Here is a 209,227-nt window from a genome sequence, read left to right on the forward strand (position 1 = left end):
GGTAAGTAGGTGGTTGGGTGGGTGTAGCTAGCTAGATAGGTAGATAGATAGATAACAGATAGATTTTTAAACCTGAAAAATTGTATCTCTTTAAAACTAACAAGAAAATAACCAGAGGCGTGTAAAATATAAATGTACAGAGAAATGTGCCAGAGCAATAGCATAGTAAAAAAATAAAAATAAGCTTAATGCTTTACAGATTACAGTCTGTAATCCCAGCACTTCAGGAAGTCAAGGCAGGCCAATCACCTGAGGTCAGGAGTTCAAGACCAGCCTGGCCAACATGGCAAAATCCCGTCTCTACTAAAAATACAAAAATTAGCTGGTCATGGTGGTGTGCACTCAGTTACTTGGGAGGCTGAGGCAGGAGAATCACTTGAACCCAGGAAGTGGAGGTTGCAGTGAGCTAAGATCGCGCCACTGCACTCCAGCCTGGGCAACAGAGTGAGACTCTGTCTCAAAAAAAAAAAAAAGGTATATTTATAGCCATAAATTAAAAAATGACAGGATAACATTATGAGGTTAAGTTTGAAAAACAAAAAATAGAATTGTATACAAGTATGTTCTCAATGTTTAAAAAAAAATCTATGTCTTTATTAATAGTAGTTAGATTTATGTGGTAAAATTATAGAAGCTTTTAATTTTCTTTTGAAATTGTTTATATTTTCTAAATTTTCTAAAATGGGCAACACACCAATTTTATAGTTAGAGAAAAAAATTAACTTATATTTCAAAAAAGTCTAAGTTCCCCTCAAAATATAAATATGGTAAAAACAATTCTTATTAGCCTAAATTTAAGGAGCTGGAATTTTTCAGGTTAAAAGATATATTGTTATCTATCTAAATATCCATCAATATACATACATGAGTGATAAACAATAGTATCCATTTTGCTATATACTTACCAGCATTGAATGAGATGATTTTGATTTTGATTTTGTTTTATATTACATTGCTTACTTTTAAAATTGAAGACATGGGTTTTTTTAATAACTTTCTGGCCATTAGTAATCTACTACTGCCATGAATTTTGTTATTATTTAATTTATACTTTATATTCAAATTTCACCTCTATACCAATAAATTCCTTTATATAATTTTTTCTTCAATCAAGAAACCAACTTAGTGTTACACAGTGGATTTACTTTACATATCTTCTTAATTTCTAGTCTGTAGGCTTTCTTAATCTCTAGTGACGTTGACTTTTTTTTTGAAGAATATAAGCCAGTATTCTATAGACTTTGTCTCAAAAATTTGTATTTGTTTTCCTGTAATTCAGTTCAAGCTATACATTTTTGTCTGGAATACAAATGACTTAATGTTTCTCTTCAGTAGATCACATCAGATGTCTAATCTATGGTGATTAATTTCTGGGAAGATGCTTTGTGATTACGCATATACCGTTTTTTATCACCATTTGTACTGTAGCTTTATCATCCTTTGATGATTCATGCCAGAATCAATTCTTTTTCAGGTTAAAAGATATACTGCTATGATAATCACAAGTTGGTGATTTTCTAACATCATTATTCTTCTTCATTTAATTGCTAGCCTTCTAGTATTTTTTAAGTTTTCCATTCTCCGTCAATCCTTCATTTATATTTTTATTATTGGTGTGGGCACATGGACTCTTCTTTTAGGCAATGAGTTATCATCCATTACTATCATTATTTATTTTGGTATTCTAATCTTCTTTCCAGATTTGGCCACTGGGAGCCATTTTGGGTTAGCCCCATTGTAGTTTTGACATGCCTTATTCTTCTTCTTCTTATTATTATTATTATTACTACTACTACTACTACTAGTATTTTGACCACATCCTTATTTTGTGGCACCATAAATTGTTCCAGGTTCATCTTGTACATTTCCTTTATCTGGAAGACCCTGGAAAATTCCAGTCCAACACTACTGGGTTCTTTGTAGCCTTCCTCTATTCCATATTTGTATCTCCCTTGTCTAAGAGTGAAAATTCTGGCTGCAGCAATGTCTTTACTCATTCACTCAGTCTCACAATACACAGAGAATAGTTTCAGAATCGCTACACACATACTATGGTGAAATACAAACCCATCAGGCAAATAAAAAATAATTTATAATAATTAAAAGATAATTATTATAAAAATAATTTATAATTTATACATATAGGTATTTTATTTTTAGAATAAGCATGCATATCAAAGTACAATGTTCAAGAGCTGTTTAGTTTAAAATATATTTTTTAAAGTTATTTTGTTAGTCCTTCCCTTTAGCGTAATTAGGTGTTATTCAAAAAATTTTTTACGACAATAATTATATTTAGTTAAATTTAACTTACTTAAAAAGTCATATTGAAGGTCCTTACAAAATGCATTATAAGCTGCTTATTAGTGTATTTCAATTTTGATCCAAATTAGAAATATTTTTATTTACTTGGTTTTTCGCACTTTATTTTTTCCGAGAATAAAAAGCATCATATAACCCAAAGTATAAAATAAATATCCATGAGTCTATACTGATATAAACAAATGACTGAATAAATAAATCAAGAACAAAAGACAATTTTTATATGCAAAATAATTTCAATAGTTTAGGTAGTTACTTTTTCTTCAAGGATGTGAGGGTGTAACTACTTTAAGTGAGTGAGCTATGCATTGTGACTTCCTTCCAAATAATACAATATGAAAAGGAGGTTAAAAAACCATAACTTTACAGTAAAGAAATCTACAAAACACTACTTCAGCCAGATGATTAAGATAAATATCAACAGTAATAAGTCACATCGAGAGTATTTACCCTTGATATGATGTGATAAAAATAACACTTTACCCTGTCGTCTTCTTCCCCAAAATATATTACCACAGTCTAATCATGACAAAAACGTTAGGCATATCTCAATTGAGTGACAATCTGCATAAAACCTGACTAGTGCTCCTCAAAACTGTCTAGGTCATCAAAAAATAAGGAAAATCAGGGAAACTGTCACAGCCTGTAGGAGCATGAGACAAAACAAACTAAATGCAATGTGGTATCCTGGATGGGATCTTAGAACAGAAATAGGACACTGGGTGAAAAGTAAAAAAATCTGAATAAAGTGTGAACTTTAGGTAATGGTAACGTATCAGTTTGGGTTCATTAATTTTAACAAATTTACTATATAATTTAAAATCTCAATAATAGGGGAAATTCTCAGGAGGTTGAGGTGGGAGAATCACTAGAGTTCAAGGGTTCAAGTCCCGGCTGAGCAAAATAGTGAGACACTAAAATAAATAAATAGTAATAGGAGAAATTAGTTGTTGGGTATAAAGGAACTCTCTAATATTTTTGCAATTTTTCTGTAACTCTACAACTATTCTAAAATAAAAATTTTATTTTAAAAATCAATGTAAAATATTCAACAGATGGAAAATGAATGGAGAGAAAAGAAATAATCTTTTCCACCATTCCTACATTAATACTTATTTTATAAAGTTTTAATAACATTTTTGGCATATTTCTCTCTCTTCAAACTTATTGAGGCAAAGAAGTAATCATAGGACCGTTAATGAGATTAAAATGTGTATCCTGCATTTGAGAAATGCTGAGGACCACTAACTGATTTGTGCCTGAGAATGCCAATGTAGTCTATGGCAACAAAGTAGAAGGGGGTGCATTGGGATAGACCTGAACTCTCAGACTTCACTGGAGCAAGAGGATGAGACAGATTTTTCATTAAACAGACATAAAACATGCAGGAGCAAAAGGCAGTATTGGGTCATCCATGGTCCTGGCCAATAAAGCTCTCTAGAAGGGCAGAGAGTTCTGACCTGCAAGGAGTTGGGTAAAGGCTAGGGAAATAAGCCATAAGTAACCAATTGGAATAAGGGTTCATCCACTCAGGTTAAGGATATTGCTGGAGAGAAGTATTCATCAATGGTGATCACTAGGGTTCCACGTGCATTTGCTGAAGACGGAGAACAAAAAGATATCCGGCCTAGTTATAACATATGTTGCCTTTCCTCACCTCTACTTTCGTTCTTCTTTCCTTTGCCTCTAGAAAACCAGAAACATTAGTTAGTATGTGGGTTAGGAGTAGGACAGAGATGAAGAGTTCAACATTCCCTTCCCTGAAGGCAGGCAGCTGCCATCTACAAGAAGGTGGAGAAAAATCTTATCTTTCAATAAATATTGAATTACTTGATTAATATCTAAATATGGGTGCATCCTAATTACTTAATTGAAACAATGTTTCATAAATTTAAATGATCTTTTAACTCTCTGAAAGTTTGAAAATTTTTGGACTCTTTCCAAATATTATTCAGGATCAGGAAATTTTTACCTCCACTAAATAGATGTTTAAGAGATAGTGGAAGACTAACATGAAGTAGTGTTTATATTGTGCTAAAAACCGTGTTTGTTCATTTTACTGAATATGTAACTGTTATGGGCCAACTTGTGCTCCCCTTTCCCCAAATTCGTATGTTGAAGACTTCACTCCCAAGTGCCTCAGGATGTTTGGAGATAGGGCTTTTATGGAGGTGATTAAGTTTAAATAAGGTCATAAGGATTAGGTTCTAATCACATAGGCCCAGTGTCCTTATAAGAAGAGGAAATTTGGACACACAAGGAGACACCAGGGATGCGTGCACACAGAGGAAAGACCATGTGAAGACAGCAAAGAGGTGGTCATCTGCTAGCGAAGGAGAGAGGCCTTAGGAAAAACAAATGTGCTAAGCTTTTGATCTTGGACTTCTATCTCCAGAACTGTGAGACATTGTGAGACAATAAATTTATGTTGTTCGAGCCACGCAGTCAGCAGTATTTTGTTATAGTAGCCGTAGCAAATGAATAAATAGCATCTATGTATATTTGATTTATGTCTTAGGCCATTTGTACTGCTATAACAAAATACCTGAGGCTGAGTAATTTATAAAGAACAAAAATTTATTTTTCACAATTCTGGAGGCTAGGAAAGCCAACATTAAATTGCTGGTAAATTCAGGATCTAGTGAGGGCTCATTTCTCATGGATGGCACTGTCTAGATGTCCTTACATGGAAGAAATGCAAAACAGACCAAACTCCCTTCCCCAAGCCCTTTGATAAAGACACTAATCCATTCATGAGGGCAGAACCCTTATTGCCTAATCACCTCCTAAGGACCCCACCTCTTAAAACTGGTGCACTGAGGATTAAGTTTCAACATGAGCTTTGGGAGGGACACATTTAAACCATAGCAACATATCACTCTTAATTCCACAACATGCTCCTGTTCTCTGTTTCTGACCTTGAATTCATTCCTTAAGCTTAATTCACTGTCCTTTTCCTCTGCTATTGTTCTTGGTTTCTTTCCTTAGCTACAGTTGGCATCCCTTCTCTTTCAGCAGGTCTGCTTTTATCCTCTACAGGTACAGAAGACTAAATCCAAGAGGGTGTTAGGAACTCTCCTGATACCTGTTTCATGGGGATACTGCAATCACCAGATTCCATTCTTTTCCTTCTCAACCCAAATCCTGTGGCTAAAGCCCAGCAGCTACGCCTTATAAACTTCTCATCAACTAATATCCCTCCCAAGACAAAGAAGTGGACTTCCTCTAGGCATAAGAAATAATAACAAGTCATATGAAAGCTGGAGTACAAATTCGAAGACTACTGAGCACAATAGGACTAGCCTTGGGGAGGAGGCATTTATCTCTGACAACTTTATATTTGCTCTATGCCCACAATCCTGTCTTCATAATTGAGCGGTGCTATAACAAATTACCTGAGGCTGGGTAATTTATTTTTTTTTAAGAAGTTTATTTGGCTCACAATTCTGGTGGCTAGAAAGTCCAAGAGTATGGCATAGGCATCTGCTCAGTTTCTGGTGAGGGTCTCGTGCTGCTTCAACTCATGGCAGAAAAGCAGAAAGGAAAGTGAATGTGTACAAAGAGGGACCAAACAGTGGAGAAATTGTGCTTTACAATGCACTCTGGTGAAAATTAATCTATTCTCAAGAAAGCAAGAACTCACTCACTCCTGAGAGACAGAGACATCATTAATCTATTCATGAGGGATCTACTACCACCAACCAAAAGCCTCCCACTAGGCCCTACCTTCCAACACTGCTGCACTGGCAATTTGACTTCAACGTGAATTTTGGCAGGGACAAAACACATCCATAACATAGCAAATTATTTTCTTCTTTTTTTTTTTTTTTTTTTTTTTAGTTTTTCCTTATGCAGTGAATACATTTCCTGGAGGGGAGCTATTTGTGGGTATATAATATTTCACCCACTTTCCAAGAGTTCACTTTATATAAATTACTGTACATAGGGCTTTTGTTTTGGCTGGAGAACCTATTATTATTATTTTTTTTTGTAAGAGAGGTGCCGAGGCAATGGAAGAGATGAAGAGAGTACAGGCAATGGGACCATGTTTGCTGCCACAAAGCACATTAGATTGTGTGAGAGATACTAAGGGAGAGAGGAGTTAGGACCAGAGCATGACAGACCCTCTCACATGAGGGACTTAGTGAAAGTCTAAGAACTGGCACTGCTACTTTGAGCCTCAGTTGCCAGAAAGCTGAGGGAGAATCATTCTCCTCCCTTCCTTTCAATACCCTGCTTTGGCCTCCAGGGACATCAGCAGCTTCAGCTTGACTGGATGTGTACATCATCACAAGTATACAGAGGTTCATTCCGTTCCGGCTGTTGGATTACAACGAGGGAGAGATGAGCAAGTTGCAGCAGGGCCTAGATGCTGGCTGAAGCTGAACTGACAAAATACATTTTGATCGTGTTTTACAGACAATCTTTGAGGCATCAAATGATAAGAGGAGACACTTTCCTGGGAGAAGGGATGTGGGGGTATGTAAAAAAGACTGAGTGAAAACAATGTTAAGGGAGAACTTATTTTTTGGCCACGTACAGGGACCTCCAACTCCAGGATGATGTCATCCCAAGATCCTTAACTTATATATGATAAAGATCCTATTTTCAAATTAGGTCACATTCACAGGTCCTAGGGACTAGGACTTGGACATATGTTTTCAAGGAGACACTATTCAATCCACTAAATTCCCCTGTGGAAATGTTACTTCCATTGAGAATCACTATATTTTTCTGCAGTGTGTATTATCTAAACTTTAGTATTATTCTAGAAAAAAAAATTTACTTGAATTTCATTTTACAAAACACATTCTCTCTTTACCCACTCCCCATTCCTATGGGGTAGGAAGGCTCAAAATGCCTGCCAACTGCTCTGTGTTCCACTGCCTACCTACCAAGTTAGGCAGCTCCATGCAATTCATTATTCAGGCCACGACTGAGTGAACCATTTGCCTCTCTTCCTGGGTATTATCTAGACAACATTTTCCAGTTTCCTGGGCAGTTTGGTGTGGCCATGAGACTGAACTACCCAAAGGGATGTGAAAAGTGGTGCTTATCACTTCCAGTTAGCCCATCAAACCCTTCCTTAAGATCATACGCTCTCCTCTCTCCGCACAGTCCCCAACCCACCTGATACAGTTTGGCTGTGTCCCCGCTCCCAAATCTCATCTTGAATTGTAGCTCCTACAATCCTCATCTGTCCTGGGAGACCCAGTGGGAGGTAATTGAATCATGGAGGTGATTACCTCCAGGCTGTTCTCCTGATAGTGAGTGAGTTCCCACGGGATCTGATGGTTTTTTTTTTTTTTTTTTATACTCTAAGTTCTAGGGTACATGTGCCCAATGTGCAGGTTTGTTACATATGTATACATGTGCCATGTTGGTGTGCTGCACCCATTAACTCGTCCTTTACATTAGGTATATCTCCTAATGCTATCCCTCCCCCCTCTCCCCATCGCATGACAGGTCTCGGTGTGTGATGTTCCCCTTCCTGTGTCCAAGTGTTCTCATTGTTCAATTCCCACCTATGAGTGAGAACATGTGGTGTTTGGTTTTTTTCCTTGCGAAAGTTTGCTGAGAATGAGATCTGATGGTTTTATAAAAGATTTTCCTCCACCTTCACTCTGTACTTCTTGCTGCTGCCATGTTAAGAAGGATGTCTTTGCTTCCCCCTCTGCCTTGATTGTAAGTTTTCTGAGGCCTCCCAAGCCATGCTGAACTGTGAGTCAATTAAACCTCTTTCCTTTATAAATTACCCTGTCTCGGGTATGTCTTTATTAGCATACCTGAGACAGGTATTAGTCTGTAAGAACAGACTAATACACCACCCCAGCCTAAATTTCTACCTTCAGGGCAAACATGAAAGCCTTGTGTTAATGATGGTAAATTTTTCATCAGTCTGGGTCTGATTTTTCATCAGATTGAGTAAAATAGAGCTCCCCAACACTAATCAGGAATACCATTTGGGAATTTAGTGGAGTAAGAAATACATTTTTCTTCCACTCAGTATTAAATGACCAAGATTTTGAGGATTATCTGTCGAAGAAGTCAGCATTCTCTTAATTAACACAAGCAACTAAGGTGGTGCACAATCTACTCAGTTAGATCTTTACCAATTAGGAAAGTTGAAATCCAGAGATACAGAATGGGGGTAGAGTGTTCTATGAAAAATTAGAGTAAAATTTAACTTTTCAAAGCGACCCATTAGACCCTGTGTAAAAGGGCCCTTTCCCCTCTTCCTCTCCTGACATTTACACCTTACTACGTTCCTCACGCTGGTCCCTTTCCTGGACTTAAACATATGCTCATTCCTACCTCAGGACTTTTGCATGCACTACATTCTCTACCTAGATTACTCCTCTTCAATTCTTTGTAAGATTGGTTTTTTATCATTCAAACTTCAGCTTAAACATAATCTTCCCAGAGAAGCCTTCCTAAATATCCCTGTGTAAACTCTATGTAATCACACTCGTGTACCCAACCCAATAATTTTCCACATTACTCTGATATATTGTTTCTATAACTTTTTGAAATGATAATTTTATTTTTTTTACCTGTTTATTTTCTCTCCCTAGGCACTAAAAAAGAAGTTACATTAGAATAAAGACTTTATTTGCCTTGTTCATTGTTATATCCCCAGAGCCAAGAACAATGCCAAGCAGCAGCTCAGTGATATTTAGTGAATGAATTAGTGAGGAGAGAAAAAAGGGAAAGAAAGAGAAAAATGGCAGGCACCCAAGAAGATCACTTGTTAAATACTTACAATAAATTTTCACCAGTTAAGTTCAGAGTATATCTTTTTCTTGTACTATAAAAAGATTTTATACTATACTATACCATACTAAACTCTTAGAGAATAATATTCTTTCAAATCATTTATCTGCATTTTAATGTACTTTCCATAGTAACTAGCACATTTCGCAAAGAAAAGTAGTCACTTCTGAATGAGAATACCAGAAGATGCTTGAGAAAAAGGTTTCACAGTCTGAAAACAGAGAATAGACAATTAGCTATTTTGGTTGCAGCAACACAGGGGGACTTAGGAAAAGACAATCAGGGCTCAAAGATTCAATGTTTAATAAGAGGGCCAGGCTTGAGAGAGAGACAGGAATCAAAGCAGTGACAATGGGCCCAGAAACGGGAAGCAGAATAACTATCTCTTGGCAGAAATAGTCTAGCCAGGACCCCCTACTATCCTCAGTATTCCTGCTGGCATTGTGACATGATTGAGCATGGCTCTTGTTCGATCCCATCTAACACCATGATGAATTAATTCTGACCTTTTATTCCTGTATCATTTGCTCAATTTCAAAGAGATAAATGAGAACATTTAATTGGCAAACTCTAGGTCATATGACCGATTCCCCTCAGCTGCTGGCTAATTAGCATCTGTGTTAGATGGTAGGAGGGCACCCTCAACTGAAAAAAAAAAAAATCCGAAAAACTCTGCTTACCAAAACACCAAGGCTTAAGTAGGCAGCGGGATGTTCCCAGACAATTGTCAGATGAGGTCAAGGTGAGGAGGAGAGAGTTTTGAGGGTAACAAGAAAGTTGTGATTCAATTTGGAATAGCCTTGCATGCCAGGTTCAAAAATGTAGTCTGTGTCCAGGAAAACATGTATTGATTATTTCCCTAATCAGATCGTAGTTTCCCTGAACGATTAGAAGGATAAAGTGTTTATCCCTCTGCCCCTACCCATCTTATACTGAAACTGCAGACATAAACAGCAAAAAGTACAATGCTTTATGCATCACAGCCAATCAATAAAATATGTTCAAGTAAAGCAGAATACAGAGGACTACAACTTGTCATCAATTTATAATAAAATAATATAAATGAAAAGTCAAAAGCAAGGCCACCTAAGAAAATTAGAAAGAATTTTTTCTCTATACTCTCCTATTTTCCTTTTTAAGATTGTAGATATACCTCTTCACCAACTTCTCCCCTTCCCTAGAAGATAATCAGAGTAATGGAAGAAATGGCACTTACATACGGAGTCTGACACCCATATTTCCAATCCATACTCTGCTACTTAGCAGCTATGTGACCATGGGAAAATCCTTAACCTTTCTGATCTTCAGCTTCATCATTCAAAAACTGGAACTCATACAAACTATCTCATTGTTGTGACTATCTAACCTGATAGGAAAGTCTGTATTTTCCCCCTCTATCTTCCCCTTAAGAAGTCATCAAATCCAGTCTTAACTGCCCAGCAATTAGCCAATGCTCCAGAATTCGTTTTCCTCCTCTCCAATCCTAGCATTCTTACCTAGCCTTATATTCTCACACACCATATGCATCTTAAAGAAGGTAATTTGTGTTTCAAAAGAATAAAAATTTAATCGTGCAATTAGTGGCAATTAGGGAAGTATCTTTGTTGGGGCACCCTCAGGGGTATTTCTATAACATTAACTGTAATCATTTATTCATAAGAACACATCTGCCAGATAGTAAGAGTTTTCAGCTAATAATATACAAAATTAATAAATCATTAGAAGGCAGAATAGCACAGAGAGAAATGGCATGACCTCTGGAGCCTATATACCTCTGTGAAAATCTTAGCTCTAGAACATACCAACTGTGTGATCTTCAGCAAGTTACTAAAACCCTCTGTGCCACAGTTTCCTTATCTGAAAAGGCAAGGGAATAGTATCTATTGTAAGAGGTTGTTATAAGAATTAAATGAGGGCCGGGCGCGGTGGCTCACGCCTGTAATTCCAGCATTTCGGGAGGCCGCGGCGGGCGGATCATGAGGTCAGGAGATCGAGACCATCCTGGCTAACACGGTGAAACCCTGTCTCTGCTAAAAATACAAAAAATTAGCCGGGCATGGTGGCGGGCGCCTGTAGTCCCAGCTACTCGGGAGGCTGAGGCAGGAGAATGGCTTGAACCCGGGAGGCGGAGCTTGCAGTGAGCCGAGATCGCGCCACAGCACCCCAGCCTGGGCGACAGTGCGAGACTCCGTCTCAAGAAAAAAAAAAAAAAAAAAAGAATTAAATGAGCTAATACATTATAGCTCTTAGAACAGTATCAGAGTCAGAACTGAAATCAGTTTGTTAAAATGATTAAGCAGAAGTTCCTTAAATGGAAAAAAAGATACAAACTTGTACTATTACCCTTCTTTTATTCAAAATGGTCAAACTTATAGTGTGAATAGATCTGCAAACTGACTGAGAGATAAACACCTCATGCTCCTACCAAATGAAGGTTAGTTATGCAAAGATTTAGGAAGTATGACACATACTAGTTTCTTATTCCTGCATTGAAAAGAAAAATGGATGACGCAAGTCAGACACAGACATCTTTAGACCCTCCCTCTCAGTCTCTCTCTCTCTCTCTCTCTCTCTCTCTCTCTCTCACACACACACACACACCCCATGCTTTTTTCTATCTCCTATACTAGCTCCATATCTTGTTGTCTGAATCAGTATAAATTTTTATACAAATTGAATTTTTAAACACTATAAAAACTATAGTATAATACAGTATAGTATAATGTAATAGCTATGAGCATTAGCTATGAGCCACACTTACGTTTCCTTGTTTGTAAAATGGGAACAATAACTACCTCATAGCATTATTGAGGGGATCAAATAGCAAAATGCTTTAAATTGTATTTTTTATAACAACCTGTTGAATTTATTTTACCAATTTTGTTGAGCAGATTGAGACAATGAAACATCAAGATACTTGAACAAGATAATTGGGAAGTGAAACATCCGTAATGGGTTAGAGAATTTCAGAGCCCTCAGCTCATCCAATCTTCACAACCACCCTCCAAAATGGTCTTATGCCCATTTCTAAACTGAAGCCCAGTAAGTATTGGAAGCTTATACAGGATTCTAAAGCTAGCAAGTGGCAGAGCTATGATGTAAACTCCAGTTTGCCCACCCTAATTGCCATGTGTTTTTGTTTTATTTGGTTTGGTTTCTCCAGTAGTTAGATGGAATCAAATGAAATTGAGATGAAATATGCCAAAAATAGTCACATTTGGCAATTCCATATAGTTCAATGTGTATTTAGAACTATACTGTGGAAAAATCATCACAACTCTTCACTAACACTCTTCTTTCTCTATCTTTTCCTTTACTTTTTTTTTCCAAATTCACAACCTAACATCCTACAGATATCAACACTGATTTGAACAGAAGACCATTAGAAAGGATTTTAGAGGAATAGAAGATATGATTTCTGCTTTCACATAACTACTATCTAGTTGGGTAGATATGCTAACCATGCAAGAAACTATCAAAGGGCAAAACAATGAAGGAGAAATTCAACTGCCCATCAATCAGTGAATATATATGTGTCATGCCCTATGCTTGTCTCTGGTGGATGCAGTGATAAGTAGAAGATACATGGTTCTTGTCCTCACAGAACAATGGCAGAGATAGTAGAAAACAAATAGTTACATAATTACAGATGTAATATGTTTTCAGAGTACCCATCACTTCTTTTCTCTGCTGACTAAACAACCCATCTACATACATCCTATCATTCTGAACTTGCCTTAACATCCATCTGCAGATCTTCCTTGACTTCAGTGAAATGGGAGGTGGCTAGTTAATTTTAGAAGCAGCCTGTATTTATTTTACAGACTCCCTCTTTTTTATCTTTGTAGATGGCTTTTCTGGCTATCCCAGATTAGAACAATCCCTTCAATGGAAAGCAAATATATAATTAAGTAGGGTGGGCTCATTCTCTCTGGGAGAGACTACTTGCTTAAAAAAAACATATCTAGTCTGGGGGAGCTAAATTAAAAATGTAATTAACAACTTTCTCCTTAAAACATAAAATTACAAACCACAGAAGGCTCTGTTACAAGCATGCTCATCATTTGGGGGATGTCAAATATGGTCTTGATGTTTCTGATGCTTCTGGTGAAAATCATGTAGCCACTGGGTGGAGAACACAAAAGATGATTTAATTCACAGGATAAAACCCCAGATGTAACCACTCAGTCAATGAAACTCTTTAATTTCACTCTCTTTGTACTTATGGTTGAAACTGCATAAGAATTAGATACTTTGAAAATAGACTTTGCTTTCTTAAACATATTTTATAGAAGGTCTGGCCGATTTTAGTGTGCATGAATAGTATACTTTCCCTAACTTGAAGTTCCTGTATTTCAATCAAGTTTGGTTTGGTTTTCTATCTAACCTGTTTTAAGGACCCTTTTAGAATTTTAGTCGTGAATGTATTTCAGAGAATGTGAATTGGCCAACAGCATATTGAATCCAAGTATTAAATCATCTTTTGATGGGAACATCCTATTTCTCAGAAGCTTTTATTTCATTGCCACAGCAGTAATAATCATCTGAATACTGCTTAATGGAGTAATTTAATCAATATGTGAGTCCATTGGCTCTTAAGAGTTCCTTTCATTGTTTCAAGCAATATTTGTATTGGCATTCTTATGCATCATGTACTTCATTTTAAAATTCAGAAATCTTTGGGTTTGTGCTATAGGTTACTAGAAATATTATAGACTAATAAAAATAAATATTTTCATGAAAATTAAAGGAATAAATCTGCATTTAACAACAAAAGGCTCCATCTTCTCCAAATCTCTACTGCTTAAAATGAACCTAACAACAAAAATAACAACAAACACAATAAAATAAAAGTGGGATCCCATGGTTTCCTATCTGAACAGAGACAGTAATTATTGCATTTAATCCACCAAAAAGTATAAATTATTTTCTCCAGTGTACGGATAAGAAAACTGGAGCTCAAGGAGGCTAAAAGACCAAATATTACCCAAGTTAAAAAATTGAGAGAGGATTTGAAATCAATTCCATCAAGCCAACACACTTTCCACTAAACAATATTGTCTAGTTGGAAGAAATAAAAATCAACTGATGGCTATTGTAGGAATCAAAGAGGGTGGAGGTAAAGTGATAGCAGTAAGAAAGGAGAAGCAGCAATGGATTTTGGATGTTTCCCCAAAATTACCCACTGTGGCTTTCAGCTAGATGAAGTCATTTCCAATAACTGGTAAGGGAGACAATTTAAAAGAAGAAATGACAATAAAAACTGGTAGTACAATTTATTAAAATATTGGACAAAAATCAAAGCTGACTTGTTTCTGCCTTGAAAAGCAATATGGTAGTTAAGTACATGTACTTTGTAGATGGGCTATCCTGAAACTAAGCTGTTACTCTTTTAATAGTGATGCAATTCAAGACAGTTATTTAACCTCTTTTAGCCTCAGTTTCCTTAATTAATTATTTAAGAGATAATATAATAATGCTGTTTTAGTGTGGATTTCCCCTAATAGCAGAGCCTGATATAAGACTTACATACAGGCAGATTATTTTTGGAAATGATCTCTAGTAAGAGAAATGGGGGGCTTGGAAGACTCAAACATGAAAAGAGAGCCAATCAGAGAACATGCTATTGAGCTGGCTACCATTATGGGCAAATAAGTGTTGGTCTCTGCAAAACACCGAAAGAGCTATGCAAAATACATCTCAGAATTGCCCCTTGAAAGAATGGAAAAAGAAAATATTTACCCATCATCACCTATTTTTCAGAGTTGCCCTGTGTTGCCCTAACTTCCTCCTGCTTACAATTTTGCATATATGTCAGGGTGGAATTGTGGACATGAATAGGCAACCCATATTATGGTGGTAGAGAGGCCCTGGGACAGAATGCACAAGGTATACAATAGAGCTAAGGCAAGGTCCTGTTAAGTTATGTGTTCACAGATATTTACTATAGTAAAGATTAGAGTAAAAAGGTGAGCCAAAAAGGTACAATGAGAGCAAGCATATCAGTGGATGCCAGGGGCCAGTGGATAGAATGAGGTGATTGACTACAAAGGTGAATGGGGTGGTTTTTGAAAATGTTCTATATAATGAATGTGTGATGTTTACATAAGCGTATACTGTACGTGTCAGAAATTTCTCTAGTTGTACTCTTATAATTGGCAATTTAATTATTAATACAAATATAACTACCAATATTGCTATGGTTTGGATGTGGTTTTTCCCCGCCAAATCTCATGTTGAAATCTGATCCTCAATTTAACAATTTTGGGACTGGAAACTAGTGGGAAGAATTTGGGTTATATAGGCAGATCTCTCATGGATAGATTAATGCCCTCCTAAAGGGGGTAAGTTCTTTCTCTCACAGGAATGGATTAGTCCTCATGAGAGCAAGTTGTTAAAGACAGTCTGGCTTCCTCAACTTTTCTCTCTGTTGATTCCTCTCTTGCCATGCGATCTCTTTGCACACGTCTGTTCTTCCACTTTCTACCGTGAGTTAAAGCAGCCTGTGGCCCTCACCAGATACAGCTGCTCAATCTTGAACCTTCCAGCTGCCAGAATCATGAGCCAAATAAACCTCTTTTCTTTGTCTTTGTAAGTTACCCCGCCTTGGGTATTCTGTAATGACAACACAAAGTGGACTAAGACAAATATAAATTATACTTCAATAAAGTTGGTTGTTTTAAAAAAGGATGAGCCGAGACATGCAATAAATACAAGAAATGTCTGATAAGCACGTATTTCATATAATCTTGAGATTTAATGCAGTAGCATATGAAAAGCATATTAATTGACACATAGAAAGTATTTAAATACTAGTAGTTATTATAATTATTAAATACTAACTGGAGATAATCCTGGTGATTTTGAAAGAAGTAGAAGAGTTGGGAAGTTGAACTAATTTAAGGAAAAATTAATTTAGCCATATGTTTGTCCAAATTAGGGTAATGTAAAAACATATCAGTGACTTACAAATTTTGTAAGTAATTAAGAAATTTTCAATGAGAAGTAAGTGTGGAGCTGAATACTGACATGAGCCCCTCAAAAAGTGATGGTTAATGGAATAAATGAAAATAACAGGAGAGACTTTGTTGAAAGAAGACAAATAGTCAAGGAAGTGATAGAGGATACAAAAGAAAGATGAAAACTTACATTCATTTAGTGTCTACCATGTGCCAAAGACATTATTATTATTTAGTTTTCATAACAACAACATCTGGTGGATATGATTACTTCCATTATATAGGTTAGGAAGGTAAAGCTTAGAGGTTTGTGAACCCACTAAGTTCAAAGTTGTGTAGCCAATAGGTGGTTGAGTGAGAATTCAAAACTGGAACAGATTTGCTTGATCCAGAATGGTATGACTTTATTGTCCATGCATTTCCTTCTACATTGTACTGCCTGTAAAGTGGGAGTCAGTTATGGGAGGAGACTCAGAATGTCACAGGTCTTGCAAGCTGTTGTGGAAAATTTGGAAAGAGGCATTGGATTTAATGACTGATACAGGTCAGTGAAGAATGATCTTGGAGAGAACAGTTTTCTTCAGTGGCGTGGTAGTGTTCAAAACAGGATTTGATGGATGGTAAAGAAAATGTAGAACCAGTGTGTGTAGACTCCTTGATGGAAGAGTTTATTGGTAAAAGATCAGAGGAAAATTGCAATATAGATTTGTCCATTCAAACCCCAAAGTCCAGATTCTTACTGCAATATTTGATGTAGCCAATATACAGCAGTTGAATTCAATTTTGGCCCCTGTTTATGTGTATGCTAAAGAAAAATAACAATCCTAAGCATATGCCACTTAAACAAGAGGATGTGATTATACCATGAAACACTTGTGACCATAGGAATATAGCAGTGCTAAGTCAAAATAGGTCTTATCTCACCCCTTCCTGTCATTTGCTGCCATTGTTTGCCAAAGGTCTAGCACCTGTCTTCAGAGGAAAGTCAAAACGTTAGTGCTCAGATGGTGGGATGAATTCCTGAATTACTGTTGGCTCTGGTAGTTTCTTCCGATCAATTTTATAGTTTCTTTAGAACTAGAAAATTAGTTCTCAGAATGGCACTTGGCCACCCAATGTATATAATACAATTACTCAACCAGCTGCTTGAAAGCAAGGGACAACAGAGAAGTCAGCTACTGGCTGACCTCAGGCAATAGGAAATTTGATGATACTCCTTGGTCAAATCCTTCATTTAACATACATTTATATAGAACCTTTCTGTGTCAGGCACCATTCTAGGTACCACAGATACAACAATAAAGAGAACTGACAAAACCTCAGCCTTCATGGAGTTTATATGCTAACACATATGCATAAACAAACACATATAAAAATCCAGAAAGTCTTTACTGCTGTGAAGACAAACAACACAGAGTAAGCAGATACTGATGTTGGGTTGTTGCCTTAGGGTGGTCAGCAAAGTTGTTTCCAGGGAAGTGACATTTGCATGAAAAACTGAATAATGTAAGACAGTTAACCATCAAACATCTGTATGAAGATCTTTAGGAGGAGTAGGGGAACAGCAAGTGCAAAAGCCCTGTGATGGGAAAGTGCTTGTTATGTCTGAAGAACAGCAGTATGACACCATGGCTGGAGGGTAGTTGGGGAGGGAGAGAGACGTGGGAAATAATAATGGAGACTTAGTTAGGGCCACATCATGTAAATAGAACTTTTGCAATTCTATAGACAAGAACTATGTTTTGATTTTTCCCTAAGTCCACAAAATAGTTTGTGATAGAAAGCCATCGATAGATTGAAAACGGGAGTATTATTTGTAACCTCAGTTGCTGTTCCATGCAGGCGTAGGAGAGAATAATGCTTCCTTGCTCCATATCTATTGCTGAACAGTTCTCCATGATCTCTGTAGTCTGAGGACAAATGACAGTTTTCTGGTTACAAGACAGAGGGGATATGCCACCCTAGGCATTGAGATTGGGAAATATCAAGCATGCATGTGACTGCCAAGTATTAAACCCCATTTTCTGATGACCAGTAGGGTTCCAGGTATCAGCACATAAAGTGAGCTTTTTCCGAGAAGAATGAAAGATGGCAGGCAGAAATGAACAAGCTAGTAAAGAGGACTGAGGCTTATTGTTAAGGTCTGGGGCCTAAAAATGTCAGGATTCAAAGTGATCAATTTGGAAAATAAAGAGATTTGGACCCTCCTCTGAAACCAGGGAGTAGTGAATATGTAGAGTCAGAAAGTAACTGCAAATTCCAGAGAAACTGTGGAAGCAGCATTTTGTAGGAGTGTGGGGGAAACAACACCCTCAACTACTATTCCTACCTTCTGGTAAATCTATTACTTTAAATTTACCTCTGCCAGCCAATAAAACTTTTTCATGTTTTGGTACATTTTAATTGTTTCCAAAGTCCTTTCATGCATAGGATTTATTTGACTTTTACAACAACCTGAGAAATGGCTGGAACAAGTTAAGAAACTTCACATCCAGAGAAGGGAGCTGGGGATCAAAGAAGCCAAGTCATCTGTCCATAATCACTGTGCTGCCCACCTTATTAAGGGGTAAGGATTTAATGTGTGTCTTTTCACTCCTGCACAATGCTCCATGTATTAGAGTATGGCATTTTATGTGAACTGCAGAGATATTCAAAATACATGGAATAAATGAAATTTTTAGGTGTTAAGAAAACCATTGCATGATAAGAAGTCCGAAAGGATGGAACTTCCAGGAGTCAAAGTTTTGATATGTGAAGAAATAAAAAAAAGCAAACTAATCTAGGCCACAGATGGGAGGTACCACATCCTTGCTTTAAATACTAGAAGGAAAATATATTCATTAGGTGGCTTCCTGAGGCCTTTACTAGTCTTCGGAGTCTAGCTTGTAAACTTATGCTCTTTAATCTGATTAAGTTCAGTGATTCAATCAGCCTGCTAGAATAATAAAAACTTCACATGCAGGGGTTGCTCAAGAGTGTACATTTAACTTTCATACAGCTTAGGCTCTTTTTTTCACATACTGTACACTTACATTCCTGAGATGCCTTTCCTACAGGGAATTCACACTTTTACTGATTAGCAGGCATACAAATACTGTCAGGTGCCAGTTGATAGTTTAGTTTCCAAAATATCACCATTTATATCTTTATAACTATGTTTACATGATCGTTTAAAAACTTTGGCATACTACTCAGGATAAGATATAAAAGGCAAATAAGAAAAAGTGTTACCAGATGCTTGTAATAATTTAAACAAAGGCTGAAATCATTTGGATGGTTAAAAAAAGACAACTTTTGGGCTATATTCAATACTTAACTGAATGTTCAATTACATTAAAGGAACACATATAAATTACTCAGAACGTAATTCTGGAAATGTATGGTTAAAGATTGTATCTAACGAGGCAGAGTATAGTGATGGAGGAGAAAATGGGCATATCCTAAAAGTATAAATGTATAAGCAATATAAAATATGTCAATGATATGAATATAGAGAATATTTCTCTCAAGATCTAAAGAGTTATGGTCACAACCCAGACCTTTATTAGAAGGACACAGCTGGTTTTCAACTCTTGCTAACAAAGTTTAAAGCATGTTGATAACAATCTAAGCAAATTCAGCCTGAAAATGTTTCATTTAGTATGGAGCAAAATCATCAACATATAATGTCTTCTCATACACATCATTTCAAATACAGAACAGAATAAAAAAACATGAAACAAGGAATTATATAAAATACTAGAAAAATAATTTTATTTTCTTTATTTTAACTTCATCTATATAAAGCAAAGATTCTCCCCAGCTCTTAACTCACAATGTCCACAGCATCTAGAAAAATACCTGATTTCAGGAAAAATATTAGAAAACATTCATATTGTAGAAATTTTCTTAGAAGCCCAAACAAGGATTAATAATCAAGAGATGATAACCAAACACTTCTATCACAATTAGTCATTATAATTTAATGTGTAAATCTATGCTTATGTATAGTCACCTTTCAAACACAATTCCAAATTACATCAAGTAGGGAATTGCCTACCTATAGTCTTAAATCACTTGACTAGAGCTCATGTATTCGTAGACATATAGGCAGGAAAGTAAGGTATAGGGGCAAAACTGATTTCCAGTTCCGTGGTTAATCATAACCTTTACCAAACCACTTCTCTCTAGGCCTGTTTCCTTATCTGCAAAAGGTGATTCTCAGTTCTGAAATATCAATAGAATGGTGGGTGGGGAGGGGAATGCAGTAGCAGAAAAATGAAGAAAGGTCAAGACTTCTTTGGTCACCTCATCCTAACTTTCAAATCACCCCATCCTTATCCTAAACTCAGAGTCACTGATATGGTTCGCTGCGTGGCATGCCCAGGGAATTGTAATAATTCTCACCCTGAATTGTAATAATCCCCACGTGTCAAGAGCAGGGCCAGGTGGAGATAATAATGGGGGTGGTTTCCCCCATGCTATTCTAGTGATAGTGAATAAGTTTCAGGAGATCTGATGGTTTTATAAATCGGAGTTCCCCTGCACAAGCTCTTGCCCTCCCCCCATGTAAGACGCACCTTTGCTTTTCCTTTGCCTTCTGCCATGATTGTGAGGCCTCCCCAGCCATGTGGAACTGGGAGTCCATTAAACCTCTTTCATTTATAAATTACCCAGTCTCAAGTATGTCTTTATTAGCAGCATAAGAACAGACTAATACAGTCACTCCCTCCTCATCACTCAAGGCTCTCAGCTGAGACCTCTACCTCACTGTTAGTTCATCATCAGTCTTATTTCCCCGCCATTAGACAGTGAATCTAGTCTCTCAATTATTGTGTAGTTGGCAGTTGATCGGGTCTCAAAAACACAGAACCAATGCAGAGGGGCCTGTGAGGAGTAGAACGACCCATTCTGCTTGAGGTTAAAGTTCTGGTTGGGGTGGGCAGGAAGTGGAGGGGGGAAACAAAGTAACCCTTTGAAATGGAGTAGGGATCAATGTAATATGAGTTAATTTTCTTTTCTTTTTTTTTTCTCTTCTTCCTTCCTCCCTCTTCTTTTTTTCTTTTCTTTACTTTCTTTTGAGACAGGGTCTTGCTCTCCATCACTTAGGCTGGAGTGCAGCGGGATGATTGTGGCTCTATGTAGTCTCAATCTTCTGGGCTCAAGCGATCTTCCCACCTCAGCCTCCCGAGTAGCTGGGACCACAGGTGCCTGCCACCATGACTGGCTATTTTCCAATTTTTTGTAGAGACAGGGGTATCCCTATGTTGCCCAGGCTAGTCTTGAACTCCTGAGCTTTCAAGCGATATCGTCCAGCTGAGATGATGACAGGCGTCATCCCAGCTGGACTATAATATGGGTTAATCTTAATAGCAGCTAAATGTTTAACACATTCTGTGGCAAGGACTGTGCACCGTGCTTCTCTCAACAGCCTAGGAGGTGGGTACTATTATCATTCTCCTTTAAATATGTGGAAACTGAAACTTAGAGAAACTTGCCCCACACTATCCAACTCTTAAGGGGCAGAGGCTGACTTGGAACTCAGGCCACAAGGGATGACCTTCCCCCACCTGTAGAGGGCAGAGATCCTGCTGGGAACCCAGGAAGCAGGCAGGGCCAGGAGAAAAGTCAATACTCCCGCTCCAGACGCTATGGGGAAGGGGCTGCTGGCACCTTGGAGTCTCGGGCCATGAGCCGGCCTTAAAAGGGAGGGGTTCCTTTAAGGGAGAGGGACTTTTCCCCACGAGACCAAAAGTAACTCCCAACTGGGAGAGGGGTTCTCTCCGAGTGGCACGCATGAGCGGATCGATGAAGACCCGGCCAACCGGCTGAGGGAGCATCGGGACCCCCTTTGGGGATCGGAGGAGGAGGATTCCGACAGGAGGGAAGCGGCAGCCCTGGGGAACCAGGATTCCTGGTCGTGGGTGGACCCAGTGGAAAAGGACGTGCGAAGCCTGTACAGAATGGAGCAGGCCGGCCAACAGGGCCGGGGGGCGGCGGGTCCCGAGGAGGGACGGGAGGCTGCATGTCCGGAGGAGGTGCGGGAGGCGGCAGAGCAGGGACCTGGGGACGGCTTGAGCGGAGAGGAGGGGGCCAGCGTGGAGCCAGCCGGGCCGGGGGGCGGGGAGATGGCGGTCTCCGAGGGTGGGGCGCCGGCCGGTCTTGCGGTCTGGAGGCGGGGAAAGAGGCGTGGAAACAGGGACGCAGCGAAGGGGAAAGGAAAGCTGCCAGAGGGCAGGAGTGGAAAGGATCCTGGCGAGCACCGGGAGGAGTGGCGGCTGCGGGATCAGCTGCCGAGCAGGCACAGGGACAGGTGCCTGGAGAAGTACTGGGAGAGCGCCCAGGAGCGCTACCGGCTGAGGGTGGGGAAGCGCAGGGCCAAGCGCGCGAAGCAGGTTGTGGGGGACCGGGTCGAGTGGAAGTACCCGCCGGAGAGGAAGGCCGGCTGGCTGTGGCGCCCAGAGACGGTGGAGTCCGAGGAGGAGGAGAAGGAGGCCTGCAGAAGGAAGAGCAGGCCCTTAGAAGTCCAGCAGCAGCAACTCCGGCGGCCCACAGTCAGATTCAGCACCTGCCTCAGATCTCCACGTCTGTCTCAGCTGCCCCTCTCCTGCTGCCTCTCAGGCACCAGTGCCATTAACGAGCTGGCGAAGATGGGCGACCCGGATCTCCTGGAAGTGTTGGCGGAGGAAGGTAGGACCGCGCCAAGAGGCGTCAAGGGAGAGCCAGGCTGGCTGCCTGCACCCCTCCACCCGCGGCGCAGAGGCCCCGGGGGACGTTGGCGGCCCTGCGGCCTGAGTCCTAGGGAGGTTCGCTGCGTGGCGTGCTCAGCGCGAAACCGGGACTGCGGGGCAGAGTCCCCCGCCTGGGGTGAGTGGGGTTGGTTTCGGCGCCCCACAGATTTCTCTGCTGCTCCTGCGCGCCAGGGACCTGCGACCTGTGACCCCTATGGTTCCGGAACACCCTCCTTGCTCCCCTGCAGGCCTGGGAACCGCCGAGTAATTCAGGGCTGCTAGGCTAGCGCTGCAGTGCTTGGGTCTCCGAACCCAGCCAATGGAAACGAAGGCTTTCCCAAAAAAAGCAGCAGTATAGAGTGCAAGACAGCTATCCCACGTGTAAGGAGCTGGTCCTTGAGTCTTATTACCTCACTCTCTCTGCCCGTTACTTATCATGCTTTGAGATGCTTGTTAATTGTAGGAGTAGCAGATCCTAAAATCTATCAGTTTGAGATACTGAGAGCCATAGGCACTTGGAAAAGCTGCTGCTGCTGCTGCTGCTGTTGCTTTTCAACAGCTTTCATTAAGCCCTTTAGTTCCGTTGAGAAATATTTATCCATTGTTTGCCAAAGCCTTTACACCACCTGTATTCCGTGGACCTATTTTAATACATGTATTTTCCTTAAAATGCACATACTATTTTGCTGCTATCTCCAGGACCCCAGTTCCTTCAATGATATTTTATTTTCATGTCTTGTTTAGTGTTGGATTTAAACACAGAAACAGTTTTCCAAAGTGACAAAAGATCTGATCATTACTATTCAGTCTTCAAAGGCACCGGGAAATACCGTGTGTTACTGCATCCTCCTCGTTCCCTTTTTTAAGCAGCTTTATTGAGATATAATCTATATACTGTAAAATTCACCTATTTGACGTGTAAAGTTGGATTTTTTTTAGTGTATTTACAGAGTTTTGTAACTATCATCATAATCTAATTTTAGAACACTTTCATCACCCCAAATAGAAACCTCTTAGGCAGTCACTTCCCATCCTCCCCACTTCCTACCAGTAATCTCTTTATTGTCTCTATAGATTTGCCTATTCAAGACCATTCGAATAAATAGAATCATACAACATGTGGTCTGTTGTAACTGGCTTCTTTCTCGTAGATTAACGTTTTTGAAGTTAATCCATACTGCAGCTTTTATCAGTGCATCATTCTTATTAATTGCCAAATACTATTCCGTTGTAGAGATATAGCATACCTATCCATTCATCGATGGTAGGATTTGTGTTATTTCCACTTTCTTTTGCTTCTATGAATAATGCTGCTATGAACATTGATGTATCAGTTTTCATATGAACATATGCTTTTATTTTCCTCGGGTATATATCTAGGAGTGGAATTGCTGGATTATGTGGTAGCTTTATATTGAACATTTTAAGAAACTGCCAAACTGTTTTCCAGGCATCTGCATGTTACCTTCCCATCAATAATGTATGAGGGTTCCAATTTCTGTACATACTCACTAACACTTGTTATTGTCTTTTTTATTATAGCCATCCTAGTGGTTGTAAAGTGGTATCTCAGTGTGATTTTGATTCTATTGTGATTTGATTCTACTGACTAATGTAGCAAGTATTTTCATATACTTATTAGTTATTCACGTTTTTGGAGAAGTGTCTATTCAGATCATTTGCCTGTTTACAAAAATTTAGTTGTATTTTTCATTATTGAGTTGCAAGAATTCTTTATATATTCTGAATACAAGTCCCTTATTAGATATATGATTTACAAATATTTCCTCCCATTCTGAGTGTTATCATTCTATGTTCTTAATGGTGTCAGTTGAAGCATACCCCCCTTATTTTTTTTTTTTTTTTATTTTTTGAGACAGGGTCTGGCTCTATTGCCCAGGCTGTAATGCAGGGGCATCATCTCTGCTTACTGAAACCTCTGACTCCCAGGCTCAAGCGATCCTGCCACCTCAGCCTCTGGAGTGTCTTGGACTATGGGTGCTGCACCACGACCTCCCCAGCTAATTATTATTTTTTTTATGAAGATGGGGTTTCACCCTGTTGCCCAAGTTGGTCTTGAACTCCACAGCTCAGCTGATCCACCTGACTTGGCCCCTCAAATTGCTGGGATTACAGATGTGAGCCACAATGCCCAGTCACACTCCCCCATTTTAAAAAAGGGCCTTTGTAATCTATTTATGCTTACATGTGATCCAAATTGTGCCTCTGATTAGGGTGGAGGTGAGAGAAATAGATATTGATGAGGAATACCGTATATTTGATGGCTGGGACTAATTACTGCATTCTGCCCAAATTCCTGTATCTAGATATATTCAAAGAACCAGAACCCAAGCATCAGGGAAGTGTGGCATTGATGAGATCAGGGCCTAAAGAGCAGCATAGTTCAGGCCACTCATATGACTCGTATATTTTTAGATGTTTCTTAGCATGTCAGTTCTTTTGCTGGTTTAGTTTTACTGCCCATTATTGAGACCTGTGTTCTTATTAGGTATCTTAGCCTACTTTTTTTTATTGCTATAACAGAATACCACAGCCTGGGTAATTTATAAAGAAAATATTTCGCTTTTGGTTCTGGAGTCTGGAAAGTCCAAGAGCATGGTATTGGCATCTGACAAGGACCTTTGTGCTGCCTCTTAACATGTTGGAAGGTCAAGGGAGCACATTAGACCAAGAGATAAATGTGTCCAAACTTATCCTTTCATTAGGAACCCAATTCTAATGTAACTGTTGCACTCCCATGAGAATGGCATGAATTCATTCATGAGGATGGAGCCCTCATGACGTAATCACCTCTTCAAGGCTCTACCTCCTAATACCATTACAATGACAGTTAAATTTCACCATGAGTTTTGGAGGGATATTTAAACCATAGCACTAAGATGTATGAAAAGTTCATTGTTATGAGAGTTTTTTTTTTTTTTTAATGAACATTCCAGTGGATTTTTAGAACTCTGCTTCCAGATATATTTTCTCTTGGATTTAAATGACACTGTTGGCTGGGTGTGTTGGCTCACGCCTGTAATCCCAGCACTCTGGGAGGCCGAGGCAGGTGGATCATTAGGTCAAGAGATCGAAACCATCCTGGCCAACATGGTGAAACCCCATCTCTACTAAAAATACAAAAATTAGCTGGGTGTGGTGACATGCACCTGTAGTCCCAGCTACTCGGGAGACTGAAGTGGGAGAATCCCTTGAACCTGGGAGGCGTACGTTGCAGTAAGCCAAGATTGCGCCACTACACTCTAGCCTGGTGACAGAGTGAGACTCCGTCTCAAATAAATAAATAAATAAAATAAAAATAAAATAAACGACACTGTTATGAAAACAAAAGTGTTGGCTGAAGAAGGCTGAAAAATTCAAGTTCCAGAGCATCAATTTTTAATAGCTACTTTCATTTCTATGTTTTAAAATATAAGAAGACTTTTTAGACTAAATTTACCCATATAGGTAAGCCTTGATTTTGTATGTGCTTTCTAAATCACCTTTAAATACTGAATATGAGAGTTAATTTATAAAATTGATTGTAAGAGAGACAACATAACATTTTGCCTTTTAGACTTAATAGATCTAAGATTTATTACATCTTCTCTACTTTTTTCACAATTAAACACATGAGGAATCAGTGATCTCCAATTGGCTAATTTCCTACTATCTTCTAATTTTAAAAATGAAATTCTAATGGCAGAAGTTAATAGAGCACTTAATTAGTTACATAAACAAACATTGCCAGTAAAATGTCATTGCTGGAATTTAACTTTTTTTTTTTTTTTTGAGGTCTTACTCTGTTGCCCAGGCTGGAGTGCAGTGGTGTGATCATAGCTCACCATAGCCTCAAGAAATGTTTATGCTTTAGCTGATTTATGATACAGTTGGTATTGGAAAAGACAGTTTGAGACTTTAGCATTGGAAAAGGCAGATTAAAACTTGAACGTTAGGTTGTTTGCATCTTTACGGCTATGTTAAGCATTGTGTCCAACTAAGCCATCCGTCTTTAGTAATGTTAATATTTGATTAGAAATATTTTATTTTATACTGCTAGTAAGAGTGTAAACTGAGAAGACCAGTTGGTAAGTACAAGTGCTATTTTTGGGCTGTGGATTTGCTGGAGTGTGTATTCTTAGTCATGTGCTTTCAGTGAAAACTCAAGACTCAGTCTTTAGGCTGGCTTTACTTTTGGCAAGTATTTGATGATTCTCCACAGTGATTGGTACCAAATCTTTCATATCCCTGGAATCTAGCCCGCAGGGAGAGTATAGTGCTATCCATTCATTTTAGAGGAAGTTGGAGGAATAGAAAGAAGCTGACAGAGTTGTTGGCTTCAAATCCTGCCTCTTCAGTCAGGCCTCAGTTTTGACAGAGGTTTTGGTGATTATGCATAGTCACAGCATCTTTATACTCCATGAGGGAGTATGAAAGTGTCTGAGTCTATGGTCTGTGTGAACATCTAATTGCAAGGGTGCATACATGTGAGAGAGCTAGCGAGCAGTAAGTGTGCAGGGGTGAGAGGGAGCATGGTGTGTGTGGAAGTAAATCTATCCTCTTGAATGTCCCGATGTTTCACAAAAGGATGCAGTTGACAAAATGTGTCTCTGTTGGTTCTCTGGAGCTGACAGTCTTGTGGAGGGATGTGTATTTGAGCTAGGTGTCCAGAGAGGGCTGCATTCAAGGTGGTATGGGAGCAGGTGGGAGGCCAATCCAGGGGACAGTTGAGGTTTCAGGCAAGGCCTGAAAGGAGGAGGTCTAGGCTGATATAATGTGAAAAATAAGCAAGAGTTAGAAAGGGAAGAAACAGTGTTAGTTCTAGAGAAAGAAAGCTGTAATTTTAAAGGTTAAAGTGTGAAAGGAGAGCTAGTAATAATAGGAGGTAATCTGGGGGATTCATATTGTCCCTTTTCCACATTCTCAAATAAATGCATCGCATCAAATTTTAATAGCAGCTTGAAAATATTTTTTCACCTACTTGTTTTATGTTAAATGGAACAAAAATAATTAGGAAAAAGAGGGGCTAGTGTTTGCAGTTTTTCAACTTTCTTTTTGTAAAAATAGAATTGTAAAACTCTTTAAACCTAGCTTAAGGTTTGCAGTTGCTTGATTGTTCTGTGATTGGAACTATATTTTGTTTGATGCATTGTTCTTTGGCATAATAGTGACTGTTTTTGTCCTTAAAAAAAAGCCTCTCTAAGTCAATGTTAACTATCATATCTTGAGACACAAGGCTTGTATTTCTTAGAATCCTATTCTTTATCTATTCACTGTAAAGCCATTCTAAATTGGTCTCCTTTTCATTCACAGATCTAACGAGAGATGATCAGGATCAGGATCAACTGAGTTTTGAGCTATGTGTTTAGGCAGTAATCATGGGTAAAACCCATTGATGATAATACTGCATGATGTTTAATATTTTTCAAGCATTTCCCTTTAGATTTGTATCTTTTACATGAGAAAGCCTGCACTCAGAAAGTTAAGTGGTATAGCTATAGTTGGTTAGTTTTCATGTTTTGCTTAGAGTAAAACATTTTAAGAGCAGATCCTGCAACACAAAGATCTGAATACAGAAGGAGTTATTTCGATTTTATTCTGACATTCTGAAACTTAGCCCAAGGAATTTACAGCAGTTTTGAAGCTTAACAGTAGAATAGAATAATAACAACAATATCAACAAGAATAACACCTGCTTACCTCCTATATGCCAAGTACATGCATTATCTATTTAGTGCTTACACAAACATTATGAGATAGACATACCACTTATGACAGCTGAGAGCTTTGAATTTATGTCATACTCTTGCAATGGATGCTAGGAAATGTTTTGTTTGCTTGAGTACATTACTACACCATATAATTGAGGTTCTATTAGCAAAGAAGGAGGAGGAGGAGGAAAGATATTTGTCAGTAGCCTGTAGCCTCTGCTGTATTAGTCACCCACCATTAAGTCTTTCCTATTTTATTAAAGGACATCTTCTCAAATTTCTCATGCTTAGGAGTCTTCTATTTCATCTTAACATAGTTTTATGAAAATAGGTATATTTTCTAAAACAAAGTAAATTTAGTGATAAGAGTGCATTGTTCTACTTTAAAAAAAATCTCTTTGATCTCTGGCCTGATAAAATATAGGTATTCTCGTATCTGCATTACATTCACTCTGTTGTGATGTGTTGTGTTTTGGTTGAAGTGTATGAAAAAAATCTGGCCTCTTAGAGATCTATAGTTGAAAAGGGAGGATAATTTTAGAAAGTTTTTGAATAATTATGGATATTCTTCTCTGATTTGCCCCCAAATTCAACGAATAATAGGTTCTTTAAAGTTAGATATAATGTAGAATTTGAAACCATTGAAATGAACTTTTATTTCACTGCTGCATTAAAATCTATTGGTCTGTCCTTCACTTTAAATGTATCTTTTTCTCATGCATGGTTTTGTAACATCATGTATTGCTTATTTGGAAAACAATTATCTACTGAGTTATACAGATCTTCCAAATGCTGACATATTTCATTTTAAAATACCAAAACGTAATGCTAACATCATCACTGATCTTATCAGGAATGCCTTGGGAATCTGTTAAGCACACAGTGACGGTCATAAGTTTACAAAAATTATTTCATTTGCAACTCAAATTTTGTCATTGGCAATAAATACTGTCAGGTGTTTTCCATGAAGTGATAGATTCATGTCATTAATGTTTGAGGTAATATCTGACAAATAGTCAGGTCTGTATGACTCTATATGTTTTCCCATCATACTTTCAACTAAAATGGTGTTTTATGAAAAATTTAGCTACTTTACCTTGCAATGTAAAGTACTTTTTCATGAGGCAACCATGGTACTTTGGAATGCAGCATCAGCGCTTCATGCATTCTTCCTGTTTCTTTATAGATTATTAAAAATTTGTGTGTTCAGGGTCAAGATTTTATAAACTTCATAAGCTTTACTGTTTATCAAGGACATTTTTAAGTTAAACTACATTTTTGTTTCTTTTTGTACTGAGAGTGCATGATGGTGGAGAATATAATGACTACTAATATAGTCTGGTGCCATAGCCTTGATTCACATGATGGCACCAGCAGTTTTATCCCATTGTTTTTGCATCACCAGTGCAAACGTCAACAGAATGAAAAAGACAAATATGGTTTTAATATTATTATAAAACTTTAAATACAAAATAAAATGTATAAATTTGACACATACAAAAAGTAAAATAAATTGTATCTTGATGGGGGATGGCAGACAGTACTTTAAAATTGCTGATATAGGATTTGAATTATCACCTAGAAGGAGAAGTTGTATGGGTGTGTTTTGTATGGGTGTGTTATGTATGTGTGTGAGTACTGTTGTCTCTCAGTATCCACAGGCATTGGTTTCAGGATACCCCACTGGTACCAAAATCCAAGGATGCTCAAGTCCCTTATATAAAATGCCATAGTATTTGCATATAACCTATGCACATCCTTGTGCATGCTTTAAATCATTGCTAGATTACTTATAATATGTAATACAAAGGAAATGCCATGTAAATATTTGTTATACCTCTTTGCACAGTGCCTGGTGCATGGCAAGTTATCATTATATTTTGGCTTTTCATTTGCAGCCACAGTGAAAAACTTGGCTCCCTTGTCAGCTCGCTCATTCAATTTTTCAATAAATGTTTATCAGCCGTCTTTCATTTGCCAATCAGTGTGCTAAAAGAACAAAATCAAAAATTGTGCTCACTTTTCAGAAACTTATCTTCTTTTGCGGATAAAAAGATAGTAATTAAAATGCACAAATATTCGTGTAAAATTGAAACCCTGACAAGTGCAAATAGAGATATATCAGATGCTTTGAACTAGCCAGATATGTGAAAGAAGGCTTCCCTGGGGAGAGAGTGACTTTCAAGCTGATATCTGAAGGATGTGAAGAATTACCCAGGGCAAGGTGGGGAGAGAGAGAGTGTGTTATTCCCTTTTGTGCTGTTATAACAGAATACTACAGACTGGGTAATTTATAAACAATAGAAGTTTATTTGGTCCATGTTCTGGAAGCTGGGAAGTCCAAGGTTGGGGACCACGTCTGGTGAGCCCCTTCTTGCTGTGTCATAACATGGTGGAAGGCATCACTTGGTGAGAGAGCATGCACACATGAGATGGCCTAACTTTCTTTCATAACAAATCCATTCTTGCTATTACAAATCTATTCCTGTGATAACAGTGCTAATTCATTTATGAAGGCAGAGCACTCATGACCTAATCACCTCTTAAAGGGCCTACCTCTCAACATTGTTGCATTGCAGATTGTTTCTGACACATAAACTTTGGGAGACAAATTCAATCCATAGCAGAGAGCATTCCTTACAGAGGAATAATTGTGTGTTAAGGCCCCTCAAAGAGGGAGAATGGAACTGAAAGAAGGTATAAGGATCTGAAAGGAGACTAGTGGGCCAGACTTAAGAGCGTGAAAGGGTGAGGTTGGAGAGGTTGGTTGGTTTTAGTTAATTTTAAAGAATTTTATTGTTTGCCAAAGGCAAAAAACTCATATCAAGAATGACCCCATCTTATACTAGCAAAGCTATGACCCATAAATCTGCTTTTTAAAATAAAATAAAATTATAAATAAAATAAAGCTTTCTTACAAACCAGTGTTTATTTTCACATACAGCCTCGTTTTAACCAATGTACAGATCAAAACTCAAAATATTCCTCTGCAGAAAACTTTGGACTTTATTCCCTAGCTGACCTATAATGGTTGAATTTCTGTCAAGTATAAATTTATGTATATAATGGGCTTAATTATTTAAGAGAATAACTGAGGGATTTGTGTGATCTTTGAAAAGGAATTGGACTGTCATACTTGGGTTGTGAAAAAGCTATACAAATGGTAGATTTTTTAAATTTTTTTTTGACTTATACAATTGCTTTATTTTATTATTTTTTACTTATAAGAACAAGCATTTATTTCTCACAGTTCTGGGTGCTATGAAGTCTAAGATCATGGTACTGAACTCAGTGTCTGGTAAGGGCTTGTTTCCTGGCTCATTAATGCCATCTTCTTACTGTGTCTTCACATGATGGAAGAGGGAAAGCAGCTCTCTGGAATCTCTTTAATAAGGGCTCTAATCCCATTCATAAGAGCTCTGCACCATGAGCACATTCAGACTACAGCACCTGAAATACTTAGTGTTTTTTGGCTTTGTAGACACATCATTCTGATTTCTGCTTTTATCTTCACACTGCCTTCTTCTGTGCCTCTGTTCCCTCTTCTTTTCTTAGGAGGACATCCATCATTGGATTTAGGGCCCACCTTAAATCCAGTATAACTTCATCTCTAGATCATTAACTAATTACATCTGTAAAGACTACATTTCCAAATTAGGTTTCAGTCTGAGGTTTGAGATGGACATGAATTTTGGTGTAGGAGAGACATTAGTCAACCCCTACAATAGGTCAATATCAAGTTTCCATATAATAAAGTGTCTTGTTCTGGGCTCTCTGTTCAGTTTCATTCGCCAGTTTTTCTATCGTATTTCTAAAATTATGGTCACTAACTTGAACTTAAAGTGCTAACATTTTATGTGGTTCCCATTGTGATATTTTCTCCAAAAAAAATATATAGGAAGTTTTTGACTTAAATATATCTTAGGGCTTTTTCAAGTTGGAACCACTAGAAAATAAGAATTTCAGTTCTGTATTTAACTTTTTTAGTGTCATAAACTTACTTGAACATGTATTTTAGTGCAAACGACTAAATGCATTACCATTACGGAGCTATCTGTATGTCGGGAAAGTACTCTGGCCTGTGTAGAAACTGGTAGTGTTCTATATACAAGCTGTCTGGTTTGATTTCAGGAAAATAAGGTGAGAGAATATGAAATCTCATGTGGTGAGAACTAAAACATATGAATGGACACCCTATTGGGTATTTAACTCTCAGTGGTTTTGTGGTTATAGGTTGATAACCACATTGATCAGAGTTAAGTTTATTTCTCAGTAATTGAGATTGTATTTTACACATCAGTATTTTATGCTTTTCCTGTTATAGGCAGTTTTAGGTAAGACTTCTTTTGGAGTCTGTTTTAAACAATTTAGCTCCGAATCATCTTGTATCTTTTCTTCTAGTATTTTTTCTTTGAATTTTTTAATTCATTCAATTCCTATTTTTTCCTTACACAGACTTTTGAATATGTTCTGATCAGTGGCTAATTTAACATGTTTTTCTCTTTCTTATTTAATTTAGGGGAAAAAGTCAATAAGCATATAGACTACTCTTTCCAAATGAGTGAGGTAAGTTAAATATATATGCATTAACTTCCTTATAAGTCAGAATAAAAAATCAAGATAAGGTTAACTAAGCCTTTGTACTTATTTACTTATAATACATTCTATTATGCCCTCTAATTTATTCATTTTTTAAGTAGCTAAAGCAAGTTCCATGTTCCATGCAGATTTAATATTGGATCTTTTCTAGATGTTATAAGGGAACAAATAGATCTTTGATTTGTTTTGAGGCTCCCTGTGAAATAAACTCAGATATGCTGATCATTGATATGCAAGATACTAGTATTTGGCTTAACATTTTGCTATAATATAATGTTAGTGTAGTCTGTGATAGCTTATTATTTTACAGTTATTAGTATGATTAGTGCTTATCTATGACTATACTGGAGTTCAACCTGAATTGCATAAACACATTAAATAGAATAATAAATAAATTAAATACTACTTGTAAAAATACAGAATTCTTTTAACCAAAGGACTTCTTATATAAATTTTAAGAACCATACAAACAATTTATATTGCTTCTATACTGAATATAAGCATGTTAAAGGCATTTCAATGAAATCATTTTTCTGATAGACTCTAGTTGATAAAGAATCCCATGCATAGCTCTCACAGAGGTAGACGTCCTTGAGTGGTTTCAGGATGTCCTGCCAGATATAAACAGGATTTAAAAAGAATTTCCAGGAATGATTGAAATTTCTGCTTGGAAAACACGTCCTTCTAGAATAGGTTGGCTATTTGCTAGTTGGCTGGATAAGCTCATTAAGATTCCTAGAAGTTACAGGGTTCCTTTAAAAGTTCAGTGACCCACTAGTCAGAATGGCTATTGTTAAAAAAATCAAGAAATAACAGATGCTGGTGAGGCTGTGGAGAAGAAGGAATGCTTATACACTGTTGGTGGGAGTGTACATTAGTTCAGGCATTGTGGAAGATGGTGTGGCAATTCCTCAAAGACCTAAAGATAGAAATACCATTCGACCCAGCAATCCCATTACTGGGTATATGCCCAAAGGAATACAAATCATTCTTTTTTAAAGACCCATGCATGTATATGTTCATTGTAGCACTATTCACAATAGCAAAGACATGGAATCAACCTAAATGCCCATCAATGATAGATTGGATAAAGAAAATGTGATACATATATATCATAAAATACTATGGAGCCATAAAAATGACAAGATCATGTCCTTGGCAGAAACATGGATGGAGTTGGAGGCCCATTACCTTTAGCAAACTAATACAAGAACAGAAAACCAAATACCCCATGTTCTCACTTATAAGTTGGAGATAAATTATCAGAACACACAGATACATAGAGGGAAACATCACACGCTGGGGCCTTTTGGAGGATGGAGGGTGGGAGGAGGGAGAGGATCAGGAAAAACAACTAGTGGGTATTAGGCTTAATACCTGGATGATGAAATAATCTGTACAACAAGCCCACATGACATAAGTTTATGTATGCAACAAACCTGCACTTGTATCTCTGGACTTAAACTAAAAGTTAACAAAGAAAAGTTCAGCGACCTAAATGCTGAGAGAAACAGAATATGAGAACCAGAGGGAACTATGAAGATCATATAGGACAGTGATTTTATAGTGTAGTTTGCAGATCAATATACAAACAAGAATAAGAATTATATGAAGAATTTCTTAAAACTGTAGACTCTTGGGCCCAGGCTGTCTCAAAATAAAATAAAATAAAATAAAATAAAATAAAATAAATAAAAGGAAAGTAGAGCAAAACAACCCCAAAGCAAGTAGAAGAAGGAAATAATAATAAAAGCAATTGAAAACCAGAAAGTATTAGAAAAAATCATTGAAACCAAAAGCTGTGGAAAGATACATAAAATTGACAAACCTTTAGCCAGACTGGCAGAAAGGGAGTTGCGCTGGGACATATGTAACCAATATCGGGAATAAAGCAGGACATATCAATATGGAATTTGTAGATACCAAAAAGATAATAAAGGAATACTACTAACAACTCTACACACATAAATTTGACAACTAAGATGAAACGGACCAATTCTTCAAGAAGCACAAACTACTATAATCCACTCAACGTTAAAACAATAATTTGAATAGCCCTGTAGCTACTAAGTAAACTGAATGTGTAATTTTTAAATTCCCCTGAAAGACCTCTTCAGGCTTAAATGGTCTCATTGGAGAATTCTACCAAATGTTTAAAGAAGAATTAACATTAATTTTATACAATCTCTTCCAGAAAATAGAAGAAAAACAGATGCTTCTCAATTCATGTCGGATCCCTACGTAACTTTGATACCAAAAGAGACAGACAGTTTAAAAAAAAATGAAAACAAAAAACCTAAAAGTTGGATCCCTCATGTACATAGATACAAAAATCCTTAGTAAAATATTAGCAAATAAAATTCAGTAATATAAAAATAATTATGCAACATGGCCAGGTAGGGTTTACTCTATTGATGGAAGGCTCCATTCATTTTTGTGTGCGTGTGGAAAGGGACAGAGTCTTGCTCTGTCACCCAGGCTGGAGTGCAGTGGCACGATCTTGGCTCACTGCAACCTCCACCTCCCAGGTTTAAGTGATTCCCCTTCCTCTCCTGAGTAGCTGGAACTACAGGTGTATGCCATCACACCTGGCTAATATTTATAATTTTAGTAGAGATGGGGGCTTCACCACGTTGGTCAGGCTGGTCTCGAACTCCTGACCTCAAGTGATCCGCCTACCTTGGCCTCCCTAGGTGCTGAGATTACAGGCTTGAGCTACTGTGCCTGGTCTCCATTCATTTTTTGAAAAACAATTGGTATACTTCACCAAAGGCTAAAGAATAAAAATCATGTGATTTTTATCAGAAAAAATATTGTCAAAATTTAACTTCCATTTATTAAAAATAAACACAAACTCTCAGAAAACCAAGAATAGAGAGGAACTATTTTAACCTGATAAGGAGCATCCACACAACACTTACACTAACAGTATATTTAATAATAAAAGACTGAACACTTTCTTCGTAAGATCAGAATGTCCTCACTTACCCTTCTCATTAAATATAGTACTGACAGTTCTTGCAATAAGACAAAAAAATAAAATAAAAGGTATTCAGATCAGAAAGGGACAAATAAAATTCTCCCCATTTCCAGGTGACATGACGATGTACATAGAAAATCCCAAGAAATCTACAAAATTAAAGACAAAAACAAAATTTCCTAGAACTGAGTTTAAGAAGGTTGTAAAAAATAAGAAAATTATATAGAAATTAGTTATATTTCTATATACTGGTAATGAGAATGTGGAAACCCAAATTGGTATATAAGTTAAAATATCTGTATGACATTTCATAGACATAGGCAAGATTATTCAGAAAATTTTATGGAAATACAAAGGAAGTAGAAGAGATAAAATGATTGTGAAAAAAAGAAGAAAGTGGGAGAAAACCCTCTATGTTATTTTAAGACTTGTTCTTTAGCTGCAGTCTAATGAAGACTGTGTGATATTTGGAGAAGGATAGGCATGTAGATTAATGAAACAGAATAGAGATCCCAGAAATAGCCTCACACAAGTACAGCCAAATGATTTTGGACAAATGTGCAAAAGCAGTTCAATGGAACAAACAGGCTGGAGCATTTGTATATTCATAGGCAAACTTATGAACTTAACCTAATTTTATAACTTATACAAAATTAATTCAACATTGATCATGGACTAAATGTAAAATGTAAAACTATACAATTTTTTGAAGAAAAAATGGATCAAACTGTTTGGAAATTAGATCTTGGTGAAGGGTTTGTAGTTATGTCATATCTGCAAACAAAAACATTATTAATGAAAAGCATTGATAAATTGGAGTTTATCAAATGTAAGAATTATTGTTCCCTGAAAGATCCTGTTATGATGATGAACAGACAGGCTACAGACTGGGATAAATATTTGCATATTCTGTATCAGACAAAGTACTTGTATCTATGATTTATAAAGAACCCATAAAATTTAAATATTTTACAAGAAAAAATGCCCAGTTAGAAAGTGGGCAAAATACATATTGAGATCTTTCACTAAAGAGGAAATATGATGGCAAATAAGCATATGAAAAGATCTTCAATATCACCAGCCACTAAGAAATGCAAAATAAGATCAAAGTGAGATGTCAGTATATGCCTATTAGAAGAGCTAAAATATAAAATAGTGACAATACAACTTACTAGTTAGGATGCAGAGAAACTAGATCTCTCACACAATGCTGGGGGAAACATAAAATGATACAGTCACTCTGGAAAACTGTTGGGCAGTTTCTTAAAAATCTAAATTATGATTTTCATGTAAGTTGGGTAATCATACTCTTGGGCATTTATCCAGCAGAAATGTAAACATATATTCATACGCAAAACCTAAACACAGATATTCACAGCAGCTTTATTTGTAGTAGCCGAAAGTGGAAACAACCTAAGTGTCCTACAGCAGGTGAATGGTTAAACAAAGTGTGGCACAGCCTTATCATGTAAAACTACCCATCAGTAAAAAGGAACAAACTATTAATAAACACAACTTGGATAGATCTCCAGGACATTGTGCTAAGTGGAAAAAAATCTTAAAGGAACACATATGTTATGATTCCATTTTTATGACACTTCTGAAATGACAGTATACAGATGGAGAACAAATTAGTGATTTCTAAGGGACATGGATGTTGAGGGGAAGGAAAATGGACATAAATTTAAAAGGGTAGCATGAGGAAGATCCTTGTGGATGGAATAGCTCTATACCTTGACAGGGCTGGCTCTTACCCAATTGTACACACGTGACAAAATGACCTCCAACTATACAGAGACATTGTACTCATGTCAGCTTCCTGATTATGATATTTTACTGTGGTTATGTAAGATGGAAATAACCATTGGAGGAGACTGGGTAGGGGTTACATGGGATCTGTGTGTATTATTTTGGCAAATTCCTGTGAAGCTATAGTTATTGCAAAATAAAAAGTTAAAAAAAGTGAATACAACTTATTTCACTTTCCTCAATGCTAAATTATATTTTTTCTGACACTCAAATGCAATAAAAACAGGCTCTACACATTGCAGTCAATTTTTTTCACCCCATCTATGGGCAGGAGGCAGGCAATTTTCAAAAAAAATAAGTATTATAGCATATTCATTCAACTATTGGATTGAGGCAGAACTAGAATCAATGGATTTTTATCCAGTAACAAATTTATAGATATGATGAATGTTTTTAGGCTTTTACAAGACAGAAGTATAAGAATTGTAGGTTCATTATTTCAAAATTATTTTATGTTTGAAAAGGTCTTCTGTGCTTTCATGATTGCTTAAATATTAAAAAGCTATTCTAGTTTTACCTCTGATTTACAATTAGTATGAGTCCATCATTGGACATTGTTACAGTCTTGTTGGAAATCAGAAAATGCATGTGAATTAAACATGCATGACATGATTAATATATTTATTACATGATCACTAGAAAGTAACAAACATTAATTTTAAAAAGTCAACATTTATGGAGAACTTCCCATGTATTATTTAATCTCACTGTATGGACTTTATGGTTTGGAGAGGTTAACTTGCTCAAGTTTACAAATGTAATCAGTTTTACATATGTATTTAATGGGGTTTATATAATTGAAGAAAAAGGTTATGAGGCAAACTGAAACTATATAAATTGTTTTATTGTTATGTCTCCTATGTTTTGGAGCTGGGATTCTGAACACAGGTAATCTGATTCTAAAGCTCCTTATTCACTGTATAATATTTCTTTAAGAATGCTGTTTTAAGAATTGTGTCTAGAAGTACATCAAGGATTCTCGTTTTGCCTAAGACTATTCTTAGTAAGAAATGAGACAATGACATACTCAGCAAAATGAAGAAGTAATCTAAGTTATTTTATTTTACATTCTGCAAAGTGAAGATATAACCCCATCTTTTGATTGGAAATCAGAGCAAAGATTTTTCCTAAAAGGAGAGATTGTAAAATGACTAGCCTGGTTGCTTTTGAATATATGGTTTTCTTCTATGCTTCTGTAAGCAAAACAACTAACATTTCTCTAGGATAATTGGAAAAACTTATCAGGAGTCAATATAAATGAAACTATAATAAATTTGTTTATTGTCTTAGCAGAAATGTAGCTGCACAGCATATTTTTAGAGGCTACTATTTCAGAATTGAGTGATCAAGATACTCATTCACTTCATTTGCTATCTGTTGTATTTAGACGAGCTAGTGGAATTCATTCAAGGTCCACAAGTAGATATAATCACATATAAGTGGATTCTAATTATAACTGTATTTTAGGCCTGTATTTACTCACAGATTCTCAGTCTTCCCACAACTTTTCCCACCGGTTTCAGTATTACTTTAGTACAATAGATTGCATTATCTTGTAATTTATATTAAATATAGTGGTATGAAAATTGTACATTTTCAAAATTATCTTTCATTCTCTTTTAAAGAACACAGAGAAATTACTGCTTTTGTGGCACATTCTGTTACTTTACTTTTGTAGCATTAGGTATATTTCCAAGGTGCTCTTTGAGTATGTTGTAAATATGTCTGTTACACATTTTATCTGCTATTTTGAAAACTGATTTGCCCAGCATTATTTGGGCATAATGAGATACTGATTGTGATTTTTCCAAGAACAAGGTAAGTGAATTACAATCTGGACATGAATTTCCGATCATTTCTGTTGGTTGATGTCTCTCCATAGTATTATATTGTACCTGTCACTAGAGACTGCTGAGAAGTCATTGGGTGTTATCTCAGGTCTGTGTCCTGTGGTGTGTGGACCATCGTGTAACCTAAGGAATTGGGAATCCACCATATACAGAGGGAGGCATCCCTATTGTGTTAATTATAAGTGGTTTGTGTGTATTTTTATACATGTATGGCTTTTTTTGAAGAGGTTATAAATTCAAATTATTAAGAATCCTGATGGTGTATTTTCCAAGGTATTCCCTTTAATGATTTCAAACAAATGTTGAAGGGCGTAAAATAGCCAATTAATTCTGCCTTTCCTGTTGGTCCTCTTCAGGATGCAGCATCATAAAAAGATTAGACCTCCTTGTTATTTCTCAGTAATGTAGTAGTTCTTAACCACTTCTTGTATCTGATTTCTTTTATGATTTGATAAAGCTACCTCCCAAATACTAATTCTCTCTGAAGCTCACTCTCTTTCCTCACTGCACAGACAAACACACCCTGCCCCACAGGCACATTTACAGATACATAGCACACATACATGAACACACATGCACATGCATACACATATATGCCCACAGTTTTGCATATGATTTAATGTGGTTCCAGATTAAGTGTTTCTGCATAGAGATTACAGAGTTGTTACTGAAACTTAAAAGCACCCTTTGCTCCACCTGCACTATTAATAATAGCATTATATCTTCCCCTGGTACTGTTAGCAGAGCCTGAGCAGCAGAGAGACCAGCTTTCTCATCAATGAAGAAACAATGGTAAGCAGCGACCAGTACTATCCTTTCTTGCATGGACACAAATGGGGCATCTTTTTGTAGTCTGCAATGATGATACTCTTTTCCAGTTCAGTTATTTGACATGCTCTCATACATGGTATTTGAGAATATATTACTTTAGAAAAAAAAAATCAGTTTCTTTAGGTGGGGGGAAAACACATCAGACATATCAGTGAGAATGACGCACTGAGTATAACACTTTGCTTGGATTTTATTTTTTCTATGAGAAAATGAAGGGTCTAAGAGGTGTAATGACTTGACCAAAGTTATTGATATGTTTAAGGGGTTGATGCTTGACTACACTCAAGTTTCTGAGGCTTACTTAGTTCAGTATTCTTTCTCCACTGCATCACTCTTCTTGTCTTTAAGTACATGCCTGAGGATAATCATGAAAAAGTACAATTCATTTAAAAATCAAACTTAAATATCAATTAAAAGGTTGGTAAGGGGACCTGAAACTTTTCATTAGTTGCCTAGCAAGTAAAAAATGCCTTTTGGGAAGATGGGGAAATAGAGTTATATTCCTATACTGATAATTTTAGCAAGGATGATAGTTTGCTTTTCACTAGAGTACTAATCTTTAGTGTTTTGGAATGAGGATTGTGATATTGATCAAATTAAAACAATTGAAATGTTTTGTTTTCTTTTTAAATTTATTTTTACTTTTTTTTTTTTACTACATAAAGCATTTTACATGATTCCAAAGTTGAAATCCACAGATCAAATAACATTTAGATGAGCCTAAAGCTTATACAATTTTGATATCACTCTTTAAGAAACATATGGAAAAATATTTTCCTTTAAAACATTTACGAAAATATTTTACCACGAGAACACATTGCTGGAGTCCTTCCTAAACCCTTGGAAGGGGTAGATGCAAGTAAGATGCCCTGAAGATTAGACTTTATTAGCTTGAAGGTAAATCTGTCTTAGCTTGAAGGTAAATCTGTCTTAGGTTGAAAATATGAAACAAAGTGTTTTCAGAGAAATCTTTCTTCTTTGTCCTCTCAGTCTTTTTGTATAATAGTTAGCATTTTTGTTTGGTTTATTTTTCCAATGCTATTACAAATGTTGCTAAAATGAATACCCTTGGGAATTAGTCTTATAATATTTTGGTCATTTTATTTTTCTGCATGGAATTCATTTATCAGAGAATAAAGGTATATATAGTAATTTGTAATTTTCCCATATATTGCCAAATTCCCCTGCCTTTTGTGTTTGTAACAAACCTGTGAAAGTGGCTGTTTCCCCACAACCCTATCAGCAGTGTGTTGTTATGCTTTTAGATTCTTGCCTGTCTCATGGTACTGAGATAGATAATGGCTATTGGGAGGTATTTCACTTGGCACAGTATCTTAGTATCATTTAAAATTGCATTTCTCACAACATGTGTGAGATATTCATCTTTTTCTACATTGAGTGGTCATTTAAATTTATTTTGCTATGTCACTCTGTTCATATATCTTGTCCATTTCCTGTCAGGTTTTGTTTTTTTTTTTACTCTTGATTTTTTTGGAGCTCTTTATATATATTTATTGTTATCTCCTTGCCTGTACAGAAGTTGCAGATACTTTCCTCAAATATGTTAAATACATATAATTTAATTTTTAAATTCTAAGTGACTTTAAAATGATGTATGATATTTGATTCACTATGTTGACATTGTCTTTGATTAAACAGTAAGTTGTTAAACAGTAGACTTCTTTTTAAAAATATACTTTATTTTAATATAGTTTTAGATTTTATTATAAATCTATTTATTATAAATAAAATCTAAACAGAGTTTCTTATACCCCACACTGATTTTCTCCTATTATTAGAATCTTACATTAGTATGGTACATTTGTAACAATTAATGAACCTATATTGGTGCATTATTATCAAATAAAGTTCATGCTTTATCCAGATTTCCTTAGTTTTCCCCTAAGATCCTTTTCCTATTCCAATATCTCATTGAGGATGCAGCATTGCACTTAGTAGTCATGTCTCCTCAGGCTCCTCTTGGTTGGGACAGTTTCATGTACTTCTTTTGATTTTTATATCCTTCACAGCTTTGAGGAGTACTGGTCAGGTATTTTGTAGAATGTCCTTAAATTGGGACTTTCCTGATTTTTTTTTTTATGATTAGACTTGGATTATATGTTTTTGGAGGAAGATAATAGAAGTGTCGTTATCTTCATGTCATATCAAGGGTATATTCTATCAACATGACTTAATCACCCTTAATGTTTTAACCTTGATTACCTGGCTTGAAGTAATGTTTAGCAGATTTATTCACTGTAAAGTTACTCTTTTTTTTTTCTCCCTTTCCATACTGCAATCTTCAGATGAAAGTCACTATTTGCAGCCTACACAAAAGGATTGGGATTATGCTCTCCCTCCTTATAGGTGAATCCATTATTTGGAATTGTTTTGTGTGTCGGGGAGATCTTTCTTCCTTTCTTTTTGTCAGTGTGTACTTATGGATATTTATTTTATACTTTATGTTATAAACCAAATACTACTTTATTTTCTTGCTCAAATTGTTCTAGCTTTGGCTATTGGAAGTGGTGTTTTGTTTTTTGTTTTGTTTTGTTTTGTTTTGTTTTGGGACAGCATCTTGCTCTGTTGCCCAGGCTGGAGTCCAGTGGCATGATCATAGTTCACTGCAGCCTTAGATTCCTTGGCCCAAGTAATCCTCTCACCTTGGCCTCCCTGAGATTACAGGAGTACACCACCACATCCAGCTAATTATTATCATTATTATTATTATTTTGGAAATTGGGTCTCACTGTGTTGGTCAGGCTGCTCTCAAATTTCTGGGCTCAAGCAGTCCTCCCTTCTCAGCTTCCTGAGTGGTTGGAATTACAAGACATAAGCCACATCACTTGGCTGGAAGCTTTTCAGTTGACTCCTGTGTTTCCTTGGTATACCCCTATTATTGTGTTTAGTTTTGTTTTGAGTATTTTCCTTCTTTCTGACTAGATGCTCCAAATTCATTTTGTACATTTCCTGCCTCAGTCCTAGAATCAACTGTGTACCCAGGGAAGTTTGGTTTTTTTTAAATATATCATAGAAATATCACAAAAGAAAAATCTGTATAAATTAGGGTCCTGTTAGGCCTACTCAGTGTAGGATAATTTGAGAAGGACTTCTTAAAAAGACTTTTTACAAAGATGGGGTGTAAGGGAATCTCAGCATATATAGGTGTAGTAATCTTGAATTTATTAAAATCCATAGAACTGAAGGGAATAGGGTAAGGAGAACTTACTGGAACCCAGAAGGAAGAACTCATATACTATAGACATTATCAAGAGGCTCAATGATCTTTGGTGAGGGGACACAATCTTCCTGAATTCAACCTTAGGAAGGAAAACACTATCTATTCTTTCCAATCATTCGTGAGAAGCAAGAGGTCAAGGGAGCTCTTTGGTTACCTGCACAGGACAAAAAGCAGGGTAGAGAGGAGTGGAGAGGGAATGTGCTGGGATAATCCAACGTAATATCACTGGATATGTTTTTGGGTAAAAAAATGGAGTCTTGCGGTTCCTACTGTGATTATTATGACAGAAACTCTATATCAATTATTTTATAAATATTTAATAATGCAATTTAAAATTCTATTTGAAACAAAATAGTGAAAAGTGAATGAGTACCTAAATGATTACAGAGATTGTCAGTATAGAAATGTCACTAAAGCCACTAAATGAAATACAGAAAGATGGAAACTATTATGCTTAAGAGAACCTATCTTAGAGTGACTACTGTAGGGGATTGGACAGAATAGTTTGGTAAGTATTTAGAGTTTAGTAAGCAAAGAATGGGAATTGAAAAGACACACTAAAGGTTGCTTAAATAACGACAGATATGCAATTAACAGATTTTGAAGGAGTATGGGCCTTGATCACCTCAAGGATGATATTCCAAATATTTAATAACTGATATGGCACAGGCACAAACCAATCAGAAGGAGTCTTTGAGTAAAATGACAAGAAGCAATTAGTGTCATATTAGCACAGTATTTATAATTGATCTGTGCATGTATTTAGATATTATCACCTTATGATTCAGTCATTAATTCAGTCTCCTAGTGATTTCATCCAGTTTCATGGCTTTAAATACAATTGATATGCCATCTCAATTCTCAAATTTGAGTTTCAAGTGTAGTCCTTTCTCCTCAACTTCACTTTTAAATATCCAAATGCTTTCTCAGCATATGCATATGGATGTCTAAAAGCTATCTCAAGATTAATATGTCCAAAATGTAATTCTTTATCTTCCCCTGCAAAAAAACTGCTTGTCTGAAGTCTTTCGCATCTCAACAACATGCATTATATTCTTTTCGTTGCTCACATCAGAAATTTATGAAAAAAGTTTTCATCTTCATTGGTTCTACATTAAATACAATAAAATGCACCCATTTTAAGTGTGTAGTTTGATGAGTTTTAACAAACTATAATTTATGTAGAAAATTTCCATTACCTCAAAAATTTCCCTTTAGCGGTTTTCCTCCTACCATATTCTAGCAACCGCTGATTTGTTTTTCTTTCTAATGTAATATATAAATGGAATTTTACAGTATACACTATTTTGTATATGGCTTCTTGCTGCTTTTGCTCGTCACAATGTTTCTAAGACTCATGCAAAACTCCAAATATTACTAATAAATTCATTCTTTCTGAATATATCTGTACTAGAGATATTATTGTTTATTTTATTGCTCAGTAATATTTCATTGTATGGATATACTGAAATTTATTTGTCCACTCATCCATTGATGGATATTTGGATAGTTTTCAGTTTCAAGACCATTATGAATAAGGCTATTATGAACATTCATGTAAGAAGTGTTTTTAGAGATGTATGTTTTCATTAATCTTGGGTAATTTCCTAGGAGTAGAATTTCTGGGTCATGTGGAAAATATAGGTGTAACTTTATGTAAAACTGTCACACTATTTTTAAAAGTGGTTGTACCATTTTTTATTCCTGCCAGCAATGTACGAGAGTTCTTTTTGCTGTACATCTTCACCAACATTTGATATTGATATTGATATTGATAGCTTTTTAATTTCAGTAATTCTAGTGGATAGGTAGTAGTATCTTGTGATTTCAATTCTCATTTCTTTTTTAAATAATGATGTTGCCCATCTTTTCATGGGCATATTGGACTTTCATAGATACTCTTTTATGAACTGTTCAAATCTTTTCTGCATTTTAAAAAAATGAGTTGATTATCTTTGTATTGACTTGTAAGAGTTGTTTATGTATTCTGGATGCGAGACCATTGTCAACCTTACTTATTGTGAACATTTTCTTCCAGTTTGTTGCTTGCCTTTTCGTTTACATAGTGTTTTTAGAAAAGCACATTTAGAAGTATATAAATTCAATTTCTCATATTTTATCTTTTATCATCCATTCTTTTTATGTTCTATTTAAGAAATATTTGCCTACACCAAAGTAGGGGAGATTTTCTAAGATTTTCTTCAGTTTTATAGTTTTAGTTTTTATGTTTAGGTCTGTGATCCATGGAAGTCATAATGTGGCCCTGCATGGTCCTTTAGTGTGGGAGTCTTTCATTTTTCTTAACAATTCTTTAATGAATTTAGGGAAAACATCTGAGAAAAATAGTAACCTGTGAATCTCATGAAAGATACCAAGAAAATAAAAACACTGAGATGAAAAATTTCAGGCCATCAGAATAATATAGGTTAAAATATATTTTATGTAATGACCAACATTTGTCTTGTATCTTTTGTATTTTAAAACAACAGCAATACTAACTCCTCTGTCTATATATAGAAGACATTAGTTTACAGGGCAGGAATTTTCCCTCCAATAGTCACCAGTTGCTTAGACTTCTTCAGCCTATTCCAGGAAGAGACTAGTTTAAGTAATTGTATTGGATTATTTATCCATGCATTACACTATAAAATACACTCAATTCTTGCTCATTTATGCTATAGGTTTGGTTTTCTTTCAAATATAGTTGAGTATCCCAGATATTTTTAGGTAATTGACCCTGTATTTTAAATAATGACCATGTAATTGAAGATTGGAGATAACTGAGCATTTGAATAACTGAATGACTTTTTATGTATTCTATTATATTGCATGCTCATTAAATTAAAAAAAAAACCTGGGTAAACTTTCCATACTACACATCATATCAGTATAAATGTGGTAATTTTAATTTCTTTTCCTGATATATACAGGCATACTTAACAAAATATCTATTTTACTTTATATTTTTATTATTTTCATGTTTTCCTTTATTATTATTATTTTTCTCTTCTCTTCCTTAATTACATCCTTTGCAGGGACATGGATGTAGCTGGAGGCCATTATCCTTAGCAAACTAACACAAAAACAGAAAACCAAATACTGCATGTTCTCACTGATAAGTGGGAGATAAATGATGAGAACACATGGACTCATAGAAGGAAATAACAAATGGGATCTTTTGGAGGGTGGAGGATGGGAGGAGGGAGAGAAGCAGGAAAAATAACGACTGGGTACTATGCTTAATAACTGGGTGATGAAATAATCTGTACAACCAATCCCCATGACACATATTTCCTTATGTAACAAATCTGCACTTCCTGCACATGTACTCCTGAACTTAAAAAAAAGTAGAAATAAATAAAATAAAATATAAATCCACAAATATTTATTATTTTTAGTCACTATTTAAAGAATTTAGGAAAATTTACTTGAGTCTCCTTATTTTCTTTACCTGTTTATTGCTTTCTTCCCATTTTTCTTCTTTTTTTCCTTGCTAATTTGTATCCTCCAGTTTGAAATATCACACACACACACACACACACACACTTATAAAATGATCATACCAAGGGTTAGTTTGTCTTTGTCTTTTTTTTGGAATCTTTACTGTAATTCTGGGCAGGAAGTGCTAATTCTTTATTGGTTGCTTCACAGCCTGCAAAGCGATTCAATTTGTTCCTGAGGCGGCGGCTTATGGTAAAACCAGTGCTGAATGATGCTGCTTATGCTCTGAATGGCTGCAGTGGTAGCCTTAGTTATTTTTCTTCTAATGAATACTTTGATTTGGGGGAACATTGTCACTAATTCCTAGTCCCCAGGCAACTGAAGTTTAAGAATAGTGATTCTTAATTTGTTCTGGATTTGGATTAAATCTATAGATCCTCTTCCTAAAATGTATGCACATTCTCACACATACACGTAATTCATACAGTTTCAGTGGTTTATGAACTCTCATCAGGAATGCAGGGTTTTATTTTGTTTTGTTTTCACACAGAGTCTTACTCTGTCGCCCAGGCTGGAGTGCAGTGGTGCAATTACAGCTCACTGCAGCCTCAACCTCCCTGGATCAGGTAATCCTCCCACCTCAGCCTTCTGAGTAACTGGGACCACAGGGGCACACCACCATGCTCAGCTAATTTTTGTATTTTTAGGAGAGATGAGTGGTTTCACCATGTTGTCCAGGCTGGTCTTGAACTCCTGAGCTCAAGCAATCATCTCTCCTCGGACTCTCAAAGTGCTGGGATTACAGGCATAAACCACCACACCCAGCTGGTAATTCAGGTGTTTGAACCACAGAATAAGTACATCCTTTACAGAGAAGCCACTCAGATGTTTACATAATTACAAATAGATATTCTAAGGACAAATCAAATATAAACATAAACAAATGCACACACATGCTACAAAATATATTTATATTATGTTTTGAGCAAAACAAAAGCATGATGTATGTTAGTAACATTCAGTTATATGTGACAGAATTATCAGATTTTTCTGCCTCAACCTTAACTGATTTTTATTAGTAGTCCTGAGACATGTCTCTCATGCTGACTTACAAGGCTCCCAGTGATTTTTTTCCCATATTTAAAACAGATTTACAGTGTATCATCAGGGTGTGATATAATGATAGAAATTTGTGTTTTCCTAGCTAGCCTTTGGCTTTCAGAAGGACAGTATGTATACCTATTTTTGACTGAGCACTCCGGAAAATCACTGGAATTACTATTCTCTTAGCTACTTTGTCTGTTTTCTTGCTGTCGAATACTCTGAATATGAGTTTTGTTAATTCATACGTGCACATGTTCTGTTACCAGAACTGTTCTTTGTGTACCCAGATTTAGCTTATGTAAACAATACAAGTACCTGTAAATATATTAGTTTTTGAAAACAAAGCAAAAAACAACAAAAAACCCCTCTATCATACAAAATATGACTGTCACAGACTTAGAGAAAGAGGACTATTTTTTTCTTTTAATTTTTGAGCTTTGATTTTATTTAGTCTAAGTAGTATATTATTTCTGCCTCAGTTGCCTTCCAAGAATTTTGGTGAATTTCATAAGATGCTAACGCTGTGATGATTTATAAGAGTGCCAATGATTTGTTTGGGTTTTTTCTTTCTTTTCAAGTTTTAGTGATTTATAATCAAAGTATAGTGTGATAGCAGTTTGATTTTTCTCAGGTTCTTTTACTTTCTTTTAGGAAATAGGAGATGATTATGCATCCTTTGGCTGAGGTGAAGAGAACTCAGACATAACATTTGAGTTACTGTATCTTGGCACTTAATCTCTAGGTTCCCTAGATTTTTTTTTTTTTTTTTAATTCTTAGTTCCCTTTTCCACACATTTCTTCCTGTGCATTGGGAGCTAGTTTTTTTTCTGAGACACATCAGCTTTGCATCAGCTATGTAAATGCACTTACTTTGTTCATAGACCACAGATCAAACATGAGACTTATGGCTTATTTGCATATAACTGATCCTCATCCATTCCCTTTTCTGGGAGGCCTGTCTCACCTGACTTGGGTAAAAAAATCCCATAGGGTACAATAAAGGAAACTCATGAATTAATAGAAACACTAGTTGTGAAAATTAAAACCATATAGTTACTCATTCGCAGGTGAGCTAAAGCAATTGGAAAACTATCTAATTGACAGCCACTGTATTATCTATTTGCATAATTCTAAGTGTAATAATACATGTAGGCTAGCAGGAATATTAAGTATTAGATATAAACTTTAAATAAAACCAAATCAGTCAAACATGAAATCTCTTTCTTCTGAAGCTCTCTCATGTTTTTGCTGTTTTTAAAGTGAAGGAACTAATGAACTAACTACACAACACGTGAAAGTTGAACTTGTTAAGTGTAATTATTATACTGAGATAATTCATGCAAATTTAAAAAAGGATTGATTTTTGCTCACCTGGGAAATTGATGTTGAAGGGCGAGTTGCATGAAACCTAACTTGTGATGCCAGCTAATAAGCTACCTGCTTTATAATATTTAACTGCACCTTGATTTTATTTTAATCCTTACAAAGTTGAATTAGGAAGTGACAATTTTATAAAAACATAGAATAAACATTAATCATAAGTTTATTTTCTTATAGTGAGACTCCATTAATTGGTCTGTAATTAATTATACCCCCAAAGTTGTGTGTAGCCATGAATTATTTAGTGGACTAAGTGATATCTTGTTTGATGAAGGGAACAAGTCAGTCTCTGAATGTGCATTTTGAGATCAATTTATACATATATTCATTTCATATTTTGGTATGTTTGCAGCATTTTTGTTGTATGTGCATGTAGTTAACATGCTTATCTTCCTCCTGAGTCATTATTGCTTAATCTTTTATATGGAATTTCACTTTATAAAACAAAGCATAATCTGTTGCTGAAAACTCTGGTTATTTGTCTTGATTTGACTAAATTATAAATAATTCCTTTTGTGCTTTTGCCATTTCAGAATAAAACTATAATTTACAATTGTGTCATTTATGTCTCCTGCAGTTTCAAAAAAATCAGCAAAGCAAAGATTCTATCTTCTTCCGAGATGGGATTAGGCAAATTGATTTTGTGCTTTCCTACGTTGATGATGTAAAGAAAGACGCAGAGTTAAAGGCGGTAAGTGCATTATAACAGAAGTGGGAATAATAAAAAGAAGCACATTTTATAATTTCACATGGATATCTGGATTGAATTATGTTGTAAAAGTGAGAGGCCCTGAAGTGTTACTGAAAACTGAAACTGAATGAGATAACTGTAAAGTAGGCAGCCTAAGAATAGACATGTAAAGTCAATGTTATCTTTTTGGATATTTTGCATACTAACTTATTTTTCTTCTTCTTCCAAGTAACTGATTCTTTTTATAGCTCACTTTAGATATTAAATGTAACATCCAAAATTTGAGGTATGTGTCTGAATATAATAATTACCTTTTGTATGATATTTTCATTTTGGAAATGTATGACTAATCCATTGCTCCAGGTATAGCTTTTATATTGTACTCTATTCCTGATTCTATTTTATTTGTATTACACATCACTTTATGAGCTTATTTATTCATGTTTTTACTTGTTTGCTGTCTCCAACACTATAAATTAAGTTTATGAGGCCAAGCACTTTGTCTTGTTCACCGTTATGTACCCAAATCCTAGAACAATGGTTGGACTATAATGGATACTCAATAAATACTCAATATTTGAAATCATAAATTAATCCATTTTTATACACATATATGTGTGTGTGCATACACACACATTTACTTATGTACTTACAACATAAATGTCATATAAAATAAAAATAAAAAATGAAGATATTATTCCCACAAGACTCCATACATATACAGGTCTGTCCCTTTTTTCCACCCACTGCCTGGAAAGCCTTCTACCAGGCCTCTGAAATTCATGACCCATCATCATTTTCATCTCTTCTCCGAACATTCCCTTCAAACCTCTTTGAGGTTTTTTGCTTTCCGTAGCAGTCCTCTCAAGTGATGTTTACTTTTCTTTATACAACATTTCCCTAGAGATGGGGTAAATGCTGCTTGCCTTCCTTGTATCTTGTTGATTATACTGTGTTCTCCTTCACTTGTCCCTGAAATTCCTGAGATTTAAATCTCATCAGATTTATTATTATCCTGCATTGTTTTTGTCATTTATCTTTCTCTGCATCTTCTATTCCTCAACAATTTTACCTCCTGGATCACTGTCCGTCTTTCCAGCAATCTTTTAAAATCATTGATAATATCAATTCATACTTAGATGATTATTTTGACACTCTGGCCTCTCTGTTCCTTGAACTCCCTTTTCCAATAATCTTAGCTTCTACTCAGCCATTCACTCACCTAGAACTTGTCACTACTAATAACTGCAACTCTTTATAATTTCGTTTTACATGTACAACTGTCTGATTATACCTCAAATCTTTCTGATCCACATTCTTCCTCTTTCAACCTCACCAGGACCAGATAAGATGCAATCGTCTTACTGCTTTTTGCTGCTCTTATTCCCCTCTCACTCTTTATTCAGCTTATGTCTCGTGGTCAACAATTTTAATTACTCTGTTACATATCCCGCCAAGTCCCTTGCCCCTCTCCCAGTTGTACTTGACAAAATAACAACTTTAGTTAAACCCAACCCTACCTACTAAATGCCAGCACACATGCAGAAAGGAAAACTTACAATTTACTGACTGACTTTACCTTGTATTTGTGCCCATGGACCTTAACTGGGTCCTTATGCTGTGTGGCAATCATACTTTCCTTCCATATTCTGTTTTCTCCCACTTTCTTAGATGACTGTTTTATAATGCTTTTTCTTTCCTCACACCTCCAACACCTCCTCCTGTCTTCAAGCTTAGCTGATCATATTTTTCTGTTTCATTGAGAAAACTGAAGCAAGAAGAGAAAACCTATAAATTTCTACCATCACATCTGTCCATCCACCAGGAGTTTTGCCTGTGTAAGCTATCTTACTTTCTGTTACCATAGACAAACTATTTATCCTTCTACCTAAAGCCAACTGCTCCACTTGTGCCCTGCATTCTCTTTCTTCTTGCCTACTATTCAGGAGTGCCAAAGACAACCCTCAGGTTTAGGGGTTCATTAGAAGGAATCACAGGACTCAGTATATAGTCATGCTTATGGAGACGTTTTATTACAGTGAAATGATAAAAAGCAAAACGAGCAAGGGAAAAAGCTTATGGGACAAAGTCTGGAGGAAACCAGGAGTAAGCTTGTGAGAATTCCCTCTCAGTAGAATCACAGGATATACACTTACTTTTTCCAGCAACAATGTATGAAAACACATGTGAAATATCTATTGGGCAAGCCCATTAGAGTGCCCTAGGTTTTTATTAGGGGCTGGTTACCTTGTCACCTTCTGCCTAGCACATACCAAAATTTCATACTCCCAGAAGGAAAGCAGATATTCAGCATAAATAACACTGTTTGTAAAAACAGTATAGGCAAAATGAGCCACTCTTATCAGTTCTGGGAGTGGAGGGAACTCTTCAGAAAAGCAAGTCCCAGACACTAGGACCAACCTTTCTAAAGTTGCAGGCAGGCCTTTCTAAGGATAGCAATTTAATCCCTGCTTTATTAACTCTTTTCTGTATACCTATTTTGGGATATTGCTCTGAAAATTAGTTCCTCTTTCTCCTAAATTATATTTGATATTCTTTACTGGGCCATTTTCTTCCATGAATAACTAGGCTGTTAATTTTTCTATATTAAAAAGGTATGAATAAAAACCCTCTTTTTGTTCCAGTTTTCCTATTAGCTACTATTTCTCTATTTTTTTTCTTTTCAATTATATATTAAACCTATTCCTTTCAAGCCTTTATCCCAACCACTCTGCCCATCTCCTTGTATAAAATCCAATGGTCAAGCCTCAGCCCTCATCTTACTTGACCTATTAGCAATATTTAACACAGTTGATCCTTCCCTTTTCTATTGTGTATGTTCTTCATGTGGCTTCCAGGACTCCACATTATCTTAGTTTTTTTCTTATTTCACTAGTTGCTCCTTCTCAGTCTTTACTTCTCCTAAATCACTTATTATTAAAGTACCTCAGGGCACAGTCCTTAATCCTCACCTTTCCTTATCTTACACTGATGTATTTGATGATTCTGTCTTACAGTTTTAAAATCATATATTTTATGATTTTATATACATTAATCATACAATCCCAGAATTCATTTTTCCAGTCCACATTTCTCTTCCAACTGTGCATAACTAAATGACTGTTCTGTATCTCATACCTTCAATAAGGTACTGGCATAACAACAGACACACAGGCCAATGAAATAGAATAGAGAATCCAGATTTAAATCTATGAATTTAAAACAAGTTCATCTTTGACAAAGGGGCCAAGTGCATACAATGGAGAAAAGATAGGCTTTTCAATAAATGATGCTGATGAAACTGGATAACTATATGTGGAAGAATGATACCAGATCCATAGTTCTTACCATACAAAAGATCAAATCAAAGTGGCTTAAAGCTTTGACTCTAAGACCTGAAACTATGAAACTACCAGAAGAAAACACTAAGGAAATGCTCCAGGACATTGGTGCAGACAGACTTCTTGTGTAAGACCAGGCAATTAAAGGAAAAATAGACCACTGGGATTAAATCAAGCCAAAAAGCTTCTGCACAGCAAAGGAAAAGTGCCCATTGTTGGATGAATAGATAAAGAAAACGTGGCAAATACATAAAATGGAATATTTTTCAGCCATTGAAAAAATGAAATACTATCATTTGCAGCCATCGATGGAACTGGAAGCCATTATGTTAAGTGAAATAAACCAAGCACAAAAAGACAAATGTCATATGTTCTCACTCATGTGCAGGAGGTAAAAATGTGGATCTCATGAAGATAGAGTAGATTGGTGGCTACCAGAAGCCAGGAAAGGGAAGGGGAAGGAGGGAGATAAAGGGGGAAAAACAATATAATGCATTTATTACTACTGAACTATACACTTAAAAATGGTAAAGATGGTAAGTTATATATGTATATTTTAACTCAATAAAAATGTTTTAAAAAGAAAAAATGCTTTTTTTTGTCATCAATACATTGCTTTAATAAAAGCTGGGTGGGTGGTTCACACCTATAATCCCAGTGCTTTGGCAGGCTAAGGCGGGAGGATGAGTTGAGGCCAGGAGTTCAAGGCCAGCCTGGGCAGATAATGAGACACAGTCTCTATGAAAAAATTTTTTAAAAATTATCCGAGTGTGGAGACACCTTCTTGTAGTCCCAGCTACTCAGGAGGCTAGGGAGGATCACTTGAGCCCAGGAGTGTGATGCTATAATGGGCTGTGATCACAACACTGTACTCCAGCCCGGGTGACAGAGTGAGACCCTGTCACTACAAAACGAACAAACAAACAAATGAAGAACTAAGCACCCAAGTGGTTATTTTCAGTAATGACCTATAGTTAAATGTAAGTTTACTTTTTGCTAAGTGAAGCCATTTTGTCCTTCAGGATTAAAAAGTCTTGATGACATACTGGCTTAAAATTCCATTAAATGTATAGTTTATTTGAAGAGTATTGATCTTTGTAATAGTGAATCTTTTCAACTTGGAGCATATGTCTCTCTGTTTATAAAGTTTTTTTATAATTTATGTTATTCAGTAAAGTTTTGTACATTTCTTCAGATAGAGGCTCTGCATATTTCCTGGTGATTATTCCTGGATATACTGCATTTTTGTAGTTGTGAATTATAGTACAAGAGAAAAGCAGTACCTGACATTCAGATGGAGCATTTTTATATACAACCATGGGAGGGGCAGAGAGCCATCCAGAGTCACAGCCATTGTATATTGAATCTGTCAATACTGAGCAAATAAAACAAAAGCATTCTGCATAATTCTGTTGATTTTTTTTTGTCATAGGAAAGAAGAAAAGAGTTTGAAACTAATCTCAGAAAAACAGGTCTTGAGTTGGAAATAGAAGACAAAAGGGTAAATGTAGTTGATAATTTATACAAGCCTCTTTAATTTAAGTGTTGTTTTCTCCTACTCTGGCCTTTGCCTGGATAGACTCTGTGTTTGGGGGCAATACAATAGCTCTTTTGGCTACAGATATGTGCACCGGGATGATAGGGCCTGTGGTCTTACAGGTAAGTAGATGAGTACTGTGAATATGCAGTAATAAATGGAACACTTTATAAATTGACACAGTTTGCATTCAGGATACAAAGAGAAAGAAGATGTGGACTTTTTATCATAACAGTTTCATTTTGAAGTCTGCCTATAATCTGGTACCCTAAATAATTAACCAGGCTGTCTTGCAGCATAACCTGCTGTTTAAGCCAAGACATTCTTTCTGTTCATGAATCTACCAAATTTTCTTTTTAAAGTCATTTTATTTACTGTTTTTCTAGAATTTCCTTCAAAATTGTTTTTAAAGGCCTATTTAATATCTTACCCTATCTATTCCAGCCTGGGCAACATAGCAAGATCCTGTCTCTACAAAAAATAAAAAATAAAAAATTAGTTGGGCATGGTGCCTGTAGTCCAGCTACCTGAGAGGCCAAAGCAGGAGGATTGCTGGAGCCCAGGAGTTTCATGGTTGTGCTGCTGCACTCCAGCCTTGCCAACAGAGTGACGCTCTGTCTTAAAGAAAAAGAAAAGAAAAACAGAAGCATTACTCTCTAGTTCTCCCATTTTCAGTGAACTAATAAATTATTATACCACACAATCCATAATTTCTCCTATGCCATGAACCTTTGTTACCTAAAGTTCTTCCTCATTGTGTAGGCTAAACAAAGAAGCTGGGTAAGAAGAGTGAGTACGTTTTACAGTTTATATGTATCACTTATATAACGTAAGTAAAATTTTGAGCTTATAGCTAGTTACTAAAAACTTAAGAAATTGCCCAGAACCGCATAGGTTATTGTGGATTTAGAGATGAGTATACATTGACCATGAAATATATGTTTAAAAATAGTCTTTCTCTGCATGTGTCTTTGTATGTCTCTCTTTCTGTCTTTCACATATATACACACATTATATGTATACATATATACATGTTTTTGTAACTATATGTTTTGTGAATTTTGTTTTCTCAAAGTTTTGCCTGAAAATTTCAAAATATTGAAAATGCTTTGATGTGTTTGAGATTTTATAAAATATTATCCATCTTATTTAATCAGCTCAATAACAAACTGATCAGTAAGCTTTCTGCTGTTTTGCCTTTTTTTTAATGCAGGACTCGGAAGATGGAAGAACTTATTTTGTCAAGATCCATGCCCCTTGGGAGGTATTAGTTACCTATGCTGAAGTCTTGGGAATCAAAATGCCTATTAAGGAGAGTGATATTCCCCGCCCTAAGCACACTCCTATAAGCTATGTGCTTGGACCTGTAAGACTCCCACTGAGTGTGAAGTATCCCCATCCTGAATATTTTACTGCACAATTCAGCAGACATCGGCAGGAGCTCTTCCTCATCGAAGATCAGGCAACCTTCTTTCCATCCTCATCAAGAAACAGAATTGTAGGTAGAGAAGACCTTTGGGCACATCCCTTCAAATACGAGATGTATGCTTGTGTGTGCTTTTATACATGTGCAGATGTCGTACCATTTCTGCAAGGTGCTTCTGTATAGGATATAAGCATTTGGTGATATTGGGGAGTTTGAAAGTCTAATTAGACCACATAAACGTATTACTCTCCCTAACTCTCAAACTGTTGTTTAAAAGTGAGTGGTTGATGGTATGGATGTAGTAAAGAAAGAGATGTTATACAATATTGGAAAAAGCAATTAATTGAGAGCTAGAGGACTTTGATTTTGTAAGATCTTTGTAAAATGGTTTTACAAACTTGGAGTTTGGTTTTATACAGTCAGTGCATAGTAAAGGAACTATCATTCCAAATGGAAATGAAATGTTTTAATTCCTTTATATATGGATAAAATTTGAGAAACCTCAAAACTTTTTTTTCCCTTCATTTACAACTATTTTCTGCCTTCTAAATAGTCTTGTTTTCTCTGCATTTGAAGTCCTAGGATCTTTAAGTTTCCCATTGAAAACCTCTCTCAGAAAGAATCATGGTTTTGTGCCACTGTTTCTTTGTGCTTAGACTGGAATAATATCCACTTCATAGGTTACCCAGATAATTAAATTAGTTCAGACATAAAGAGCTTTGAGCAGTGCCTGGCTTGTACCAAGTGTTCAACAAGCGTTAAGATGTTATTATCATTATTTATCTGGCTTTCAGAGGGAAAAAAATAAGGTTGTATGTTACCTTTTATAGCTTGCTTATTTTAAAAAATTTATGATTGACACATAATTGTACATATTTATGTGATAAAATGTGATGTTTCAATACATGTATACATTATGTAATGAACAAATTGGGATAATTAGCATCTCCATCATCTTAAAATTTTTCATTTTTTTGTGATGAGACCATTCAAAAACCTCTCTTCTAGCTATTTTGATACTTTATTGTTAATGTTAGTCATCCTACTATGCAATAGAACACCAGAACTTATTCATCTTATCTAACTATAACTTTGTACCCGTTGACCAATCTCTCCCCATTCTTTCCTCCCCCTACCTCTTCCCATTCTCTGCTAATCACTATTCTACCCTCTACTTCTATGAAAACAACTTTGTAGATTCCACATATGGCTGAGATCATATGGTGTTGATCTTTCTCTTCCTACCTTAATGTCCTCTAGGTTCATATTGTCACAAATGACAACATTTCATTCTTTTTATGGCTATATCTAGCCATAAAATTTATTTAATTCTGTGTGTACACCTTTTCTTTCTTCATTCATTCATTGATGGACATTTAGATTGATTCCACATCTTGGGTATCGTGAATAGTGCTGCAGTAAACATAGGATGGCAGATATCTCTTAGACATACTGATTTCATTCCCTTTAGGCATATACCCAGTAATGGGATTGCTGGATTATGTGGTAGCTCTATATTTAATTTTTTGAGGACCGTCCATATTGTCTTTCATAATGGCTATACCAATTTGTATTCTCATCTGTAGTGTGTAAGACTACACACTCTCCACCTTCTCTCCATGTCCTCTCCAACGTCCTCTCCAACACTTTCTCTAGGTACTCTCCAACACTTGTTATCTTTTGATTTTGTTTATTAATTTAATCATCAGGGTTCTAACAATCACAAGATTCTTTTCCTTGAGATTACTTACTTTATTTTCCTGAGGAATTAGAGATCTGATTCCATGTTTTTTCTAGTTCCTAAATAAATATTTTTAAAATTCACTGACAGGAATAGTCAACAAAATGTGATTCCTAGAATTCAGGATATGAATCCACAAACTAAAAATGTTCTTCCTTTTTTTTTAACCAGGATTAAACAATAACAAAACCTAAGTCAGGATTTATGGGAATAAAGAGCAAATGACATGGAATCAGAAGACCTTATTTCAAGTCGTAACTCTGCTACTTTCTAAATATGATCATTTCTCTTAAAACAAATAATGATAATACTGACATGATTGTGAAAATTAAATGAAATAATATATGTAATGCACTTTGAAAACTGAAAAGTATTTTAGAGATATTTGTTACATTGAAAAATTGTTCATAAAAAGCCAGTGAACTCGTAGGAACAAATTAGGAACTTGATCAGGAATAGAAATGTCAGTATTCATTTACCTCTACTTGTTCTTTGTGAACAGTGTCAATACCTTAGTCGAATTCAACTTTAAAGCACACTTTATCTTCCTTCATAGTGTAGCAACATTGTTCTTGCTTTATTGAGGAAGATATTTGGGAGGTTAATGTAGACAAAGTCCCTACCTTTTTATCCTCATCCATAACACTTGTTTCAATGGATATACAAACTGAATAATATTACAAGAGCATCTTACATTAATATAGAATTTCATACTTTTCAAAGCATTTCACAACAATCATGGCATCTGAGCTTCACAATATATAGTAAATAATATATAACCCATATATGTGATATGTTTGTTTATATATACACCAATATGTAGATTTGTGAATGTGTATATGATGAATATATATGATTATGTGTTTACACCTTTTATTGTGGAAAAAGTTTAGACTTTTTAACATTAACAAAGCTCTAGATTTATCCAGCTGTGTCGGTGAAAAAGCTTACACTATCAATATGAGATTTAAATTGAACATATGGCCAAGGAATTTCTATGTGTATAGAAAGAGAAACAAATAAGATACATCTAATCATTTTAGTTACAATGTCCTTCTTAAAGATAGAGAATTAATTTTTATAGGACACCAATGCCAAATTTCAGTCCATTTATAATGGAAAATTTTCCATTGCACTAATAATATGTAATATATGGATTCATGTCAGTATCTTTTTTTGTCAAATAATATTTTACAGCTGGATTTTATACATTCTAAGTGTACTTCATCCCAACACAGTTGCTTTTTGATAGTGTTTTTAAAAAATTCTTTTATCTTAAATTTCAGTTTGTAAAATGTTTAAAAAATTTCAGATTCATAAATCCAACACCTACAAATCACGTCTGTGTGCCTATTGAAAGCACTCATGTTCCACATGCCTAAAGCCAAACTTTTAACTACCATTCCCACATGTCCTCCTGACTATCAGTACCAAAAAGCAGACAGACAAAAGTGATGCAAACCGGGTCCTCTCCTAAGTATCCCTTTTCCCATGAACAGCACCTCCATTCAGGCATCAGCAAGAAGCCTAGGATTTCTTTATACTACCTCTCCTTTACCACCCATGTTCAACCCATCACTAGGTTCTATCAGTTTAACTCCTAACTCTCTTTGAATCTGTCCACTTCTATCTCCACCTTCACTATTACCAAATTATCCAAAATTATAGTCGTCATTCATGAGATCTACTGAAATGCATTTTAATTGGTCTTCCTACCCGTGCTTTTGCTACTCTCTAATATAGACATCCAGAATGATCTTTGTAAAATCAACTCTGATAGGGTCAGCCCTTCAAATCTCACCACACCTCTTATGGCACAGATCAGAATTATTAATGTGGCTGAGAACTGCATGATTCACTTCAGAAGAATCAGAAGATTTTGAAAATTAAATAATTATTTTTCTGTTTTTTTATTAGTGTTCATCTTCCCATTAGTCTTACCATTGTATGCTCAATGCCCAGTATATAACACTCATAAGTATTTTTAAGTAATGAATTAATAAGATGTACATTATTTCATCACATCATTTTATATTATAAGCATTTTCCAATATTTCAATATCACTTTTATGGTCATTTACCTTATTAAATTTTTTAATTGTACGACTGAAGCACAGTTTCATCCTCATTGTGAAAGTATCAAACATTAAAGAGATGTATATCATAAAATGAAAAGATAAGTTATATTAATCCCCATTTTACTTATTTTTCAGTGGAAAACACTCATCAGTTAACAGTATATTCTTTCATATCTTTTTGTGACAGTAGATATTAATCTATCTATTCATTTTAATGGTTCTTTATATTCTATAGTATAGATATAATTTTATTAAACATTTTCACATCTGATAGCTATTCAGGTTGTTTCCAACTTTTCTGATATTATAAACAACTCAGTTTGCAAGCTGGTATTTATACATTTCAGCATAAATGTAAGTTTTCTGCTAAAAGAGATACACATGTAAAATTTTGAGATCTAAGGACATGCACATTTAAATTTTTACATGTATTACACTATCACACTTTGCAAAAAGATGTAGTAATTTGGAGTCCTGGTTACAATATATGGGAGTACTTGGTTTTCCACCTACATACCTTTCTGGACACAAGAAATTATCAGTCTTTCGTGTTGTCTCTTTTCTTAATGGACGCATAAAATGATAGAGGTCCATAAGTCGTAATTATCACAAGGTGAACACAGCCATGTGACCACCACCAACACCTAGAGAGAAAATATTCTTAGCCATCCAGAAGCTCTAGTGTCTCCTCTCGTTCACTATTCCTTGTCTCCTCTGCAGAGATAGACTAACTTCTTACAGCAGAGATTAGTTTGGCTTGTTTTTAAATTTTATAAAAATGCAATCATACAGTATGTGTTGTTGGTAGTCTGGCTTCTTTAACTCAACCTTTATTTGGGTGATCAGTTAAGCTCTTGTATGAACTTTTGTTCATTCATTCTTTGGCATAGAAATTTATTTGTGTATGTGTCATTATTGTTTTAATTTGCACTTCCCTGATGTAAATGAGATTGATCTCCTTGTATATGTTTATTGGCCATCTAGATACGCAATTTTGTGAAGTACCTGCTAAAGTCTCTGGTCTGTTTTCAATTAGATCTTCCCTTTTCTTGTCAATTTGCAGTAGTTATTTATATATTCTTGATCTGAGTCCTTTATTCATTATATATTCTACTGATCTTTTGTTATTTTGTGTTTCCCTTTTGAATGTTTTTAGATAACAGATGTTTTTAATTTGAATATACCCCACTTTCTCAATTTTTTATGTTATGAATAATGCTCTTAATATTCAACTCACACCAGGATAATGAAATTAATTTCATATATTATCTTTTAAAAGTTGTATTATTTTACTTTTTACATTGACAACTACTATCTACCTGTAATTAATTTTTGTGCCTTGTACAAAATGTAAGTCAATTTTTTTCTCTCAAGTGTATAGTCAGTCAGGTTGCACCAATTATTGAAAACATTCAACTTTTCATACTGTTTTACCATGCCACCTTTTCTTATAACCTAAGTATCTATATATTCATAGCTCTACTTCTGAATTTTATTCTGCTGATTTACTCCATCTGTTTTTGTGTCAGTACTTAGAATGTTGAACTTTCTCTGAGTTCTGTAGTCCCTTAAAACAGGGACAGTTAAAGGAATCATTTCACATTCTAGAAAACTGTTTATTACACAGAACTACTCTTTACCATATGACGTAGATAATACTCATAGATACCCCTTCCCGCAAGTTTGACTTGACAGTACCATTTGCCACACAGTTCATCCTAAATTCACCTGGTAATTGAAGTGTTCATCTGTGTTACTTACTTGCTTTTATTCCAAGAAAAAACAAAACTCATATCTCTATGTCAAGAAGTAGTTACAGCATGGAGCCAGGTGCTTAGGCTAAACTCCCATGGAGACTGGGAGATGAGTATGCTGCCTTTTTTGATACTTACATTCAAAAGTGATTACTCCGAGAAAACATAAGAAAAAAATGCCTGATTTATGAAATTGGTAAGACCCTTATTAGCTTTTTAAAAGACACACATCTCAAAGGGACAAAGAAAGAATTTATAAGTTCTCTAAAAGAAATAGGAGGGGACTTCAAAATTTTCTGGAAAAACAGAATTTAAAAAATATATATAAATTTTATTTATCACCGTAAGCTTTCCCAGGTTCCAGACATTTTTTGTAAGTGATCATAGCAGCCATTTAGTCTTTCCCTGAGGAACTGAGGGTCCTGGGAATCTAACCATGTCAATGCAGTCTTACTTGCATTATTAACTGAAGAAAAATGGATGCCCCTTCCACACATTTTAAGATTAAGAAACAAAAAGAAGTCAGACTGAGCCAAATCAGGACTGAAAGGTGGATGCCTAATGATTTCTCATTGAAACTCTTGCAAAAATTGCCCTTGTTTTATGAGAGGAGGAGCAGGAACATTGTACCTGTGAAGAAGGGCTCTCTGCTGAAGCATTCCAAGGAGTTTTTCTGCAAAAACTTTGGCTAATTTTCTCAAAACACTGTCATAATAAGCAGAAGTTGTTGTTGTTCAGCCCACCAGAATGTCAACAAGCGAAATTCCTTGAGCATCCCCCAAAAAACTGTTGCCATGGCCTTTGCTCTTGATTTGTCTGCTTTTGCTTTCCCTGAACCACTTCCACCGCTTGGTAGCCATTGCTTTGATTGTGCTTTATCTTCAGGATAACACTGGCAAAGCCGTATTTCATCTCCTGTCATAATTCTTCAAAGAAATTCTTAAGGATCTTGATCCTACTTATTTAAAATTTTCATTGAAAACTGCTTTTGTCTGCAGGTGAACTGAGTACAACAATTTTCACACCCATTGATTGGAAAATTTGCTCAACTATAATTTTTCAGTCAGAATGGGGAAAGCTGAACCAGTTGAGATATCTGTGGTGTTGGCTATTATTTGTGCTGTTCATCATTGGTCCTCTTCAATTAGGACATGAACAAGGTGAATTTTTTCCTTGCAAATTGATGTGCATGGTCTGCTGCTGTAGGTTTCATCTTTGACATTATCTCATCCCTTCTTAAAATGAGTTATTCATTTATAAACTGTTGATCTCTTTAGGGGGATTGTCTTCATAAGCTTTTGGTAAAGCATCAGTGAGTTCACCATTCTTCCCCACAAGCTTCATCATAAATTTGATATTTGTTCTTGCTTCAATTTTAGCAGAATTAATGTTGCTCTGACAGCGGCGCTTTTCAAACTGATGTGTCCTTCTTAGTCTCTCAAACTAAATCCTGTTCGGACATGTTATAACAAGTTAGTATGAGTTTAATTTTGTGCCAAAAATTTGAAAACCACACATATCCATTTTTCATTAGTGTTTTGAAGACCCCTTTGTACTCCAAGAAAAAGGAGGTGGGGCAAGTCACTTTGCCTTTTGGCACCAGGGAAAATCTAGTTCTTTTACATCTATCCTTACCCTTGCAGTTTCTTCCTTTTGTTGTTATTAACAGTTTCTGGTAACAAAGGCCAGACACACTTCACTTCCTCCAAATTCTTATTCTTCGTTTTATGAGTGGTTAGCTGAACTGTTTATCCCCATTGATCCATCAGAACAAGCAGTTGACCTGACTTGACCAAACTTTAATTAAGCTTCTCTTCTCCCTATAGGAACCTGAACACTGACCTACCCTCAACTTGAGCCAGTATTGTGATGTATAGCAGCTCCTCCTTAACACAAAGAAAGATAATCCCTGACACTTGCTTACTTCTCCCTATGAATGAAATCACTTTTCTGCCTGACATTTCAGATGTTTGCAGATCTCCTGAAACTTTCTTTCTATTGCAGTAGTCCCTCTCCATCTTTTGCAATAATTTTTTCAAATAATGTATTTTCAGGCCTAAATTCAGGTTTTTTTTTAAATTTTAGAATACTATGCTTTACTTATCATAGCTTTATAATACATCTTAATACCTGGTAGTGTAAATATTTCCACTTTGTTAACATCCCAAGAGAGAGTTCTTATTGTGGTGAATCTTTCCTAAGGAAATAATCTAAAATATGTAAAACAGGTCATATTTATGACATCATTTGTAAAAATTAAAACTACCTAGCATAAATTATGATCTATTTACCGAGATGGAATATGGAGCTGCTCTTAACATGAATGATGAGTTTAGATGATGATGATTCAAGAACTACAACCATTCCAATCAAAAAGTCCTTGAATGGTGAAATGTAAAAGAAAGGAAAGGTAGGGGACTATGTATAAAACAGTGCTGAAAAAAACAAATTTAGCAATTAGAAAGAAGAAATTTTGAAAAGTTGTTGGAAGATAAAAAGCAGATGAGATTGAATTCACAGAAATACAAGAGCAGAGGATACCAAAGCCCAAATCATATTCAGGATAAAACTGATAGAAATATTCAAGTTGTTGCAAAGTGGCTGTAGAGATAGGATCACTTTGGCTAATAAATTCAGATATCAGGTAAAATCCCTTGTAAAAATAATTAATTGAAGAAGTATTCAAGACAGCTTGGATAAATATCAATTCTACTCCATATTCCCCCAACTGAACTGTTAGTAGTGACATTAGTATCCTACTTGAAGCCCTAATTATAGTAGAAATTCTGGCACAAAGAACTAAAGAGGAGGTTTGGACAGGAGAAGCAAAATAAATTATGGTCTGTTCACCCCTGCACCCCATCAAATGAATGCTCTCAGACTCAGAAGCTAAAATATCTGCAAACTCCATATAATCCCTCACTCTACATCTTCCTGACAACCAAGAGAAGCTTCTTTCTATAATTAGAGCCTGTATCTACATTCAAAGTAGACATTGTTAAATTGTGATTGAAAGAAATGTGGAAAGCATAAAGTTCTGAGATGTGATAGTGTCTCTTTGCACTTACCTTGTAGGTGTACTATATTCTCTCAAGATGTCCTTTTGGCATAGAAGATGGGAAGAAAAGGTTTGGGATTGAAAGACTGCTAAACTCTAACACTTACTCATCTGCCTATCCACTCCATGATGTATGTATAGGTTTGATTGTGAAAATCTGAGCTTATTTTCCTCCTGCCATGTTCATTACTGGGAGAGAGAATCTTCCTTTACTTCAGTTGCTTAGTTTTCTCTCATGGTGGGAAAATCCCCAAAGACTTCTTGGTTCTGAGCTGAGAGCTTTACGAGCTATGCTGAGATATATAGTAAATGTATCTTTAAGGTTTCAAATGGACATTTATTTTAAAAACTTTTATATTTGCACATGACTTTTTATTAGAACCCATTTTGAAAATAGCAGTCACATTAAAAGAACATTTTTGAACATAATATTTGGAAATTTCTATCTGAGTCCTTTAGTTCTTTTCTCATTTATAAAGTTTTGAAGCTGTAAAGAATTTAAATTACCTGCATTCACATATTCATTCATCAAATACATGATTGGCTTCAATTATATGTAAAGCATTCTGTTAGGCATTATTGGAACACAACCATGAATCCAAGCTCATAGACTAGGACTCTCCTAGAAATAAAGCATGTGTACAACTGCAATATAAACTAAAGGCTTCAGTGCATAAGAATGCTTCAGGTGTTATGACAACTGATATTCAGAAGAACGTTTTTTGGGGGCTGGCAAATCATTGTACAAAAACATTGAGTTTATAAGTTTAATAGAGAAGTGACATTTTACGTGATTCACCTGTTGAACCAAACCTGAAAACTTGGCCTTGGAACCAATACTCAGCCTAATTTCTGGGTGTTTTTGATGGAAACCTTCTCATTTGAATAGCCAGTGTTTAAATTTCACCACCTATTGGCAGTGGAAATCCTGGGGCTGAATGTGTACATATTCTACTTTGAGATCATCCCTTGGAATGTCTATTTTTGTTGTTTCTTTTGTTACAGTTTTACTCTTCCATACTTAAAAAGACTTTTTGGTGATGTATTCTCTTTGTAAGAAATATAGTTCTCAGTAATAGAAGAAACAAATATTTCAATTGAAACAAGTGGCAGCTAAATAATTCCCCATTTTTTTGAAATACAGTGTTGCTGTAATAGTTCCCAAAAGCCCAAAGCCAAGCTCTTCCTTTCATAGGACTTAGTCTGTTGTGCTAGTTTTCCTCTGTTAATGTTTAATTTTTGTTTTGTTTACTTTTGTTTTTTGAGACGGCGTCTTGCTGTGTCCCCCAGGCTGGAGTGCAGTGGTGCAATCTTGGCTCACTGCAGCCTCCGTCTCCCGGGTTCAAGCAATTCTCCTGCCTCAGCCTCCTGAGTAGCTGGGATTACAGGCACACACCATCATGCCTGGCTAATTTTTGTATTTTTAGTAGAGACGGGGTTTTGCTATGTTGGCCAGGCTGTAATTGAACTCCTGGCCAATGTTCAATATTTATTCAGTAGTATGAGAATTTACTCCAGGTCAGTTCAACACTGATTAGTTTTTCTGTAAGAGTAGAGGAAATTTTCCAAAATGAGTCGCCATTTTCAACAGGAGTGTCAATTTAGTAACTTAAGTATTAGAAAAACCAAACAGCCTCTTCTTTTTTTCAACAGCCCTTGAACACATATATAGTAAACATCCACTGAGGGTTGGTTCCAGAACCAATCCCCGGACCCTTGGATACCAAAATCCCAGCATGATCAAGTTCATTATATAAAATGTAGTAGTATTTGCATATAGCCTACACACATTCTTCAGCATACTTTAATTCATCTCTAGATTATTTATAATACCCAATACAATATAAATGTAAATCGTTGTTACACTGTATTGTTTTTAAATTTGTGTGTGTATGTGTTTACTGCTGTTTAAAAATATTTACAATCTGCTGTTGGTTAGATTTGTGGGTGCAGAACCTGCAGATACAGAGGGCCCACTGTCACAATTTTTTTTTCCTGGGGCAAAGAAACTCTTAGGAGATTATAGATTCTAAATACTAACATGGACGTTTGGTAAAGCAGAAAGATCTAAAGTAGGTTAATAAACACTTTGCATTGCATTCTGTCCATCTTTCTTCACAAAAGACCTCATAGTTTTTTTTTTTTTTTTGAAGATTTTGAGTTTTTTAAAATTAATTTTTAGGGCATTAGTTCTATTCTTACAATGCCATATCATAAAGCCAAACTAATGTCTTCAGTCATCAGCAATTTTAAACTATGCATGTAGCCTTTCAGTAGAGTCATATAGGCTCATTGGAAATTCGATGTCACTGAGCTATCACTGGAGATAGCTATAACTTACTGGTGATTTTACTTTTTAATCTTTCTTTACTTCTGAATGCAGTGTTAGGCACTGGATTTTCCCTTATGTGCTTTACAGAATCATTTTTCAAAATACCCACATAGGCTGCTTTTTTGGTTGTTTAATTTCTTAAGATTCAGTTGGATTACCTACAGAAGAAGAAAAAAGTTGGAATCTGGGTGATATAAAATTTAACACCTTATCATATAAAGATTTTCACACGTGCTAAATTTTATTTTATTTATTTTTTTAACTTTCTTTTTCTTTTATTATACTTTAAGTTTTAGGGTACATGTGCACAATGTGCAGGTTAGTTACATATGTATACATGTGCCATGTTGGTGTGCTGCACCTAGTAACTCATCATTTAACGTTAGGTATATCTCCAACGTGCTAAATTTTAAACTGGATATTTATTCAGTGCTGCCTTCAGCAGTTCATTTGTCTGCAGTAAAAACAGAATGTCTTAAACAGCCACAGTGTACACAATACTTTGCTAGGCCATGAAAAGATATTAATAATATTAGTCAGTATCTAACAATGGGAAAAGAACTTATGCATCAAGCAATACCAAGCCCCTTAAATGCTAAAGTTTGTTGTAATATTTTAAGTTCTTTGGGAAATGGCTATCAGTGAGGACAGAACAGGAGTCTCTTCCAGTAATAGCAGTATGACTTTGGATTAGTTGCTTAATGTTCCTTGAAGTTTAATTTTTTCATCTATAAAAAAAAGTGTTAGCCCATTTCTAAAGTCCTATCCAGCTGTATAGTGATATGGCTCTCTGGGCCGTGAATATTATATTAGGATTTGAGTAGAGAAGAAAGGGCATTCCAGGTGAAAGAATAGCTTGAGTAAAGCCAAAGTCTTATACTTTTACTTGCATTTTGAGATAGCTTTGTGTGATAATTTAATAAATAAATATTATTAGTTTATGAAATAATTTCACATCAATTGAATATGAAATCTAAAAGTAAAAGAAAACATACCCTTGTTTACTAACATTCTTAGAACAGCAGTGTTTATTTACTTCGTCTTTGTCTTTTGCTTCGTCTTTTATGTACCCTCCTCTTGAATATCTGCAGGGCCAATATTGGAAGCCATCAGAACCTCCCAATCCTACCAATGAAAGATACACACTTCACCAGAATTGGGCTCGATTTTCCTATTTCTACAAGGAGCAGCCTTTAGACTTGATTAAGTAAGTTTCATACACAGGATCAGACCAATTAAAACTTGATAATGTGATTTTTATTCACAATGGCATAATATTTTTTTTACTACTATTTTCTCCCACTACATTTCACAACTTCTTGATTTCATATCTACACTATAAATTAGCAATTCATTTAGGAGAATGTTGTTGCTAAACTGATGAAAGACAACAGCGATAGTATGGTGGTTAGGAGGTTAGACCTTAGCATTTAGCTAGGCTGAATTCCAATCCAAGTTCTGTCTCTTGAAAGCTATATAAATTTGGTCAAGTTACTTAACCATTATGAAAATAGATATAACAATATTACTACTTTTTAGCACATTAGTTATAATATCTATACTATCTGTAAAACGGGAATAGCAATATTACTACTTTTTAGCATAGGGGCTAACACTTAGTGTTTAATACATATTAGTTTTTGTTTCTCTTGGAGTCCAGAAATTTGGAACATAAGACAAAGGTTGTGTATGGATGTTTGTGTGTGTGTGCTCTCAGTGAGCTGTGAAGACATTTGTTCTATGACCTCAATCCTTTAGATAGTTTCATTAGCTAAGCAAGAAGACTATGGTTGCAGGTTATCACTTTAAAGCATAGCAATACTACAAGCATACAAGATATTAGGAGACATATGATTTTATTCAATGAACTATTAGATTAGAGATCTCTTGCTACTATAGGCAGTGTTTTTTCCTTGATGATTTATACTTGCATTGCTATGCTTACACAGCATCACAGTATCTGTTTCATGAGACTGATTTGAATGGATCCATCCAAATCAACTGAAATGTTATCTCAACAGTATGTTTAAGTCAAACTAGAGGACACATTTTGGAAAATTAATGTCACTTAGTCAGTTTATAAACTGGGGCTTTTGATAAATCATGCAAACTCTTTCTTGAATGGCTATTTTAACTGTTTTGAATAATAATCATTTAATACTTTAAGTTATAAAACCAGAATATTTATCAAAAACATTTCAAATAATTAAGAGATGAACAAAGTTTTAAGTGAAATTCTACCTTCATCAAACTCCACAAAAATAACTAGGCTTGATTTGGATAATATTGATTTAGTCCTATTTTTGTGTTCCTGCATAAAAAAGCAGAAACATTTTTTTTTCTGAGAGCAATGGCATCTTTCTCTTCTCTTTCATGCTAATATTTTTCTTTATTCACTAAATAGTATATTACTGATGTCCTTCTATGAATACACAAAGATCTATCTGATACTATTTAGTGGAACACAGAATGCCTTATTATAAATTTTTCATAATTCATTTATTTGTTTTTCTATTGAAAAACATTAGGCTGTCCCAATTTTTTTATATAATTTCAACTTTTTAATTTTAGATTCAGTGGTATACATGCATGTTTTTTGTGTGGGTATATTGCACGATGCTGAGGTTTGGGGTGCAGATCCTGCCACCCAAGTAGTGAGCATAGTAACAAATAGGGAGTTTTTTAACCCACACCCCTCTCCCACACTACCTCCTCTAGTGTATATCGTAGTCATCCTTATGTCTATGTGTATTCAATATTTAGTTCCCACTTACAAGTGGTTTATATATACCACGTTTTATTTATCTGCTCCACCATTAATGGTCACCCAGGTTGATACCATGTCTTTGCTATTGTGAATAGTGCTGCAATGGACATATAGGTGCGTGCATCTTTTTGGTAGAACAATTTATATTGCTTTGAGCATATGCCCAGTAATGAGATTGTTGGGTCAAATGGCAGCTCTGTTTTAAGTTCTTTGCAGAAGCTCCAAACTGTTTTCCACAGCAGCTGAATTAATTTTCATTCCCATCAACGGTGTATAAATGTTCTCTTTTCTCCCAAATCTCACCACCATCTGATATTTCTTGACTTTTTAATCATAGCCATTCTGACTGGTATGAGATGTTATCTGATTGCGGTTTTGATTTGCATTTCTCTGGATTAGTGATGATGAGCATTTTTTCATATGTTTGTTGGCTGCTTGTATGTATTTTGAGAAGTGTCTCTTCATGTCCTTTGCCAATTATTTATTGGGGTTATTTGGATACTGCTTGTTGACTTGTTTGAGTTCCTCATAGATTCTGGATATTAGACCTTTGTTGGATGTGTAGTTTGTGAATGTTTTCCCCTATACTGTAGATTGTCTACTCTATTGATACTTTCTTTTGCTGTGCAGAAGCTCTTTAGTTTAATTAGGTCCCACTTGTCAATTATTTTTTGATGTTGCAATTGCTTTTGGTGACTTAGCCAAAAATTATTTACCCAGGCCGATGTAGAGAAAGATACTTCTTAGGTTTTCTTCTAGGATTTTTATAGTTTGAGGTCTTACATTTAAAACTTTATTCCATCTTTAGTTATTTTTCTATATGGTGAAAGATAAGGGTCCAAGTTTTATTCTTCTGTATATTGCTAGTCAGTTATCCCAGCACCATTTATTGAATACGGAATCCGTTCCCCATTGCTTGTTTTCATCAGCTTTGTTGAAGACCAGATGGTGGGAGGTGTGCAGCTTCATTTCTGCTTTCTCTGTTTAGTTCCATTGGTCTATGTGTCTTACCAGTACCATGCTGTTTTGCTTACCATAGCCTTATAGCATAGTTTGAAGCCAGGTAGTGTGATGCTTCCAGTTGTGTTCTTTGTTGTGTTCTTTTTGGTTAGGATTGCTTTGGCTATTTGGCCATTTTTATGGTTCTATGTTAATGTTAGAATAGCTTTTTCTAATTCTGTGAAAAATGTCATTGGTAGTGTGATAGGAATAACATTGAATTTGTAAATTGCTTTGGGCAGTATGGCCATTTTAATGATACTGATTCTTCCAATCCATGAACAAGGAATGTTGTTCCATTTATTTGTGTCATCTCTGATTTCTTTCATCAGTGTTTTGTAGTTTTCCTTGTAGAGATCTTTCACCTCCTGGATTAGCTGTATTCCTAGATATTTCATTTTTTGTGGCTATTGAAAATGGGATTGTGTTCTTGATTTGACTCTCAGCTTGAACATTATTGCCATATAGAAAGCTACTCACTTTTGTCCATTGCTTTTGGGTCCTGAAACTTTACTGAACTCTCTCATCTGTCATTTATGAAATCTAGGAGACTTTTGGTGGAGTCTTTAGGGTTTTCTAGGTGTAGAATCATTTGGCAACAAAGAGAGATAGCTTTACTTCTTCTTGTCCTATTTGGATGCCTTTTATTTTTTTTCTCTTGCCTGATTCCTCTGGCTAGGACTTAAGCACTATGTTGAATAGGAGTGGTAAGAGTGGGCATCTTTGTTTTATTTCATTTCTCAAGGGGAATGATTCCAGCTTTTGCCCATTCAGTATGATGTTGGTTGTGGGTTTATCATAGATGGCTCTTATTATTTTGAGGTATGTTCATTCAATACCAAGACTATTGAGGGTTTTTTAATCATGAATGGAAAGGGATGCTGAATTTTATCAAAAGCTTTTTCTGCATTTATTGAGATGATCATATGTTAATAGTTTTTCCTCTTAATCCTATTTATGTGGTGAATCACATTTACTTATTTGCACTTGTTGAATCAGCCTTGCATCTCAGGAATAATGCCAGTTTGATCGGATGTATTAACTTTTTGATGTGCTCCTGGATTTGGTTTTCTAGTATTTTGTTGACAACTTTTGTGTCTGTATTCATCAGGGATATTGGCCTGACATTGTCTTTTTGTTGTTGTGTCTCTATCAGATTTTGGTATCAGCCTGGTGCTGGTTTCATAGAACGAGTTATGGAGAAGCCTTTCCTTTTTGAGTTTTTGGAATAGTTTCAGCAGGGTTGTTACAAGTTCTTCTTTGTATTTCTATCTGCTAGTATTTGGGTGTGAATTCATCTGGTCTAGGGCATTTTTTGATTGGTAGATTTTTAAATTAATGATTAAATTTCAAAACTTATAATGGTCTGTTTGGGTTTTTACTTTCTTCCTGGTTTAATCTTGGGAGCTTTTGTGTTTCCAGGAATTTATTCATTTCCTAGATTTTCTAATTTATGTGCATAGAACTTTTCATAATAGTATTGGAGGATTTTTGATTTCTGTAGGATTAGTTATAATATCATCATTGTCATTTCTCATTGGACTTATTTGGATCTCCTTTTTTTCTTTGTTAATATAGCTAGGGTGGTCTGTCTTATTTATTCTTTTGAAGAACCAATACTTGGTTTCATTGATCTTGTGTATAGATTTTTGCATCTCAGCATCCAGTGTTAGTATTGATATGTGAGATTTTGATCTTGTCATCATGTCGTTAGCTTGTTGTTTTGTAGACTTGATTGTATAGTCTCTTTATAGTGTCTTTGGGCTATGTGTTTAAGTGTGTTTTGTGATAGCAGGTGTTGTTCTTTCATTCCATGTTTAGTACTCTCTTAAGGACCTCTTGTAAGCCGTGTCTAGTGGTAAAAAATTATCTCAGAATTTGCTTGTCTGAGAAGAATTGTATTTCTCCTTCACTTATGAAGCTTAGTTTGATGAGATATGAAATTCTTGGTTAGAATTTCTTTTCTTTAAGGATGCTACAAATAGGCTTCCAATCTCTTCTGGCTTGTAAGATTTCTGCTGACAGGTCTGCTGCTAGCCTGATGAGCTTCCATTTGGATGTAATCTGACTCTTCTTTCTAGCTGCCTTTAAATTTTTTTGTTCGTGTTGAACTTGGTGAATCTGATGACTATGTGCCTTGGGGATATAGTGTCTCATCAGGGTTCTCCATCTTTCTTAAATTTGTATATCAATTTCTGGTGAGATTGGGGACATTTTTATAGACTATATCCTCAAGCACTTTTTCCAGGTTGTTTACTTTCCTGTCTCAGGAATGCCAATAAGTCATAAGTTTGGTCTCTTTATGTAATCCTAAATTTCTTGGAGGTTTTGTTCTTTTTTTTTTTTTTTTAACTTTTGTCTGGCTCAGTTGATTTGAAGAACTGGTTTTTGAGCTCTGAGATGCTTTCCTCAGCTCGGTCTATTCTGCTGTTAATGCTTCCTGTTGTATTATAAAATCCTTGTAGTGATTGCTTCCATTCCAGAAGTTCAGTTTTGTTTTTTCCTAAAATGGCTATTTCATCTTTCAGCTCTTAGATTGTTTTACTGGATTCCTGGATTACTGGATTGGGTTTTAACTTTCTCTTGAATCTCGATGAGTGTCCTTTCCATTCTGAATTGTATGTCTGTCATTTCTGTTGTTACCATCTAGTTAAGAAGCATTGCTGAGGAGCTCATTTGAAGGTAAGGGGACACTGACTTTTTGAATTTCCAGAGTTCTTGCACTGAATCTTTCTTGCCTGAGAGGGCTGGTGTTCCATTAATTGTAGTATAAGTTGAGTATAGTCAATTGGCTTCATTACTGGGTGCTTTCAGAGAGCCAAGGCTCTGTACAGGGTCTTTATTTGTAGCTGGATTCTTGCCTTGGGTTTCACAGTTTTGTATATTGGCAGAATGTTTTTGGTGTTGTAATTTGGTTTACTATCCAGTAGATGGCACTTAGGAGTAAGAGCCAGCAGATAGGCTCAGCCTCGCAGCGCTTCAGTATTTCTGCCTATTCACAGCAGTGCTCTGTGGTGGGGTGAAAAGAGAGATGACCCTCTCTCCTTGCTGGTATGCTTCGGGATCCTGGGGGAGACCCCTCTGATCGCTGGCACTGTGTCTGTGTTTCCTTTGTTACTTGCTAATTTCAGTATTACTTCTGATGTGATCTGATATGATTTATAATTTGCTCTACTTATCTCTGGAGTTCAATCAATTTTTGTTTTATATCTTTCCACTCTTCTCTATTCCTTTTTTTAGTTTTTATATTTCTGGGGTTTTCTTGTATCAGCAAATATTTATTTGAGAAGAGTTCACTCTGTTTTTAGGTTTTTATTACAGTATTATTCAATTTCATGTTATTTGGGGAGAATTATCAGACTAAATTATTTACTTCACATTTTCTGATTTTGCTTTTGTTTTGCATGTTTTTTTATGGACGTGGCCTACCTATTTCAATTTGTTTTTAATTTATAAACAGAGTTTCTAGCACTAGAGTGCCCCTCTCTGTTAGTCCATCACACATTCTCAATGTGTTGTCTGTAGACACCTTTCTGCAGTGTTAAAAATGTCATTTTCTCATTGTGTGCCTGTGTTTTGACTGTGGCTCATCACATGAGGTCAGGGGTAGCATTTTCTACTTGTGGCATCATGTCGGCACTCAAAAAGTTTCAGATTTTGGAGAATTTTGTGTTTCGAATTTTCAGATGAGGGATGCTCAACCTGGTGAATGGGAGTGAGGGAGAATCTGTTTCTGTGTGTGCTGGACCTGAAGCTTCCTGTGAGTCTCACAGCTGTGGGCACCCATCTTCCCTTGCCCTGCGCAGCCTATTTCTTTCATTTCTACGAGATTCTAACTCTCCTATTTTCTTTTTTCTGTTTACTGACACTCCTCCAAAGAGTACCAGTCTTCTCTTTGTATCTGATTCTTCTCAAGAAATATTGCTTATCTCAGGCTGCCACTTCCAGTCTCACTCTTTTCAGATCCTTTCTTATAGATTATAAATGACCAAATCCAAACATATATTCTGCATTAGGGCATTTAGTTAAACTTTTCTCTAGGGTTATTTTAGCTGTGTTTCTTTATGTTTTCCACCCTACTTTACATTTTTCCCCTATAATTTCTTAAACATCTTCACCTCTCTCCTGTGTCTTAGGTTTGTAGCAGCAGGTGTTGTTTTTATTTCCTTAGTTGCAGGTAATTTGAGGATCATGACTTTCTCTGTCATGATACTGAAGGCCTGTATTGGGTTTGGGTGTTTTTCCTCTCCTTGTTGATTTCATGGGTTTTAGTAAAGGTTTTGTGGGTAGACTTGATAAAAGTTAAAATATTCTTAAAATAGAAAGAATTTGCCTGTAATCTCAGCACTTTGGAAGGCCAAGGCAGGCAGATCACTTTAGGTCAGGAGTTTGAGACGATTCTGGTCAACATGGTGAAACCCCGTTTCTACCTAAAAAATAATAATACTACTACTACAAAAATTACCCCAGCGTGGTGGCGCACACAACTGTAATCTCAGCTACTTTGGAGGCTGAGGCAGGAGAATTGCTTGAACCTGGGAAACAGAGGTTGCGATGAGCCGAGATCGCACCACTACCCTACAACCTAGCACAACAGAGTGAGACCCTGTTTCAAAAAAAAAAAAAAAAAAAAAAAGCAAAAAAGAAAAGAATTTATTCATATATGCATAATTACAATTGACACATTTCTTTTAATGAGACTTTATTAAGCATCACTACATATCAAGCAAGGTACTGTGCCTACAAAGATAATCAGATGGTGGTTTCCTAACATGAATTTGTTTGCAGGAACACACACAAATGCGTATTAGTTACAGCACAGTAATACTCCAAACAAAATACAGAGGGAAAAGCACCTATCTTCATGACAACCTCTAGGAAAGCTTCACAGTGCTTTTGAACTATGTCTTGAAAGATAAGTAGCAGTATAGTAGGGAAAGAAGTTAGGTAAGAATATCTCAGGCAAAGAGAACACACAAGAGCATTGTGTGTTTGTTTAGTTCTTCAAGTAGGAGTGTTGGCAAAGAAGATTTGAATGTTCACCAGGAACAAAATCCTGAAGAACAATGCTGAAGTAAAAAGATGAAGCTTTGAAGGAAGAAAAGGATATTGCTCAATTTTTCTTTAGAAACATCATTTTATTGGAAACAAAAGATAATTTAGATGGATATAAGATTGAACTCAGGGAAGTAAAGGCTGTTAAAATTGTCCAGCAATAAATTTTGGAGGTCTTTTCAAGGCATTGACAACAGGAAGGAGAGGAGACTATGAATTAGAAAAAATATTTTTATGACAGAATTCATTGGCCCTAATGGATTATTGGATATGGAGGACAAAAATAAGGAAGACAGAATGATAGGGTGTCTAGAAAGAGATACAGTTTATAGGAATCTGAGTTCCTAGATTTCACATATTTCATGTTACCTCTATACCAAACATCACTTTAATGTCCAGATATCTGGAAGTGGTTTTTCTGCCTTTTGAGCACAGATAGTTTTGTCACATTAGATAATATTTTTGGGGAAAATGGCAATGCTAAGATTGAGAAAAATGGGCTGATGGAGCATATAAAGTTGAAGACTGATCACTGGCACATCAGCTCTATCAGCTCATTTTTTTTTCCTTCCAGCTTACACTTCAGGTAATTTGTTTTTGATATCCATATGTTGTATGTTAATGCTTAGAAACAAAATTGAAATACTGCTACATACTAAATAGCATAGACTAAATATATGTGTGGTACAGATAATGTTATTACAATGTGAGGATAATACTGAAGCTAAGTTTCTCAGATGTTTATGGATTCATTGTAAAAATAAGTCATTTTAGAAAAAAATGTTTGCATTGATTGATTTATCAAGATTGTATTCAATTTAATTCTATCATCATTCTTTTGATTATTTACTATGTCTTCAACTAAATATTACATCTTGGAAATACAAAATGAGAGCAGTCCCCTCACACAGTATCTAACACACATCTACCTATCAGATGCTGTGTTAAATGGTGCAGTGCCACAGATCAGTTGAAAGTCTAATAATTAAAATGGACAGGTTAAAAAAGATCATAGATTTAAATATATGGCATATTTTTCTAAAAAATAATACTCAAAAGAAGGCTCTCCCTATATTTGAGCTTTTGTAGAGTGTCTCATGTTATTAGATTTCTCTTATTTTCTTAGTTATGACTAACAAGATAGTTTAAATTAAATATTAAATGTGATTTCAATAATGTATGCATTTTTACCATATTGCAAATCTAAGAAATATCTCCTGCTTTCTGAGATCCTGAAAGATTATTTCGTTGTTAATCTGTTACTGTTAGATACCCAAGTCCAAAGTTTAGTAAGATAATTTGTATATTTCCACATGTAATAAATACTTACCTGATTTCATTTAGTAAATTCTCAGCAATTTCTTTTTTTGACAGGTTTAGAGTTCTTGAGGGATTTTGTTTTTTATGCTCAAGGAATAAGACTTGTGACAATTGAAAAGGAGAAAAAAGTAGTACTTTAAAACTAAGATTGTTGAAATATCCAGTTTCCTTATGAATACTTAAAGAATTTTTAAGTTAAGTCTATAGCAATAATGTTGATATTATATTTCTAATAACATTGATTCTGCCATTTTTAAAACATTAAAAATAGACATGGTAAACAGTAAATTTCATAAAATATATTTTTGTACTTTTTCTGATTTTGATGTCATGTACTATTACAATAATTTCTACATTTTTCAGAAAAAAACTGGGAGAAAAAGTTCATTCACTCTGAGTAAGCTAAGGAAGTTGTGAATGGCAGATTAGCAAGGGAATATGATGGCATTATAATTTAATTTCAAGTTTATAGTGATCTGGAAAACCAAATTAGGGAAATTAACAATGCAACAATGTTCATCATCACTGAAAAGAATGAAAAAAGACAGGATAAACAGAAAGATGCCTATTAATATTAAGAGTGTTGAAATATGAAGAATGGGATGTTCAATAAAGTTAATATTGAATATGATAAATACATTTTAAAATCTCATTGAGAAAAAATGTTTATAACCTTTATGTTCAGATATGTGTTCTTGTTAAGCATATATAGAAATTACAATTTAATATTAAGTACTTTCACAGAATCATATGGCATGCTACTAGAACACAAAAGGTATCACATCTTTCTGCCTAGGAAACTGTGGAAAGACTCACAGATTTGGTGAGCTGGGATCTATATGAATAAGGAGGAAGATTAATCAGGTTAAACAACAACAACAAGAAAACCTGACTTTCTGAGGAGGAGAAAACTACTTTCTCTCATTCCTAAATGGGTACTAAGTTAAAAACAAAACACTTGGTTGTGAGAATTAAAATGTTGTGCCGATAAACGCTGTCACTTTTCAATTCTTTGAAAACCAAGAGCTAGGCTGCATATTTCATAGAATTTTTGCTAAAGTAGTCATGTTTAATTCCTTGGCCTGCTGCATATGTCACAATCCTGTAAACATCCAAGATTCAAACTTGGAGAAAGATGGAAATGTATATCTACAATGCGGTCAGAGAAATGTTTTCAGTTTTAGAGAGATAAAGCAAAAGTCCATGCAGATTTTGGATATGGTTTTGATTTGTTAAGTTCATTCCTAGAAATTACATTGTAGAATATTCTGTAGTTTATTTAAAAACCATTTAAATTCTCTTTATAATACAGAGGCTTTCCAAATTATCTTATTTAAATTTTAAAGTTAAATTCCGTTTAATTGGCTTTCTACTTATATCTGTTATCCCTTTTAATCCTTGTATCAGTCCTTGCAGTATGGCATAAGCACCATCTTGTGTTAAAACATGATAATGATATGGAAACTGAAGTTTAGAGAGTTGAGTAACTTCACCAAAATTACATGTCTAGAAAGCAGTGGAGCCAAAATTAGAATATATGCCTGTCTGAATACAAAATCAAGGCTCCAGACTATAACATTCTTCCATATTCTGATTCTGTTTTTACTCTTTTTCACAGGAATTATTATGGAGAAAAAATTGGTATCTATTTTGTCTTTCTTGGATTTTACACAGAAATGCTATTCTTTGCAGCTGTAGTTGGCTTAGCTTGTTTTATTTATGGCTTATTATCAATGGAACATAACACAAGCAGGTAAGTGCACCTGAGTTGCCCAGATAGAGAAAACATCTTTATCTTGTGCCAAATGAAGTTGTTGTTATTATTTCCCTGGCATTTCCTTCAGAATGTTTCCTTATAGCAGCAGATAATCGATATTTTCCAAAAACTACTCAAACATAACAGTTGCCTCTCACCTGGTGCTTTATGGAAAATCTGTTTTTAAAGCTGGGCTCTGAAAACTCTACTCCTCAAAGCATGACTTGACCCACTATAGAAATTGCTGCTTGATTGCCCCTTCTGTTATATGTGAGAAGTTATATAAGTAGTTGTTCTAATAAGAACAGCTTGGACTTTTACCTAAACACCTATCACTGTTCAATAACTTTGCTGTTCCTCTTGCAGCACTGAAATCTGTGACCCTGAGATTGGTGGTCAGATGATCATGTGCCCACTCTGTGATCAAGTGTGTGATTATTGGAGACTAAATAGTACGTGTTTGGCTTCAAAGGTATGTATGCATTGTAACATGTTGAAAAGACTTGGAATTTTCCTCCTTTTTATTACATTTAGTACTAAATTATCTTTGTGATATTGTTATTGTTATTTTTACAGTTCTCCCATTTGTTTGATAATGAGTCAACAGTGTTCTTTGCAATATTCATGGGAATTTGGGGTGAGTAAATAGTCCCATAAAGAAACAGCTTTCTTCCTATTAATGTGTTGTTTTGCCTCCATATAACATATGACAGATGAAATATCTTACATACCAAATGTGGTTTTAGATCATTGTGTCTTTGTTAGCATTAATATACTGATGGAGTGCATATTAGTGGCCATTAGTTCTTGGTCCACAAAGGTCTCTGTTAAACATCAGCTCATTTCTCTAAGAGACAACATAATTTTTGAAACATCAAATGTATTAATTTCCCACTGTCTTTCAGTGCCATGTTAAAAACAGGCTCAAAAAATACTTCATTCAGGAGAGACTAAACAAATATTTTGTGGCTGGAGGATATTGATCATGTATACAAACTGGAACACAGATCAAAAACTTGAGGACTAATGAACATTTTTGAGTATAAATTGTCTAGTTACAGTTACCACTTCCACACTCATTCATTAAAAATCCTTCATATAGAATGGAATTTCCCTTAACTTTGAAAATGCCCTGCCCAGGACTTCATATTTTAACCATTTCAGTTGGAAAGTTAAAGTGTCATGAAGTTTTTCCTATCATCAGCAAGGAAAATGTTTTCTGTAAGAATAACTTCGTTGGAAGAGACCTAAAGACTGGTCTAAAATATATCACAAAACTTGGAGTTCCTGGGTGTAAATTAGACATTTTTCCCAGTTAAAAAACACCTCTAACAAACACAAATATATGCCATTCAAAACTGGGCAAGGGCGGCCAGGCACGGTGGCTCATGCCTGTAATCCTAGCACTTTGGGAGGCTGAGGTGGGCAGATCACGAGGTCAGGAGATCGAGATTACCCTGGCTAACACGGTGAAACCCCGTCTCTACTAAAAAATACCAAAAAAAATTAGCCAGGCGTGGTGGCAGGTGCCTGTAGTTCCAGCTACTTGGGAGGCTGAGGCAAGAGAATGGCATGAACCCGGGAGGCTGAGCTTGCAGTGAGCCGAGATTGTGCCACTGCACTCAAGCCTGAGAGACAGAGCAAGACGCCGTCTCAAAAAAAAAAAAAAAAAAAAAAAAAAAAAACTAGGCAAGGGCTGCATTATCCAGTCAAATAACATCAAAATTTGTAGTATGTTTGCAAAGCGGAGGGATTTATGGCTTTCTCTCATTTCTGCTTGGCTGCTGTGGTCTGAAGAGAGCAGCCTAGATTCAAAGAAAGAATAAAGAATCTAGAAATCTTATTAATGGTTTAACAGCAACCTCAGTTTTTGTAAGTTGTTGTATATACATCCATTTTTCATGAGGCTGCCAAATCCTACCTCTCATTACTTGGAATCAAAAATGAATGATAGGTGCATGATTAAAACAAATACATTGTGAGAATTTTCCATTGTTTCCATTGAGAGAGATTGTGCACCAACACCTGCCTTATATTACATCATAAATAGAGGAGTGGGTGTGTGTGGAGCACCCTTCAGCACTATTTGCAGTTACTTGATCACAAGTGAGACTGATCACATTTTTAATATTTACTGACCATTGGCTCTCCTTGATGTTTGAAGTATTTAAATTTTTTTATGATTCACATGTGCTTTTGTATAATAAGCACAGTAATCCTTTGTCTGCCACATAAATTGCAAATATTTTTTTCAGTTTGTAATTTACATTTGATCTCATTCGTAGTCAATGGACATTTTAATATATATTACTGGTCATAAAACTTTCCTTATGGTTTTTCTTGTTTTTGTGTTTCTTTAGAAAACGTTCCCCACTGAGAGATAATGTAAGATGTTCACCTATGCTTCATTTCAGAAATTTAATGATTTCATTTTATTTATACTTTAATATAATTCAGCAACTAGTTTTTAAAGTTTCTACCCTGGAACAGGTACCATTCTAGGCAATAGGAATTTAAATATGCACATACATGGTCCTTGATTTTAAGACATATTTTGAGTGTACATGCCTCCATGATTGCAATTGTGTATAAGCCAGGCTCATCACTAGATTACTTGCTCCTTTAGGACAAACACCATGGCTTTCATCTCCATAGTTCCAGGGCTAGGCATATGGTATGTATTCAAATATATGTTGAATAAATAAATAATTTAAATGCTAATTGTATTCCTTCTTAAAAATGAAAAAGGTCAAGTCCTACTTAGGCACAATCTATAAGGCCCAAACCAAGGGTCCCTTTAATTTCCTGAAATCCTTTTCAGGGAATATATGAATCCTGTGATTCCTATATACTTATAATCACAAAAGTCCGTAGAAATCATGGGAACAATATTGTTTTTAGTCCACATCATTTCTCTTTCCTTACAGTACTCTTTTTGCTAACTATTTTGTACCATCATTAATTTATCTCACAATCCCATCTATGTTGGCCAACTTTCTTATTTCTACTTCAGCATTAACAAACTTTGAGACAAGAAATTTTAAATGATTAGTGTATTTAAAAGTTTTAGCAGTATGTATATGACATCCAATCTCTTGCATAGCCATAGTAACCAAATACTGCTTCTAAAATTAATGGTAGTTGTTCTATTGTAGTATAAACAAACAAGCAAATATTAAAATGTTTAATAGTACCAAGTTCATGAAACTGTTCTCCCTGCTAACAATGTATCTACTGCATACAGCAGTAATGAAATGAGTAGAGTAGAAGTTTCTGCCTTACGAAATTCACAACCAATATTAAATGATAGAATGAATAAGTGAATGAAATATAACCTGTTGTTAAGAAAGTTACAATCTAATTGGGTTAGAATCTGAAGTCTACTTTCGTAGAAGTGCATTGTAAATGCTGAGGGAGTACAGAGGAGGGCTGAATTACTTTTTGACTGGAGGAGTTATATGAGGTATCTAAAATAGCCAAACTTATGGAATCAAAGAGTGGAATTGTGGTTACCAGGGCTGGACGATTAGGAAATGAGCAGTTACTAATCAATAAGCATACTTTAAAGTTTCAATTAAGCAAGATGAATAAGGTCTGTACAACATTGTACTAATGGTCCACAATAATTAATTGTATACTTTACAATTAAGTGGTTAGTCTACTGTGTTCTTCCCATTTAATAAATGTTTAAATATTTCTTTAAAGTTTAAATAATGAGCAAAGGAAAACATAAGCCAATGTATACATGAGCAAATAAACAAACAAAAAAACAACAGTCAGATGATAGGTATATTTGCACTGGAAAAATATATTTTGGAAGCTGAGAGAGCAATTAGATGACTGTAATGATAAAAATATAATTAGGATTTTTAAAAATGTATGGATATCATCCATAGTTCCTTACATTATTTAAAAGGTAGAGAGTGAGTCAGAAAGTTGAATCTTTTATAGATGATACAATTATGAGTTAATATTGGAGGTGTTAGTATTCTCTTCCTAAGTATATCCGAACAGAAAGGCATGTATATGCCCACCAATAGATACGTACAAGAATGTTCACAGCAGCACTATGTGTAATAGCAGGTATCTGGAAACAACTCAAATGTCTGTCAGCCCAAGAATATATAACCAGAACTGCAATTTAACCGTAGAGTCGAACACTATGCAGCAATGAAAATAAATGAATTTTCGCTGTACACAGCAACAAAGTTGAACCAAAAAAAAAAAAGCTTGACACGAAAAAGTATCAGTTGTATATCATTTAAGTAAATATATTTGTAATGGAATATTTTTTATATTGGTGCTGGTTATATGGGTATATTTATTTTGTGAATTTTTTTGAATTGTACATTTATACTTTATGTATTTTTCTGTAAATATATATTCTTCAATTGAAAGTTGATAATTCCAGCACTTTGGGGGGCTGAGGTGGAAGGATCACTAGAAGCCAGGAGTTCAAGACCAGCCTGGGTGACAGAAGGAGACTCAAATAAAGACATAAAAAGAAAGCTGAAGTTTTGTGTGTATATATAGTATATGTAGTTTAAAAGAGAGAGTAATTGTGCTGGGGATTGGCTCTTATGCTTCCTAGGTATATTTCCCCAAGCCTGAGAAAGCAGTACAAAGACTTGAATGATTTCAATAAAAGATAAAAGATACATGCAAAAAAAAATATTTCAGTGTTAATAAAAAGCTAAGTTCAAATATTACTTCAAATTGTCTGAATGAAGAAATATATTAATATGTCTGAAAAAAATTCTTGCTTGGACCACTGACCAAGAAACTAAATTTTTGTATGATTTTTTTTCAGTGTATTATTGGATACACAATATTATGCCAACACTAATAATTGATGAAGTTTTAATCAAACACAACAGTGAAAGAATAGCCACCTGAAACATGTGAACCATCCTGCAACCAAAGTAATTAAAGGGAAAAGTTGAAAAAGTTTTTAACTTTTTTAATATCTTTTTTTTATATATTTATTTACCTATAGTCACCTTATTTTTGGAGTTTTGGAAACAACGACAAGCCAGACTGGAATATGAATGGGACCTGGTGGACTTTGAAGAGGAACAGCAGCAGCTTCAGCTGAGACCAGAATTTGAAGCTATGTGTAAACACAGGAAATTGAATGCAGTGACTAAGGTAGACTAGAAAACTGTGAAACGGACAGCATATCTCAATGGACACACTGCTATAGGTTTCTTCTCATATAATCATAGTTTATTTTGCCTTTAAAATATTCTGCAACGTATAAATCACATAAACTTCTTTACTTGTTTCTAATATACATACATGTATATAAATGTATATATAGAATGTATATATATGAAAATTTTCAAACACTTTCAAATGTAGATAGAAAAATATAATGAACTACATGGATGAACCCATCACTCAGAATGAATCGTTTTTAATTCATGGACAATCTTGTTTCATTCATACTCATACTCTTTTGTGTCACTAAATTATTTGGAAACAAATCCAAGGCATAATAACATTAAACTAAGTGCAAAAAGGAAAATAATGTGTATGCTGTGGGCTTTGCATATAAATGTACAGACATTGAAATGATGCTAAGTGATATATAAAAATTAAAATAGTATTTATATTAAGATTGAGGTCTTATGTTTTATTAGACTAACTTTTCTTCACACGGCCCCTTTTAACTGATTATATTGAGAATCATTGTATTTGTGTATGGGGGAAGAAGTCTACATATTAGAATGCTTAGCTGACAAACCAGCTATATGTTCTTGACTGAGTTGTTTAACTTTTTGGTACCTCACTTTTTTCATGTGAAAATGGAAGTGCTTTGCCTTTAAAGACCAGAATCTTGGTTACATATTTTTTGAGCCCCTATCTTCCCGTAATCTACAATCACTGTGTTTCCTGCTGCTATTTAAAAGAGAATAATATGTGTCCTAAATACACTCTCTTCAATAGAATTCCCTATTCTCTTCAGAAAATTATTCTCGCAGTATAACATTTAAAATTATTTTCACCATTTAGGCATTCACTGAACAATTACTAAATTTCATTGAAAGATCATGAAAACATCTCAAAAGATCATGAAAACATCTCAGAAAATACATTAACAATGTGGGTGGCAGTTTGAAATTAAGAAAATATATTAAAAGATACTGACAGAATAATGACATGATGTTCATTCCTATTTCACGAAATAAAAAAGTAAACAAAAGCAGTCCTATTAGCTTTGCCAAAAATTAACAGAAAAAAATGTATTGAATGCTTACATTTGAATCCAGTTGAAAAGCCATATGTATTGATTCACTGTGAATTGTTGGCTTCACTTAGCTTTCATGGTTTAGAAATCATGAAACAGAGTTTTTTTTTGTTTTGTTTTGTTTTGTTTTTTACTTATTGCAGTGCTTCCTCAGTGTTTAAGGACGACCAGAACTGTCACATTTGAGTCCACATTGGGAACACACATGTGCACCCACACAAATATGCATACAGATGCATGAACACGCATACATTGGGTGCACACATGAACACACATGTACACAGTGACATATATGCCTACATGCACACACATTCTGAGGTGTGTAGGACTCTTGGACAGCTGACTCTGCCTGTTGAGAGTTCTATTTTTATTCAGACCACCCTAAAAATTCTTAAAATGTGAAATATTATGTTATGGAATTACATGATTTTGATTTCTGCTGACAGCGTTTTTTTTTTGTTTGTTTGTTTTGTTTTGTTTTTTTACTATTTTTTGCTTCTTTTGGGTAAAATCTACTTACTTCTTGATGCACCTAAGAATGTCAGCTGTATAATCAATATCTTTCATTAATAACTCCTAAAGACTAAAGGTGGAATTCTTGGCTCCTGAGCTATGTGGAAGAACACAGTTTATCTGAAAAATATAAAGAAAGCATCTAATTTAATATCATGCAGAGCAATGTAATTCAATTCAATTAGAATAAAATTATAACACCATTAAACATCATAAATCATGTCTACCTAGGCAGCAACCTTCATTATTCATTATTTGACTTTATTTACTCAGTGCCAGGCCCTAAACATTGTAATTCAGCATTTAGGAAATTGTGTGTATCCATTATGTTTCATATCATGTGTAAGATAACCCATCTAGGAGGCCTGGAGATTTCTCCTTCAAGAGAAGGAACCATTCCTATAATGTAGCTTTCCATGACCTATAGTAGGCCCTTTTGGGAGACTCCTACTTTAACTGGGCTCTGTGATATTGACTAGTGCTTGGAGTCTTGACTTAGAGGGGAGATTTTGAATTTCTTTGTGATTTCTTCAATATTACAGGAGATGGAACCTTACATGCCTCTATACACGCGTATTCCATGGTACTTTCTTTCAGGAGCCACAGTGACATTATGGGTGAGCATTTCTTTAAAAATTGCTATAATTTCTTCAACAGGTGATTAAATGAGCTATCTCAACAGTGTTACCTACAATGTCTCTTGAGTCTTTCCTTTCCCTCTCCCTCCCTGGTCTTTTTATCTTGGTTATAGCTCTTATACAAAATAAACTGTAATTTATGTGGATTTTCCATACTTAAACTTTGGGAAAAGATCTTGGGGAAAAGGAGGTACTTTATCTTAAAGCCCGTCCCTCCCTGCCTCACGACACTTCGTTTAAGTGATCACTTGAAATCAGGACAGAATAACAAACTTACTCTGATTCCAGGCTCTTTGGTTAGTTTTAGAAAAATCATGAATGTATCTTTATTTCCACCTTATTTCCTGCTCTTCCTTTTTCCAAATGTGTTCCCTCTTAACACTTAGCATCTAATTTTAGGAAAACAGGCAGTGTTACCTTCTAAGAGGTTAGTTAGCATGTTGAAATATAAATAATTGACAGTTGTAGACTATAGTTTAGACTCACCAGTCCATAAACCCCATATGATTTATCTTTAGCATTTCTTGTTAAATCTACTATTTTCATATTTTAAAACAGTAAAAATATGTTTTCTTAGATTACATAATAATCATTGAGGAGATGTGATAAAATAAAAGGGGGAGAATCATTAATTCAGGACTCTCTTTTGAGAAATCTTCTGGAGTATATCCCCAGAAAATTATTCTGTTTTTGATTTCTAGTTTTCATTTAATTTGACTCGCTTCCTCAACTTTTAGAATAAAATTCTCTAATGATTGATAGAAAGCCATCTTTGTGCTTTTGCAATATGGGAAGTATACAAAATTTATACAGAATGTATATAAATTTCTAAACTACCACGCATATTAGCGCACTAATGGCAATATTCTGAGGGGAAATGAAATACAATATTGACATGTATTTTTCTTAGGAAAATAAGTGATCTTGATTCTACATCTTTAACTTCAATGTAGAGCATGAGTCAGCAAACATTTTCTGTAAAGGGGCCAGATATATTTTTGGCTTTGTGGCCACATATAGTCTCTGGAACATAATTGCCTTTATTTTTCTCTATAACCTTTAGAAATGCAAAAGAAGGCTGGGCGCAGTGGCTCACGCCTGTAATCCCAGCACTTTGGGAGGCCAAGGTAGGCAGATCACGAGGTCAGGAGATCGAGACTATCCTGGCTAACATGGTGAAACCCCGTCTCTACTAAAAATACAAAAAATTAGCCGGGTGTGGTGGCGGTCACCTGTAGTCCCATCTACTAAGGAGGCTGAGGCAGGAGAATCCCTTGAACCTGGAAGGCGGAGCTTGCAGTGAGCCAAGATCACGCCACTGCACTCCAGCCTGGGCGACAGAGCGAGACTCTGTCTCAAAAAAAAAAAAAAAAAGAGAAAAAAACACAAAAGAACATTCCTAATTTAAGGACCAGATAAGATCAGGCAAGGCCACGGGCAGGATTTGGCTTTCTACTATAGTTTGCCACTCCCTACTAGAGGATGAGCCTAGAGGATGAGCAATGAATACGTTTCTCTTTTAGACTTAATCAGCAGCTACTATATGCCTTATCTCTAACCCTTTTACCTTGCCAGTGTTCATGTCTTGCCATCTAGGGAAAGAGAGACTGACTTAGTTTGCTTTGCACATGAGAACTGCTAAACTTCATATAATGAGATGAACAGAATAATCAATATGTTAGATATATATTCATAACAGAGATACAGAGACCCAAATAGCAGTTCTTTGTTTTCCTTTCCCAGATGTCTCTTGTCGTCACCAGTATGGTAGCTGTAATTGTGTACCGCCTGTCAGTCTTTGCTACATTTGCTAGTTTCATGGAAAGTGATGCATCCTTAAAGCAGGTCAAAAGCTTCCTTACTCCTCAGATAACCACATCACTCACAGGATCATGCTTGAACTTTATTGTCATCTTGATCTTGAATTTCTTTTATGAAAAGATATCTGCCTGGATCACAAAAATGGGTAAGCTGGCCAAATCATTTGTGTGATTCTGAAGAATGATTCTTATTGATGCTATATGTCTATTTTGGATCAGGTCTCCAGGAGTTCATTTTCAAAGGACACATTTTAAGGCAGTTTTTCTCTATAAATAGACCCATATCTGCTATTTCAAAATTGCTCAAGAGCCACCATTCAAGGTCCATTATAAAGGAAGAGGCAAAATAACTGAAAAAAAAAAAAAAGAATTCTGACTCTATATATCTTTCTCAGTATCCTTGTCTTAATTCTCCCTTGATGGGTCTAGTTGAATCCTAAGAAAAATAATCACTTTACTGAAGACACAGATAATTTTTGTTTCATGTGTATGGTTCTTATAAAGTATTGATTTTGGAAGTTATTGTGAGAAAAACAGAAACATCAGCTTCTCCTAAATAAATCTAAATTTTAGCGCTTTTCTTTTCTACTGCTATCTCTTAGAATTTGGAATATTTTCTTGTTAAAATATTAAAATTTCTACTTCAAGCCACAGGGGAAAGTGAAAGGGGTCACAGGTTAAGTGAGAAATTGAGTTAAGTAGAGCAGCACAGAGCACAGTCGCTTCTGCTCTTTTTCCTGGCAAGTTAGCAGTAAGATCGGAAACTCAAATCAAGGCATCAGCCTCTTCTCTGAGTGTTCTCTCCAGGGTTCAAGCTCGTTTGAATCTGTTGTACATAGACATCATGGCTGACGTCAAGCAAAAGACCACATTATTCAGTCAGCGCTGGAATGATCACTGAGATGAGACTTTCATTATATACTATCTTCAAATTTGGAGTTCTCTCCCATTTTTACTTTTCTCTGCTATCAACAGTGAGAAAATCATAGCAGATAAATTGCTTTTAAAAGCACCTAAAAACTCACCATTTTCCTCAATGGGAAAAAAAATCAAGTTCACATTACAGGTTTTGTAGGAATACAGCTACATTTCACTAAAATGGGGGAGTTATCTGTGTCTTTAAAATAATTTGTGATACTCTTCCAGTATTGCTGAAAATGTCATGATTTGGCTGGATCAGCTCATGCTACTGGGAGATCATCAGCTCAGGAAAACATACTTTTCTACATTTTTGTGCTTCATGATCCTCTATTGCAGGGTGAAGATAATTTAATATTTTGTTATCTTTAGAATTCATTAAATGACAGATCATGATCATGCATTTTAAATAAAGGAGAGGGAAAATGTGTATTGTTTCTGCCACTATTTGCTAATTACATTATTTTCAAAATTAATATAGCCATTGAATTAATGAGAGGGCAACACAATTCTGTTGGAAATCATCCCTGCCCTTGACATGAGCTTACTTTCTTTAAACCTGATTGTAAAACAGATGAGTTCTAATGGCTTATAGCATGGCAGATAGTGTTTGGAGATGAGCATAAGTTTCTTCAGTCTTATTTGGTGTATTAGTTTGTTTTCACACTGCTATAAAGATACTACCTGAGACTGGGTAGTTTGTAAAGGAAAGAGGTTTAATTGACTCGGTTCACATGGCTGGGGAGGCCTCAGGAAACTTAACAATCATGGTAGAAGGTAAAGGGGAAACAAACACGTTTTTCATAAGGCAGCAGGAGAGAGAGAGTGCATGGGGAAGTGCCACACTTTAAAACCATTAGCTCTCAATTGGCGAGGCATGGTGGCTCATGCCTGTAATCCCAGCACTTTAGGAGACAGAGGCAGGTGGATCACGAGGTCAGGAGTTTGAGACCAGCCTGGCCAACATGGTGAAACCCTGTCTCTACTAGAAATACAAAAAAATTAGCCAGGTGTGGTGGTGCACATCTGTAGTCCCAGCTACTCGAGAGGATGACGCAGGAGAATTGCTTGAACCTGGGAGGCGGAGGTTCCAGTGTGCTGAGATCACGCCACTGTGCTCCACCTGGGTGACAGAGTGAGATTCCGTCTCAAAAATAAATAAATAAAACCATTACCTCTCTTGAGAATTCACTCAATACCAGGAGAACAGCATGGGGGAAACCACACCCATGATTCAATGGCCTCCCACCAGGTCCCTCCCTTGGCACGTGGGAATTACAATTTGACATGAGATTTTGGTTGGGACAGAGTGCCAAACCATATCATGTGGGTTTGAATTTCAAATTCTGTGTAACCCCAAGACAAGAATGCTGTCTCTCTGACTGTGGTAACAATAGCTTCCTAGGCTTTTCCAGTGGTTAGTTTAATACAAAATGTGTAACAGAAAGTCTAGCACAAATCCATAGTTACTTAATATTGGCCTACTATCGCCAGAATGGGGAGCATTCTATAGGCTCCCAGAATGATGTGACTAGATGTTCACTTGTCCTAGGGAGTACGAAGTTCAAGGAAAAAAATAAGAAGATGCACTAAACATTTTTTTTTAACTTAACAGAAATTCCTCGAACATACCAGGAGTATGAGAGCAGTCTTACCTTGAAAATGTTCCTGTTTCAGTTTGTAAATTTTTACTCATCCTGCTTCTACGTAGCTTTCTTTAAAGGGAAGTTCGTAGGCTATCCTGGAAAATACACATATTTATTTAATGAGTGGAGAAGTGAAGAGGTAAGAATTTCCTTGAGAGTTGAGGTGTGTAGCTTCAATACCTCAGTATTAACAACTTTCTGTGTGTCAAGCACTGATTCACATGCTAAAAAATTACAAAATATATCTAGGCACTGACTCTATCCACAGAGAGTATTGTTCACAGATGAATCCTGTCATTTGATAAACTTCTCAGTTTATTTTTGAGCAAGAAGTTACATTATGCCTATGGTTTAGCAGTAAAATATGAAATATAAAATGACATAAGTTCTTTATTCCTGAAAATTTCCTGCAAAGGAAGACTGATTACTTTCTGTAGAAATGGTTCCACTATGGGTAGTAGAGTTAGAACAGATCCATGGCTTCCAAATTGTGGAGAATGGAAGATATAACAACTCCCAACCCTAACCCAGATATAAAGAACTCAGAATTTTCTAAGAATGAGACCCAGAAATCTGTGTTTTTTAACACAGTTCACAGATGAATCTAATGCAGCTAGCCTGGCACTGGTCTGTGATCAGGTTTGGAACTATTGGGCTAAATATATCTTAACCCTTCCAACCAAAACCTTTAGATTCTAATTTTATAGTTTAGGGTTTCCTTTAGGTGTTGCAAAATTCCATCTTTGATCATTCAATTCTGTTTTCTCCCCTCTTGCTTCTGACTAGTGTGATCCTGGAGGCTGTCTTATAGAATTGACAACCCAATTGACCATTATAATGACCGGGAAACAGATTTTTGGAAACATTAAAGAAGCCATTTATCCGTATGTATGACTTACAAGCTTTTTATTTGATTTAAGTAACCATGAGATATTTCCTCTAGAAGAAGATGGAATTTTTTGATTACCATGGTGCCTTTGTTAGAAAATGTTTAAGCCAAAAGAAAGCTTTATTTTTAATCAACAGTGAAGGTTGCATTAAAGTAATATAAACTCTTATTTTTATTTATTTATTTATTTTGGTTCCATGGCTAGCAAGGTTTTTAAAAAATTTTATTTGACAAATAATAATTATCTATATTTATGAGGTACAATATAATGTTTTGAACACAATCTTTTAAATATGCATTTTTGTTACTTTTCTTTCCTGTGAAGATTTCACTGGGACATCTAAATGCTATATCCTCTGCAGTTTATTCTACATGCTGTGTATTATTTCTGAATATTACTAAAAGGTGAACTTTGTAAAAATATCGATGTGTCATGTAATCTAGGCATAAAAATAGATTGTAAGTGAAATGATGGAGACTTTCAGGTCAATACATGAAAGATTGCTCTCTGATCAAAACACAGCAATAATGAATACATTATAAAAAGAGAAAACTAAACTGACAGTTTATCTCAAATAGTAGATGAAAATTGTCATGGATAAAAAGAGAAAGAATTATAAAATCGTAAGTCTACGATCCTTCAGGGCTCCTAGTTAGGAAATGACTGTGTCAGGGTTTGGCATGCAATACAAAGTGGAGTAAAAGTGCTCCACTTAAGACAGAGGCCCATCCACTTTAACTGCACTTGAAGCCAGAGACTGGGTTTATTCTCACTCATGAAAGAAGACTGAAAACACCATCCCTGCACCTTCCCACCTCCAATATACACACAATTTCATAGTGCCACTTAGGGCTCTATTTCAAGTACTAACAAAAGAAGAACATGGACTTATCCTTACAAATGGTAATAAATGTAAGCCTAGCCTTCTAGTTTCATGCTTAGATATACCACATCCATAAGGGAAATAGCCAAACCTTTTTTTTTTTTTTTTTGAGACAGAGTTACACTCTGTTGCCCAGGCTGGAGTGCAATGGCGCAATCTCGGCTCACTGCAACCTCCACCTCCTGGGTTCAAGCAATTTTCCTGCTTCAGTCTCCTGAGCAGCTGGGATTACAGGCATGTGCCACCACACCTAGCTAAGTTTCTGTATTTTTAGTATAGATGGGGTTTCACCATGTTGACCAGGCTGGTCTGGAACTCCTGACTTCAGGTGATCCACCCGCCTCAGCCTCCCAAAGTGCTGGGATTACAGGCGTAAGCCACCATGCCTGGCCCCCAAACTTTTATTTTAAGTTCTAGCTCTAGATTGAGAACCCAGAGGACTGAATGGAGGCAATACCTAAACCAAACAGAAGATGGGGGATACATATACACAGAGAGGGAGAGAGACAAAAGACAGGGGAGGTAAAAGAATAAAAAAATTTTAAAAAAAAAACAAGCAAATTAACAACAACAACAACAACAAAAACCCTGAACCTTCCTAATAACGAAAATTTCAAAATGTGGTAATATTTAATGCTACAAAGGCTGTGAACAAAATCAATTATTAGAAAGTGAACTTACCCCAGCTGATATTTCTAACTAGAATATTCTGGAAAAGCCCTTAAAAAATGATGTTGACAATACTAACAACATAAGGAAAGGTGATACTGTCATTAAAATAGATCAGGAAATAAATAAAAACTGACAGAAATGAAATAAGAATAAGTAAATATGAAATGGAAGCAATTACACATAAGTGAAAAATTATACCTTAAATAATGAGTACAACAAGATGGGAAAATTCCAGAGTACAGTTCCAGCCTGGACATGGTTGAAGAATGTATTAGTGAATTGGAAAATAATAGTGAGAAATTCCTACCTTGTACAGTGTAACAAATATATGACATTTAATAAAAATAAAATAAGGGTATGTTAGATTAAGAGGCTTCCACATTAATCTACTAGTAGTTCCAGAAAAAGTTAATTGAGTCAATGCTGAAGGAAAAAAATATTCGAATAGGTAATTGCTGAACATTTTTCAAAAATGAGGAAAAACACAAGTTTCAGAAATGGAAACAAATTCTGAGTATGAATCAAGATAATAGAATTCAATTCATACCCAGATTCATTATGGTGAAACTACAGAACACCAAAGATAAACAGACAATCTTTAAAAATCTTAGATGAAAAAGATTAACTTTATTCAAATGAATGACATCTACACTATCATCAGTTTCTCATCAATAGCATTAGATGCCAAAAGATAATGTTTTCAAGGTTCTCAGTGAAAATAGTGTTCCCCTTTCATTTCTAGAACCAGGTTAACTATTATTTAAAGTGCTGGTAAAATAGACATTTTTAGACATGAAAAGACTAGGAGAGTTTGCATGTAAAATTGTCACGGAAAGAACTACTGAAAGATTTTCTTGAGCAAAAAGAGATCACAAAGTGAAAGTACAGGATGCAAGAAACATTGGTTAGCACAGAATTTGTTAGCTCCAAACAAATGAAATTATTTGGTAGACTCTAAAGTCATATAGAATTTGTGTGGGGAGAACTACAAAATCCTGATTAAAGAAATTGTAAAACTATATAAATGGAGAGAAATATCATGTTGGTGGTCAATTATCCCCAAATTGATATATAGATTTATTGTTATTATAATCAAAATATCAGCAGGATTTTTATAGGTATAGACAAGTGGATTCTAAAATTTATATGGATGGCCAAGGAACTAAAATAACCCAAACAAGTATGATAAAAGAAGAATAAAGCTGTAGGAAACACCCTACTCAATTTTAAGGCTTACTACAAACTATATTAATCAAGACAATGTAGGATTGGTGAAGGGATAGTTATATAAACTAATGGAATGGAGTAGAGATTGTAGAAACAGATATTACAGAAATTTGTGCTCTAGCCAAATATGACCATTTAATTTAAGACAGGTGCAAAAACAATTCATTGATGAAAGAGTAGTCTTTTTCGTAAATGGTGTTGGAAAAATTGGACATCGCATATGCAAAATAATGAAACTCTATGTGAAACTTGCTCCTCATTCATAAATGAACTCAAAATGGATCATAGACAAAACTATTTTTTAAAAAGCAAGGAAGTGATTATTATAAAATTTAAGATAATGGTTATGGATGTGGGGATTGAAGAATTTATAAATGGAATGAAGCACATGAAAGAGCTTCCGAAATTTCTAGCCATGTTCTGTTTCTTGAACTGAGTGATCTCTTTTCCATTGTGACTCCAGTTAGAGTATGCTCGTCTGTTTGATAGTGTCTCAGAAATCACAGGTGCTTTTTCCTCTTTACATCATTCATTTTTCCTCTTTGTGTTTTGGTTTGAGTATAAGCAATATACAAATGTTCCTCTTAATCCACATTTGCTACAGTACTTCATATTGTCTTATTAATTTTTGCCAACTGGGGGTTATAAATGATATCTCATTTTAGTCTAATTTTGCATTTTTCTGATTAACAACATGAATAAGTATTTTTGGCCATATTTGTTTCCTTTTCAATTAAATGCTTGTTCATGTTGTTTAACCATTTTCCTACTTGTCAATCTTTTTTCAATTTATTTCTATGAATACTTTTAAACTTCTGGTTACTGGTTTTTGTTTATTTGCTTCTTTTTTGGTTATATATGTTGAAAATATTTTATTCTAACATAAATGTTATCTTTTTATTTTTTAATAATATGTTTAGGTCACAGTTTCACAACCACAGAATTACTGATATAATTCTTAGTTGTGGGGTGTGGGTTATCCTTTGGATTGTAAGATGTTTGACAGCATCCTTGGACTCTATCCACTAGATGCCAGTAACTCATCCCTCTCCAGTTGGGACAACCAAAATATCTCCAGAGAGTGCAATTGTGTCATTGTGGGCAAAATTACTCCCAGTTGGAAACCACGGCTTTAGATGAACAAAATTACATAACTTTAATGTGGTAGAATTTATCAATCTTTTATTTTATGTGTTAGCATTTTTAAAGAATTGTTTAAGAAATATTTTCCTACCCAGGATTATAAGACATTTTCATTATTATTTACTATATCGGTTAAAGTTATGCAAAAAGTAAGGTCCTAGGCAAAATACTGGATATGCAGATGTACTGATAAAAAGTTATATGGAAACACACACACATACACAAAGATATTCTCATATACTTACTTCTAAATTTTTTATACATTTTAACATTATTGTTTTTCACTTTCAAATTCTAAATATACGTGGATGGGATTTTTACGTTTGATATGAGATACAAGTCTGTTTTTTACATATATGTGTATATATATGTATAAACTATATATTTGTATAAATCCTTATATTACCATTTATTGAAAAGTTCCTTTTTCGTATGCTCCATCATCTACAATACTCTTCATCTACATACAATATTATCTACAATACTTTTTATGCCATATAAACACTATCTACATACCATATAAATATCTACAATTATATATATATATATAAAATCTATCTACAATTATACCAAGTGCAAGGCTATTTCAAGTTTTCCACTCTATCCCAAGATTTGTTTATCCCTGTACCAGTACAACAATCTCTCTCTTTTTTTTTAACTGTTCAGAGGTACATGTGCAGATTTGTTACACAAGTAACTTGTGTCATGGGGGTTTGTTGTATAGATTATTTTATCATCCAGGTATTAAATCTAATACCCAGTACTTATTCTTCCTGATCCTCTCCCTCTTCTGACACTCCACCTTCTGATAGGCCCCAGTGTCTGCTGTTCCCCTCTATGTGTCTGTTTGTTTTCATCATTTAGCTCCCACTTATAAGTGAGAACATGTGGTATTTGGTTCTTGCATTAGTTTGCTAAGGATAATGGCCTCCAGCTCCATCCATGTTCCTGCAAAGAACATGATCTTGTTCTTTTCTATGGATGCCTAGCATTCCATGGTGTATGTGTACCACATTTGCTTTATCCACTCTACCACTGATGGACATTTAGGTTGATTCCATGTCTTTGCTATTGTGAATACAGTACTACAATCTCTTAATTAATATAGCTTTCTAAATCTTGATATCTGGTGGGGCAACATTTATCAACTTATTTTTTATCTGTAGAACTGTCTTGGCTATTCTTGGTCTTTTATCAATCTATATAGATTTTATAAACATCTTGTCAGATTTTACATGGAAAAATAATTTGGCTTTTTCATTGAAATTATATTTTAATTGTTTCAATATAAACAGTTGACTTTTTTTTTTAATAATACCGAGCCTTCTTACTCGTCAACATTTAAATTGGACCTTAATGAATTCTAATAAATATTTTAAACTTCTACATATAGGTCTTATAAATCTTTTGTCACATCAGTGTCTAGGTACTTTTTAATTGCTATTGTAAATGATATCTTTTTAGAATATATATGTTTTCTACTTGTGTGTTGTGGGTGTATAGGAATGAAATATATTAATAAACCCTAATATTGTTTCTACTCATTTTTGTCTAACTTCACTTGGGTTTTCTATTCAGACAATCACATCACTGTTAATAATCACAGATTTCTCCTTTATTTCCAAATATTTTGCCTTTCTTATTTTATTTTACTGGCTAAGATCTCCAGCAATCTTGAATGTGATCATGCAAGTGCTTATTTTGTTCTTGATTCTAAAGGAAATGCTTCAGACTTTTCCCAAGTAAGAATGCTGTTTGCAGCCTGGTGCATTGGCTCATGCCTGTAATCCTAACATTTTGGGAGGCTGAGGAGGGAGGATTGCTTGAGCTCAGGAGTTCAAGACCAGCCTGGGCAACATAATGGGACCCCGTCATGTGGAATAAAATTTAAAAATTAGCTAGGCATGGAGGCACATGCCTTTAGTCCCAGCTACTTGAGAGGTGGAGGCAGGAGAAAAGGTCAAGGCCGCAGTGAGCTGTGATCACACCACTGCACTCCAGCCTGAGTGGCAGAGTGAGACCCTGTCTCAAAAAAGAAAGAAGACAGACATAGAGAAAGAAAAAAGGAGAGAGGGAGAGAGAGAGAAAAGGAAAGAAGGAGGGAAGGAAGGACGGAAGGAAGCAAGGAAGGAAGGGAGGGATTAAAGAAAGGAAAGGAAAGGAAGGGAGAAAGGAAAGGAAAGGGAAGGGATGGGAAGGGAAGAGAAGGAAAAGGGAAGGGAAGGGAAGAGAAGGGAAGAAGGAAAGAAGAAAGGAAGGAAGGAAGGAGAAAAAAAGAAAGAGAAGGAAAAGGGAAGGGAAGGGAAGAGAAGGGAAGAAGGAAAGAAGAAAGGAAGGAAGGAAGGAGAAAAAAAGAAAGAGAAGGAAAAGGGAAGGGAAGGGAAGAGAAGGGAAAGGAAGAAGGAAAGAAGAAAGGAAGGAAGGAAGGAGAAAAAAAGAGAAGGAAAAGAGAAGGGAAGGGAAGAGAAGGGAAAGGAAGAAGGAAGGAAGGAGAAAAAAGAAAAGAAAGGAAAGAAAAAAGAAAAGGAAGGAAAGAAAAAAAGAAAAGGAAGGAAAGAAAAAAAGAAAAGGAAGGAAAGAAAAAAAGAAAAGGAAAGAAAAAAAGAAAGAAAGAGAAAGAAAGAGTTTGCCCTAGGATTTTAGTAGATATTTCTGATAAGACTGAAATAATTTTTTTCTATTTCTACTTTTCTTTCCTAAGTAGGTTTTAATAGGTCCTTAAAATATATCAAATGCATTTTTCTGCATCAATTGAGATGATTTTATGTTTTTCACCTCAAACCAGTCAATGTGATATATTTATTGATTTGCTAATTTTTCTTTCTTAAAAAGCCTCTTTTTAAAAAAAGTGGTACATTATCATAATATATCATCTTTTTATATAGCATGGAATTTAGTTGGTTAAAATTTTGTTTAATGTTATTCCATTTATTTTCATATTATGTAAGTCATTTCCTATTATAGTCAATTTCATATTTGTTTGAATTTTCTTCTGAGCATCATGACAGCATCAGGATTAGTAAGTGGTCTTAGTGGTAACTCTCTCCTCCACTTATTCCTTAGCCAAACTGTCTCTGAGTAAATATATTTCTCTGAGCAGAGTAAAGATTGTCTCATTTTCTCAATCACCCTAATAAAGAACTCTTGACTTCTGCATGTGTCATGAAAAGAACACCAGATTTTGACTTGCGCTTTGGCTGGTGTCATTTCTCTTTGCTCTGTGATCTTAAGTTATTTAATCTCTAATTTCTGCCAGTTTCCAGATCTAACACTCTGATTCTCTGATCGCTTTCTTTTTGGTCCTATTTCATATATTAACTTTTATCACTTCCAACAGCTTGGCTTTGAATTGGTGGAGACGCCGAAAAGCTCGGACAAACTCTGAGAAGCTGTATAGTCGATGGGAGCAGGATCATGACCTTGAAAGTTTTGGACCCCTTGGGCTTTTCTATGAGTACTTAGAAACAGGTAATTTTTAACCACTGTTTTGAAACATAGAGTTGGCATGAATGAGTGGTTTTTCAGCTCCAGATACTTCTTTCTGCCTTGCACATGGTAGGTGTTCAATAAATCTTTGACTGGTTGGCAAAAAAGATGAGTGGAGGGATATAAAGAAAATTTGTTCCCTATTTCCCTGTTCCATCAAATAGACTGCAGAATAAAGTTTAGCTTCAAAACACCAATCTCAGAGACATAATTCCTGTTAATTGAATGTTAATATTGTTGAACCAAATCAAGTAAGAGTCATTTTTTAACACCCATCTCAAATTCGCTTTGATGGCTATTTCTCCATTTGTTTGCCTCAGTGACAGCTCAAAGATAGAATAAGTAGCCTGGAAAACATTTCCAGAGTTTGACTTGCAATTAGTATATGTCCTTTCTGTGAGGCTAAAAATAAGGCTAAAAGCGATTGTGTAAGGGAAATATAAGCTGAACACAAGAAACATCCAAAACATTGCAAGGTTTGAACAGAGAAGAGACCCTTGAGGAGCAGCTTTCAGAGAGATTTTTCGGGGAACTGCTTATATGGTCTGCTCAGAGCGTTTTCCCTCAAGCAACTTTCTCTGTTTCTCTCGCAGAATTAAGGAAACTGTTTGAGACAGAGTCTCGCTCTGTCGCTCAGGCTGGAGCGCAGCTGCCCAATCTCGGCTCACTGCAGCCTCCGCCTGCTGGGTTCAAGCGATTCTCCTGCTTCAGGAGAATTGCCTGTAGCTGGGACTACAGGTGCGTGCCATCACGCCCGGCTAATTTTTGTATTTTTAGTAGAGTCGGGGTTTCACCATGTTGATGGCCTCGATCTCCTGACCTCATGATTCTCCCGCCTCGGCCTCCCAAAGTGCTGGGATTACAGGCGTGAGCCACAGCGCCCAGCCAGGAAAATAATTTTCTTACCTTTCAAGGCCCATAAAACCGTGGTAGGATACATGAGATGAGCCAAAATTCTTCATACTTCTCCAGTGTAATACATTATGTGATACATGGATTGAAATATAAATTTAGGACAAATAGAAGCTATTTTATAGAACTCTTTGTAAAATCAGATAATCTTTGCCTTATAAGGTGATAAGGCTATGATTTTTAATTGTGTAAGTTTCAAATGAGTTTGCACATATGTACATCAGAGATTACTACTGAAATTAAAAAGTTGAAACAAAGGTTTCATAAGATTGTTTACCACTTATTAAGACATAATTAATTTATTCTGAAAACTATATTATCTCTAATTTTGAAACAATTCTGCAGAGTATTCATTATTCTACACATTTTATTGTTGTGAATTCTGAAACTTGCATAGGTTAATAAATTTTTTATGGGCCACAAAGATTTTAGGTAAAGATATTAGATGTGAACCTAGAAAGTTCATGCTGCTTCTACATAATACTTCCTCTTCATTTTCTACCTCGTAGGTTAGGTAGAGAAAGCAGGAAAAAAAGGAGGTGAATATGTATTTTTTTCACTTGATAAGACGGATTCAGTCAGATGAGAGATGCTAAATTCCAGAAATATTTGAGATATATTTAAAAATGGAGGAATAACGGAAATTTTTTTCCTTTAATGGAAAGCCATTTCCATTAAATGGCTTATTATTTTTTTCTTCAATCATGTGGGAAAGTTGGGCTGTTAATAGCATGGGTTATTTTACCCTAAACATTGTTGGAAACAAAAGAATAAAAATGTGGAGATAAGCCAGCTTACACAGGTGTGGTCCTCTGTTGAGTCTTAATGAGGAGAGAGAATAAAATTTATTTAGAAAGATGTCATGATAGTAAGGAGAATAAAGACCTTAACAAATTTCTTATTCTAGAAAATGTATATTTCCTTTTCCGGCACACACACACACACACACACACACACACACACACACACACACAGCTGGCTGCTGGGATTATACAACTGAATCAGTCATCATTCCTGATCTCAAAAATTAGATGGGCTAGCAAGATAGAAAAACTTGGTTACCTCACTAAATTGCTAATATAGATGTAAAGACTAGACAAGCATAAACCTAAGCTTAGCCCATAATAAAAGGCAAAGAGGAATAGAATCTTCCTTGTAACAAGCATATCTCTAAAGGAAGAGCAAAGAAAGAACTCAGCCATGCATGCCCAGTTTCTCCTTCCAGTTCTAGCAAGCAGGTAAGTCACTGTGCCTCCTGTGGTAGAGGAGGAACTGGACAGACGGATGGAAGCCTGGATTGTCGTATTCGTGTGGATCACTCCAAAACGAAGGAAGTAGCAGGATTTGGGCAGGGTGTTCCTGTCTTTCTCCTTCACAATAATGAGTTCATGCCTTTTTCTTTTCTCTACAGTTACTCAATTTGGATTTGTTACACTATTTGTGGCCTCTTTTCCTTTGGCTCCTCTTCTTGCTCTCATAAATAATATTGTAGAGATTCGAGTGGATGCCTGGAAACTTACCACTCAATACAGGAGAACTGTAGCTTCTAAAGCTCATAGCATAGGTGTTTGGCAAGACATTCTTTATGGAATGGCTGTCCTTTCTGTTGCAACTAATGTAAGTGGACCTATTTCGGTGGGGTGACTTTGTATTTCATTTTGGGGGGTGTGGGGAGATGTGAATGATGCTTAATCTTTACATGATTTCATTATGGTGATACTTTATAAAGCTAAAACATTCCGAAATTGTTATGCGCTAACCAATATAGAAAAACCTATGTCATGCAAACTCTTAGAAATACAAGGACAATTATAAAATTACTCTCATTGAAGTATCATGACACAGTTTCACAGCATGTGACAAAGCAGACAGAAAATAAGTAACAGTATAATGTGTTTGAATAAAACAATTAAAAATTGATTATATTTGTATACTACAGAGAATATACATTTACCTGTTGTGTTTATGAAACAATTATTAAAATGTAAGAACAATAAATTTCCAAAAGCATAACTTTTACAATGCATTTTCACCTACAATATACTTTATAAATTGAAGTTGATAATAAGATAATCAAAAAGAAAATCTAACACTTTTAAGTAGGCATCCTATAAGAGAAAACAGAATTGAAATCATAGAGCTTAATTTAAATGAAAGCCTGTAGGAATGAGCCAAAACCACTATTACAGATAACTCCATTGCCATACATTTTTAATTATTAAAAGAAGACTGGAAAATAAGCTGAGTATATAACTTAAGACACTGTCAAAAATTGTAAATCAAATTGATAGTAGTAAAAAAGAATAAAGATGTAATCAGAAATAATCAAATTAGAAAACAAAAAGCAGTATAATTGCTAAGTAAATCAAGAGCTAGTTTACTGGAAAGACAAAGTAAGTAAAACTCTGAAAAAAAGTATGAGAGACTCTTGTGTCCTCATTTACTCCAATAAATTTTGAAATATATTTGAAATGACCACTTTTTTAGAAAGCAAAAATTGCCAGATCTATTCAGTGAGTAATAGAAAGCCTGAATGTACCATTAGCCATAGAAGTTACATTAGATTTTTTTTAAAGCGTAGCACTAAAATTATAAGTGCCAGAGCCAGATGGTTTTTAATTGACTTATCTAATCTAAAAGAAATATGCTATTTATACTATTCCAGAACTTAGGAAAGGATACAAAATTATCATTCCCATGGAATCAAATACTGAAATTAATTGCACCCAACTGTGAGAAATTTACAAACACATGATATTCTGCTTCTTCATTCCTTTCCTGTTAATCTCTTACACACACACACACACACACACACACACACCCGCAGTCCTACCTCATTGAGTTAGTCTAAGAAAGTTAATTTGGTTAAAGATAGTAGAACTGTGCTGTGAAACAATAAGAAATGTAAGAAATAGAAAGCCTTGATGGAAAGAACATGGTTCGTAGAGACAGATACATTTCGGTCTGACTCTCTACTTAGCCACTTTGTAGCTATGAAATCTTGGAATACTGATCACACACTGTAAATGAGCTACTTTGTGTTTCAGGACAAAGACTTGCATATTACTATGATTTATAATAGTATTTAATCATTTTGCATCTATATAATTTATGGTACTGAGAGATGTACAAATCAGACATTATTAAAACTAAATTGGCAGCTGATGATCTTCCTCTTTTTTTTTTTATTCTTCAGGCCTTTATTGTTGCATTTACGTCAGACATCATTCCCCGTCTAGTTTACTACTATGCTTACTCAACAAATGCCACACAGCCTATGACAGGATATGTGAATAATAGCCTGTCAGTATTCCTGATAGCTGATTTTCCAAACCACACTGCACCTTCGGAAAAACGAGACTTCATCACTTGCAGGTGATTTGTTTGTTTGTTTGTTTAGGTTTTAGTTTTATCCCTTAAGCGTATTTCTTAAGTTATCTATTACCTTTCTGTCTTACAATATAAAGGATTTTCTTAGGGCAACAAAAATCCTGTATAAATAAAGTGTATCCATTCTAGAATTCACACATTGCATGATTCAGATTTGAAAAGGTAAAATGGCAAAAACTAAGATTATGGGTAAAGGTAAAATGGCAAAAACTAAGATTATGGGTAAAGATAACATTAATTCAAACTTTTTTCTTACTTTCTAATGTATCAAAAGGATTTGTCACCAACAAGTGCCCCTTAGTCCAAAGCTGCAATAATCTATAGATCATACAACATTGTCAAATTGTATATACATTTAACTTACTTGAATTTATCTTTGTCCTCAGAAAAGAGAGTGAGACAGTGAAATATAATATGATCAGTTCACCACCTATCCTACTAAAAGGTTTTATACTGTATAGGGAATATAAAATTGCATATGTGAACCTACTGTTTTTACACTCAGTGTATCATGTACTGTGGGATCTTTTCACCATACAATTTAAAGACACACACACACACACACACACGCTTATCAAGGCCACTTAATTTAAACCAGCTGTTTCATTTGAGACTCCAAACAAAAAAGAGCAAAATATTGCAAGACAAGCAGACATTATTATATTGTTATATTACATATTTGAGTATAGTTAAATCATAGCCTAATGTGTTTAAGAGCATGGCCACTGGTGTCAGATTTCTGGATGTCATTACCCCTTAGCTGGACTAAATATTTGAGGAGGACAGTATCCAGTGACTTTATAGAAGAGAATGAACTCACAAAGTTGAACATTAAGAAAACTTCAGAATTGTGTTAAGAAAAACAAAGCAATACAGCATCAGAACAGCCAAGAGAAAATAGAGTTCCAAGAAGATAGAAGTGGCCTATATATAATATTCTTATTTTTGAAAGTCAAATCAAAGGATTAAAATATACCTGCAGTTTAAGGATAGGAGAGAAGGAAAGGACTGGGAGTGTTAAGGAAGTGGGAAAAGAGGAAGTGGAAGCAGCAAATTTTGAATAACTCATTTGAGAAGCTTGTCTTTGAAGGGCAAGAGAGAAGTTCCTCTTGTGTATTTCTTCTTAGATCTATTTTGCACATAAGTAGCATATACCCTGACTTTATGTGAACAAGAAAGATAAATGTTTCATAATATCAGTTAACTTTGACCTGATTTTTCTGATCAACTAGAAAGGTCTGTTAAGAGAAATAAGAAATTATGTGAGGTCTCTCTAGTTGAAGCTATAACTATTATTATTTTTTTTTTTTGCATTTACTTCCACTTTTCAGGTACAGAGATTACAGATATCCTCCTGATGACGAGAATAAATATTTTCATAATATGCAATTCTGGCATGTCCTTGCTGCCAAGATGACCTTCATCATTGTTATGGAAGTAAGCTGTTCTTAACTTTCATTCGAGTTACTCTCTTCTCTCTTTAGGCAGATATTTCTAAAGGTAACCTCTCATCAGAAAGTTAGCAATATCTCAGTAAACTGTCTTGAAGGAAGTATTGTATTTGTAGTCATAAAAAGCACCTTAGGGATATTCTTAGTACAATGGATTGCCTATTATTCACTTATTATTGTTGAACATGTCATGGTGACAGAAAAGGAAAGGAAAACAAATATGGTTTTTTTCCCTTCAAGTCAGGAAAAGGGGAAATAACCCACTGATTTTAGAGAATACCTATTACTTACTAGTTCCAGAGGCTGTATTAAATCATAACAACATTGTTAATTAGACCTTATCGCTCACCTTTGAAAAGGAATCTGAGATTCAGCAAAAATAAGTAGCTGGCTTAACGTTAACTAACTAACATTAGCGCTGAGTCTCAATGCCAAATGTGCCTCACTCCCAAGCTTATGCTCTGTCTACTATATTATGCTTCCTCTCTTGTGGAATATCTAGTGTAGTTATAGAGATAAGGCCTGCAAGAAAAGGTAAACAATACAGAGGCAGTATTGGGCAAAGTTTCAAATTGAGTGATACAAATCATAGGGCAAGAAGGCCTATCAGGGAGAGAAAATAAAAGAAAGGTACTTTTTCACCCTGGAATAAAGCCCGATAAAAGACAATCCTAACCCAAGAACATGCCATTCCAACCAGTTTCTGTTTTTTTTTATTGTTATCAAGGTTTCACATGTAATTTTAAAAATCAAATAGTTCTGCATGGGAAAAAAACAAAAGAGCAATCGTACATAATATACCTGCCTACCCTAAAATCCTAATATCCAAAGTAAACTTCTCAATTTTTTTAACTCATTCTTCTAGTAGTTGCCCTTGTATGGCAAAAGAAGATCATTTTGCAGTTATATATTTTTATTTTTTAGGTTGAGCTATCAATTACTGACATTCTACTTTGGCAGATCTCACACACACACCCACACAGACAGAAAGAGAGAGGGGGAAAAAAAACTTTCTCCTACTGCTCAATAATTAAAGCATATTTTTTTGGTCTCATTCTGAAATTCAAAACCTCAGAAAACAGGAAGTATTTTGATAATTTATTTAGCAGCAACATATGATCTAATTCTGCCTTTATTATTTTTAGTGTGACTATTCATTTACTTTGCTGCAGAAATATTTAAGTGTTTGATACAGAGTGCCACCTGAGACCCTGCTGGTTTATACACTAAATTACATATGTTTAATATTTAATCTCAATTCTGAAATATTTCTGTCCATCAGAGTTTTGATTAAGAGATTTTATATAAATACAATAGTCAGGGTTTATAAATTATGACTTTATAAATATTAGTCACATCTGTTTCCTGTCTTATATTCTGAACATATTTCTTTTATTATAATTGTACTTTTCTTTTCTCCCTCTGTCTCTTAGTTCCTTATGAATTTATCAGTCTTTCATTCCAACATTTTGCGTCAGAAGTTTAGATCACCTTTCAGCCAGTAAATTACTTCCGGAATTCTTTTGTTTTAATTTATTTATTATTTGTGTTAATTTTTTGTAATCATTGCAGGCTCCAACCAAGCATCATCCTGGGACTTCTCTTCATCTTGTCTTCTATTGAAGACTAAATTTTCTGCAATCTATGTTTCTCCCATTTTTGGTTTACTAGCTTATTTTGGTGAAGCACATCTTCTAGTAATTTTCTGAGGAAAAATTATGGGCAGTCCATTTTTGAGAAATTGAAGATTGAAAATTTCTTTTCTTTCCTTACATGTGATTATTTGGAATAGAATGTATAATTAAAAGTTGTTTTTCTTAAAAAAATTTTTAATCAACTTTATTTTGGTATTCCTGAAATTTTGAAGATATTGCTTCATTTTCATTCAGCTTCCAGTATTGCTACAAAATGCAATACTATTCTGACTCCCCAGTCTTTGTGTATTATCTATTTTTAAAATCAATACGGTTTTAGGATTCTGTCATTAGCCCCATTTTTATGAAGCTTCACAAGATGGTTCTTTGCTATTTGTCAATATTCATTGTTTTAAACACTCATTGAGCCCCTTAGATCTAAAAACGTACTTACCCTTCAAGTTGAGAAAATTTGCTGGCATAATTTCTTTGATAAATTTTTGATAATGTCTTTGATAAATTTTTTCTTTCTTTGTGCTGTCTCTCTGGAACTGCTGTTATTCAGATTTACACTTCCTAGTTTGAAATTCTAATTATTTGTTTTCTATGAAAACCTGGATTAATATCTTTTTTAAAATTCTACTTTTTTCTTTTACTCCTTTCCTTATATCTGGTTCTTTTCCTTTTTTTTTTTTTTTCCATGTCAGAGATGACTTACCTACATATTTGGTGGTTCTGCTCATGTTTAAGAGTGTGGAAGTGAAAAGCTGATTTTAAGCATTTTGTGCATACAGGAGTGATGTCACTTGGTGGGTTTCACTGTAGGTTGATAACGTAGTGAGCTGATATTTTCACTGGATCCTTACAAAATTTTGACATCCACAGTTCTGCTTTTACAGAATAGTTATTTTTCCCAGAGAAAGCCCTTTATAGCTGTCTATTGAGATATTTTGTGGCTACCTATTTTCTAAGACCTGAGCAAGGCAGAGGGGCTATGTATCTCACAGTTCATTGTGCTGAATTTCACTGTTTTTACTTTTTTTTTTTTCAATATGTTGTCATACCTCCACTGTGTCTGGTGCCCCTGGATTCACAGCTTTGTGGTATAATTTCTGCAGAAAACAAACTCTTCAGCTGCTTCCAGGGTATAGCATGGAGTGAAAGAATACCTGGATACAGATGGGAGAAAGGCTCCAAAAATTCAAGTGCTCCTTATGCAGATTTGTATCTAATCCTCTTGTTTTCAACTCCAACTCAAACTAATACCTTCAAAAGTCCTTATTGCCTTCTTTCCTGAACTTTTGTGACCATCTGAAACAAAATTGGCTTTTGTCTTTTTGGTTTCCACTATCAGTCACCACATCACCATTTGCAAGTTTGCTAGCCTTTTTCACTCTTTTGAGTCTAATTCCTTTATAAATATTTTATCAGGTTTTCAGGAAGGAGCAGTGATAAAGAGTATATTCAATAATCATGTTCAACTGGAATATTGCTAGTTACATATTTAAGTATATATTTATTTGTTTGATGTTGATCTTTGTATGAAAGTTCTAGGACAGAGACCATATCTTCTTCCTTGCCTTTCTACCTCATATGTTGAGCAGTTTCTTAAATAAGTGAAATGATTTGTAAAGACTTTCTGCTGAGCATGTGACACCTCTAACAGCGTCTAATCTTTCCTTTATATTTCCTCTAGCATGTTGTGTTTTTAGTTAAATTTTTGCTGGCCTGGATGATACCTGATGTTCCAAAAGATGTTGTGGAGAGAATCAAGAGAGAAAAGTTAATGACTATCAAGATTCTCCATGATTTTGAGCTCAACAAATTAAAAGAGAACTTGGGAATTAATTCTAATGAATTTGCCAAGCATGTCATGATTGAGGAAAACAAAGCACAGCTGGCTAAATCAACACTCTAATCAGTATAGTGAGGAAGCAGCAGGTGATCTGCCTTACTTCACTTTATCCTCTGGTTTTAGGGCCAGACGCCAGAAGCCATGTGTCAATTTTACCCTTTCTTTTTTTTTTTTTTCTTTTTTTTTTTAAACTCAAAGTTTTTATACACTTTTATAGAGGCCAACTTTGTGATGTTGGAAATGTACTACTTCTCTGCTTCATTGACTGGGCCCTCTCCAGATGTTGTTTTCTGAGGTGCTGTAAATGACTGTTGAAAGTGCAGGTAGAATCAGAATACTGGGAAATTATGGAGTCTTGCAGTTTAGTAAGAAACACTGGCCTTGGGCTGTCCCATCACTTTCCAGTGCATCTATTTATTTTTGTGGTCTTCTCTTGGGTTATTTGATACCTCCTTCCCCATTAAGAAAAATGTTGGGGCAAAAAGAAATGGATCAAAGAGACTGACTGAGCCCTATATATCCTATCATTTTAAAATATGCAAATGAATTGCCAAGATCAGATGACATAAGAAAACTCACACATTAAGGTGTTAATGTATCATAGCAGAGGTTTATTCCTAACACATTCAACTACCATCAGAATCCCAGATAGTTCTTCCTGGTAAAGGCAGAATTCCTTTTCTCGAGACTGAAATTTTGGGTTTCAACATAAAACAACTTGGTTCTTAGAGATAATAATTTGGTTATAATAGTTTCAAGACTGATCTTATCTGGAAAGCAACATTATGAAGCTGTTAGATTGCTTCAGGTTCTCAAGCAAAGACACAATACAGAAGTAAATGTGTTTTCTTAGTAGTTAATGGATGCAGGACAATGTATATTGATTAATTTGTTGATTTTAATTTAGAAAATTGTTAAATTATTTCTTAAAAATCACTTTTCTTCTGGAATGCCAATTTCACATCATGAAGCCTTTTTGTATAAGTTAGATACGAGTTGTTTATGATAAACATTTCTTTGCTTTAAAATAATTGCAAATATTTTAATAAGTTTACAACCTTTTCTATTGATGTATCATCTTATACAATGCTCAGTGCCTTGTTCCAATACCTCTGACACACAAGAAGTCATGTTGTTAGCTAGTGATTTGATGTGATGTAACATCTTAAATGTAAGCTTGTCTTAATGAAATTGTCAGTGTAATAACAACTACAGTCTTGAAAACCAAAAGTGAATCAACCAACTAAGAATGAGTTCATGGACTTAATAATCTAAGGGGGAAAAAATGTTTGTTGAATTATTCCTCTCAAATTTAGGCTTGTGTTACATGCACAAAAATCCTTGTTCTGTTTTCACTTAAAAAAACTAAATATGTATAACTTTGTGTATACACACACACACATCTATATATATAATTATTAGCACTAGAGGGATATAGTCCAGTTATGTAGTATTTAAATCTCCAGTTTCAAATTATAATTCACCTCCAAAAGAATAGTTTTTTAATCACACACATAAGAAATTTTATCACAATATTTAAAACTAATATTTCATTATCTAATGCTAATAAATTATTGTGGTACTGCCAGTATTAAATATATGGCAGATGGTATTAACTACTGATCAATAGTAAGCATACAGAACTGGGGATTATGGATTTTATAAACTATGAGACAGTCACCCCAGTTTGGACTGGGACTAATCCCCAGTACTGATTTGTCATCCACTGAGTAGACTTTATGAATATTTTGGGTAATTTGAAATGATCTCATTATTGAAAGATGATTTCATATGTAGAGAAGATAATATTTCTTTCTTGAAAAAACAAGTCAGGCTTACCATGATGTGTGCAACCAATGTAGGATCTTTGGCTTGTCAAATCAGATTCTCCATTGCTATAGTGTACAGTGCACACAGCTCATATTGCTTCCTTCCTGGGTGCTGATAAAAATAAGAAAGAGCATGGAAATTGGTTTCTTGAATATAAGCTTTAATTTTTAAGGCTTAAAAGTATTCATAGAGGTAGACTGTATGATAAATAAAAACAAATTTAATTCACAAAGTTATCTGTACACTGCAGTTTTAAAATATACCAACTAAATTATTGGGTTTCTGGAAGTGAATGGAGAAAACAGCAAGGGAAGAAATCGTTTTTAAGATAAGTAAATAATTCCCATGGATTGATAAATATTTTCCTTTTAAAATGTTATGGACTGATATTTTTTATTCACCTTTAAATTTCTTATCAAGAAGTTTATCTTTGTTTTTCAGATTTAAAAATGAAATACAGGTATTCGTCACTTTCCTGAAACCATGCTAACCAAAATCAGTAGCCAAACCAATTCAGATAGATGTGTCTCATCTAATTAAACCCATTGGTTTTTATGGGAGGGCTGCATTAAGAGCACCCAACCACCACATGTAAGTTGATAATTACCAGCATGGCAGGTGATTTTATCTGCTGACCAAGCGCATAGTTTTGTTTTGTTTTCAGAATGTTCTAGGGAACATTTGAGATTTTATGTGAAATAAAATTTTAAGTGCCAAAGCCAAAAAAATACTTAACTCTTTTCAAAGGCCCTCTTTCATCCTTGCCTTCGTCAACTTTCCTTTGCACACAGGAAGCAAAATCTACTTCAAGACATTTATTTTAGAGGAATCCATTAAGAAAGGATTGTTTTACTTAAATGAAATGCTGTCTTATTTTTGCTGTGTCTTTTGACACCTCTTAGCTTTAACATTCTTCTTTTAACCAAGCCATTATGCAAAGTTATCAAAGAAGAGGAGAAGGAAAGGAGGACAGATGAAAGTGACGGGAAATGAGAAAGAAGAGGAGTGAGGAAACAGTTATTTCCTTATGAATCCTGTGTGTTTCTTTGGAAGAAAGAGCTGTTCCGAGGAAGTTTGGTCCAGCTGTGGTTGATAAGAGGTATATCTCTTAAAAAAGACACCTAATGAAAGTGAGAGAAAAGCTAAAGAAAATTTCAATGTGACCACTATTATGTGTCAAAATAAAACTTAGATTCCAAAGTGGTTTTGTAGTGTTGGGTGCTATGAGTAGGTATGGATCTCTGTTGATTGACTCCAGTTGAAGGTGAGAAATCTGTACCAATCATTCAAAAAGGGAATCTATTGTTTTGAAAGAAACTCTCTCATATTTCCTTTAAATTGTTAATAGTTGTTATGCAACTAAAGAATGTTATGAAGAAAAATAGCATTGCAAAAAGTACCATTGGCCAGCCTTACAAGTCAGCCACAATGAGTCGGTATAACTACTGTGTTATTCTTTTTCTAGACAAATTTTGACTCTTCTACTTTTATGTGTAATAATTCCAGTATTCTATTTATTTCAGCATTATGTGAAAAATGATAAGAATGTTAAAAAGAAAATAATAGTGTGGTTTAATTGGTATGAGATACCTGCTTCCTCCTCCTCAAAGGTTTGACTGGGTGTATCTCTCCTATGTGTGACATTATGTCTCCTGGTGTTAACACAGGAAATGAGTGCTCCTTTTTAAAATTTCTTTCTTCCAAGTTTTTTTTTCCAGGAAGAGAAATATGCAGTTATGCAGGAAAAGCTCTCTTAAATAATGTGTACATAAATCTCAAGAGAATCAAATTCACAGAGTGAATAAAGTAATAATATTAAACTACATTTTGACATGAACTCAATTTATTCTTCCAGTAAAATGTTGACTTTTTGGAGTGTAAGTACTCCTTTTTTAGTCATATTTGTTGTTTAGAAACATGAAAGTGTATATATATATAACGTGTTTAGCTCATGAAATTACATATTTTTGCACATTTAGATGTTTGCATATTAACGATGTAAATTCCTTGAAGTAAGAAGCTGGATAATCCAGAAAAATTTGAGAAGGTGGTAGTTTTTGTTGTTTTGTCTCTGTATTTTTACTACTTTGGAAGATAAGCATGAACAGAAAGGCCCCCAAAAAGAAAAATTGCATGTTGAAATGTTACAGGTAGATAGGCAATGAGCGGGGCAGGAGAGGGCTCCCGACACACTTACAAGGAATGTAGGGGATGGTTCCACGATTATCACACTGCTTCTCTAAAAATGATAATTCTGCAGCCAGGGAGAGGCAACCTCCTGAAGATCCACACCTGTTAACATTAAACGTGTTACTTGAATGCAGGCCCCAGGGAGAAGCAACTTCCTGGGCATGCATGTTAAGAGACAAAAATGGCGAAGTATGATCTTCCAGGCACGCTCCACCTGAAAAAGGAAGAAAGCCTCAGGTGGGCGTGTGTATAATTCCCTAAACACACTGCACATGTTTAATTCCAAAGGGTAAGGAGAGCACTGCAGATGCAGAAAGCCCACACTAAGGGAAGAATCATGGGAAAGCGGCAAGCTGATAAAGTCCCAGGATCGTGGTTAAATGCCTCTTTTTTCTCCCTTGGAGATTCAGGTGCCCACTTAGGTCTCCTCCCAGTGAATTTTCCTTTTTTTTTTTTTTTTTTCTATTCTAAAGCCTTTTAAAATAAACTCCCACTACTGCCCCCAAATGCCTTGGTCTCTTGTTCTGCTTTATGCCCCTCAATTGAATTCTTTCTTCTGAGGAGGCAAGGACTGAATTTACTGTGGACCCATACGGATTCGCCTCTGGTCACTCAAGGTAACTTGGATGTCTGCCACTGCTAACAGAAATAGCTCCCATATATTTTTTCTAGTCTCATGTTTTTCAAAAAGAAGTCCCCAACCTTGTTCATCAGAATTATCTGGACTGCTTGTTAGAAATGCATATCCCTAGGTCTTATCCCAGATCTCTAGAAACAGAGTCTTTGGAAGAGATGCTTTAAAAAATCTCTCCAGGTGTGTTTTGGGGGATGGGGGTGGGGGAGCAATAACAATGATGAGAATTTCAGAAGATGCCAAATTCCCTAGCCCAAAGTATTTCTATAATGACTCTTAAACATTAATTTATTGTTCCAGCCCATTAAAGAAGTATATTAAGACATGTAGTCAGGGTTTCCAAATTTGTAGAACTGTTCCAATTCTCTTGTATACGGAAGTAGTTAAAATCCTACAGCCTAAGAGCTCTAGCCCTTTAGTTTCTACTTATTTAAAAAAAAAGGAAGACGTAGAAGAGGAGCCAAGATGGCCGAATAGGAACAGCTCCCGTCTACAGCTCCCAGCGTGAGCTACGCAGAAGACGGGTGATTTCTGCATTTCCATCTGAGGTACCGGGTTCATCTCACTAGGGAGTGCCAGACAGTGGGCGCAGGTCAGTGGGTGTGTGCACCGTGCGCGAGCGGAAGCAGGGCGAGGCATTGCCTCACTTGGGAAGCGCAAGGGGTCAGGGAGTTCCCTTTCCGAGTCAAAGAAAGGGGTGACAGACACACCTGGAAAATCGGGTCACTCCCACGCGAATATTGCGCTTTTCGAAGCGGCTTACAAAACGGCGCACCACGAGATTATATCCCACACCTGGCTCGGAGGGTGCTACGCCCAGGGAGCCTCGCTGATTGCTAGCACAGCAGTCTGAGATCAAACTGCAAGGCGGCAGCCAGGCTGGGGGAGGGGCGCCGGCCAGGAAGCTAGAACTGGGTGGGGCCCACCACAGCTCAAGGAGGCCTGCCTGCCTCTGTAGGCTCCATCTCTGGGGGCAGGGCACAGACAAACAAAAAGACAGCAGTAACCTCTGCAGACTTAAATGTCCCTGTCTGACAGCTTTGAAGAGAGCAGTGGTTCTGCCAGTACACAGCTGGAGATCTGAGAACGGGCAGACTGCCTCCTCAAGTGGGTCCCTGACCCCTGACCCCCAAGCAGCCTAACTGGGAGGCACCCCCCAGCAGGGGCACACTGACACCTCACACGGCAGGGTATTCCAACAGACCTGGAGCTGAGGGTCCTGTCTGTTAGAAGGAAAACTAACAAACAGAAAGGACATCCACACCAAAAACCCATCTGTACATCACCATCATCAAAGACCAAAAGTAGATAAAACCACAAAGATGGGGAAAAAACAGAACAGAAAAACTGGAAACTCAAACGCAGAGTGCCTCTCCTCCTCCAAAGGAACGCAGTTCCTCACCAGCAACGGAACAAAGCTGGATGGAGAATGACTTTGACGAGCTGAGAGAAGAAGGCTTCAGACGATCAAATTACTCCGAGCTATGGGAGGAAATTCAAACCAAAGGCAAAGAAGTTGAAAACTTTGAAAAAATTTAGGCGAATGTATAACTAGAATAACCAATACAGAGAAGTGCTTAAAGGAGCTGATGGAGCTGAAAACCAAGGCTCGAGAACTACGTGAAGAATGCAGAAGCCTCAGGAGCCAATGCGATCAACTGGAAGAAAGGGTATCAGCAATGGAAGATGAAATGAATGAAATGAAGCAAGAAGGGAAGTTTAGAGAAAAAAGAATAAAAAGAAATGAGCAAAGCCTCCAAGAAATATGGGACTATGTGAAAAGACCAAACCTACATCTGATTGGTGTACCTGAAAGTGACGGGGAGAATGGAACCAAGTTGGAAAACACTCTGCAGGATATTATCCAGGAGAACTTCCCCAATCTAGCAAGGCAGGCCAACGTTCAGATTCAGGAAATACAGAGAACGCCACAAAGATACTCCTCGAGAAGAGCAACTCCAAGACACATAATTGTCAGATTCACCAAAGTTGAAATGAAGGAAAAAATGTTAAGGGCAGCCAGAGAGAAAGGTTGGGTTACCCTCAAAGGGAAGCCCATCAGACTAACAGCAGATCTCTCAGCAGAAACCCTACAAGCCAGAAGAGAGTGGGGGCCAATATTCAACATTCTTAAAGAAAAGAATTTTCAACCCAGAATTTCATATCCAGCCAAACGAAGCTTCATAAGTGAAGGAGAAATAAAATACTTTACAGACAAGCAAATGCTGAGAGATTTTGTCACCACCAGGCCTGCCCTAAAAGAGCTCCTGAAGGAAGCGCTAAACATGGAAAGGAACAACTGGTACCAGCCGCTGCAAAATCATGCCAAAATGTAAAGACCATCAAGACTAGGAAGAAACTGCATCAACTAACGAGCAAAATCACCAGCTAACATCATAATGACAGGATCAAATTCACACATAACAGTATTAACTTTAAATGTAAATGGACTAAATGCTCCAATTAAAAGACACAGACTGGCAAATTGGATAAAGAGTCAAGACCCATCAGTGTGCTGTATTCAGGAAACCCATCTCATGGGCAGAGACACACATAGGCTTAAAATAAAAGGATGGAGGAAGATCTACCAAGCAAATGGAAAACAAAAAAAGGCAGGGGTTGCAATCCTAGTCTCTGACAAAACAGACTTTAAACCAACAAAGATCAAAAGAGACAAAGAAGGCCATTACATAATGGTAAAGGGATCAATTCAACAAGAAGAGCTAACTATCCTAAATACATATGCACCCAATACAGGAGCACCTAGATTCATAAAGCAAGTCCTGAGTGACCTACAAAGATACTTAGACTCCCACACATTAATAATGTGAGACTTTAACACCCCACTGTCAACATTAGACAGATCAACGAGACAGAAAGTCAACAAGGATACCCAGGAATTGAACTCAGCTCTGCACCAAACGGACCTAATAGACATCTACAGAACTCTCCACCCCAAATCAACAGAATATACATTTTTTTCAGCACCACACCACACCTATTCCAAAATTGACCACATACTTGGAAGTAAAGCTCTCCTCAGCAAATGTAAAAGAACAGAAATTATAACAAACTATCTCTCAGACCACAGTGCTATCAAACTAGAACTCAGGATTAAGAATCTCACTCAAAACCGCTCAACTACATGGAAACTGAACAACCTGCTCCTGAATGACTACTGGATACATAACGAAATGAAGGCAGAAATAAAGATGTTCTTTGAAACCAACGAGAACAAAGACACAACATACCAGAATCTCTGGGACGCATTCAAAGCAGTGTGTAGAGGGAAATTTATAGCACTAAATGCCCACAAGAGAAAGCAGGAAAGATCCAAAATTGACACCCTAACATCACAATTAAAAGAACTAGAAAAGCAAGAGCAAACACATTCTAAAGCTAGCAGAAGGCAAGAAATGACTAAAATCAGAGCAGAACTGAAGGAAATAGAGACACAAAAAACACTTCCAAAAATTAATGAATCCAGGAGCTGGTTTTTTGAAAGGATCAACAAAATTGATAGACCACTAGCAAGACTAATAAAGAAAAAAGAATCAAATAGACACAATAAAAAATGATAAAGGGGATATCACCACCCATCCCACAGAAATACAAACTACCATCAGAGAATACTACAAACACCTCTACGCAAATAAACTAGAAAATCTAGAAGAAATGGATACATTCCTCGATACATACACTCTCCCAAGACTAAACCAGGAGGAAGTTGAATCTCTGAATAGACCAATAACAGGAGCTGAAATTGTGGCAATAATCAAAAGCTTACCAACCAAAAAGAGTCCAGGACCAGATGGATTCACAGCCGAATTCTACCAGAGGTACAAGGAGGAACTGGTACCATTCCTTCTGAAACTATTCCAATCAATAGAAAAAGAGGGAATCCTCCCTAACTCATTTTATGAGGCCAGCATCATTCTGGTACCAAAGCCGGGCAGAGACACAACCAAAAAAGAGAATTTTAGACCAATATCCTTGATGAACATTGATGCAAAAATCCTCAATAAAATACTGGCAAAACGAATCCAGCAGCACATCAAAAAGCTTATCCACCATGATCAAGTGGGCTTCATCCCTGGGATGCAAGGCTGGTTCAATATACACAAATCAATAAATGTAATCCAGCATATAAACAGAGCCAAAGACACAAACCACATGATTATCTCAATAGATGCAGAAAAAGCCTTTGACAAAATTCAACAACCCTTCATGCTAAAAACTCTCAATAAATTAGGTATTGATGGGACGTATCTCAAAATAATAAGAGCTATCTATGACAAACCCACAGCCAATATCATACTGAATAGGCAAAAACTGGAAGCATTCCCTTTGAAAACTGGCACAAGACAGGGATGCCCTCTCTCACCACTCCTATTCAACATAGTGTTGGAAGTTCTGGCCAGGGCAATCAGGCAGGAGAAGGAAATAAAGGGTATTCAATTAGGAAAAGAGGAAGTCAAATTGTCCCTGTTTGCAGATGACATGGTATATCTAGAAAACCCCAATGTCTCAGCCCAAAATCTCCTTAAGCTGATAAGCAACTTCAGCAAAGTCTCAGGATACAAAATCAATGTACAAAAGTCACAAGCATTCTTATACACCAATAACAGACAAACAGAGAGCCAAATCATGAGTGAACTCCCATTCACAATTGCTTCAAAGAGAATAAAATACCTAGGAATCCAACTTACAAGGGATGTGAAGCACCTCTTCAAGGAGAACTACAAACCACTGCTCAAGGAAATAAAAGAGGATACAAACAAAGGGAAGAACATTCCATGCTCATGGGTAGGAAGAATCAATATCGTGAAAATGGCCATACTGCCCAAGGTAATTTACAGATTCAATGCCATCCCCATCAAGCTACCAATGACTTTCTTCACAGAATTGGAAAAAACTACTTTAAAGTTCATATGGAATCAAAAAAGAGCCTGCATCGCCAAGGCAATCCTAAGCCAAAAGAACAAAGCTGGAGGCATCATGCTACCTGACTTCAAACTATACTGCAATGCTACAGTAACCAAAACAGCATGGTACTGGTACCAAAACAGAGATATAGATAAATGGAACAGAACAGAGCCCTCAGAAAGAACGCCACATATCTACAACTATCTGATCTGACACACCTGAGAAAAACAAGCAATGGGGAAAGGATTCCCTATTTAATAAATGGTGCTGGGAAAACTGGCTAGCCATATGTAGAAAGCTGAAACTGGATCCCTTCCTTACACCTTATACAAAAATCAATTCAAGATGGATTAAAGACTTAAAAGTTAGACCTAAAACCATAAAAACCCTAGAAGAAAACCTAGGCATTACCATTCAGGACATAGGCATGGGCAAGGACTTCATGTCCAAAACACCAAAAGCAATGGCAACAAAAGACAAAATTCACAAATGGGATCTAATTAAACTCAAGAGCTTCTGCACAGCAAAAGAAACTACCATCAGAGTGAACAGGCAACCTACAAAATGGGAGAAAATTTTTGCAACCTTCTCATCTGACAAAGGGCTAATATCTAGAATCTACAATGAACTCAAACAAATTTACAAGAAAAAAACAAACAACTCCATCAAAAAGTGGGCGAAGGACGTGAACAGACACTTCTCAAAAGAAGACATTTATGCAGCCAAAAAACACATGAAAAAATGCTCATCATCACTGGCCATCAGAGAAATGCAAATCAAAACCACAATTAGATACCATCTCACACCAGTTAGAATGGCAATCATTAAAAAGTCAGGAAACAACAGGTGCTGGAGAGGATGTGGAGAAATAGGAACACTTTTACACTGTTGGTGGGACTGTAAACTAGTTCAACCATTGTGGAAGTCAGTGTGGCGATTCCTCAGGGATCTAGAACTAGAAATACCATTTGACCCAGCCATCCCATTACTGGTTATATACGCAAAGGACTATAAATCATGCTCCTATAAAGACACATGCACACGTATGTTTATTGCGGCACTATTCACAATAGCAAAGACTTGGAACCAACCCAAATGTCCATCAATGATAGACTGGATTAAGAAAATGTGGCACATATACACCATGGAATACTATGCAGCCATAAAAAATGATGAGTTCATGTCCTTTGTAGGGACATGGATGAAATTGGAAATCATCATTCTCAGTAAACTATCTCAAGAACAAAAAACCAAACACTGCATATTCTCACTCATTGGTGGGAATTGAACAATGTGTTCACATGGACACAGGAAGGGGAATATCACACTCTGGGGACTGTGGTGGGGTGGGGGGAGGGGGGAGGGATAGCATTGGGAGATATACCTAATGCTAGATGACGAGTTAGTGGGTGCAGCACACCAGCATGGCACATGTATACGTATGTAACTAACCTGCACAATGTGCACAGGTACCCTAAAACTTAAAGTATAATAAAAGAAAAAAAAGAAAAAAAAAGGAAGTAGTAAATTAATTTGCTTTTCCAATATATTTAGGAAAATAAAGGTGTAGACTGGACAGAAATTATGGTGGATATATCACATTCTAAGAACAAATAGAATAAATAGTTTAATGTACAAGATTTAATCAAGAAAGCAAATCTGTTAGGAATATTATGGAATAAAGGGTTGTTTATAGAAAACAGGCCTTTTGAAATTGTGAAAGAAACTGGAAAGCAACGGTCTGGAAGAAAGATTTGGAGGGTAATATTGTTTGGCTGTGTCCCCACCCAAATTTCATCTTGAAATATAGCTCCCATAATCCCCATGTGTCCTGAGAGGGACCCAGTAGGAGGTAACTGAATCATGGGGATGGGTTTTTCCCATGCTGTTCTCATGGTAATGAATAAGTCTCACAAGATCTGATGGTTTTTTAAAGGGCAGTTCCCCTGCATATGCTCTCTTGGCTACTGCCATATAAGACATGCCTTTGCTTCTCCTTCACCTTCCACCATGATTTTGAGGCCTCCCCAGCGATGTGGAACTGTGAGTCCATTAAAACTCTTTATTTTTTAATAAATTGCCCAGTCTTGGGTATTTCTTCACAGCAGTATAAAAATGGACTAATACAGAGAGTCAGAGAAGAAGAACCATTCAGCTCTCCTGAAACACTGCCATGGGTAGAGAAGTTGAAGCTTGCAGAGATATCCATGTGATGTGCTAAAGTGAGACTAGGAAGGAAAACTAATGAAGAAGTCTATGGGGAAGTGTTACAATTGTCTAGCTATTCTTTTTTTTTTTTTTTTAAATTATACTTTAAGTTCTAGGGTACATGTGCACATTGTGCAGGTTACTCACATATGTATACATGTGCCATGGTGGTGCGCTGCACCCACTAACTCGTCATCTAGCATTAGGTATATCTCCCAATGCTATCCCTCCCCCATCCCCCCACCCCACAACAGTCCTCAGAGTGTGATATTCCCCTTCCTGTGTCCATGTGAGCTCATTGTTCAATTCCCACCTATGAGTGAGAATATGCGGTGTTTGGTTCTTTGTTCTTGCGATAGTTTACTGACAATGATGTTTTCCAATTTCATCCATGTCCCTACAAAGGACATGAACTCATCATTTTTTATGGCTGCATAGTATTCCATGGTGTGTATGTGCCACATTTTCTTAATCCAGTCTATCACTGTTGGACATTTGGGTTGGTTGCAAGTCTTTGCTATTGTGAATAATGCTAGGCATTACCATTCAGGACATAGGCATGGGCAAGGACTTCATGTCTAAAACACCAAAAGCAATGGCAACAAAAGACAAAATTCACAAATGGGATCTAATTAAACTCAAGAGCTTCTGCACAGCAAAAGAAACTACCATCAGAGTGAACAGGCAACCTACAAAATGGGAGAAAATTTTTGCAACCTACTCATCTGACAAAGGGCTAATATCCAGAATCTACAATGAACTCCAACAAATTTACAAGAAAAAAACAACCCCATCAAAAAGTGGGTGAAGGACGTGAACAGACACTTCTCAAAAGAAGACATTTATGCAGCCAAAAAACACATGAAAAAATGCTCATCATCACTGGCCATCAGAGAAATGCAAATCAAAACCACAATTAGATACCATCTCACACCAGTTAGAATGGCGATCATTAAAAAGTCAGGAAACAACAGGTGCTGGAGAGGATTTGGAGAAATAGGAACACTTTTACACTGTTGGTGGGACTGTAAACTAGTTCAACCATTGTGGAAGTCAGTGTGGCGATTCCTCAGGGATCTAGAACTGGAAATACCATTTGACCCAGCCATCCCATTACTGGGTATATACCCAAATGACTATAAATCATGCTGCTATAAAGACACATGCACACGTATGTCTAGCTATTCTTTCTATGAATCTGCAGCCAAGAATCATACACAAACTTGGAGCGCGCTGCTGGTCAGGAATAGTTGGACATGGAGTGAAAAAGAGTGAGGAGAGCATAGAGCCCACTAGACTCCAATTTGCATGTCCTTTATCACATCTGTCCTCAAAGACCAGAAAGAAGTCTTTCTGTTGCTTCACCTCTGTTTGCTTCTTGTGCAAATCTAACCTGATACCAGATAAAGAAAAGACTTCTGGGCAGTGCAGTTCCAGCTTCACTTAGTAAGGCTACTGGCCATTTGAAGAAAATGATTAATAAAACACACACAATGTGCTTTCATTAAATGTTGTGCTCAATAAGGAAAAGGAATTTCTTTACAAGTACATTCTAAACACTAACAAAATCTGGTCAAATACCAAGCCCCACCCAAAAAACAAACAACAACAACAACAAAAAACAGCAAATTTCAAATGACCAATATAAATCAGATGATTTTCTCTGTCCACAATAAAATGAAATTATAAAAAATAAAAAGATGGCTACAAAAATTATGTAACAAATCTTGAAATAACACAAAAAAGTAATCAAAGCAAAGTTTAGAAGATAATTTTTAATTACATTGTACCAAAAATACTGTACAGCTCAAATTTTGTGGGATACACTAAATATATTTTGTGGTGGTTTTAGAAGAACTGTATAGCATTTAATTAGGCTATTAAAAAAAGACAGGAAAAAGAAGCATCTAAAGAAGTTAGAGAACAGAAATATAAACAAAGTAAAAGGAAGGGAAAATCATTTTAAGAGGAGAAGTTAATGAAAAGTATACAGAAAACAATATCCTTAATGGGAACATATTAGACTTGTTCTCTTTATAATTAGCAATAAGAAAGCACAATTCCAGCAATAATAGCTCAGTTTTTCAGACTATTGCAACCCCAAGAACCACTAGAAAAACTGGGTAACATGTTTTTTAAAATGATTAAAAGCATCCGAAAAATATAAGACAAAGGGTTTTTATAGAAACAATAACTAGGAGAGAAAAGCAGAGAAGTAAGCCTGTTTTTTGTGACAATATTTTCCCTTGAGGAAACTGTAGATTCAAGAGGTAAAAAAAAGGCTGAAAGGGAGGTTCTGTGGAGCTTTCAACAGATTTATATCTTGGGAGAAATATTTAGGGTCTAGCAAGTATAGAAAGCCCTGGTAAAATTTCAGTACTTTCTGTGGAGACATTAAATATAAAGACACAGAAGGGTTGAAATGAACATAATGTGGAAAAAAAAAATTCCTTGGAAACACTAAAATAAGATAAAATTGATCTATACTAACATCAGACAAAGTAGAATGTGAGGCAAGGTGTAATAGTAGAGATTGAGATATTGTATAATGATAAAGTGATGAATTTAAGAAGAATGCATAACTAATCTAAACATGTATTTAATAACATACAGGAAAACGTATCAAGAAATGTTGACAGAACTGAGAGATGGTAAACCCACCATTTTTTATTTATTTATTTATTTTTGAATTGGAGTCTGGCTCTGTCGCCCAGGCTGGAGTGCGGTGGCGCAATCTCGGCTCACTGCAAGCTCCGTCTCCCGGGTTCATGCCATTCTCCTGCCTCAGCCTCCCGAGTAGCTGGGACTACAGGTGCCCGCCACCACGCCCGGCTAATTTTTTTGTATTTTTAGTAGAGACGGGGTTTCACCGTGTTAGCCAGGATGGTCTTGATCTCCTGACCTCGTGATCTGCCCACCTCAGCTTCCCAAAGTGCTGGGATTACAGGTGTGAGCCATCACGCCTGGCCAAACCCTCCATTTTATCTGGAGATGTTAACATGCTCTTAATGACTGATAGACCACCAGAAACAAATGCAATAGGATATGGAATATTTAAACTGTACAATCAATCAATTTGACAACTGACAAATACATATATATGCATATATAATGTATATACACACACATATATATACATACAAACATGACAAATAACATGCAACAATGGCAACATGCACATTTTTAAGTGTACATGGAAGATTTCCAAAATGAAACATATCCTGGACCTTAAGGCAGATGAAATTAATTTCAAAGGACTGAAGTCATTTAGAGTATTTCTCTGACTATAGTGAATTAAACTAGAACTCAATAGCAGAAAGATAACTAGAAAATCACCAAAATGTTTGGAAACTAAGCAAGCAAAACACAGTTCTCAATATATATGGATCAGAGAAGAAATCTCAATGCATATTAGATAACATTTGAAAATAAAAATGAATATTTACATTTTCAAATTTGTTGGAATCAGCTAAATCACTGTTTTTAGAGAATTCAAGTGTGTGAAAAAAATTCACGCAGAGGGGTGACTCAGCGTGAGGTTTCAAAGGCCAAGCAGATCAAAGAGACTTTGTCAAAAATGGGGCACCCCAGAGTAGGGGTCACAAAGCCCAAACAGACTTTGCCAAAAAAGGGGCACCCAGAGTAGGGGTCTCAAAGCCCAAACAGAGTGAGGTTGGTGAATTCATGGGAGAACAGCTTGATTCGGGGAGTTAGTCCAGGAATGGTAGGAATGGCATAAGTGCATTCACACAGGATGAAGGTGGTCCTGGCTGTAGGTATTAGATCCTAAAAGGGTGAGGAGGGCATCTATGCAATGCCAAGCCAGCATAGAGAGTCAGAGCCCAAACCCGGTGATGATCACATCCCTGAAAAAGTGTAGCCTGGAGGAAGAAATGAGAGTCAGATTGTGGCAAGGAGTGTGGATACACATGCTGGTAACATGACATGGAGTTTTGGGGCCCAACTGATGTGAAGAGAGTACCCACATAGTCCTGACACTGGGCTGAGGGAAGGGAACTTGTCATGACCTGACATAGTGTGATGGAGCTGGACGGGGTGAGCTGCGACTCACACAGGTAGCCAAATTATCTGGAAGTGTCGGAAACAATGTGAAGCATTACGAGGATGGGACGCCATTCTTGCAGGCTGTGATAGTGGTGGCTGATTTGAGGTTTGGGGCTCAGAGAGGAATGAGGAGGTCATGCACATTGAGGAAGGGGTGGTAGAGGTGGTAGGAGTGATGGGAGAGATAGGTTATATAAAAAGGCTTAATCAAGTATGTGAAAACACTAAGGATATAGTCAGTTGGAGATGGGAGTTACAGATCTCTAAAGGAGAACCCTAGAACGACTCCTCTCGTGTTTGAAATTGGAGGTAATGGATAGAACTAAGGATTTTTCATATGTAGATATAGAAATAAATATAAATGTGAGTACATACACTCACATACAAAATGGCAAGACGGGGGCAGGCAATGTCCAAGGTGACCCTGAAACATTTCGTTATGCTAGAAAGCAAGAAAATTCTCAAAGGATGATTCAACGTGTTGTAAAAAGAATATAGGAGCCAGCTTTAAAATGCATAACCTGAATTTAATCATGAATAAACATTGAACAAACCCAACCCGAAGGGCGTTCTACTAAATAACTCTAATTCTCAAAGTAGCAAAGACATAAAACTCATGAAAAGACTAACGAACTATCCCAGATCAAAGTATACTGAAGAAATTTGACAAATTTGGCAAACACAACGTGTCATTATGACCCAGATGTTTTTGCTACAAAAACCAAGATTGGTGTAATTGGTAATACTTGAACATTATCTGAGGATTAAATTGGAGAAATGTGTCAATGTTAATATCCTAATTTTGAAGGTTGTATTGAGTTTCTACAGAAACTGTATTTACAGGAAATACACACTAAAGAACTGTGAAGGAAAAAATAAATACTGGAATTATAAACAAAAAACTAATATGATAAAATGGGAGAATATACTTGCAAATCATGCATATGATAAGAGATTGGCATCTAAAAATATATAAGGAATGCAAACAAATCAATAGTAAGGAACAGATCACTAGATTTTTAAAATAGGTGAAGGATCTGAATAGACATTCTCAAAAGAATAATACAAATGGAAAGCAGATATATGAAAAATGCTCAAAATCACTGATCATAAGAGAAGTGCAAATTAAAATCACAATGACATATTACCTCAAACCTGTCAAATGGTTATCAAAAAGAGAAGAGATAACAAGTGTTATCAAGAATGTGGAGAAAAGGGAACACTTGCACACTGTTGGGGGTGGAGTGTAAATTAGGACAGCCATTACGGAAAACAGTATGGAAGCTCCTCAAAACATTAAAAATCGAACTATCATATGATCCAGCAATCCCACTACTGGATATGTATCCAAAGAAAATGACATCAGTATGTCAATGAGATATCTGCACTCCTATGTTCATTGCAGTACCGTTCACAATACCCAAGATATGGAATAAATCTAAGTGTCTATCATTGGAAGAATGGATAAAGAAAATGTAGTATATAAACACAACGTGATACTATTCATCCTTAAAATAGAAAGAAATCCTGCCACTTGCTACAACATGAATGAACTGGGATGACATTATGTCAAGAAAAATAAGGCAGGAATAAATAGACAAATACTACATGATCTCACTTATAAGTGTAGTATAAAATAGTTGAACTCATAGGAAGAGAGAGTAAAATGGTGGTTACCAGAGGCTGGGGCAGGTGGGGTATTGGGGAGATGTAGATCAAGGAACATGAAGTTAGACAGGAGACGTAAATTTAAGAGACCTGTTGTATGTCATGGCAATGAGCTAATAAATATATTGTGTAGCTGAAAATTGCTAAGAGAGTAGATTTTAAGTGTTTTCACCACAAAAAAGGTATGTGAGATAATGTCTATGTAGAATAGCTTGATAGAGTCATTCCACAATGCATACCTATATTAAAGCATTATATTGGACACCATAAATACATGCACACTTCACTTGTCAATTACAAAGAAAGAAAGAAACCTCTAATATAAATTGTTACCTAAGGGTGGTAGATGGACCCTTAAAAATAAAAATGGAAATACATCTTCTTTGATAGTAATGTTTTGATTTTTGAACCCTGTAAATATTTTAAACATAAAAAAGAGAGATCAAAATTTTTTAAAAAAATCACACTATATGTTGGAAATTAAACAAACTGAACAAAAGAAAAATAATTATTTCAAGTGATTTGGTGCATAGAATTCTGTGTATCCTTAGTGCGGTATGTTCTAAATATAAAAAGAACTGCAAAGATACCGCAAACTTCACTCTGTAGTTTTATTGTTGGTAGAAATGTTGGTATTTTGAGTTTGAAACTATTTCATTTATACAAACACATAAATATGTTTATATTAGGAATGAAAATTATCAATTAAAAAATAAAAATGTAAAATCAGTTTTTTAAGCTGTAATATTAAATTTGAAAGAGAACTGTCCACATGAACTCATGATTATTTAATGTCTTGCATATATCTACTGAAAGTGTCAAGAAGAAATTAGAACCTATTATAAATAAGGACATGTAGCACCCAGATCTTGGCTTCTAAATAGGTCTCCCCATTAAAAAAAAAAAAAAAAGAGATTGACTCCAAGTTTATGGAAGAAAATAAGATAAACCTTAAATTCATTTTTAAGGAGAAAGGAAAATTTAAGCACTGATGGATCACGTCAAAAGAGTCTGAGACAAGCCTGTGCAATGTGGCAAAACCCTGTCTCTACAAAATACTACAAAAATTACCCAGGTGTGGTGGCGCTCACTTATAGTCCCAGGTATTTGGGAGGCTGAGGTGGGAGACCTCTTGAGCCAGGTTGGGGCTTATGGGGAGGGGGCGGGGAGGGGAGTTGCAGTTAGCCAAGATCATGTCATGGCACTCTAGCCTGGGTGACAGAGCGAGACTCTGGCTCAACACAAACGCGCACACACACACACACACACACACACACACACACACAGAGTCAGCCTGAAGGAGAGCCTTATGGCCAAAGTTGAGAAAGTCTGAGCATCAAAAAACATACTAACTATATATGATTACAGCACATTGAATATATATATATATTGGGTCTATAAAACACTTAGAAAACTTAAAGAATGTCGGCTAATAAACTTGGAAGAAGTGATTTTAAAAATCACTATTTTGGGCCGGGCGAGGTGGCTCATGCCTGTAATCCCAGCACTTCAGGAGGCCGAGTCAGGCGGATCACCTGAGGTTGGGAGTTCGAGACCACCCTGACCAACATGGAGAAACTCCATCTCTGCTAAAAATACAAAATTAGCCGAGTGTGGTGGCACATGCCTGTAATCCCAGCTACTCGGGAGGCTGAGGTAGGAGAATGGCTTGAACCCGGGAGGCGAGCTTGCCGTGAGCCGGAGATAGCGCCATTGCACTCCAGCCTGGGCAACACGAGCAAAACTCTGTCTCAAAAAAAAGAAAAAAAAATCATTATTTTGCAGTCCTCTCATGTATTATCTGTGAAAGTATTGTCATTAATTGTTAAATATACTATATAGTAAAAGGGTTTGTGAGCAGAGAATATTTACATGGTGCCAAAGTATCACTTCACATACCGCTTGCTAATTGCAAAGAAAACTATGTATTTTTACAATGGAAAAATCTTATGGTTATCCACCTTTTCCTGATCATCAAACTTAGCATCACTAATTGTGGAACAACTTAAGATCATATTATACAATAAGATATAAAAATATAGTACAGAGCATAACATCTGAGGTATGTTTAGACTTCTAGTTTATAGGAACTCTAGGACATAGAAGCACAAACACGGTGAGGAACAATGAAACCAATGCAGAATATAGTATACTCCTATAAGACCTATAGCCATAAAAAAAAAGTAATGAAAAATGGAGGAGGAATGCAGTTGTAGATTAAAAGAGAACATGAGCCTTGATATAATATTGATATTTAAAAAGTGACACAAACTATAGACTTCAGGGTAGCTGAAGATAATAGTAGTGCCACCAGTCTGTCAATATTTTCTTCCAAAACAATACAAAACAGCAAAAAGAGAAAAGTAACTGTATACAAAATGCATGCTTTAGCATATCTTGAAGAAAGAGAATGGTTGAAATTTCACATTAACTGTGAGTAAAGGTAGAGAAGTCGCCAAATCCCAGTTAATGATCTTTCATATTCCTGCTCTACACCCATCCTACAGCAAGGCTTTACTGTGAACGAAGTTAGACCAGAAACAAACAAATGGAAAAACCACAGGGAAGACAAAATGAAAGCTATCAAAGGGGCCTAAGGTTGATGTAAAAGTGCTGCCCCCAAATTGAGTACATCAAAGCCTAAAAATACTCGAAAAGTGTCTGGGCAGGTCAGAACACAGAATGCAAGGAAGGGAGTTCAAAGAATGTGCTACTTCAAAAGAGCCTCATAACCATGACTCAAAATCCAAAGACACTGGATTGGCAAAAGATTGGTAAAGTTGATTTTGTAAAAAATTTTAAAAATGCATTACAAAGGTACCATAAGGGAAATGACCAACTGGGAGAAAATATTTGCAACTTAGACAAAGGACAAATATCTCTATTTCATAAAGAACCCTAAAAATTAAAGTACAGAGGACTGAGGGCCTATAGAAAAAATGGGACAAAGAAATGAACAGATAATTAATGAAAAATATATAAAAATGGTCCTCAAATATATGAAAAGTGTTGAACTTATAATTAGAGGAATGCAAATTGAAACAACACTGAGGCAGCATTTTTCACCTATCAGATTTGTAAACATTTAAGTTTGATGACGAACTTTTTATGAGGCTATGGGGAAAAAGGCACTCTTTTATGTTCCTAGTGAGATATAAACTGTACAACCCACTGAGAAGATAATTTATCGTTTAGCATTTTTTTTTTTTTTTTTTTTTTTTTTTTGAGACGGAGTCTCGCTCTGTTGCCCAGGCTGGAGTGCAGTGGCGCGATCTCGGCTCACTGCAAGCTCTGCCTCCTGTGTTCTCGCCATTCTCCTGCCTCAGCCTCCCGAGTAGCTGGGACTACAGGCGCCCACCACCACGCCTGGCTAATTTTTTGTACTTTTAGTAGAAACGGGGTTTCACCGTGTTAGCCAGGATGGTCTAGATCTCCTGACCTCATGATCCGCCCACCTCCAACTCCCAAAGTGCTGAGATTACAGGTGTGAGCCACCGTGCCCGGCCTATCGTTTTGCTTTTATTCCATTTGGGGGTTCTATTCTACATCCTGATTGATTTTAATTTCTTTTTATTTCAAGGTTTGTGAAATATTATCATGGTTGTAACACCCAACAAAACTACATATGCATTTATTTTTTTCACCTAGCATTTCTTCTTCTAGAAATCTATCCTAAAGACATATCTTGAACAATACAAAAATACATATGCAATAGGTTATTCTTTACAACACTGTTTATAATTGCAAAATATTAAAAACAGTATAAATGTTCATACATAGAACAGTGAGTGCTTAAGTAAACTGTAACACATCCACACAATGGAATATTATTCAGTTGTGTAAAAAAGAATAAAGAGATCTGTCTGAATGGATATGGAATGATTTGCAAGATACACAGTTATGTGAGAAAAGCAAAATCCAAAAGAGGTCCTGTGGTGTGCTACACTTGGTACAAAAGCGAATTGGATAAAAAACAAATATATATGTGTATCGTATATCTGCTAATTTTTGCAAAAGAAATAGAAGAATAAACCAGAAACTAATGATATTACTTACCTACAGGAAATGATGAGAATAGAATAAATATTTGGTAGAAGGAATGATGAGGAACAATGTTTTCCAGGCATACCTTTTCAATACCTCTGACTGTTATAAGTATGGTAATATTTCACAAACCTTGAAATTAAAAAAGAAAGAAGTCCATCAGGATGTAGGGTAGAAACTCCAGGTGGAATACAAATTTAAAAATAAACAACTATATTAAAAGTGAATAATAAATCCACTTTACAGGGCATGGGGAAGAAAAAAAATAACCTAAGTACCTGGAAAACAATGTAATTTGACTCTATACTGTAAGGCTAAATACAGAAAGAAGTATACTTACATATTATACTCTAGTTAGTAAATGTCTTTCTCACAGGAATATGACCTGGCAATTCTGAAATTATTTATGTATATACTAGAATTGAAAAATAAGTAAATATAATGTGGATAATGAGAATAGGGTTTATCACTGCCAGAGAAAGAAGTTATAAATAACAGAAAGAGAAAAGCAGAAATGAACTCTACGGTTTTAAGTCGGAACTAAAGGTAACAAAATACTCATGATAGATTAGATAAATGATAGACAAATATAAAAAATGTAGATGTGCATATTTTAATGTACATGCATATATTTTCTAGTTACGTTCTCTGAGAGAGCACAGGAAACAATGACACTACAGTAGTGCTGACTACAATCTAGCCTGAGTGGACTCTGGTGAAAAATATTTGATTCTAAAGGCTAGAGCAGAGAGAATACAAGAGGAATCTCAAACATTTTTTGGTGACAGAAAGTAAGAGTGCTCAAGGATGGGACGTGTCAAAGGACACAGAAGTCAACCTGAAGGAACTCCTAATAGCTAAACTTGGAAAAATTAGAGCAACAAAATTAATAATAATAATAATAATACCCAGTAGTTAACACTGATACAAACAAATAATTGAATAAATTAACAAATGAGGGAAAATATATTGAAGAATTCCAACTAATAAATTGGAAGGAATCAGAGAGGCAAATCATATTAAACATAAACCACAGAAATAATTGTTAAAGGCTAAAATTAATAGGAGAAAGCATGATAAAAATAGGACATTTGAAAAGACTTAAAGTATCACCACCCACAATGTATTTATTTAATTCAAAGAGAAAAAAATAACAACTTTGCAATAGAGAAACTTGTCATACACTACTTTAACCAAGTAATCAAGATTAACATCACCAGTAATAACACATATTAATATCATGTATCCCAGTATAAGGCACTGAGGACACATCAGTACTTTGGTATTCTTGCCAAAAAGGCATTACCTCAATCTAATTATGAAAAAAAAATCAGACAAAGTCAAATTGAGATACATTCTACTAAAGGATTAAATCATCAAAACAGAATGAACAGCTAACTGACAGATTAGAGGAGAATAAAGAGACTTGACAACTACTAAATGAAATATGGGATCTGGGGCTGGATCTTAGACTTGAAAAAGGACATCAATGAGAAAACTAGTGAGATGAAAATAGGTGTAGAGTGTAGCTAATCCTATTGTATCAATGTTAATTCCCTGCTTTTGAAAATTGTACTACAGTTGTGTAAGGCACTAATATTAGAGAAAGCTGGGTAAAGGGTAGCACTATAGATGCAATTCTTCTGTAAGTCTGAAATTATTTCAAAACATAAAGTTTAAAAAAACTAATGACATTTTGTGGACAATTGGAGAAATGTGAACATGGATTATGAGACAGTATTCCTCACTGTTAATTCTGATAAAGGTATTTTGGTTAAATAGGAATAATACCATTATTCTTAAAAGACGCACATTGAAGTAGGTAAGGCAAAGTGACATGATGTCTAAAACTTAATGTCAAATGACTCCTCAATTACGTAGTAAAGAGATAAAAGAAAATGACTCAAATTATTAAAAACTATTTAATCTAAGTAGTGAGTACACTGACATTTAGTTATACTATTTTCAAGCTTTTGTACTTTTGAAAATTTTTAAAATAAAAATTTGGTTTAAAAAAAATCACACAATTACCCTTTTTATTCCACATGGATGTTGTAGCCAGAAAAATATAGGTTAAAAAAAGAAAATATGTATAACTCATAAAGCAATCAACAAAACTGTTATTTGTATCTATATCTAGCAATTTACGTGGAATACAGGGGTTGGAGGAACTTATTAAACATGATGGAGCCACAAAAATCTAGACTAAAAAACCTCCATAGGACCAATAACTGGCTTTCTTTCGCAAATAAATTACCAGCAGAAAGAAAAGAGGTGGAGGGAAATGTATGAAAAACAACAACTACAACAAAAACTTAAGAAACCTATCACTCATGTATGCATCTTCTTTAGATCCTGATTTGAGCAAACTTCAAGAAAGGAAGGAAGAGGAAAAGGAGGAAGAATAGGAGGTTCGGAAGCAGGAGGAGAAGGAGGAGAGAAAAGAGAGGAAGACAAAGAAAGGAGGAAGAGAAAGCTGAACAGCAGTAGAAAAATTAGGAGGAAAACATATTTGAGCCATGACTATCTAGTGTTTACTTCAAAATGAATGATGAATTATTTTTAATGTTAGGTATAATAATGGTATTAATGGCCACGACTTTGAGAGCACACATCTTTTAAATATACACCCTAAATATTTGCAGGTGAAATGACATGATGCCTGGGATTTCCTTCAAAATTATCCTGGATAATTTTGGGGGTGGGGAGGTGAAATCAGAGGGGATAAATAAAATAAGATTACAAGCTGTTCATATTTGTTGAAGGTCAGTAAGGAGATTTTAGTAAACCTCCTTACTGTATCTATTCAGTAAATAGATTTTAAATGCTATTCTTTCCCCTTTTGTATGTGTTTGAATTTTTTTACAATAAAGAGTTTTTAAAAAGAGCACAAAAACTGCATACATCTGACCAGCAATTTCATTCTAGAAATCTACATTACACAAATACTCAAATTTGTAAATTGTAGATATAAAGGTGTGGGTAGAAGGTTGATAGTCCAAGTATATTTTATTCATTGCAGTGTTGTTTGTAATAGGCAAATATAGGAAATAACCTAACAATAATTAGTTTTAAAAATAATATTATGGGATATAACACAATCCATTCATTAAAATTAACATAAGTATTCTACTATATTTGTCGAGTTAATAACTAGCTACAAAACTGTAGAGATAGTGTAATCTCATTTGTGTACAGTTGAATTCCCAATTTAACTCACACTAGAAACTCACATCAGCGGCAAAAATGTTTTAACTCTTATCTTGATTGCCACCTGCTGGTCAGTATGGGGAAATACAATTTTAAAAGTTCTTAAGGTTTCCAACTTGATTGGATCCAAAGAAATGAATAGTCCCTTTAGGTGGTTTTCGGTAATTCCTAAATGAAAGTGCTTAGTTTCTTGAAGAACCTGCATCCCCCTCATGCTTCTGTGGCAAATATGGTGTCCCAGTTTGTTAATAGGAGGAAAATGGCATGGGAAAAGATGGGCCTCTGGTTTATGAAAATGGACTGTGTACAAGCTGCAGGTGCAGGCCGCCACTGTTATTTGGGCAAAATAGCCCTTGTAGGTCTGGTCACTGAGAACCTTACTGGCAGCCTATGGCAAATAAATCTGTAGTATATTCTTTTTACTTGGATAATACTTTTCGAGAAAGGCAACTATATTCCTCTTGCCAAATCTACTCTCCTTAGGTTTTGCTAGCTAAAATCTCCTGGGTTTATGCTATGTGCCTCATACATACCCTGGTCCAGTGTTCTGCTATCAGCTTCTCTAGATAGTGCCTTCACTCTTCCACACTGCATTCAATGGCAGTTTCACAGATTCTCAGCTTAGGGTCCACTGAACACAAAAAATTGAGGGAGGCTTGAGGAGGACAACTATATATTTTTATCTGATTGTACCCACCCACTCCTCCTTGCGTTACGCTGAGCTGACCCATATTTATGTGGAGTCCTCTGTACAACTTCTGGTTTCCTACTGGATACCCCAGCTGGAAAGCTGGGCAACTACCTCCCTGCTTTCAGTGTTCCCCTGCTTGTTGTAGAAAGTGCAATAAGTATGTGGGTGAAGTGCTGTATTTAGGATATGATTCTAGGGAATGAGCAAGTGAGAAAAGGAATAAAGCAAGTGTTTATCAGTGGGTTATCACTGTGGGAAACCAGAGGTATGTCCCACTGAGAAGCCCTTTGAAAGACTTTGAAATAAAGCTCAGAAGTTTCACACAGAAGAGAAGAGCAAGATGGGGATTTTATCTACTGCTCCCCCTCATAGATTGAGGGTTGATTCTAGGAACGATAAGTCCTCAGCAGTCCAAGATGTCCCAACCAGCCAAGTACATTCCCATGGCTAGAAAAAAATCATTAAGGTAAAAAGATGTAAGTACATACCCAGGGTAAAATGCCATCAGTCATTATGGAAATTGTCCCCTGAAGCTACAGATAAACTTTAAGTAAGTTTGCAGCTTTGGGTGGGACACAAATGGCATGTGCTGACATCCTCATACTTTATTAGGGAACATATTCTGCTCTGGGCTGAAGCCTAGAAAGAGGAAAGGGAAAAAAATTTGTTTCTCCTACTGCTCAATAATTAAAGCATTTATTTTTGCCTTATTCTGAACTTCAAAACCTCAGAAAACAGGAAGTATTTTTTACAACGAATTTAGCAGCAATATATGATCTAATTTAATTTATAATCTAATTTTAGAGATCTATGTCTTATCAATATGCCATTCTGCTTCTGACTTCACCTTTATTATCACTATCCTCTATCAGTACAAGCAGTGAGACATCTTTCTACTGTGTTATACCTTGTTTCTTCCCAGTTCTACATCCAGTCTTACTTAGGATTTAAATACCAAACCAAGATTGACTTCAACTATACACTGGAAGAACTCTATGGGTGATTTCTCTAGGCTTAGCTCTTGATTTGTTAAATGGAAGCTGAATGAATTTATTTTTTTAAAAGCCTGTGGAGATGTAAATACATTCCATAGAATTCACCCATTTAAAGCCTTTTGGCTATGAAGAATAATGCTGATTTAAACATTCATGAACAAGGTCTTTTGTGGACATAGTTTTCATTTCTTTTGGCTATATACCAAGGAGTGGAATTTCTGGGTCAAATGGTAAATCTATGTTTAATCATTTAAGAAACCAAATAAATGTATTAGATACCTATCCTTTTACTATATATAATGCCTTTATTTTATGATTATTAAAGTCCTATAAACTGCATCTTGTGTCCTTGAAACTGAATATTACCTTATACTTTGTCTTTAAATTCTTTTTTGAATAAATTTTAATTACCCTGACTAGACAAACATCTTACTCTGACTAAGTTAAATATTGCATACTTAGAAATATGGAAAAGTACACAAATAATTTTCAAAATATTGTTCTCTATATGTATGTAAATATATATATCAGTGTCTGTATGAACTTAAAAGAAGTTTAATAAGAATACACACTAACATATCAACAGTGGCTTCTACAGAGTAGGATGGAGGTACCTCCATTATTCATTTTCTGAAATTAGTTGTTGTTTCAATTTTATTACAAGAAGTATATAATAGATTCATTTTTAAAGGCTAGGTGATACAAATATATATTGAAAATTAGCCAAAATGTTATAAAATTCAAATATTTCTCTAGAATGAACTCACATATTTAGATCACATTAGGTGAATGCCTTGAAGTGATACCTTAACTGAGTTACAATTTTAAATTTGAAAACTAAAAATATCCCAGTTAAATTTGCACTGCCTTGCTCTAAAACTATTGTTGAAATCATAGACTATTAAGCTATTAAGCTTTTTAGTAATTTCTGTGTATGGTCCGTTCCAAAGTATTTTTAAACTAAAAATTAATGTCACAGCCTTTGTGGGGCTGCTATGGAATCTTGGAAACATGATTTTCTCTTGGCTTTGGAAACTAGAAATCTCAAGAACCAATTCGATGGCATAACTTACCAACTCATTTCATCATCATCATTGTTGTCATAATCATCGTCGTCATCATCATAGCAACCATTTCCTGAACGTTTATTGTGTTGCATACACTGGTCCAGAACCTTAAGGCAGATGATCTATTTCATCTTCTGAAGAAATCTATAAGATAGGTTTAATTATTATTATTTCATGCTCAAAATCACTAAGGCACAAGATATTTAGTATTCCGCTCAAAGTTATGTAATTCATGTCAGAGCAAGAATTTAATCCGAGTTAGTCTTACTCCAACATTCATCTTATTCATTAAAGAGGACTTTTTAAGTTACAAACAACAGAACACCTCAACCAAGTTGGCTTTTAAAAAATGTACAATAAATATACATTTTATTATATATAATCTAGAAAGATAACAAGAGTGTATCTTTTACCTCACTTACAGCTCTATAAGTTCTTAAATTCTCTGCCACAATCTAGTCTGAAGTATGTTGATCATCTTGTAAAACACAGAACATTATATTCGTCCACTATATTGGTAACATCATGTTTATTAAATTGTTAAGCAAAAAATAGCATTTTTTTTATGCTGACATAGATAAGTTTGTTTTAACATTTATATGGAAATGCTCAGGAGCTAGAAGAGATAAAACCATTAAACTTTGCTTCAAGTTAAGGCTTAAAAGACAGCTGCAGTAATCAAGACAGCATGATATTGGCAGAAGAATAAAAACATATATTAAAGAAATATAATCAATAATCCAGAACTAGACACACATAAATATGTCCAAATGATTTTTGAAAATGGTACCAAGCAAGTAGATAGAGGAAGGATAGCTTTTTCAATAAATGGTGCTGGAACATTTTGACATCCATAGGCAAAAGAAAAAAAAGCCTTGCCTGAATAAAACATAAAACTATTAAATAAAAAATAGGAGAAAATTTTCAGAACCTAAGATTAGAAAAATTAGTGTTAAACCTTACAACAAAACCATGATCTGCAAAAGAAAGGTTGAATAAATTAGGCTGCATCAAAATTAAAAGATTTTGTTCTATGAAAGACCTTGTAAAGAAGATGAAAAGACAAGCTATATATTGGGCAAAAATATTTGTAAACCAGATATTCTACAAAGTACTTATATATAGAATATAAAAATCTCTCAAAGCTACAGTCAAAAAAGAAAAGAACAATTCCATTAGTGAGTGGGAAAAAGACATTTTGCTTAAGGGAGTGTACAGATGACAAATAAGCACATGAAAAGATGTTCAGCATCATTCATCATTAGATAAATGTGAATTAAAACCACAATGACACATCACAACACACCCATCAGAATAGCTAAAATAAAAAATAGTAATAACACCAAACACTGGTGAAGATGTAAAGAAACTGGATCATTCTGATTGTTACTGAATATCTAAAATGGTATATATATTCAGGAAAACAGTTTTTCAGTTTCTTATAAAATAAATCATTTATTTACCATAAAACTCAGCAATTGCATACTTGAACATTTATGCAAGAAAAAAACCACTTAAACTTTTTCACAAAACTAGTACATGAATGTTCATACCAGCTTTATTCATATTAGCCCCATAGTGGAAAAAACCCAAATATCATTCATGTGTGAATGGGTAGGCAAACGTGGTACATCCACACAGTGGAATACTACTCAGCAGTAAAAAAGGAACTGCTATTGATACACCAGCAACAGCTTGAATGGACCTCAAGTAAACTGGGTTGAGTAAAATAATCCAGCCTTCAAAAGTTAGATACCGTTTGATTCTATTTATATCATAGTATTGAAATTATAAAATTATAAGGATAGAGAAAAGATTGGTGGCTGTGAAGGATATGGAGATAGGTTGTACCTATAAAAGGAGGACATGAGGAATCTTTATTAGGCAACTGTTTTATATTTTAACTGTGGTGGTGTTCACATGAATATAGATCCCTAGTACATCAAGAATCCATAACTGGAAGTCCTGATCAAGAAGACTTAAATGCATGTGTACCTAATAACAGAGTTTCAAAGTTTTTAAAGCAAAAATACATAGAACTAAAACAAAAATGAGAGATTTATAGTTGAAGTTGTTAATACTTGTATCTCAGTAATTTATAGAACAAGTATATAAAAAATCAGTTAAGACATAGAAAACTTGAAAAATACTATCAGCTGGTTTAATTTCTATTATATCACTGTAATTAAAAGGGCAGAAACCTAATTTTTTTGAAGAATATGTGGATTGTTTACTAAGATAAACTGTATTCTGGGCCATCAAATAGTCTTAATAGTCTTAATAAATTTAAAATAATTAAAATTATACAAAACAGTCTGGTTATAATATAATTGAATAATGTATATTACAAAAAATCTAGAAAATTCCAACAAATTTGAAAATTAACACACTTTTAAATTACCTATGACTCAAAACAAAATTTAAAATATGTTGAACTGAAAGCCAATGAAAACACAACATAATTAAATTTGTGGGGTATGGTTAGAGAAATGGCTGAGGTAAAATTTATAGCTTTAATTACTTACATTGGAAAAGAAGACACAAATCAATGACTTACGGTTTCTTCTTGAGGTGTAGAAGAAATTAAATTAATCCCAAGATAAGTGGAATTAAATAATAAAGAGGAGTCAATAAAATATACAATGGGCAAACAATTGGGAAAATCATTCAGATTAAAAACTGGTTCTTTTAAATGATCAATAAAATTGATACCCTTCCCATCAGAAAGATTAATGGAAAAAAAGGAGAGAAGGCATTAAATTGCTTGTATCAGAAACAAAGAAGGGAATATCATTACAGTTTCAAAAAGATGTATTGATTTTTACAAAAGTGTCAACAATATTTAAAAGATATTAAGAAAATATGAAAAATTTGTAATGATAAATTTATGAATTTAGATGAAATTTTTTTTTTTTTTTTTTGAGACGGAGTCTTGCTCTGTCACCCAGGCTGGAGTGCAGTGGCGCGATCTCGGCTCACTGCAAGCTCTGCCTCCTGGGTTCATGACATTCTTCTGCCTCAGCCTCCCAAGTAGCTGGGACTACAGGCGCCCGCCACCATGCCCGGCTAACTTTTTGTATTTTTCTTACAGATGGGGTTTCACCATGTTAGCCAGGATGGTCTCGATCTCCTGACCTCGTGATCTGCCCCCTCAGCCTCCCAAAAGTGCTGGGATTACAGGCGTAAGGCACCGCTCCCAGCCCTAGATGAAATTATTAAAGCACTTAAAAACACAAATTCCAAAACTTGCACAAAAACACATATAGAAAGTTGTAATAGTTTATAATCTATTAAAAACATTGATTTTGTAATCTAAATTCTCCCCACAAAGAAAATTAGAAGCCCAGATGGTTTCATTGGTGACGTCCATCAATCATAAAGCAAGATATAATAGTCTTATATACACTGTCTCAGAAAATAAAAGAGGGAATAGTTTCCAACTTATTTTGTAAGTCCATAAAATATGGTGTTACTCTCATACCAAAACTAAAAGATAATATTACAAAAACATAGAAGTACAGGCTTACATCCTTCATTAACATAGAAACAAAAATTCTTATCAGCAACATCCACATATTATAATATATCATCCCTAAAAGAGATTTATCCCAAAGTGTGAGGTTGATTTTATATTCAATATTTAATCAATGAAATTAGCAATACTTAAAGGATAAGGGAGAAAAACTACGTGATTATATTAATTAAGATCCGGGAGAAAAAATATCTATGACAAAAATTCAACACCCACTCCTGGTAAAAATGCTCAGCAAACTAGAAATAAAAGAGAACTTCTACAATACAAAAATATGCAATGAATACTTTAAAAATAAACTTTTGTCAGCAGACCTGCACTATGAGAAAAGTTAAAGTGCCACATACTGAAAAAATAAAAACAAAACAAAAACTTCTACCAGATGGAAGCTTAGATCTACTCAAATGGTAAGAAACATTGGTATACAGAAATCAATTTCATTTAAAATAGCAGTGTAACATGAAATACTTAGAGATACATAATAAAATATGGGTAAGACCTGTAAACTGAAAACTACCAAATATTGCTGGTAAAATTAAGAATAACATACATAAATGAGTAAGATATACTATATTTACAGGTTGGGAGAGTCAAAATTGACAGAATGTTAATTCTTCCCAAATTGATCGATAGATTTATTATGTAACCAGTGAAAAGTCTGGAAGGCTGTTTTAGTGTGTTTTGCTTTGTTTTTAGAAACTAACAAACTCATTCTTAAGCTTATATTTAAGGGCCTAGGAAAACTAAATTATGATGAACTTTGCACTACCTGATATCAGGACTTAAAGTATAACTTCAGTAAGAAACACAGTGTGATGTTGGCATAAAGACAGACATATAAATAAATAGAACAGGACGTGGAGACAAAAAAATAGACCTATACTTAAATGGTGTATCTATTTCTATAAAAGTGTCAAAAAAATTCAATAGGGAAATGATACATTATTAAACAAACTGCTACAATAATGGGATATTCACATGGAAACAAATGAGTCTCAATCCTTACACTTTATACAAAAAGTAAGTTGAAATATATGACGCCAAATTTAAGAGTTAAAGCTTGAACTTTCAGAAGTAAAAGCACACGAGAAAATCTTTGCATCTTTGGCTGCATAAAAATTTCCTAGAGAGGTCACACACATTAAAAGAACCCAAATCATTAAAGAAAATGGTAAATTTAACTTTATCAAACTTAATAATGCTTGCTGTTTCAAATACACCATATTAATAAAGTTTCTCCAGAGAGGTAGATCCAGTAGAAGGGGAGAGAGAGAGAGGAGAGAGAGGAGAGAGAGAGAGAAAGAGGAGAGAGTGGAAAGAGAGAGAGAGAGAGAGAGAGAGAGAGAGAGAGAGAGAGAGAGAGAGAGAGAAAAAATATATATGGGGAATTGGTTCACACAATTAGAGAGGCTGAGAAGTCTCAAGATATGTTGGCTACATCATAAACATCATATTTCATCCATACATTATCCCTGTATTTCATGTATTATTATCCCATTGATTGAAGAGGGAAATTTAGCCAGAGAGGTAAAATCATCTACCCAGGTATTGTTGAAAATTTCAGAAACAGAATTTGGACTCAGGATGAAGTGAAACTTGTTCTTAACTACTATGCTACATTTTTCACCACATGTCCACCTACATGAATTTCTTCATTGGAGACATTTCTAAAGAAAAAAGTCTTTGACAAAGTTCTAATATTATCTTCTGCTAGAACAGGTTGTTTTAAGGGATATCATATCCTATTCCAGAAAACTTTCTTCATCTCCAGACTCAGAATGTTTGAGTCTGTTATTGCCACTCTATTTGTCAGAAATGTTTCTAAGAATATTCCTTCTAGACTTCTACTTGGGCAAAACATAAGCCTTTTTTAGAAACTCCCAGCCTAAGTTAAGTGGGATCAGGAGGAGAAAATCTACATTATGATTATGTGCTGGGCACTATGTTAAGAACTTCACTGACAGGAATTGGCTGTGTCCCCACCCATATCTCATCTTGAATTTTAACTCCCACAATTCCCACCTGTCATGGGAGGAACCTGGTGGGAGATGATTGAGGAAGCACGTAGATTCTGAAGAGCCATTCAAACAATGATAGGCTGAAGTACCACAGACAAAAAATATTCCTGAGGGTAGGCAGACTATTTGTGTGGGAGGAGTTACCCACCTGATGCATTGGGAGTTGGTTGTGTCTATAGTATTGCTAAATTTTACACAGGTGAGGTTTGAGGTATGGGTTATTTCCAGATTGGAGACAAGAGGTATTACTAAAACGGAAGTGGTGCTTATTTCTGTGCTGAAGTTCAGGTACAGGGATTGAAATGTACGGCCTGAAGTGCAGGGGGAGGTACATCCAACAGTTAGTAGGGATTTAGGCCAAGACCTCATGGAGCCCAGTGAGGGAGTGAGGGTAGTATTAAATAGGCTTACCAGGTGAGTATGGGTATGGAGGGTTTCATGTAGTTTTGAGAGATCTAGTCCTTTGTAGGGGTTAGGGGTGCTATGTACCACGGTCAGTTGGGAGATTACTTCCTTTACGTGTTTTTCTCTTGCCTCATCTTGAACTCCACCCCCATCAGACATACCGGTATGAGTGAAGTTAAGTCCAACAGACAGTGGCTCCAAGTCCTCAAGGACAACTAGGATTAATCATTTTCCCTGTCCAATAATGAGTATTTGCATGCATGCAAAGAGTGGCAGAGTTACAGCATTTGTGGGGCATATGGGTGTGGGCAGTGAAGGTGGGGTTTCCCTTAGATAAACTCCTATATGATGGGGCATCAATATTTCCAGGAAGCCGCATTCTCCATAGAAACTATTGGTAAGGGGAGCTACTGGTCGTACAGCGGCATGGAGCGGGTGCAGTGAGAGTGAAAGAGGGTAAGAGAACAGTAAAGAGAAAAATATGATAAGGGAGGGCCATGGGGTTTTACGATTTTAGTTACTTTCCTCACAGTTCTCTGACAGCCACAAGTCTCCTTTAGCAGTGAATATGCCATTCACATCATGAGATGTCCACACAGTAAGATCTCTTCCCTGTATTATTTTAACTGCTTCAGATACTAAGACTGCTACTGCCACCACTACCTGTAGACAAAGAGGCCAACCCTTTGCCACTACATCAATTTCCTTACTTAGGTATGCCACTGATTGCAAGCTCATCCCTCGGATCTGTGTAAGGACTCCTAGAGCTATTCCTGTTTTTTCTGTGACATATAAAGAAAAGTCTTGTCCTGTTGGCAAGCTTAACACTGGGGCTTGGGTTACGGCCTTCTTTAGGGCCTGGAAAGCCACTTCTGCTTCAGGTGTCCATTTTACTAAATGAGTATTGGCTTTCTGAGTTTCCTTAATTAGTGTGTATAATGGTCTGGCTATTTCATCGTACCTGGGAATCCATATTCGGCAGAAACCTGTTATGCCAAGGAATCTTCTTAGTTGCTTTAGGGTTTTGGGATGAGGATAAGCCAGTATAGGCTAGATATGTTCCTCACTGAGGGCCCTGGTGCCTTTGGATAATTTTAGCCCTAAGTATTTAACCTGCTGTGAGCAGAGCTGAGCCTTTGGTTTGGAAACCTTGTAGCCACAGGTAGCAAGGAAATTTAAGAGCACTTGGGTGGCTGGATGGCACAAGGTTTCTGAATTGGCAGCTAAAAGTAAATCATCCACGTACCGATGGACAAAAGTGTCCAGGTATGAGAATTGACTCAAGTCTTGGGCTAATGCCTGGCCAAATAGATGGGGGCTATCCCTGAACCCTTGGGGTAAAACAGTCCAGGTGAGTTCAGACATTGGGTTCGAAGGATCTTCAAAGGAAAACAAGAATTGAGAGTCAGGATGTACAGGGATGCAGAAAAAGTCATCCTTAAGGTCCAGGACTGTAAACCACTCTGCTTCCTCTGGTATTTGGGAAAGCAGAGTATAAGGGTTAGGTACAGCTGAGTATAGAGGGACAATGGCCTCATTGATAATCCTGAGATCTTGCACTAACCTCCACTCTCCATTGGGTCTCTGTACTCCTAAAATTGGAGTATTGCAGGGGCTACTGCATGGTTTTACTAGGCCTTGGATTTTAGGTCCTTAGCAATCTTTTGGAGTCCTTGTTGGGCCTCGGGTCTAAGGGGGTACTGCCTTTGGTAGGGAAAGGAGGTGAAATCCTTTAGTTTAACTTGAACAGGACGGGCATTCTTTGCTCATCCATATTGTCCTTCTGTTGCCCAGACTTCAGGATTAATTCCTTCCTCAAGCAGGGGACAACAAACTGGTGTTCCTTCTCCTATGTTCAGGTGTATAATGGCCCCTGCTTTTGCTAGAATGTCTCTCCCTAACAAGCGAATGGGGCTTTCAGGCATAATTAGAAAAGCATGTGAGAAGAGTAAAGCTCCCCAGTCACAAATTAGTGGCTAGGAGCAGTATCTAGTGACTGGCTGTCCTAGGACCCCTCGGATAGTGACAGATCTGGAGGACAGTCATCTGGGACAGGAGAGTAAGACTGAGAAGGCCGCACCAGTGTCCAGGAGACAGTTAACCTCCTGGCCCTCAATGGTCAAGCACACCCGGGGCTCTGTGAGGGTCACAGCATGGGCTGGCGCTTGCCCCTGGTACCCTCAGTACCTTGCTGCTGGATCATCTGGTTGGTGGCTTCTGACTCAGAGGGCCTTCTTCCCCTGGGGCAGTTGGCCTTCCAGTGATTCCCTTGACATAAGGGGCATGGATGAGGGGGCAGCTTATTTCTACTTGGACAATCTTTTTAAAAGTGTCCTTGTAGAATACACTGGAAGCAAGCCCTATTAGGCATTTGATTTGCTCAGCTTTTCCCTGTTTCAGAGCCTCCAAAGTCCGCTTGCCTGAGGGCCATGACTAAAGCGGTGGGCTTTTTTTTTTTTTTTAATCCCGTTTGTCCCATTCCACCTGCTCCTCCTGATTTCTATTATAAAAAACCGAGGTTGCCAAGTTCAATAGGGTTTCTAATTTTTGCTCGGGGCCTAAGGTGGACTTTTGAAGTTTTTTCCTAGTGTCTGCAGCTGACTGAGTGATAAACTTATCCTTTAAGATTAGTTGGCCTTCAATAGAGTCAGGTGACAGGGAGGTATGCTTCTTCAATGCCTCCCTTAGTCTCTCCAGAAAGGCGGTAGGATTTTCTTCCTTTCCCTGTGTTATAGTGGACATCATTGAATAATTCATAGGCTTCTTCCTAGTTTTCCTTAGTCCTTCTAGCATGCAAGTTAGCAAATGTCTGTGGCACCAATCTCCATGTTCTGATTCTGTGTCCCAGTGAGGGTCTACACTGCTGGCCTGTGGGGAATCGTTCTTTCCTCTTTGTCATCCTATCATTGACCTGACTGAGATACCAGAGATCACCAAACTCTCTCTCTCTCTCTCCCCCCACCTCTCTCTCTCCCTCCTGCCTCTGTCTCCCCTGCCTCTCTCTCTCTCTGTCTCCCCCTGCCTCTCTCCCCCTGCCTCTCTCTCTCCCCGTGCCTCTCTCTCTCTCTCTCTCCCCTGTGCCTCTCTCTCTCCCCTGCCTGTCTCTCCCCCCACCTCTCTCTCTCCCCGTGCCACTCTCTCTCCCCTGCCCGTCTCTCCCCCCGCCTCTCTCTCTCTCCCCTGTGCTTCTCTCTCTCCCCCGCATCTCTTTCTCCCCCATCTCTCTCTTTCTCCCCCGTCTCTCTCTTTCTCCCCCGTCTCTCTCTCTCCCCTCCGCCTCTCTCTCTCCCCCCTCCGCCTCTCTCTCTCCCCCCTCCTCTCTCTCTTCCCCCGCCTCTCTCTCTCTCTTCCCCCGCCTCTCTCTCTCCCTTCCCCCGCCTCTCTCTCTCCCTTCCCCCGCCTCTCTCTCTCCCTTCCCCCACCTCTCTCTCTCCCTTCCCCCACCTCTCTCTCTCCCTCCCCCGCCTCTCTCTCCCCTGTGCCTCTCTCTCTCCCCCTGCCTCTGTCTCTCTCCTGCCTCTCTCTCCCCCCGCCTGTCTCTCCCCTGTGCCTCTCTCTCTCCCCTGCCTCTCTCTCTCTCCCCTGCCTCTGTCTCTCCCCCACCTCTGTCTCTCTCCCCATCTCTCTCTCCCCCATCTCTCTTTCTCTTCCCTGTCTCTCTCTCTCTCCCCCATCTCTCTCTCCCGTCTCTCTCCCTCTCTCCTCTCTCAGCCATTTACAAACTTGGGGCCCTGGCAAGGGTGGTGGGGAACAGTCCCACATAACTGCCCATGTCGAGAGCTGTATACCTAAATTGGGAGGGACACCAGGGATAAGACTCCCTGGGTTTATCATCTAGATGCCTAAGGACGCAGCATAGAGCTTCCTTAGATCCCTTTGGAGATACAACTTGTTAGAGGAAATGAAAGTCTGAACCATTAGTACCTAGGAGGCAGGGATCAGAGGAAGTAGATTCAGAGGTAAGGAGAATTCTGGGGCTACACTTTCAAGAAGTGTCGGGACCTAGGAGGTATGGGTCAGAAGAAAAGGTAAGGCGCACACATGGGCGACTGTTGAGTAGAGACTTCTGGCTGCACCATGATCTCAACCAGCCAGGAGTTCAGGATGACAGCTTTCTACCTCTATCGGCCCTCGGCTTCCCCAAGAAAATTGAAAGTGGAAGCTGGCTCCAGGCAGACCAACATCCCCAACTCAGAAGGGTTGGGGGTTGTTAGAAAGGCCTTCCCCAGATAGCCTCACACCTGAGTCTTAAGTCTGGTGGCCATGCTAATCATTTTTAACTGGCTGACAGGTGCCCGGTATTTTCCTCCAATTCTAAGGAAGGACAGAATAGCAAGTGAAAGTGGTCCAATATTACTCACCACTTTGGAGGTCCCTTCGTGGTCACCAAAATGTTACTGGCGGGTCTTTGCTCCCAGAGCTCCCAAGATGGTGGCAGACCGCTTCCAAGATGGTGGCAAGCCTCATGTTCTCTGACCTGGGGTTCTTGGCCTCACTGATTCCAAGGAATGGAATCCTGGGCCATGCGGTGAGTGTTATAGCTCTATTAGAAGCCGTGGGTCATGGAAGAGAAGCGTGGAATCCAGTGACTAATGTTCAGCTTGATTAGGTCAAACCCAGGCACTTAGCCGTGCAGGAACAATGGCAAGCCTTTAGCCCGATTGGGAGGGGCATTGGGCGCCTCACTGGATCAGGAGCACAGCGGACACCCTGCCGCATCCGGAGGGATGGAAGTCAGTGGCGGGTCTGTGACGGCAGCCAGCAGCAGTGGTGCAGGGCGAGTGAAAGCTCAGCTCCAGCCGTAATAAACACGGACCAGAAGAGTGCAGTTGCAAGATTTAGTAGCGTGAAAACAGAGCTCCTACACAAAGGGAGAGGACCCAAAGGGGGTTGCTGTCGCTGGCTCGAATGCCTGGGTTTATATCCCAATCCTTGTCCCGCCCACTGTGCTCTCAGGCAATAGATGATTGGCTATTTCTTTACCTCCTGTTTTTGCCTAACTAGCATTTGCCTAATTAGCATCAGATGTGAGCTAAGTTGCAAACCCCGTGTTTAAAGGTGGAAGCAGTCACCTTCCCAGCTGGGCTTAGGGATTCTTGGTTGGCCTAGGAAGTCCAGCTACTCCTGTCTCTCAAAACCAGACATATATTATCTCAGATAAAAGAAGTCTTATGGATAGGCAGTTCCAAGACTTGTTCATTGTTTCAATTATACCAGCAAGAACACAAGCTCATTCTTCCTTTCCACTTTGCCTTCCTTAACTGCTTATTTTTATCCTCATTCTCATCTTTTCATATTATAAGATGACTACTCTAGCTCTAGATGCCATGGTGGTATTTAAAGCAAAAGTAAAGAGCATTAGTCAGGTACCTTAGTTGAAAACAACGAATTCATCCCTGCTAGTTTAAGCTTAAAAATGGTTTACAATCTATTCAGCACCCCATGAAACCACTGGGAGGTTGGTGGAAAACAGGGCCTAGTCTCAGCTCTCAGGAGAAAAAATCCCCAAGTCCCATCACAAAACAGTATGGAAACTACAGCTACTGCCATTGTTTAGCTCTAAATTTTAGGAATTTGTTTTCACTGAAACTTGCACTTACTTTCAAGTTGGTGCACTTGTAATTGTGGTTTTTGCCATTACTTTTAAAAGACAAAAACCGCAATTAGTTTTGCACCAAACTAATGCCACACCTGTTTCAGGAATTTCATCGTAGCCACAGGGTGACCAACTGTTCAGGTTTGCCTGTGACTAAGGGAGTTCCTAGGGACACAAGACTTCCAGTAGCAAAACTAAGGATTAAGATTAGTAGGTTACCCTATCTTTCTACCAGTATTAGTAGGTTACCCTATCTTACTATCACTAGGAAACTGCCATCATTGCCACTGATGATGCCTAAATCCAGATACCTCAACCATCAACCACCTATAACAGGGTGGAAACTCCACACAGAGGCTGTTTCCTAAACAGTGCTTCCTTTCAAATCATCCTCATGAGGGTGTCTGATGGGGCTTAGATTGTACGCCTGATCAGTTACAAGATCCTAACTTCTATGCTAGGCAATCCAAAAGATGATGGATAGTTACAAATATAAACATGTACTTCAAAGTGTAAGGGAGCAGTGACAATCAGTTTGCTCCTGTACCTTTTTGTTTTATCAGAAAACAGATTAGATTTCCCACAAGCTCTTGCTGGGAAAAAACTGGGTTACATGGCCAACTGTAGCTGCAGAGGAGATTAGAAAAATTAATACTGGGATTCCCAACTCCGGGGGAAATAAGTTGAAAATCGCATCGGAGGAGTCAACCAGTGATATCTACCGCAAGAACATCTGTGTGAATTTGTATACCTTTTCCTACATTGGCACAGGATGTTGTCTGTAGCAGTAGTTTTGTTGTTTTCTTTTTTCTTCAAAATATGGTATGCAGATCATCACTATCAGAATTGCCTCAGATTTTAAAAAGTCTCCTGATATTTTAAATTCAGAATACTAGACTCACTCTGAATGAACTAAGGCACAACCCCTAGGAGTGAAGGCCTGAGGGACTCTGCAGTGTTACAAAGCTTCTTAGGTAATTCTGAGGCATATTAAAGCCTGGGAATTACCAGTATGGAGAGAGAGCTTTCAAAATGTAAACGGGAGCTATATCTTGGTAGTAGGTTTCTAGGTGAATTTAGAATTTTATTCTTCTGTTCGAATTTTTGGAATGCACAAGAATAATTTTTAGAGCAGTTTTTAAATTTGCAAAGGCAGAATCAGACAAAACACTCATACTTTGATCAAAGTAAAATAAAGGAAAGAATGGATAAATATATGGATGACATGTATAAGGAAGGAGAACAAAACTCTATAGAAATAATGCCAAATTCCAAACAAAAACTGATGACACACAGTGAAAAAGTGATGGCACAAGAGAAACAGTTTTTATATAAATAACTGTACTCAGGCTGTGTGAAGACAGGCTGAATGATTTGGCCTAGAAGAGAGAACATTAAAAAGTGAAAAAGTTATTTAATAATATTTATGAATATTAAACATGCTGCATATTCTTATGATACATTATCTTTTGCCAAATCACTCCTCACTTCTTATTCTACTATTACAGCAAAGAAGTTATCCTGTATTTATAGCATACAGCTCCATGGGGGGGATAAGGCAGGTGTGTTTCATTTGATTGTGAATACAAAAAAAAATACATGAAAAACAAACCCTCAGAATATTAGAGGTTTTAGCTGTTTCTCATATTGTGAGTTAGAAACAAAGTTTTATCTAGAAGACTGGTGACTTGTCTCCTTCCTTCCACTGCAATCTCATAACTGCCTTACTCTAAACGCAATGGCACTCAGATGTAAATGGTTATTCAACACAGTGATAGATGCAACTCGGAAACCATGTCTTCTTAGCAATTTGCATCACTTTGTTTCTCTGCTTTTTCTCCCACTGCCCCTTTTACAGCTCTCAGCCGCAGTTCTTATAGCACATCATTACAATAATTTACTTGTACAGTTGTCTCCTCTACCAGCTGGCTGTTTCTTGATAGTAAAGACCATTCCTATTTATCTTTATATTTCCACTATTTTCATAGCACCCAAGACATTGTGATTGCTTCATAATAATGGTAAATGAAAAATATCAGTTCACTTATATGTAGTTTGATTCAGATGACTCTGAGTTTAGGTTCTAGTTCAGACACTGAAGAGCAGTGGAAACTTGGATAATTTGTAGCTTTATCATCTACGAAATATTGCATTATTATATTATGTAGTATAGTAGTATAACATATTATATCATGTTATACTTTATTATATACCTACTTAATAAGGAAGAAATGATATATCATTCAGAAATACTTCAAGCAGTACCTAAATCTTGATAAATGATCAAAGTTACACAATGCTTTTGGAAATTGGATGACATATTGATATATTTGTTTGTTTTTGTCTCTCCAACTAAAATAAAAGCTCCATCAGGATGGAAAATTGTCTGTCTTGCTCACCTCTTTATCTCCAGTATTTGGAATAGAGTCTGGCACATAGAAGATGCTTAATAAATATTCTTTGTGTAAATGAATTAATTGCGTTTTAATGGAAATATATTGAAGAACCTAAAAAATGCCTAAATTTTGTCCTACTAATAATGATCCCCCTCCTCTGTAGGAATTTCATACATTAGTTTCCAAAAATAAACCAAACAACCCCTTTATTAAAAGTTTTATTATAGGTGTTAAACTTTAGGTGTCCATATACAGACCTTTGAGATGGGACATGCAGCTGGATGGAGCTTGTGGGTGAAACTGGATGCCTTCCTCTCCATCTAATTCTTAAATTTGTACCAAGCTTTGTACAGCCATATGAAAGAAGAATTACAAAACAAAGGAAACAAGAAGGCCATATCTGCTTAACTTACTCCCTCAGTTGCATTAATGACAAAGGTATAAAAGGCAAAAGAAGTGCTTGATACTTTAGGTCAGTAACGTGCTCAAGTGGTACATGTGGCCTAACTGATGTTCTAAATTTTTTCTGGGTAATACATTCTCAATTGAGGGAGTAACAAGAACAGAGGTGGAGCTAAGGAAGTCAGATGCCTCCTCCTAAATTAAAAAATATATATATAGTGTGTGTTTCTATACATAAAAATGTCTTTGTATTTTATCCACATATCCTTTCCAGTTATTAAACACAGTTTGTTACTAAGAAAGAGAGTGACAGTCTATAATATTTCCTGGGTCACTATACAAATAAAATCTAAAAATAGACTCTTGCATATTGGAGATAAAAGAACTGTGACCTTGAAACTCAGTAATCAGATGAAATAAATCCTCAAAGCTCTTCCAGTCCAGGAGTTGGATGATCTTGCATCTTAACTATAAACGAAACAGCTTTCCTTAGTAAGTGAGCCAAGGTAAGGAGAGAGTCTCTGGCAAGTGCACAATAGACCTGGTTTTCAACTCTGAATCTAAAATACCAGTGTGGGTATTGTGATGTGGCCCTGGATGCATCAAGTAACCTCTCTGCTCCTCAGTTTTATCACTGGTGAACTGAGAGCTTTGGGCTTAAGTTCTAAAATTATGTGGCTCAGCAAAAATTGTCGTTGTTTCAGCTCCTTCTATTTAAAGAAATATAAATGACTTCAACCATCAAACTGTCAGCCTCCAAAAAGTAGATTTAAAATCTGTGTGATTCATGACTCACTTTAAAAAGAAAGTGACATTTCTACCAGATTTTTAAACCAGGTCAGTCTGATGGCAAAGCTATGCCACTAAATTGTCTCTACCGCAAAGGCAATGCGGAAATAAATGTGTTCCTCAATGGGCATATTTATTCTAGAGCACCAATTTATTCTTAGATAGGAAACAGTTTTCTTTTAAACTTTAAAGCTACTTTTTAATGTTTACTCAACAGTGTTGTTGTCCTAGACCATAGAGATACACGTTAAAATCTGCAAAGTCCTGATGAGTTTCCATCTCTCCTCACACCAAAGTATTATTCTCTCTAAGCATGCTTCACCTGCTAAGGAACAAAACTTGCCTTAGCCTGATATTGTTTACTACCTTCCCAGAAGCCTTTCTCCATTTCTGAAAGACCACCTTAGGGCTAGAAACAAATTGGATTCTTCGAACCTTCCTTTATTTTTTCAATTCTGGTTCTAAATAGGATTGTAGGGGTTATAATACAGGAAATTATTTGGGGGCGGTGGTGTTAGTCAGTTCCTCCCCTGGGGTTTCGAGTCCCTTTGGTTGGAGAAAGCCTCTAATGAGGACAAAGTAACTCGAACCTATTGAATTTTCACACAATGCTGTCGCACAGATTGTATTTCTAGATTAGGCCAATAACATGGCTCATTCATTCAGTATTAATTCATTCATTTAACTGGCTAGTGCCAAGAGTTGAAAAAATATTAATACTAATTAGCAAGTTGTAGGCACTTAGGAGGATGTGCCAGGTACAGTGAACTATGTGTTTTATAAACAGAATTTCATTTAATGCTCACAACACTTGATTGAAATAATTAATATTATTATCACCATTTACATATGAAGAAACTGAGATTTAAGCAGATTTAGGAATTTATCCAAGCAGAAAAAGTGAAGAAACCGAGCTCAATTTCAAGCAATCTGAGTTTATATCAAAATAAACAGAATTCTTGTCACTATGAGATGTACATCATTATCAGGGAACCAGATATTAAATATTAACTCTCTTATATTTGTTTCATTGTGATTTGATTGTAACAATCAATCGTTATATAATTGTGATAAGGGATGAAAACAGGTATTGTGGGTGATTAGATTCTATTGAGGATGTCAGAAAATGCCTCCCCGAGAAAGTGATACCTAAGCAGAGACACGGATGTTTATAAGGATTTAGTCAGGTAAAAAGTGAGAGTGGTGGTGAGTTTCCCAGGCAGAGGGACCCACCTCATAAAAGGTAAAGGAAAGAAGCAATAAGCATTTATTGATGGATTTGTGACAACCAGGCTATACGAAGCCCTTTACAAGGATTATATCTTTTGACTCTCATGGAAACCCTTCCAGGTAGATACCATTATCCTCATTTTGCTTACTCAGAAAGAGAAACTGGGCATAATTAAAGTAACGTAGCCTAAACCTTATATCCAGTAAGGATGGGCAGGTGCCTGGACCTGGACAGTCTAGCTCTAAAATTATATTCTTAAATATATAAATGCAATTTTTTAAGTGGGGAGGAACTTTGTGTATAACTGTCATGGCTTGAATAGTATCCCCCCAAAATTCATGTTCACCCAAAACCTTAAAATGTGACCTTATTTGGAAATAGGACCTTTACAGATGTAATTAGGGCCTTGAGAAGAAATCATTCTGGATTTAGTGTATGCCCTAAATCTAATGACTCATTATGCCCTTATAAGAAGAGACGGCACAAAAGCACAGAGAAGAAAGCAGTGTAAAGTTAGAGGCAAAGGCTGGAATGACAAATCTCTAAGCTAAAGAACTGCAAGGACTGCCACCAACCACTGTAAGGTAGGAGAGACATAGAATGATTTTCCCTCACAGAAAGAACCAATCCTACTGATACCTTGAGTTTGGACTTTTAGCCTTCTAAATTATGAGAGAATAAATTCATGTTATTTTAAGCCACTGAATTTGTGGTAATTTTTATGGCAGCTCCAGGGAACTAATGCAACACCCTTTACTACAGAACAGCCTTGTAACAAAGTTTAGGAGGTTTTATTTATTCAACCATTTTTACTGTTTATACTATGTGTCAGATATTTTGGCAAGAGTTATGAACAATATAGATTATGCAAATATAGACCCCATTTTCAAAGATTGCAAGGTAGAAACTGATGTGTGATATAAAAAATTTAGATAAAGAACAATAATTGCCACTCCCATATATTAAGTATACTTATGTGTCAGACACTGAGAGGTGGCTTACATGCATTATTTAATCTGAAAATGGTATATATAATTCTTTCCACTTAGATAAATAAAATGAGTCTTAAATAATTTGAATTACCTTCTCCAAAGTTGTGCATTTCTACCAATGACAGCATTAGATTCCAATTTCTAATGGGAGGATAAAGGAGGAAACTTAATTCAAGAAAATGTATCTGATAGGGTTTTGAATGATCAGTAATGATGGACACTGATAAGTGGAGGCAAAGACAATGTCATTATGGGTGAGAATAATAGTGAGCTTAAAGACAAAGGATCAGGGAATGGAGTTTCTGTATGTAATAGAGACTCCAGTTTGTCAGAGTGCATAGAACAGTAAGAGAGAAAAGTGAGAAATCAATTTAAAATTGTAGATTCAGACCAGTTGCTGACTAATAAGCAAATGTCAGGAGCTGGGAAATTTTTCCTTAAATAGATTAAAGTCCTGTAAAATTTTGCTAAAACAAGTGAATGATCAGGGTTTTCTTCAGGGAGATGAATTCCTCAAGAATGTGACAATGGACTGGAGACTAGGAGAGATTAGTGACCAGGTATCCATTTAGGGAGACAAATGCCACAAGAGAGGGGGACAAAATCCATTCACTCCTTGGAAAACAACTCTATGATCAAACCTCAATTATTCTTTTATTCAAAAAATACCTGTTGAGCCTTTTCCATGCTACCCAAAGAGGGTCCATCTGACATTGTCCTGTGTTCCCACAGTAACTTAAATGGACACTTTCACAATGTCTGGAGTCCTATAGATGAAGGACGAGGATATTCTCAAATTCCTTCCAAGAATTCACTTTGTTCAATATGCCAAGAACCTGGACACCCTCCACTGGTAACAAGCCTACCACTGAAGACTGGTCTGCAGCTCCCACTGTTCTGGCCACTGAATGAGTAGGAACAACGATTGAGAGGTGTTAAGCTGTTCTTCCATATGCTGTTAAACAGAAATATATGAATAAGTTCAACAAAAAATAAACATTCATTTCTTAAAAAAAAAAAACATTAAGCACTTTGCAGGGAATATATTCCATGTGCTGGAAATAGAATTCTGCATACGGTAGGCACAGTTCCTGCCATTTATAAGTTTTCTCTAGTTGACTTAGGAAGGCAGAACAAAAAACAAAGCAAAGAACCAACAGATACTGTGGCAACCAGAATAATAGCCTCCCAAAGATGTTCTCTTCAAGATCCCCAGAACTTGTGAATACATTACCTGATGTGCCAAAGGGGACTTTGCAGGTGTGATTTTGTTAAGGATCCTGAAGTATGGCAATTATTCTAGATTATCTGGCTGAGCCCAGTGAAATTATAAGGGGACTTATGGGTGAAAGAGAGAGGCAGTAGAGACAGAGGAGGAGATGTGATAATGAAAGCAGACGTCTTGCTTGTTAACTCGGAGGTTGGTTGTATCACAAGTCAAGAAATGCAGGCAGCCTCCAGAAGCTAAAAAGGCAAGGATATATTCCCTCTAGAGTGTCCAGAGAATGAAGCCCTGCTGACAGCATGACATTAGCCCAGGAAGCCCTATGTCAGACTTCTAATCTACAGACTTGTGGCAAATTTGTGTTTTAGTAAGTTACTTAGTTTGTGGCCCTTCCTCACAACAGCAATAGGAAAACAAAACAGATAGTAATTAGAAAAATAAGATACTTTAGATAGTGAAAAGTTGTAGAATAAAGAAAAGTTAAAAAGGATAATATGATAGCAAACCAGTGAAAAGGCACTAACACAGGGACACACTTGGCCTGTGTTCATGGTATATAAGAGCAAGAAAGAGAAGAGTTAAGATGATGATGGAGAAGTAGCCTTCCCTAGAAATAAAATGCTTCAAAATTCTGCATGTGGTCATCTAGTCTTAGTCAGAATAAGGAAATTTAACACTTGTATAAACTGAAATATTAGAATTTTTCTGTGTGTTATGTTTCTTTTAGCCCTGAAAAAGAGATGTTTGCTTCTATGTTTACACATAGAAGTAAAACAATTATCAATCAAGTGTGAAAAGGAAAAAAATCAATTTTCAGATACACGAGTTTTCAGAGTTTACATCTCTTTTTCAGGGGTAAATATGAATGGACACAGAGTTCCAATTAAATCTGGAAGATTGAGCATATGAGTTTGTGTCCACTTTCTCCTGGGACTCACTAAAATGATAGAAAAGCAGTTTTTGAAAAGCTATGAAAGAGAATGGCAGATGAAGCCATAGCATTTAGAAGATGTTAACAGGATTTTAGAAGATGGAAAGCTGACGGATAAGGGGAAAGTGACCTAGATAGTGAAGAAAGATGAAACCTAAATGCCTTTTGGCAGAAAGCAATTCAAGTCATGCACAAACCATGGAAAAGCTTGGGAGTTGGAATTACCAGGATTGTGGGCCCAGGCTAAAAACAGGATGGTTTGCTGCAAGTCTACATGAAGAGGACTTACACCTAGCCCAGACTATGCAGTAAGACAAACAGACCTCACCAATCATGGTAGAAACAGAAGCTTATCTCTTCAGAGTGAATCACGTAAACCCAGTCCTCAAGAACAGCAGGCATTGCTGAGGTGTGGGGTTGGATGCCTTACTGAAATCAGGAAGAAAAATCGAAGGTTGCATACTGAATGGTAAGACTCTATCCTCAACTTCCTTTCTACTTAGTTTCTAGAATGCTGGTTGCCAGATGTCTAATCATCTCTAGGAAAGAGGCTGAAGAACTCCTATATAGAGAAGCTTATCAACTTCAGAAAAAGGCATGAATTTATTGCTATCTGAGGCCCACAAGTAAAGGACTGTCAAAATAATCCCAGTTAACAAATCTTATATACCCACAGTGCCTTGCTCTTATATACAAATGAACACCTAAGGACCACTAAGTATTTAAGGAAAGACCCTAAAAGAAGCTAAAACAAGCTAATCAAACATGGGAAAATTAATTGGAAGAGACCAGAAAAAAATTAAAATAGTAACAACTAAAATTAACATTTTCAGGGAGAAAAGATAGTGTAGCCTTAAAACAAAAATAAGATGCTATTGAAAAAAAGAAAGATTAAAAAATAAACAGCTCTTGCATATTAAAAATATATTAGTAGAAACTTCAAAATTAATGGTTTGGAAGAAAAAGAAGAAAATTTTTGAAAAAATTAAGCATCAAAAGAAATAAACAATTAGAAATAAGATTTTAAAAACTGAAGATCAATCCAGAATGGCGAATATCCAACTGACAAGGTTTTGAGAAAGAATAGAGAAATTAGAGGAAAGGAAATTATTAAGGAGATGATGTAAGAACATTTTCCATTTTTTTTTTGTTTGTTTGTTTTTTGTTTTTGTTTTTATTTTTTTTCCCAAGGGATGAAGTCTTGCTCTGTGGCCCAGGCTGGAGTGCAGTGGTGCAACCACAGCTCACTGCAGCCTTGAACTCCTAGGCTCGAGTTAGCCTTCCATCTCAGCCTCCTGAGTAGCTGGAACTACAGGCACCCACCACTACAACCAGCCCATTTTAAAAAAGTGTACACATGGGGTCTCACTATGTTGCCCAGGCTGGTCTCAAACTCCTGGCCTTGAGGAACCTGCAATCCTCCTGCTTGGCTTCCAGAAGTGCTGGGATTACAGAAATGAGACACCGTATCTAGCTCACTTCCAGATTTGAAGGATATGAGAGGGTCGGCCTCTGAGAGACAAGCACAAGATTACATTTTAAAAAGCCTCTTCTTAAGATGTCATAAATTTTCTTAACCCTAGAGATAGAGTATCATAAAGTCTCTAGAGAGATTTACGATTAAAAGCATACATGAGGCTTCAGGAATCAGAATGGTACTAGTCTACCCAATAGCAATACTAGAAGATAACAGGTAATGGGACAAAACTGACAAAATAGAAAAACATTATTGTTCTTAGATTCATAGAAGCAAAACAGCTATCAATCAAGTATGAAAAGGAAAAAAAAAAATCAATTTTCAGATACACAAGTTTTCAGAGTTTACATCCCAGGCCCCTGTTTAAGGAAACTACAGGAGTATATAATCCAGAAAGTTATGGGATCCAGAAAGCGAGGGGGTGACATAGAAGAGAAGTGGAGGGGATCTCCCAAGATGATGGTGATGGAGGACCCCAAATCAACAACTGTGTAGCAGGATAGAGGGCGTTTAGTTCAAACTGAAGTAGAAGGGCAGAGAGCTCCAAGAGGAAAGCATCTAGTGAAAAAAAGTAGAATTGATATATTATCTGACAAGTCTGATTATATTAAGGGAATTTTATAGTTCTCCTGGATCATTTTGAGGTGGGTTAATGACAGAAATACAGAAACATAAGGTAACATTAACAAATAGAAATGCAATTATAAACCCTGGGGTGGGGAAATGCTATATAAAAAAGGAAATGGACTGGGCACGGTGGCTCATGCCTGTAATCCCAGCACTTTGGGATGCCAATGCAGGCGGATCACCTGAGGTCGGGAGTTCAAGACCAGCCGTACCAACATGAAGAAACCCCGTCTCTACCAAAGAGAAAAAAAAAAAAGGTTGGCGTGGTGGTGTATACCTATAATCCCAGCTACTCGGGAGGCTGAGGCAGGAGAATCGCTTGAGCCCGGGAGGCGGAGGTTGCGGTGAGCCGAGATCACGCCATTGCACTCCAGCCTGGGTAACTAGACAGAAACTCCGTAAAAGAAAACGAAAAAAAAAAGCAAAAGGAAATGAAAACAAAGCAACCCTATGGTTGGGTTGTAAGCAATAAGAAGTGGGCTACTTGAGTTACAATTTTAACTCTGCCACTGAATTGTGTGACCTTGAGACAATTGCTTAACAATACTAATTGTATAAACAGAATTTTGATTTCAATAAAACTAGTTAAAAGATAGAGGATAGGATGTGAATGTCGGGGATGGAAAGAGAGATGAAGAGGGAGAGACAGTTGAAAGAGAGATAGAGAATTAAATTTAGTTCCTCATCTTTCATAGGAAGATGTCAACAGACATGTAAAATATTGAAAGTCAACGAACAGGCCGGGCGTGGTGGCTCACGCCTGTAATCCCAACACTTTGGGAGGCCGAGATGGGCAGATCACAAGGTCAGGAAATCAAGACCATCCTGGCTAACACGGTGAAACCCCGTCTCTACTAAAAATACAAAAAATTAGCCGAGTGTGGAGGTGGGCCCTGTAGTCCCAGCTACTCTGGAGCCTGAGGCAGGAGACTGGCCTGAACCCAGGAGGCGGAGCTTGAAGTGAGCTGAGATCGCGCCACTGCACTCCAGCCTGGGAGACAGAGCCAGACTCCGTCTCAAAAAAAAAAAAAAAAAAAGAAAAGAAAAAAAAGAAAATCAACGAATAGCAGCATAATGATCATAATAGCTAAAACATACAGCGTTAATTCTATGCCAAACACTCCTTTATGCTGTAAGATACACACACGTGCGCGCACACACACACACACACAAATTTTCTCCTCTAAAGCGATGACTCCTAGTAGCAAGAGTTGCCAGTAAATGGATTGAGTGAAATAACTGCTTCTTCTTTTTTTTTTTTTTAAAGTATTTCACCTTTACATCTTGGTACATGTATTATTTTGAGAAAGTAAAAGCTAATTGAGACATAAAATATGTAATGGATTAAAGAAACTTTTCTGTTGTCTTACTTGCTATGTTAGAATAGTGCTTTAAATTCTGTGATTGCCAAAAATTTCTCTTCACATAATGGATGTAATATGAAGTAATGGGCTATTGAAAATAATTCTCCCCTCTTTCTGTCCCCTCTTTTGATATTGTAGCCTCTTAGAAAGCACTGTAAGAAACCCGAGCTCCACTCAAATGGCAGGGCTACTGTTTGACACATTTTGGATGTTCTGATTTTGTTTTAAGATCCATTTCAACCTTAAAGACTTTCTCTAAAAGAATAATACAAATGGTAAAAATGTAAATGTCCATTTGCTTACAAATTTCAACTCAAGAGGAGTCCATCATATCAGATCCATGAGAGCATCATCTGCCCTGAGGAGGATATTTTTACATAATGGGCATCTTCTACCTTGGGCTAAAATGTAGGATGAGTTAGAGTTGCTGATTGATACCATTTGTCATTGACATTTTTTTCTTTTCTACTCACAAATAAGTGTGTTAATTTTTTTCCTAATGTTTGGTGTTATAACAGAGATGAAATAGGAGAGTGGGCTAAGGATAAAGCAAATATCCTTATTATAAATCAAATGAACCCACAGAAGCAATTTCCCAATATTATTTGAGTTACGATTTTCATATTGATTTAAGCAAAAGACCTGTGTTCTAATTCCAGCCCTTGTGTACCATCTGTGTGTATATGGGTAATTTTCCCCACCCCTGAATGAGTTGAAAGCTTCATCATTATATGGGGAAGAATAGTAATTTTAAAAAATATTTTATCAGCTAACACACAGACTATTGCAATGGTCATCTTCTGAACTAAAACCCCTGCCTCCATCTCTCTACCCAATTTATCACATAGTTGCCTGATTAAACTTCTAAGAATGTTACTGTCCTTGAGCAAATTATTTATTTGCTTATACATTTTTAAAAAACTTTTCAATTGACCATAAGAAAAGTTTTACATTCTTAGTTAAAAATCTGAGTTCTCTGAGAGCAAGATCTGTGACTTACTTATCTCTGTTTCTCTGGTACTCAACAAAGACCGGGCACATAGTCATAACTTAGAAATGTTAAATAAAAATTTAATTTAACCCTAAAATTCAAGGCTTTCTTTTGTCTGGGCCTATTCTTTCTTTCTAATACTTTGGTTTAGAATTACTCTTACATGATTCTTTCCTCTTTCCAGTGTTTTAACTTTGTATTCTAAACTTTGATTCTGTTTATCCATCCTTCTTCCATTCATTTATCCATCTATCAAATATCTAAAGGATGATATATCAAGATGTTCGCATTTGCAAGCAGTAGATATCTTAACTCAAACTGGCTGAAATATTAACAGAAAAATGTCATTGGCTGAAAAATTTGAAAAGTCAGTCTAGTTAGCAGGACTTAGTGTCGTTTGATCAGACCTCTGACTCTGTTTCTCCATAAGGAACGAATTGAATGAATTAGCACTCAATATCAAAAGAGCTGCAATGAGTGAACAAACACTCTTCATGCTATGCAATAAGATCTGCCCAGTATGCTTCTCACCACAGTATAATGGTGTCTTTACCATTATTATAAGTCCACAAGCAGGCACAAAAGAATAAGTGGTGGCACGCTTTTTCAGTGATTTATCAGCAACCTTTTCTTCTTTGTACTAGGAAAAAAGGCCACATACAATGTTAATATCATGGGAAGCATGTTTACCCACTGATTTTCAAATGATTTAAGTCAATGTTGTAGGTCTGCCTTTTAACTCAAATAAATATTTTTCGTTTTTACCACTAGCGGGCAGCAGTTAGGAAATATTAATAGTGACTACTATTGTATATATTTTTTTACCTCTTCAAAATTATAATTAGCTTGTGCTTACAGCGGTGAAATATTCTGGATCTTTTATGTTCTGTTCTATTCCAAAACTATGTATTTAGATTTTTTGCTTTGGAAAATTTTACCCTAAATGTTATAGAAGTAGAAACCATCCCACCCTCTGCCTCTAGTAGAGTAAGTAACTTAGAAAATAGTGTGAAATTAAACAGAAACTTCCTAGATGCTAATAGCCAAGTGGGAAATTTCAATAATATTAGAAGCCTTCCTTCAAAGAAGATGGTATTTTACCATTTGTGACAACAAAATGTATGGCAGCCAAAGGAAGAGAATCAGTAATCTAGGATGGTAAAGGCAAAATAGGATCCCTATGGGACCTAGATAGACATTTCAATTAGGTATGTTTTGTCATGTCATTCAATTTATTTATTTATCTGTAAAACACCGTACGTCCTGGTGGTCTCTGCCTTGATCTCCTTCATACTGAAGTGTATATTTATTTTACTTCCTTTACAGATTTGCAGTTCTTTTCTATTCTTAGATTTTTCTCAAACTTTCTGTATACAATTAAAACTTTTACTTTAAGAATTTTTTTTAGAGTTGAAGACACTGATGCTTTCAAAGTCTTTCTGTAATTTATCATGTTGCTCTACGTGTATAGTGTGGAATTCAAAGTTAGAAATATTTTTCTGGCATTAGAGGAGCAGCATTTGTTCTCCATTCACTTTAAAATCTTAATTTTCCCAAGGCACAATGGCCTGTAGTGAATTAAGGCTATTTTCTCCCATTAATGCAGAAATAAAAGGGTAGAATAAGATGTATACACTTTTCTCATTGTAAATTATAAATACAGAGTAGATGCACAGAGAAAAGGAAACATTGCATATATGACTACATACATGTGTTTTTGGTAATTAAAATATATGTTTGAGGTAACAATATAGGCTTATTTAATACTTCCTGCTTCCAGTTTTTTAATCAGACAGTTCACAGAGAAGTCAAAAGACGTCTTACACCAGGCCACTAAATATAGCAGTGTAAAGTATTGGGCTATGTGCACAGATTGTCGTTTTTAAGACAAACTGAATTATTTCTTCTCTTTCCAGCTCTAAGGAAATTATATAATGATAATTTCTTAGAAATTGTCTCTGAGGCTAACACTGCAAAGTAAAATCAAATAAAGCTGAACTAAAAATTGTCTGCTTAAAAACCCTTGGTAAGAAAAAAGTCACAGATGAATTCTAGGGCTTATTTGTATAGCTTCGAACTGAAAGAAGTGTGTAATTATTAGGCTGAACATTTACTTAGGAATTCAAAGTCAAATAAAGCCATACTGTAAAAAAGCTTTTCAAAGCAGTTTTGTCTTTAGGAATGTCCACTCTCTACATATAATATAAAAAGCTATAAAACTGTATTGAGTCCATTTATTTACTATATCCCAGAAAAGGGCCTAGCCAACAGTAGATAAAAATACCTATTGAGTGAATATTTTTTGAAATAATAAACTGAAGATGTTGCATTCAAAATAGCCTCAGAAACAGTCACCTTAAGGTTCGTTTTTCTCTTTTTGAGGTGGGGTCTGGGTATATTTCCCAGATGCACTTCAAACTTCTGGGTTCCAGCAATCCTCCCACTTCTGCCTTCCTAGTAACTGGGACTACAGATGCACACCACCACCTTGAGGTATGTACTTGAGGTATTTCTTAAAAATCAGTTTGCCTTAAAAATACCACAGAAATAGTTTTTGAATGATCTTAAATAGAATGCCTTTAAAACATGTTTGTATTTTTGGTAATAGGGAGCAAAACATCAAATTTATGTTACTATTTCAAAATATTTATAAAATTATCACAATTTATTCTATTGTATATCATTTTTACCTATGTGATTACCACACCATTACTAAATCTTAATACAGTGAAGTTTCCTTTAGTACTAGTTTTTTGGTTAACTGGGGGATTCTCAATCAACTTATTTCTAAATACATTTAGTACTAAGACAACTGCAAATGTGTTGCCCACAAAAAAGACTTTATAGTTTCAGATGTAGATTTAATTTAACAAATATCCAAAAGAAGAAAGAAGAAAGAAAGAGAGAAAGAAAGAAAGAAAGAAAGAAAGAAAGAAAGAAAGAAAGAGAAAGAAAGAAGAAAGAGAGAGAAAACAGTAGGTGTAATTGCATAATTAAGGACCACAATTGTCTCTAAAATATTAACATATCCTTCCACCAGAGGGCAACATTTGCAAGACATTTAAATGATTACTCAAAAGTATTTCCTCCCACAGGGATATAAACAAATAGAAACCTATTACATTGCTGTTGGCTAATACCTTATGTACATCTTGAAAAATAGTATGGATACAATTATTTAAACAATTGCTTATAAAACTCAGTGTATACATATAGTGAAACAACAAATAAGGTAACTCTTCTTTAAATATGTAAAAAGAACTTTCAGAAAGCACATTTCTACATATTAGTATTTTTTCAGTTTATTATTAATCATTTAACTCAAATATAATAAAAAAAACTTAGGATGGGAGAAACAAAAGAAAATAAGTTTTACATCTTTTTACATCTAAAGACTTTTCATCTAAAGTCATGAAAAGGCATAAAATTTTACAAGCAGAAAGGATAATAGAAACCACACGATACAAGCCTTCATTTGTGCCAGTAAGCAAACTGGCTTATTAGTGTTCGATGATTGATACAAAATTGCAGAGATGATAATCAGTGGAACCAGGACCCAAACTCAGGTAAACTGATTTCACATTTCATACTCCGAGATGTTGATGTTCAAAATGTGATCCTTAGGCAAGCAGTTGTAGAAACGTGTTACAGTGGTTGAATCTTGGGCACCACTCTAGACCTATTGAATCAGAATCTGTATTTTAACAAGACCTTAAACTGTGAGAAACTCCTCTAACCTGAGCTGTTTTCTCATCACCAGTTACATGACTTCAGGTAATTACTAAATCTCACTTTCCTCCTCAATAACATGGGAATACAACTATTTTAGTTTAAGGAATAATTATAAGGAATAAATACGTTTATCATGTAAATAAAAGCTACTCATAAATTGTAATATTGCACACATATTATATTAGTTATATTCAGTGAAAACTTCTCCTTTTATTGTTAACAGTTCTTGACAAGAGGGACAATTCTTCCCCTAGAAGAAAAGTGGTCTAATAATGCAATTCAGGACTTGTTATAATTGGATGTAAGTTATTGGGGATAAAGGAGGGTGTCAAGAGAAAGGAAGCCTTTTCTGATATGCTTAAATTAATATCTTACATATAACTACTAGTGTTTCTTTGCATAAAGATAAATCTGATGAATTTAGGGCTGCAAAAGTACACGTTCAGCGTTTGCAATTTGTGTCCACTCATGAAGAAAATCTGTTGGGTTAGCAAATGGTGTCTGAATATATGTTTCTTACACTGGGAGCAGCTATGGGTTTAAAGCCAGCCTAAATGACATTCTTCAGTCGCAGGTGGTCTAGTAACGTTTCTTGTAATTTTCCACACATAACATTTTTCATTGTTTATGAAAATACCATTAAATACACCCCTTCTGGCTAGGGTGCTATCCAAATACCACCACTCCACCCTGCCAAACTCCACTGGGCTGCCATCATCTTTATAGAACTACATTTCTTTTAACTATTAAGACAGACAAGAAAACATTGTCTCTTGAAATATATTCTGGACATTTTCACTCCCGGGCTGGGTTATTTAACTTGTGTAATTTCACCCATAATTGTTTGAAATTGTATTTTTGTGTCTATCTCCCAAGTAGCTTGTGAGATATTTCAGGGAGAATTCCCAGATCTAGTATTATTCTTGACACTCAATGAATATTTTTAGAATGAGTAAATCAATATTACCAGTTATTCTGATTCAGTTGCTCACCCTATTATCAAGAGAGTGGAAGAGAGAGGAGGATGACATTCATTTCAATAAAGGTGAATATAACTGTTTAAAAACAATGCTTTTGTGTTGGATTTATATTGCTTAGTGTCCCCTCATATTTGTGTATTGGAGACTTAGCTATCATGTTTACTGATGGTTTAGATAGATCTCTAGTCATTTGTGGTGCAACTTAAGCTGGAGTGCTTAGGAAAATCATTTACATATCATCACCCCAGCTTCACAAATATTTGTTGTAAATTCTATTTTTTTGTATAACTTCCCAGAATTCCAAAATCATTAATATCTCTAAATAAATATAATTTAATGAACTTAGTTATTAAAGATTTGAAAAATACAGATATTTTGAAAACACCTAGATAAGTCAAGTCCTGAATAGCTTGAATCTTTTAATCTTTTTCTTTTCTTTTTTTTTTTGCAAGGAAATAGTTTAATGAGGGTTTTTTTTTTGTCTCCTTATACTTGATCTTGAGAAATAGATAGTATTCTGAGGCATCCCATGGTTTTAGAGAAAAATTAAATTCACTGTTTTATTGAAGATACATATTTTAACACAAATTTATCAAAAAAGATAAAAATGTCTTCATTATCCTTTTCTTTATTATATTTCACAATGGAAATAATTTGACAACTATCAAACTTAATAATGGCAGATGGTTTTAGCTACTTTGACATTTTTTTCCAGCTATCCATTCAGTGAATACATAGCCATTATATCATTTGAACTATTCAGGTAATATTCTTATTTGATTCTCAATTTAGATCCATATTTTTGAGATTTTGTCTCAGGATCCTAAGTAAAATTGACTCCCTCTGTTGGCTTATGTGACATCCAAGGTTTTGACCTTGAAAATGTGGTTCAAGGCCAGTCTGTTCTGTAAGCATTGGCCTGAATTGTACTTAAGAAGTTTGTGATTCATGTGAAAGAGATTAATAATTTACATTAATCTAGCAGTTTTCTTGCTTGCTTAATGAGATAAATTCATTGATGCTGTACCTGTATATATAAAGCCAAAACTCTTACATGAATGTCTTTCAAAATTTATGCTTTAGGAGAAGGACATACAAAGAAAAATAAAATAAGATTTGAATGGAATATATGTAAATTAAAATAAATCTTTTTAAAAATAAATCTTTAAATTATCAATTACAATTTGTTGGCAAGCACAAGGTATAGCCACATATTTCATCAGTATATTGGTATTTCAGTAGTGTATTGTAAATTAGTTAAATAAAGATGCTTAAAATTCCAAGGAATTTATATTAAATTAACTGTATTTTATTTAATCAACTTCACTGAGTTTATAGCTATTCTTTTTTCTTCTCTCCATACCTCCCACCTCTTTTTCTTTATCTCTCCTTTCCTCTATTCTTCATTCTCTCCCTTTCTTTCTTTCATCTTTTTCCTGTCAGGAGTTAAAACAAACACATGAACAATGTAATTATGTATTTTGTGTGCACATATTTTATATTCAAGGGAGCCTAGGTGTCTTGGAACACCACAAGCATAAGTTAAATATGTTGAAATCTTTCTTCCCTGCAATACTGGCATCAGCGTGCTGGACAAAACGTAGCAAACTAGAAGTAACTTGTGAATTTTTAATAAAGTTGTCTTCCCTAGCAGAGCTAAATGCACCATTCTCCCTGCAAACTCTGGAGATGATGACATCTTCCCAATGGTTTCCATAGCATCCGTTCCTGAAGAGCCCCCGTATGGTCCTTGGTCAGGGCGATCCGCCCAGCTCCCCTAGAAAGTTGGCAACCTAGCTAGCCAAAAGAAGAGTCCCCTATTCCTGAAACTTACTCTGTCCGTGGTGCTGAAACATTGTACCGAGACCCGCCCAGACGGGCGCTGTCAGCCGCTGAAAAAAAAAATCTTCCCCGAGGCTGCCCAAATCAGAACTGTGTATCTTTTATTTACTCACGTCCTCAAAGAGCAGCAAGCCTTCTCCATCTTAATTTGACTCTACCGCAGAGCAGACTTACGCTGGCGTGATGGGAGGAGATCATGGGCAGAGAGGAAAAACTAATAGCAGCATTGCTCACCTGAGACCTGAGATGCTCCCATGAGTTTTGAATATGCTCTGCTCCTTACAGCAAAGACACCATTTTTAAAAGTACCATTCTTTTGACTTTGCTGTTCCCAAGGCTTCTGTGATATTCCGGCCCCTCCGTTTAAAAGCCATCAGATTTGAGAGCAATAAGTCTTCAAAACCGGGAATTTACATTGTTTTTCAGCTGACCGACTTCCAGGAAAAGGACTCAACCGCATCTACCCAAATACCGTGGCACTGCTTGCGCTCTTTGCCACCGGATCCTCCCCTTCCAATGAGACTTTCTGATTGTGTCTACCAACTCTCCTATTAGGAAACCCGTGGGTTGCATGCAGCTATTCTGTTGTATTCTCATTCTCACTCTCCCTCCCTTCTCTCACTCTCACTCTTGCTGGAGGCGAGCCACTACCATTCTGCTGAGAAGGAAAAGCCCGCAACTACTTTAAGAGATTAAGACAATATGCGCAATCCTCGCCTTTCCTAGCAATCACTATTTAAATCTGGCAAGAACTGACAACAGTCTTTGCAAGAATGGAATCCGTAAAACAAAGGATTTTGGCCCCAGGAAAAGAGGGGCTAAAGAATTTTGCTGGAAAATCACTCGGCCAGATCTACAGGTAAGACAAAGCGAACACTTGCTTACCTGGGGCTCAGCATGAAAAAATCTGCAGGGCCGTTTCCGTAAACCCTGGTGGCTCAGAAAGATTGTAATATGATCGGAAAGTCTTTTTGTTGCCCATTGCTTGGAGCGGGGGTGCTCTGGAAACCTGCTTATTAATGCAGGAATGTTGCACTAAATGAACCTGTCTGGTGTGTGTGTGTGTGTGTGTGTGTGTGTGTGTGTGTGTGTTTGATTTTTGCTTTGGTGCCTGCAGAGTTTTTGTCCTTTACTACACAGGATTTATCTTCTTTACAGTTAAGAAATGGCCAGCCCCTGCTCAAACAGCGTTTCTTTTGGTGCTTATAGATACCCCGAATTAAATTCCTTTGATGCAGACAAATGAATATAAAACACAACCATCTAAAAAAATAACCAAGAAATTCCAAAGAGTAATGGTTTATATATATATATATGTTATATATATATGTTATATATATATGTTATATATATATGTTATATATATATGTTATATATATATGTTATATATAGTTATATATATATGTTATATATATATGTTTTATATATATATATATATATATATGTTAGAGAGAGAGAGAAAGAGAGAGGTCTCAGCTTCAAAAGCATAGTAGAGAATCCCCTAGTGAAATATGTCTTCTGTATTGAATGAAGAAGAATCAAAATATATCAATAATTGATAGTTGAAGCAATTCCTTTCTCTGAGCCTGAAACAATGTATATGCATTTTTAATTATTTTCATCTCCTAGAGTCTATTTCTTGCATAGGAAATGTCAATGCCTGGAAGAACAGCCATAAATATAACAAGCAACATTACTTTGAAAGTCCTAGAAATGATTTAATTATTTAATCCTCCTGTAGTCACTATACTAATTATGCTGTAATTTGCAAAACTTTAAATCATTTCAAGTATGTTATATGGATACAGCTTTTCTTAATAATTAGAGCAAAATCAAGACGACAGGGCAGACATAAAAGGAAAAAGAATTACAAAGGAGCACTAATTTTAATATTTGGGAAATTGAAGTCTCTGTAAATGCATGAGAAATGTAAAGAAAATGATCAAACCACTCCCAGATTTTCCAAATCTCTTCAGGTTTGGCGGGCTTCATGTAGGCACGATTATGCACCTATGCGGCAGTAGATACCGCAAGGGCCCTGCAGTCCCACAGCTACCATGGAAAGGGATGTTCTTTCCCAGTACAACTGCCATCCGGTGCAGAGCTCAACTTCGTATATTTGAGCACACGAAGCAAATGCAGGAAATGAAAAAAAAAAACCGCATTGGCTGAATTTTTTTCTCCCAGTAAAAATAAATTGCAATGTTTTCTAACATTGTGATCGGACTTTAAGAATAAACATTAACCTAGCCACAAATACCTTTATGACTTATTCTCCAGGTGCTACGTTATAGAATTCGGAAGCCTGACATTTTTCTTCGGGTGGCCTCAAACTTCTTGACAGCAGTATTCCAAGCTATGCATATTTGAAATTAGTTTAAAAATTTCACTTGCTTTACCCGTGTGTGTGAAAACAATTGGGTGTTCACATAGCACTTAAAACAGCACAGGTGAAAAGCAATTACACGGTAGATTGGAAAAAATATCTGCAAATTGTAAACGGAAAGGCTCTTTGTTTAAATATCGAAAGTATCAATCGCAAGGGGCTACGTACAGAGATGTTACCTTATACATTCCTTTTGTTTGTTTGTTGTTAATAGAAATTTCATGAATATGTTGTAGACTAGAACACTACCACCTTTTAGTAAAACCATTCCTTTTCTCTGCATTCCCCTTTTCATTTGTCCCTTCTCCCAAGGACCAAAGCCAAAAATGAATTGATGGTTGAAATCTTATGAAACACTATGCAAAAACAAATATTTAAGTGAGATCTTCCCCTTTGATGTGGAATATCTTACAAAAGTTGATTTGGGGGAGCCTTTGTATATCTGGGAGTCGCATTTTGCGTCTTGGGAAATGGACCCTTGACATTTTTCGGTGTTTGTAAGAGAGATAGTAATGACGCAAGATTGTGAATAATTAATTATTCATGTTCTGGCAGTAGGAAGCTTAGGTGTCGGCCATATGCTGTGGAGCCCTTTGTCTCCAACTCGAGTAATAAGAAAAAAAAAATAGTAAGAAGTGTAACAGGGGAGTAAGCATTGAACTAGAGCCCTGGGGCGGGATGAAGGGGAAGGAGAGTGCATGACACTCTCAGCGAGAGCTCTCAGGCCTTCTCCTCACGCACAGGCACTAGCCTAGAGAGGCCTTAGTCCAGGGGGTGCTCCAGGCTCAGCTCAGGGGGTGGATTGGGGAGCGGAATACCAGCATCGTCAACCTGGAAAGCTTCAACTTGCTAGAAACGGAAAAGGCAGCGCGGGTGGGAAAGGCTCTCTAGTTGGGCCCGCCTGCAGCGGAGCAGCTCTCTGGTGCTGTGTTGCAGGAGGACACCGCGGTAGTCAGGGTAAAGCCCTGCTGGGCGCGTGTAGGAGTGGGAGGCGCCTACTCAGGTGCAGAGGAGGCGCTGGTAACCCCTGCCCTCACAAAATGCAGACCCTGCAGATCCTGCAAGAAAGTTAGGCCCAAGCGGCCTGTGTATCTCAATCAGAGCGCCCAGGGGTGGATCCCGAGATGGGGACTCGCTACCTTAGGCCTAAAGGTGTTAAAGTTGAAGAGACGCCGCCGCCGCGGCCAAGGGCACCTGCAGAATGTGAGAGAGCCTGGGAGGTCTTGCAGCTTGGTGTCACCCCACCACCCTAATCCCCGAGGGTGGGGGGAGGTCGACGGCCCTCCTCCCAACCCCGACGGGTCCTGAAAAATGGGAATGGGTCAGCATCGGGGGTACCTAAGCCGCCAAGTCCTTGACTCGCCCCTGCTCTGCCGCGCAGGGTGCTGGAGAAGAAGCAAGACACCGGGGAGACAATCGAGCTGACGGAGGATGGGAAGCCCCTAGAGGTGCCCGAGAGGAAGGCGCCGCTGTGCGACTGCACGTGCTTCGGCCTGCCCCGCCGCTACATTATCGCCATCATGAGCGGCCTGGGCTTCTGCATCTCCTTCGGTATCCGCTGCAACCTGGGCGTGGCCATTGTGGACATGGTCAACAACAGCACCATCCACCGCGGGGGCAAGGTCATCAAGGAGGTGGGCAACGTCTGGCCGCCCTGGCTCCTGCCCTTCGGCCATGCGGCCTCGCAAAACCACATCTCCTGTTTGAGCCCCGTTCCCCCGCCACTGAGAGGAAGGTTTGGGTGCTCCCTAAGCTCCTCTCTGGCTCTGCCGTTCTAGAATGGACCCCAGTAGTGTTATCAGTTCCCTTTTCGCTCTGCTGTCTGGGCCTCCCCTTCCTCAACTGCAAAGTGGAAAAGAGGGTCTAGCTCACCAGGTTTTGTGAACTGTGACTTAATACAAGACGTTGGTGACTAGCAATGTCCACTAAGTCTAAATAGAAGTGTGTTTGTTTTACTTGGATGAATAGTGTAGCATATTAATTATAGTTTTCCCAGGACTTCAGTCCCAGCCAAAACATTCTTAATATTCACAATGAAACAAACTGGAAAACAAAATCAGCTGTGTTCATATCAGCAGGTTCAGCTGAGTGGTCTTTCGGAAGGTTTACCTCCCCCAGGAGGAGCCACAACGTAAGAGGGTCCCAGGGTGGCAGGGAGTCGCGCCCAGAGAGGGGAGGGTCACGTCAAGGTCACAGAACCCCTGGGTCCAGACTTCCTTCTTAGAAACCCCAGCTGCCGTAAACCAGACTAAGCAGGAGTTGAGTGGAGAAACTGGGGAAGACTCTTGGAATCCGGGAGACCTTGCAAGATCCTCTGGGTGTCAAAATATTATTTAAAGGGGAAAAAGGGTCCCCAGTTCTCAGGCGGGAAAAGCGCGCTCCCACCTTTCGGATGTAAATATTGAGCCCCAGTTTACCTTGAGGTTCCCCTCGGGGAGTCACCCAGGCTGCTCAGGGCGGAATTAGACCTCCCTTCAGAAATACCCCTGCCCCGTATTTATTAAAACCCCTGAGCAATGACTCCCTCTCCCTTTACTCCTCCCATTTCACCGACTACTCCAAACTCTTCAGGCCCATATCCGTCCCCATTTGTGGGGACACGCTTTCTCTTAGCCACTAAAAGCCCTGCACCTTTCACCATTTGCTCCCCACCTTCCTTCCTCAGAATTTCCCGATTTAAGTCTCCAGGGTTGGAAGTCACTACACTACTGTGTCTGCATTGGCCGGATTCGTTAAGTGGACCCCTGACAGGCGTCTCCACATCTGGCTAACAAATCTCTTCATGGGGAGTCCGAATTTCCAAGACGGGGGCCCTCTAGATTCCTCCTTCATTCAGATGATTCGATCTGCCTGACAGTAGTCAGGGAGCAAAGCCAGTGCGCCTGGCCTCACTATTAATCACAATACATTTTGTTAATGAGCAGGGTTTTTTCGTTGCAAGAGGCAATTTTGTTAGGAAACGAAAATGAAGCCACTCTTATCCCCAGAATGCATGAAGCGCCCAAGCCTTGGGGGCTTTTTGGCTTGTGAACCACTGAAAGTGAGCCTTTGGTACTGACTCTACTCTTTCCCTTCACACTTTTTTCCTACCCCTCCATAGAAAGCCAAATTCAACTGGGACCCGGAAACCGTGGGGATGATCCACGGTTCCTTCTTTTGGGGCTACATCATCACTCAGATTCCGGGAGGCTACATCGCGTCTCGGCTGGCAGCCAACAGGTAATGCGCCAGGCGGGACTGGGGCTCGGGGCGTGGTGTTTGTTTCCTCCGAAGGGGCAGCAGAAGCTGGAGCAGAGACAACAGCCCAGAGGGGTTTGAGGACTCCCGGGCGAAGTCTTCTAGTCCCTTGACACACCCTCTCAGGGCTGGAGCTGCTGGTGACTCCTTCCTGAATTAGTCGCCTAAACGAATGTAGGCTCTCTGGGACCAGCGCACGCGGCCTCCTTCCCTCTGCTGTGGCTGAACTTGCTTTTGGCGAAATAATCGACGTGCTGTATGGCCTGACAGGAGCTGAGGGCAGACCGGGAGCAGGCAGAGCAGGGACAGTGCGCCTGAGTGCACAAAGGGGTGTAGAACGGCAGATGCTGCGCTCTCTCCTGCACTCCCCGCAGGCTCCCAGGCTCCCCGAGGGTCTGACCTCCTGGCAAGGCGCCTCGAAGACCTGGCCCCGTCCCCCGCCCAGTTGGTGCTCTGGGTATGAAGTATTTGTTTCTAGGGGGGCAGGCACCAGCGATGCGATTTCACCTGTTAATGAGCTGCGTAGGGGCGGGCGTTGGGGGAGCCCTCAGCTGCTTTCAGTGGCCTCCTGCCTTGCTGCGGTGTCCACAACCAAGGTCCTAGCGCCAGTTCCCAGAAGCGCCACCAACGGCACCTGGAGAGACACCCCTAAAGCATAAGACCTAAGGACCGATGGGGTGGAGGTGTCGAGGGGCACGCTTGGCCACCAGAAGGTGAGGGGCAGCTTCCTTTGCTTCACTGTGTGTACATTGATAAGCAAAACTAAATGCTCTTCACGTCTGAATTGTTGAACCCACACAGAACACATGCACCAGCTCTTTCTGGTCTTTCTGCTTAGATACCGCAAATAAAGACTTCCAGGCTTTATTGTACCTAAAACTTCATTCCTCTTCCTACACCCAAAACTCACATTTTAAAGGAAGAGGACTAGAAGTTGGCATCTCCCTAATAGTGGTCATATGCAACCTGGCCCTTTGTAACCTGGGCACACCTCATCTCTCAGGCCCCATACTGCATCTTTTGTCAATTACTATCCCTTTCACTAGCGGTGTCATTTCTGCCCAAGGCTTCTCAGAGTCCTCAGGGCCTGGGGAGGAATTCTTGGAAATTTATTTTAGGCTTAAGGATCCCTAGAGTGAGGGTTTTGGGGCAGTGCTTTAAAATGTCAAGAGGAGAGTGCCATACATTAGGAATAATGCCTTTCGAGTATCGTCTTTACTTGAAATACGGATGGCTGACACTAAGAGCAAGTAGTAGACAAACAGTCCCTTTAAAAAAATCAATTTATTGTGTATATGTACCACATTTTATTTATCCATTCATCTGCTGATGGACACTTGATGAAACTCATTAACTATGTAGAGAACCCCTTTTTATGGATGTGGTAAATCAAACAAAACATTGATAGTAGGCAAAAATTAAAGACATTCTGTCAAATATTATTGATTATGAGCATGTTATATTTTTGGTTTTTAGATCCCCAATATATATAGTCTTCACTCATTTTTTTCCCTAAAAAGTATTTCCTAAATTAAAACAAAGTTTTCAGAAAGATACCCTAAACATACATGCATGGAATGTTTTCACTGCAGGAGAAAAAAAAATCCAACAATTCACCAAAAAACAAAAATGATACAAGATCTCAATATGATGTCAAATGAAAATATAATGGTGGTGACTTTAAGGGTTTTTTTCAGAGTCAAAATATTCACCTTGTCAAATATTAAAATGCTAACATTTTCCTGCCGGGAAAAAACACCAGGGATGCTCCAGCTTTTCCTCTTTGTAACACTAGGAAGTCAGTAAACGGGTTTTTCCGATTATTTAAATAAAAAAAAAAAGCAAACTCATTATTATCTGTGTCATGTTTAGCAATGAAAAGAGTGATGCTGACTCAGGTTCTAATTTATCTGGTAGATTTTACTCAAAAGATTTTTTTTTTTTTTTGAGATGGATTCTCACTCTGTCACCAGGCTGAAGTGCAGTGGCACGAACTGGGCTCACTGCAGCCTCCACCTCCTGGGTTCAAGTGATTCTCCTGCCTCAGCCTCCCGAGTAGTGGGACTACAGGTGTGAACCACCACCCCCAGCTAATTTTTTTATAGAAAAAAATTTTAATTTTTGGAATTCCTATTTGGATCCAAATTAATCTTACCTTTAAATGGGTATTCAAGGGAAAGGCCTTAATATTTTCATATATGATATGTTATGTTCTATGATACTGAGAAAATTAAATTAAAAATGTATTGTAAAATATCATGAACCTATAGAAAATTATAGAGATCAACTACCTTATCTTGCCTGAAGATTCTGACATTTTGCTTCATTTTGAAAATATAACAAAACATTGCAAAATGCAGTTGAAGCCTTGTGTGAAAATGGTTTTTAAACATGTATAACATTTTCTTTTCATGTTATAACAATATTGCACATTAGTAAGAAAAAAATTATAAAAATGATAAAAATTTAATCAGCCTGATACCCCTATTATTAACATGGTGAATGTCCAACTAGTACTACAAATGCTACATAGAATTTTACCTTAGAAGACTTTTAATAAACACAAAATCAGAGATTTTTACAAGTTGTTTGAAAGACGTATATTTCCTATTATGATCTCTTTTTCAAAAACAGTAAAGACAAAACAGCAAAACCAATCTTCCACTTATGAGCATCATGTACCCATTCAAATAAGCTTCTCTATATTGATCACTTAAGAATAGAATGAGATTTCCTTTGCATGTGATATTGGGGACAGATTCCTTTCCCTCTAGGTGTAAAAGAGTCTCACTTTGGAAAGTTTTGCCACCACTGTTGTGGTGGAACTGAGGAAGATAAACTGAGGTGTGTGGAGACAGCCACTCAAGAGAGAAGGGCTCCTGGCTACATCTCTTGGCAAATTTCTCAATGAAAAACAAAGAGCAATTATTTGGCTTCTTCAGTTTATTGATTAAGCAAAGACAGCCCCACTCTTGGTCACAATGCAGACTCCTGGTTCTTATACTACTCAGATTCTAAGTATATTTACTTTCCTGATCATTGAGAGGAGGAGTTGGAAGAGTCAGGAGGGGAGTAAACCCAGTCTCAGAGGAAGGATGGCTCTTGCATCACTTTTTCCTTTGTCTTCCCTTAAAGAGCTATTGCACATTATGGGCTGGAGAATTTAGTCACCTCCAGGAAAGGCCTTAGGGTGGGGGGTCAAAGGAAAATTCCTTACAAAATCTTTAATGTTTTAAGATGAGAACATATTAATATGGTAATAAAAAAATGTGGGGGGCAAATTATTTTTGTCTTTAAATAATACAGGACATCGGCTTATAGTAATCCAGATATTTACAAATATGAAATTCCTAAGCACTGGTTTTACCCTGTATTTAAATTGCTGTGAAGAACACGGACACGTGTTTAATGGCATAAATAGCATATATATATATAATATATGAAATATATATAAATATATAAAATATATAAATATACATTTTTTTTGCAAAAGGCATAACCATAGAAGGTCAGATACAGCAAAGGGAGTTTGATGAACATTATATGTTTAATGTATAGCACTGTATCACAAAACTGTTTTGCCTTTATTTAGGTGGTGATATTATTTAAACTCTATTTAATATTTTTAATACCCTGCTCCTATCCTCTTGATTTCTCAACGCTGCTTTATTTTTTTACATGGCACTTATCACCACCTGTCATATCAATATTTTACTTATTTATCTGTTTCTCTAATGGTAGTTTTGCCCATGTTGTTGTTTTTTTCATTGCTATATTACTAGTATCTCAGAGAGTACCTGACTCATGATAAATACTCGTTAAATAAATAAAATAAATATCACAACAAGGTGTTTGGGGATTAAAAAAAAAAGCAGTAAGATTTAGGCTCTAAAGCCAAACTGTAGGTTCAGGCTCTTGAATGTGTTACTAAGTAACTGAATGATATAAAATGTGATTTATCCCCTTTACACCTTAGTTTGTATTTCTGTAAAGGAGGGCTAATCAAAGTACCTACCTCATGTGGGTCGTAACAGCTAAATATATGTAAAGTTTTCTGAAGTGCCTGGAACTAGGTAATTGCTTGCCGTTATTATTTAGTATTAATGAAATCTTAACTTTCGGGAAAAAAAAAGGAAGGAATAAAACCTCTGTGACTATTCAGCTTATTTTTGTATGAATTTACCTGAAGCATTAATAATGCAAATGGTTTATTTCTAGTGTGATAAAAATGCCTTTTTTCATGAGTCATATTTCTACCTTTAAAATTATTTTCCCATGTACATTATTCAAATTGAAATTATTGTTCACTAAAAATTCCGTAAATTTTATTTGAAGGCCTTTAAAGAGCTGTTTTAAAAATATTTTTAGCCAAGTGTATAGAGTGCTAATGATTCAGTACATCCAATCTTTGAATTCTAGCCAAGCATAAATTCACTTAGAGAAATCCATTTTAGCTTGAGGTTAGACTTCTCTATTCAAAGTTATAGTTTATTTTCCCCTACCGTAATCCTTTATTTTTGTGTTTTCAAGTATTTCTTGAATTTCTAACTTGACTTTTTCTAAAGAAAAAATACTTCTTTATTTGAGTAAGACACTTAGGATCACACTTGGTTGTAGCATATAGTGAACCCCACAACAGGAAGAACCCATATTATTGCTGGACAGAGCTCATCTAATCCAACCCTCTCATTTTACAGAGCAGGAAATAGAGAACTGAGGGAGTAGTGATTTATCTGAGGTCACAAAGGGATTGTGACTAGAACTCACTTGTCTGATGATACATGATGGCAAGGTACCTTTACAATGAAATTTAACATGTCTCTCTGATACTATATGCTTCATTGCAAAGTTTGCTTTCAGCAGTAGGCTGAGCCATCTGCTCTCTGAATGAGTGATTACAATCTATCATGCCCCAAATCCAGGGAAGAATTTCATGAATTAGCGAGAGAAGCCTTTAGCGGGCCCAAGGGATCCTTAGATTTTATTTTGGCAGGAGAATCATACTGAATTTTTTGTGTGTGTGTGTACTGGCTCCCAAGCTATTTGGTGACAACATAGCTGATTCTGCCCTTTTCTCCGCAAAAGGCAAACTCCACACTTGATAATGACTAAGATGAAGAATCTGATATTCTGTAACAGAGAACATGGTATTTATAACTTTTTCTGCCACGCAGACACCTTGTCAGTTTGGGCTCTTAGAACTAAAATTGCAGAGATTTGAACATGACTGGGTGTAGATTAGACTTTTGTCTGCAGAAATGAAGGGATTTATCCTTGGGGTTTTGACTGATGCAACTCAATTTACATGCTGTATAAAATAGAAAGTAATTTATACTTAAAAGTGAGCAAACCCAAAAGCATGGCTTTAAAATTTACTAGTGTACATTTGTATTTATAAAAATAAATTTTAATATACTTTAGGTAAATATTCTGGCTGGCATAATTATGAAACATCTCTTGTTAGAATAATTTTCGAAAGGAGAAGAAGACATTTTAAACATAATATCTTCATGTGTTAAGCCCAGAAAGGAGCAATTTTACTGGTGCTGTTCTGTCTTTTTTCTTCAGAGAGATGCAACAGTAAAGATGTGCTTTTATTTATTTGTTGGAATAAGCATTGGAAATGAATTCCTAAGCACCATCATCAAACACACACGGACACACAAACACACACATGCACACACACACACACGCTATTGGTCTGTCTATGTAATATTTTTTCCTCTCTACTTACCTATCCATTGCAACCTCCATTGCAAGAAGGAGTTCCTCAATCCTTCCAGTGAGAAATATTTGTGAATTCCTTATGTGTGAGAAAATAATTCAGACTATGAACATAAATCCTGCTGAAAGGGACCACCATCCTGTTCCAGTGGAAATGCTTTATAAGCACCCAGTCTTTTAAGGCCAGAGGTGACTTTTTCTATCTCGTGCATCTAGCTGCCAATCAAACATCTAGCTGCCTTCCTATTGTGGGCCCCATAGGTTAGGTATCTGGGGTAAGTCAGGAGAAGCCTGCATTTTTCTGACAAAAGAAAATACCCTTTACCATAAGATGAATAGATGGATTGAGGAGGGAGGGGTCTCCAAGGGCTTGCATGTACTTTGCCGATAAGAGTTTCTCTAGCTCTCTTTTCATTCTCCAATCCCTTACCCCTTACTAGCTCTGGCTTTTCCCGCTGCTGCAGCATTCTGCTACTGCAGTGCAGAGGCAGCTTCTGGAGGGGAGAGACATGATTTGAGGAAGGAGAGAGTCATGTGGGCAGCTGGTAGAGTGATGCTCCTACTGCCATATGCTACCACTGGGACTGTCTCATCTCTCTGTCATGAGTGATGAAGTCATTTTTACAACTTAATGATGTATCAAGGGACTCAGAGGGTTGGCTCATGCCTGTGTATTCCCTGTTTAATATGGGAGTGGGGGCATCAGATGTGACAAAGGGAGGCATCCAAGCCCTGATTTGATTAGATTAAATAGATTAAACAGCCTGAGTCAGTCTGCTGCAGACCCTCCAGGAAAGAATTAGTTCCACACCTGAGGTGAGGAACACTAGTCTCCTGTTAAGTGACAATCCACTGCCCAAATGGAAGTGGATTGATTGATTTAGGGAAAATGAACATCATCTGTAGAAGTGACAAGTCACCAGTGCTCCTTTCACCTTTTCTGGGCAAATCATTTTGGGGTGGGCTTGATACTTGAGGGTGTTTGTGGCTGTGGGTCATAGAAAATATGATTAGGAATTTCAAAGCGAACTCATTATGGGCCATATTGAATGCTAATCATCAGGCAGTTTGTGATACAGGTTTTCAGCAGCTGCATTTGCCTTTCCAAACATTTCTGTGTCATGATTACTATTACACCTCTTGATTTTGGCAATCTCTATAGTGGTATAGAGCTTCCTGCCATTTAAGAACATCAATGTGCATAAAATAATGACATATGATTATTTCATACTGTAAAAGAAGGGAAAGTGTATGTGTGTGTGACAAGTAGAAGAAAAGCAGAAATCAGGCTTTAACCTGATAATAATCAGCAAATTTATTTGAGAATGTTATTTGCTGCAGAGGAAATCACAAAAAAAAACCCAACAATTTTAAGTGGTTTTCAAATGGTTTATTATTTTGAAAACATCTTTAATAAGCAAATGGCCCTTATTTTATTTCACAGCGACTGTAATACTGTCCTTTGAAAAATTAAGAACACCCATCAATTTCTATGTCTTTTCTTAAGAAATAATAAAATTGTTATTTTACACATTAGTTTGCACATTTCTTTCCTTTTTTTCCCCAGCCCAATTACTGACAGCCTATCTCTGACTTATATTCACACCAGAAGTGGGTTTTAAATCTAACACCTTAGGTGCCAATTATAAGGAGAAAGATCTTAAGTGAAATGAAATACCAGACTGCTTGAGATTCATCTTACTATTTAGAACTTCAATTTCAGCTATATATATATGTGACTTCTTTATTTCTTCTGAGAAAGCCATGTTTTACTGAGTTTACTGTTAAAAATTGTGTAATTTGCTAGAGTATTTCATTGATAGTTTGTTTTCATATATAGTGATAAAAATATACTGCCTGATATTATATAAAACTTACTTTTACAATTTAAAAAATCAAAAAATAAATATTTAATTTTACAAAATGTATTTATTTCTAGAAAATGCTTTTTCTAGAGTGGAAAGAGAATATATAAATTATATTATAAAATCATCTTCATAATTGCCTTTGTTTTACATTTCGGGAGGCAGGTGAAATTAGAATTGAATCAAATAATAAGTATATATATCACAAAATTCGTAATGTACATTATCTTTATCCCGCACATGACTCTATAAGGCAGACATTCTTTCTTTTATTATATTTCAGATTCAAGGGATACATGTACAGGCTTGTCATGTGGATAGATTGTGTAATAGTGAGGTTTAGGCTTCTAGGGTACCCATCACCTAAATAGATAATTATATCTAAGAGATAATTTTTCCACCCTCACCACCACCCCAAGCACTCTCACACTCTTCTCTTTTGGAGTCCCCAGTGCCTATAATTTCTATGTTTATGACCATGAAGGCAGGCATACTGATACTTCTTTTACTCTTGAGAAAACTGAATACAGAATCGTTTTCCCCGATACACTAGATGGTATGAGGCAGAGCTGGGTTATGGACCCCAGGATGTCTGATTTCAAATTATATCATTCTTTACTAAACACATTTCTCTTATTAAATATTTTTACTGTGTGTTTTCTTTAAAAACATTGTATTTTACAGCTTCTTAAAAAAATCACTATATTATTTAGTGCTGGGCTAGGTAAATAGGAAAGAACTAGCCTGTGGAACAATTTTGAGAAATGATTTACTTGGGAGGTTTTCATTGTTAGACAAGTTTTTGATCAGAGAATAACTTTAAAACGTTTTAATGATGAACATCATTTTCAGGGCAGTAGTGCTGTGAAACCCAATTATAAGTGTCAAAGTTAAGAGTAATCCTAGGGATAATAAAACTCACATGAACATTAAATGTTTCTTGTTATATAATCTATTTCCTTCTGTCTGCTAATATACAGAAAATATATTTAATGCTTCTGTCTTCTAGCATCAGACCAAACAAAAATGATGAAACAAGCATAATATAATATATATAACTATATTAAGTATTAATGAATGGTGAGGTTCTTTAAGAGGACACCTTATCGCCTCTGAAGCATTATTTCCTAATTTAATTTTGAAAGCAGAGCTTCAGAGACAGTGGTTTCAGAGGCTGATGAGGATCTAGTGATGAACAGGCAGTAACAGGCAATGTGATGGCTGCTAGTTTCAGGGGATTCCAGTGTTCTTTGCAAGATGCAAGACTGAGGCCACACTGGGTCATGTACTTGAACTCAGCAACTATCTCAAGTGAGGATTTATCTACAGGAGTACTCTAAATTATAGCCCATAGCTGTCAACCTACAGTTATTCTATGAAAATAACTCAGCTTCCTAGAATTGATAGGATACCCAGAACAGCAGTCTGTCCCTATTAAAAGCTAGAGAAGAAATAAATGATAAACTGCTTGAAATAAATATTCATAGAAGAAAGATCTGTTATCACCTACATATACCTCAGAAGAGGAAGTTATAATTACCCTCAGTTGAGAGTCTTTGCACAAAAAGAATTGGATGCTCATTCCTGAGAACATGCCATATGAAAAGCATTGTGCTAGCACCATGGAGTTTAAAGAAGTGGAGACCTGGACCCAATTCTCCAAGAGAAAAAATAATGGGACGGCTTGGGGAATGTACAACCTCATGAGTTAAGTCTTACAAAGGTGATCTACAGTAGTTTAGCAATATCTGAGAGGAGACTAGTTGAAAAAGAGGTGTGTTTTTGAGGGTGGGGGCATGAGTGAGTATTGAAGGATAAAGTGGAAGGACACTGAGACAGTTATTGATTTAAAAAAGACTGTGAATTTTCTTTTCTGGTCATTTCCCATGAGATACTTTAGATGGACTATTGAGGCACAGACTAAGAGGCTGATGCATTTCAATCAATTCTGTATGAATTCAGAATGGAAGATAAAATTCCCATTACATGTCTTCTGCACTTAATGAAAGCTGCTAGAATTTCAGCCTGATATGGAACAACCATGTGTTCACGGGCACAGAATTAACACTATTTAATCAGTGCAAAATCATTCTGGAGAAAAAGATGCGAAATAATCATTCTTTGAAAAGTCTATTAAAGATTAGGAAATTTCTGTATAATAATGGCTAACCTTGACAAGCCATTTATTATGGACCATACAGTGTCCCCTTTCATAATTGATTTATTTAGTCTTCATGATACTTTTTTGAAGTATGGAAACATTTCCATTATACAGACCAAGAAATGAGGCTAAGAGAATTTAAGTTATGACAACTTGCCCAAAGTCATACTTAGCAAGAAATTAGAATTTTAATTTGGATTTTCACAGTGTAACCAAAACAAAACAAAACAAAACAAAACAAAACCTCTCATTCTTAACTAATACTATATCATACTATTTAAATGCCTACAAGGAACAGACTGAGAAATGAGGCTAAAAGAATTTAAGTAATGACAACTTGCTCAAAGTCTTACTTAGCAAGAAATTGGAGTTGGAATTTGGATTTTCACAGGGTAATAAAAAAAGAAACTTGTCTTTTTAACTAATACTGTATCATGCTATTTAAATGTCCCCAAGAAAAATATGGCAGCTGCTCAGTCAATTTGGTCAATAAGAATGGTCAAAAGCAGAACAGAGAACTTCATTTTCATTTTTGATCTAACAATCTAATATCCATTTGTGTTTTTTAAAGGACATCTTCCATTTTAGCAATGTTTCTATTCTACCCTTGCCTCTACCCTCTATAACAAAATGTAAGCCCTTTGTTTCCACTATGTCCAACTTTGTCTAGCTTTGTTTTTTCTAGGTCTGGGTCTTCACCCCATATCTGCCCCTTTTGTGATGTCCTGGGGGAATATCTGGCATGGTACTGCTAAACCAATGATTCCCAAAGCAGAACAAGAAATACTAGAATAACCTGGGAACTGGTTAGAAATGCAAATTCTCAGGCCCCAAACACATCTACTGACTCAGAAACTCTAACACCTAGCAATCTGTATTTTAACAAGGCCTAGGTTTATATCATGCATGTGAAAGTCTAGAAACTACTGTGCTAAACAATTTATATTTTTTTTCTTCTTTTTTTTTTGAGACAGAGTTTTGCTCTTGTTGCCCAGGCTGGAGTGCAGTGGCACGATCTCAGCTCACCACAACCTCTGCCTCCCGGGTTCAAGTGATTCTCCTGCCTCAGCCTCCTGAGTAGCTGAGATTACAGGTGCCCACCGCCACACGCAGCTAATTTTTGTGTTTTTAGTACAGACGGGATTTCACCATGTTGGTCGGGCTGGTCTTGAACTCCTGACCTCAGGCGATCCACCCACCTCGGCCCCCAAAAATGCTGGGATTACAGGCGTGAGCCACCGCGCCCGGCAATTTTATACTCTTAAAATTCTTTTTCATATTCAGTTCCACTACTTCTTTCATTTCTTTTTGAAACTTATACTTCGTTTAAGAAAATACAAAACTTTCATAAATGACCCTCTCCATTTAACTACTTACTTCAAAACATAAGAGAGATGGGGTAGAATTCTGCTTTCACTTCCCACTGCTACTACCATCCATCTTTCAATAAAATTTTCATCTTTCAAAGTTTATGTTATTTTATATATTGCTGTTGGCATTGTTAATGCCAGTACTCATTCTGCGGCTATTACAGTAAGTAGATCTTAGTGGTTAGATATCCAGGATCTACAACAGATAAGTAATGTAAACCATAGTTCTCTACTTACTATCTATATGATGTTGGCAAGTTATTTTTACTCACTCGGACATGGTTACACCGTCTGTGAAGTAAAGATGGCAGTAAGAGCTTTCTAATATTGTTGTTCAGTAAAAATGAGAATCTAGAAGTGATATCCACACTAACAATTCAATAACAATTGACAACTACTGTCTCTACCTGACTGGCTCATAGTTATGAATTTATTGTCATATGTCAAGCATCAGACTAAGTCCTTTAGGTACACCATTCTATTTAGCCTAACAGTAATCCTAAGAGATACAACACATTAGTATTATTATCATGCAAGTTCCAACATTCTTTAAATGCTTAGAGTGTGCCAGCCATTCTTCTGGTTGTTTTACTTCAAATAACTCATAGGTTCTGTTAATATTCCCATTGTTTAGATGAGAAATGAGGAACAGAAAGTTACATAAGGTGCTCAAGGTCACTCAGTAATAAGTGTCAGATGAACTGTGAACCCAGGCAGTCTGGCTCAGGAATCCATGCTCTGAACCATTACCTAGTGATGTCGTTTTTAAAGACAAGGAAGCAGAAGTTTAGGGAAGTTAAACAACGTACTAGTTACATAATTATTAAGTGACAAAGCTGGGGTCCTACAAAAATTACTGTAGCATTATATCAGCCTTTCCCCCCACCCTCTTCTACCATTAGTGACTTTGACCCCTTGCTCCTCTGCAAGCCATCATCCTGGCTGAACTTAGGTGGTTGTTAACCACCTCCTGCTTCCTGGCTTTTAGACCCCTCTCTCCTCAATCCCACTAAGCTTCACACTTACCTCACTTTAGGGGTATAATTGTCACCCTCTGAAGTCACCCCAAACTCAATAATCTCCAAGATGTCACAGACTGATGGATTTCACCCTTCACCTTCTTGGACTATCTAACACTTCCTCAAAGCCTCCTCATCCAGCATCCCACTCTAGATGTTCTTCCTTCTCCTAAGAACCTGAGCCACTATGTTCAGCCATTTTCAATACTTCCTTAGTTTCTGGTACAGAAGGTAACCTCTTCCATTTGTGAAGCTTTGCTGAGCCATTCCTTGTTTTTGGAAAGTCTTTCTTCTTTTTTATATTAATCTTTGAAAGTTTCCCTACCAAAGGTTTGTGACTTGGTCAATTCAGCTGAGATGAATGTTTTCCTCTGTTGTTTTCTATCTGTACTTCTGTTGTGGCCTTTGGCACACATTGTCTCTGGACTACTGGTCTCTCCCTCTCCTACTACACTGAGGTCCATCCTCTTCTTTTTCTAAGTGCCTGCTGACATCATGTGACTGAAAGAGCACAGATTTTCATGTCAGAGAGCCCTGGATTTAAATCTGAGCTTTACTACTTGCTTTTTTTCTTGGCCACACTTTGTTTCAATTTCCTTATTTATAAAATGAGAGGAAAGTGTAACAACTCAGAGAGTTGTTGTGAGAATTAAATGAGTCAATACAAATGGAGAAATTACAGTAAATGACCTGTAACTCTTACCTTCTCTTCCACACAATACTCTCCTGTGAATATAGTCTCACAGATGTTTGAAGTGTAAATGCATGAATGAATATTGAATGGGGAGGCTGCTTCAATTTTGGCTGTGTGGCAAGACAAGGTGTAAAGGCTTTCCATTTAGGGCAAGAATTTTGATAATCAGAATTTTAATTACTTAGATATTAATTAGGATAACAATTATATAAAATTAAATAAGAAGATGAGATTTGTAAAGTTTGATGGATTCTTAACTAGTTACAGGGAATTCAATGGATTTTGAGATGAAGCGCCCACTAATAATGAAAAAAAGGATAGATAAAGAAATTAAGAGACCAGGCATGGTGGCTCACACCTCTAATCTCAGCACTTTTGAAAGCTGAAGAGGGTGGATCACTTGAGGTCAGGAGTTCAAGACCAGCCTTGTCAACCTGGCAAAACCCAGTGTATACTAAAAATACAAAAAATTAGCCAGGCATGTTGGCGTGGGCCTGTACTCCAAGCTACTCAGGAGGCTGAGGCATAAGAATTGCTTGAACCCAGGAGGCAGAAGTTACAGTGAGCAAAGATAGTGCCACTGCACTCCAGCCTGGGTGACAGAGTAAGACCATGTAGAAATTAAGGAACTTAAAATTAAAACCACTTCAATTATGCCATGATATTGTATAATTAGAAACATTATTCAGAGTAAGAATGAAAAGTAAACATTAAAAGTAATCTTTTGGCATTTTATTTCAGAAATAATAGTGTGATATCAAGTGGCTTTGTGAAGATTATCATTTAAATTTACAGTTTGAATGCTGAAGTATATTACTAACTACCTAGTATATGCATAATCAGGTATAAATCCTAGTGGCAAAACTCATTGGGTTTTAAATAAAACAGAACTATATCTGAAACAGGTTTCCTCTACTTAAAACTGGTTAAGCACCTGAACTAGTGATTTTACTTATCTTAGGTTTAGTTTCTCCATCTATAACATTGGTATATGTTTTAATGGATATATGGTATAATGAATAATACCCATGTCTCTGGGTTGTTAGGTGCTTGTGGAGTTTATGGCATGTGAAGCGTTAATATGGTATCTAGCAAGTCGAATAAGCACTCATTAAATTTAGCTCTGACTATAGTGTACATTCAACAAATAATTCATACTTGATTCAGCTTTACTAAGGGGGTGATTTTTCTTGCAGGGAACATTTGACAATTACTGAAGACATTTTTGGTTGCCATAACTTAGAGGAGGGGTGTGTGCTACTGGCATCTAGTGAATAAATGCCAGAGATGGTGCTAATTGTCATACAGTACACAGGACAGCACTCCACAACAAACGGTTATCTACGCCCAAATTTCAATCATGAAGAGGTTAAGAAACTAAGCTAAAGAATGGGTAATATTCATCTCTCACCAGCTTATCACGAGACAATCGTATTTACAAACCCTTCAAAAAGGGAGAGACAGTGATGATAGAATGTTACATTCACAGAAAATAAAATTTATTCATCGTACCTCTAAAACAATTATAATAAAATAAGACACACATATTAGCTAAACCTGGATAAAAGTTTGTCCTCAAACCTTAGCATGCAAAATTATCTTTGGCTTAAAACAAAAGGACATCTATTTTGGGCAAACAGCACAGAGGAAGAATGGAGCAGAATATTCACTTCATGAGTGATCATTTATCTCAGTGGAGAGAAGCCACTAAGGGAAGGCGGGTACAGGCTACATATATTTTTACACAAAATTATTTGGCTAGTATATAATCAATAGAAAAAGTTTTAATTCACTGCTGTTTGGGATGTCATTTCTCACCTTTCTGTAGCTGATTAATAATAATCATAGAGGGTCCTTTTCAGAAATCCAGGTCTTTAACAGTAACATTTAAAAGTGCCCACAAGAAAGATTAGAGCTTCTATGAGGCAACCAACATTGACTGAATTTAAGGCTCGTGTTTGGCTTGATAAAATTTGCCTAAAATATATAGATTAGCTCATTGGAGTTAGCACGTCCCAAAACATCTTTGCAAGGGAATAGTTATAAAGTAACCGAGCTAAAGGAATACTTTTCTTACTTGGTATAAACATTATAGAAGTGTTTGTTTGTTTGTTTGTTTGTTTGTTTTTTGAGACAGAATCTCACACTGTTGCCCGCCCAGGATGCAATGGTGCGATCTTGGTTCACTGCAACCTCTGCCTCCTGGGTTCACGCAATTCTCCTGCCTCAGCCTCCTGAGTAGCTGGGATTACAGGCGCACACCACCACAACCAGCTAATTATTTGTATTTTGTGTAGTAGAGATGGGGTTTCACTATGTTGGCCAGACTGGTTTTGAGATCCTGACCTTGTGATCCGCTCGCCTCGGCCTCCCGAAGAAGTGCTGGGGTTTACAGGAGTGAGCCACTGCACCCGACCAGAAGATTTTTTTTTCTTTTTTTAACGAAGGAATGGAATTTTTACTTGTAGATGGATAAAAGCTTTAGCATTACGTTTCTGGCATTTTTTTCTTGAATGGTTGTATGTAGGCTGCTCGAGATGTGTCTCAAACAGAAGAAAAAAATGAGAAACCTGAGAGAGATATACTAAGTATAATTATTTGCATTATTTCGAGAACATGTGCTAAGGGATTTAATCAAGAGACTTCTTGGTTCATTTAAAATACGAGTTCATTTATAAAATTTCTCTGTATGTGCAGCTTCTAGGAAAGCTACAAGTAGTTGCATAATGTGAGGAATAACTTTATTTATGCATTCATTATTTCCAGTAACTCTTCAGTTATTACCAACTGTGTGTCAGGCACTGTGCTAAGTGTCAAGGATACAATGGATGTGAAAAACAAGCTCTTACCCTTAAGCAGTTTACATTGTAGAATGAAATAGAGTCCAAAACATATATTGATTTATTAAATATTTATAATTTGTAATTAAGTCTATAAAGAAAATAATAGTATAACCAAATGTATTGACTCCTTTTATTTTTTGAAGCATCAAATATAGAATTTCTAGATGGCCCATGTATATATTCACAATGGCTAGCCTGTTAAGTCCAGAACATATATTAGAAAAAACAATCTACCTTAAAATTATTGGCGATTTTTTTATTACTTTAAATGTTTCACTTCTCCTGAGAAATTTAGATATGTATATATAAGATGCTGAATCATTTAAACAGTGTTCTCATCTTTTCTATTTCAGGGTTTTCGGAGCTGCCATACTTCTTACCTCTACCCTAAATATGCTAATTCCATCAGCAGCCAGAGTGCATTATGGATGTGTCATCTTTGTCAGAATACTGCAGGGACTTGTTGAGGTATGTAACTTCAGGGTGAAGCCTTTTTAAGATTGGCATTTGGTTGAGAACCACCAGTTTATCTTTGTCTTTATCTGTAAATAAATATATTGTATTAGGTTGCATCTAAATAGAGTTAAAATAAAAAATGAAACACTGGAAATGTTAGACAGTCAGATATTTTGTCCATAAATGATATGAAACCATGAATATCACTGCTTATCTCCTTCTCTCTAGAATTGAGTGGGATTAAAGAAATATTTTAATGCCTATTTGACTTAAAAAAAAACAGGGACTTTTGTTAATGTGTCATGACAAGAATTTTAGAGTTTGTCCTTTGCTGGTGATAACCATGAATTAGTATCTTGGGAGTTTTATACTAAGTAAGTTCCTGATGGCCTTGAATCACGATATGAGTTTTCACTGAAATATTTCATCGAATGCATTTTTGAGGCATTCAATTCTAATGATCAACTCTTGCTCCATCAGCCTGCAGACTTTGAAAGAATTCCACTTAAAAACTCGAGTTCGGCTTACCAATTTCCCCTTCTCTTTCCATGGAGTATAATGGAAATAGATAAATAATGTAAAATATTAAGGCACTAAAAAAAAAAAAACCCTTTCTCATACTATGCAGTCATAAAAAGGAATGAGATCATGTCCTTTACAGAGACACAGATGGAGCTGGAAGCCATTATCCTCAACAAACTAATGTAGGAACAGAAAACCAAACACTGCATGTTGTCACTTATAAATGGGAGCTGAACAATGAGAACACATGGACACAGGGAGGGGAACGACACACACTGCAGCCTATTGGGGAAGGGCAGTGTAGGGAGAGCATTAGGGAAAAGAGCTAATGAATGCTGGGCTTAATACGTAGGTGATGGGTTGATAGGTCCAGTAAACCACCATGGCACACATTTACCTATGTGACAAACCTGCATATCCTGCACATGTACCCCAGAACTTAAAAAAATAATAATAATAAAAAACGAAACCAAAAAACCCGCTCTCCTTCCCCCCCCCCCAAAAAAAAGATAGGTTCAAAATAACAGAAAAAGACTAATAATTTTAAAGGTCTTAAATTTTAGACACTGCTTTCAGGAAGTGTGAGCTCCAAGGATCTAAACTTCACTTTTCTCTGTATAGATATTTATATTTGGAATTTACTGAATTTAATGCCCTACAAAATGATCTCCCAAATTTTTTCAAACTGTTCAGAATTGCAGATAAATTGATTAATATACAGTCTTTTCTTTTACCTTAATCAGAAAAAAAGAAAATTGAGGTGGAAGGAAGTCTGAAGGGCAGGGAGGATTTGTACAGGATACTAAAAAGACTCTTGATCCTAAATGGTGACAGTGATGAGTATCTTCCCCCATCACAGGGTGTGACCTACCCAGCATGTCATGGGATATGGAGCAAATGGGCCCCACCTCTAGAGAGGAGTAGACTGGCAACCACCTCCTTTTGTGGTGAGTACTGTGTGCAGATGCAGCTATGGTGGCTAAAAGTTTAGGAACAACTTGAATAAGAATTGAAAATTTGGTAAACTCACCTGTAAAACCATCTGGGTTTTGTATGAACATCTGTGAGTGGTAAGGTTTTTGACCACCATTTCCATTTCTTTAGTTTTATTGTTTTGCTTAAATCTTCTATTTATTCTTGTGTTTGTATTTTTCTAGGAATTGATCCATTTCATCTAGGATTTCAAATATATTCATGGGTGGTTTTTATAATACTCTTATACTGCAGTCCATTTTTTTGAGAACCTCAGTATTTTCTTTTTATTATACCTAGACACAAAGATATAAAAATACAAATTTTAAACACATTTACAGAGATAAAAACATAATTAGACTATGTATTTATTTTTACAAATAAATATTAAATTTACTTTGAACTCTGCCTGGGGTTAAAATCTAACAGTTTCTCAGAATTTATATTTAATACAGCTATATGTTTGAATTATAGTGAATAAAATGCCTATAGAAAATAACTATTATAATTTAAATTAATTAAATTAATGTGATCTTTAAGTATTCTCCTAAGCACTGTTGCTATAATTTCCCATTCATTGGAACTTTTATTTTTGGGATCAAAACTGACCTTACTACTATTTTGGGAAATAGAATTAATGAACATGTATTAAAGCTTCAATCCCAGCTTTTGAAGTGTAGAGCTCTTTCTGCTAATCTGAAGCTACTTTTTGTTTGTTGCTAACTTTTAAAACATTTTAAGACAATCAGTTTAATTTAAGGTCATTTTGTGCCTTCAGAATGCACGTTTTACTCTTTCTACCAGAGCAGTAAGGCAAGAGAGCAATTCCCTTTCCAAATCAGATATTAGAACTGCTGTAAATAATGCTAGTAATAGGAAATTAAGGCTGCTGTGATTTTGCTGTATACTTAAGCCATAAGGTTAACAGTATTATTGCCTGTAGCATTTGAATTTACATGCATTTGAGTCTAAATCACAGGGCATAAATATTGCCATTTCTGTCTATATGTCTAAGACCTTTTTTTTTTTACAATTGCCTTTAATAACCCACTATGTAAAATTCAAAGAGATATAAATTAGGTGATATTCACTAGAAAAGCTAATGAATGCTACCTATTATCATGAGAATTGTCAGTATGTTTTAAACTATTTTATGGGACAGCAAAGAAAACAAATTTGCCATAGGGGAAAAACGTGATAACTTACCTTGATGACATCTTCTGGCCATGCTTTGAGAACTGAAGCAATATGCCTTCAATCATGGATACTAACAAAGAGACCGCTGGCAGAGAAAAACAATTAAAATGAAGTCAGTAAAAGCTACACAAACATGAAACTGCACGAATTTGCTACAAGGAGATACATGCTTGAGGTCGCAAGAATAGATTTTAGGTGTCTGGTTAGTATTGCCATACTCTGTCCCAAGTCCAGCACACAGACATGCAGGACACATGCCAATCAGCATGCCAGTCAGCATGTCTCCATTATTATTTTTAAATCTCTGTTGTGTCTTGGGTAGGAGGTAGGTGTTATCCACTTGTGTAATCCCGTGTTCCTGTGTACGTATGTAGACATATATGTGTTTGGTGATGGAGGGTATGTGCATGGGTGTGAGGCCCATGTACCTGAGTGTTCCAGCGTCTGTGTGAATCAACAAAGGAATGTGAGATGATATCAATAATTTCTACTGATTTCACTCACCTTTCTCCCATTCTTCCTTACACTTTAGGTTCCTATGCCGGAGCTGTGATTGCAATGCCTTTAGCTGGCATTCTTGTGCAGTACACTGGCTGGTCTTCAGTGTTTTATGTCTACGGTATGTTATATTTCTATGCAATAGAGTTAAAGGAAATGTGCATAGGCTAAAAGAAAATGGTTGCAGACAATGAGATCAATCACTAAATACATTTCTATGTTTACTTACTTATTTTCTTCTCTTAAGAATCCTTCCATTGTATTCTGAGAGGATTAGGAAAATATTTCATCTCTGTTATTTTTCTTAGATTGCTATTTCTTGTTTTAAAAAGCAACCACATTGCTGACAGGAACTTTGTCATTTAGTAAATCTATGTCCTTCATTATGAAAAAATATTAAATTAGCTCTTGATTAAAAGCTGATGAAGAGGAAAGAGTTAGGCAGCAGTCACCTCCCTTTGCTATTGCCTTTTGGTCATTTTCCTAATTCTGCCTCTTCAAGATTGAATGGGGGTGGAAAGCTGAAAGGGGGGGTGGAAAGCTGAAAGGGGGTGGTGGTGCTAAAGTGACTATTCAATTCCGTAATGAAATATCAGCAGTTAGCTGCTGTAGCAGCATATCTCAGTCCTCCAGAATTAAAGGCAATTAAGCCTCCACATTGAAATAAAATATGTAATCCTAAGTCTAAAACAGTCTTGATATTCACTTTGTAACTATTTCAAAATATCCCTACAGTCTTTCTTTCTAAGAGGCACTTTTTAATGATGAGGAAAGGAAAAATAAAGGAAAGCTGGATCCCAACTGATATTGTCACTGATTAATATCATCTTTGGACATTGCCATGAGAATCTGAAATATTAATGAAGTCATGTGGTAGAACAGTATCTGGCTGCTTCTAAATTTGCCCTAATTCATTCCCATTTTGAAATGTTCTCATCAGAACAAATTATTATGCTTGTAGAAGGTTATTAAATGTCACTTATCATAGGGACTCTTTTTGTGGTTCAAAAGCCATGGATGGGTTTTTGGATCCATGAATGCCCTAAATTGCAAGTCATATAGGTATTCGTGAACATTTTTTTTTTCTTAGGGAGATTTTTTAAAAATCAGATTTTAATTTATACTCTTCATTACATTTTCAAAGGAGTGCATAATTCAACAAAGTTTAAAAGCACTTGTTTTATAGGATGTATTGTACAAGTTGGTATGGCTATCCAATTAAATACTATGTTTTGTGTCTTTGTCCATTACTTAAGTGAAGATATGTGACCTTAAAGTAAGAATACAAATTTAAACAAGGCACTCATAAACAACCAATATCATTATTTCAAGTTATATCTCATTTGATATTTATCATTGAATGATACAAAAAGTAAACAGATAATCTGAAAATACCATATCATAGTACTTTCTTACTTGCTGTGTGTAACAATAATTTGGTCTGGAGTCACACATTCAGTTTTCGCATTTTAAAGATTAAAGAGATAAGATCAGTATAGTGGGGTAAGTTAAAAAAGATAATACATATAAAGTAATTAGCAGCGTATCTGGCACTTTAGGTGAATTCTGTTAGTGGTAATGATAATTATTATAAAATTACAATATCTCTCATTTTTTGAAAGCTTATTTTGTGCCATCCACTCTACTTGTTGATTTATATATTACCTCCTTTAACTTTTCTATATTCCCATAAAAATGAATTATTATCTCATTTTATAGTGGAGATTTAGAGAGATTCAGTTACTGATTGGATCATATAGCGAATAAATGACAGTCAGGATTTGAATCTGGGAGTTATATTCTGTAAACACTATATTATTCTGAATTTTTAAGCACTATCTGAACCTAAATCATGTTTACTGCAATGTTCAGTAGTTAAAAGGAACACAGCTCATCAGAAGCTATGTATGGTGTTAGGAAACCCTTCTTGGAGATTGAACAGGCCAAAGAAAAAGTGTTGTAGGGATCAGGAGCATTTAGATTGTTACCCAAGGGACAAACAGAACAGTGTGAGGGAAAAATGAAATGGCCAACTGCTGGGAAATTAGAATAAATCACTTGAGATTCTTGCTATTATTAATGCTTACAGATTTATATCGCACAAAAAGGACATGTTTTAATGGTAAGAGTATTAAATAAAGAAGAGGATGAAAAAGGATTTACAGCTTAGGGCCTTGGAATTTATAACTTTTGTCTGCCCAAAGAAGGATCAATAGGCAATACTATGTGCTGAAAATAATATGGTATACAGTCACGTAAAGTGTTGTTACCACATGAAGTACAGAGGCCCACTTTTTATGTAATGTAGCCACTCATGCTAAAATATTCTAGGTTTTATTTAATTGTCTGTTTGCCAGATCTGGAAGTGCTAACAGGAGAGGGAAAAGAGCAATTCTTTTCTCTGGAAATGCAACCACTTTTATATATTCTAGGCAGGCAATAAAGAAAAGAATTTGCCCCCAGAATAATTCTTTGAGGACAGGAATTTTGTTTTCTTCATTATATTTCTCTCACTTAACCAGAGTGCCTAGAATGCTAACTGCTAAGTATTGTCGGATGAATGAATACCTTCCAAACTACACCATTCTAATAATTATTTATGGCTTATTGTATATCAGTGCTATTTCATAGAGACAAGGAGATAAAACCACAGGACTGGCCTTTAAGAAGTTTGAAGCTTAATGGCAAAAGAGAAGAAAAGATGGCTAACGTCAGTTGGAGAAACATAAGCTTGAATTCTTCTTTCTAATAGAATATGTTTGTCTTGAGATGATTGCAGTTTTATTGCAGCACATCACTGTTAAATGGAAGTGACTTTCTCCTTCTGAACTGTTGCTTGCAGGAAGCTTTGGAATGGTCTGGTACATGTTTTGGCTTTTGGTGTCTTATGAAAGTCCTGCAAAGCATCCTACTATTACAGATGAAGAACGTAGGTACATAGAAGAAAGCATTGGAGAGAGTGCAAATCTTTTAGGTGCAATGGAAGTAAGAAATTTATTATGGTGTATATTCCTATCTTATTCCCATCTCGCCCCCATTGACCAACCAAACTATCTTACAAGTTCTTCCTCAGCAAAACTAATTTGGTATCAATCATAACTTCTTTTATTTTGGTCCATCCATATTCTCTGACTTAGGAATAATAGCTATTTCCTCCATCTGTCATTTATTTTTTTCCTTTATCCTTTCTTAAGCATTTAAAAATGTACACTGGGTGATAACTATGACTGCAAACCTAAACAATATTTTTAAACAGTTCAATATGGTCTATATTTAAACAAATACAATAAATAGTTGTTCATTTTACGTTAAAAAAATCCAAATCAGCCATGAAAATGGCAATTTTTGGTTTGTTGAATACAGTAGTCCCCCCGCATCCTGAACAGATCTATTCCAAGACCCCCCGGGTTGCTACCGAACCCTACATATAATGTTTTTCCTATACATACATACCTATGATAAAATTTAATGTATAAATTGGGTATAGTAAGTGATTGACCACAGTGACTAATGCTAAAATAGAATTATAACAATATACTGTAAGGAAACTTAAGTGAATGTGCCCCCCCCACCCTGTAAAATATCTTATTGTACTGTACAACTAGTAACTGAAACCTCAGAAAGTGAAACCGCGGTTAAGGGAGGACTACTATATTCTAAATGTAAGTTTAATACATGTGTATTTATGTCATATGTAGTTTAGGAGATACTGAAGCATTAGAATGCCAATAATAGACAGCTGATATAAAAGAATTATAACATAATTTAATTATTTTATTGATAAAATATCATTATCTTTCAGGATTATTACTATGAATATCAAGCATTATAAAGACAATGTTGTGAAGCCCTTTTTTCTGATGATTTGATTTCTTCTGATTTACCTAAAAAAGAGAGAAAACATAGTTCTATTTCAATAATGCAAATGTTTTATTCCACATAACACTGATACATTGTACATAGTAATTAATACAAAAGCCACCTGATGTTATATTTTAAAAAGGTGGCTGGGCGTCGTGGCTGGGCACGGTGGCTCACGCCTGTAATCCCAGCACTTTGGGAGGCCGAGGCGGGTGGATTGCCTGAGGTCAGGAGTTTGAGACCAGTCTGGCCAACATGGGAAACCCCGTCTCTACTAAAAATACAAAAATATTACCCGGGCCTGGTGGTGTGAGCCTGTAATCCCAGCCACTCGGAAGGCTAAGACAGAGGAATTGCTTGAACCAGGGAGGTGGAGGTTGCAGTGAGCTGAAATCACTCCACTGCACTCCAGCCTGGGCGACAAACAAGACTCCGTCTCGAAAAAAAAAAAAAAAAAAAAGGAGAACACTGTTTAGTAAAATTAGTGTATTTAGACATATTGAGGCATTAGGCGATCTGATCAATGATAGTTTCCTTATGCTAAGAGCTGAAAGGTGTCATACACTAGTTGAAGAAACAATGCCCCTTACATATTATGCATTTGTTCTTTTAAAACAAACACCTCCTGCTCCCTAGTCTAGGTGTGTTTGATTCTAGCTCAGATTCTCTACTTCATTTGTAAGAGAATGCCTGTCTTTGACATCTCATCATAGGTTAAAAAAAAAAAAAGTCTATCACCCATTATTGTTGAGCCAAATTGGCCCTTAATGAATAAGAAAAATCCCATATCATATATAATTCAGAAGTTAAACTTCAATGGTTTAAACAAATCTTTACTGTGTAGTTGTTCCATGAGTTAGCTTGGCATTAGAACTTTCCTCTTTGTGTTTCCTTCTATAAATAGACTAATAATTTCTTACGGTGGCTACTCAGAAGCAAGAGGTGATATGGGAGTGGGTGGAAGATTGCTAGTATGCACTGGTGCCCACTAGCTGCAGTTATTTTGAGCAGAAGTTCTGAGTTTAGCCTCAATTTCTAGCCCCAAATTAATGTGATCAGCCTATATCCTATTAATTCATTATGTTCTTTTATTTGCCAGTTCTTGAGAGGTCATATGTCTAGATTAGAAATAAATTTTAAAAATAATCAGAAATTCTGCCTAAGTAAAAACTAATTCCTACAAATGACCCCAGAAAGAACAGCAGGAGAATGAAAAAACAGCATAATCTTCAGCTCCCCACTTCCTATACCTCACTGCTTTTCTAAAGACAATATTTTACTTCTTACTGATGTTTCATATGTTCCTGTAGCTTCAAAGTAAATTTTAAAATGAGATTATGTGGGAATAGAACTTGCATTTTAGTTAATTTGAACTTTTTTTATTGTGAGTGAATTTAATATACAGCAAAGGAGAAAGAGTACTGACAGGAATATCATATACTCATCACATAGGTGTAACAATTATCGTCTTGTCATATTTATTTCACTTTTGTTTTGATGAACTATTTCAAAGTAAATAAAACATCAAAATACTTTATCCATAAATACTTCATATGCATATCTAGAAAAATGATATTCTCCCTCACTATCTCAGTACTACTATCACACTTAACATAATTAAAAACAATTCTGTATCATCATTTAACTCCTACATCATATTCAAATTTCTAATACCATCTATATTCTAATATCTAACCTATATTCAAATTTATTTTAAGCTGTTTGTTTTGAATCTGAATTTGATCAAGAATCACACATTGCAACTTATTGCAAAGTCTTTTAAATCTGTTTTTCTTTAAAATATATTTAAATATAGCATATGTACAGAAAAAAACACTAATAGTAAACAATCAGCTTGCTTAATTTTTATAAACTAAACATAAACAGGGAGTTCAATAAATAGAACATTATCAGAATACCATAATCTTCCCTTTAATCCGCCAACAATTTTTTAAGGTATAAGGTGAGATATTTTTCTATTGCTTTTGATGAAGTACTTTACCATGTAAAGAATAAAGTTCTTAGGAAAGATGATCCTGGTATGAATGAAAGGATCTTTGCCCAACAGGGAAAAGTTCTTTTACTTTTAATAGTATTCTGGAGTCATTTCTTATGCTAACATAATACTATAATGCAGACATTTCTGTCTTCTGACATTTTTATTATCTTTGAAATAAGTGTACGCATCTGGAATTATTTTCCCAGAACATATTGATTTCTTTTTAAAAACTGTACTTTTGGAACCCATTTATGACACTGCCACTAAAATTTTTTATCCAAAGCCACAGAATTCATTACATAGTATTAGGACAGATTTTTGTTTTTGTTTGTTTCTTTTTTTGTCTTGCATATATTTATGATCACCACATCATAACTTCCTACTGTGTTGCATTTAAAGTGATCTTTAAAAGGCTTAATTACAGCCACAACCAATACTAGCAATTATGAGGTTTTCCATTCAGGAATAATTGTTAAATCCACGTGAAAGGTGTTTGCTTCCTCTTTCAGTAATTTAGTTAGGTCAAGGATCCCAAGTTAACTTTTAACAAAGTTATTTTAGGCTACTGTTTCCTCACCAAGCAGTATTTTGGTGTTCAGAATAAAGTAATTGAGAAATAATTAGGGAATATGAGAGATATTTTAATGGCTAAAAATATTAGTCTTGGGGGAGAATATGTACTTGCTTACATTTTGGCATACACTGAAACTTTAAGTACAATTAGGTTTAATTTTTTAAAGGGGTCATATGCAAAGCTGATCATATTTAGGTTGTTAATGTTGAATGCTTTGAATATTTTAAGTAACTAATTATGTGCCAAAGGTACGCTGGGGGTAGACAAATGCTTTCACCCAGCTGTTCTGAGTTTTATAGAACCTTGAACTCCAGTGTCACAGAATTTATAGTTATAGCTACTAGCTATCAAGATAATTTATGATTGATTGATAGTAGAATAATTGACTTAGATTGATTGGTAGTAGAATAATTGACTTCAGGTAGGGTCTAGAATACTGTACTCTTAAGATTTTGTATCTTTCTTTTCATGAATACATTGGATTTTCAACGTTTTAAATGAAATGTTTTGGATATCACAAGCTCACTGATGTGGCAGTGAGTTTTTGCTGAGATATGGTCTATCACCATTAAAAAAATAAAACAAATGGAAAAAAAAACCTTAAGAAACTAGGACCTATGCTTTTGGAATCAATTTTCTATAATTATGTAATCCTGCATATTCCTAAAGCTGGAACAATCTAATAAGTTGCAGTGATTGAGATCTTATTTTTTTTCTCTTCCAATGATTATTTACGTAGCTAAGGTTAACTGGGTGGTTATAATTAATGCTTCACTACATCTTCCTACTTCCTACTTATGACCTGTCATATACATCCTGAAAATGCAAAGCACCTATTATTCCCACTTAGGTTTGAAAATATTTAAAATGGTCATAATGTCTCTCTTTTTGGAATTTCAGAAATTCAAGACTCCATGGAGGAAGTTTTTTACATCCATGCCAGTCTATGCAATAATTGTTGCAAACTTCTGCAGAAGCTGGACTTTTTATTTATTGCTTATTAGTCAGCCAGCATATTTTGAGGAAGTCTTTGGATTTGAAATTAGCAAGGTATGTAAAATGTATTCTTATATAAATTGTGGATTACCTGTGTATTTAAGTGAATACTAAATTCATTTGCAAAAATTTTTATCTTCTAATTTTCAGAGATTATTCATTTATTCATTAAACAAATAACTGCTAGGAAATAGAAGCAAAGTAAAATGTTTCATTGTCTACTGTATTCTGTTGTCTGCTAGAATTGCTCTCTGGTACTGAGAATACAGGCAAAACAAACCTAGTTTCTGCCTTCATGGAACTTAGAGCCCAGTTGGAGCGAGCAGCGGTGTAATCTTTTCCCTGTAAATAAACATAACTCCCTTTAAGTCTCAGCTCACAGACAATGTAACAAACAAAAAAAGTATTCCATTCAAATAGAATTCTACTTACAAATTTCCAATCTAATTATTCTTCAATGCTCTTAGAACTCTTGTCCAGCTACAAGATATGAGGATTGTAAAAAGAAAATCTGAAAACACTCTTATATTTTGTCCATCCAATCTATTAATTTAACAAGTATTTGTTGAACACAATGTGCAGAACTTTATGTGAGATGCAGAAATAAAAACATGGTTTCTGTCCTCAAAATGCTCACAGCTTGGTGGTGTAAACGTGAAAGTAAGTTACCAATTAGAATACAGCATGCTAACTTCCACAGACATTTGTTCAGAGCTATGGGAATATAATCATTTTGAGATTTTCTATGAGGATAAAATGAACACAAAAATACTACTCTATCTTTATATAGGAACTCGAAATTTAGAAACTACTCTCATATTCATGAACAACCTTTGTTGTTTGACCTGTTGAACAACAATCGTCATTTCTATTGAAATGATGGGGAAACAGAAACTAGAGAAAGCATTTAAATTGCTTAAAGCCACGCTAGTAATGCACGACAAAATCAAGTTTAGACAAAGATTCTTTGATTTCTGTTTAATTATCTTTACTATGCCATTCAAATTCAGGTAAATCATATATCCATTCAAGTATTTAGTGAGTATCTGCTCAATGCCATCTCTGTGCCAAGCCCTTTGCTAAGTCCTGAATACATTGTCTGTGCTGGCAATGGTCTTGCTATCTCTCTTCATGTCATTACATAAGTCCAGCTGGGCTCGCTATTCATATTCTATCTCTACTTGAAAGACTATCTGAGACCTGGGACTGAAGAAAACCTCAGTTTAGGAGTAGCTATTCTAAGAGCTCTTTTGTAATTCCTGTTTCTAAGGAAACTGTTTCCTCCATCCCCGAGAAGAATGGCTGCTTTAGACAGAGCTCTTCTCTCTAGAGCTGATCAAACATTCCAGGGTAGCCTTTGGGAACTCTGAGAGGTGTTATACTTCTCAACAAAGGCTGCTGGAGGTGTGCGTCCATTTTCATAATCTAGGACAAATATGATACCGACAGGCTATTAATAAAGCCAGTTCTCGGGGGCAGAGTGAGGAAGCCAACTGATGTTAATGAAACTGTGTGGTCATTTTGGTCCTGTAGCTCCAATTAATTGAGAATGCTTGAGTAAAAGCAATGGTATTTTGCAAAAAGTAATTATAAATCAACCAGCAGATGGGTTGATTTATTTCATTCATTAGTTATATTTTTAAATAAAATTGTGGATAAATTCACACACACAGATTGGTCTTCAGATACTAATTAGATTAGTTTAAAAAATTCTGACTTAGCTGAAAAAATTGTATAGGAGATGATGGAGAACATAGGGAATTTGCTTTGGGTCTAGACTGACATGGCTTCAAATCTAAGTTCTACAACAAAGTATTGGTATATAATCTTGGGCAGCGTTTTGAATAATTATCGGCTTCAATTTTCTTATCTCTAAATAATGGTATTAACTTAATACCATTAAATGATAATGATATTATTTAAGAAGTGCAGCCAAATTTAGGTGAAGTAAGTAAAATATTTACATGGAGGGTCATTCTCTGCAACTTTAGTTAAATTGGGTATCCTACAGAAAAAAATATGAGTGCAATGGCTTAACCTTCATTCTAAGTATACTGACTTAGTTCAGACAGCACTGTATATATAAATAAAATTGTAACATAGATTTTATATCAGTTAGCTATATGTTAATTGTATTAGTTAACTGAGATATACATATATATATCATTATATATTGGCATAGGCTAATACAATATATATCAGGTAAATACTTTTTTCATTTTTTAAAACAAGTATATATATATATACACACATACACATATATATATATAATTTAATATATTATATCAGCCTATGCTTATATGTAACATATTCAGGCCCTTGAAAATGGCATATCAGCGGGTCAGTGCTAGGATTAACCAGCACTTTCAAAGGTCAGATTATAGGGGCAAGCCAAATGAGAATAGACATCCATTCCTTTTGAGCTTCCTATTTAGGGGAGGAGAAGAACAGTGTTGGCTGGTTGTGCTTTGCTGCTATTTCTGAACAAGACGTGGATCAGATAGGAAGACATACGATCTAGACTATGACCCAGAAAAGCTAAAAGAAGGATGAGGCAAAAATCTAATTACCTGGAGTTTCTATGAAGAATAAATCAATTATAAGCTCAAAAACATTTATCCTAGCCTTGCAAAACCTTAAAATAATAAGCACACTTGTATGTGATTGACATGAATGATCTTTAGGAAGGTTTTGATCATTTTGATCATGTGTCAAGTGATTACTCATGATAAGTCCCCAAAAGCCAAGAAGACCACTGAATAGCTCAAAAACTTGAAACCTCTTTGGCTCTTTTGAGGTCAAATACAGAGTATATCCACATATTAAGAAAATAGGAGAGTCAATACCCTTAAATGTTAAATCAATATGCTAAAATAGTCTAAAACTTATCTCATTAACCCTGTAGATTTTTAGCACCTTGCATTTTCCATAGTGCTTTGCACACCCTTTGCTGAAAGTGTGAAAAAATAACCATAGCTTTGTTCCTTTCTTATCCAAAGTAGTCAAAATGATTGTTCAAATAGATAGTAAATAACAGAGGATTTTCAATTAAAAAACTTTTCAGATGTATTAAATACTGGGTCAGAATGAAAGTCGTTTATGTGGACTTAGGCAATGTGGTTACTCCCAAACTTTTAGCCTGCCTTTATAAATGCCAAAAATATGCCATGTAATTCTATACAAATCCTAACATAGTGTCTTTCAGAATGTTTTTGTTGTTGTTCAAAGGTTTCTTTCTACACATTGACTGCTTGAAATATATTTACTCCATATTAAGAATAAAAAGCCTTGTACTTTTCTCAGGATGCTAGTCTCAAAAGCAATAATGATTTTTTTTTTTAATGTCAGTTTACCTGACATCTTTATTTAGGTACCTGTTGAGCCCCTGCTACATACCAAGTTTTGTACTAGACTAAGCACATTAATATATATTGTCTGATTTTATTTGATTTTTCCTTCTCATGGCAGTGGTGCTCAGCATAAAGGCTAAGAGCCCAGTCTTTCGACTCACGTAGAACTGATTCAAAACTTGGCTCTCACAATCACTTAAGTCTTCTGACTCTAAATTTTTTTTATTTAATAAGAACACTATTAAAATCATCCATCTGGGATGGAAGAGATCATTCTATAGCCTGAACAGTTAACCTACTGTGGAGTCATTTACTGTCTCAATTAATTATTACAACTCAAATCCATGATTGTGATACCTTACTATACACCAGTGTAAAATAAAATGGAATCTTTGTCTCAAACCTTCGATAATCTAATTGGAAAGACATACTTAAACACAAATTATGAATGCCATCTGCCAACAATTGTTCTTCAAAGTATACTTAGTAAAAAACTTCCTTATGTGTTTACATTCAAAGTTTATTAAGTCCACGTATGCGGTAATACATAATTCAAATGCATTTTATGTATACTTACTGTCCCCATAATGCTTACAACACAGTGCTTTGTGTGTAAGTAATGGTAAAAATATGTGTTTAACTGATCTTGGTGCGTAAAGTTTTAAATTAGGCTATTTAGCATGAAATTAATTCAGAAACTATATGCCACCATACAAAAATGTGATCAAGTATTGATATTTGACACAGAAAATACTTAAAATTGAAGAAATTATCTGCATTACCTGGGATCTTACTCTATAGAAATTATGTCTGTGCTATAAAACTCATGATATATATATTTAAAGTGCAAATATGCATTTTTCCCATATGAATTAAACATGAATTTAAAATACAGCTTCTTCAGGATGTGACAAATGTATTTTTCCTCTCTCTCTCTCTCACCACTTTTCCTCTCTTTCACTAAGGGTGTATTCGTGCAAACACATTTAACAATATCAGAAGAGTTGATTCATACTCAAAATTTACTGATGCATTACGTGGCAAAAAAAAAAAAATTACCTTCTAAAGGAATCCAAGTAAATTTAGCTTTTCTAATTTATTCTGTGGAAGGCATTACTTTTTCTAGGAATGAGTAAGTGATCATTTGGAAAGATTATTTTTCCTTCCTTTGTCCATAAAGATGTGATGACAGATTCAGAAACAAAGGCCATTAAATTGCCCATATTATTTATGGTTATGTCTATTTCTCTCCCTTCTTGTTTTTCATCAGGTTGGTATGCTATCTGCTGTGCCACACTTAGTAATGACAATTATTGTGCCTATTGGGGGACAAATTGCAGATTTTCTAAGAAGCAAGCAGATTCTTTCAACTACGACAGTGAGAAAGATCATGAATTGTGGTGGTAAGTACATAAGTGGCACTAAGGACATGTTTTTAGTTCAATCAGTTTAACCTACATGAGAGAATAACTTTTTCTACACATATCAAATTACTTAGATGCAGTTACATTTGTGCCTTCATTATTCACTTAAAATAACTTCCTCATATTACATCAAATTTTTCATAACTCCTAGTTTTAAGTAACTGCTTAATAATGCCATTTGTGGCCAGGCACGGTGGCTCATGCCTGTAATCCCAGCACTTTGGGAGGCCAAGGTGGGTGGATCACGAGGTCAGGAGTTCAAGACCAGCCTGGCCAATATAGTGAAACCCCATCTCGACTAAAAACACAAAAAATTAGCTGGGCATGGTGGTGAGTGCCTGTAAGTCCAGCTACTTGGAAGACTGAGGCAGGAGAATTGCTTGAACCTTGGAGGCAGAGGTTGCAGTGAGCCGAGATCACACCATTGCACTCCAGCCTGGGTGACAAGAGTGAAACTCCGTCTCAAAAAATAAAAATAAAAAAAATAAATAATAATGCCATTTGTATTTATTGTAACTAACTCACCTCTTCCAATCATTGAAACTTTAGGTTGTTTTGGATGTTTTTCTTTGTTTGTTTTTGTGTTTTTGAGATGGAGTTTCACTCTTGTTGCCCAGGCTGGAGTGCGATGGCATGATCTCGGCTCACCACAACCCCCGCCTCCCGGGTTCAAGCGATTCTCTTGCCTCAGCCTCCCAAGTAGCTGGGTTTACAGGCATGTGCCACCACACCCAGCTAATTTTGTATTTTTAGTAGAGTCTGGGTTTCTCCATGTTGGTCAGACTGGCCTCGAACTCCTGACCTAGGGTGATCTGCCCGCCTCGGCCTCTCAAAGTTCTGGGATTACAGACATGAGCCACCGCATCTGGCCTGGATGTTTTTATTAAACACAAGGAAAGCTTCATGAATCTCTAGGGTAAATTATTATGATTATTATGATTATTATTAGTTTTGAAGATAGACTCTCTGAAGTGGAATTTCTAGGTCAATAAGTTGGAACATTTTTAGCAGTTTTGGCTCATTGGTAAAATTTCAAAAATTTCTGAAGAATTTCTATGTGTTTGCTTCTGAAGGTTTTGGCATGGAAGCCACACTGCTCCTGGTCGTTGGCTATTCTCATACTAGAGGGGTAGCAATCTCATTCTTGGTACTTGCAGTGGGATTCAGTGGATTTGCTATATCTGGTAAGATATAATTTTTTTTCTTTGTACTTGGGACATTCTGATTTTGACTGCTGATAAAAGACACATACATATACCTTTTTATAGATATCTTCATATATATATTCTATATGTTGAATAATAGTCAAATATTTCCACTAGAAAATGAAAAAAATAAAATATTGAGAAAACATTTAGATTTGTTAATACTCAATTTCCTCCTGGACTGCCTTTTTTTGTTGTTGTTAAGAAAACATTACCTCTTCTCTGTGGAGTGAACATCACATATTAAGTATTAGATAAGAATTCATACCTCATTCTATTCTCATTATATCCCCGAGAGAAATTATCACAAAGTAATTAAGCACGTGTTCTGTACCCAGTATATTTTAAGGAGTTGTGATGTGTGGTTCTATAGGTATTTACTTCTAAGACGTTTAGGATGCCCTGAGTCAAAACTTATGTGTGTATTTCAGGTTTCAATGTTAACCACTTGGATATCGCTCCAAGATATGCCAGTATCTTAATGGGCATTTCGAATGGTGTTGGCACATTGTCAGGAATGGTTTGTCCTATCATTGTTGGTGCAATGACAAAGAATAAGGTAAGATGGTCAAAACAGATGTTTAGTCATAGAAGACAGTTTCTCAAAATGATAATCTTTTTGGAAAAGAGTTAAAATATTATCCTTAGCATTTTCTTTCTTGTCCAGTCACCACATCTCTGAGTGGGAAATATAAATGAGGCTCAGAATACAGTATCTTTTTAAGAATTCCAAGAAAGTCCATTTCCCTAACCAATAACCAATATGTTTCTCAACCCTTTTTAATAATTCTAATACCCCTGATGTGATAAAAACCCCTTTTGTCTCTAGCTTATTAAAATACTCAAGCAGATGTCTTCTGAGCTTTGTTTGTAAACCTCAATTCAGACTCCTCTGCAGTTGTCCAAGGAACAATATTATCATCAGCTATTTGTACTTATATGTGTATGCAGAGCTTTAAAATTCTGGTTTACTACAAGTAAAGAAACAAAGGAAATGGAATAAAAAGATAAGTAAATCAATGGAAAAAAAGAGATTATGAATATTTTAAAAATCAGCAGGCCATAGATATATTTGTAATTTTATTTCTAAACTTTTAGATTTAAAACATTAAATAATAAAAGTAATAGTATTACAGAAGTGTTATATAGTTTTTGCTTTACATAATCAGGATATGGATTTTTCCCAAATATAGTGTTTTATGAAAACTCAGTGGTGGTGCATTCAGAGAAGATGTTAGGCGTTTAAATCATGGGGAGTCAGTTCTCACAGTGCTGCTTTTTCTCACTGCAGTCACGTGAAGAGTGGCAGTATGTCTTCCTGATCGCTGCCCTAGTCCACTATGGTGGAGTTATATTTTATGCAATATTTGCCTCAGGAGAGAAACAACCCTGGGCAGACCCGGAGGAAACAAGTGAAGAAAAATGTGGATTTATTCATGAAGATGAACTCGATGAAGAAACAGGGGACATTACTCAAAATTATATAAATTATGGTACCACCAAGTCTTATGGTGCCACAACACAGGCCAATGGAGGTTGGCCTAGTGGTTGGGAAAAGAAAGAGGAATTTGTACAAGGAGAAGTACAAGACTCACATAGCTATAAGGACCGAGTTGATTATTCATAACAAAACTAATTACTGGATTTATTTTTAGTGTTTGTGATTAAATTCATTGTGATTGCACAAAAATTTTAAAAACACGTGATGTAAACTTGCAAGCATATCAACCAGGCAAGTCTTGCTGTAAAAATGAAAACAAAACAAACCCATGAGGTTACCATCAAGTGCAATCTGTAAAATTGTGAAGTTCCATCATTTCCATTCAAGTCATCCATTCTTGCATTTGTGACTTAAAGGTTGACTGGTCAAAATTGTAGAAACAAGTAGTTACCCATTGGATTCATATGAGCTAAAACTCATCACTATTTACTAAAGCACAACATCTCATCCTACAAAAGTTAAGAAGCCAAAGCTACTTGATCATGCAAAATGCACTTATATATTTGTTACACTGTATTGCAAGATAGCACACAGAAGTTGGCTGCGTCAAGTAGAGGCGACATTTATTAAGTGAAAATCATGGAGTTGGGATATCTCTCAATTAAAGAAATACATTGTGAACTATCAGCTACAAAGTTGTACTGAATAACTATTAGAATTGCATAATGTGAGATATTTTGTTAGTCCTCAAAAGGAATATCTTGCAGTGTTTTCTATGAAATGCTTGGGCACAAACACTTATTTCTGTGAAAGAGAACATGTAAGTTGAGGGGTATGCTTCATGTTCTTCCATCCATTTACCTAATAGTATGAAACAGTTCACATTTCAATAAAATCAAACTTTTCATGTAGCGTATCACATAACTTTTTTGCAAAAAATATAAAAAGAAATAAACTTCAATGTATTTTTTATTACAACTTTGTACTGGTTGTAACTTGCATTAGAAAAAAAAGAGATATATACACCACAAAGAATCTAATAAGAAATTTATTATGGAGATATAGCCCTTAAAATGCAATATTAAGAACAAAGAAATAGAAAATGGTTTAGATATCTTTCTTCCTTCATAATTAAATACTATATGAAACTTGTGCCACAGAGCTATATATAATATGAAAAGATTAACTTCATAGAGATATTGTAAGTAGGTAATTTTATTATTTAAAGTCCTATTAAGAAATATTTGTCTTAAATATATAGGACAATACATTATATTAAAATGGTCTCTCTCTATATATATCTGTATATCTTATACATGTCCATACACAGAAACATAATAAACAATCTTCACACGAAACCAAAAATAGCATACACCTAATGTTGGGTTAGGGAATTGCAATTTCTACTTTCATAGAGTCATAGAATTTTAGGTGGGGAAGAGGCATTTTGCTTGTCATTTCTTAATATAACTCAACAAGAATTGCAACATTTGTGTACCAAGCAATAAGTGCAATGCATAAAATTTCCTGTCTGTATATTACCTTCATTTTGCTTGTAGTAGCTGTTTGGGTGGTTGGAATAATTTTATTTTTCTTTTAAAAAAGCTAACATCAGACCCCTTTATAATGTCCTAAAATTATGATAATACATTTCCCAATTCAACTCAAAATATTATTGGTGTATTTTGTCTATTCTGGATATTTGATCTGTTCAATGTACTGTGCTAGTGACTGGAGGCCCTGCTACTGCAAATATAAAACATAAAGTTTGTTTAAAAAAATGCAAATCATTCTTTACCTTAAGAAAAAAAAAATACCCTTTGCTTTGTGCCTCAAAGTGATGTAATGTGATCACAGCTTTTGTTGTGTTGAATGAAAATATGTGGACTGTCATTTTGTTGCAGCAAAAAAGTGTTAATAAAATGCTCTATTTATCCTTTTTTTAAAAAGCAGTGCATTAATCATACATTAATTTGGATTTATTTAGTATTTAGCTTTAATGTGAATTTAGCTGGTGGAGGCCCCAATGAAGCCAAATCTAGGCTTCAAGAACAACAACAACCTTTGGAGCCATTGGGGATCTAATGAAAGAACATGGCATTCTTTAGATTGTGTGGAATGTGGTTCCATAGAGTTTTAAATCAATAAAAAGGTCTCCGAGTGAAACTCCAGATTTCAATGAGTTTTCTCACAACTGCTGCTAAGTTTAAAGAAGAATTTAGGAAAAAACTAAAAACAGGTCACATCAATATTACCACCTAATTTTAATTGCACACATACCCTGTGCTAGGTAACTGTCCTAGTCATTTTTTGATATAGGATCTCATGTAACTACACAGTGGCCATCCAAAGTAGGTGCTCTTTTTATTCCCAGCTTGTAAATGAAGAAACAGAAATTCAGAAGGTTTGCATAGCTTTATCAAGCTAAAATGGTATAATGACATTATATTATAATGTTTCAGCCAAACCAATTAGCAGTAA

General features: G+C 36.1%; 2 protein-coding genes and 1 long non-coding RNA gene across 17 annotated transcripts, besides 12 other annotated features; 2 read left to right on the top strand and 1 right to left on the bottom strand.

The window, feature by feature from the left end:
• Positions 21,435–21,524: an enhancer, noted in NCBI's record as "active region_4528". NCBI's record gives its function as "activates an Ori minimal core promoter by ATAC-STARR-seq in GM12878 lymphoblastoid cells {active_cell/tissue: GM12878}" and the evidence as "EXISTENCE:reporter gene assay evidence [ECO:0000049][PMID:35858748]".
• ANO5 (anoctamin 5) lies at positions 21,665–112,549 on the top strand. Of its 15 annotated transcripts, none has more exons than XM_005252822.5 (22): positions 21,665–21,918; positions 32,996–33,042; positions 40,456–40,506; positions 47,438–47,479; positions 50,289–50,402; positions 55,176–55,244; positions 56,494–56,778; positions 65,355–65,468; positions 68,761–68,876; positions 79,429–79,563; positions 79,933–80,038; positions 80,143–80,203; positions 84,563–84,714; positions 86,872–86,946; positions 88,711–88,933; positions 91,321–91,490; positions 92,138–92,235; positions 99,504–99,634; positions 101,976–102,181; positions 103,761–103,939; positions 105,286–105,391; positions 108,736–112,549. In XM_005252822.5, exons 2-22 carry the CDS (start codon positions 33,034–33,036, stop codon positions 108,955–108,957), a joined length of 2,664 nt encoding a protein of 887 aa, XP_005252879.1. In that variant the 5' UTR covers positions 21,665–21,918; positions 32,996–33,033; the 3' UTR covers positions 108,958–112,549. The 15 variants fall into 15 exon arrangements, with proteins under 15 accessions (XP_005252879.1, XP_047282478.1, NP_001428223.1 ...); XM_047426522.1 differs by having other exon boundaries at positions 40,459–40,506; NM_001441294.1 differs by having other exon boundaries at positions 21,798–22,072.
• Positions 21,755–21,814: an enhancer, noted in NCBI's record as "active region_4529". NCBI's record gives its function as "activates an Ori minimal core promoter by ATAC-STARR-seq in GM12878 lymphoblastoid cells {active_cell/tissue: GM12878}" and the evidence as "EXISTENCE:reporter gene assay evidence [ECO:0000049][PMID:35858748]".
• Positions 21,845–21,914: an enhancer, noted in NCBI's record as "active region_4530". NCBI's record gives its function as "activates an Ori minimal core promoter by ATAC-STARR-seq in GM12878 lymphoblastoid cells {active_cell/tissue: GM12878}" and the evidence as "EXISTENCE:reporter gene assay evidence [ECO:0000049][PMID:35858748]".
• Positions 22,095–22,144: a silencer, noted in NCBI's record as "silent region_3205". NCBI's record gives its function as "represses an Ori minimal core promoter by ATAC-STARR-seq in GM12878 lymphoblastoid cells {active_cell/tissue: GM12878}" and the evidence as "EXISTENCE:reporter gene assay evidence [ECO:0000049][PMID:35858748]".
• Positions 22,565–22,654: an enhancer, noted in NCBI's record as "active region_4531". NCBI's record gives its function as "activates an Ori minimal core promoter by ATAC-STARR-seq in GM12878 lymphoblastoid cells {active_cell/tissue: GM12878}" and the evidence as "EXISTENCE:reporter gene assay evidence [ECO:0000049][PMID:35858748]".
• Positions 22,905–23,094: an enhancer, noted in NCBI's record as "active region_4532". NCBI's record gives its function as "activates an Ori minimal core promoter by ATAC-STARR-seq in GM12878 lymphoblastoid cells {active_cell/tissue: GM12878}" and the evidence as "EXISTENCE:reporter gene assay evidence [ECO:0000049][PMID:35858748]".
• Positions 63,644–64,638: an enhancer, noted in NCBI's record as "OCT4-NANOG hESC enhancer chr11:22255998-22256992 (GRCh37/hg19 assembly coordinates)". NCBI's record gives its function as "activates a minimal SCP1, AML or CMV promoter by ChIP-STARR-seq in naive and primed H9 embryonic stem cells {active_cell/tissue: H9 hESC(naive and primed)}" and the evidence as "EXISTENCE:reporter gene assay evidence [ECO:0000049][PMID:30033119]".
• Positions 89,625–89,794: an enhancer, noted in NCBI's record as "experimental_20787 CRE fragment used in MPRA reporter constructs". NCBI's record gives its function as "activates a minimal promoter by MPRAs in K562 erythroleukemia cells, with activity observed for both the introgressed and non-introgressed 11:22282064 variant alleles {active_cell/tissue: K562}" and the evidence as "EXISTENCE:reporter gene assay evidence [ECO:0000049][PMID:34662402]".
• SLC17A6-DT (SLC17A6 divergent transcript) lies at positions 112,922–167,414 on the bottom strand. The gene is made up of 4 exons (NR_186351.1): positions 167,187–167,414; positions 136,429–136,566; positions 134,849–134,999; positions 112,922–113,016 (listed from the first exon to the last, which is right to left on the bottom strand). It is a non-coding gene; the product is annotated as an SLC17A6 divergent transcript (long non-coding RNA).
• Positions 113,767–114,268: an enhancer, noted in NCBI's record as "H3K4me1 hESC enhancer chr11:22306121-22306622 (GRCh37/hg19 assembly coordinates)". NCBI's record gives its function as "activates a minimal SCP1, AML or CMV promoter by ChIP-STARR-seq in naive and primed H9 embryonic stem cells {active_cell/tissue: H9 hESC(naive and primed)}" and the evidence as "EXISTENCE:reporter gene assay evidence [ECO:0000049][PMID:30033119]".
• Positions 113,767–115,003: a biological region, named in NCBI's record as "MED14-independent group 3 enhancer GRCh37_chr11:22306158-22307357".
• Positions 113,804–115,003: an enhancer, noted in NCBI's record as "MED14-independent group 3 enhancer chr11:22306158-22307357 (GRCh37/hg19 assembly coordinates)". NCBI's record gives its function as "activates an origin of replication core promoter dependent on BRD2, BRD4, P300/CBP and CDK7 cofactors, and independent of MED14, by STARR-seq in HCT116 cells {active_cell/tissue: HCT116}" and the evidence as "EXISTENCE:reporter gene assay evidence [ECO:0000049][PMID:35650434]".
• Positions 114,269–114,768: an enhancer, noted in NCBI's record as "H3K4me1 hESC enhancer chr11:22306623-22307122 (GRCh37/hg19 assembly coordinates)". NCBI's record gives its function as "activates a minimal SCP1, AML or CMV promoter by ChIP-STARR-seq in naive H9 embryonic stem cells {active_cell/tissue: H9 hESC(naive)}" and the evidence as "EXISTENCE:reporter gene assay evidence [ECO:0000049][PMID:30033119]".
• Positions 167,415–167,572: 158 nt separating the features above from the next.
• On the top strand, positions 167,573–208,695 carry SLC17A6 (solute carrier family 17 member 6). Its single transcript, NM_020346.3, has 12 exons — positions 167,573–167,811; positions 170,720–170,972; positions 172,439–172,557; positions 188,605–188,719; positions 190,089–190,176; positions 191,931–192,017; positions 194,739–194,881; positions 199,231–199,380; positions 203,947–204,079; positions 205,174–205,284; positions 205,737–205,864; positions 206,597–208,695. The coding sequence occupies exons 1-12, from the start codon at positions 167,726–167,728 to the stop codon at positions 206,930–206,932; spliced, it is 1,749 nt and encodes a 582-aa protein (NP_065079.1). The 5' UTR covers positions 167,573–167,725; the 3' UTR covers positions 206,933–208,695.
• The last annotated feature ends 532 nt before the right edge of the window (positions 208,696–209,227 follow it).

This window comes from Homo sapiens, chromosome 11, assembly GCF_000001405.40.
Source record: "Homo sapiens chromosome 11, GRCh38.p14 Primary Assembly".
Taxonomy (NCBI): Eukaryota; Metazoa; Chordata; class Mammalia; order Primates; family Hominidae; genus Homo; species Homo sapiens.

What these genes read in the sequence shown, in the direction of transcription:
- SLC17A6 (NM_020346.3), top strand. Translation starts at nt 167,726, where the DNA reads ATGGAATCCGTAAAACAAAGGATTTTGGCCCCAGGAAAAGAGGGGCTA. An exon ending in TTGGATTTGAAATTAGCAAG is followed by an intron (nt 199,381 to 203,946) that starts GTATGTAAAATG and finishes GTTTTTCATCAG; the next exon opens with GTTGGTATGCTATCTGCTGT. An exon ending in CAGTGGATTTGCTATATCTG is followed by an intron (nt 205,285 to 205,736) that starts GTAAGATATAAT and finishes TGTGTATTTCAG; the next exon opens with GTTTCAATGTTAACCACTTG.
- ANO5 (NM_213599.3), top strand. Translation starts at nt 22,685, where the DNA reads ATGGGCGACCCGGATCTCCTGGAAGTGTTGGCGGAGGAAG. An exon ending in ATTAAAGAAGCCATTTATCC is followed by an intron (nt 92,236 to 99,503) that starts GTATGTATGACT and finishes CACTTCCAACAG; the next exon opens with CTTGGCTTTGAATTGGTGGA. An exon ending in CCTTCATCATTGTTATGGAA is followed by an intron (nt 105,392 to 108,735) that starts GTAAGCTGTTCT and finishes TATTTCCTCTAG; the next exon opens with CATGTTGTGTTTTTAGTTAA.